General features: G+C 44.1%; 4 protein-coding genes across 13 annotated transcripts in view; 2 read left to right on the forward strand and 2 right to left on the reverse strand.

The window, feature by feature from the left end:
* Positions 1 to 988: 988 nt before the first annotated feature.
* On the reverse strand, positions 989 to 23,168 carry TMEM159 (transmembrane protein 159). Its single transcript, XM_025369858.1, is given in 7 exon segments — positions 989 to 1,483; positions 7,520 to 7,658; positions 11,184 to 11,352; positions 14,335 to 14,371; positions 14,373 to 14,404; positions 20,595 to 20,895; positions 23,115 to 23,168. Coding segments are annotated over 6 exon segments (555 nt in total). The 5' UTR covers positions 20,691 to 20,895; positions 23,115 to 23,168; the 3' UTR covers positions 989 to 1,401.
* Positions 23,169 to 29,386: 6,218 nt separating this feature from the next.
* Positions 29,387 to 234,715, forward strand: DNAH3 (dynein axonemal heavy chain 3). Its single transcript, XM_025369846.1, has 62 exons — positions 29,387 to 29,454; positions 29,671 to 29,915; positions 34,127 to 34,231; positions 34,809 to 35,034; positions 39,340 to 39,412; positions 40,000 to 40,174; positions 43,453 to 43,642; positions 45,567 to 45,762; positions 53,097 to 53,222; positions 55,535 to 55,730; positions 58,766 to 58,945; positions 60,679 to 60,815; positions 64,979 to 65,084; positions 65,273 to 65,451; positions 69,812 to 69,996; positions 71,884 to 72,007; positions 78,343 to 78,496; positions 79,642 to 79,786; positions 90,317 to 90,528; positions 95,713 to 95,804; positions 101,870 to 101,984; positions 106,512 to 106,628; positions 107,740 to 107,919; positions 110,062 to 110,198; positions 114,708 to 114,909; positions 116,974 to 117,066; positions 119,122 to 119,232; positions 122,619 to 122,733; positions 125,372 to 125,570; positions 127,253 to 127,361; positions 127,589 to 127,702; positions 129,037 to 129,213; positions 131,285 to 131,376; positions 134,321 to 134,540; positions 135,455 to 135,589; positions 138,529 to 138,640; positions 141,247 to 141,488; positions 145,402 to 145,502; positions 147,764 to 147,869; positions 150,510 to 150,639; positions 152,933 to 153,178; positions 170,080 to 170,183; positions 172,772 to 173,066; positions 175,731 to 175,910; positions 179,703 to 179,826; positions 179,919 to 180,075; positions 180,321 to 180,464; positions 182,362 to 183,028; positions 185,142 to 185,307; positions 188,660 to 188,876; positions 192,436 to 192,618; positions 197,870 to 198,068; positions 202,421 to 204,562; positions 208,149 to 208,374; positions 212,802 to 213,046; positions 215,059 to 215,175; positions 218,820 to 218,974; positions 222,769 to 222,936; positions 226,200 to 226,342; positions 230,938 to 231,142; positions 232,354 to 232,491; positions 234,320 to 234,715. The coding sequence occupies exons 2-62, from the start codon at positions 29,886 to 29,888 to the stop codon at positions 234,671 to 234,673; spliced, it is 12,213 nt and encodes a 4,070-aa protein (XP_025225631.1). The 5' UTR covers positions 29,387 to 29,454; positions 29,671 to 29,885; the 3' UTR covers positions 234,674 to 234,715.
* A 7,952-nt stretch (positions 234,716 to 242,667) lies between these two features.
* Positions 242,668 to 267,424, reverse strand: LYRM1 (LYR motif containing 1). Of its 8 annotated transcripts, none has more exons than XM_025369855.1 (6): positions 266,757 to 266,993; positions 264,550 to 264,776; positions 255,986 to 256,067; positions 252,021 to 252,179; positions 247,446 to 247,538; positions 242,668 to 243,660 (listed from the first exon to the last, which is right to left on the reverse strand). In XM_025369855.1, exons 4-6 carry the CDS (start codon positions 252,177 to 252,179, stop codon positions 243,544 to 243,546), a joined length of 369 nt encoding a protein of 122 aa, XP_025225640.1. In that variant the 5' UTR covers positions 255,986 to 256,067; positions 264,550 to 264,776; positions 266,757 to 266,993; the 3' UTR covers positions 242,668 to 243,543. The 8 variants fall into 8 exon arrangements, with proteins under 8 accessions (XP_025225640.1, XP_025225639.1, XP_025225637.1 ...); XM_025369854.1 differs by lacking the exon at positions 266,757 to 266,993 and adding an exon at positions 266,096 to 266,181; XM_025369852.1 differs by lacking the exons at positions 255,986 to 256,067; positions 264,550 to 264,776 and adding an exon at positions 267,288 to 267,424 and having other exon boundaries at positions 266,757 to 266,994.
* The window catches only part of DCUN1D3 (defective in cullin neddylation 1 domain containing 3), a 46,614-nt gene continuing 25,209 nt past the window's right edge, over positions 266,954 to 288,358 (forward strand). Inside the window, exons 1-2 of one of the 3 annotated variants that reach the window (XM_025369847.1) lie at positions 267,022 to 267,088; positions 270,933 to 271,006. The gene's annotated coding sequence lies outside the window, so the exon portion shown is untranslated. Of the gene's footprint in view, positions 267,089 to 270,932; positions 271,007 to 286,709; positions 286,728 to 288,358 lie in introns of those variants that run through there. The other 2 variants (XM_025369848.1, XM_025369849.1) reach the window with 2 other exon arrangements.

Consider the following 288,358-nt stretch of genomic DNA (forward strand, 5'->3'; position numbering starts at 1 on the left):
GCCTGCAAAAGCAGCTTACACTGTGTAAAGCTGTACTGAGAGATGAGAGATGAGAGGTGAGAGATGCCTAATGACACCACCTGAGCCCCTGGAATCGGCAGCACCTCAAGATCTACCCCTTGGCTTTTTGGCTGAGTGAAACTAATCCTTCTCCCCACCACCCCTCTTTTTAAAGTAATGTCGAATTGGGTGTCTATCACGAGCAACTTAAAAAATCCCTATTACCCAGCACCAGTCATGAAATTGACAGAGGAATAGGCAGGTCTGATGTATGGAGCAGAAGGGAAAAAGAGTAAAGGAAAAAAGCCCACCCAAATAAATATTGAATGAAATGCCACAGCAAATAAACCACTCAATAATTCCACTAGGAAATCCCATAGGAAGTTTTATTTTTACTTTCTAGTCCTTTAGCATTGGCTTAGATTGGGCATGGTGGCTCACGCCTGTAATCCCAGCACTTTGGGAGGCCGAGGTGGGTGGATCACCTGAGGTCGGGAGTTCGAGACCAGCCTGACCAACATGGTGAAACCCCATCTGTACTAAAAAAAAACACACACAAAAAAAACTAGCCGGGCACAGTGGCTGGTGCCACTTGGGAGGCTGAGGCAGGAGACTTGCTTGAACCTGGAAGTCGGAGGTTGCAGTGAGCCGAGACTGCACCATTGCACTGCACCCTGGGCAATAAGAGGGAAACTCCATCTCAAAAAAAAAAAAAAACAAACAAAAAAAGAAAGAAATGACTTAACAGGACAAGCTCTTTAAAACAATACAAAAGTACCAAGTGCAAATATGTAAAAGATTAACAGCACTTAACAGTACTCAACAGTAACAGTGGAAACTACACCTTTACACTTTTTTGAAAATACTCTTGGCCACAACGTTACATTTGGACTCTATTTTCCAACTTGGAGAGGCCAAATGTTGCTGTTCTTTCTGATAAAAAGCAAATACCATAGAAGGGCTTGTTCTGTTTTGGATTTTTTTTTTCCATCTTGTTTCACATGAGTGAAAAAATTAACAGCTGCCCTCATTTCTGAAAACAAAAAACTATAAACAACCACTGTTGCTCCCAATGGGACCATTCAACATAAGCCCTGAGGCTTTGGGGTCAATGGGCTACAGTCTAGAAGCCCAGGACCCTGCCAAGGTCAAGTCTGCATATTTGGGGCAGGGTGAGCTGTTGAACCATCGCATTTCTCTGCTGCTTCTTTACATGGGAACCAACACAATAACAACACAATCCCTAAATTGGCTGCTGCAGGATCCTACAAATAAGTGAAAAAGCGAGAGGACACAGCCAAGGAGTGCTTGCTACCCAGCCCCCTTCTTCTGAGCCATAATCCCAAGGGGTGAGTATGATCCAGCAGTACTTGAAAAGAAGCCCGGCCTCTGAGCAGTCACTCATTCCTGGTAAAGCCCCTCGAAGTCTGCAGACTTCATGGCTGGCAGAAAGTCACCATTGGTGTTTTGCTGTGTCAGTGGTCTGTCGGATAATAAGAAGAGATGGTTAGCTCTAGGTCCTTGGTAAAGAGAAACGTTGGAAGTGTGCATAGCTGAATACATGATGTTCTTTTTCCTGATTTATTTTTAGCTGCTTCTTGCAACCACACCAGGCCTATGCCCATTATACAGATGAAGAAACTGAGGACACAGGAAGTTAAAATGACCAGGTTAGGAGTAGGGTTATAGCCCCTTTTCCATCTTCTAATTTGGATATTTATTATGTTTTTCTTAATTATCTGTGTCCTCACAACAACCCAATGAGAATGGTAGATTAAGAGTAGCTATTTTGTCTAGTTAACCAATGGACAAAAACTGAAATCAGAGAAGTCAAGCAGCCTGTTCCAAGACCACACAGCTAAAAAACATGCCAGGGCGGGAATTCAGACCATATCTTCTGATTTCAATTAGTTTCTTGACACCTTCCATGGAAAGGAGTTCGGGGGGAGGATTGTATTAGTCAATTCTCACGTTGCTAATAAAGACCTGAGACTGGGTAATTTATAAAGAAAAAGAGGTTTCATGGACTCACAATTCCACATGGCTGGGGAGGCCTCACAATCATGGTGGAAGGCAAAGGAAGATCAGGGGCACTTCTTACATGGTGGCAGGCAAGACAGCATGTGCAAGGGACACGGCCTTTATAAAACCATCAGATTTCATGAGCCTTATTCACTATCACGAGAACGGCAACCATGGGAAAAACCCACCCCATGATTCAATTACCTCCCACCAGGTCCCTCCTATGACATGCAGGGATTACAGGAGCTACAGTTCAAGATGAAATTTGGGTGGGGACACAACCAAACCATATCGGGGGGAAAGGAAGAGAAACCAGTCTTCTTCAGTCCTTGTGACTGTCAGAAGGCTATGAGAGAGGAAGTAGTGCTATTGATATTAACTCAATTGGATCCATGGTTTATCTTTGAATTTCAAAAAGCTTTGCCATCATTGACACCCCACTGTGGAAAACCGTAGCACACACTAGAGTGTGGCCGACCAGGAGATATTTCCCAAACCCTTCTCCTTACAAGTTTATGCTGCAGAAGATGACACAGCTGAACATTCCCAGCTTAGAGTGGGGATATGCTTTGGATGTTTGTCCCCTCTAAATCTCAAGTTGAAATGTGACCACCAGTGTTGGAGGTGGGGCTTGGTAGGGAGTATTTGGGTCTTGAGGGTGGATCCCTCATGAATAGCTTGGTGCCATCCTTGGGGAATGACTGAGTTCTTGCCCTGAGTTCATGCAAGATCCGGTTGTTTAAAAGAGTGTGGCACCTCCTTCCTCTCTCTCGGTCCTGCTCTTGCCATGTGACACTGTCTCCCCTTCACCTTCCCCCATGATAGGAAGCCTCCCCAGCCCTCACCAGAAGCAAATGTCAGCACCATGTTTCCTGTATGGCCTGCAGAACCATAAGCCAAAATAAACCTCTTTTCCTTGTAAATTACCCAATCTCAGATACTTCTTTAGAGCAATGCAAAAAAAGACTAACACAAGTGGCCATCTGACAAAGTTCTAGTCAATGAAGTCTTTTGAAAGCACAGTGATGAGAGGTCCTGAGAAATATTTCACTCACATTGTAAAAAGGGTCAGACTCAATTTTTTTCTCCTTTTATCCTGCCTTGAAGGCAGCTGGTGCACCTGGAGCTGCAGCAGCTATCTTGTGGCCATGAGGTAGGAAACCAATGAGCTAAGGATGGCAACACAGTAAGGCACCAGCCCTGGGCTGTCTCCAGTTTTTCATTAAGCAATTAAAAAAAGTTCCCTGTGTCTTTAAACTAGTATCTATTTTGGTTTTTTTCGTTATGTGCCACCTAAACCATACCTCCCTGATGACAAAAAACTAAGAAAGAAGCCTTTCCTTTTCTTAGTAAAGATATAAGAAAGGTAGTTATGCTCAGGCTGGTTTGGAAGATTATGATATGGGGCAGTGAGTTTGGTGGCTCTACAAATAAACACAGCCGCCCAGGGCCCCTTCTTCTCCCGAGTTGCAGGCCCTGGGAGGTCTTGCTGTCTCCATAACAAAGCAGTGTGGTTTTGCCCCTCAGAGGCTAGCTGATCTACACAGGAGGTAGGTCCGTGTATTTGATCTACATATTGTTTAGTTGATTTTCATATGTAAGGGAAACTTACAGTTTTGTTTCTTCTTTTTAAAAAATTTAAGCTGTATATTATCTTTCATGTTTTAGGGCCAAAATTCCATTAAATCATGAAATAAATTGTATAGCTCCTCTTCCCCCTGCTCCGTCCTTTCGATCATTTAATGAGGGAGTTACCTTTTTTTTGGGTTATAAAGAATTCACTAATGCAGGCTGGGCGCAGTGGCTCACACCTATAATCCCAGCACCTTGGGAGGCTGAGGCAGGTGGATCACTTGAGCTCAGGAGTTCGAGACCAGCCTGGCCAACATGGTGAAACCCCACCTCTACAAACAATACAAAAATTAGCCATGCATGCTAGTGCACACCTCTAATCCCAGCTATTTGGGAGGCTGAGGCAGAAGAATTGCTTGAACCCAGATGGGAGAGGTTGCAGTGAGCCAAGATCAAGCCACTGCGCTCAGGCTGGGTGAGGTGAGACTCGTCTCAAAAAAAAAAAAAAAAGAATTCGCTAATGCAAGAGTTCTCAGATGAAAACTATGTTCACAATAACATGACCTAATTACATGCCTTTTTCACTCACATTCTCTCACAAGGGAACAGTGCAATTTTTCAAAGTATATTTGGAAGATCTGCATGATTCAATGAACCAATATTCTCCCAATGACCAAGGGGTAAAGTTACAAAATCATGCATGATAAAGATCAATTTGAAGTGTGAGATAGACCTGCAGATTTCGATAAAATAAGAGTATAAAAATTTCACATTTCATCTAACCTTTAAAAAACTACCACTTATGGAGTTTTGGTGTACTATCATAGAATATCCACAATCGTTTAAAAAAGCTTTGCCTCCCTTTCCCAACTACACATTGAGTGATGCTGAGTCTTCTTCAGATACTTCACACAGAACAACATAGTACAACAGAATGAATGCAGCCACACGAACGAGAAGCCAGCTGACAACTGTTAAGGCAGCTATGAAAGAGATTTGTAAAATGTAAAACCATACCACTCACAACTTTCATTTTCTTTTGGAAAATATAGTTACTTTTCATTAAAATTTGTTATTTATATTAACAGGTAATATTGCTCCTTTTAAATGAATAGATATTTTTAAAATTTATGTTATGATTTCTAATAGAATCATTATTTCAGAACAAGGAACACTGAGGAAGAAAATTTTTTAAAAAGAAATAATTATTAATACTTTTTTTTTTTTATTTTTCAGACACAGTCTCGCTCTGTCACCCAGGCTGGAGTGCAGTGGTACAATCATAGCTCACTGCACCCCCAACCTCCCAGGCTCAGGCCATCCTCCCTCCTCAACCTCTTGAGTAGCTGGGACCACAGGCATGCACCACTATGCCCAGCTAATATTTAATTTGATTTAATGTAATTTATGTTATGTTTAATTTATTTTATTTTATATAGTTTTATGTCATGTTAGTTATTTATTTTATTTTATATTTCACCTCATTTCATTTGTTTTTTGAGATAGGGTCTTGCTCTGTTGCCCAGGCTGGAGTGCAGTGGTGTGATCACAGCTCACTGCAGCCTTGAACTCCTGGGCCCAAATGATCCTCCCATCTCAGCCTCCTGAGTAGCCAGGACTACAGGCATGCACCACCACACCTGGAAAATTTTTGTATTTTTTTGTAGAGATGTGATCTTGCCATGTTGCCTAGGTTGGTCTTAAACTCCTGGCCTCAAGTGATCTTCCTCCTTGGCCTCCCAAAGTGCTATTAATACAATTAACTACATAAATAAAATCTCTTTGGAGGCCTCAATAATTTTTAAGAAGGTAAAATGTGACCTGAGAACAAAAAGCTTAAGAACCTCTGCCCACATGGAAACAATTGGTTGGCAGCAATAGGGGACGATAAGGAGATCAAGTACAAATCCTGGATTTCTTTTTCAATTTTTTCATTGATAAGTAGGGAGTCAGATTTTGCTACCTCCTATGGCATAATTTTTAAGAACTTACCCTATTACAGCAGGGTTCACAGGCAGGGAGGAATTTTATTTCAGAAACATCACCCTCAATATGCAAAATAGGCCAATATTTCTCCTTTCACAGTCTTTTAAAACTGGGAGTGAGTCAGTGCCTCACGCCTGTAATCCCAATCTATTGAGAGGCCAGCGGGGAAGGATTGCTTGAAGCCAGGGGTTCGAGGACAGCCTGGGCAACATAGCAAGACCCCATTTTATAAGTAAAATACAAATGAACAAACAAAAGACTAAGAGCGATCAAAGCGTTTATGAAAAGGTGAACATGACTCCAGGGATATCAATTAAGCAATCCTATGAGAGCCATCCTTGAGCAATTTTACATTACACCCACTTCACCCTTTATTTTTCAACATAGGAATAATAACAGGATAACCTTTTGGTAAGGAGTTCAAGGGCTGTTTTGTAGAAAAACAAAACTCAGGATATCGGTTCTTATGGAACAATGGTTGGCCAAATCCAGCAAGCTGCCTGTCTTTGTAAATAAACTTTTATTGGAACACAGCCATGCCCATTCATTTACTTCCTGGTCTGCGCTGCCTTCATGCTACAGCAACAGAATTGACTAACTGCAATAGAGACCATATTACTTACTAAATACTTGCTATCTGGCCCTTTCCAGAAATTGCCAACTCCTGTTTTAGACAGTCACTCTGTATCCTGATTAAGAGGGCTTTGGAATTAAGTGACCTGGATTTAAGTCCCTTCTGTGCTACTCTCAGCTTAAGGGACTTGGCTTAATTTTCCTTATAATAGAAAGGGGCTAAATTGTAAGGATGACATAAGGCCTGGAAAGTGTTTAAGAGAGTCCCTGGCACAGAGCAAGTGCTCACTAGCACTATCATCAACGTAGCAGGAGCTTAAATGAAGTATGATGAACTTGGGACTTAGATTCTAAAATCAACATACAGGACAAAAAGAAAACATTAAAATAAATCTCCTTTGAAAACCCCTTAGGTGGGTGGCACATTATAGACAAACACAGAGTCTCCCAGTAAGGCCAACATAGCTGGTGTTTCCCTCCAGCATTTAAGTAGATCGCTGTTGTTTCACTCGAGGCCCCAGATGAAGTAGCTGGCATTGAAGAACCATATTGTAGGAACAAAAATCTATATATTCAAACATGAAGCTCACACTCAGTTGGTGAGAAACTCACATTCGCAAGAGCAGAGGGGATCGACAGACTTTGGGGACAGAAGATTCACAGCTCCCATACTGTACCGCTTTGGGCGACAGACATGTCTGGTGGGTCATTTTTCTCCCGTGCCTCTCCGCCCCACCCCGCCAAAGAAAACCACCTAATTTGACATTTGTAAATTAAATGGACATCTTTTAAAAGGAATCAATAATACTGATAGAGTTACTATGACAATGAAATGTGTATACCTGATGGAAAATGACAGCTATTGCTTTGTTTAAAATTCCATGGTAAATTCCCACCTGATGCCTGGCATATGGGGAACTACGAGAAACACCTGGGTCTTACAAGTTTCCTTCTGGACATCAACTAGGATTACGGTTTTATTTGTGAAAATCCCCTCAAGTGGCAGATTAAATTACTCAGCAGAGTGTGCTGGCTCACGCCTGTGGTCCCTGCACTTTGGGAGGCGGAGGCAGGAGGACTGCTTGAGCCCAGGAGTTAGAGAACAGCCTGGGCAACATAGCAAGACCCTGTCTCTACAAAAAATATTAAAATTAGCCGGGCATGATGGCATGCACCTGTAGCCCCAGCTACTTGGGAGGCTGAGGCAGAAGAACTGCTTGAGCCTGGGAGGTTGAGGCTGCAGTGAGCTATGTTCATGCCACTGCACTCCAGCCTGAGTGACAGAGTGAAGCCTGGTCTCAAAAAAAAAAAAAAAGAAAAAGTAGAAAGATTAAAAAAATAAATTATTCCATGGGCATGTATTTACCTGGGAGAAAACCAGTAGTTGATGAGGCTGGAGACCACTACATAGGATGCTATCATCATCCCCGACATGATGAGTGACACGAAGCCCAAACCACAGAGGATGCAGAGCAGTGAGAGGCCACCCACAGCGATGACCAATCCTAGGAGGAGAACGTGGTTAGGAGAAGTGTTCATCTCAAACAGGTTGAAAACTGCAGACCCCGGGGTCAGTGTGTTTAAAATAACGTCAGCTAACTCAGATTATTAAAGTAAGGAGATTTCCCACAAAAACCCAGATTTTTGGCATCACTTAAAAAAAGGAGGTGATATGGGCACTTGAGTGGGCATCAAACCATGGCAGCAACTGGCTGGCCCTCCCATTGCCTCCAGTCCCCACAGTTCCCAAACTGCATCGCACATGGGCCGCTTTGCTCATTTTGTCTTTTTTTTATTTTCTTTTTTGAGATGGAGTCTTGCTCTGCCTCCCAGGCTGGAGTGCAGTGGCGTGATTTCAGCTCACTGCAACCTCCGCCTGCCAGGTTCAAGCGATTCCTGGCTTCAGCCTCCTGATGAGCTGGGATTACAGGCGCCCACCACCATGCCCAGCTAATTTTTGTATTTTTAGAGGAGATGGGGTTTCACTATGTTGGCCAGGCTGGTCTCGAACTCCTGACCTCAAGTGATCCACCCGCTTCCCAAAGTGCTGGGATTACAGGTGTGAGCCACCGCAACCAGCCTGCTCATTTTGTCTTGCCCGTAGGTGTTGGAGTTTGAGATCCCTTTATCCTCAAGGTCAAAGATGGACTTCCAAAGGGATCCCCCTGAGGAGTCAGCCAAGGCAGTACTGGGGGAGGTAAATTATCTCCAGTGTCTCAAACTGCATAATAAATGCCATTATTTACACTTACTTACAAGCTATAGGTATAAAGGTCATGCAGACTAAAGCAAAATCTAAATGCAGTTTTTGATGGCATCCTTGAAAATCCAGCCTGTCAACTATCACATTTTAATCTTAAGGTCTGATTGGTCATTTTTATGGAGCATTTTCAATGCCATTTTAATATACCATTCCCATTCTGAATGGGAATAGCAATGAATTATCATCTAATACGTCCAAGGAAAATACATTTTTTCATAATGTGGGGCCTGTGGGAGGAAAATAATAAAAGGTACAAGGAGAAGATCATGAAGAACAAATAACATGGCAAGTATCGTACAGCTGACATCCTTCCCTTTGCTTTGCGAGTGGCCAGTTAGCCCAGTACTCCTTCCACAGCCACAATGATGGTTTCAAGGAGGGACCCTGAAAAGGCTGGAAGGAAGGGAACATCAACAGATGTGCTGCCTTTTCATAAAGATTTGCAAAATTTTAGATCAGTGTTTTTCAAAGTGTGGCGCCAACCACCTGCATCAGAATCAGGTGCATCAAGGAAGCTTGTGAAAAATTCAGATTTCTAAACCCCACTCCAGACCTACTAAAATAGCACTCTCTGGATGAGGCCTGGAAGTCTGCATTTTCTTTCTCTTTTTTCTTTTTTTTAAAGAGACAGAGTCTTGCTCTGTTGCCCAGGCTGGAGTGCAGTGGTACGATCATAGCTCACTATAGCCTCAACTGCCTGGGCTCAAGTGATCCTCTCACCTCAGCCTCCTGAGTAGCTGGGACTACAGACACACACCACTTCTTTCTTTCTTTCCTTTCTTTCCTTCTTCCTTTCGTTCCTTTCTTCTTTTCTTTTTTCCTTCCTTCCCTCCCTCCCTCCCTCCCCCCTTCCTTTCCTTCTTTCCTTCTTTCCTTCTTTCCTTCTTTCTTTCTTTCTTTTCTTTCTTTCTTTCTTTCGAGACAGGGTCTCACTCTTGTCACCTAGGCTGGAATGCAATGGTGCAATCTCGGCTCACTACAACCTCCACCTCCGAGGCTCAAGTGATTCTACTGTCTCAGCCTCCTGAGTAGCTGGGATTACAGGTGCCCGCCACCATGCCCAGCTAATTTTTTGTATTTTTAGTAGACACGGGGTTTCACCACGTTGGCCAGGCTGGTCACGAATTCCTGACCTCAGGTGATCTGCCCTCCTCAGCCTCCCAAAGTGTTGGGATTACAGGCGTGAGCCACCGTGCCTGGCCTCCTTTTTTTTTTTTTTTAAGAGATAGAGGGGAATCTTGCTATGTTGCCCAGAATGGTCTTGAACTCCTGGTCTCAAGAGATTCAAAGTCGGTATTTTGATAAAGGAAGTAAGATTTATACACACTCAGAGCTGGGTGCAGTGGCTCACACCTGTAATCCCAGCATTTTGGGAGGCCGACGTGGGCAGATTACTTGAGGTCAGGAGTTCAAGACCATCCTGGCCAACATGGCAAAACCTCGTCTCTACCAAAACTATAAAAATTAGTCGGGCCTGGTGGGGCATGCCTGTAATCCCAGCTACCTGGGAGGCTGAGGCAGGAGAATTGCTTGAACCCGGGAGGCAGAGGTTGCAGTGAGCTGAGATCATGCCACTGCATTCCAGGCTGGGCGACAGAGCGAGACTCCATCTAGAAAAACAAAAATATTTAAATACACTCAGCTTCAAGAACCACTATTCTAGAGGCTTTGCACATGCTGTTCTCCTGTCCAAAAGGCCCTTCCTTGCCCACCCTGAGGCAAAGTTGTTATACATCTTTAAAGTCTTGTCTGCTGTAAAGCTTTGCATGTACCACCAAAATGTAATGGCTCTCTCCTTTCTCTGTAAATTTCCTTTCTTATGGTACTCATTCATTCCTCCACCCATTCATTCATGCATTCACCCATCTATCCTTCAACATTTACTCAAAAACCACTCTGCCAGACTGTATTTGGCTCATCCACTGACCATGCCTACTTTTTCCTTCAAGTGTAAACTGCTTTGTCCCTGGGGCAAATAAACAGCCCTGGGTGCTCTTAGCTCTGGGAAGCCATGGAATGGACCAGAAGTGATCACCTGACCCACTGGCCACCATCTCTTTGGCCACTTGCCTGTGGTGTGTGATCTGATTTGAAAAGGCAAAGTGAGCCAATCAGATTTGCTTTCCCAGTAATTTGAACTTAGGAATACAGGGAGAAATTGACCGTTGGTAGTGGAACTTCAGGAAAAAGGGTGAAGGTGGTCTCCAGTACCTAGCGAGGCATCTGGCATGCAGTAAGTACCCAGTAACTTACTGTGGAATGACAAGTCTCCCTGCTTAACAATAATAGCTAGCATTCATTGAGAAGCTACTCTGTGCCATGTATTGTGTATTATGCTAAGGACTTTATGGAGCCATATGTTTCAATCTTCACAACAACTTTTTGAGATTGTATTATTACATCTCTATTTTACATATGAAGAATTTGAGGCCCAGAGAGGTAAACCACTTGCCCCAAATCACAGTGGTAGAGGTGGAATTTGAATGCAGACTCCAGAGTCCATGTTTTACTTACTCTGATAAGTTGCCTTGCTTGATGTGATTTTGACAAGAATGGCAGACAGCCAGGTGTGGTAACTCACGCCCATAATCCCAGCACTTTGTCAGGCAGAGGTGGGAGGATCACTTGAGCCCAGGAGTTTGAGACCAGCCTGGGCAACATAACAAGATCCCACCTCTTAAAAAAATTTAAAAATGGCAGATGCCCCAAAAGTATTGTTCTCCCAATTGAGTTATTTTCCAAGGGGATGAATGACAGAACAGGCTACCTTCCAGTATGATGACCCCCAGCAGAGCAGCCAGGGACGTAAGTATCACGATGAGCAGGAAGAATCCAACAGGAACAGCTGACATGACAATGAACACGAGCAAGGTGAAGGCGAGAAATGGATGCCTGTCCAAGTACTGACCCACTGGAGACTTCATAAAGGCCACCACCTGTGGGCAAAGGACGAAGAGCCAGGGTTAAGCACCACATCGGAACCCCAGGTTGAATGGATCTGCCCAAGCTGTGGGAATTACAACCAGAGGTCGTAAAGCCAGAAGGCTCATGCATTAAGAAGTCACTACAGGCCGGTTGCGGTGGCTCACGCCTGTAATCCCAACACTTTGGGAGGCCAAAGAGAGCGGATTACCTGAGGTCGGGAGTTCAAGACCAGCCTGACCAACATGGTGAAACCCCGTCTCTACTAAAAATACAAAATTAGTCAGGCATGGTGGTGTATGCCTGTAATCCTAGCTACTCGGGAGACTGAGGCAGGAGAATTGCTTAAACCCGGGAGGCGGAGGTTGTGGTGAGCCAAAGTCACGCCATTGCACAGCCTGGGCAACACGAGCAAAACTCCGTCTCAAAAAAAGAAAAAAAAAAGTCACTACAACAAGACTTCTCCCAAGACATGAGTCACCCAGGAGGCAATCTTAGGCAGCTGTGGGCAGGCGGCAAGTCTGAGGTCCCCACCCAAGGTCAAGTCCTGTGAAAGGCGGAAAGACCCAGTCATGGCTCTCCTGCCAAACACACACTCTTCAGTAGACCTCTTCGGCATACGGGTGCATTGATGTAAGGTACATACCCTCTGCCTCCAACTTTACAGCTGAGGTTCTCATAGTTGAAGCCACTCAGACACAAACAGGCTTAGCTACTTGGATCACCTAGGAGCTTGTTAGAAATACAGAATCTGGCTGGGTGTGGCACCTCACACCTGTAATCCCAGCATTTTGAGAAGTCAAGGCGGGAAGATCGCTTGAAGCCAGGAGTTTGAGACCAGCCTGGGCAACAGAGCGAGATTCCATCTCTACAAAAAATTTAAAACTAGCTTGGCATAGCGGCACACACCCACAGTCCTAGCTACTTGGGAGTCTGAGGAGGGAGGATCACTAGAGCCCAGAAGTTTGAGGCTGCAGTGAACTATGGATTGCACCACTGCATTCCAGCCTGGGCAACAGAGGGAGATCTTGTCTCCAAAAAAAGGGAAAAAAAAGGAAATGCAGAATCTCAGGCCCTGATGAATCAGACTCTGCCTTTTAAACAAGATTCTGCAGGTGTTGTGCATACACATTAAGGTTTGAGAAGCAATGAACTAAATCACTTGTCTAGAGTCGCACAGCCTCCAAGTGACAAAATCTCACCATTAAAAGCTAATCACTTGTCTATTATTAAGCATTAAAAGCATTATCATTATTAAAAGCATTATTAAAGTGATTAGCATTAAAAGCTAATCACTTGCTTATTATTAAGCATTAAAAGTATTACTATTAAAAGCATTATTCTAATTATAATTATTATTATATAATTATATTAGTTACACATTATATTAGTATTAGTTATCAATATTAATATAGCATTAATTATATATATTATAAATATAATATAATCATATTATATATTATATATGTATATAATTATAATATGTATTATACTATTTATATTATTATAATAATAATTATTAAAAGCATTATTAAGCATTAAAAGCTAATCACTTGTCTAGAGTCCTACAGCCTCCAAGTGGCAAAATCTCAGCATTAAAAGCTAAGGCCTGGCCGGGAGTGGTGGCTCACACCTGTAATCCCAGCACTTTGGATATAGGCGGATCACCTGAGGTCAGGAGTTCAAGAACAGCCTGGCTAACATGGTGAAACCCAGTCTCTTTTAAAAACACAAAAATCAGCCAGGCTTGGTGGCCTGTGCCTGTAGTCCCAGCTACTAGGGAGGCTGAGGCACAAGAATCGCTTGAGCCTGGGAGGTGGAGGTTGCAGTGAGCCAAGATGGTGCCATTGCACTCCAGCCTGGGTGACAAAGCAAGTCTCTTTTTCTTTTTTTTGTTTGAGATGGAGTTTCACTCTTGTCGCCCAGGCTGGAGTGCAATGGCATGATCTCAGCTCACTGCAACCTCCGCATCCCAGGTTCAAGCCATTCTCCCACCTCAGCCTTCTGAATAGCTGGGATTATGGGCGCCCCCACCATGCCCAGCTAATTTTTGTATTTTTAGTAAAGACAGGGTTTCACTGTATTGGCCAGGTTGTTCTTGAACTCCTGACCTCAGGTGATCTGCCTACCTCGGTCTCACAAAGTGCTGGGATTACAGGCGTGAGCCACCGCACCTGGCTGCAAGTCTCCTTTTCAAAAAAAAAAAAAAAACCAAAGGGCTAAGGTTTTGGACTCAGAATGGCCAATGCTTGCAATAGCTGCCACATCAAGTAAAAATACTAAATACTTTTATGTCATCAACCTGGTCACCATAGTTAGCCACAGAATGTGACTAATGCAAGTTTATGCTGTGTTAATAAATAGTTTATTTTTCTTCACCAGGCAAAAGGAATTTTGGATCTGACTAAATGGAGGGAGACTGCTTTAACGCAGAGCTGGCCATAGGCAAATCTACTAAGATGGGTTTCCCCCTCTCCTCCTTAGGCTCCATGCCTTCTTTCTCCTCAGTACTGGCATTCTAGATCCTGTTCATGTGAAAGGTACAGAACCTCCTTCCATCATAACTGGTCCTTACTGAGCCTCATCCCTAGGGCCTTGCAGGCCAGCAGATGAAAAGAAGACATAATTCAGGTCCTCAAGACACATGTGCCACTTAGGAAGAAGAGTTTACCCAAGTGATTTAAACAGTGGGATTTTCAGGGCGATTGGAAGGCAGGAGGGGTTTGTGGTTCATGCTGAAAGAGCTAAAGTACAAGCCGCATCCTGCTTAAATAGAAGAGGCCATGCCAAGAAGCCACAGCCGTAGGTCTTGGGCTTCAGCATGGTCTCCTAAGAATTACTCTTGAGGCATGGCCAATTTCACTTCCTGCCAGGCCACAGGACGGCAAAATGCCCACTGACCTCACTGCCTCCTGCTACCCCACCATTCTGACAAAAGCCACCAAAGAGCGTGCTATTCCACTTCTCTAGCCAGAGATGACTATAGCAGGAATCACCTCGGAGCTGGCACTGCCCAGCCTGGACACTCCATCATGAGTCCAGTGAGATCCTGCTGTGTTGGGGCAGCTGAAAGTGAGAGACAGGCGGAGGGGCCGTGGGACTCACCACACAGAATGTGGGCTGGTCCCTTGCGCTGTCTCAGGTCCTGACTTCTTTCCAGTTCTAATCCATATGCATCCTTATTTGATGCTCCCTGTATCACCTGACCCTTACAATAAAAAGAACCACCGTGGGGAGGAGCAGATGGGCTCTCCAGGAAAGGGAGGCAGCAGTGCACCAGTGAGTGTGCTGTGCTGGCAAGGGAAGGGCTGTGCAGTGGAAGGAGCTCGTGAGGCTGGGACACCAGGACACCAGGCTTGCTGGCTTACCCCTGGGCTGTCCATCACAGGCCACCTGTGCCATTCAGCACTTGGAATGCTCCTCCTGTGACTGATGGCCTGGATTTCCAATTTAATTTAATTATAATTTTAAAGCTGAGACTTGATTCAGTTGTTGGAAAAATTTTAAGTCTGTTTCAAATAGGTTGGGTATGCGAATCTATTTCACTGAATTGTAAGTTTTATAAAATCTGAATAGAGATTAAATATTTCCAGTGAAAATTTGGCATTGGAATTGAGATGTGCTCTAAGTGTATGAAAAAAACAATGCAAAATATCTCATTAATACTTTTTTATATTACCTGTTGAAATTATAGTGTTTTGGATATATGGTGTTAAATTAAGAATATATTATTAAAATTAATCTCTGGCCGGGAACGGTGGCTCACGCCTGTAATCCCAGCACTTTGGGAGGCCGAGGTGGGCAGATTACTTGAGATCTGGAGTTCACGACCAGCCTGGTCAATATGGTAAAACCCTGTTTCCAGTAAAAATACAAAAAAAATTAGGCAGAGTGATGCATGCCTGTAATCCCAGCTACTCAGGAGGCTGAGGCGGGAGAATCACTTGAACCCGGGAGTTGGAGGTTGCAGTGAGCCGAGATTGCGCCACTGTACTCCAGCCTAGGCGACAGAGCAAGACTCCATTTCAAGATAGATAGATAGATAAATTAATCTCATTTGTTTCTTTTTATGTTTTTTAATGTAACTATTAAAAAACTTAAAATTATATATGTGGCTTACATAATATTTCTGCTAGACAGCACTCATTTAAATTTCATCTAGGGAAAAAAAAACAGGGAACAAACTGCTGTCATTTGAGCAGAACTATGACATGATTAAAGGAATGATTTAAGAAATATGAACCTAGCAATCATATGCAAGAGGCAAGGAGAAAGATTTGCAGGAAATCAGGCAAGATATACTGATGGTCAAGTCCAGGCTGATGGCACAGAGGGAAGCGGAGAGGGAGGAGGAGATGGGTTTGAAAGTGGAATGACAAAAGAAGGAATACACAGGACTTAGGGACAGTTTGGCACAGGGATATAAAAGGAAACAGGCAAGACTGTTCTATTTTAGTCCTTAAGGAATCCACCTTTTTCTTAGCCTTTTTTTTTTTGAGATGCAGTTTCGCTCTGTTGTCCAGGCTGCGTGCAATGGCACGATCTTGGCTCACTGCAACTTCCACTTTGGGAACTTCCAGGTTCAGGCGATTTCTGGCTAATATTTGTATTTTTTAGTAGAGACGGGGTTTCACCATGTTGGCCAGGCTGGTCTCGAACTCCTGACCTCAAGTGATCTGCCCATCTCAGCCTCCTGAAGTGCTAGGATTACAGGCATCAGCCACCACGCCCCGCCATTCTTAGTCTTTTCTGAGTCTGGGCTCTATAATCAAAGAGAAAGTCATTCGGATATGCAAAGAGACCAAGATTCGGCCGGGCGCGGTGGCTCAAGCCTGTAATCCCAGCACTTTGGGAGGCCGAGACGGGCGGATCACGAGGTCAGGAGATCGAGACTATTCTGGCTAACCCAGTGAAACCCCGTCTCTACTAAAAATACAAAAACTTAGCCGGGCGAGGTGGCAGGCGCCTGTAGTCCCAGCTACTCAGGAGGCTGAGGCAGGAGAATGACGTAAACCCGGGAGGCGGAGCTTGCAGTGAGCTGAGATCTGGCCACTGCACTCCAGCCTGGGTGACAGAGCGAGGCTCCGTCTCAAAAAAAAAAAAAAAAAAAAAAAGAGACCAAGATTCAGACAATTAAACCCAGCAATTGTCTTTTCCCAAGAAGTACAGCTGAGCTCCAGCCAGTCTGTCCCAGGCGGGGAGGACACGGTTCAACCACACCTAATAATAACAGAGAACATTCATTAAACACTCAGGTGCTAGGCACTGCTTTAAGCGCCTCCCGTGTTATTTCCTCATTTATTTCTTCCTACAATGCTACGAGGTAGGTAAAAAAGAACGACCTAACACTGTTTAAACTCAGGGGGGTAGAACGTAGCAATTAACATTTCATTCTCATGGCAACAGAGGGGGATGCGATGGAAAGATGAAAAGTGGGAGAGGTTATTATTCAGTAACATGCACTGTGATTTTCCATCACCAGCCTGGAGGTAGACACAGGTTATCCAATCTAGACTCTACAAGCACAGTGCAGCACTGCAAAGCCCAGGAAGGCCAGGCCAAGACGGACTGACAAAATTACGTGCCAGGCTCTGTGCTAAAGCCTCAAACAGTATCTCAGATAATCTTCATAACAAACCTCTGAGCCTGGCAGTGCTCATTTTAGAAAAGAGGAGATGGTAGCTGGGCGTGGTGGCTCACTTCTGTAATCCCAGCATTTCAGGAGGCCAAGGCAGGAGGACTGCTTGAGGCCAAGAGTTTGAGACCAGCCTCAAGGACCAGTGAGAGACCTTGTCTCTCCAAAAAATAAAATAAAACATTAGCTGAGTATGCTGGTATGCACCTGTAGTCCCAGCTACTCAGGAGGCTGAGGCTGGAGGGTTGCTTGAGACCAGGAGTTCGAGGCTACAGTAAGCCATGATCGCACCACTGTACTCCAGCGTGGAAGACAGAGCAAGACTCTGTCTCAATAAAAAATAAATAAATAACTTTTAAAAAGGAGATGGAAATTCAGTGAGCCTAAGTGACTTGCCCAAGGTCAGACAAAGGCAGTGGGCTTCTAAAGTAGGGACAATGTGGCCAGTGTTTGAGAACATGAAGGCTCCACCTGGGATGATTCAGGAGCCACGCGCAAATTCCCTCGTAGGAGAATGCAAAAAACAATCAACGATTCATTATCTCTTCCTACCAGGAGAAGGGCGAAGGGTCAGGACCATCTAAAACCACGGGTGGCCAGGCGCAGTGGCTCACGCCTATAATCCCAGCACTTTGGGACGCCGAAGTGGGTGGATTGCCTGAGGTCAGGAATTGGAGACCAGCCTGGCCAACATGGTGAGAAACCCCATCTCTACTAAAAATACAAGAAAAAAAAAACCAAAACAAAACAGGTGAGCATGACTATTAACTAAGTTCAGGCAGGGCCAGGGCGAATGCCTAGTGCAGTGCTTGGCATACAGTCAGTGCCAAGAAATATGCAGTCAATCCTTGTTACTCACAATTCCATATTTGTAAATTTGCCTCCTCACTAAAATTTATTTGTAACCTCAAAATGAATACTGGCAGTGTTTTTTGTTTTGTTTTTTTGTTTGTTTTTTGAGACGGAGTCTCGCTCTGTCACCCAGGCTGGAGTGCAGTGGCGCGATCTTGGCTCACTGCAAGCTCCGCCTCCCAGGTTCACGCCCTTCTCCTGCCTCAGCCTCCCAAGTAGCTGGGACTACAAGCATCCGCCATCATGCCTGGCTAATTTTTTGTATTTTTAGTAGAGATGGGGTTTCACCATGTTAGCCAGGATGGTCTTGATCTCCTGACCTCGTGATCCACCCACCTCGGCCTCCCAAAATGCTGGGATTACAGGCGTGAGCCACCGCACCCGGCCTGTTTTGTTTTGATTGAGACAGAGTCTTGCTGTCACCCTGCTGGAGTACAGTGGTGTGATCTTGGCTCCCTTCAACCGTCACCCCCTGGGTTCAAGCGATTCTTGTGCCTCAGCCTCCCAAGAGGCTAGGATTACAGGCACATGCCACCATACCCAGCTAATTTTTATATTTTTAGTAGACAAGGGGTTTCATCATGTTGGCCAGGCTCATCTTGAACTTCTGGCTCCAGGGATCCACCTGCCTCGGTGTCCCAAAGTGCTGGGATTACAGGCGTGAACAACCGCGCCTGGCCCACAGTGCTTTTGGGGTCGTCAGTGGACATGTCCACAACAGCAAAAGACAGAGTCACTTACCATGTACATTCCCAGTTGAGGTCAAGCAAGGTGACACTGAGCCTTCCTGTTTCGTCCTTTAAACGAGTGTCATTGTGGTCTATTTAGTGCCACGTTTATGCTTTAAGTTGGTGATTTCACCGTTGAAAATGGTCCCCAAGTTTAGTGCTGAAGTGTTCTCTAGCATTTCTAAGCATGAGAAGGCTGTGATGTGTCTTATGGAGAAAATACACATTGTGTGATTAGCTTTGTTTAAGACATGAGTCACAGTACCATTGTTGGCCCTGAGTTCAATGTTAATGATTAACGATATATACTAACATGTCTTTAAACAGAAATACACAGAAAACGAGGTTATGTACTGATCAGTTGACAAAAATGTTGTGGCAGAGGCCCACAGCAACTGAATCCTGTATTTCCCCTAGGAGTGATGGTTTGGTATGTGCTAATTCGATGTCTGCAGTAACTTTACAGAACGTAACGACCATGGTTAATGAGAATCAGCTGTAAATGTGGAACGGCAGGAGAATCCTTCTTACTGAGCTAACTTTTAATAACAAGAGTCCCCGCCAGCTGGCGAGAAAGCTGCTTGTCCAATTTAAAAATAGCTTGGTAAATCCACAAAGAGTGCCAGATAAATTCTGGAGCAAGTCCAGAATTTATTGTTGTAGACTGCAAAGAAGCATCTCTTCAAGTAGCTCCGCTGCGCTATCCAATACAAACAACAAAAATACATCACAAAACGGTTCATTTTGTTACATATACATATGTATTTTTATAGGTATATTACGTAGAAAAAAGGTCTAGAAGGACATACAAAATGTTAACAGTATTATCTCTGAAAGCTCTTTTCCCTGACAAAATGCTGAAAAACATATAGAAGAAAGCAATAAGGATAAATATGCAAGAAGACAATATACTATCTGAATTCCCATTGCCACTGAGTGGCTACTGAATACCAAAAAGTGGCTAACTCAAATTGAAATGTACTAGAAGTGTAAAATACACACAGGGTTTCAAAGAGGGAGTACGAAAAAGAAGGTACAATGTCTCAAGAACCTTTTTCCATTAATAATTTTGTATAAATGATTACATGTTGAAATATTTTTGATATCTTAGGTTAAATGAAAACATTATTAAAAATAATTTTTTTTGTTGTTGTTGGAGACGGAGTCTCACTCTGTCACCCAGGCTAGAGTGCAGTGGCACAATCTTGGCTCACTGCAACCTCCGCCTCCCGGGTTCAAGTGATTCTCCTGCCTCAGCCTCCTGAGTAGCTGGGACTACAGGCGCTCACCATCACTCCTGCTGATTTTTGTATTTTTAATAGAGACAGGGTTTTACCATGTTGGCCAGGCTAGCCTCGAACTTCTGATCTCAAGTGATCCGCCCACCTCAGCCTCCCAAAGTGTGAGGATCGCAGGCAGGAGCCACCGTGCCCAGCCAAAATTAATTTTACCTATTTCTTTTTACTTCTTAAATGTGGCTACTAGAAAAATTTTAAATTACATATGTGGCTCACATCATATGTCTATTGTAGCTGGATTCCTAGTGGAACACTGAACTTAAATCTTGAAGTAGGCTTTTGTCTCTCATTTTCAGGGTAACAGATAGGGCAAAAATCACAACAAAACCAAACAAACGAAAAAAAATAAAAAGGATGGTATCTGTGGCACAGACTTCTTTATCCAGCTAAAGAACTGCATTTGCCATTAGTGGCAAATGACTCAATTTTGGCTTAAGAGATGTAATTGGAAGTGTTGTGTGTGACTTCCAGGAAGTCTCCTTAAATTGGAGGTGGCTTGTACATCTCTTTTCCCCCTCTCCTCAAATACTGTTGCCTGGAACATGGATACAATGGCTGATGCTCTTGCAGTCATCGCAGACAAGGAGTTTGAAGGTCACAGCATAGACATGGCAGGGTGGTAAGCCAGAAGGATTCTTGACTTACCTCCAAATTTCTTCTACTGGAGAAAGAAATAACTTTCTATCTTGTTTACGCTAGTGTTATATTGGGATTTTCCATTATACACAGTGATTGGAACTGACCTTTGAATTATTCTGGAAGGAGTCTATCAGCAGAGACAGCTTCTTCTGCAGTTCTTGCAAGTTCCTTGAGATACTCCGGAGCTCCTCTTTGGCCATTCTGAAGCTCACTTCAATCTCTTTGGGGATGAATTCTCCTACCGGTAAATTCTCCAGTGCAGCCCACGGTCCAATCTCTCATGTCGTCCTGTCTCTTGCTGTTACCAGAGGAAACAAAAGCCGTTAATGGTCTTCATCCAGTTGGTTCGAGGAGAGCTTCTACCATCCTCATACCTTGATGGCAGGCATGTAGATGGAGGGTAACCTGGCAATATTCACAACAATTTCAGATTGCACACACTTCAATCCAGGAATTTATCGTCCAGGAACATGATGGAAATAATCCAACAGGTATCTCAAAATGTACTAAAAGGCCGTGCATTTCCTCCCTGTTTATAACATATAATGACCAGCAAAACATTGGAAAGGAGCTAACTGTATTTCCATTAGGAGAAAATGGGCTAAATAATTATAAATTCAGTCATTAAAATGACAGTGTGACTGTTTCGTGATGTGAAAAGATGTTTATGAGACTTAAAAAAAAGATTAAATGTTAACAGTATTATCTCTGCCAGCTTATGTTTATTTTTTAGCTTGACAAAATGCTGAAAATACACAGAAAGCAAGGAAGCTGAATACACTATTTCAAATCTCATTTCCTTTTATTTTCCCTCGAAAGCTTTCCTTGTACAACAACAGCCTTGGCCTATTTCTCTTCTTTATTACTGTGTAGGTTGGCTCCCAATTCCATCATTCCATACATCATCATCTATTTACTTTCGGGTAAGTCTATCCCCACTAAGGAGAGCTGCGCCTCGGGGGCAGACCTCACCACAATAATTATACTGTAACTAAACTGCTTGGAATTTTGAGGGGTGTCCCAATCTCACACAATTTTTACTTATTTTTAATAAAGGCAATTGGTTAAATTAGATATATTTTTTAACCCTTGCTGAGTTTTCAAATATAAAAAACAATCATTCTTATTTTATATTTCCCAGAACTGGCTGGACACAGAGATATGTTTTCCATTTTTCCTTTTAAACTGACCTCCTGACCTACAGTACAAATATTTAAAAGATTCTGTCTGCGTGGCCAAAATTAACTGAGAGATCATCAGAGTTATTTATCATATTGAATATCCCACGTGCTAATTGCATTAGTTACAGGGGGTAATTTTATCTACTACTAAGCTGTATAGGGTCTCCTATGCAAATTAAAGTGCATTTTAATCATCCCAGCTAGACATTCTCTGCTACTTTCCTTGCGTAAAACAAGAAACCCTTTGGAGGTGGAAGTTGAGGAGGGGACTAATCCCACCACCCCACATTCTCTCTCTGAAGCTGCCTCTGGCGTAGATCTTGAACTCGGGATGTTCCCAGCACTCAGTTCCCGTAATCTCATCTCTGCAGCAAGCTGAAACAAGCCCAGTTCTCCCTACAGGTCTCCTTTGGCCTGGGAGCCTCGAGTGCCACCCAGACCGGTTTGGGGAGTCCGATGGGAGAGTGCGTGGGGAGAATGCCATCGGCCACAGCCTTCAAATGCGTCTACCTGGCCACCAATTCCCAGACCCCCTGGTCACTCACTCCTCGGAGGGGCCTCCCCAGCCACAGAGGTGTCTCCCGAGAAGGGAAAGCGTGGACCCGATGCGGCCAAGGAGTGCCCCGCCTTCTTCACGCCTGGGGGACTGGGCCAGGCCAACACCAGCCAACCCTCTCCCCTTCCAAGGCTCCAAATAAATCTCCTGGCTCTCCCACCCCCGAATCTCCAGGAGCAAACGGCTACCTCGAAAGTTCCAGCTGGGAGGAGGCGTCACATCTCTGGTTGGGGGATGGGAGCTGCAGGGCGCCTCGAGCTTACGCTGGCCGCCCCTCCCCATCTGGGCCCAGCCTTTCAGCCTTCAAAAGTCAGGGAGACCCAAGGAGAGGAGGAAAGGAGTGAAGTGCAGGTGGAGAGGGGTTCCGCGTCCCAGAAGGCACAGAGGCTGCGTCGAGTACTTTGTTATTACAAAGAGAAGCCCCCTTTGATACTTGCAGATCTCTCTGCAGTGACGGGGAAGGGGACCTCGGTGGAGAAGAGGGGCTGGATGGCGAGGAGGGCGCCCGTTTTCAATAATCCTTGGGAGGTTTGCCTCGACGTCTTCCCCAGGTTCCCCAGAAAGGGGCACAGTCTCGGTGTGTGGTGGTGCTAGCTACCATTTTACCTAATCTAGTAGTGTGTGTGTGTGTTGGGGGGTGGCGGGGTGAGTGTGCTTTGAGGGGTGGGGAGGAATCGTGTCTCCTCGTGCGCTCCCAGCCCCGTCCCGGTGACTCACAGGCAGGAGACGCCCCTTATACTAACCCCGGGGCAGAAAGCTACGGGGCGTGGGACCCCGATTGCGCGCTCACGCCGTCGCCTCCGCGCTCCTCCACTGTCCCCGCCCGGCGAAGGGGGTCTAGCCACCCGGGACACCCGGACCACCACCCCCAAGCTCCGAGCTCTCACCTGCTCTTGGCGGCCGAGCAGCCCCCACCGCGTTTGCAGGCGGAGCGAAGAGAGGCAGGAGGAGGAGCAAGAGGAGGAAGGAAAGAGCGTCCCGGGAGTGAAACCAGAGCCGCCTGCCTCCGCCCCTTGGCCCGGGCACCGCCCCTCGGCTCCGCTCCGCTGGGCTCGCCCCGCCCGTGGCGGGAAGGATCCGGCAAAAGCGCGCCAAGGTTTTGCGCCCAGGCCTTTGCCGGCGCGCTCGCTCCCACTGGCTTTCGGAGCCACTGGAGACACGCCCGGAGAGGTTGACAGATGAGGAAACTGAGGCTCAGAGAGTGTCCCTTCCCACACGACTGGCTTGGAGTGAGAAAGTTCCGACCACCTTCAAGACAGGCCGACTGGCAGCTGAGAACGAGTTTTCCAGGGGTCTCAGGGTTTCCCCTCCCGTATCCCTAAAACCAGCTGCTGTGGAACGTCTCTGGAGCTCAAGACACACGAGATGAAGTATCACTCTGACTGGAAGTTTTTAACCATGACTCCTCAAATGCAAATGTCATAAGCCAGTGAGATCCTTTCAGATGGATTAGATCTCCATTTTACACATGAGAAAGTCCAGGCTGAGAGAGACAAGGTAAATCAACCCCAATTCCTCAGTTTGCAAGGATCCAAGTCGGAGCAGGAACCCGTGTTTCCCCTGACCCCAAATCTGCCCCATAGTGTAAGATTTCTGAATATTATGCTATTGACATTTGGGGCGGGATAATTCTGTGTTTCTGAGCTGTGGATTGTAGAATGTTTAGCAACATCCTGGCCTCTACCCATTAGATGCCAGTTACAAGGCCCCCGCCCCCCCAACCTCCAGCTGTGTCTCAAAATATTGCCAAATGTCCCCTGGGGCGTTACAAGACCCCTGCCCCCCCAACCTCCAGTTGTGTCTCAAAATATTGCCAAATGTCCCCTGGGAGGTCCCATCATCCCAAGTTGAGAACCACTGCCGTAGAGCATGATGGCAACTTACTGTGTCATGGCTTCAACCATAATTTAGGGAGAGGGATAAGCCCAACCCTTGGTCTGCTGTTGCACAGTTCTCAGCCACTTTCTAGATGGGGACCTGTGTTATCCGAACTGTGGCCATAGCAACCTGGAGAATATGTCTTTAGATAACAAAAAGCTGCAGGGCACGGTGGCTTACGCCTGTAATCCCAGCACTTTGGGAGGCCAAGGTGGGTGGATCACTTGAGGCCAGGAGTTCCAGACCAGCCTGGCCAACATGGTGAAACCCCATCTCTACTAAAAATACAAAAACTACCCGGGCATGGTGGTGCGCACCTGTAATCCCACCTACTTGGGAGGCTGAGGCAGAAGAATCACTTGAACCCAGGAAGTAGAACTTGCAGTGACACTGCACTGCAGCCTGGGCAACAGAGTGAGACCCTGTCTCAAAAAAAAAAAAAAAAAAGCAGTCACAGGGTTGTAGTGAGGACTGGTGCAATAGTGGCTGTCAAGGACTTAGCACCTATTGAGGCACAGAGTAGGGGTTCAAAAATATTTGCTGGTATTATTACATCTACCACCTAATGTTTCTGGAAATAATCAGGCTAATGGATAGAGAAATAGCTTGGGGTGATGATTGATGATGATGATGATGATGATGATGATGATGATGATGATGATGATAAACCACAGAATCCTGCTGTAATTCTTCCACAATAGCAGAAAAGAAGAGCTAATAGTGGGGATAGGACAGACAAGAGTCCCTAAATTCTTAAGTTTTGGCCAATCTTGTCTGGCGTCATGCACTTTGTTCAGCTGCAAAATGCTGGGTTCCCCACCCAGGAAAATATAGTCTTTTGTGGGGTGTGTGTGTGTTTCCTTAGATTAAAAAGCCCTGCAATCATCATTCCCTGAATGGATGTTGCTTTGGAAAGCTGAGTTGGGGTTTCCATTGGGATTTTTGTTTAAGGGTGCCATCTAGGGGCGTCTGTGTGAATCTTCGAATTCCTCCCACCTCTGGCAGTTTTGGCTGGGCCAGCAGTTTTGCTTGTCTTTGTGCGATAGCAGCTTCCTCCACCACATCATGCGTTCCTCCAGGGCTGGGATCCCAGCATCTCTCCATAGCATCAGGACTTAGCGCTCAAGGAACACACAGTGGTTGGGGAAAAAAAATCCATGTGCAGCTTCTCCTATGCTGTCCCGATTACTTGCTGCAATGGACTGAATGTTTGTTCCTTTAAAATCCAGATGTTGAAATCCTAACCCATAGTGTGATGGGATTAGGCATGGGGCCTTTGGGAGGTGATTAGGTCATGAAGGTGAAGCCCTCCTAAATGGGATTAGTGCCCTTATAAAAGAGATCCCAGTGGCTCACACTTATAATCCCAACACTTCGGGAGGCTGAGGTGGATGGATTGCTTGAGTCCAGGAGTTCGAGACCAGCCTGGGCAACATGGCAAAACCCTTTCTGTACTAAAAATACAAAAGTTAGCCAGGCATGGTGGCACACGCCTGTAGTCCCAGCTACGTGGGAGGCTGAGGCAGGAGGATTTCCTGAGCCCAGGCAGTGGAGGCTGCAGTGAGCTGAGATTGCACCACTGCACTCCAGCCTGGGCAACAAAGTGAGACCCTGGCTCATTAAAATAAAATAAAATAAAATAAATAACATAACATAAAATATAAAATAAATCCCAGAGAGCTCTCTTCCCCTCTTTCCACTATGTGAGGATACAATGAGAAGTTGGCAGCTGCAACATGGAAGGGGGCCTTCATTGGAACCAGACCACCCTGGCACCCTGGTCGTGAACTTCCAGCCATCAGAGCAGTGAGAAATAAATGTCTATTGTTTATAAGCCACCCAGACTTTGGTATTTTGCTGTAGTAGCCTCCAAGGATTGAAACTGTTGCTCTGCTTAAACAACTATTTTAGGTGTCAGGAATGAGCTGCCAGGAACCAGCCTCTGAATAAGAAATGTGTGAAAATTTTCTAGAGACAGATTAAGACCCTAAACTGTTGATACCAAGAGACGGGGACAACTTGGAACCTCACTGACCTCTCCTCCCCATGTTGGCAGATTTGGCAAATAAAAGCACAGGACACTCAATTAAATCTGAATTTCAGGTAAATACGGGTAACTTTTTAGTACAACAAGTACAGCCCATGTATTGAATGGGACATGCTTATACTAAAACATTCTTTTTTTTTTTTTTTTTCTTTTTTTTTGAGACGAAGTCTTGCTCTGTCTCCTAGGCTGGAGTGCAGTGTGGTACTATCGCAGCTCACTGCAACCAGCATAGGCGTGTGCTGCCACGCCCGGCTAATTTTTGTATTTCTAGTAGAGAAAGGGTTTCATTATGTTGGTCAGGCTGGTCTCGAACTCCTGACCTTGCGATCTGCCTGCCTCAGCCTTCCAAAGCATTGGGATTACAGGCGTGAACCACTGCTCCTGGCCCTAAAACATTCTTTTACCTAAAAAATTGTTTGTTTGAAATTCTAATTTAACTGGATACCTGGTGTTTTGTCTGACAGCCCTGTGCATTTGGAGTTGAGAAGATTGAGAAACAAGGCCGGGCATGGTGGCTCATACCTGAAATCCCAGCACTTTAGGAGGTTAAGGCGGGCAGATCACTTGAGGTCAGGGGTTCGAGACCAGGCTGACCAACATGGCAAAACCCCATCTCTACTAAAAATACAAAAATAAGCCGGGTGTGTTGGCACACACCTGGGGAGGCTGAGGCAAGAGAATCACTTGAACCCGGGAGATTGGAGGTTACAGTGAGCCGAGATCGTACCACTGTACTCCAGTCTGGGCGACAGAGCGAGACTCCATCTCAAAAAAGAAAACGAAAGAAAGAAAGACAAAGAAGATTGAGGATTGAGAAACTGGAAGCCTATATCCCTTCTTAAAAGTTATCCAACACGAAGTTGTCAAACAACAAACTATTCTGGTACAGGTGAGGCGGCCTGGGGGAAGTCGCTTTCATTCTCTTCGGCAGATACTTTATTTATTTTTCATCTTTCCTCAGATTACATGTAGGTTTTTGTTTGAAGCCATGGAACAAATTTCATAACCAGGTTCAAACTTTCCTGCTGACCTAGCTGTGTGACTGTGGTCAGGTTAGTTTCATGTATATGTTTCCTCAATCATAAAACTTGTGATAATACTGATATTTATATTCTAGGTTGTTGAGAAGATTCAAAGACATGATGTCTACTAAGTGCTTAGCAGAGGTCCCGGGGGATAGTATATGCTCAGTAAGTGGACGCCATTATTATTGTTTTGATAGTTTTAAACACTAGTAGACTAAATTTCAGATGGTGGCATGTCTCCTACTCACACATGAGCTATAGGGTCCATTGGCTCCACATCAGGTCCATTCTAATTTTTTTTTTTTTGACAGAGTCTCACTGTGTCGTCCAGGCTGGAATGCAATGGTGTGATCTCTGCTCACTGCAACCTCCGCCTCCTGTGTTCATGCAATTCTCCTGCCTCAGCATCCCAAGAAGCTGGGATTACAGGTGCCCGCCACCACGCCCGGCTGATTTTTTGTATTTTTAGTAGAGACGGGGTTTTGCCATGTTGGCCAGGTTAGTCTCAAACTCCTGACCTCAGGCGATCCACCCGCCTTGGCATCCCAAAGTGCTGGGATTAAAGGCATGAGCCCCTGCGCCTGGCCCCATTCTAATTTTTCACTTCATTGGATTACAGTTGCTGTTTTTGGTGGGACATGAGGTTTCACGCCCTGTATAGGAGACCTGGTCATCTCCCCATTTCTGTCTAAACCAGAATCTCCAGCCCTCCCACTGTCTCATTGATTCCAAATGCTATTTGAAACCGTATGTATACTTTATGATAAAGAGCACAAATCTAAGAGATGGAGAAGCTCAGGGTTAGTTTGAAAGGCTGGAAAGCCCAGCTTTGAGGAAGGAGTGGGAAAGGGGGGAAAATTGAAGTACTTTGTGCTATGCAATGCTCTTCCTAAGAATTCGGGAGTGTTTGTGTTCTGGACAGGTAGTTTATGGAAAGAGCAGTGGACTCAGAGTCATCAGGACAGGTTTCAATTGTGTCAGTGCTACTTGTGAGTCAAGTTGACTTAGGAAAGTTATGTATCTCTCAGTTTTTTTGTTTGTTTTTCTTTTCTTTCTTTTCTTTTTTTTTTTTTTTTTTTTGAGATGGAGTTTCGCTCTCGTTGCTCAGGCTGGGGTGCAGTGGCATGATCTGTGCTCACTGCAACCTCCCTCCCAGGTTCAAGTGATTCTCCTGCCTCAGCCTCCCAAGTAGCTGGGATTACAGGTGCCTACCACCATGCCTGGCTAATTTTGTATTTTTAGTAGAGATGGGGTTTCACCATGTTGGTCAGGCTGGTCTCGAAGTCCTGACCTTCAGTGATCCACCTGCCTCAGCCTCCCACAGTGCTGGGACTACAGGTATGAGCCGCGACACCCGGCCCATATCTCTCAGTTTTATTCCTTATCCTTAAAATAGGAATATCGTGGTGTTTGGGGGGAAATTGAATGAAAAAAAAAACAAGATATGCAAGCATGGCACCCAAAAAAACTCATTAAGTCTAACTTGGTTTTGAGAGAACTTCACAGTGACCATGGAACATGTGCTTTTACTATTTGGATGGCAGCTAGTATTGTTACTTTTGAGTATGTGCACATGTATTTCTGTGTTTATCATAATATTGGTGTTAGCCACAACATTTATAGAGCATCCACTGTGTCGGGTGATCGAACTATCCCAGTTTGCCCAGGACTGAGATGGCTTGCAGGATGCAGGACTTCGTGTTAAAACGGGGCAAAACTGGGAAAATATCAGTTATCCTTCTACTATATGCAAATCGCTCTGTACACGTTATCCTGTTAACCCTTCAAAGCAACCCTATGAAGTAGGGACTCACATAATTTCCATTTTACAGACAGAAAGGACACTTGGAGAGATTAAGCAACTTGCCAAACCACACAGCTAATTAATGAGAAGAGTAGGATCTGAAGTCTGACCTGTCCAACTGTAGATCCCAAGAAATTAACCACTGTACTCTGTGCTTTTTGATGTCTCCAAAGGTCTTTTATTGCTGCTGCCTCTGTTATTCCTGGAACATTGCTAAACACCCTCCCATGTTCCCTTCTGTCACCAACACTTCCTGCTGCCCAGCTGGGCCTCCAGCAAAGGGAGACACCAGCTCATAGAGCTAGATCATGCCCAGTCTTGTATGTGGGCACTGCGGAGGCCCCTCCTTCCCTTAGCAACAGACGCCGAGACTTGGTTACTGTGCCCAGTGCCTGCATACAAGCACTGCCAGCGTTAGAGTCCAGGCAGGAGGAGGGAGAACAATTCGGGCTGCCAGGATGTTGTTTGGAGGGGTGAGTCTCCCTCTTCTCTGTATTAATATGTAACTCTGCTTCAGTCTTTCCTCTGCAGTGAACTCAATGTGTTTCTGGAAAATTTCCAAGAGAGAAGCACTTGAGGGAAAGGAAGCGTGGCCACCGCTGGGGAAGTAGGAACCAGAGCTAAAAGCGCAGCAGAAACACAGTGCTGTCCCCTTATCTCTAGCTTCCCTTTCTCTCCTCTTCTACCAGGGAACTCCTCAGGGGGCCAAAGTCTATGACCTCAGAGAGGGAGCCTCATGAACAGAGCTTTCAGAACATCTGGAAAGTTCCATTGTTGGTGTCATCCCCATTATGCTATAAGGAAGTGTGAATTTCAGAGCAACTGGATAGGAGAGGCACATCCCTGGAGAAGCTGAGAGCTCTTCGTTCATTTTAAAAAAATAGCTACAATTAGAGTGGCCACCATGGGTGACATGGATTGCTCATGTCAGAAGGTAGGTGTGAATTTTAAGACTTTTCTTGTTTTACCCAATTTTTTTTTTTTTTTTTGAGACAGAGTTTCGCTCTTTGTTGCCCAGGTTGGAGTGCAATGGCGCGATCTCAGCTCACTGCAACCTCCGCCTCCCAGGTTCAAGTGATTCTCCTGCCTCAGCCTCCCGAGTAGCTGGGATTTCAGGCATGTGCCACCACACCCGGCTAATTTTGTATTTTTAGTGGAGATGGGGTTTCTCCATGTTGGTCAGGCTGGTCTTAAACTCCCGACCTCAGGTGATCTGCCCGCCTCAGCCTCCCAAAGTGCTGGGATTACAGGCATGAGCCACCGCACCTGGCTGATCTACCTGTGTTTTTAATGTGTTGCGAATATGTGGGAAGGGGGATATTTTGATCATAGGCCAATTGGCATGTTAGATGCCCTTGACTGAACAAGTGTATTCATCACATTTTTTGTTGTCTGCTTTGAAATATCATTTTTACTGAATTAGACTTTTGGAAATCTTCAAGTTTTGCTGTGAAAAATTCAGGAATAGACACCCGTTCTTCCTTTTCCTTCCCTTCCAAGCCCATTAGACCATATATTCCACCCATCAGTTTTGGACTGTGGCTGAACATCCAAATATTCCGGGGAGCGTCTTAAAAACATAGAGTCTTGGTCCCCCACTCTTAGATTCTGATCCAGAAGATTTGGAGTGGGGCCCTGGAATCTATATTTTTATCTAAGACTGGAGTGACTCTGGTGTAGCAGGTCCTCAGACAAGCATTTGGAAACTGCCTTCATGAAGAACATGCATACAACATGTGTAATCAGCAATAAGCTGCCCAAAGTGACAGTTCTACCCAATCTAGGTTCCTGAGTCTCTGTTGTATCTCTGTGGAATAACCACGTTGCCATACAGTGAAGTGCCCAGAGGAGCATTTTAAATTGAAACTTAATAAAACTAAAGTGGATTTATAGATAATAACTAAGCCAATATGCTCTGAAGTAAAAGCTCCTTGAAATTTACCAAAGAGAAGATTTAAGCATTAATTTCTTTTCTCTCTCTCTCTTTTTTTTTTTTTTTTTTTGAGATAGTCTCTCTCTGTCACCCAGGCTAGAGTGCAGTGGCACAATCTTCACTCACTGAAGCCTCTGTTTCCTGGGTTCAAGTGCTTCTCCTGCCTCAGTCTCCTGAGTAGCTGGAACTACAGGTGTGCGCCACCGCCTGGCTAATTTTTGTATTTTTGGTAGAGATGGGGTTTCTCCATGTTGGCCAGGCTGATCTCCAACTCCTGGCCTCAAGTGATCCACCCGCCTCGGCCTCCCAAAGTGCTGGGATTATAGACATGAGCTACCACACCTAGCCAAGCATTCATATTTTTAACAAACAATTTTGCCTCGACCAGCTAGTTCTTATGAGAATCTCCATCTCCTCTTGAAGGTGCCACAGAGGATTGTTAGCCAGGTATAGCCAAGAAAACTCTTTGCTCTGTTCCGCAATTGATGCCTAGATCTGCTGATGCTGTGTGTGCCCCATGTGCTCCTTATCCACGGATTGGGATGCTTTCTGCTACCAGCATACTTATGACTGTTTGTGTATTTGTTTTAGTCCGAGCCTATGACATAGCTCTCTTTAATTTGTTTCTACAGAGGTTCTCCTTCTTTCCATTGTGTTCTGCAAAATGCTCACGGTTTGCTTTCTTCATTATCCCAAGAACAGCGTATCTGTCAATTTGCATAATGCAGTAAGGAAGCTGAGGCAGGAGAATCGCTCAAACTTAGGGGGTGGAGGTTGCAGTTGCAGTGCTGAGATCGTGTCACTGCACTCCAAACTGAGCGACAGAGCGAAAACTTGGTCTCAACAAAAAATAAAAAATAAAAAAATAAAAAAGTCACTGACTTAGAAGGCAAGCCAGCCAATTACATGGCTGGGATGTGTTACCGATCTTCTCTGCCTCATTTTCTTCAGCTAGAATGTGGGTATAAAAAAAATCTCGTAAGGTTGTACAGTACCTGGGACATAATAGTTTGGAATAATGGTAGATATTATTGCTGCAGTTCTTGTTTTTCTGTTGTTATTTAATGAGGTAGGTGCTCGAGGAGAGATAATGATGGTTAATTTGAGTCATCTGTAAGGGGTTGGGGGCAGAGGGGCAGCTAATAGCTGAGTCATATGCCCCTGCCTCATCCCCCCCTCATCAGTGATCTTGCATGTCATAATTTGCACAACCAAATAAATCACATTGATACAATGTTGGCTCATCTTACCTAGGAGTTAAGTCTAAAGTCATTGCCTAAGGTGAAAATCACAGAGAGCCAAAATTGCCCTTGAAAATCCTTCAAACCACCTTTAAAGTGCTGAACAGCAGCACCTGTCAGTAAGTCCAGGCCAATAGTTTTTCTTCCAGTGTTGGAACAAATTGCAGTTTCTCCATCACTAGCCCCAGGTGAAGTGGTTGTTTTGCATATAGGGGCTGGGTCTTCAGACAAAACCACATGTCATCTCATTCAATAATGCAGTCACTTTCATCTCCGCTCAGGAGAGGTGGAGGGGCACTTGGGATCTGAGAGTGACCATGGGAGCCACAAGTTTACCCTTACCTGAGGTTTGCTCCACAGTATGCACTCACTGGTTGGAATGGAGGACTCAACACCCACACTGTTGAAATAACACTTTTCCTTTTTGCAGGAAGCGTAAAGAGTTGCTTATGTGTGTGTTAAATACACAGAAAATTCAGTGCCACTGCCTGCGTGAATTTCTCTTTGGAGTTTTGCACATGTGAAAATGCAAGAGTCCACCTGGTGGGGTGGCTCACGCCTGTAATCCCAGCACTTTGGGAGGTCGAAGCGGGTGGATCACCTGAGGTCAGGAGTTCGAGACCAGCCTGACCAATATGGTGAAACCCCATCTCTACTAAAAATATAAAAATTAGCCAGGCATGGTAGTGGGCACCCATCCAGCTTCTTGGGAGGCTGAGGCGGGAGGATTGCTTGAATCCGGGAAGCAGAGGTTGCAGTGAGCCAAGATTGTACCATTGCACTCTAGCCTGGGTGACAGAGTGAGTCTCAAAAAAAAAAAAAAAAAGAAAGAAAAAAGAAAAAAATGCAAGAGTCCATTTTTTTTAAAGTCACTGCCTTTAATCATACCCGAGGGTAGGGTACTGGGGATGTCCTCAGAATTTGGACTCTTCCACGGGGGAAAAATATCCACATTTGCTTATAGAAGGGAATCCGAGGAGGAGACACTGAATGATTAAAAAATGAAGTAGGGGCCAGGCATGGTGGCTCATGCCTGTAATCCTAGCACTTTGGGAGGCTGAGGCGGGCAGATCACTTGAGGCCAGGAGTTCAAGACCCGCCTGGCCAACATGGTGAAACCCCATCTCTACTAAAAGTACAAAATTAGCTGGGTGTGGTGGCAGGCACCTGTAATCCCAGCTACTTGGGAGGCTGAGGGAGGAGAATCACTTGACCCCGGGAGGCGGAGGTTGCATTGAGCCGAGATAGTGCCACTGCTCTCCAGCCTGGGTGACAGAGCAAGACTCCATCTCAAAAAAAAAAAAAAAAAAAAAAAAGAGAAACAGGAGTGGAAGGGTTGGGGAGATGGTCACAGGATATAAAATTTCAGTTAGATGGAAGGAATAACTTCAAGAGATCTATTGTACAGCATGGTGACTAATTACCAATATATTTTTTTCTTGAACAATGCTGTGAGAGTGGATGTATTCTTACTGCAAAGATAATAACCATACAAGGTAATGCATATGCTAATTAGATTTAGTCCCTCTTTAATGTATATACACTTCAATACATCTCAGAGTGCAATCTCAGCTCACTGCAACCTCTGCCTCGCAGGTTCAAGCAATTCTCCTGTCTCAGCCTCCCAAGTAGCTGAGACTACAGGCACACACCACCATGCCTGGCTAATTTTTGTTTTTTAGTAGAGATAGGATTTCACCATATTGGTCAGGCTGGTCTTGAACTCCTGATCTCAGGTCATCCACCCTCCCTGGCCTCCCAAACTGGTGGGATTACCGGTGTGAGCCACCGCACCTGGCCCTTATCTGTCAATTTTTAAATAAATGAAACATACATAATGGATGGGAGTGATAGGGGTGTTTTGCTCTGGACCTAACACCTTTCCTGGGGACCTCTTTAGTCCTAACCAACTCAGAGGCTTGCAAATCTTCCCTAATTTCTGAAGGGTGGCTTTGTTCCCATGTCCCACAGATCGCCAGAAGTGACTCCATACATCACATGAGCCACTCCCAGGGGCAGCCAGAACTGCCCCCTCTGCCTGCTTCTGCTAATGAGGAACCGTCTGGGCTCTATCAGGTATGCACACCTGGCTGCCAGCTCTTCTGTTGAGGGTGAGAAGGTGAAGTGCTTTCCCCACTTCTCTCGGTATTTGGCAGGTACTCGTTGGGGGTGGGGAGTTAAACAGACCTGACAAGTGGGATTAGTAGCTTTGGTCGCGTTTGCCCCCAGAAGAGGCTGCAGAAGTGTGGGAGAGAGAGCTATGCCATTGTTCAAAGGTGAGTTAGAATCTGGCCATCCACTGATCTGCTGTGTTATTTAAACTCTCTGAACTTCTGCATGTTTCATTGTAAAATGAAGGTAATTGTTCCTACCTTGTAGTCATGTCCATAAGGAATAAAGGCCAGAGATGTCAATTACCTGCCTCAGAGTTACTGGTGAATGCAAACTATTATCGCTGACATCAGAATTCATGCTCAAAATGGTCAGAGAAGTACAGTCGGTGTCTGTTCAGAAAGTCTTTCCACTGAATGTGCAGAAGGCAGAAACATAGCATAAGGCACTTGGAACTCTCATGAGCCTCAATGTGAGCAGAGCCCAGGCTCATGGGGAGATGTTCCTCGTTGCATCTCACTCTGCACTTCTTCCCTCGTAGACGATCATGTCACACAGCTTTTACCCACCCTTGATGCAACGCACATCATGGACCTTGGCTGCACCCTTCAAAGAGCAGCATCACCACCGTGGACCCAGTGATTCCATCGCCAACAACTACTCCTTGATGGCCCAGGACCTGAAGCTGAAAGACCTGCTGAAGGTGTACCAACCGGCCACCATCAATGTCCCTAGGGACAGGACCGGTCAGGGGCTGCCATCATCAGGTACTTGTGGCAGTGTCATACCCTTGGGGCTCTGGAGGGAATTATTTATTTATTTATTTATTTATTTATTTTAGATGGAGTCTCACTCTGTCGCCCAGGCTGGAGTGCAGTGGCATGATCTCGGCTCACTGCAACCTCCGCCTCCTGGGCCCAAGTGATTCTCCTGCCTCAGACTCCTGAGTAGGTAGGACTACAGGCTAATTTTTTTTTTTTTTTTTTGTATTTTTAATAGAGACGGGGTTTCACTATGTTGGCCAGGCTGGTCTCAAACTGCTGACCTAAGGTGATCCACCCGCTTCAGCCTCCCAAAGTGCTGGGATTACAGGCATAAGCCACTGCACCCGGCCTGGAGTGAATTTTTTACTCCTGGGTTCTGATCCTGGCTCCCCTTTTGCTGAAGCTAACTTTGGAGAACTTTGTAAAGCCTCACTCTCCTCCTTATCTATAGAGGAAATGAATGCAAATGGCTAACATTTATAGACAGTTTACATATACCAGGCACTGTTCTATGTACTTATGTTACTGTTTGCTGCATGATAAGTTATTCCAAAACTCTGTGGCTTAAAAGGACCAGTATTTATTATCTTACAATTTCAGTGGGGGCAAGAATGTGGGCATGACTGAATTTGTAGTGTTGACTCAGGGCCCCTCACTAGCAATCAAAGCATACACCAAGGCCACCATCATCTAAAGTCAACTAGGGAAGGATCCTCTTCCAAACTCACTCATGTCATCAGGTCCTTGCTGACTGTTAGCCATAGACACCAGTTTCTTGCCACATGGGTCTCTCCCTTAGAACAACTCACAACATGGCTTCTGGCTTCCCTTAGAGCAAGGGAGGGAGAGAGAAAGAGAGAGACAGCAAGAGAGAACCCATAGGCTTTTTTTGGAACTTAATCTTGGAAGTGACATCCTATCACTTTTGCCACATTCTGTTTGTTAGGAGTCACTAGTTCTAGCCCATACTCAAGGGGAGAGGATTACACTACAAAGGGGTGTTACCAGGAGATGGGGATCGTTGGGGGCTATCTTGGAAGCTGCTTACCACAGCACCTTGTGTGTGTTAATTTAATTCCCACCAAGCATAGGTATATCGACATAAGGGTATCCTTTAGTAATTTTTGTTGGACGTATGTTGGCACTCTTGATCTGCTCTCTGTCTCAAACTCATTTTTATATTTTTCATTTTTCTGTCTGTGCTATGTCTGGGTAAGTTTCTCAATTACATCTTCCAATTTATTAATTTTCTCTTCAACTCTATTCAGTCTTGAGTTTTTCATGTCTAATGAGTGTTTTTTGTTTAAATGACTATCTTTCCATTTCAAATTTTCTAATTACTTATGGTTTTCTACCTCCCTTCTCCAAATTCTGATTCCATTCTTACTGTCATAACCCTTTCAATATCACTTGGATGATTTTTTTTTTCCAAGTGGTTCTTACCAGTGTTATTTGTGTATTACATGTACACCCACAGTCTCTAGGATGCTGCTTTTGCATGTTCCTGCTTTAAGGACATGTGGCAAATAATTAATACCCAAATGTTCAATATCATGATACACAGAACCTTAAGTTTGCTGCTCTAATTGCTAATTTCATGGTCATTGTCTTAGTTCGTTTTGGGCTGCTATAACAAAGTATTATAAACGTAGTGGCTTATAAACAACAGAAATAAATATGTTATGGTTCTGGAGACTGTAAAGTCCAAGATCAAGGTACCGACAGATTCAGAGTATGGTAAGGGTCCTCTTCCTGATTCATAGACATCTGTCTCATCTTCTTGCTGTGTGCTCACATGGGAGAAGGGGTGAGGGATCTTTTTGGTGTTTCTTTTATAAAGGCACAATCTCATTCATAAGATGGAGCCCTCATGACCTAATCATCTCCCAAGGGTCCCACCTGCCGAGACCAGATCGGTCAGGGAGACCCTAACCCCGCGGCACTAGAGGAATTAAAGACACACACATAGAAATATAGAGGTGTGAAGTGGGAAATCAGGGGTCTCACGGCCTTCAGAGCTGACAGCCCCAGACAGAGATTTACCCACATATTTATTGAGAGCAAACTAGTCATTAGCATTGTTTCTATAGATATTAAATTAACTAAAAGTATCCCTTATGGGAAACGAAGGGATGGGCCGACTTAAAGGAATAAGTTGGGCTAGTTAACTGCAGCAGGAGCGTGTCCTTAAGGCACAGATCGCTCATGCCATTGTTTGTCGCTTAAGAATGCCTTTAAGCGGTTTTCCTCCCTGGGCGGGCCAGGTGTTCCTTGCCCTCATTCCCATAAACCCACAACCTTCCGGTGCTGGCCTTACAGCCATTATGAACATGTTACAGTGCTGCAGAGATTTTGTTTATGGCCAGTCTTTGGGCCAGTTTATGGCCGGATTTTGGGGGGCTTGCTCCCAACACCCACCTCCAAATACTATCATGCTGGGGATTAAGTTTCAATATACAAAATTTCACAAGACATTAGCATTCAGTCTGTAGCAGTCTTTAATGATTTTCTTAGTCCAAAATTATTAATATCTGTGAAGAACTAGTACTAATGCCTCCCAGGTTTCATTGTCCCAAAAATTCTCAGGCCAGCTAGAGTCTTTGAATATAAAGTACTAAGATGCTTTCTTCAGAGCAGCACTGGTGTCTGTTATTCATGTCCTTGCTTGAGTTGATTTCTGCTTATTATTCATTAAAATACATTCATACTTGGAGGATCTTAAAAATTTACTTTGGCATAATATTGTTATTGCTGTATTATTTCCATTTTGTGAATCTATACCTCGATTGTTGAGTTTATTGAGAGGATCGCTTGTGCCCAGGAGTTGGAGACCAACCTGGGCAACACGACAAAACCCTGTCTCTACAAAAGATAGGAAAATTAGCCGGATGTGGTGGCATGCGCCATTACTCCCAGCTACTCAGGAGGCTGAGGTGGGAGGATCACCTGAGCCTGGGTGGTTGAGGTTGCAGTGAGCTGAAATCATGCCATTGCACTCCAGGACAAGCAACAGAGTGAGACCCTGTCTCAAAAGAAAAAAAAAAAGGATTTTTTGTATTATCGTTACATTTAGACTATTTTGGGAAGTTCAAAGATAGACACTTTAGCAAGTAATATCTAGCTAAAGTTTAATAATATAGTTTTTATATCATTTATTGAATTAATTGTAGCTACCTTCTATTTATTGCAAATGATATTGCTTTTTCCACTTGCAATAAATATATACTTATTGTTTCTTATTTCTGATAATCGTAAAATTTCTTTCAAAAATAAATGTACTAAGTTTATTTTATTTATTTATTTATTTATTAAAATGTTTTGAGATGGAGTTTCATTGCCCAGGCTGGCATACAATGGTGCTGTCTCGGCTCACTGCAACCTCTGTCCCCTAGGTTCAAGCGATTCTCCTGCCTCAGCCTCCTGAGTAGCTGGGATTACAGGCACGCGCCACCACACCCGGCTAATTTTTGTATTTTTAGTAGAGATGGGGGGGGGTTTCACATGTTGGTCAGGCTGATCTCGAACTCCTGACCTCGTGATCTGCCTGCCTTGGCCTCCCAAAGTGCGGGATTACAGGCATGAGCCACTGTGCCTAGCCTATTTTATTTTTAATTTTATTTATTTTTTTTGAGATGGAGTCTCACTCTATCACCCAGGCTGGAGTGCAGTGGCACAATCATGGCTCACGGCAACCTCCACCTCCTGGTTCAAGCAATTCTCCCTGCCTCAGCCTCCCAAGTAGCTGGGACTACAGGCGGTCGCCACGATGCCTGGCTATTTTTAATATTTTTTAGTAGAGATGGGGTTTTGCCATGTTGGCCAGGCTGGTCTTGAACTCCTGACCTCAGGTGATCCGCCCACCTCAGCCTCCCAAAGTACTGGGATTACAGGCGTGAACCACCGTGGCTGTCCAAATGTACTAAGTTTAAATGCCCAAGTCTACTTAAAGATAAATATTAAACAGTAATATAACAGGTGTTTAGAAAATAGAGTATACAATATTGGAGAATACATGAAACGAGCAGTTGTTAATTCTTGCCAAATGTATGGATGAATGGAAGATATGCACATCCCCACTCTACAATTGAGGAAGCTGAGGTCCGGAGTGACAAAGCCAGTTCTTCAGGGTCACACAGGTAATCAGTGATGCACATGGGACCTCAGCCCACATCTCCTGCCTCGTTGCACCATACCATGTCCACTCCCCTTAGTGTGCTCCTGGACTGTTTCAAGAGTCATGCCCCTGTGGACGGAGAACGGCCCAACGCCATTGCCCATCATTGATGTCTTTCTTCTCCATTCTTCCAGCAAATAAAAGCTCATCAGAGCCCATGAGGAAGAAAACGAAGTTTTCCTCCAGAAACAAAGAGAATTCCACTAGGTAAGATGTCACTGTGGGCACCAGAGATGGCAGGACAGTGGGCTGAACAGAAGAAGGATGTGGTCTCACTGAAGCCACACTCTGTTTCTTGGCTTCAAAGCATTCCCAGATAATCACATTTTGTCCACCAATCACCTTAATCCAAAAAAAAAATTTTTTTTTGAGACAGAGTCTTGCTCTGTTGTTCAGGCTGGAGTGCAGTGCATGATCTCAGCTTGCTGCAACCTCCACCTCCCAGGTTCAAGCGATGCACCTGCCTCAGCCTCCCGAGTAGCTGGGATTTCAGGTGCGTGCCACCAGGCCTGGCTAATTTTTGTATTTTTAGTGGAGACGTGGTTTCACCATGTTGGCCAGGCTTTTTGAGATTGTAAACAAAATAAACCAACTGAACAAAACCATGCTGAAATACCTATGCGGTGTTCAGTCGTTACGGTCATCTTTGAGGTATACACACATGACATTAGATGACACAGAGGAGAGGGGCTTCTGTTGCAGAACCACACTCATCAGGCTAGGGAATGTAGGCGACACCACAGCACCTCTCCGGAGAACCAGACACCAAGGGCTGAGCTGTGTCTACTTTTCAGGATCAACTTGGCCTTTAAGACGTCAATCTTCTCACCCATGAAGAAGGAGGGAAAGCCATCTCTGACGTTCCCAGGAAGCAGACCAATGAGTCCAGAACAGCAGCTGGATGTCATGTTACAGCAGGAGATGGAAATGGAAAGTAAAGAAAAGAAGCCCTCTGAATCGGACCTGGAGGTACGTTCTTGTTGCCCCCTTTCCCTCAGTTTGCTGAAGATTGCTCTCGACATCTCGGTGATTCTAAATTCAGGGAGAACGGCAGAATCACCTGGGAAATGTTTGAAAAACACCAAAGTCTAGACGCAAGACAGGCCACTGGAGAGGGCACATGTTTGTGTGCTTCTGCGAGTGAGAGAGAAAGAGAGTGTGTGTGCATGTTCTCTGCCCTAGTAAGTGATGGAAATTGATACCTTGGGTCCTTTTAGGATGTAAGTTGCAAAAATGGTGGCCCATAGGCTAGGAGTGCCAGACTTTGCAAGACAAAAAATGGAACATGTAGTTAAATTCAAATTTTAGGTAATGAATAACTTTTTAGTATAAGTATATCCCAAAGCATCCCATATTTTATCTGGGATCTCTATCATAGGCTGAATTTGGCCTGTAGATGTGTTTTAAGAATGAGGTGGCTGGGCATGGTGGCTTATACCTGTAATCCCAGCACTTTGGGAGACCAAGGCAGGTGGATCACTTGAGGTCAGGAGTTCAAAACCAGCCCGGCCAACATACTGAAACCCCGTCTCTACTAAAAATGAAATAATAATAATAATAATAATAATAAAAAGCCAGGCATGGTGGCAGGCACTATAATTTCAGCTACTTAGGAGACTGAGGCAGGAGAATCGTTTGAACCTGGGAGGTGGAGGTTGCAGTAAGCCAAGATTGAGCCACTGCACTCCAGCCTGGGCAACAGAGCGAGACTCCATCTCAAAAAAAAAAAAAAAAAATGAGGTGGCTGGGCGTGGTGGCTCATGCCTGTAATCTTAGCACTTTAGAAGGAGGAGTGGCAAGGATCACTTGAGCCCAGGATCTCAAGACCAGCCTGGGCAACATGGAGAAACCCAATCTCTACAAAAATTAGCTGGGCATGGTGCCATGCATCTGTGGTCCCAGCTACTTGGGAGGCTAAGGTGGGAGGATCACTTGTGCCTGGGATGCTGAGGCTGCAGTCAGCTATGATTGTGCCACTACACTCCAGTCTGGGCAGCCCTTTCTGGGACAAGACAGCCTATCCCTTGGTCCCCTTCTCTGACACCTCAGGCATCCCAGCTATGATCATGCCACCATACTCCAGCCTGGGCAACAGAGCAAGACCCTATCTGAAAAAAAAAAAAAAAAAGAATGAGGAAAGTCTCACGTAGGCTACGTTTTCCAACTTCTCTTGAGAAAACTAAAATATTTGGTGCTAAGCAGTAGCTACCTCCTTTAGATAAGAAATACACTCTTCAGTTCATCACAGTTCCCACCATTCCTTATTATTTTCTTCGGTCTAGATAACTTGCACTTATTAACATTACCTGCCTGGCTCTAGATAGATGTTGGAGTTTCCAACCAGTCTTAAAAGAACAACAAAACTTTAGAGCAAATGTCTTGTGGGTTTAGGGTGTATAATAAAATGATTAATAAAAACTCACAGTGACTATGTGCTGTTGGCAAAATTCCATGTTAAATCCTCTAGCTACTTGACCCTACTTGAGACCTGGGTTCTATGGTTATCTCTATTGTCCAGTTGTGGAAAGTAGAGTATAGACTGTTTAAGCAATGTGCCAAGGGCTACAGTGCAGGAGACAAAACTAGGACTTAAAGCATGTCTGGCTGATACTAAAGTCTCTGTAGTTTTTTTTTTTTTTTTTTTTTTTGAGAGGGAGTCTTGCTCTGTTGCCCAGGCTGGAGTGCAGTGGCGCAATCTCGGCTCACTACAACCTCTGGCTCCTGGGTTCAAGTGATTCTCTTGCCTCAGCTCCCGAGTAGCTGGGATTACATGTGTGTACCACCCTACCTGGCTAATTTTTGTATTTTTAGTAGAGATAGGGTTTCACCATGTTAGTCAGGCTGGTCTTGAACTCCTGACGTCAGGTGATCTACCCACCTCGGCCTCCCAAAGTGCTGGGATTACAGGCGGGAACCCCTGTGTCCCGCCAGCAACCTCTTCTGATCTGAAACTTAAAAACAGACTTCAAGCCCTTTCCTGACACTCTGTGCTTCTCTCTGTCTGAAGTTAGTCATTCCCAGAGCCACTCAGCCATGCAGCACCTCAGAGGCAAACCCTAAATATACAAAATTTCCTGAAGTCACTAGGTTCCACTGGCCATTTTTGTTTCATTTGTGTGTTTAGGTTGCTTTCGAAACTCAAAAGCCCTTGCTTGAATAAGAACTATCAGCTGGGTGCGGTGGCTCATGCTTATAATTCCAGCACTTTGGGAGGCTGAGGTGGGTGGATCACCTGAGGTCAGGAGTTCGAGACCAGCTTGGCCAACATGGTGAAACCCCGTCTCCACTAAAAATACAAAAATTAGCTGGGTATGGTGGTGCACACCTGTAATTCCAGCTACTTGGGAGGCTGAGGCCGGAGAATCACTTGAACCCGGGAGGCGGAGGTTGCATTGAGCTGAGTTTGCACCACTGTACTCCAGCCTGGGTGACAAAAGTGAAATTCTGTCTCAAAAAACAAACAAAAATAACTATTGTAGATCTTGGACTTTGGGGATATTTTTCCCCACTGACAGCTACAAGCTACAGGATCAAAGTGTTTTATAGTGGATCATTGCTGTTCAGGAGGGTGAACGATTCGAGGCCATTTTAGGAACTTGTCATTCCTCTTCTTTTTTTTTTGAGATGGAGTCTTGCTGTGTTGCCCAGGCTGGAGTGCAGTGGCACGATCTCGGCTCACTGCAACCTCTGCCTCCTGGGTTCCAGCAATTTTCCTGCCTCAGCCTCCCAAGTAGCTGGGACTACAGGCGTGGTCGTGGGCCACCATGCCCAGCTAATTTTTGTAGTTTTTAGTAGAGACAGGGTTTCATCATATTGACCAGGCTGGTCTTGAACTCTTGACCTGGTAATCTGCCCACCTTGGCCTCCCAAAATGCTGGGATTATAGGTGTGAGCCACCACACCTGGCCTGTCATTCCTCTTCTTAAAGGTCACCAGATATGCCACCTCCATCCCTAGACTCTGCACTCACTCCACTATTCCTATCTGGGTGGTATTTGACAAATCCTTCCTCATATCCCACTGACATCGCTCTGGTTTTGGTAGAATCCTCTGAAGTCTTGGGAAAAATTTGCCAGTGATCTCCTTGCCATGAGTGTGAAGCGACAGGCCCAGAATGCATGGTGATGGCAAGCGAAGGGTGCAGATGAATGCTGTGTGAATGGGGTCCCTTGGCAGCTGATGGGCAGAACAGGTGAGCCCATGATCCAATCATGACCATTTTCTTGCTGGTGGTTTGTTTATGGAAGAGATATAATTACTATCTGACCAATGGAATTCGCAAAGACATGATTGCCCCTGAGGAGGGTGAAGTGATGGTTCGGATTTCAAACCTGATTTCTAACACGCTGCTGACAAGTCCCTTCCTGGAGCCCCTGATGGTGGTCCTCGTGCAGGAGAAGGAGAATGACTATTACAGTAGCCTCATGAAAAGCATCGGTAAGGCTGCTGGGCATAAAGGGGGCTGGGGAGCTTCTATGTAGTAGAAGCTTCTATGTAGTAGGTGTAGAGGGCACCTCCTTCTTTTTTATTTTTATTTTTGTAGAGACAGGGTCTTGCTTTGTTGCTCAGGCTGGTCTGGAACTCCTGGGCTCAAGCAATCCTCCCTCCTTAGCCTCCCAAAGTGCTAGGATTACAGGCATGAGGCACTATGCCTGGCCTGGAAGGCACCTTCTTTCTTCTCACTTTGTCATTTGCCACCCTGGTTCCACTGGAAATACCCAAAACATAATTGAACCGTTAATTCAAATTCCCCCATCCCCCTACCATCACTGACGGCTACACTAGCACTTCACATATTCATGTGCATCCCTGTAATCTGCAGATCTTGTTAAAATGCAGATTCTGACTCAGTAGATCTGAACCTGGGGCCTGAGATTCTACATTTGTAAAGTTTAAACTTTTTTTTTTTTTTTTTTTTTTTAGTGACAGGGCCTCCCTATGTTGCCCAGGCTTGTCTTGAACATCCTGGACTTAAGAGGTCCTCCTGCCTCGGTCTTCCAAAGTGCTGGGATTATAGGGATGAGCCATCACACCTGTCCGAGATTCTATACTTCTTCTTCTTCTTCTTTTTCCTTTTTTTTTTTTTAGACAGTCTCGCTCTGTCGCCCAGGCTGAAGTACAGTGGTGTGATCTTGACTCACTGCAACTGCAGAGGTTGGTCAGGATTTCCAGACCAACCTGCGCGGACCCCTGGGTTCAAACAATTCTCCTGCCTCAGCCTCCTGAGTAGCTGGGCTTACAGGCGCTCACCACCATTCCCAGCTAATTTTTGTATTTTCAGTAGAGACGACATTTCGCCATGTTGGCCAGGCTGGTCTCTAATTCATGACCTCAAGTGATCCGCCCAACTCAGCCTCTCGAAGTGCTGGGATTACAGGTGTGAGCCACCGCACCCGGCCTGCTACTTGTTCGTTATGACCCAGCACAAATGTTACTTCCTCTATGAAGCTTTCTACCACTCTTTCTTAGTATGTCAAACATCTGGTCTCTAAATTTCTATTTCTAAGTGTAATGGATGGTATCATCCATGGTGGGTTTTCTTGTGTGTGCATCTATTTTGGTGTGAGAAATCAATCAGTGATTAATGAGGTATCAGCAAATCCTATGTCATTGTCATGCATGATACTAGACATCCTACCAGGGCTCAACCCCAGATTCTAAGTGCTCTACTCCGTGAAGTCACACTCCTCCTTCCTGTAAAATACCCTCAGAAAGAAAACAAACACCAACAGTGAAGCTTCCCCAGTTGAATTATACCCAGGGGATTACCCATGACCTTGCAAATGGACAGAGGCTCATTTACATTCTAAGAGTTGAAGCTAAGGCCAGGTGTGCTAGCTCATGCCTATAATCCCAGCACTTTGGGAGGCCGAGGCGGGTGGATCACCTGAGGTCAGGATTTCAACACCAGCATGGCCAATGTGGCAAAACCCTATCTCTACTAAAAATACAAAAAATTAGACAGGTGTGGTGGCAGGCACCTGTAATCCCAGCTACTCGGAAGGCTGAGGCAGGAGAATCGCTTGAACCCAGGAGGCGGAGGTGAAAGTTGCAGTGAGCTGAGATTGAACCATTGCAATCCAGCCTGGGCAACAGAGCGAGACTCCGTCTCAAAAAAAAAAAAAAAAAAAAAAAAAAGAGTTGATGCTAAGGTCAGGCATAGTAACTCACGCCTGTAATCCCAGCACTTTGGGAGGCTGAGGTGGGAGGATCACTTGGGCCCAGGAGTTTGAGACCAGCCTGGCCAACGTAGTGAGACCCCGTCTCTATATTAAAAACAAAACAAACAAAAAAACGAGTTGAAGCCAAGGGCACAACCCTTACAGCTTAGTAACGAGGTGTTTGCCCTTTCCGGTTGTAGTTGATTACATCCTCATGGACCCAGTGGAGAGAAAACGGCTCTTTATTGAGAGCATTCCCCGCTTGTTTCCTCAAAGAGTGATCCGGGCCCCTGTGCCCTGGCACAGTGTCTACAGGAGCGCCAAGAAGTGGAACGAGGAGCATCTGCACACGGTGAACCCCATGATGCTCAGGCTGAAGGAACTGTGGTTTGCAGAGTAAGAAGTCCCTCCCTTTTTTTTCATTCCCTTTCTTTACCGCATCCATGCATAAGCAAGCCTATTCTGCCGTACGCAGTGGGAGGAGCCCTGACAGTGCAGAGAAATGAACGAAAAAAATCCTAGCCCAAACGTGCACGTAAACTATAAGTGACACCTCTCCTTGCAGGCTTATGTGGCCCCCCTTTGTGTCCCCAGGGCACCCCGTGCCTATCTGTAAGCACTGGAGTATCCTGCTTAATTGCACAGACTTGGAGCCAGCCTGCTCAGGTCTAACTCCTAGCTCTGCTGCTTCACAGGCATATATGTGTGTATATATGCTTTCTTTATCTCTAAATTTGTGATAATGTTAATAAGTTTCCACTTCATAGGATTGATAAGCAGAATCAATAACTTACTATATCCAAAGCACTTAAAACAGTATCCAGTATAACCTAAGCACCAGTAATTGTTAATTTGGCATTACCTCCATGACAACATCACCCTCAGTTTTTGTTTTTGTTTTTGAGACAGAGTTTTGCTCTTGTTGCCCAGGCCGGAGTGCAATGGCACGATTGTGGCTCACTGCAACTTCTGCCTCCTCGGTTCAAGTGATTCTCCTGCCTCAGCCTTCCGAGTAGCTGGAATTATAGGCATGCACCACCATGCCTGGCTAATTTTGTATTTTTAGTAGAGACGGGGTTTCTCCATGTTGGTCAGGCTGGTCTCGAACTCCCGATCCCAGGTGATCCACCCGCCTTAGCCTCCCAAAGTGCTCACCCTCAGTTATAATAGAACGTTTACTTATTTGTCTCCCTCTAGCCTGTGAGATGTGTGTGGGCTTGGGTTTTCTTTCTTTTTGTTTGTTTGTTTTTGAGACAAATCTCACCTTGTCATCCAGGCTGGAGTGCAGTAGCACAATCTTGGTTCACTGCAACCTCCTCCTCCCAGGCTCAAGCAATCCTCCCACCACAGTCTCCCAAGTAGCTGGGACCGTAGAAACACACCACCACATCCAGCTAATTTTCTGTAATTTTTTTTGTAGAGACGGGGTTTCACCATGTTGCTTAGGCTGGTCTCAAACTCCTGAGCTCAAGCAATCCGCCCACCTCGGTGCCCCAAAGTTCTGGGATTACAGGTGCAAGCCACCATGCCCAGACGGTCTTATTCCTTTATGTAACAGTGCCAGTGCAGGGCTGGCAGGCAGTGATCTCTCAGGTATTATTTATCAATGATTAAATTGGCAAAACTCTGTCTCAAAAAAAAAAAAAAAAAATTGTAGGAGTCCAGATGAGGTAGAAGCCACCTTTTTTCACTCTTTCATTTTTTAAAAAAGCGAGATATCCACATTCCATAAAACTCACCCTTTAAAAGTACACAATGCAATAGTTTTTAATATACTCACAAGTTTGTTTAATCCTCACCACTGTTTAATTCAAGAATATTATCATTATCCCCAAAAGAAACCCATTAGCAGTCACTCCCCATTCTCGCCTTCCCCCATTTCCTCCCAACCACTACTCGATTTTCTGTCTCTATGGATTTGCTTTTTCTGGACATTTCATAGAAATGGAATCATGCGGCCGGGCGCGTTGGCTCACGCCTATAATCCCAGCACTTTGGGAGGCCGAGGTGGGCGGATCACGAGGTCAGGAGATCGAGACCATCCTGGCAAACACGGTGAAACCCCATCTCTACTAAAAATACATTAAAAAAATTAGCCGGGCGTGGTGGCGGGCGCCTGTAGTCCTAGCTTCTCGGGACGCTGAGGCAAGAGAATGGCGTGAACCCGGGAGGCAGTGGAGCTTGCAGTGAGCGGAGATTACGCCACTGCACTCCAGCCTGGGTGACAGGGCGAGACTCCATCTCAAAAAAAAAAAAAGAAAAAAAGAAATGGAATCATGCAATATATGATCTTTTGTGTCTGGTGTCTTTCAGTGAACAACGTTATCATCTTTCATCCACATTGAAGCTTGTTTTTTATGGCTTCCTTTTTATGGCTGCATACTAATCCATTGGATGGCTATCTCACATTTGTTTTATCTGTGTATCAATTGCAGTGGCCCTGGAGGTGGAAGACTGTGGTTTTTTTAGTGAGCCCTTCACGAAGGGGTACAAATCCTGGTGAGAGAATGAAGACACCGGAGTTCACTGAAAGGCCAGGCTAATGAAATGATGAATTGCCCCCATCTGAGTTTTTTATTAGATAAATTAGAGGCAGATATGCTTACTTAACTTTGATTGGCCGAACTTATTAGCAGCTCATGTATTTTGTTTTGAGAGGATCTCTAGCTTTGAATATGTTCAGTCTTAAGGGAGCCCTGTGACTTGGAGAACCTACTTGTTTTTCAAATCCTTAGTTTTCTTTTATTTTAAAAAGGAAGGAGGGGGTGAAGTCAACCTAAGACAGAGCCCACCAGTGAAAAGAAACACCTGTATTCTCTTCTTTGAACTGAATTCAATTTTCTAAAGCCTTGGAGGTACCCGTCAGCAGTCAGGACATTGAGAAAGAATAAGTAATTTTCTAACTGGGTGAAGCATATAAAATAATAATTTATAGAATAGGATCTGAATTCTGGTTCTTGTTGTGTCTCTAATTAACAGTATAATTTAAAGAAAATTAATCCCTCTGTGACCCTGTTTGTTTGTTTCTCTCTTTCTATCTTTCTTTTAGACAGGGTTTTGCTCTGTCACCCAGGGTGCAGTGCCGTGGCGTGATTAGAGCTCACTGCAGCCTCAAACTCGGGCTCAAGGGATTCTCTCGCTTCAGCCTCCCAAGTAGCTGGGATACAGGTGCATGTCACCATGCCTGACTAATTTTTAAATTTTTTGTAGAAACAGGGTCTCTCTATGTTGCTTAGACTGGTCTTGAACTCCTGGCCTCAATAATATTTCCCACCTCAGCCTCCCAAAGTGCTGGGATTACAGGCGTGAGCCACCACCTAGTCTGACCCTATTTTCTACATGCAAATACCATGATAGCAATACCTACCTCATGGAGCTGTTAGGTAAGGAAAGTGCTTAGACTACTGCTTGGCAGACAGTAGTTGCTCAACAAATGAACGTATCGCTTTAAGTGCAAGCGTGTTTATGAACTCAAAAAATAACATAGAAACTCGTGAGGAAGTCAGTCTTAGAGCTAGGTGAATTGCCAGGAACTTCATGCTAAGAAGATAACAGATAATCACATGTATGTGAGTTTACACTGATCATGTAGCAAAGATGGCAAATTGTTGAGCCTATAGCTTCACTGAGAAGAAAGGCTTTTTACCACTTGTTTTTCATGGTTCTCTGAGGAAGATTATGCCAGCAACAGAAACACCAAAGTGAACTGAAATCATTTAGAAGAATTTTATGAACTGAACCAAAAAAATCAGCAATGAGAGCCTGAGCGTGGTGGCTCATGCGTGTAATGCCAGCACTTTGGGAGGCTGAGGCAGGCAGATCACTTGAGGTCAGGAGTTCGAGACCAGCCTGGCCAACATGGTGAAACCCTGTCTCTACTAAAAATACAAAAATTAGCCAGGCGTGGTGGCATGTGCCTATAATCCCATTTACTTGGGAGGCTGAGGCAGGAGAATCACTTGAGCCTGGGAGGTGGAGGTTTCAGTGAGCCAAGATCGTGCCACTGTATTCCAGCCTCGGTGACAGGGCGAGACTTCATCTCAAAAAAAAAAAAAAAAAAAAAAATTAGCAGTGAGAAAGATTGGTTAAGGAAATGATATAGAGCTATTTTCTTATGTGACCTGCACTATTTAACTTCAGGTTCTTAGTGATCAATGAAAGGTGGGTGGGGGTTGAAGGCTAAAGTGAGGATTGTGGACTGAGAAAAGAATAGGAAATCTGGTCTGGCCAATGTGGGAAGTTTGTTAGGATTCTATGGAAGCTGAGTAACAGAATTATCAAGTGGGGTCAATGGCCATATTAGGGGTGGCTGTCCAATGTGTGGTGAGTGAGGTCCTCCAGCCTTATCCTTGCCTAGCAGTGCTTTATGCCTGGTGAGATAAGGTGAAAACTAAGCTCATCACCTCCACCAAAAAGAACTAGAAATGCAGCCTTCAGGATTTAGGGAGGATGAGGAGAAATGCCTAACTGGTCATTAAAATGAATGATGAAAATGAGAGGCAAGAATTTAGATGAGCTGAGAAATTGGGCGAAGATCCAGTTTGGGAAGTAGTGACAAGGAGGGATCATTTAAAGGAGCGATTTATAAATGAATGGAATAGACGTCAGGAAGAGAATTGGTGGATTTTTTAGCTAAAAAGAGGACTTGGGAAGTGTGGCAAAGGATAGGGCATCCATCGATCTGGGAGAAACAGGTGAAAGTAAGCGTGTCATAGGAGAGGGCAGAAGGAGATTTGTCTGTTCATTCAACAAATATTCACTGAGTGGCCGCACTGTATAAGGCACCACGCCCAGCAGCGTTGTGTCTGTCTTGGTGAACCTGCCCCCAGGGGAAGTGGTGGTGTTTCCTGCAGTGGAACACCTGGTGATTGTAGATCAAAGTAAAATTCTGCCTGGACTCATTACAGAAACCTACGGGAACCTCATCACAGCTGCTTTCACAGAGGCCGTGGGGATCTGCCCTGGGGGTCCATGTTGAGTGGCATGAGCATGGCGTGGAGAAGTGGTCCATGAACATGAACATGTAGCCAGCACTTTTCTGGTTCTCTTTCCTACTACAGGGCTGCCATGTTGCACAACTCTAGGGGGCATCATTCACTTAGAACACAGTATGAATGGTGGCCTCTGCAACTGTCTGATGCAATAGGACGCGACAGCCACATCCTTGGTTGACCAACATTTAGCTGCTATGCCTGACGGGTTAATAGGAGGAAAAAAATAAAAAATAAAAAGTGGAGAGCTTGACCAGGCATGGTGGCTCACACCTGTAATCCCAGCACCTTGGGAGGCTGAGGTGGGTGGATCACCTGAGGTCGGGAGTTGGACACCAGCCTGGCCAACATGGTGAAACCCCATCTCCACTGAAAATACAAAAATTAGCTGGGCATAGTGGCGTGCATCTATGGTCCCAGCTACTTGGGAGGCTGAGGCAGGAGAATTGCTTGAACCCCGGAGGTTGAGGGTGCAGTAAGCCAAGATTGCGCCACTGTACTCCAGCCTGAGTGACACAGTGAGACCCTGTCTAAAAAAAAAAAAAAAAAAAAAAAATGGAGGGCTTGATGAGAGCTTTTTGTTAGTTTTTGCTTTTCCTTATCCAGCCGCTCTATTCTACTGATATACTCTGGACAACTCTAGCATCAGTAGTTCTAGGAGGTGTCACTCAGGCATAAGATACAAAATAAACATATATTAGGTCCAAAGGCTCTTTTCTCTCTTGGCTTCCAAACTGTGAGTTCATTTGTTTCTTTCATTCATTTAGTCATTCATTCATTCACTCGTTTAACAAATAGGTGCCAGGTCCTGGTTATGTGCTAAGCATTGATTTAGTGCAGTAGATAACAGAAGTGAGTTCATTTTTCTAGGGGGAAAACAAACAATAAATATATTAGGTAAATAAATTAGATAATATGTTAGAAGGTGATGGGTACTATGAAAAGAAAAATTAGCCAGAGTAATGGGGATAGGGAGTGTGGTTTGTGTGGGGCTGGGATGGGGCTGCTTGCCCATAAAATACTTGTTTGAATCTAACAAACCTCCCCGCCACGCCTGTTCCACTGATGGGATGGATGCAGCTTAACACCAGGGTGCATTTGTTTTTGTGTTTGAGAAAGAGCCTTGCTCTGCTGCCCAGCCTGGAGTGCAGCGGTGCGGTCTCGGCTCACTGCAACCTCTGCCTCCCAGGTTCAAGCAATTCTCCTGCCTCAGCCCCCTGAGTAGCTGGGATTACAGACGCCTGCCACCAGGTCCGGCTAATTTTTGTATTTTTTTTTTTTTTTTTTTTTTTAGTAGAGTTGGGGTTTCACCATGTTGGCCAGGCTGGTCTCTAACTCCTGACCCCAAGGGATCCACCCACCTTGGCCTCCCAAAGTGCTGGGATTACAGGCCTGAGCCACCGCACCTGGCCCCAGGGTGCATTTCTTGACAAGCAGAGCAGTCACCCATTCTGGCCCTTTGGACCGGGCAGAGCCTGCACAACCACACACCCAGCCATGGTAGCCTTTACTATGAAGGTGACATTTGAGCCAAGGCTGGAAGGTGAAGAGGTCAGCCCCGTAGAAGTCGAGGGGGATGAGTACTGGAGGCAGCAGGAACAGCCTGTGCAATGGACCCAAGCGCAGCAGGTGGGCGTGTCCTGGAAACAGTATGAGGTGAGCGTGGAGCATCGTGAGTCAGGGAGGTGGGTAGGAGAGGAGGTCGAGGTGGGGAGGTGGGGGGAGGTGACAGGCAAGACAGGAGCAAGAGAGATGGCACAGGGTGCAAAGCACCTAGTGGGCCCCAGTCACTAGGCACGCTTTTACTCTGAAATGGGAAGTCTTTGGAGGGTTTTGAGCAGATAGAATCTGACTTAGGTGTTAAAAGGATACCCCTCGTAATGGAGAAAACTCTCATTTCTCACTGGTTGGTCTTTCTTCGCCCTCACAGTGACAGGAGTTAGAGGGCTTAAAGAGGCTTTTTTGGCTCAATAGGCTTTTTTTCCTTTTTCTTTTTGGAGACAGGGTATTGCTCTGTCACCCAGGCTGGAGTGCAATGATGCAATCAGGGCTCCCTGTAGCCTTGACCTCCTGGGTTCAAGCAATCCTCCTGCCTCTGCCTCCTAAGTAGCTGGGATTACAGGTGTGCACCACCACACCCAGTGTGTCTTTTTTGTTATTGGAGAGATGATGTCTCACTATATTGCCAGGCTGGCCTCAAACTCCTGAGCTCAAAGCCATCCTCCCTCCTTAGCCTGCAAAGTGCTGGGATCCATAAGCTCTTTGTTTTAAATCAAGGCAGTCCTCAAAGTTGCCTTCAAGAGCTCACCCAGAGGCTTGGGTGAATCCCATTTGATGATGAAGATGGTGATCTGCTTGGTCCTGGCCTCTGGGTCTTCACTGTTGTAAAGAACATTGATTCGTCCATTTGATACCCAAGTTCTTAGCCAGCTGAGTCTCCAGCTGGTGCCACAACCCCGCCCCTCGATGGCTTATGCAGAGTGAGGCACATCTAAGGCTCAGGATCACTCTTGGGTCACCTCATTTGTCCCCTCCCTGCAAGCGTTCTTTAGTACTTAGCTCCTCCCTCCTCAGCCTCCCATATCCTCCTCAGGATCTTTCCCATATCCTGGAATTCTTTTGATTCTGCTTAACTTTTCTCTCATTGAGAAACGTGAACACACACCCTTGGAACCTGTCCTGTGGGATTTGTTATTAAGCGTTCTTTAGCTTAGGAAATTTCTCCCTCTCTTTTGGCAGATTCAGAGACCTCAGGTTTGTTCGAACAGCAGAAATACTAGCGGGAAAATTGCCTCTGCAGCCTCAGGAATATTGGGATGTGATCCAGAAACACTGCCTGGAGGCGCACCAGACTCTTCTCAACAAGTCAGTATCTGCCCTCCGAGTGGGGATGCACCACGATACCTTAAAGACTGAAAACCCTCTGAAATGAAGCTGGTACCCAGCCTGGGGGTCGTCCCACCGGCATCCTTTTGTGTCTTTTTTTTTTTTTTTTTTTTGAGACGGAGTTTCTTTCTGTTGCCCAGGTTGGAGTGCAATGGCGCAATTTCAGCCCACTGCAACCTCCACCTCCCGGGGTCAAGCAATTCTCCAGTCTCAGTGTCCCAAGTAGCTGGGACTACAGGCGCGTGCCACCACGCCCAGCTGATTTTTTTTATTATTATTAGTAGAGACGGGGTTTCACTGTGTTAGCCAGGCTGGTCTCAATCTCATGACCTTGTCATCCACCCGCCTCAGCCTCCCAAAGTGCTGGGATTACAGACATGAGCCACCGCACCCGGCCTCGTGTCCTCTTTTTTTCATGTCCAGCTGCTTTCTGCCCCACGCCTGGTGTCCCTCTGCCTTCTTGAAACTCCCCCATCACCATTCCTTGGGAGGCTGTCACCCCCATTTCCTCCTCCTGGGATCCTTTAAACCAGCTGTCCCCGCCCATTTTGGCAACAGGGACTGGTTTCGTGGAAGACAATTTTTCCACAGACTGGGGCAGGGGGATGGTTTTGGGATGATTCAAGCACACAACATTTACTGTGCACCTTATTTTTATGATTACATTGTAATAGATAATGAAATAATTCTACGACTCACCATAATGTAGAAACAGAGGGAGCCCTGAGCTTGTTTTCCTGCAATTAGACGGTCCCATCTGAAGGTGATGGGAGACAGTGACAGATCATCAGGCATTAGATTCTCCTAAGGAGTGTGCAACCTAGAGCCCTCGCATGTGCCGTTCACAATAGGGTTCACGCTCCTGTGAGAATCTAATGCCGCTGCTGATCTGACAGGAGGCAGAGCTCAGGCGGTAACAAAAGCCATGGGGAGTGGTTGTAAATACAGATGAAGCTTCGCTCACCCACCTGCTGCTCACCTCCTGCTGTGCAGCCGGGTTCCTACACAACCAGTCTGTGGCCCAGAGGTTGGGGACCCCTGCTTTAGACCTTGCTGTGTTACAGGGGAATGCATTTGATTGACTTATATTCAGATGGTCCAGATAAACAGCCTCAAGATTTCAAGGCAAAAGGGTTTCTTACATTTACACAATTCCTTTTTTGTTTGCAAATGCTTGCAAGACTACCTCCACAGCCAGAGAAATTCCCTTGTGTAAAATGGTGATAATAATACCTGCGGATGGGTTTTCTATTAGCAGAGAAATTGTAGATGCAATCATTGGCACATAATAGCTGCTCAATAAATCTCATACCTCTATGACTACAACCAGTAGTAGTGCTTCTCTGACTGCTAGAGTAGTACCTTTTTAGCAATCAGAGAAAAGATGCGATAGGATGAAAAGGCCAGTGGTTTCCACTGGGAATTAGAAACTGGAGGACATGGGAGGAAAGAAACAATGAACCATCTATTTCTTCTTCTTTGTTGTTGTTTGTTTGTTTGAGACAGTTCCACTCGCTCTGTCACTCAAGTTGGAGTGCAGTGGCACGATCTCAGCTCACTGCAACCTCCCATCTCCCAGATTCAAGTGATTCTCCTGCCTCAGCCTCCCAAGTGGCTGGGACTACAGGTGTGCGCCACCGTGCACCATGCCCAGCTAATTTTTTTTTTTTTTTTTTTTTTTGGAGAGACGGGTTTTGCCATGTTGGCCAGGCTGGTCTCAAACTCCTGGCCTCAAGTGATCTGCCCACTTTGGTCTCCCAAAGTGCTGGGATTACAGGCATGAGCCACCACACTTGGCTATTTCTTCTTTTGGTTTTCTGATTTCTACCATCAACTTCTGAGCAGCCAGGGCCACAGTGGAGTTTCTCCTTTCATGTTTTGTTTCTTCGCTCTTTGTTCTCTCTTTCCCGCTACGAAGTCTGAATCAGAGGCCAGGCACCTGCTAGAGAGAGAGAAGTTGGACAGAACATTCTAGTTCCTTATGCGCCTTTACCCCAATCTCTGATTATAATGAAGAAACTGTAGACTCTTTCAGCAGGATGTGCCACCAATATCCCCTTTTCATTTGGGTATTCTCAATGGAAGAATAACCTGTTAATTCAAATCTTATTACTTTTTTCCCAAGAAAGAGGCATGGCAGGTAAGGTGACCGGAAATTGAAAGTACTGATTTGCGAGGCTGCTTGGTGGGTCATGAGCCCATCTGCCTCATCACTGAGCTCAGGGGGCATGGCAAGAGGGTTCCTCGGAGCCCAGAAGAGCTTCTCACGTGGACACCTTCTGTCTTTACAGGTGGATCCCCACCTGTGCCCAGCTTTTTACCTCACGGAAGGAGTACTGGGTTCATTTCGCTCCTAAGAGCAACTATGACTCCTGTCGAAACATTGAGGAATATTTTGCTTCTGTGGCATCATTCATGTCGCTGCAGCTCAGGGAGCTGGTCATTAAGTCGCTTGAGGACCTCGTTTCCCTTTTCATGATACACAAAGTATGTCACGGACCTGCACTTGGACCTTTTGAGGGGTACAACCTGGTTACCTGGTTAGAGCCAGGATTCTGTCGTGTATGTCCTCAGCTGTGAGCCAGGGCACAAAGTGAAATGCCTGACTTGCACCCACATCAGGCAGTTGTTAGTTTATAAAAATGCCTTCTTTTAGCTGGAAGAAGGATATTGAATGTTGCCAACACACACGCACAAATGGTAAATGTGGCTGGGTGCAGTGGCTCATGCCTATAATCTCAGCACTTTGGGAGGCCAAGGCGGGCAGATCACCTGAGGTCAGGAGTTCAAGACCAGCCTGGTCAACATGGTGAAACCCCATCTCTACTAAAAATACAAAAATTTGCCTGGCGTGGTGGCGGGTGCCTGTAGTCCCAGCTACTCGGGAGGCTGAGGCAAGAGAACTGCTTGAACCCAGGAGGCAGAGGTTGCAGTGAGCCCAGATCATACCATTGCACTCCAGCCTGGGCAACAAGAGTGAAACTCTGTCTCAAAAAGAAAAAAAAAAGTAAACGTTTGAGATGATGGATATGCTAATTACCATGATCTCACTATATATTATATGTATCCCGTAAATATGTACAATTAATAGGTATCCTTTTTTAATTTTTAAAGAGAGATATAAAACTGTAAATAAAATCTTATAAAGTCCAGTCCAGCGGTGGATTGGAATAATTTTAAAAATAATTTCCTTAAATATATAGCAAACTTTCTTGAGATAATTAATCAGTATTAAGTTGGTAAAAATGTACAGAAGTAGAGAAGTTGTTAAGAAAATGTAAAGAAAAATTGCATAAAATGAAATACATATGGCTTACACTTCGAGGAGAAGGAATCATTTTTTTCATCCTCTCTGTTACAAGGAAGGGGTTGGAAAAGGTTTGTTTTCAATCTTTGGCTTGAAACATACAATGGCTTATATGTTTCATTGCAGATATGGGCTTTTGTTCTTTGGTCTCGGCAAGGTGCACCTGCAAAGACAAAAGGCTTTGTTGACCTAATTAAGAACTTTTTTCATGAAACTGTTTTAGTGAAGTCGAAATGAAAACTAAAAACACTGGCCAGGCGCGGTAGCTCACGCCTGTAATCCCAGAACTTTAGGAGGCCGAGGCAGGCAGATCACCTGAGGTCAGGAGTTCGAGACTAGCCTGGTCAACATGGTGAAACCCCGTCTCACTAAAAATACAAAAATTAGCCAGGCATGGTGGTGCATGCCTGTAGTCCCAACTACTCAGGAGACTGAGGCAGGAGAATTGCTTGAACCCGGGAGGCAGAGGTTGCAGTGAGCCGAGATCACGCCACTGCACTCCAGCCTGGGTGACAGAGCAAGACTCTGACTCAAAAAAAAAAAAAGACACTGAAAACAGTAAGTCCTAGTTTTCAAAGCACCATAGCATTCCCTGAATTTAGATAGCCTAAAAATCGATAAACTTTTGAATTTTATGCCATGTGCACGTTTTACCTTAAAAAAGTGATAAAAATTAAAAATTACCTGGTTATAAATGGTTAAGTTTTCCAAATGAAGTAAAGATGAACAATTGGCCTTTTGCTCAAAAATATAGAAACCAATGGTGCTGAATTGCATTGTTAGCTCTCTAAAGAGGACCAATCTATAAATGTCATTGTAATTGTCTGCTTTGCTAAGCAGAAGAAACCCAGGAGTGGAAGCCAATCTCACTCTAAAATTCCACACAAAGGGAAATGTAAAATCTTCCTGTGTCTGGAAAAAAGGGGGGAATTTATAGGTGTTTGATATACAGTAGGTATTCACCAGATATCATCAGTCATCTTTAAATGGATCTAGAAACCTCTGTGTTAGACGTACTTTACAGCTGCCTTATGACAATTTCATTAGGCGCTGTGGTTTATGAGGGTATCCTGGGTTAGAGCTTTTGTAGGGAATTGGAAATAGCTCTATGTCAATATTTCTGTTGTAGCAAGGTTGACATTTTGAGTGTCTAAAATAAACTGTATGCTCATTAGCAATTCCATTCGGGGTTATACAGATTACGATTAATACTTTCGGACTGAATCAATAAATTTTTATTGAGCACCTATTAGGTACTATACGCTGTCTCAGGTGTTTTGGAGGAGAGAGATGATCAAACATAGATCCTGCCCTCAACTTTAGAATAGAGAAGTTGAGATATACATATAAATTCCTACCTCAGAGAAAGAAAAAAATACTAGGCTGGGCCTGGTGTCTCATGCCTGTAATCCCAGCACTTTGGGAGGCTGAGGCAGGAGGCTCACTTGAGCTCAGCAATTTAAGACCAGCCTGGGCAACATAGTGAGACCTTGTCTCTAAGAAAACAAATAAATTTAAAAAAATAAATAAATAAATAACAGAGGAAGTAGAAACACACAAGTTCAGAAGTGGGAGGAGATTATATCCAGCTGAGAAACGGTGGCTTCCCAAAGGAAGAAATGTTTTAGCTGAATTTTGAAGGATGGGAAGGATCTAGAAATTGGGTGCAGGAATTACCAAGCCACATAAACAAAAGAGAATAAAGGCTTTGGGAAAGGGAGAGTGTGTGGAGTCAGGGTGGGCTAAGCTAAACCCAATACATATTTTATTTGTTTTTATTATTTTTTTGAGATGGAGTTTTGCTCTTGTTGCCCAGGCTGGAGTGTAATGGCGTGATCTCACTGCAACTTCTGCCTCCTGGTTTCAAGTGATTCTACTGCCTCAGCCTCTCAAGTAGCTGGGATTATAGGCACCCACCACCACGCCTGGCTAGTTTTTGTGTTTTTTAGTAGAGATGGGGTTTCACCATGTTGGCCAGACTGATCTTGAACTCCTGATCTCAGGTTATCCACCTGTCTCGGCCTTCCAAAGTGCTGGGATTACAGGTGTGAACCACGGTGCCCGGCCCCAGCCCATATTTTAAATATAAACAGTGTATGATGCCCTTCATTGCCTTTTCTGGTCCTCATGTAGTTCTGTGAATGTATAAAATTCACTCCCTTGATTTTGGAAGGCCCAGTTTTGTAACACTTGCCCTACCTTATGTCTCCTGAAGGATGGGAATGATTTTAAGGAGCCCTACCAAGAGATGAAGTTTTTCATACCTCAGCTAATCATGATCAAACTTGAAGTCAGTGAACCCATTATTGTCTTCAATCCATCTTTTGATGGCTGCTGGGAATTAATACGTGACTCTTTCCTGGAAATTATTAAGAACTCTAATGGGATCCCCAAGGTATAGTAGTCACTTAATCATTCATTTGCATGATTTATTCACTTAGTGAATAAAATGTATTGAAAGAGGTTGTACAAGTCAGGTCACTGTGATATTCAGTTAGGGAGCTTCACTTTGGAGATATATCCTGAGTATACCCGCTTGACCCCAGACAGATGATTTGGACCATCAAGAAATATTCACGCAGCCCAGAATTATGCTTCTAACAAGGGTATGAAGAGCTGCTTTGTAGGAGAATCGCTTGAACGCGGGAGGCAGAGGTTTCAGTGAGCCGAGAGGGCGCCACTGCACTCCAGCCTGGGCGACAGAGCGAGACTCCATCTCCAAAAAAAATAGAAAAAAGAAAAAAAAAAAAAGAGCTACTTTGTGAGAGAGGATAGTGTCCTCCATGATGTCAACTTCAATGAATCAGATAGGTCCCAAGCCATATCCCTGGGTTAATAATCCATCATGAATCAACTGTCATTAACTTGCCAAGAATTTTTTAAAATTTCCGTTTGAAGTTTCACTTGTCTGTGTGCATGTTGGTTTGTTGGTTTGTTATGTTTTAGCCACTGTAGGCTTCTAGAGAGAATAACCATTCCCTTCCTGGCCCAAGCCCTTTCCAGTTTGCTTTCCAGGGTAGAGTTACTAATTAAATTCCAGACACTTATTAACAAACTTTTATTGCTAGACAGGATCATGCACGTGGATGTAACTCCTTTTAGCTCCATCTTTTCCTGACTCCCTCTGATTGGTTGGTATGGCCAAAGGTCCACTGTCCAGTTCCATATAGGGAAGGGATCGGTGGGGTCTTGCTGGCTAGCTCCCTCATGCTCCCACCTTCTCACTCTCTCCATACATTATGTGTGCTTCACATGGGCCTTGCTTATGTGAAACGAGTGCCCAGGAGTTCAAGGTTGCAGTGCAAGGAGGCCCAAGCACTCTTCTCTTTGCAAATCACTACTTATAGGGTTCTAAATGCTCTATTAAAACTGGGTGTGTGGGAGGGGAAGAAACAGTGGGAAGCTCTCCTACGACCAGTATCCCTAGGAAGGAAATGGAAGAGAAGACCCTGTAATTTGGATGACTATGCATGGGAGACAGCTGAAATACATACCGCTTTAAACTCTCCTTCACTGCTGCTGCTGCTGATTGGCAATGTGTGCAAGCAGCTGTTCAAGACCAACCTGGACTTTTCATTAGAGAGGAAAACTGGATAGTAGGGGAGGAGGGGAGCACTACAATAATATTCATTGACTCACACAATATTTTTGGAGCACTTACTAAGTGCCAAACTTGTGCTAGGCCCTGGGGATATAACAGTGAAGAAGTCAAATATGATCCAGGCCTTCAGAGTATTGGTATTCCATGACACACCTAGAACATCTCGTTACACACTCATCTAATTGCAATTGTGATGAGTGCTAAGCAGGAAAAGTTCAGAAGGTGAGCCTGAAACAGGGAAACCAACATCCACTGGAGGGTGGTGGGGCAGGGAGTGGGAGCAAGGGGGACTCTCAAAGGGCAAGACACCTGAAAGGTCAGGGATTTGAAAGATGAGTAATCCAGGCAAGAAGGAAAGGAAAGAGAACAGAGGAGGAAACAGCAGGGTGATTCCAGCACTATCTAAGAGGAAATAGAGTAAACATGCAGCTGGCATCCCTGGAAATGAGTGGATTACAGGAGGCTTTGCATTTTGGTATCTCCTTTCTTAAGTCTCGCAACGTGTAAAAGTGGTGTTTACTCTTTAGGTGGAATCTGTCCTGTTCCCAGAGCTGAAAGGATATAATCTGATCCTTGGAACTGTTAATGCAGAAGAAAAACTTTTTTCTGATTTTTTGAGTCAAACTTTCCAGGTATTTCAGAAAAATCAAGTTGGCCCCCGCAAGTAAGTTGAGTTATAACTTTATTAGCTACATAGCTTTTTGGCATTGATTTGGCATTCTTAACTCTCATCCATAAGCTATTCCTGTTCCCACACACCTGAATACATACATAGTAAGAATAGCCAATACTTACATGAGCGTTACTATTTGTCCCCACTTTACAGATGAGAAAACTCTAACTGTCCCAGTGTTACATAGCAAATAGTTAGGGGAGCCAGGATTCAAATTCAGTTACAGGTCCACCTCCATTATCTGATAGTTGTGAAGCCAGATGGGTTTTGACACTTCAAAATTTCTGGGTTATATAAAAGTAACATAATGCATATATCATATATTATCCTGCAGTTTCTGTGAGGTCTGAGGCAACATGTTGATATTTCTGCAGGGAAACCTGTAAGTACTCACGTAAATAGCCTCATATCCGTTTAGGCCAACTTTTGCTACTAAGTGAATTTTGAGGCAACTTTCTGTTTTCAGAGCTTTTTGGATTTGGGGATTGAGAATCAGTTATCTGAACCCACAGGCCATGCCCTTTAATCATCACACCGTAAAACATCTCACAGTTGCACATGTGACCAGTCACTATGTATAGTCCATTCTCACGCTGCTAATGAAGACATGCTTGAGATTGAGTAATTTACAAAAGAAAGAGGCTTAATTGACTCACAATTCTACACGTCTGGGGTGGCCTCAGGAAACTTACAGTCATGGCAGAAGAGGAAGCAAACACGTCCTTCTTCTCATGGCAGCAGGAAGGGGAAGTGCTGAGCAAAAGGGGGAGGGAAAAGCCTCTTATAAACCATCAGATCTCGTGAGAACTCACTATCATGAGAACAGCATGAGGGTAACTGCCCTCATGATTAAATTACCTCCCACCGAGTCCTTCCCACAACACGTGGGAATTATGGGAACTACAATTCAAGATGAAATTTGGGTGAGGACACAACCAAACCGTATTACACTAGTTTAGGGTGATCCTGTAAGTAGCTTCCAAAGTGAGACACTTTACAGTTGAAAAGAGTGTTGTTAACTATTACCATGGGACAACAGGTGTAAACCTGGACTGTCCCAGGCAAACTAAGAGATATGGTCACGCCAACCCAGAGTTTTTGTACTGCAGCTCTATTGACATTTTTGACTGGAAAATTCTGTTGTGGGGGCTGTCCTGTGCGTGGTGGGCTGTTTAGCAGAATCCTTGTAGGAATTATGCATGCCAGCAGGAATCGCCTGGTTGTGACAGCCAAGAATGTCTTCAGGCATGGCCAGAAGTCTCCACCGGTTGGGAACAACTGCTAACCTAGTCAAAAAATCATGGCCTCATATTTGGAAGCCCTGCCGTTGTGAATTTGATTTGGGAGAGTCTATTTGAAACCTCTGTTTTCCCTATTCTTGGAATCTTAGACACACAGTTATTTTATTTTATTTTATTTTATTTTATTATTTTTTGAGATGACATCTCGCTGTCACCCAGGCTGGAGTACAGTGGCGTGATCTCAGCTCACTGCAACCTCCACCTCCTGGGTTCAGGCAGTTCTCCTGCCTCAGCCTCTCAAGTAGTTGGGACCACAGGCATGTGCCACCACGTCCAGCTAATATTTGTGTTTTTAGTAGACACGAGGTTTCACCATGTTGGCCAGGCTGGTTTCAAACTCCTGACCTCAAGTGATCCACTCACCTCAGCCTCCCAAAGTGCTGGGATTATAGATGTGAGCCACCATGCCTGGCCCGTTTTGTCTTTCTGGATCGACAGTTCCACGGGTTTCTCATTGCATCTCACTTTCAGAGTCTCTAAAGTGCTGGTCAACTCTCAGAAGCATGCCACTGAGTCCCACAAAGTTAATTCTGCTTACTCACTATCATCTTTATTTTAATTCAAACTTATTTTAAACCAGACCATTCCAAACACATCCTCCAATTTTGGGGAAACCTGTCCAGCCAGTTTTGTATCATTTGATAACAGGCAGAGAAAAATTTGATTTTATTTAATAGATTTTAGGTTAATTAGTCCAAGATTTTAATCTTAAGATTTAGGCGTAGAATTTTGGAGCTTGAAGAAGGGATAGGAATCACAGGCATCCCCTTTGTCTGTGGTTTTGCTTTCTGCAGTTACAGCTACCCGAGGTCAACTAAGGTTGGATAATATTAAGATATTTTGAGAGAAAGAGAGAAAGAGACCACATTCATATAACTTTTATTTTTACAGTATATTGTTGTGTGTTCTATTTATTATCAGTTATTGTTAATCTTTTGCTGTGCCTAATTTATAAATTAAACTTTATCATAAATACATATGTGCGTATAGGAAAAAACAGTATATAAAGAGTTCAGTACTATCTGTGGTTTCAGGCATTCACTGGGGGTCTTGGAACATATCCCCAAGGATAAGAAGGGACTATTGTAATATTTGTTGCATATTCACTGTATGTCAGACACAGCGTTAATTCATTTGTGTATACTTTATTACAGTTAAGCATTACAATAATCCTATGAGGTGTTAATGATCATTTCCACTTAAAATTAAAGACAGTGGGCCTGGCGTGGTGATGCATGCTTGTAATCCTAGCACTTTGGGAGGCCAAGGTGGGCAAATGACTTGAGGCTAGGAATTCAAGGGCAGCCTGGCCAACATGACAAAATTCTGTCTCTACTAAAAATACCAAAATTAGCTGGGTGTGGTGGCACATCCTGTAATCCCAGCTACTCCAAAGGCTGAGGCAGGAGAATCACTTGATTCTGCTCCTCCTGGGAGGAGGAGATTGCAGTGAGCTGAGATCACACCCCTGCACTCCAGCCTGGGTGACAGTGAGAGTCTGTCTCAAAAAAAAAATAAATAAAATAAAATTAAAGACACCTGTGATGGTCAATACTGAGTGTCAGCTTGATTGGATTGAGGGATACAAAGTATTAATCCTGCATATGTTTGTGTAGGTGTTGCCAGAAGAGAAAATGAGGAAGAAGCAAAAGCAGAAACCCCTGATAAACCCATCAGATCTCACGAGACTTATTCACTGTCACAAGAATAACACGGGAAAAACCAGCCCCATGATTCAATTACCTCCCCCTGGGTCCCTCCCACAGCACGTGGGAATTCTGGGAGACACAATTCAAGTTGAGATTTGGTGGAGACACAGGCAAACCATATCCTTCTGCCCCTGGCCCCTCCAAATCTCATGTCCTCACATTTCAAAACCAACCATGCCTTCCCATTAGTCCCCCAAATTCTCAACTAATTTCAGCACCAACCCAAAAGTCCACAGTCCAAAGCCTCATCTGAGACAAGGCAAGTCCCTTCTGCCTATGAGCCTGTAAAATCAAAAGCAAGCTAGTTACTTCCTAGATACAACGGGGGTACAGGTATTAGGTAAATTCAGTCATTCCAAATGGGAGAAATTGGCCCAAACAGAGGGCTACAGATCCAAAATCCAGTGGGGCAGTCAAACTTTAATGCTCCAAAATAATCTCCTTTGACTCCAGGTCAAAGAAATGGGTTCCCATGGTCTTGGGCAGAATGGGAAAATGTGGTTGGTTTTGAAATGTGAGGACATGGGATTGGGAGGGGCCGGGGCAGAATGATATGGTTTGGCTGTGTCCCCTCCAAATCTCAACTTCAATTCTATCTCCCAGAATTACCACGTGTTGTGGGAAAGACGCAGGGGGAGGTCATTGAACCATGGGGACCGTTTTGTCCCGTGCTAGTCTCATGATAGTGAATAAATCTCACGAGATCTGATGGGTTTATCAGGGGTTTCCACCTTTGCTTCTTCCTCATTTTCTCTTGCCATTGCCACGTAAGAAGTGCCTTTTGCCTCCCGCCATGATTCTGAGGCCTCCCCAGCCATGTGGGACTGTAAGTCCAATTAAACCTCTTTTTCTTCCCAGTCTCGGGTATATCTTTATCAGCAGTGTGAAAATGGACTAATACAACACTGATCCTGGAAACAGTGAAATATCTTGTCTAAGTTTATACTGCTAGGAAGTGGTGAAATTGAAATTCAGAGCCAAAATTCTGAGTTCTGTAATGCAACTTTTTGCCACATTGTAGTTCTCTTTCCTGAATTGGGCTAAATTTTTAAAAATGCTACTGTGTCTTCATTTGCCACTCTGACTCATCTGATTTGATTGACTTGTATTTGTGTGTTTGATTTCACACTCTTCAATATGGAAGATATTTAAATGTCTACAAAATGTATGATGACTTACTGGATAACACAGCAGAACAAAACATCGCTGCGTTCCTGAAAGAAAATCACGACATTGATGATTTTGTGATGGTAGGAAATGTCACTTGAAATTTTATACCTTGGCGACATGTGTTGAAGACAATCCAATGAGCAGTTAGTGTCTCTTTGGTGCATAGACCGTGCTCAGCATTGGACTAGGGTGGGCCAGGGGTGAGGCTGGGGGCAAATGGGAGAGGCTCAAGGGCAAATCAAGCTACTGAATGTGCTCCTTTCTGCAGAAGATCAATGCCATAAAGAAACGGAGAAATGAAATTGCATCCATGCACATCACCGTGCCTTTAGCCATGTTCTGCCTTGACGCTACGGCCCTAAATTACGATCTCTGTGAGCGAGCTCAAAATCTTAAAGAACATCTGATTCAATTCCAAGTGGATGTAAACCGAGACACCAATACCAGGTATTGTAATTCTGTGCAGACAAATAGCAATGGTATTTGGCACCAACTGGAGATGAAAAAGTGATCAGAACTTGCACCTTCCAGCAATGAACAGATTATTTTCTAGTTCAAGTTTTTTCTGCCCCTAGGTAAGGGTAGTGAGGAATTCAGGTTCAGGCTAGGAGGTGAACAGTTAAGAGAAAGTGACATGGGGGTTGGAGTAGGCGGATGGAGGGCATTTGTTAGCAGTTCGTCTCTGATCCTGAAGCTTTTGCCTTCTTGCAGGCAAATTCAGGAGAATGCAGACTGCTTCCTGGGCTTGTCTGTCTGACTTGTCTCACTGTCCATCTAGCACATATTTTAAAACACACAGTGCTTACAGACACATTTTCCTTAGAATCACTCCTAGGCAGAATTCTGCTGTATAGGTCTGGAAATTCTGTTGTTCAATCTTTTTCTTTTTTGAAATGGAGTTTCACTCTGTCTGGAGTGCAGTGGCCTGATCATAGCTCACTGTAGCCTCGAACTTCTGGGCTCAGGCAATCCTCTTGCCTCAGCCTCCTGAGTAGCTAGGACTATAGGCATCCACCATCGTGGCTGGCTAATTTTTTAATTGTTTTCAGAGACAGGGTCTCGCTATGTTGTCCAAGCCGGATTGTAGTGGCTATTCACGGGTACAGTCACAGTGCACTGTAGCCTCAAATTCCTAGACTCAAGCGATCCTCCTGCCTCTATTTGCATATCATTTTTTTTTTCGTTTTTTTAGAAACATGGTCTTGTTCTGTCCCCTAGGCTGGAGTGCTGTAGTGTCATGATCATAGCTCACAGCAGCCTCGACCTCCTGGGCGCAAGTGATCCTCCTGCCTCAGCCTCCTAAGTCTCTTGGGACTACAGGTGTGAGCCACCATGTTTGGTTCGATTGTTCAATCTTAAACTCTATATTATGCCTTTATTTTACTGATAACTATGTGTTAGACTAGATGTTTTTGGTCGTAATGGATAGAAGCTCAAACAGACTAGCTTGGTTTAAAAAGAGAATTTGCGGCTCACACGTTGAAAAGTTTAGGGTTTCTAGCTTCAGGCCCTCCACACTGCAATTAGGACGCAATTCCCCTGTGTCTGCTTGGCTTTCCTCCACGTTGGCTCCATTCTCTAACAGGTTCTCTCCAGTTTATGGACTTCTGCAGCTCCAGGCTTCCATCCTCCCAGGTTCCTATCCAGAGGAGGCAAAAAGTTTCTTTTTCCGTCATCCTTGGAAAAGTCCTGGCCCATTGAGGTTGGCCTGACTTGGGTCATTTGTACAGCATGGAATCAAATGCTGGCCAAGAGGATGGCTTAGATCTGGCTGGTGTTCCCATCCCTGGGGTGGGATCAATCCCACCCAAACCACATGAACTGAAAGGAGTGGGGGTTCCTGAGAAGACATAGGTGTTGTTACAGAAAGAGGTAATGGATGCTTGGCTGAGACGACCACTGCCTTCTACTGTGTCTCTATCTGGAGGTTAGAAAATGGTTATTCCATGTTATCCTAGCTGTCTTCCTCAAAGCACTTTAAACTATAGACTAAAATGATTTAGTGGCCAGGTGCCATGGCTCACATCTATAGTCCCAACATGAGATTAGGTTTACTTTGGGAGGTGGAGGCAGGAGGATGGCTCGAGCCCAGGAGTTTGAGACCCGCCTGGGCAACATGGGAAGATGCCGTCCATACAAAAATAAAAATTAAAAAATTAGCCAGGCATGGTGGCATGTGCCTGTGGTCCCAGCTACTCAAGAGGCTGAGGCGGGAGGATCACTTGAGCCCCTGAAGTGGAGGCTGCAATGAGCGATGTTCACACCACTGCGCTCCAGCCTGTGCATCAGAGTGAGACTCTGTCTCAAAAAAATAAATAAATAAATAAATAAGAGGAGAGATATGCAAGTTGAGGCAGGAGGATCACTTGAGTTCAGGAGTTCAAGGCTGCAGTGAGTTATGACTGAGCCGCTGCACTCCAGCCTGAGCCACAGAGCAAGACCCTACCTCAAAATAAACAAATATAAAATAAAATGATTTAGTAATAATCACCACTATTAATATTATATACTATATTATTCATATATGTATAATTTTAGCATTTTATAGTACTTTAAGTTTTACAAAATACATATCAGAAAATCATCAGCAAATTAATCATAATACTAATGGCATCCTCCCAGCACATTGGATAGTCTAGGCACGAATAAGTACTCTGCAAAGAATAGATCTGTTCAAGAACTCACGACAACCCTAAGAAGTTGTTCATTATTTTCTCCATCGTGTTGATGACGACACTGAGACTCTGACAGGTTAGGCAGTGGCATATCTGGGAATTAACTGAGTTCATTTTGACCTCGAAGTCCATGTGCAAGCAGCTTTCTCACTCATTGATGAAGAGGTCTGATTCCTGGTTTTGGAGCCAGAATAGCTAGTTTTGAATCCAAGACCTTCTATTTATGAGCTGTGCAACCCCAGCCTCGCCTCTTGGATCTTCAGTTTCTTTTCTTCTTTCTTTCTTCTCTTTTTTTTTTGAGACTGAGTCTCACTCTGTTGTTCAGGCTGGAGTGCAGTAGCGTTATGTTGGCTTACTGCAACCTCCGCCTCCCAGGTTCAAGCGATCATCAGCCTCAGCCTCCTGAGTAGCTGGGACTACAGGCGCATACCACCACACTGGCTAATTTTTTGTATTTTTAGTAGAGACGAGGTTTCATCATGTTGGCCAGCCTAGTCTCAAACTCCTGACCTCAGGTGATCTGCCCACCTTGGCCTCCCAAAGTGCTAAGATTACAGGTGTGAGCCACCGCGCCCAGCCTGGATCTTCAGTTGCTTTGCTTATAGGATATGGGTTTGGGATTGGGATGAGGATAGCAAAAGGTTTTCAACCTTCACACTACTTGGACACTCTTTTAAAAGTTGAGACAGGGTCTTACTCTGTTGCCCAGACTGGAGTGCAGTGGCATGATCAAAGCTTACTGCAGCCTCGACCTGGCCTCAAGCCATCCTCCTGCCTCAGCCCCCGAAGTAGCTGGGACTACAGACGCACACCACTACACCTGGCTAATTTTTGCATTTTTTTGTAGTGATGGAGTTTTGCCATGTTGCCCAGGCTGGTCTCAAACTCCTGGGCTCAAGCGATCCTCCAACTTCAGCTTCCCAAACTGCTGGGATTACCGGCATGAGCCACTATACCCGGCCTACTTGGAGACGTTCTTGGGAAAGTTTGAGCCATAGATTTTTTTCCCTTAAGCAATCATCCATTTGTTCCTGTCAAATCAAAGCAACATGGTGCCTTAGTCGATCAGTGTATTCATCCGTATCTAAATAAATTTATAATATCCTTAGGTCTTTTTAATATAAGTGAAAATAGGAGCCTCATTCTGAACCCAGGGATATCTAAGAATGCAGACACCCCAGGTTAGCAGCTGAACTCCAGGTTGGTTGCTGACTTCTCAAGTTTCTGTCTGCCTTAAAAATAACATCAACAGGGCTGGCACCGGTGGCTCATGCCTGTAATCCCAGCACTTTGGGAGACTGAGGCAGGTGGATCATGAGGTCAGGAGTTCAAGACCAGCCTGGTCAAGATGGTGAAAACCCGTCTTTACTAAAAATACAAAAATTAGCCAGGTGTGGTGGTGGTGTTGGGGGGATACCTATAATCCCAGCTACTAGGGAGGCTGAGGCAGAGAATTCCTTGAACCCGGGAGGCAGAGGTTGCGGTAAGCTGAGATCATGCCATTGCACTCCAGCCTGGGTGACAGAGCAAGACTCTGTCTCAAAAAAAAAAAGGTTAAAAATTAATTTAGTGCTCTATTTCAACACAAAATGTGAGGGATTGCTGTTGGTGGTGGTGGTGGTGTTTTGGTCTAAATCTAGGTTCTGTGTATGAAAGGTGGTATGGTGTATTTGTTAAGAGTATGAGCTTTGGAGTCAATTAACCCAGGTTCAGATCTTGGCTCTCACATCTGCGTACCATGTTGCTTTCAATAATGTTACTCAGAGTCACTTTCTTCCATTCCGAAGTGTAGATAATAGTAGTATCTACCTCTTAGAATTGTTGTGAGGATTAAATGAGTTAATATATGGAAATGATTAGAATGGGGCATGGCACTTCATAATGGCTTAATACAGAACAGATATTATTATCATTACGATTGTTATTATTCCTGGAGTTTAGTGTGCATGTGAATATTATCTATCAAGGATTTGCAGGCAGGGAAAAAGATAAAAAAAAAAAAATTGTTCTTTTTTCCAAGTAGGAATTATATCTTTTGAGCATGGAGTCTTACAAGAAAGTCATTTTAGATGGTGATGATGGTGATGATGATGATGATGACAATGATGACAATGGCTATTTCTTTTCTGTAGCATTTGTAATCAGTACAGCCACATTGCAGACAAAGTCAGTGAGGTTCCTGCCAACACTAAGGAGCTGGTATTCCTCATTGAATTCCTAAAGAAATCCAGTGATGTCACTGTGTTCAAACTCAGGAGGCAACTTAGAGATGCAAGTGAACGGCTGGAGTTCCTGATGGACTATGCAGACCTGCCACGTAAGTCCAATGCCATGTGTGTATATCGAAATGCATACCTATATGTATATTTTATATTTGTGTACATAACATTTCAAGTAGTCCATGTGTATTTATATATTTGGGGGTAAAGTGTTGAGCAAAAGGATAGTTATATGAATTCTACCACTAAGTATCAGGAGAGCTGCCTTTCAAGTGTCCTCATATGTTAGAGGCACTAATTTTATACTCACATCCACAATAATTTGAATCACACAAAAGGAATCTGGTTAGACACAAAGGAGACATAGATAGATACTTGACCTCCAGTTCTTTTTTTTTTTTTTTTTTTTTTTTCAGTCTCACTCTGTCGCCAGATTGGAGTTCAGTGGCGTGATCTCAGCTCACTGCAACTTCTGCCTCACGGGTTCAAGCAATTCTCCTGCCTCAGCCTCCAGAGTAGCTGGGACTACAGGTGCACGCCACCATGCCCAGCTAATTTTTGTATTTTTAGTAGAGATGGGGTTTCACTATGTTGGCCAGGATGGTCTCGATCTCTTGACCTCGTGATCCGCCCACCTCAGCCTCCCAAAGTTCTGGGATTACAGGCACGAGCCACAGTGCCTGGCCGACCTGCAGTTCTTAGATCCCTGTCTTGGCATCTGTGTCTGGTATTCCTGGAAAAGTCACTTCCAAATGCAGAATCATTTTTTTTAAGTGAGTAGATTTTACTCATCTGTAATCTTTTTTTTTTTTTTTGAGACAGGATCTTGCTCTGTCACCTAGGCTGTAGTGCAGTGCCACCACCTCGGCTCACTGCAACCTATGCCTCTTGGGTTCCATCAATTCTCATGCCTCAGCCTCCTGAGTAGTTGGGATTACAGGCATGTGCCACCATGCCCAACTAATTTTTTTATTTTTAGTAGAGACAGGGTTTTTCCATGTTGGCCAGGCTGGTCTTGAACTCCAGGTCTCAAGTGATCTGCCTGCCTGGACTTCCCAACATGCTGGGATTATAGGCATGAGCCACAGCCCCTGGCTACCCATCTGTAATCTTCATCAATCCCACTTTTGAAGAGGCTGAGGCACTTTCCTTCATGCTCCTGCATACTATAAAAGGAAATAAATAATCAGGGCTCCTTGAAAGCTTGTTGGGCCAAGTTAGAGTTTTGAAGTGAGAAGTAGATTCTGAAGGAAAAGTTGATAAGCTCTCAACAAGCCATTTTCTATCTGAAAATACCTGTGAATTACTTGGTGTTCACAATGTATGGATGTCAGGGGGAGGTTGACGGGAGGGAGAGGTGGGGACTGGGAGTGAAAAGTGGTTCCCTAACCATCCACTTGCATGTTCATGAACTATGCCCTCAACCCCTGGATACACTGTGGTCTCTCACTGTGGACTCTGCCTCCCGCAATCACAAAGGAAACCCAACGTGGACATTTTAATTGACGACAGTCATAAAATGGGTGGGGGGGCATTTGACTTTGATACCATGACTGCCATTTAACCAAAAGGGAAACCGACATGCAGATGAAGTGAAATAGTTTGAATTGTGGAACCAGAGCATCATCCTGGATTTCTGACTTGACTCAGACCTAGCCTAGGAAGGCAGTCAAGCAGAGAGGTTAGAACGTAGGCTTTGGAATTAGTTGGACCTGGATTTGAATTCCTCTCTGCTGCCTTCTAGCAGTGTAACCTTGACCAGTACGCTCAATGGCTGTGTTTGCCATCTGTGCAAACGAGGATGATAATATCATCTACCTTCTAGCTTGGCCAAATGTCGACAAATGTCGCTGTCACTCATCCATGTATTCATTGCCACCCCCACACCACTCCTGATGACCTCTTGTTCTGCCTAATTAATTCACCACATGCTGACCCGACCTATGCTAAACTGTGTCCTCGAGCAGACAGTGTGTGTTTTGCAGATGAGGACATCAAATTGAACAGCACTCTGTTCCTCTGGCCAGACCAGATTGAAGATATCTTTGAAAACAGCCGGAACTTGCTCCTTCACAAGAGGGATCAGGCAGAAATGGATCTGATTAAAAGGTACCGGGAGAGTCTGGGATTGTTTTGGAAATGAGGCCTGACTTCTTCACCCATGCCGCAGGTTCCTGGTTCTGTCTAAACCATCCCCCACCCCACTCCACAGCAATGTGTGGGCGAAGTCTGAAAACAATTGGTGGAGAAGGAATTTCCTTTGGTTTCCCACTGAGGGATGTTTTCTATAAGACTGCTTCACTGTAGTAACCTCTCCTAATGTCTTCCCTTCCTGCCTCGAATAATTGCATTCTGGCGGTGTAGAGAGAAAAAGGCGAAACTAGTGGCATGTTATAATGGCCTCCCCAGTAATAACAGTGAAGTTGTCAGCCTTGCATTGGAGACCACAGATCTGTAGGATATCAAGACAGAGATAATAAAGGCTTGGCAGGGGGGCTGAGAAATTGCCTATTTTGCAGCTGGACTTGTTCAGAGCTAATGTGGCTGTAATCACTTACTCATTCATTATTTGTCAATTCAGTTGGTATTTATTGCGGATTTTCATGACGTGCTATGCTGTATTCTAGACATATATGTGTGTTTGGCTGCTAAATAAAGATTTTAATCCAGTGACATAGAAAATATAGATATACTGACAAATCCAATAATGTCAAGGGAAGCAGGCCAAGTGCCATGCACATGGTTTTACAAACACACACACACACACACACACACACACACACACCCATTCCAGGTTCACATTTGGATTATGACCTGCAGATTCATATCAATTACCCTGTCCCCTTCACATAAGAAACTCCCACTCCCAACTTGAGCTGCCTAATTCCTGCAAATACTTTCAAGATAAAAGCAGGGATTTCTACACCGAATGGGAGAGTTTGGGCTGAAGGGTCAACCTGTGTAGTTGCTACCTGGAAAATATGGCCTAAGTGTGCTCCCCAGGGAGTGCAAAAAATGTGTGTGTGTGCGCATGTATATGTGTGTTTGTGAGTGTATGTGTGTATTTTCCTCCCTCCACCTGAATGGATACTGGCCCTGGAGCCTAGAATTTAGCCTGATGGAAGAAATTGATTTCTTTTTAAATTAATAGACTATGCTTTAGAGCAGTTTTATATTCACAGCAAAATTCAGCAGAAAGTACAAAGAATTCCCATATATGTCCCAGCTCCCCCACCCTGCCCCCCAGACCCCCAAACACACCCTCTATACCCTCTTCTGTGGAACCGATTTTTTTTTTTCTATAGATTTTTGAGGAACAAGTGGTATTTGGTTACATGAGTAAGTTCTTTAATGGTGATTTCTGAAATTTTGGTGCACCCATCACCCAGTCAGTATACACTGAACCCAATTTGTAGTCTTTTATCCCTCACCCCCTTCCCACCCTTTCCCCGGAGTCCCCAAAGTCCATTGTATCATTCTTATGCCTTTGTATCCTCATAGTTTAGCTCTCACTTATGAGTCAGAACATACGATGTTTGGTTTTCCATTCCTGAGTTACTTCACTTAGAATAATAGTTTCTTGGCCGGGCACAGTAGCTCATACCTGTAATCCCAGCACTTTGGGAGGCCAAGGTGGGCGGATCATGAGGTCAAGAGATCGAGACCATCCTGGCCAACATGGTGAAACCCCGTGTCTACTAAAAGTACACAAATTAGCTGGGTGTGGTGATGCGTGCCTGTAGTCCCAGCTACTCGAGAGGCTGAGGCAGGAGAATCGCTTGAACCCGGGAGGCAGAGGTTGCAGTGAGCCAAGATGGCGCCACCACACTCCAGCCTGGCAACAGAGCGAGACTCCATCTCAAAAAATAAAATAAAATAAAATAAAATAAAATAAAATAAAATAAAATAAAGTCTCCAGTCCCATCCAGATTGCTGCAAATGCCGTTAATTCATTCTTTTTATGGCTGAGTAGTATTCCACCGTATATATCTACCACTTTTTTTTATGTCCAACCAGAAAGTAAAATCATGTTTCCCCAGCAATTTCTTTATTTGCTTTTTAATATATTTTAACTTTTATTTTAGGTTCAGGAGTACATGTGCAGGTTTGTTATATAGGTAAACTTACGACTTGGGTGGCAAAATCATTTTTTTGTTGGATAAGTGAACAGAAGCAAATTCCTTCATCTTTTTGAGCCTCTGTGCCCCTCATTGGGAGAACAGGATAGAATCAGATCCTATCTTATGGTGCTGAAGGATGAAATGAGATGATCTGAGATTGTGCTTAGGTGGTAACCAGTATGTGGTAGGAATCCCAAAGCTGTCCGCTTCCTTCTCCCTTTGAACAGTGACCTCTGTGGGGGAGAAAAATGCTTCTCAACTTCCAACCCATCGACTTCGAATGTGTGATTTTAGAATATTACCGCAAGACCAATTAGAGACGGTAAATGCTGTTGAAGTTAGGAGGAGTGAGGGGTGGCTCTGTGAGGAATGGGAACGATTGTCATTTATGACGAGAGAAGGAGAGTGTCCTTTTATCCTTCTGAGGGGCGACTCTCAGCTTGATCTATCTCATCCACCGGTTCCCCAGCTCTTAACAGCAGAGGCCAGCAGAGGGCAGCTCTAGAAGAGGCTCAGCAGGGCAGCCCTGGGCTTAGCCCTCTCTTCGGTGAACCTTTAAATCCTTATGTTCATCATTTTGCATTAATCCTGAGAATAGCCTGTGAGATGGATTAAGCTATATTCATGCATCCATCCATCTCGTGAGAAAACAATCTTGCTTCCTCTGCAAGAAACCTGGCTTTATTTTCCCAGCCCACATTAATGATTTTGGGGTTCCATGCCGATTATTCTCCATTCGCTGTCCCGACCCCACCCTCTGGCTCTGCACCTGGAAGGTGATGCCCAATCTGCAGTGTTGGATTCTCTTCTCTGTTGGATCCAGACTAGGCCCTGTCAATGGAGCCCTGCAGGAGGTTGGAGAGTAGCTATCGGGCTTTTCCTCCTCTCCCTCCCTGCCTGGCTCAGAGGCAGTACCTGCATCCCTCTGATGTCAATGCCTCCTCCTCCATGGTTCCAGTTTTCCATTGTCCCCAGCCTGGGGGTCCTAATGGCTTCCCTCTGATGCTAGTCTCTGGGTGCCTCACTGTCTGCTATTTGTTCCTTTAATCCTATCCATATCTCATCCCTGCAAGTAACCCTTAAAGTGTCTTTCTTTGAACATGGGAATGAATTCTATTTCCTGCTAGAATCCTCCCCGTATGCTCTAAATGGTCCCACAAATGCAACTCTTATTTAATCTAACTTCCTGAGCGCCTACTATTTGCTAATGATTGTATTATTCTATGGACTATAATATATTGGAATTTATTTATATGAAATATGTATGGAATTTACATATCTACACACACATACGCACAGCTAGTCACTGACTTACGATGGTTCAACTTACGATTCTTTGACTTTCTGATGGTGTGAAAGTGATGTTTTGAGTATCCATACAACCATTCCGTTTTTCACTTTCAGTACAGTATATAGTAAGTTACATGGGATAGTCAACATTTTATTATAAAACAGGCTTTGTCTTAGATGATAACTGTGGACTAATGTGAGTGTTCTGAGCACATTTAAGGTAGGCTAGGCTAAGCTATGATGTTCAGTAGGTTAGGTGTATTACATGAATTTTCAATTTCCAGTATTTTCAAATTACAATAGGTTTATAGGGATGTAACCCCATTGTAAGTAAAGGAGCATTTGTTTGTATGTGTGTGTGTTCCAGGGACATGAAAGTCCTTTGGAAACTATAAGGTACTTAGCAATTATAAGAAATTAGAAACAATAGGCTGGGCGCAGTAGCTCACGCCTGTAATCCCAGCACTTTGGGAGGCCGAGGCGGGCGGATCACAAGGTCAGGAGATCAAGACCATCCTGGCTAACACGGTGAAACCCCGTCTCTACTAAAAATACAAAAAATTAGCTGGGTGTGGTGGCGGGCACCTGTAGTCCCAGCTACTTGGGCGGCTGAGGCAGGAGAATGACCTGAACCCGGGAGGCAGAGTTTGCAGTGAGCCGAGATTGCACCACTGCACTCCAGCCTGGGTGATAGAGTGAGACTCCGTCTCAAAAAAAAAAAAAAAGAAAAAAAAAGAAATTAGAAACAATAATAATAGTAATAATTTAAGGTAATCACTGAGCTTACATGCTGTTGCCCTCTGGAAGGAATTCAAAACTGCTTTCATCAGAGATTTCTAGGTGAGTATAGTATTTGGAGCTTCAAAAAGAATTTAATGATGTGAAAAGGCACTTAGCAGCACCTAATTGCGTGGACAACAGAAGAATAATAAGCGTTGCCCCTCTCCCCCGTCATTTCATCCACCTCAGTGGTAGGTTCCATGGTTCTGGAAGTTATATGAAAATTTACACGATGGATGACTCAGGGATGTGAGCTGCTGCTCTCTGCCATAAAAGAGCAAAGGAAAACGCTTTGGCACCCTGGAGGAAGAAGAGAAGATGTCTTACTTAGGGAGAGCACCTGACATTGTGTTTCACCAAAGCTTAAGGATTCGGATAGAACATGGTTCTTGCTTATAGTGGATGTTCACCATTTTAATGAGTGAATGAATGAAACGTTTTTACACTAAGGATATTCCTGAAAATGAACACAGACCTGAATCTAAAATTACATTTTATTACAGAACAAAAATAAAAAGCTGAGAAAAGGAATGGAGGCCGGAATATGTGGCTCATGCCTGTAATCCCAGCACTTTGGGAGGCCAAGGCGGACGAATCACCTGAGGTCAGGAGTTTGAGACTAGCCTGGCCAATATGGTGAAATCCTGTCTCTATGAAAAATACAAAAATTAGCTGGGTGTGGTGGTGGGTACCTATAATCTCAGCTTCTTGGGAGGCTGAGGCTGGAGAATCACTTGAACCCGGGAGGTGGAGGTTGCAATGAGCCAAGATTGTGCCACTGCACTTCAGAAAGAAAGAAAGAGAGAGAGAAGGAGAGAGAGAGAGAGAGACTCAAACCACTTGAAAATTCTCTAAATTGTGTTTAAGAAAAAAGCAACATTAAAGCTGCCATAACAGAATTGAGCATTCTTAGGATAACCAAATTTATGAAATGTCACTATAGCTGATCTCAATGACATGTTCCCTTATTTGTTCAAAGAGTATTGATTATTTGCTGTGTATCAGATGGTCTAACTGCTGAAGACACAACAAGGAATTAAGGAGACAAGACAGATTTTTATTTCCTTAAACAGGGCTGGGTAAAAATAAATAAATAAGTAAAAATCAACTGTATTTATAGTTTCCATTTTAGTGAATGTGAGCAAACACTTATGTATTGACTAATGTATACAAAGCTCAATTCTGAGCTTTTCTTGTTGTTGTTATTTTCGTTGACTTTAACTGTTAAGCTAGTACTTTTTCTATCCTTGTTTTATCTACCCGAGGCACAGACAGTTTAAGCGACTTTCCCAAGACTACCTAGCTACTAAGTGGCAAGGTGGGAATTTGAAGCTAGCTTGTTTGTCTCAAGACCCTGTCCACTTCACACTATATTATTCTACCTCATTAGAAAAAGGGAGCAGTTCTCATTGAGACCTGCTTTGTTGATAATATGGATGAAGTTGATAAATCTCTGGAAAGGTCTCTCCTGATCATTCTAGCTACAGGAGCCCTCCACTTCCGTCCGCTAGTCACTCTGCCCTGTTTTATTTTCTTCAGAGCTTTTATTACTAACAGAAATATTTTATTGTTTGTCCTGTCTGTGGATTTATTCATCTATTCATCCATCCATCCATCCATCCATCCATCCATCCATCCATCTATCTATCCATCCATCCATCCATCCATTCATTCATTCATCTATCCATCCATCCATCCATCATCCATCCATCCATCCATCCATCCATCCATCCATCATCCATCCATCCATCCATCCATCCATCCATCCGTCCGTCCATCCATCCATCCATGTCTATTGTCTAGGTCTCCTTCAGTTAAAATACAAGCTCCATGAAGGTAGAGAACTTAATAGCATACTTCACAAATATATTCCTGATGCCTAGGGCGGTTATAAAATATATTAGGCACTCAGTAATAAATGTCTAATGGCCGAATGAATAAACAGTATGTATATGTGTACGTATATCGTATACATATTTACCTGTACAGGAAAATACCTGGAAATGTTTAACCACCAACAGGCTCACAACAGCTCCATTTCTGGGAGGTGGTCTTATAGGTAGTTTAACTTATTTTTTCATCTTCATTTATCTTGAGAGAGAGAAAGAAAGATGGAGTGGGGAGGATTGGGGTAGGAAATCCGCAGGTACCTGATCAAATCTCTGCAGGCTTAAATATGGGCAAGCAGTGCTGATGTTTTGAAAGTGCACAGAATGCAAAGTTCAAATGTGACCAGGCTGTCTTTACTTTCAGATGCTCAGAATTTGAGTCGAGACTTGAGGGCTACCACAGAGAACTGGAAGGTTTTAGGAAGCGCGAAGTGATGACTACGGAAGAAATGAAGCACAATGTTGAAAAGCTGAATGAGCTTTCAAAGAACCTAAATCAGGCGTTGGCAGAGTTTGAGGTTTGGGATCTTGAGATGGGGACTTATGATGCTGTACTGGTCTATCGGTTTTGATACTTGGTTGTGAATTTCCTAAGAGCATCTACTAGGTGGATAGTATTGATTAACTCATTGGCCAGTTCTTTCGTTGGTATTTTCTTTTTTCCTTTTCTTTTTTTTTTTTGGTTTGTTTGTTTTGTTTTGTTTTTGTTTTTTTGTTTGAGACAAGATCTTGCTCTGTTGCCCAGGCTGGAGTGCAGTAGAGTGATCTCATATCATTGCAACCTCCACCTCCTGGGTTCAAGTGATTCTCCTGCCTCAGCCTTCCAAGTAGCTGGGATTACAGGCATGCGCCACTATGCCCAGCTCATTTTTTGTATTTTTAGTACCATACAAAGAGATAGAGTTTCGCCATGTTGGCCAAGTTGGCCTTGAACTCCTGACCCCAAGTGATCCACCTGCCTCAATCTCCCAAAGTGCTGGGATTACAGGCATGAGCCACCACACCTGGCTCACTGGTACTTGCAACTAACTTTTCCCACATCCCTTTATGACGCCAGACCTTTCCCTTTGTTAATTTCTGAGCGCCCAAAGAAGAGAGTATAGTAAGGTAATTGTTCACGTATATTGAGCATTATGTGCTCAGCAATGGTCAAGAGCTTCATATGCGATATTTCACTTAATGCCTCTAATGCATCTTTGGATTAGGTACTGTTATTATTCTCACTTACCCTGAAGTAAGAGAACTAAGTCTTGGAGAAGCTAAGTAATTGTCCCCAAAGATTAGCTGGTAAGTTCTTTAACCATTAAAATTCTTACCTCCAAGGCAAGTCAGTACAAGGAGGTAACATCATATATGTAGCTAAAGTACATATGAAAATTATGAAAGCGGAGATATGGCTGTCGTAGAGTGGAAACAGAGATGACAGGGCAAGTAGCTGATTATTCTACAGTTTTAACCAGACAGACCTCAGCTGCCAAGGTCCTTGGAGGTGGCAGAGGGACATTCTTGCTTTAGTTCATACCTTAGTTTCCTCTCTTACTCTCCAGATGAATAAGCATTTCCCTCCACTTGGTTTTCAAGGCACAGAGGAGTTTGCCGTGGTGCCTTCTAGGGTTTAGGAGAACAACCCATCCAATAAACAGCATCTCCTTTTGCCTTGCAGTTGATCAATAAGGAGGAAGAGCTATTGGAAAAGGAGAAGAGTACCTACCCTCTTCTGCAGGCCATGCTGACGAACAAAGTGCCTTATGAGCAACTGTGGTCGACAGCCTATGAGTTCAGCACCAAGTCGGAGGAATGGATGAATGGTATGTGGTGATCTCACTCTGCTGGGACAGATGGGGATGGGGTGGAGGATCCACCCAGCCGCTTCTGAAATATGGTTTGCACTTAAGAATCTGGCTGGACTTTTAATCAGATTCTGACACTCCAGATTAAGGCAGCCACAGTCAAAAGTATCTGATGTGATAATAAAAATGGAAGGTGGAGAAAGAGCCAGATCTATTTCCAGGGTAAAACACAATAGGCAGCCACCCAGAGTCACGATTTAGAGTTGCAGATGGTGGGAGAACAGATGGCAGTTTCACGATGGTGCTGCTTCAGGAAAGGCCAGCGTGCCATAGACATCTGTAAACTACCCTTTTACTCTACGATCTGGGGTCCAGAAAGGTATTGAGGAGTTGGAATCAACAGGACTTAATGATTGATCCGATATGGGTTAAGGGGCAGGGAGGAAGAGAGTTACTATCCTCTCAAAGGTAAGAATTTTATTGCCTCAAAGGTAAGAATTTTAATGCTTAAAGAACTTACTAGCTGACCTTTGGGAAAAGTTACTTAGCTTCTCCAAGACTTGGTTCTCTTACTTCAGGGATGAGTGAGGATAATAACAGCAAAGAACCAACTTCCAGATGACTGACTCAGGCAATTTGGTAGGTATTACCATCACTGAACAAGAGAAGAGACAGATTTGTTGGGGAAAAAACAAAACAAAACAAAACAAACAAACAAAAAAACAACCCATCAACTTGAATACATTGAGTTTGAGGCATCTGGAAACAATCAAATGGGAATATTAACTAGCAATTGAGTATATCAGGGTGGATTTTAGGAGAGAGATTTGGAAGGTGGGATTTATGTTGGGGAATTATTGATGTGTAGATTACAATCAAAGCCATGAATGATATCACCTATGGCGGGTGTTTAAGAACAGAGGACAAAATCAGAGATCCTTGTCTGGGTGTAGTGACTCACACCTGTAGTCCCAGCACTTTGGGAGGCTGATGCAGGAGGATTGCATGAGCCCAGGAGTTCGAGACCAGCCTCAGTAACATAGTGAGAACCCTGTCTCTACAAAAAATAAAAAATTAGCCAAGTGTGGTGGTGCATGTGTAGTCTCAACTACTCAAGAAGCTGAGATGGGAGGAACGCTTGAGCCCAGGAGATCAAGGCTGCAGTAAGCTATGATCTGCTTACTACACCCCAGCTTGGGTGTCAGAGCAAAACCTTGTCTCAAAAAAATAAAAAATCAGAGACCCTTAGGTTTGAGCCTTTAGCAAATTTCTAGTACTTCAGTATTTGTAAACACAACAAGGCCGGTCATGGTGGCTCATGCCTGTAATGCCAGCACTTTGGGAGGCCAAGGTGGAAGGATTACTTGAGCTCAGGAGTTTAAGACCAGCCTGGGCAACATAGCAAGACCTTATTCCTACTAAAAACAAAATGAAAAAGTTAGCTGGGCATGGTGGTGTGTACCTGTAGTCCCAGCTACTCAGGAGGCTGAGGCAGGAGGATCGCTTGAACCTGGGAGGTTGAGGCTGCAGTCAGTTGTGATGGCACTACCGCACTCCAACCTGGGAGACAGAGCGAGACCCTGTCTCAAAAAAAAAAAAAAAAATTTGTAAATTACCAAGTGTTTTTATTAGAAATAGGTACTGTATTTTAAAAATATTTTACATTTTATTTTTAAATTTATATCCATTAAAATGGACATTTTTGGCATACATTTCTATGAATTTTAACAGATGTTTACATTCATATAAACACTACTATAATCAGAAAACAAAGCAATTTCATCAACTCAATAAATTTCTTTGGACTGTCTCCTTGTAGTCAAATCCTCCCCAGAGTTGTAACCCCTGGCAACTATTGATCTCTTCATTGTTCCTATAGTTTTGTCCTTTTGAGGCTCCTCCTATAAATGGAATGATACAGTATGCAATCTTTCAAGACTGCTTCCCTCACTCAGCATACTGCCTTTAAGATTCATCCAAGTTGTTGGATGTAGCAGTAGGTCATTTCCTTTTATTGCGAGTAGTATCCCATTCTATGGATACACCAGCTTAACCATTTACCCACTGTTTTCATTCTCAGACTATTATAAATAGAGATGCTGTAAATATTTATGTCAACGTTTTCGTGTCAATATAAGCTTTTATTTCTCTAGGGTAAATGCCCAGGAGTGGATTGCTGAATTATATTTAAAGTCTATGTATAACTTTATAAGAAAATGCCCAACTTTTGTTTTCCACAGTGGCTGTGCCATTGTGCATCCCTCACCAACGTGTGATAATTCCAGTTGTTCCACCTCTTCACCAGTGTATTAGTCCATTTTCATACTGCTATGAAGAAATACCTGAGACTGGGTAATTTATAAAGAAAAAGAGGTTTAATGAACTCACAGTTCCATATGGATGGATGGGGAGGCCTCACAATCATGGTGGAAGGTGAAGGAGTAGCAAAGGCACATCTTACATGGCAGCAGGCAAGAGAGCATGTGCAGGGGAACTGCACTTTATAAAACCATCAGTTCTCGTGAGACTTATTCACTATCATGAGAACAGCATGGGAAAACGCAACCCCATGATTCAGTTACCTCCCACCAGATCCCTCCTATGACATGTGGGGATTATGGGAACTGTAATTCAAGATGATATTTGAATGGGGACACAGCCAAACCATTATCAACCAGCCACTGGGTATTGTCCGTATTTTTTTTTTTTTTTTGAGACGGGGGTCTCACTTTGTCACCCAGGCTGGAGTACGGTGGTGTGATCTCGGCTCACTGCAGCCTCTACCTCCTGGGTTCAAGCAGTTCTCCCACCTCAGCCTCCCATTTAGCTGGGATTACAGGAGCATGCCACCACACCTGGCTAATTTTTGCATTTTTAGTAGAGCTGGGGTTTCACCATGTTGGCCAGGCTGGTCTCAAACTCCTGACCTCAGGTGATCCACCTGCCTCAGCCTCCCAAAGTGCTGGGATTACAGGTGTGAACCACTGTGCTTGGCCTGTTTTTTTTATTTTAGCCATTCTCATAAGTAGTTGTGGTGTCTCATTATGATTTTAATTTGCATTTCCCCAATGCCTAATGATCTTGAACGTTTCTTTATGTGCATACCTGTCATTTGTATATCCTCTTTGGTGAAGTGTCTGTTCAAGTCTTTTACCCATTTGTTTAATTGGTTGTTTGATTTCTTACTGTTGAGTTTTGTGGGGTCTTTACATATTTTGGATACAAGCCCTTTGTGTGATATGTGATTTACAAATATTTTCTCCAAGTCTGTGGCTTGTTTTTTAATTCTCTTTATAGTGTCTTTCACAGAGAAAAAGGTTTTAATTTTGATGACGTCCAACATATCAATCTTTCTTTTATGGATTGTGCTCTCGGTATCATCTCTAAGGACTCTTAGCCTAACCCTGGTCATGAAGATATTCTCCTGTATTTTATTCTAGAATTATTATGGTTTTAGGTTTTACATTTAGACGTATGGTCCATTTTGAGTTAATTTTTTTAAATATGAGGCTTAGTTCAAGTTCATTGTCTTATATATAAATGTCCAATGGTTCCAGTAGTTGGAAAAAATTAATTTGTTTTGTCCACTGAATTGTATCTTTGTCAAAAATCAATTGTCCATATCTTTGTGGGTTGATTTCTTGACTCTACTCTGTTCTATCAATCTATATGTCAAGCCTTTCACTGATACCACATCAACTTGACAACTGTATTTTTATAGAAAGTCTTAAAATCACAGTGTGATTCTTCTAACTTAATTCTTCTTTTTCAAATTTTATTTTCACTGTTTTCATCCCTTTATTTTTCCACATACATTTGAGAATCAGTTTGTTTGTGCATACCAAAAAATCCTGCTGGGATTTTGTTGGAAATGTTTTAAATCTATAGATCAATTCGGAAAGAATTCACATTTTATTACATTGAGTCTTCCAATCAATGGACACTTTGTATCTCTTCAATCAGGTCTCCTTTTACTTCTTTTTATCAGTGTTTTGCAGGTTTCAGCATACAGATCCTGTGCGTGTTTTGTTAAATTTATACATAAGTATTTCCTTTTTTGGAATAATACTTGTAAATGATGTATGTTTTTGAATTTCACTTTTTGAGGTAAATACTATGAAGCACAATTGCTGGATTATATGGTAAGAACATGTGTAGTTTTGTAAGAAACTGCCAAACTGTCTTTCAAAGTTGCTCTACCATTTTGCATTTCCACCAGTATAAATGAGAATTCCTGTTGCTCCACATCCATGCCAGCATTTAGTGTTGTCTGTGTTTTGAGTTTTGACCATTTTAATAGGTGTGTAGTGGTATCTCATTGTTGGCTGTTGTTGTTATTGTTTTTAAATTGAGATGAGGGTCTCACTGTGTTGCCCCAGCTGGCCTCAGATTACTGGGCTCAAGCAGTCCTCCCATCCTGGCCTCCCAAAGTGTTGGGATTACAGGTATGAGCCACCACACCCAACCACTCATTGTGTTTTAATTTCTAGTCCCTTAATGGCAATGATATTGAACATCTTTTCATACACTTATTTGCCTCCTGTATATCTTCTTAGGTTAGGCATTTGTTCAGAGCTTTTGCCTATTTTTAAGTCTCAAGTTTTTGTTTTCTTATTTTTGAATTTTTAAAAATTCCTTGCATATTTAGATAATAGTCCTTTAACATATTTTTTTTTTTTTTTGGGCAAATATTTTCTTCCAGACTGGCTTTTTTATTCTCTTGACAGTGTCTTTTACAGGGGAGAATCTTTTCATTCCTAGTTTATCATTTTTCCCCATGTGTTGTGCCTTTTGTGTTGTAACTAAAAAATCATTCTCAAATCCAAGGTCATCCAGATTTTTTCCTGTGTTATCTTCTAGGAATTTTATAGTTTTCCATTTTAAATTTAAGTCTGTGATCCATTTTGAGTTAATTTTTGTGAAGCGTATAAGATCTGTGTCTAGATTCTTTTTTGTGTGTGTGTATATGGATGTCCAATTTTTTCATCATTATTTGTTGAAAAGGCTATCTTTTCTCTATTATATTGCCTTTGCTCTTTTATCGAAGACCAGTTGACTATATTTGTGTGGTTCTATTTCTGGGTGGGTTATGTATTCTGTTCCATTGATCTATGTAACTTTCTTTTGCCAATACCACACTTTCTTGATTACTGTAGTTTTATAGTCACTCTTGAGGCTGGGTAGTATCAATCTTCTGACTTTATTCTTCTGCTTCAATATTGTGTAGGCTATTCTGGATCTTTTCCTTCTCTGTATAAATTTTAGAAGCGGTTTGTCAATATCCACAAAATAACTTGCTGGGATTTTTACTGGGATTATGTTGAATCTATAGATCAAGTTGGGAAGAACTGGCATCTTAACAATACTGAGTCTTCCTATCCATGATTATGGAATATCTCTCTATTATTTACATCTTCTTTGATTTACTTCATCAGAGTTTTTTGTAGTTTTCCTCATATAGATCTTGCAAATATTTTGGTAGATTTGTGCCCAAGTACAAATTTACTTTTTAGGGTGCCAATGTAAATAGTATTATGCTTTTAATTTCTTTTGTTTTTCTTTTTTGAGACGGAGTCTCATTCTGTTGCCCAGGCTGAAGTGTAATCACGTGATCTCGGCTCACTGCAACCTCTGCCTACTGGGTTCAAGTGATTCTTCTGCCTTAGCCTCCTGAGTAGCTGGGATTACAGGCACATGCCACCACACCTGGCTAATTTTTGTAATTTTGATAGAGACAGGGTTTCATCATGTTAGGTCAGGCTGGTCTCCAACTCCTGACCTCGTGATCCACCTGCCTCGGCCTCCCGAAGTGCTGGGATTACAGGCATGAGCCACTGCGCCTGGGCTATGCTTTTACTTTCAAATTCCACTGTTCATTGATGCTATCTTGGAAATGTTAATGTTAATGTTGTATCCTGTGCTTTTTTTTGGTTAATATTGTATTAATATTAATGTTAATATTTTAATTTTTTATTTTTTTATTGTTTTATTGTTTTATTTTTTTTAATGTTAATATTGTATCCTGTGCTCCTGCTGCAATCACTTATTAGTTCCAGGAGTTTGTTTTGTTGATTCTGATGGATTTTCTTTCTCTTTCTTTTTTTTCTAATTTTTATTTATTTATTTTTAGTTGACAAGTAGTTATGTGTATTTATGGAGTTCAATGTGATATTCTGATCTATGTATACATCATAGAAAGATTAAATCAAGCTAATTAACATATCCATGACCTCACCAATTTATCATTTTTTTTTCTGGTGATAATATTTAAAATCTATTCTTTTAGAACTTTGAAATATACAAGACATTATTATTATTATTATTATTACTGTTATTTGAGATGGGGTCTTGCTCTGCCACCCAGGCTGGAGCACAGTGATGTAACCTTGGCTTACTGCAATCTCTGCCTCCTAGGCTCAAGTGATCCTCCCACCTCAACCTCCTGAGTAGCTGGGACTACAGATGCTCACCACCACACCTGGCTAATTTTTTGTATTTTTGGTAGAGACAGGATTTTGCCATGTTGCCCAGGCCAGTCTTGAACTCCTGAGCTCAAGCAATCCACCTGCCTCTGCCTCCCAAAGTGCTAGGATTACAGGCGTGAGCCACCTCACCCAACTGAAATATACAATAATTATTAACTGCAGTCACCATGCACTACAATAGATCACTAAAATTTATTTCTCCAGTGTAACTGAAACTTTGTACCCTTGATCAACATCTTTCCTTTCCTTCCCTATCTCTCCCCATCCTCCAAGCCTCTGGTAACTGCCTTTCTAGGCTCTGTTTCTATGAAATTGACATTTTTGAATTCCACAAATAGTGAGATCACACAGTATTTGGCTTTCTGTGCCTGGCTTATTTCGCTTAACATAATGTCCTCCAGTTCCGTCCATGTTGTTGCAAATTACAGAAAATTTTGAGACTGTTAATACTGTATATTACATTGTTTGATTTTCAAATATTAAACTAGCCTTACACTCCAATGATACACCCTACTTGGACATGGTGTATTATTCATTTCATGTGTTGCTGGATTCAGTTTCCATGCCTAATATTTTGTTGAGAATTTTAGTGTCTATGAGATATACTGGTCTGTAGGGTTTTGGTTTTTGTTTTGTTTTGTTTGTAATATATCTGTGTGGTTTTTATATCAGGGTATTGTGGACCTGTTAAAATAAGTTAGGAAATGTATTCTCCTCTTCTATTTTTTAGATGAGATTATACAGCTTTTCTTGTTTGTGTGTTTTTTTTTCTTTTAATGTTTGGCAGAATTTTCCAGTGAAACCATCTGATTCTGAAGTTTTTATATTTTGGAAAATTTTAATCTATAAATTCAATTTTTTCAATAGTCATAAAACTATTCAGGTATTCTAGTTTATCTTGAGTAAGTTTTTGGAAGTTTGTATTTTTTGAGGAATGGCTTCATTTAAAAAAAAAGTGGTCTAATTTATATACATTGAGTTGTTTATAGCATTCCCTTATTACCCTAATGTCTGAGGGGTCAGTAGTGATATCCCATCTTTTATTTTTGATATTGGTAATTTGCATCTTCTTTCTTTTTTCTTTACCAGTCTTGCTAGAAGTTCGTCTTTTTTTAGGCCTATCAATTTTATTTTTCCAAGGAAACAGCTTTTAGTTTCAATAATCTTTTTTATTATTTTTGTTTTCAACGGATTTCTGTTCTTATTTTTATCATTTCCTTCCTTCTGCTAGCTTTGGTTTATCTTGCTCTTCTTTTTCTAGTTACTTACGGTAGAAACTGGGATGATTTATTTTAGAACATTCTCCTTTTTTAATGCTACAAATTTCTCCTTTATAGTTGTACCTCACAAATTTTGTTCAATTTAAAGTACTTTATAATTCCTTTGAGACTCCTCTAGGACCCATGGATTATTTATAAGTGTGTTGTTTAATGTTCTAGTCACTGGAAATTTTCTTGTTATATTTTTATTGTTATTTCTAATTTAATTCCATTATGGTCATAAAAGGCACTTTGCATGAATTTGCTTCTTTTCAATTTATTGAGGTTTGTTTTATGACTCAGAATAAGATTCACCTTGGTAAGTGTTCATTTGCAGTAAAAAAGAATGTGTACTCTGCTGTTATTGAATGGAATATTTTATCAAGGGATCAAGTTGCCTTTGTTAAAAGTCAGCTTTGGCAGGGCTGTTACTTTGCTAGACATATCCCTCTCCATGGATAAGCAGCAAGTTCTGCAATGGGATTCCTAGTGAGTGTCGCTTCCACTTTTCCCCTGCAGTGGCTTTCAAAGTATGGTTCCAGGACAAAGCAGCATTCTCATTAACTGAGAATGTGTTAAAAATGCAAAATCTTGAGGCCTCGCTCCAGACCTGACTCAGAAACTCTGGGAATGGGGCCCAGAAATCTGTGTTTTAACAAGCCCTCCTGGCAGTTCTGATGCCTGCTAAACTTGGAAAACTACTGTGAATATCCTACAGAAATCTCTCCCTGTAGCTCACATTTGGATGGCACCTTCTTTAGTTTCCAGTAGAGACACATGTTTTTCCTTTATTATCTGCCTTTGATCATTTAGTGGGAGTTAGAATAGGCAGAAGTGGTTAGTTGCGTGGCCTCACATTGCTTCTTTGCCTAAAAGTTATCTGTTTACATTCATGGGGCTGAAGATCATTCATGAACCTTGAAGAATGACTTGAGCAATGTTTCTTAGAACTCTGGAATGTCCGGACTGGATAGGACCCTAGAAGTTATTAATATTTTCTGCAACCTCCATATTTGAATCTTGACTGAGTTGACTGTATCCACAGGGCTACAAAAATTTCCACCTGCTGTCTCATCCTTTAAGATCAGAGTTAGAATTTCAGAATATAGCCTTGCCATAAGCTATGAGGTGAGAAGCTACCAAGGCATGTGGATAAAGGGATCCATAACTGCTCTTCAAATAGCAGTGTCTAAAATCCCTGGATTGTTTTATATTCTTCTCTCTTGTTGTAGATATAGATTTGTCAGTTCAGGCTGTCTCTAGATAATCATAACCAGAGGGAAATTTCTTCTAACAGAAATTCTACTACTCCTTTTTGCCTGAGTGATTGCAAATAACCCAGGCAAGTCACTCTGTTTGTGCTTCACTCTTACAACTATAGAGTGGGAACAATGAAGTGTTAGCCTTACCTAATTTATTCGTCCTACTGGGAAAGTCACTGTGATAATTCAGCCAAACCCTCCCAAGTAGAGGCTACTCACTTGTCGCGTAGGTGCCTTTCTATTCTAGCCCGGCACCTACAATATTTCCTGGTGCATGAAAGATACTTTTTTTTTTTAAATTTAAATTTTTGATTACTTAACAAAAATGTTGGGTTGATGAAGCATGTGAAATTAATGAAGTTATATTTAGTTTCAGCACTCCTGAAAGAAAAGTGTCTTTGAGTAAGTTAGCAACATCACATAGCAAGAGTTAATACCAATTTGAAATATCCAAGCAGGGGCAGTAGCATGGAAAGGTCTTGGCCAGGTATGAAACCCAAATGCTAAAGGTTCTTAGCAAAATAAAGGAAGGGGAAGGAAATTAGTGTTTTGGAGCAAGTTTAAACAATGAGGTGTTACTCTTTGTTTTTAAAATATATATATTTTTTGACAGAGTCTCACTCTGTTGAGGCTGGAGGGCAGTGGCACTATCCTGGCTCACTGCAACCTCCACCTCCTGGGCTCACGTGATCCTTCCACCCCAGCCTTCCAAATAGGTGGGACTACAGAGCGTGCCACCACGCCTGGCTAATTTTTTGCATTTTCAGTAGAAATGAGGTTTAACCATGTTGCCCAGGCTGATCTTGAACTCCTGACCTCAAGCAATCTGCCTGCCTCAGCCTCCCAAAGTACTGGGGTTATAGACGTGAGCTACTGTGCCCTGCCCTGTTTTTAAAATAATTTCAAACTTACATAAAAATTGCTGGAACAAAACAGAGACCTCTCATATCTCCATTCACCTTTCCCCAATGTTTAATATTTCACGACTTTTGTGAAGCACTTTTTATTACTATTATAACAGCTTCTAAAAGCGATAATAACAATTTTTTTTTCTTTTTTATTTTTCTTCTTATTTTTGTAGAGACAGGGTCTTACTATGTTGCCCAGCCTGGTCTCAAACTCCTAGGCTCAAGCAGTCCTCCCACCTTGGCCTCCCCAAATGCTGGGATTACAAGTGTAAGCCACTGCAACTGGCCGAAAACAAAACAAAACAAAACAAAAAACTATTGATATGCTAATTGTGTATCCATTACGTGCCAGGCATTATGTTAGCCACTATACATTATCTCACTGAATTTCCACAGTCACCCTCCAGGGTATCCATTATTACCCGTGTGTCACAGGAGTTACTGTTGAGGCTTAGAAAAGTCCTATATCATACCAAAGGTTCCACTGGCTAAGTGCAGGTTTCAGATCCTCAAAGCCTATATATGTTCCAGTCTCTAAACGACAGGAGGCACAGCTCTAAGTTCAGGGAATTAAAGGTATGCATGACTAACATCCACATGATGGTCTGACCCTTCCCTCACTCTTCTCTTTCAGGACCCCTCTTCTTACTGAATGCTGAGCAAATTGCAGAGGAGATAGGGAATATGTGGAGGACAACGTATAAACTGATCAAGACCTTATCTGATGTGCCTGCACCCAAGCGCTTAGCAGAGAATTTGAAGATCAAGATCGATAAGTTCAAGCAGTACATTCCCATCCTCAGTATTTCCTGCAACCCAGGAATGAAAGACCGGCACTGGCAGCAGGTTTCTATCAATCACTGCCCGCCCCCAAGCAGCCCAACCCAGGCCTGGCCCTGGCTGTCCTTGGGAAGGCAGGAAATATTACTAGGTCAAGCTTCTCCTTTCCAAAAGAATAATCTACTTAAGGGCAAAGGGATAGCAAATGAGAATGGCAAGGCTTCTGAAGGAAGAGAATGAACTCCCCGCCCCCTGAACAGGTTGGCCCTTTCCTTGGAACCCCCATTGCTCATGGTTCACTGAGTGTTGTTCCAGCCAATGGTCACAAAGGGTCTCCTTCCTGCTTCCTAAGCAGATGGGCTTTTGGAGGCCAAGAGCCTCCAAAGTGCAACAAGGATGTTCAATATAGTGAGAGGATCTTGATTTGCTCCTTGACCTAGGATGTGCAAAAAAGAAAGTCACATCCCTCCCTGGGGGTTGCTGATAATACCAGATGATTCCCACTTAGGATGACTTTGGTGTGGCATTTCATTGTCAAACAGGTTCAGAAATAATTTTGCACTCTTCTCTTAGCCCTTTGGGGCTACAAATTAGAATAATAAATTTCTCCTTAAAAATAGCTGGGATTTTTATAAGGAACCAAGTGTGAGGGTGATAAGTGTGGTGTGAACACTAAGCAGAAAAAAGAAAACTCACTGTGTTTCTAAAATAATCATCACATCCAAGGGCTAGCAATGGCCTTGAAACATCCTCTACCAGAGTCACTCTGTGTGGAATTGGAAGTGAAAATGGCTTTCTCTGGGCAGATTCTTCTCTGACTTGGCCTATAATTCCCCCTCTCAGAACCACATTCAAGACCAGGCATGGTGGCTCAAGACCACAGTCCCAACACTTTGAGAAGCTGAGGCAGGAGGATAGTTTGAGCCCAGCCTGGGCAACACAGTGAGACCCCCATCTCTCCCTAATTAATTAATTAATTAGCTAAGCATGGTGGTGTACATTTGTGGTCCCAGCTACTTGGGAAGCTGAGGTGAGAAGATTGCTTGGGCCAGGGATGTCAAGACTGCATTGAGCTGTGATCATGTCACTGCACTCCAGCCTGGGAAACGGGGGGGGAAAAAAAAACACATATAAGACTGAGGAAATTCTCTCTGAAAGGACCCAGTGACAACACAGTGACAAGGAGCACTTTGCTCTCCCTAGGAAGATAGAGGAAGGCTCTCTTAATACATGAGAGAGTCAGGGTTTTTTTTGTAGGGAGGAGCTACTTTCAGTTGCCCAAAAAGTCTTGAGACTTGAGACCTAAGCAAAGGGTGGAGTGCTGTACAGAGAAGGGACAGGCTGTCTGAGTAGACTTCGGTTTTTTCTTTCTTTTTTTTTTTTTTTTGAGATGGAATCTCACTGTGTCCCCCAGGCTGGAGTGCAGTGACGTGATATCAGCTCACTGCATTCAAGCAATTCTCCTGCCTCCGTCTCCTGAGTAGCTGGGACTGCAGGCACGTGCCACCACGCCCTGCTAATTTCTGTATTTTTACTAGAGATGGGATTTCACCATGTTGGCCAGGCTGGTCTTGAACTCCTGACCTCAGGTGATCCACCCGCCTCAACCTCCCAAAGTGCTGGGATTATAGGGATGAGCCACTGTGCCTGGCTGGGATATTTTTTAATTGTAATTTTAATTAATTAATTTTTAAAATAGAGATGGGGGAGGGTCTCACTATGTTGCCCAGGCTGGTCTCGAACTCCTGGCCTCAAGTGATACTCCTGCCTTGGCCTCCTAAAGTGCTGGGATTACAGGCGTGAGCCACGGTGCCTGGTCATGACTTCTGGTTTCAAAACGCCCCAGCAGAGGGATCTGCAGAGTGGGAGTTGCTGTCAGTTGGTGATCATGGGGTGCCTTTCCCTACGGACCCAGCCTAACTAGGACTTTGACCTGCATCGGGGGGTAAGGGGGGGTAGGGAGCTTAGGTGGGGCAGTAGCCTCTGGTAGTGCCAGGTTTCTCTATGAGATGGCACTATCAAGAGTGTCTTTGTCGATGGCGTTTGGAGAACATGCCACAGGGCTGGGAAAGCCATCTGCTCCGCCTGGTGCTTCCTCTATGATGCTATTCTCGTACGTGGGCACTCAAAAAATCCCACCCAGGCCAAGCGTGGTAGCTTATCATGCCACTAATCTCAGCACTTTAGGAGGCCGAGGCAGGAGGATCACTTGAGGCCAGGAGCTTGAGGCCAACCTGGGCAATGTAGTGTGACCCCGTCTATTTAAAAAATTAATTAATTTAAAATTAAATTTAAATTTAAAAAATTCCAGCCAGGTGCGGTGGCTCACACCTGTAATCCCAGGACTTTGAGAGGCCGAGGCAAGTGGGTCGCTTGAGCCCAGGAGTCTGAGAACCAGCCCGGGCAACACTGCAAAACCCCCATCAAGAAATACAAAAAAATTAGCCAAGCATGGTGGCAGCATGCCTGTAGTCCCAGCTACTAAGGAGGCTAAGGTGGGAGGATCACTTGAGCCTGGGAGGTTGAGTCTGCAGTGAGCTGTGATTGCGCCACTGCAGTCCCGCCTGAGTGACAGAGCAAGACCCTGTCTCAATAAATAAATAAATAAATAAAGACATTCTAACCATTCCTAGACATTCATAATTCTCATTTATGGGCCACTTAAATGATTGGAAAAATATTTCTTACAATGATAATAAAATAATAATAATGATAATATTGAAAATGTACTGAGTACCAGCCATGGTGCTGGGTTCAGTGTTGCATACTTTATTTGGATTCTCACATTTCATCCTTAAAACCGGCCTTTGAAGTGGAGATTATGATCATCTCCATTTCACGGATAGGAAAACTGAGAGTTGGAGAGATGAGTTGTCAGATGGCTAGTTGGTGGTGGGGAAGGGGATTGGAATTTTTCTACGCTGTTTGACTCAGCCTGGAAGTCAAGAAGGCAAAAAAGTTCCGGTCAGAGGAAGGGAGCAGGCAGTAGGGGGCAGTAAACCACAGTGAGAGGGACCAGGGAGCTCAGCCCCAGGACAGTGGCTCCCAAGGAGTGAGCACCTAAATGGAAGCCCAGTGGGCTGAGCAGTTAAGAGGCAAGTTCAGAAAGGACAAAGGCCCCCAGATACTCTCCGGGCTGCCCCTATGCAGAGCCCATTCCTCCCTTCAGTGTATATAGGTCATACCACAGGCCACCCCGGGGAGAGCCCCACGCCTGGGGATGTCATTCTCTGCCCTGATGCCTAACTCAGAGGATCCACTGCCATGGATGCCGGCTCTGGCAGGGGGATCTGAAGGATGAACCACTCGTAGCACTCAAGTCTAGAAGCTGGGTCTTCTGAAGCCAGGCTGGGAGTTCTGGTCATTTACAGAACATAGGCAGAAAAAGTTAGAGCCTTATGTTTGGGGCACAGACTTTATAGATAACAGCAAAGGGGTCGCTACTGCGGTTTAAAGCAAAATGGAAGCCACAAATCTAAAAGGCTTTTTGGATCACCACACTAAGGTACATTTCTGATGTCCTGTTTGCAATTAGTGTTATTTTGGTTATTTTTTCATCATGTGCCTATAACACTGTTGGTCTTCCAAGACCGTTATTTCAACGGTAACTACTTCTGGGTTCCTTGCTTTTGTGCTTTGTCTGTCTAAAAAAGTCTCCTGGTCTGGCCAGGCACGGTGGCTCAGGCCTGTAATCCCAACGGTTTGGGAGGCTGAGGCAGACACATCACCTGACGTCAGGAGTTTGAGACCAGTCTGGCCAACATAGTGAAACCCCATTTCTACTAAAAATTCAAAAATTAGCCAGGTGTGGTGGCGCGTGCCTGTAATCCCAGCTACTTGGGAGGCTGAGGCAGGAAAGTCATTGGACCCAGGAGACGGAGATTGCAGTGAGCCGAGATTGCGCCATTGCACTCCAACCTGGGCAACAGAGCAAGACTTTGTCTCAAAAAAATAAAAAAGCATGGAAAAAGAAAAATTTTAAAAATAATAAAAATTTAACTGTTTAAAAAAAAAAAAAACAAGATGGAACAAGGTAACATTTGATCTTAGGGAGAAACTGCACTGATAGATGCCAAAACTGGCCCTCTGTGAGTAGTAGAAATATAACGTGAGCCATTTGTGTAGTTTTTTTTTTTTTTTTTTTGAGATGGAGTCTCACTCTGTTGCCCAGGCTGGAGTGCAGTGGTGCAATCTTGGCTGATTCCTGCCTCTGCCTCCCAGGTTCAAGCTGTTCTTTTGCCTCAGCCTCCCAAGTAGCTAGGATTGCAGGCACCCGCCACCATGCCTGGCTAATTTTTGTATTTTTAGAAGAGACAGAGTTTCACAATGTTTGACAGGCTGGTCTTGAACTCCTGATCTCATGTGATCCGCCCGCCTCAGCCTCCCAAAGTGCTGGGATTACAGGAGTGAGCTACCGCACCCAGCCAATAATTTTAAAGTTTCTAGTAGTCACATTTTAAAAGGTAAAAGGGTCTGGGCATGATAGCTCACACCGGTAATCCCAGCATTTTGGGAGATCAAGGTGGGAGGATAGCTTGAGGCCAGGAGTTCAAGACCAGCCTGGAAAACATAGTGAGACCCCATCTCTACAAAAAAATTTTAAAAAAGAAAAAAATTAGCCAGGCATGGTGCTGTATGCTGGTGGTCCCAGCTGCTCAGGAGGTCGAGGCAGGAGGACCACTTGAGCCTGGGAGATCAAGGCTGCAGGGAGTCATGATCACACCACTGCATTTCAGCCTGCGCAACAGGGCAAGACCCTGTCTAATTAAAATCAGCTGGGTGTGGTGGCTCACTCCTGTAATACGACTACTTTCGGAGGCTGAGGTGGGAGGATCGCTTGAGGCCAGGAGTTTGAGACCACTCTGAGCAACACGGCAAGACCCTATCTCTACGATAAATTTAAAAATTAGCCAGGCATGGCGATGTGTGCCTGTGGCCCCAGCTACTGGGGAGGCTGAGATGGGAGGATTGCTTGGGCCTGGGAGGTCAAAGCAGCAGTGAGCTATGATGGCACTATTGCACTCCAGCTTGGGAGACAGGGTGAGACTCTGTCTCAAAAATATTTTTTAATTGAATTTAAAAATAAGTTCCTCAGTCACACTAGCCACATCTCCGGTGCTCAACAGCCACCTGCCGCTTGTGGCTATTGTGCTGAGCAGTGCAGAAAAAAAACATCTCCATCATCACAGAAGGTTCTACGGACGGCACTGCCTTGAACAATAAACACTTGCTTTCCTCTTTTCTTTGCAGATCAGTGAGATTGTCGGCTATGAGATAAAGCCCACCGAAACGACCTGCCTCTCAAATATGCTCGAATTTGGATTCGGCAAATTCGTTGAAAAGTAAGGGCTTATCCCCTCCTTCAGGAAGGGTTTTGGTCAAAGGATCTGTAAGTTCCCACAGTGATCCGATTGGCCCCATATAGGGCTGTTTATTTTATTCTTTTCCTTGTGGCGTAGGGTGGCTTAAGGCTACTTAATTACCTCCAACTCCCAACTCATATTGGTGAAGCTTCTGTTTTTAGCTGCAGAACTGCTGATGGGTTATGACTAGAAAATTGAGTCATGGATTTTATTTCAAAGGGAATTTTTTTTTTAATGTTTTTTGAACCTGAGCTTCAAGCCCAGCTCTCAGTGATTGGGGGCAAAACCATTCAACCTTTCTGTACCTCAGTTTCCTCTTCTTTAAACAAACAAAGCAACAACACTCTCTGAGCTTTAAGACTGTATGAAACCTGGTCCAAGAAAAAGTCTGTTCTCGCCTGGGCATCGTGGCTCATGCCTGTAATTTCAGCACTCTGGGGGGCCAAGGCAGGCAGATCAGTTGAGGTCAGTTGTTCAAGACCAGCCTGGCCAACATGGTGAAACACCCATTTCTACTAAAAATACAAAAGTTAGCCAGGCACGGTGGCACACACCTGTAGTCCCAGCTACTCAGGAAGCTAAGGCCAGAGGATGGCTTGGACCCAGGAGGCAGAGGTTGCAGTGAGCCAAGATAGTGCCATTGCACTCCAGCCTGGTCGACAGATTGAGACTCTATCTTAACTCAAAAAAAAAAAAAAAAGGTCTCTTCTCTTGCTTTCTTCCCTTCTCCGAATTCCCCTGGAGTTTGTGTGTGTGAGAATTTTGCTATTTGAATGCTATGTCTAGAACAGAGCTTCTCAGGACCCTGCTTGCTTTTCCACACCTCCTTCAGCGTGATGGGTGGGGAGATGTTACATTGCCTGGACTGGAGACCCTGTTAGGCAGGTGTGGCACCCAGACCCGCTACATCAGCATCAGCTAGGAACTAGCTAGAAGGTACATTTTCAGGGCCCACCCAACCCACATAATCAAATTCTGTGGATGGGCCCTGCAATCTGCACTTTAACAAATCCTCCAGGTCAGCACTGTCCAAAGCAGCATCCACTGGCCATGTGTGGCCACTGAGCCCCTACAGTGCAGCTAGTCTGAATTAGATGTGCTGTAAGTATAAAATACAGGCTCGATTTCGAAGACATACTACAAGAAAAAGGAATGCAAAATACCTAACAATTTTTAATGTCGATTAATATTGAAATGATAATATTTTGGATATATTGAGTCAAATACATTATTGGAACGAATTTCACCTATATCTTTTAATATTTTTTAAATGTGGCTACTAGAAACTTTATTTTATTTTATTTTGGAGACGGAGTCTCACTCTGTCACCCAGGCCAGAGTGCAATGGCGTGATCTCAGCTCACTGCAACCTCCGCTTCCCATGTTCAAGCGATTCTCCTGCCTCAGCCTCCCAAGTAGCTGGGATTACAGGCTCCCTCCCACCACCACGCCTGGTTAATTTTTGTATTTTTGGTAGAGATTGGGTTTCCCATGTTGGCCAGGCTGGTCTTGAACTCCTGACCGCAGGTGATCTGCCCACCTCAGCCTCCCAAAGTGCTGTGATTACAGGCGAGAAACTTTAAAATTATATATGTGGCTCACTTTATATTTCTAATGGACAGCACTGCTCCAGGTGATTCTGATACATGAAAGGCTGAGAATTCCCCACTCATACTGCACCAGAGCAGGTCTAATTTAAGGCACTTCCCAGCTCTTGAATCTCTCTGTCACCTAAATACTTTGATGCCTCTCCAGTACCACCGCTATCTTCCTTATTAAGGAGCAGGCCTAGAGAAGCATACGTTTTTATCAGGCTTAGGATAAAAATCCTTAGGTTTTTTTGGCCAAAGGGCCTCACTTTCCCCAAGTAAGATCTTTCCAAGAGACACTAGCTATTCAACACTTATGCTGCACTCAGCATTTTGTATACCTTAACCCTTTTTATTTATTTATTTATTTATTTATTTTTTATCTTTTGAGACAGAGTGTCACTCTGTCTCCCAGGCTGGAGCGTAATGGTGCAATCTCAGCTCACTGCAACCTCCGCCGCCTGGATTCAAGCAATTCTTCTGCCTCAACCTCCCAAGTGGCTGGGATTACAGGCACCTGCCATCATGCCTGGCTACTTTTTGCATTTTTGTAGAGATGGGGTTTCATCATGTTGGCCAGGCTGGTCTTGAACTCCTGATCTCAGGTGATCCATCTGCCTTGGCCTGCCAAAGTGCTGGGATTACAGGCATGAGCCACCACGCCCGACCTTAACACATTTATCCATCACAAAAACCTAGTGTCCTAGGTCCTACAGTCCTAATATTATTCTCATTTTACAGATGAGGAAATAGACTTCAGATTATTAGCTGTTGATCACAGCTAGTAACTGAAAGAACGAACATTTCACTTAGGAAAGATTCAAGATTTGAACATCAGCAGGCTTCCATTACCAGGCGGGCCTTAATCATGACCCTTTACCACCAAAAAAGTAAACCCCTCTCCGGAGACAGCGAGTGAGCAAAAAAACATACAGCTCTTCTTATACTTTCCATGCACACATGTTCAACTGTGACCAATTCAGAAGTGGAAGCACCTTGGCTTTGTTTATTTCTGTGGTTCCATTTGTAACATGGGAAGCAGCTAGGTGATTAGAGTTAGGATTAGGAGAAAAGGCATGTCACCTGAACTGATTCCATGTCTGGAGACTCAGCCACCACCATTTAGGGAGGTGTGATATTGCATGTATTCCACCCACACCACAGTTAATGCAGCTTTATCACAGCTTATAGTTAATGAGCTTCTCCAGCACATTTTGGGTGAGGTCAACTCTTGATATATTTCATGAATTCCCAAACTGATTAATCCCTCATCTGTGCAATCATTTGCATTCTAAGTCATAACCTAGGGTAATTCATGAGGCCTGGTGCCAGCATTTGGTCTTATTTAATTGAACCCAAAAGCCTGTGATACGGGCATATGGGGACCTGAGGCCTGTTGAGAGACTTGGCCACAGCCGCAGAGCCAGTGAGCACTGGAGGCTGGGCCTTGTGACTGCTTGTCTCATACTTATCTGGGCTGGCACCTGCCTTTATTAATTATTCCCAATATACACACTCATTTTGGTCGCCTCTCATAGGCCATATTTAAGTCAATGACCCCACTGCTGAGGTCCTGATCAGTCCTTGTTTGTAATTTTCTGCCCCTAATCTTCCTCCCTTCTCGAGGCTAAATGAGGGTTCTCAGCTCTATTTAATTGGTCCTATTTAATTGAACACATGTGAACAGTTCTGTTAGTTCTGTTACTCTTTTTTTTTTTTTTTTTAGATGGAATTTTACTCTTGTTGCCCAGGCTGGAGTGCAATGGCATGATCTTGGCTCAATGCAACCTTTGCCTCCCAGGTTCAAGCAATTTTCCTGCCTCAGCCTCCCAAGTAGCTGGGATTGCAGGCATGTGCCACCACACCAGGCTAATTTTGTATTTTTAGTACAGACGGGGTTTCACCATGTTGGTCAGGCTGGTCTCAAACTCCTGACCTCAGGTGATTCACCCGCCTTGGCTTCCCATAGTGCTGGGATTAGAGGAGTGAGCCACCATGCCTGGCCTAGTTCTATTGCTCTTTCTAAGAAAGAGAAGGGAGAAGGCACATTATAAGGGTGGAAGAAGAAACATTAGGGTAGGAGTCCAATTAGGAGGAATTGGTGTCAATACCCAGTTCCAGGACTCCCTGGCTGTGTGATTTTGGAGACGTCACTTGCTTCCTCTGAGTGTTGGTTTCCTGGCCTATGAGTAAATATCAGATGGTCTCTTCTACACTGAAGGATACAATGAAAGACAGGGCTGAGGCAGAGAGAACGGTCCCTTTTTCCACTTCCAAGAACTTGGCTTTCCAATTCTTTGCCACACCTGGGTTTTAGGACCCAGATCTCCATGTGGACACAAGAAGAAAGGAATTTGTTTGCCCCTTCTCTCTCTCCCTCTATGCCCCTTTCTGTAGAACAGAGAGGCCATGGATGGGTGGACCCAGTATCAGGAAAACAGTAGGTGTTTTTGAAAGGGGAAGGGATGGGAAGTGGAACAAGACCCATCAAATAAATTAACAGAGGTTCAAAATCTGAATAAGAAATCAGAATACTGGCCAGGCACGGTGGCTCACGCCTGTAATAACAGCACTTTGGGAGGCCGAGGCGGGCGGATCGCTTGCGGTTAGGAGTTCAAGACCAGCCTGGCCAATGTGGTGAAACCCCGTCTCTACTAAAAATACAAAAATTAGCCAGGTATGGTAGGGGGCACCTGTAATCCCAGCTGCTCGAGAGGCTGAGGCAGGAGAATCGCTTGAATCCGGGAGGCAGAGGTTGCAGTGAGCCAAGATCGCACCACTGCACACCAGCCTGGGCATCGCAATGAGACTCCGTCTGGGGAAAAAAAAAAAAAAAAAAAGAAATCAGAATATGGGCAAATTAGGCATAAACAAAGATGGAAAGAAGAGGTCTTATTTTAGTGACCTTACAACAGTGGTTCTCAACTGGGGGCCATTTCCCACCCCTAAGGGACGCTTGGAAATATCTAGAGACATTTTTGGTTGTCACAACTGGCAAAAGATGGGGACAGGGCTGGGGAGTCTGCTGCTGGCGTCTAGTGGGTAGAGACCGGGGATGCTGCTAAACACTCTAGAAGGTATGGTACAGCTCCCCATGACAATTATTCAGCCTATGTTAGTTTGCCAGGGCTCTTCAAAAGATAAAGCAATAAATTTAGTTATAGTCTAATTGGCTTTTAATCAAGATTCATGAATCAGGGCAGCCTCTGTTTTCCAAAACAGAATGAGAGTTCCCACTGGGCAGTAGCACAATGGTAAGTTTTATAAGGAAACAGAACAATACGAAAAAAAAAAAAAGATTAATTTACGTCAGGTTATTTTTTTATAAGGGTTCAAGCAGAGGGAACTTCCTTATTCTCTGACTCAGGTAGACTGGAATCTCCTGTTTTCAGGAAAAACTGTCCTGTTCTGGGATCTATCTCCTTCCTTAAAGATTCAGTTTGATTACATGCCATTTAGCGTGAGTGACTCCATTTTGGTTTTGTCTGGTCTGCTGGGGTCTAGTGCAGGAGCTCAGTTCAGAATAATGACCTGCTGTTATTTTTGTTGAACAGGCTGCTCTTACAACATACCACAGACTGAGTGGCTTACACCACAAACATTTATTGTCTCATAATTCTGGAGGCTTAAAGTCCAAGGCCAAGATGTAGACAGAGTTGGTTCCTTCTGAGGCCTCTCTCCTTGGCTTGCAGATGGCTGTCTTCCCCTATGAATTGTCATGGTCTTCCCTCTGTGTGTCTGGGTCCTAATCTCTTCTTATAAGGCCACGAATTATAGTGGATTAGGGCCCACTCTCATGACTTATTTTAATTTAATTATCTCTTTAAAGATCCTTTCTCCAAATAGAGTTACATTCCGAGATATTAGGGGTTAGAATTTCAATATATGAATTTTCGGGGAGACAATATTTAACCCATAACATGGCCCAAAAAAGTCAATGGTGCCAAGGGTGAGAAACCCTTTCTCAAGGGTGAGAAAACACTGGTGGTAGCTGGCAGATCTTAGAGCAGGATAGTAAACCTTTTGGTCAAATTAAGGGCTTTTGGAGATTCTCCTAAGACTGAGCTGAAATTCCTCCTCTTTTTTTTTTTTTTTTTTTTTGAGACAGAGTTTTACTCTGTTTTCCAGAGTGGAGTGCAGTGGTGCAATCACAATCTCGGCTCACTGCAACCTCTACCTCCCAGGCTCAGGTGATCCTCCCACCTCAGCCTCCTGAGTAGCTGGGACTACAGGCACATACCACACCTGGCTAATTTTTGTGTTTTTAGTGGAGATGGGGTTTTGTTATGTTGCCCAGACTAGTCTCGAACTCCTGACCTAAAGTAATCCTCCCTCCTTGGCCTCTCAAAGTGCTGGGACTACAGGCATGAGCCACCACGCCTGGCCTGAAGTTTCTCCTTTGATGTGTCTTCTCTGCCTCTTGTTGATGTTGCTGTTGCTGTGTTCTCTCTTTAGATTGGAGCCCATTGGTGCAGCCGCCAGCAAGGAATACTCTCTGGAGAAAAACTTGGATAAAATGAAGTTAGACTGGGTTAATGTGACATTCAGCTTCGTGAAATACAGAGACACTGTGAGTCTCACTCCCAACTGCAGCCCCCTCCTTGAAAGCAGCCCCATTTATTATGCAGTAGATTACAGAAACAATTCATTCAGAACGGCGACAGAACTCACAGAGGAATAATCGCTCACGTCTTGATTGTTTCCTCCTGTCTGCCTTTCTGTGTTATTCATCTTTCCTCTCAGCACCACCAAAGATATGCATTCTTCAAATCAGAAAGGCCTTTTGATTCAGAGCAAGAAGTTTTCTCAGTGCAAAGGAACCAAGCAAGCCTCCTAAATCAGCACCTCCCAGTGAAGGTGCAGGCTTGTACATGATTCCAAAGCTTCCCAGTCCCCTCAGAAGCACAGCGGCAGGCAATGACTAGTGTTTCTCAGATGTTGATGCTTGCAGGAATCACCGGAGATTTTGTTGAAATGCCGGTGAAATGCCAGTTCTGATTCAGCAGGTCCGGGATGGGACCTAAGATTCTGCAGCTCTAACAAGCTCCCAGATCATATTGATCAATTTTGAATAGTAAGGGTGTAGGTTTCTTTCTTTTCACTTGCACTTGTAGAAAACAGGAGTTTGTACAGTGCATGCGAAGGTGCATACACCTGAAGCGTTTGCTCAGCTGTCTTTAGGGTCTGGCTTGCTTTGGGGATAGAGTGTGAGGTAGGGATGAGAACTGCAGCTCTGGGGGAGCTGTAAATCATGGAGGCAATAGGTTGATACACACATCCTGCAGACCACTGGTTCTTTTTTTCTTTCTTTTTTTTTTTTTTTTTTGAGATGGAGTCTTGCTCTGTCACCCAAGCTGGAGTGCAACTATGTGATCTCAGCTCGCTGCAACCTCTGCCTCCCGGGCTCAAGCGATTCTCATACGTCAGCCTCCTGAGTAGCTGGGATTATAGGTGCCTGCCACCACACCCAGCTAATTTCTGCATTTTCAGTAGAGATGGGGTTTCACCATGTTGGCCAGGCTGGTCTTGAACTCCTGACCTCAAGTGATCCACCCGCCTCAGCCTCCCAAAGTGCTGGGATTACAGGCGTGAGTCACCACATCAGGCCCAACCATTGATTCTTAAAGCAGCACTTCCAAACCTGCATTGTAGAATCATCTGGGATGCTTTAAAATCTCCCAATGGATTCTTCCTGGCTCCTCTCCTCCCAGAATGCCTGGGCATCCGTATTTTTAAGGCACCCCTGGTTTTTCTCATGTGCAATGTGGATTGAAAACCAAAGGCTCCCAAGCCTCCCTCCTCCCCCAGGCTGCATGTTATCTACTTGTGACTTCTTTCCCTATTCAGCTTAAATGGTTGGAGTGCCTTGATTTCACTCAAGGAAGAGCTGTAGGGGTAAAAAGGTGTGATCCCTTTCTTCACCTAGCATGAAGGTCATTCATGGCCAATACTCCTATAAATATAAAGACAGATTAACAAGAGAAAAGCATTAAAATTTTATTTATTCAAAGTTTTACATGACATTGGAACCCTCAAAACTGAAGACTCAAGGAAAACTGTATCTTTGGGCTTAGGTTTGATGAAGAATGGACAGCTGTATGGAAATGAAATTGAACAAAAGAGTGTGGTATAATGGTCTAGACTGGGTGGAAGCCTAGCGAGACCTGCCTGTTCAGATTCTTCTTGGTCTTTCTGTGTAGCAGTCCTTCCTCCCAGGCATAGGGCAAGACCCCTCAGGAACAAGGGTCTTGTGACCCACTATGGGACGAGGTTGCTCAGAGAATTTCCTTATGGCCTGCCGCCTTGGTCAGAGTAATATTTCTGGGTTTTATGGCTTGCTTGGGAAAGAGGAGTTTAGTTTCTATGGACTGCCTTCGGGGAAAGATAAAGGAGCAGGAGAAAGGAAGAAAAAGATGAACAGAAAGATCTTGCTTCCAAGGCCTTCCAGTGTCCTTCAGTGCAAAATACTCAGCAAATCAAGGTGCAATGCTTCGGGGTATTGTGGTGTTCTGAGCCCCAACAGAACTATACATGATCCAATGAGAGGGAAGAGAGCTGAGGGTACAGGGCCTCATTACTGAGCCTCTCCCAGCAAGGGTGACCCAGCCACCATGGGTCTAGAAGCGTGCCTACATGATCAGCTTGGATTAGACACTGCTGTAGAGGCTGTTGGGGTGACAAGAGGAGTGTAAGCTAGGAACCTGGGGAACAGTTCACTTATACCTGGCCAGTCTGCAGAGTTTTTGCCTAAAGTAACTATAGGCAAGGATCAGTAGCTAAATGGGGATCAAGAAACCACTTTATTAATAGCCCAGCACACCTCCCAGTGCTGAGCTACTGGTAAAACATAGATAAGAGAATACATGCCAGGCCCAATTTAGCCTCCTAGATTAGACTTGAAAGAAGTGAGAACAGAGCGAGAAAGACCAAACCTGCCCCAGGGGTCAGACCCTTGTCAGCTTGCTTGCCACAATGGCCCAGGAGAAAAAGTGCCAACCACAGGGCCTGGCCTTTAAGGCACACCTTAGACTTTACCTACTAGTAAAACAGGACCACTTGGTCAGGCTTGGTAGCTCACACCTACAATCCCAGGACTTTGGGAGGTACAAGTGAGAGGATCACTTGAGCCCAGGAGCTCGAGAACAGCCTGGGTAACATAGCAACACCTGATCTCTACAAAAAAAAAAAAAATTAGCTGAGTATGGTGATGTGCGCCAGCTACTTGGGAAGCTATTTGAGAAGCTGAGGCAGGGAGATTGCTTGAGCCCAGGAATTTGAGGCTGCAGTAAGCTATGATTGCAGCATTACACATTACACTCCAGCCTGGGTGACGGAGACCCTGTCTCAAAAAAGACCCAATAAATGTATAAAACAAGCCAGGCATGGTGGCTCACGCCTATCATGCTTGTAATCCCAGCATTTTGGGAGGCTGAGGCAGGCAGATCACTTGAGGTCAGGAATTTGAGACTAACCTTGCCAAGGTGGTGAAACCCCATCTCTGCTAAAAGTACAAAAATTAGCCCAGCGTGGTGGTGCTTGCCTGAAATCCCAGCTACTCGGGAAGCTGAGGCAGGAGAATCAATTGAATCCGGGAGGCGGAGGTTGCAGTAAACTGAGATCATGCTACTGCACTCCAGCCTAGGCGACAGAGCAAGACTGTCTCAAAAATAAATAAATAAATAAATAAATAAATAAATAAATGAAACAGAGGTCCCCAAACTTTCTTGGTTCACAATGCCTTTGTGTCTAACTACTTTTTTCACAGTGCCCTTAGGCCAAAAGAAATACCTAATAGCTTTGTTTATGCAGTAATTAGGTCCAAACAATTTAATAAGGATTTATGCTCTAACAACTTAGCCACTGTTTGAAAAAAATACACCTACAATAAAAGAAAAAATAATGGTTGTATTTTATTTTTAAATAACCACAATCATTTACTTTGAGTTGGCTGCGGTGCCCCAGGGCACTTCAGTTCACAGGGTGGAAACCGCAGGTCTAGGCCTAACTAGTCAGATTAGCAGCTGATCTTCCTACCGGAGGGAAAGGAGAGCCAGGAAAGCAAGTGGAGAAGCAGGAACACAGGGAAAGGGGCAGAAATCTTCCTCCCCAGCAAATTCTATCTGTGAGTCTTGGATTAGACTGTATTTGACTTCTGCAAAGGAGGTGGACAATAAATGTCTTTTAAAAAAATTTTTTAGAGATGGAGTTTTGCTATGTTGCCCAGGCTGGTCTTGAATTCCTGGGCTCAAGCAGTCCTCCTACCTCAGCCTCCCAAGGAGGCTGAGATTACGGGCATGAGCCACCTTGTCCAGCCTAAATATCTTTAATAACATTTTCAAGGAAGAAAGTAGAAGTCCTATCCCCTGCAAGACATAGATTCCTACCCCATGAGAGTGGAGTTCTGAGCTGTGAGGTCCTAAGGGATCAGCATGAAAAATGGGGAGGTGGCTGGATGCAGTGGCTCAAGCCTGTAATCCTAACACTTTGGGAGGCTGAGGCAAGAGGATCACTTGAGGCCAGGAGTTCGAGACCAGCCTGGGCAACAGTGAGACCCCATCTCTTAAAAAAAAAATCCAAGCTGGGCACGGTGGCTCATGCCTGTAATCCCAGCACTTTGGGAGGCCGAGGCGGGTAGATCACCTGAGGTCAGGAGTTTGAGACCAGCCTGGCCAACATAGTGAAACCCTGTCTCTACTAAAAACACAAGATTAACTGAGTGTGGTGGCATTTGCCTATAATCCCAGCTATTCGGGAGGCTGAGGCAGGAGAATCACTTGAACCCAGGAGGTGGGCGTTGCACTGAGCTGAGATTCCACTGCTGCCCTCCAGCCCAGGCAATAGGAGTGAAACTCTGTCTTAAAAAAAAAAAAAAAAATCCAGGCATGGTGGCATATGCCTGTAGTCCTACCTACTTGGGAGGCTGAGGCAGGATGATCCCTTAAGCCCAGGAGTTTGAGGCTGCAGTGAGCTAGGATCGAGCCATTGCACTCAGGTCTGGGTGAAGAGACCCTGTCTCTAATAAATATATTTTTTAAAAAGGAAAAAAAAAATGGGGAGGTTTCACAATTTTGACAAGGTGGGGCGGCTTTGTTTACAGGATACAAGCATCTTGTGTGCAATTGATGACATTCAAATGCTACTCGATGATCACGTGATAAAGACCCAGACCATGTGTGGCTCCCCATTCGTCAAACCAATAGAAGCAGAATGCCGGGTAAGAGGAAATGAAGTTGAATGCTTTGAGATGTTTCATTAGCCCTGCGTTTCTCAGAGGAGGGGAAAGGTTTTCAAGTTCAGTTAACAAAGAAAGTTGCTTTGTCCTAATTGGAAAAAATAAATAAATAAATGACACAGTGGCTCACACCTGTAACCCCAGTACTTTGGGAGGCCGAGGTGGGCAGATCACCTGAGGTCAGGAGTTCAAGACCAACCTGGCCAACATGGTGAAACTCTGTCTCTACTAAAAATACAAAAATTAGCCAGGCGTGGTGGCAGGCGCCTGTAATCCTAGCTTCTTGGGAGGCTGAGACAGGACAATCACTTGAACCCAGGAGGCGGAGGTTGCAATGAGCCGAGATTGCACCATTGCACTCCAGCCTGGGCGACAAGAGTGAAACTCTGTCTCAAAAATAAATACATTGATTAATTAATGACAAAAAACTGAAAGCAATAACCATCCAAATAAGCATATGGCATGCTGAGCCTTTGCAACTGTCTGCCAAAAGAGAAGATGAGATTTGAATGCACCAAATACACGTGCATTTGGGAAGCATCTTATGGGCTGTGGTACTCTAGAATGTAAGCTACCTGAAGGTAGGGGTTTGGCCTCCTGTGCTCATTGTTTGGAGCAGTGACATGGGCTAACGACACAAACTCTGAAGCCAAATGACCTGGGTTTGAATTCTGGCTCTGCTCCTTATTAGTGATGTGACCTTGGGCACATTACTAAACTGTTGTGTTTCAGTTTCTACATCTGGAAAATGCGGTTTGTAATCACATCTACCTGGTAAGGCTCTGGGATTAAATTGGTTCCATATACTTAAAGCACTAGACCATTGCTTGTCACAGATTATGTATATAACTATTATAATTATTCTGCTAGAACGTGAGCTCCACAGTGGGCAAAGTTCTCATGTGTTTCATTCATTGCTATGTTCACATCACCTGGAGCAGTGAACAGAGAACAGGGGGACGTCAATAATTATTTGTTAAACAAGTGACTGACTGAATGAATAAATGTATGTCTCCATCCATTTGCTTGGTCCATGGGCCTGTGATGCAGAGTGGCAGGTTAACGATTCAGGTATGAAATGCTAAATTCACAGAAATGGGAAGAAAAGCTAATTCGCATACAAGACAATTTGGATGCCTGGTTGAAATGCCAAGCCACCTGGCTGTACCTGGAACCAATCTTCAGTTCGGAGGACATCATAGCCCAGATGCCAGAAGAGGGGAGGAAATTTGGCATTGTTGATAGTTACTGGAAATCACTTATGTCTCAAGCGGTGAGTTTTTATACCCTAATAACTCTTACCAGCAGAAATACAAGTGTTTCCTCATTATGCATTCTAGTCACCCTCCTTGAAACTTATAAATGAACTGGAGTTTTGGAAAATCAATCTTTTTGTATCTTCTTCTAATTTCAAAAGTTGTTATTATTAAAAATGCAAACATATGACTGGTGCGGTGGCTCATGCCTGTAATCCCATCACTTTGGGAGGCCAAGGCAGGTGGATCACTTGAGGTCAGGAGTGCCAGAACAGCCTGGACAACATGGTGAAACACCCCATCTCTACTAAAAATACAAAAAAAAAAAAATAGCATATATATGTGTGTGTGTGTGTGTGTCTATGTATATATATGTGTGTGTATATGTGTATATATACGTATATATACATGTATATATATACATATATATACATGTACATACTATATATACATATATGTGTGTATATATACGTGTGTGTGTGTGTATATATATAAGCCAGGCATGGTGGTGCATGCCTGAAATCCCAGCTACCCGGAGGGCTGAGGTGGGAGGATCGCTTGAACTCAGGAAGTGGTGGTTGCAGTGAGCTGGGATCGTGCCACTACACTCCAGGCTGAGAGAGTGAGATTCTGTCTCAAAAAAAAATTAAAAAAAAAAAAAAAGCAAATACAAATACATAAGATAGAAAGTAGAAGCCTTTTGAAATCCCACTTCCCAAGCAGTAACTATAGGCAGTTTGTATTATTTAACTGTCATTTCTTATGAGGTTTTATTTGTTGCAGGATAATGCAATAACACTTTTATAGCTTGAGAATCCTTTTAGAATTCCAACAATTATCCACATTTGGTTACTCAGTTATTTAACAAATGTTTATTCAGTACCTACAATGACCCAGGTGTTATACTAGAAATCAGAAAATACTTGAAGGTAGCAAGAATATGATTTCTGTCTTCGTAGAATTTGTTGCCTTGGCTGAGTGCGGTGGCTCACGCCTGTAATTCCAGCACTTTGGGAGGCCAAGGCAGGTGGATCGCTTGAGCTCAGGAGCTGGAGACCAGTCTTGGTAACATAGTGAAACCCCGTCTCTACTAAAAATATAAAAAATTAGCTGGGTATGGTGGCATGCACCTGTAATCCTGGCTATTCCGAGGCTGAGGCAGGAGGATCCCTTGAGCCTGGGAGGCGGAGGTTGCAGTGAGCCCAGATTGCGCCATTGCACTCTAGCCTGGGCAACAGAGTGAGACTCTGTCCCCCACACCCCCCAAAAAAAGTAATATACAAATAGTTATTAGAATATGGAAGAGTGATTTGGTTGTCTTAGGGTGTCAAGGAAGGCCTCTAAAGCAGGAACATTGGGATCAAGCCTTGAAGGATGGTAAGTTCATTGGGTGTGCAAGGCACCTAGAGGCATCTTTTATGAGGTCAAATCATTTTCCTTTTTTAAGTCAAGTGTGATCAAATTGGGGTGCACTTAAAAAGATTTTGCCGCAAGGGAATTTATCTTCCCTGCTTTGTTTGCGAGGGTGAGATAAATGGGAATTTAGATTGTCCAGCCAGCATAAGCCAATTCTTTATTAGTTAAGGTTCTTTGGGTGCAAGTGACAGAAACCAACTCAGGATAGCTGAAACGAGAAGACCAAACTGGTGTCTCATGGAACCCAAGGCCAGATAGCGCAGCCAAGCCTCACAAAAGATGGATCTAGGACCCAGAAGCCTCTTCTCTTAGGAACTCCTTCCATCTCTCTGAGCTTAGCTCCTCTTTCCTGGCCTTGCCTTAGTCTCTCTCTCTCTCTCTCTCCCCCTCTCTGTCTCTCTCTCAAGACTAGCTTGCTCTACCATTCCATCACACAGAGAGACATAATCCTCACTCAGCCCAGACTAGTATAGAATGTCATGGTTTGGATTCTAAACTCCCTGGGTTAAAATATGATTGGGCTTGATTGGTTTCAGGTACCCAGTCCCTGCCCAGTCAACCGTGATCAGAGGAACAAGGTCATGTTCCATGAACATTCACCCCTGTGCAGTTAGGAAGGGGATCAGGAGGCAGTTAGCTGGACAAGGAGTGCTGTCAGTTGATAGGTCACACATTCATTACAATGACCAATGTCAGAACTTGGGAACCTCATGATGAGTCTCACCTTTTTTAATGGAACCCAGGTGAAAGATAACAGGGTTCTGGTGGCAGCCGACCAGCCACGGATGGCCGAGAAGCTTCAAGAAGCCAACTTGCTCTTGGAGGACATCCAGAAAGGGCTGAATAATTACTTGGAGAAGAAGAGACTATTCTTCCCCAGGTATCCAGCGTTGTTCTTTTACTTGGAATTACATTCTTGCCCCGTATGTAGGTAGAATTCCATTTTTCATACCAAGAGTTGACTTCAACCAATCTAGTCTATACTCTTTCCTGGTTTTCCATTCTCCGAGACAGCTTTCAGGAATGGTGCATGACTTCACGGTCTTTACTTAGTGTGAGGTTGAATGGACACCAATGGGTGTCAAATGCACACGTTGTCCAAACCAACACTGTTATTTTTCCGAATTACGGGGGTAGAGTATTCATGACTATGAGCCTGGATTTTGGAGTTAAACAGACCTCCTTTGGCATCCCAGCTTTTCTACCTAGTAGTCTTGAGGCCTCCAGCAAATCTCTCCAAGCCTCAGGTTCCCCACCGTAAATCTGGGATATAGTAATGGCCCCTACTCTATGTATTTGTTGTACAGATTAATGAGCTAACACATGTAAAAACATTAGCACCTAGACTATGTGTTTGAGAAACATCAGTCAATTTTTTATACCACCAAATTTTGTAGTTTCTGGTAGGTATGCTTATACATATTTGACTCTTTTCCTCCCCCACAAAAACCAATCTTCTGCATAAAATTCAAGGAAGTTTTAGGTTAGTTCCAGGCCAGGCATGGTGGCTCATGCCTGTAATCTCAACATTTTGGGAGACCAAGGTGGGAGGATTGATTGAGCTCAGGAATTTGAGACCAGCCTGGACAAGATGGGGAAATTCCACCAGTACAAAAAAATACAAAAAATAAGCCAGCCTAGTTGTGTGTGCCCATGGTCCCAGCTACTCAGGAGACTGAGGTAGGAGGATCACTTGAGCCTGGGAGGCAGAGGTTGCAGTGAGCCAAGATTGCATCAGTGCACTCCAGCCTGGGCAACAGAGTCAGACCCTGTCTCCAAAAAAAAAAAAAAAAAAAAAAAAAAAGGAGAAGGTTAGTTTCAGAAAGGTGAGTTCTCACTCCTGACATTCCTGATAATCTATCCATGACTAGTTCACCATTGACAGTCACCGCGTGTCATTTGACCCCGATTAGGATGTTTGATCCTAATGTACCTTTAAGAAACATAAATTTTAGTGTTTCTTTATGTGAACACAAAGTTAGTTCCCTCCTGCTTACCAAAAAAAAAGTGATTTGTTAGAAACTCAGAAGTATGGCTGGGCACGGTGGCTCATGCCTGTAATCCCAGCACTTTGGGAGGCCAAGGGGGCAGATCACCTGAGGTCAGGAGTTCAAGACCAGCCTGGTCAACATGGTGAAACCTTGTCTCTACTAAAAATACAAAAATTAGCCAGGTATGGTAGGGGGGCACCTGTAATCCCAGTTACTTGGGAGACTGAGGCGGGAGAATTGCTTGAACCTGGGAGGCAGAGGTTGCAGTGAGCTGAGATCATACCACTGCACTCCAGCCTGAGCGATGGAGCAAGACTCCATTTCGTAAACAAACAAACAAATAAATAAATAAATAAATAAATAAATAAATAAACTCAGAAGTATCTTTGGTATTTATTCAATTCAGCATTATCCAATAGAACTTTCTACAATGATAGGAATGTTCTTTGTCTGTACTGTCTAATCTAGTAGCCCTTAGTCACCAGTGGCCACTGAGCGCTTTATGTGTGGCTGAGGTGACTGAGGAAGCCAATTTTTAACTTAGTTAATATTACTTTTTAATGTAAATAGCCACATGTGGCTAATAGCTTTTGTATTGGACAACACATTATAGTGGAAGAAACCCTGGTTTAGAAGCATAAGGCTTGGGAAGAGATTAAACTCAGGAAACACCTGAGGTTTGGGCTTCTAGTTCTAGACCCACTCCTGTTATTCCTAATTAAAATAGAAATAATAGACCAGGCGTGGTGGCTCCTGCCTGTAATACCAGCACTTTGGGAGGCCGAAGTGGGCAGATCACCCAAGACTGGGAGTTCCAGACCAGCCTGGCCAAAATGATGAAACCCTGTCTCTACTGAAAATAAAAAATTTAGCTGGGTATGGTGGTAAGCGTCTGTAATCCCAGCTATTTGGGAGGCTGAGGCAGGAGAATCGCTTGAACCTGCGAGGCAGAGATTGCGGTGAGCCGAGATGGTGCCACTGCACTCCAGCCTGGGTGAAAGAGTGAGACTCTCTCAAAAAAAAAAAAAATGAATAATAGCACTAATAAAGCATTTACCTTACACCAGGACCCTGCTCTAAGTGCTTTACACTTATTAACTAATTTAATCTTTGTAATACTCTTATGAGTTTGGGAACATTATTATTGTCCCTGTTTTATAAATGAGAAAATAATGATTTGCCCAAAGATATAAGACTGATAAAATGATCAAGCTAGAATTGATACCCAGGAAGTCTGGATAAGATGTGCAACCATTTAACTTCTCTGAGCCACACTTTTTCCCTAAGTTAAACACACACACACACACACACACACACACACAAATACCTCGATATTTCTTTATGCATTTTTATGAAATAAAATTAAATACTCTCAGCAAACACTTTGAGAATGTTTTTGATAGCCACATAATTTAATTGCATCTTGAAAATACAGATTGCTAAAAAAAGATTTTAATTTTAAATTATACAAATGTATTATTACTACTCTTATGGCCATTGAGCCTTATTCATTATAGCACATGATGGAGATAGAGGGAGTGCATATCCATAGAGATCACCCATTTGAATTTCACTTGGGAGTGGGAGAAATGGACATCTCATTGGATATTGGTTAGTTGGTCATCAACAGATAATTATTACTCTTTCTACTTGCTCAACACTGTAGATACAGTGTATTCGTTTGTTTTGCTGAATAACAAATGACCCCAAAAGTTAGAAGTATGAAACAACAATCATGTATTTAGCTCATAATTCTGTAGGTTGGCAGATTGAGCTGGGCTTGACTGGGTGGTTCTTCTGGTCTCATTGGGGCTCACTCATGACTGCAGTTAGCCATCAGTCAGCATCCTTAATTGCTTGTCTGGTCATTGGCTTCCTACTGGCTGGGCAACAGGTAGTTGGGCCACATGTCTTTTATCCTGTAGAAGACTAGCCTGGGTTTATTTATAAGGTGGTGGTCACAGGGTTCCTAAGAGCAGCAAGAGTGAAAGCATCATGGCCTCTTGATGCCTAGGCTTAGAACTTGCACAGACTCGTGTTCTCTTACATTCTCTTAGCCAAAACAAGACACAGAGCCAGCTCAAGTTTGAGAAATGTGAAAACAGACTCCACTCCTTGATGAGAGGAACTGTAAATATCGTGGCCATTTTTGTAATCCACCATATTTGGTAAAGACCATAATCACAAAATCCCTCCATCAGCCTGATGGTCACAGTACAGGTTTGAACATTGGACATTTTCTGAAGGTTTATTGTTGCTGCTTTTAGGCCTGAATAAGAGATGAAATTGTCTTATTATCTTTAAAAGATAGTAGAGGGCCGAGTGCAGTGGCTCACCCTTATAGTCCCAGCACTTTGGAAGGCGAGGTGGATGGATCACTTGAGCCCAGGAGTTCGAGACTAGCCTTGGCAACATGGCAAGACCCCGTCTCTACAGAGTATACAAAAATTAGACGGGCGTGGTGGCATGCGCCTGTAGTCCCAGCTACTCGGGAGGCTGAGGTGGGAGAATTGCTTGAGCCCTGGAGGCCGAGGCTGTAGTGAGCTATGACTGCACCATTGCACTCCAGCCCAGGTGACAGAGCAAGACGCTGTCTCAAAATAAATAAATAAATAAATAAAATGAAAGATGGTAGAGGCCTCTGCATGTAGGTAGGCTCATTGTTAACATTTGCTTTCTTGTTTCATGCCTGTACAATGTTCCTGCATGGTTGGAGAGAAGGAAAGACAAGGAAGTCTCTCTCTCCTGCCCCTACCCAGCGGTTCTCAACACTGACATTAGAACTGACCTGAAATTTTAAAAAATACAAATTTCATCAGCCGCACCCCCAGATCAATTCTATTAGAATCTCTGGGCAGTGGGACTGTGGCACTGGCATTTCGTATGAGCTCCCCAGGTGATTCTAAAGTGCAGACAAAGTTGAGAATTGCTGTTCTGCCTGGGCTCTTTTCAGCTGATAGCACCCACCCCCCAGCCCTATGAAACCCACATATGCCAGCTTTTATTCTTTCTCTTGCTCTTAGAGAAAACCATCGCTTCTTGGCCTTTTAGCTAAATCAAGTTTGGTATCTCAGATTCAAAACCATCTCCAAGCTGAATGTAATGGCTCATGCCTGTAATCCCAACTACTCAGGAGGCTAAGGAGAGAGGATTGCTGGAGCCCAGGAATTCAAGTCTAGCCTGGGCAATATGGCAAGACCTCATCTCTTAAGAAAAGCAAAACTCCACCTTCCATGCCCCAGATGAAAAGTGATAAAAGAGAGTGGTGGGCCTTTGTGAAGACCGCAGGACATAGCTGGTATTCACCTAGGTGTGGACTACCTGTCAGAGAGTATCACCTTGCTAGAAAAAGTTCTTGGAAGAGGTCGCAGTTACCATCTTTCTTTGCTTTGAAATAGGTTCTTCTTCCTATCAAATGATGAGCTACTGGAAATCTTGTCTGAGACAAAGGACCCTCTCCGAGTGCAGCCACACTTGAAGAAGTGCTTTGAAGGAATTGCCAAGCTCGAGTTTATAGACAATCTGGAAATTGTAGGTATGATCAGCTCAGAAAAAGAAACTGTTCCATTCATCCAGAAAATCTACCCAGCTAATGCCAAGGTAACTCCTCTTACCCATTTTTGGTTCTTTTCTCCATAACAAAGTAAACCAGAGAGCATATTGGCTAAGCACTGGGACTCTAGTTCCAGACTGCCTGGGGTATGGAACACTCAGGTTCCACAATGTAACGACTGAAGATTTGGGGAAGTGACTCAGTCTTTCTTAGTCTCAGTGTACCCATCTCTAAGATGGAGATTATACTGCAACCCACATGATATATTAAATTTGTGGATTTTAACCCAACTCGATGTGGAGTCAATTGCAGGAATCAGATCAAAACAGCCGATGCTGTTTAGATTTCCACATGTGGAGTTCAGTTGAAAGCAATTCAGTTAGACAGGTATCTTCCCGGGGCACTCATTTTAAAGATCAATAAAACATCATAGAATCAATGAGAGCTATAATGCTACTTAACTCAGGTTTTCATACATATGTCCTTATATAATGAGTAAAGTATAAATTACTTCCATTTCTGCTCAGTGACAGCATCCTCAAGTGGAAACAGACAAGCAAGCTTAGCCTTGCTTTGTTAACTGTTTTTGCCACCCACACATATAAACTGCAGCAACCAGGAGTCACATTACCAATGCAGACACCAGCTAGCTTACAAGCACCTGAAGTCAACAGCTACAGTTACCTGAAATTCTAACACTGAATAATTTGCTGCGTATTTGAATTTCCTTATGGAGCTTTAATCAAAATCCAAATGACCAGGTTGCATCCCATACCAATTAAATCAGGAAGTCTAGGGATGGGAGTCAGTCATCAGTATTTTTAAAGGATCTCCAAGTGATTTCAAGGAACAGCAAAGTTTGAGACCCACTGGAATAATGCATGAATCAGAGCTGTTCATTTAAAAGATGCAATTTATTTTATGAACTGATAGATGTTTCATTTGCCTTCCGAGAAGTTGTCTGTTTCAGAAAATGACATGAAAGTAATGCATGTTAAAAATGGGCAGGGCATGGTGGCTCACACTGTAATCCCAGCACTTTGGGAGGCCAAGGCGGGTGGATCGCCTGAGGTCAGGAGTTCGAGACCAGCCTGGCCAACATGGCGAAACCCTGTCTCTACTAAAAAGCCAGGTGTAGTGGCACATGCCTGTAATCCCAGCGACTTGGGAGGCTGAGGCAGGAGAATCGCTTGAACCCGGGAGGCGGAAGTTGCAATGAGCTGAGATCGTGCCATTGCACTCCAGCCTGGGTGACAAGAGTGAAACTCCGTCTTGGAAAAAAAAAAAAAATCTATTTCCCCTTTAGAAGGCATACGCTTCTGAGAATACAGAAAATAAGTGTAAAGCAGATAAAGAATATTGGCTGGGGCCGGGTGCCATGGCTCACACCTGTAATCCTAGCACTTTGGGAGGCTGAGGCAGGAGGATCTCTTGAGGCCAGGAATTCAAGACCAGCCTGGGCAACATAGAGAGACCCCGGCTCTACAGAAATATTTAAAAGTTAGCCGGGCATGGTGGCATGTGCCTGTAGTCCCAGTTACTCAGGAGGCTGAGGCAGGAGTCACTTGGGCAGGAGTTCAAGGCTGCAGTGAGCCAGGATCGTGCCACTGCACTCCAGTCTGGATGACAGAGCAAGGCCCTGTCTCTCTCTTTTAAAAAAAAAAGAGAGAGACCAGGTGCAGTGGCTCATGTCTGTAATCCCAGCACTTTGGAGGCTGAGGCGGGCAGATCATGAGGTCAGGAGGTCAAGACCATCCTGGCCAACATGGTGAAACCCCGTCTCTACTAAAAGTACAAAATCAGCTGGGCGTGGTGGTGCACATCTGTAATCCCAGCTACTCAGGAGGCTGAGGCAAGAGAATCTCTTGAACCAGGGAGTCGGAGGTTGCAGTGAGCCAAGATCGTGACACTGCACTCCAGCCTGGCAACAGAGCAAGACTCCATGTCAAAAAAAAAACAGAGAACTGGGAAAGAGACAATATTGACTTGAAAAGGTGCCTAGCCTTTGGCCTCCCTCCAGCCGTGTCCAGAGAGAAAGCTGCGTTCTACCCACTGTCCCTGCCTCTGGGCTTTGGTTGACTGTTGCACCCTCTCTCTGTCTTGCTCCATAGGGCATGGTGGAAAAGTGGCTCCAGCAGGTGGAGCAGATGATGCTTGCCAGTATGCGAGAAGTCATTGGACTTGGGATTGAAGCATATGTCAAGGTAAACAAGAATCGGGGTACACGTGCCGGGACACTAGTGCACTAAAGAGAACATTGGGGAGAAGGTTCATGTATCAGTAGTTCAGTTGGACGCTCTGCCTTCTACCAAAACCTGTCCCTCTGCACCTCTCTTTCCTTTACCTGTGAACCCTGAGGCAATGAACCTACTCCTGGTGAGATGTTGGCAGTTAGAAGCAGGTGATGCAAGAGAAGAGGGTTAGCTGGAACCCTCTGGTTGCCACGGACCAGTCCTTTTTGTCAAATGGAATTAATGGCACAAGGTCTATTTAGAGTCCCTTAATAATTCATTTACCTTACAGATGCCCTGAATGGCATAACTCATGTTCCCAAAGCTTTAAGGGAAACAGGTATGATGTAAGCCTTAAGACAAAAGAACCTATCAGAATAACTTGATACCCAGCCTGTAGTAACATTCATGTTGACTCTAGCTCTCTTTCTTTCTTTTTTTGTTTTCTGAGATGGAGTCTCACTCTGTCTCCCAGGCTGGAGTGCAGTGGTGTAATCTTGGCTCACTGCAACCTCCGCCTCCCGGGTTCAAGCGATTCTCCTGCGTCAGCCTCCCAAGTAGCTAGGACTACAGGCACCCACTGCCACACCCAGCTAATTTTTGTATTTTTAGTAGAGATGCGGTTTCACCATGTTGGCCAGGCTTGTCTCGAACTCCTGACCTCAAATGATCTACCTGCCTCGGTCTTCCAAAGTGCTGGGATTACAGGCATGAGCCACTGCTCCCGGACAACTGACTAACTTTCTTACTTTCTTATTCCCAGGACCCACAGAACAAAGCAATACTCAGCACCCTCACACTAAAGTCCTGGGGACTGAGCCTGCTGTCCCTTGAAATAGTATTTGCATTGTAAAATGAAAGACCAATCCCTTTTCCTATGACATGCTCTGAATCAAAAATTAAAGAAAAGCAGTTACCGGTATGAAATTATTTCATCCAAATCAAATCTATCAAGTTTCATCCTCAGATCAAACTTTTTCTGTAAAGAGCCAGATGGTAAATATTTTCAACTCTGCAGGCCACATTCCCAAAGCAACTATTTTTAAAAATAAATTTTATTACGCATATTTCAGGTATACAACATAATGTTATAAGATACATATGTATAGTAAATGGGTACTGTAGCTTTTCCCTTGTAGCACAAAAGCATCAGACAATATTTACATGATGGGCATGGCTGTATTTCTTTTTTAAAATTTTTTAAAAATTTTATTTTATTTTACTTTAAGTTCTGGGATACATGTGCAGAATGTGCAGGTCTGTTACATAGGTATACATGTGCCATGGTGGTTTGCTGCACCTATCAATCCATCATCTAGATTTTAAGCCCCGCATGCATTAGGTATTTGTCCTAATGCTCTCCCTCTCCTTGCCCCCCACCTCCTGACAGGCCTGATGTGTGAAGTCCCCTCCCTGTGTCCATGTGTTCTCATTGTTCAACTCCCACTTATGAGTGAGAACATGCGGCGTTTGGTTTTCTGTTCCTGTGTTAGACTGCTGAGAATGATGGCTTCCAGCTTCCTCCATGTCCCTGCAAAGGACATGAACTCATTCTTTTTTATGCTGCGGCTGTATTTCAATACAACTTTATTTATGAAAAAATGTATATACATAGTTTGCCTGCTCCTGATGTGTAGCTTGAGGGAAAACATTGTAGGATGGGGAAACAGCTCAGACGGTTGTGACTCAGCACTGCAATATTAGGTAGCCATTAAAAAACAGTAGTTATGAGAATTCTCTGAACATCACCTTGATTATAACTATGGAAAAATTTGATGAATGGGAGCATGGAAACAATGCAAAGTTGATGAGATGACTGGAGTTTTTTTTTTTTTTTCTTTTTCATAAAACTCAGAAAGGAAGACATAAATCGGTAATCCCAGAGATGTCAAGCCTTGTAGCATCTGAGCGTGGGGGAAGATTTTGTTTTTGTTGCGGGGATGAGGTGGTTGGGGCATGTTTTTGTAAACTCAGTTTACAAAACCACACGTGAACTGATCCTACAACATGCCCACTGCACTTTTCCAGGTCGCTCGAAATCACTGGGTCTTACAGTGGCCTGGACAGGTGGTTATCTGTGTCTCCTCCATCTTTTGGACCCAGGAGGTGTCCCAAGCCCTGGTGGAAAATACCTTACCGGTAGGTGAGCTTGCTTCGAAGCTTACAGAAGAGATCCAAGCATCAATTAGGATTTGAATGATGTATAATTAGAGTAGCCATGTTTTGTTGTCTAAACAAAAATCATTTGGGCTTATAGCATCACAGACATCAGGGTTCCCATGAGGACAGTGGGATGGAGAATTTGGGATTCGAGCTGTCCTGCAATTCTATGGTACGAGACCTCTCCTAGTCCTTCCCAGACAGAAATTCTGGACTACAGGATTCTAAGTCTTGTACCCTGGGCTTCTAGGGGCCAACCTGGCAGAATTTCCACCAACGGAGACCTCCTGTATTCTTCCTAAGCCAAGGGGCCACCGAAGTGCTGGGAGCCACCATGCTTGACCAAATATTTGTTAAATGGATGAATGAAAACTTCATATTCAGCCTTTCTTCCATGGTCTCATTCCCCATGAATATCTCACCAGATCTCCTTTACTGCTCTTAGAGGATTGGCTGTGTATTAGAATATGTTTTAATTTCCTATATTTTGCTGTATAAACTGAAATTAGAACATAAAATTTGGCCACTGTTTAAACTTATACAGATTCCATATTGATAAATCCTAATAGACATATTGCACTGTACACATGCAAACTGCTTTCACGTACATCATTTCAAAGTTTAGAAACTCGGCCGGGCGCGGTGGCTCAAGCCTGTAATCCCAGCACTTTGGGAGGCCGAGACGGGTGGATCACGAGGTCAGGAGATCGAGACCATCCTGGCTAACATGGTGAAACCCCGTCTCTACTAAAAAAATACAAAAAACTAGCCGGGCGAGGTGGCGGGTGCCTGTAGTCCCAGCTACTCGGGAGGCTGAGGCAGGAGAATGGCGTGAACCCGGGAGGCGGAGCTTGCAGTGAGCTGAGATCCGGCCACTGCACTCCAGCCCGGGCGACAGAGCCAGACTCCCTCTCAAAAAAAAAAAAAAAAAAAAAAACAAAGTTTAGAAACTCTAAAATCCTCTGACTTTTGTGACAGTATCTCTGACTTTTTGTGATGGAGGCGGATTCATGTGCCCCAGTTTTCCCACCCATAGATAGGGAGAATGTTTCCCATCATATACCAAGGCCCTAAAGGAAGCAGGTGTTGACACAGAATAATCATCCCTCCCTCCCTCCAACCATTTATTATTCATTTAACAAATATTGGTTTGGCATCTGCTCTGTGCTGGTACTGCTGCTAACAAAGGTAATTAGATGTGAATGAGACAGACATAGTCCCTGTCCTCAAGGATTTATGGTCTAGTGGGGGAGAGAAAAAGGCTCTTGTATAGAACTGTGATAAGGAAAGAACAGACATCTAGTAAGTATGGGAAGGGAGGGAGGCAGGGAGGGAGGGAGGGTTTAAGGAAGGAAGGAAGGAAGAAGGGAGGGAGGGAGGGTTTAAGGAAGGAAGGAAGGAAGGAAGAAGGGAGGGAGGGAGGGATGGAAAGAAGGAAGGAAGGAAAGGGAAGGGAAGGGAGGGAGGGAGGGAGGGAGGGAGGAAGGGAGGGAGGAAAAAGGAAGGAAGGAAAGGAGGAAAATAGGAAGGAAGGAAAGAGTAAGAGAGTGAGGGGAGGGAAGTTAGGATTAGGGAAGATTTCCCAGAAAAGTGGTGTCTAGGAGGACACCTGAAATATAAGTAGGGATTAGCTGAACAGAAAATAGGAGGGAGAGTGTTCCAGAGAGAAGACCTGGAGTATGCAAAAGCCTGAAGATGAAAAGCATGGTGTATGCCAGCAGGAAGACACTTTGGTCTAGAATAGCTGTGTTTAGGAGAGATGTGGGGAGAAGCCCCAACAGCACATACACTACCTCATTTAATCCTCAACACAGCTTGAAGAGGCAGCTATGATCATCTAGATTTAGGGCAGGATATGGTGGCTCATGCCTGTAATCCCAATAGTTTGGAAGGCCAAGGCGGGAGGATTGCTTGAGACCAGTAGTTCAAGACCAGCCCGGGCAACATAGTGAGACCCCCTCTCTACAAATAGTTAGCCAGGAGTGATGGGATGTGCCTGTGGTCCCAGCTACTCAGGCGGCTGAGGTGGGAGGATTGCTTGAGCTCAGGAGGTCAAGGTTTCAGTGAGCCATGTTTGTGCCTGTGTACTCCTGCCTAGGTGACAGACCAAGACCCCATCTCAAAAAAAAAAAAAAAAATCTGCATTTGACACACCAGGAGACTGAGACTCGGAAGCTTAAAATCATTTGCCCAGAGCCACATAGCTAGAAAGTAGGAAAGGCAGGGTTTGAACCTAGGGTGGTCTTACTTTTTTTCCTTTTTAAGTTTTCTTTTTCTTTTATTTTTCTCCTCTTTAATTTGAAATAACGTGAAACTTACAAATAATGCTGAAAATATAATACAAAGAATTTTCATATATCTTTCATCCAGATTCCTCATATATTAACATCTTAGACAACCATTGTACAGTTATCCAAATCAGGAAATCAACATTGATAACGATTTTATTCTCTAATCTATAGACCTTTCTAAATTGGCTATTTTAAATTTTGTCATCTTGAAAAAGAAATGACAGGCCGGGCGTGGTGGCTCATGTCTGTAATCCCAGCACTTTGGGAGGACAAGGTGGGTGAATCACTTGAGTCAGGAGTTCGAGACCAGCCTGGCCAACGTGGCGAAACCCCATCTCTACTAAAAATACAAAGATTAGCTGGGTGTGGTTGTGCACAACTGTAATCCCAGCTATTTGGGAGGCTGAGTCAGGCTCTGTCTCAAATAAATAAATAAATAAATAAATAAATAAATAAATAAATAAATAAAATTAGCCAATTGCCCTACTATCTTTTTTTTTTTTTTTTCCCCCTGGTCCAGGATGCAATCTAGTCCAGGATGTTGCATTTTGTTTTTATAGCTCCTTTGTCTCTTTAATGTGAAAAAATTTCCAATTTGGGAGGTTAATTCTGATTTACGGTATATACAGTGAAATTCACCTTTTTTAGCATACGGTTCTCAGTTTTGATAAACACATGCATTTGTGTAGGCACCATCACAATCAGCATATAGGACAGTTCCACACCATCCAAAAAAATGTCCTCAGGCCCTTTGTAGTCAGTTGCATTCTCTACTCCAAGTCTCCAGTAACTACCAAGGTATTTTCTGCTCACTCCTGTAATTTTGCCTTTTCCACAATAGTATAAAAATAAAACTATGGAGTATGAAACCTTCCAAATCTTGCCTCTTTCAGCACAATGCATTAGGAATTCATTCAGAGATTAAGGACTGGGGTAAGGAAAAGGTGGACTTGAGGGATGACACCCAGGAGTCTGGCTTGAGCCATCCGGTGGTCCATGGTACCATTTCTTGACACAGGGATTACCAGAGGAGAGTCAAATGTAACCAGTTGTCCCCTCCTCTGCCCCTGCCAGAATTTTCTGAAAAAGAGCAATGATCAGATTGCACAGATTGTCCAGCTGGTGCGAGGGAAGCTGAGCAGTGGAGCTCGACTCACGCTCGGGGCCCTCACAGTCATCGATGTCCACGGTAAGCCAATGGGCTTCCCCTGTCATTACTGACTGTCCAGGAGAAGCAGTCTAGTCTTGCTCATCTCAGTTCTCCTGGATGGAATAATTCAGGGTTTCCTTCCTCATTAGGGAGAGCTTTCTCCAACTGAGAGTAAGATGGAGGAGGAAGGAGAGAAGCCAACGCCGAAGGGCTCTCCACCTGTGTTTCCTCTCCCACCCCCAAACTGATTTCCAGGAGCCCTCCAAGCAGGGCCTGTACTGAGACAATGATGGCCAAAGTCATTTCTGAGCTTCGCTAACGTGGAATCCTTTCCTTGGCTAACTGTAGCTAATATTTTTGCATCCTTGCTAGGTGCCAGGCTTTGTGCTAAGTGGTTGACATACATTATCTCATTTTCATAGACATTTCACAGATTCAGAACCTGGGGCTTAGAGAGGTAACTAACTTGCTGAGAGGCACACAGCTATAATAGTAAGCAAGAGAAGCGCCTGTGTCTGTCTGCTTCCAAGCCTAAGGGACTGGAAATGGGCAATGTTGCAAGCAGTGGGTGGTGAGAGAGGATGCCTTCCAGCTCCTCCTTTAAAAAAAAGAGGAGGAGGAAGAGGAGGAGGAGGAGGAAAAACTGGGGTCTTTATATAAAACAAACCACCCCCACACCCTCTCTCCATCACCAAGGAAACTAGGGCTGGACCAGGCTGGTTGCTTGGGAACAGAGCCTCTTGCTCACACACCCAGCTTCCTACTGGCATTTCATGGCATCTCATTCCCCTCAGGTTAATGCTCACTTCAATCTGATTTCATTAGGTAGACCAGCATAACATCAAGGAGAGACAAGGGAAAATGTGCTCTTCATACAGCTACATACTCAGCTGTTAGGAATAATTGGTGCAGATGTGGTTATACTGCCCAGGGTACCCGAGTGTGGTTGGGTTCACAAACACAAGCATGCATGTATGCACACACGCATGTACCCACACACATATACACTCACACACACATGCAAGTGCACATACACACACTGCATGGTGAAGGCATCCCCAACTCAATCCCTTGAAATTCACTTTCCTCTTGGATCCCTCAGGCATACCATACTCCTGCCCTATACCCTCTTCCTTGGGAGAACATATCAGGTGGTTCCCCTGTATATTTCCCCAAGAGCCAGGAGGAGAATTAAATTCCTTGGGAAGGAAGAAAAAGCTGTGGATATAATCGTCTTCAAGGACTCTTCCCTGCAGGGTTTTGGATTTTACTGTAATAAAGAAGACTGTCACAGAGAGGCAGGAAAGGTTCAATGGAAGCAACCCTTTGAAAAGTCCCTTAGGCTTGGAAGCAGACAGACACAGGCACTTCTGTTGCTTGCTATTATAGCTGTGTGCCTCTCAGCAAGTTAGTTACCTCTCTAAGCCCCAGGTTCTGAATCTTTTGAGTCTGCTGTACTAGCTCTGAGATCTCCATAGCTCTCCACCTGAGTTACCAAAAACATAATGAATGATTCTCATCAGCCTAGATCCACTCTTCAACTTCAAGGCCCCTGTCACTTGGATAAAATTAAATCAAGGCTTACAGTCCCATGAGAGAAAAGAGAAAAGCTAGAAATGTATATCTTCCAGCTGGTTTCTCAGGCCTCCAGATGGAAAGGATATATCTAACCATGGATTCTCGGGCTTCCTTCCCCTGCTATATAAGGCCATGCTGATTGCATTCTCCTAGGATATCCTAGGGGCCTGAAACAGGACCAAAAGGGTTATATTGGCAATAGGATGGCATTTGGAGTCAGTATGCATTGCAAAGCCCTCTGGCTCAGACTTCCAAGAATTTGGGGATGATAACAGTAGCTAATACCTGTATAACATTTTCATACGCCAAGAACAGCTCTTTCTATTGTGTCTAGATGTAGGCATGTACGTATGTGCATATATATTCATTTAATCCTCATGATAACCCTATAATGTAGGTACTATATGATCCCTATTTTACAGATTACACAACTGAAGAACAGAGAGGTCGAGGAACTTACCCAAAGTCACACAGCTAGGTTGTGGTGGAACCAGAATTTGAACCCAGGCAGTCTGATTTCAGAGCACGCACCTTTAATACCTCTGCTGTGCTGTCTGAGAGAAGATAGTGAAGCAGATTCTCTGCCTGGTTTTGGGAGAAAGCAAATACCAGCTTCTAACAGATATTGCTGCCTGCAGGGTGGGGGTGGGCAAGGAGGCTTGAGAAATCTAAAATTGTCTGGGCCGGGCGCGGTGGCTCACGCCTGTAATCTTAGCACTTTGGGAGGCCGAGGTGGGCGGATCACTTGAGGTCAGAAGTTCGAGACCAGCCTGGCCAACATGCTGAAACCCCATCTCTACTAAAAATACAAAAAATTAGCCAGGTGTGGTGGCGTGCACCTATAATCCCAGCTATTTGGGAGGCTGAGGCAGGAGAATCGCTTGAACCCAGGAGGTGGAGGTTGCAATGAGCTGAGATGACGCCGTTGCACTCCAGAATGGGGGACAGAGCAAGGCTCCATCTCAAAAAATAAATAAATAAAATAAAATTGTTTGGAGAATGGGGGACCTTGATAACATCCACTTCTAACTGAGGAGCTTACGAAGATGGAGAGTTCTGATGGCTCTGTGTGTGTGTTTCTGCATCTGTGTCCCAACAGCCCGCGACGTGGTGGCCAAGTTAATTGAGGACAGGGTCTCTGATCTGAATGATTTCCAGTGGATCTCACAGTTGCGCTACTACTGGGTGGCCCAGGATGTACAGGTGCAGATTATCACCACAGAAGCCTTGTATGGCTATGAGTACCTGGGAAACTCCCCTCGGCTGGTGATCACACCCCTCACAGACCGCTGCTACAGGTACACTCTGGAGCTCCTAGATCTGACGGGTGAATGGAGAACTCCAGGGGAAGAAGACTCTGGGGAGGAAAGTTAGGGATGTCTTGGGTTACCTTTACCCTTCACACTTCAGATTGTTAGATTCTCCATAGTCCCAAAGATGGGCATGCAAACTAGGTCTTCAGGCTAGAAATGAGAACCCAGTAATAGTTCTAGTGCAAATCAATATATTTGAACCAACAAGTGGAATATTGGTGCACGTCCATGAACATGGCACAGGACTTGACGTAGAGGGCTCTCCAATGGCAGGAATCAAGATGGTACCTGGAGATTCTATGGCCATAAGATAGACAAGAAGTGAGGTCAAGAATGCAGCCAAGGGGTCTCTATGCTCTGCCAGCCAGTCTCATGAAAAGATCTGGCCATTCTGTGCTCAGCAAAGTGCTCTGACATTTTCTGTGGAACTCAGCCTTTGAGATCGGGATTTTGTGAACTTGTCGGTTTTGTGATGTTTAGATGTTCTTTGCTTTTATATATGTCCTTACAGTGGGAGTTTTTTAGATTGCAAAAATAATGCTTGGGAATGTTTTCTCCCTTCAAAATCCTCAACCACTTGTTTTTTTGTGGTCATGACTTTTGCTCTTCATTCATGTATTTATTCCACTCATTGTTCAACAACCATTTTTTGAAGTTTCCTGTGCACCATGCATGACCTCAAGAAACCCTAAATCTAACTGGGGGGTCGGGAGAGACATATTCAAATGATTACAAGATAGAGTGCTAAATGAAAACATACAGACTCATACCAAGGGCCATGGAACCACAGTTATTACACCATTCATTTCTAACATATATCTGGCACCTATTACATGCCAGGAACTGTATTAATTTACTGAGGTTATGAAATGCAATCAAATATGATTCCTGAACTTAAGAGTTCATAGTCTAGCTGGGCATGGTGGCTCACAGCTGTAATCTCAGCACTTTGGGAGGCCAAAGTGGGTGGATCACTTGATCCCAGAAACTTGAGACCAACCCACCTGGGCAACATGGCAAAATCCCATCTCTACAAAAAATACGAAAATCAACCAGGTGTGGTGGCATGTGCCTGTAAGTCCCAGCTACTTGGGAGGCTGAGATGGGAGGATCACTTGGGTCCAGGAGGTCAAGGCTACAGTGAGCTGTGACCATGCCTCTGCACTCCATCCTGGCCGACAGAGTGAGAACCTGTCTCAAAAGAAAAAAAGAATTCATAATCTAGTTGGATAAATATATTTATTTTCACCATTCTATTAGCACTGGTGATCTTTGGAATGTGGAGGTTATGAGTATTTTTGCTTTTATTTGAGATATATATATATATATATATATGCACATATTCATTTATTCATTCAAACACATATTTATGGGTGCCACTCATGTGCTGGGCTCTGAGGTTACAATGCTGAGTAAAATAGAAATTTTTACAGTGATGCTCATATATGAGTGATTGCTCATATAATCGGGAAAATTTTTAACTATTTGGTTAGTGCAAAAGTCATTGCAGCTTTTAGCATTGCAGCTTTTAGCATTACTTTCAATGGCAAAAACTGCAGTTACTTTTGCACTAACCTAAATATTTGTATGAGTCAAAATAAATAAAAAGTTAGTTTCTTTCCTGGGTCTTAGACGTCAAGCACTGAAGTCCTATTTTCTTCCCATAGGACACTGATGGGAGCTTTGAAGCTGAACCTTGGGGGTGCTCCAGAGGGTCCAGCTGGGACTGGCAAGACAGAAACCACCAAAGATTTGGCCAAAGCCTTGGCTAAGCAGGTAAGGAAATGCCATCTATCCCCTCCCTCTCTTCCAGGCCCTCTCTGCACCCCTATTCTGGGAAGTAAGCATGAACTTTAAGATAGTTTAGCATTAACAGGCAGCGTGGACCCCAGCTCCTTCAAGCAGAGCAAGGAGAGAGGAGCCCACTGCTGCTGAATGGTGCAGGGTAATTCAGATGGGATGCAATCCACCCTGAATGATATCCACATCTTCCCTCTTTCTAGTGCGTGGTCTTCAACTGCTCCGATGGTTTGGATTACAAAGCTATGGGGAAGTTCTTCAAGGGGCTGGCACAGGCTGGAGCATGGGCGTGCTTTGATGAATTCAACAGGATCGAGGTAACTCTGCCTCTAGGCTGCAAAACAAAGAAGCTGTGCATGGAGGGGCCTTTTACTTGGCTCTGCACCCCTTAATAACAGGGCCTTATGTCTCTTGTATGGCAGACATGAGAACCTCCAAAGCAGGTACTCAGTGAATTAAACAGAAGGAGTCTCAAGGAGACAGATGCATGTTTTATACACATATCCCCATCTCTCCATCATATTAATTCATTCACTTGCCCATTTCAAACTATTGAGCAACTACTATACATCAGATATTCTGCATAAGCTCATGCTACAAAGATGAGCGTGAAATGGTTGTATAGCAAGGCACAGAGGCTCACACCTGTAATCCCAACACTTTGGGAGGCCAAGGTGGGAGGATCACTTGAGCCCAGGAGTCTGAGACCAGTCTGGGCAACACAGTTGAGACCCTGTCTCTACAAAAATAAAATAACCTCAGCTATTCAGGAGGCTGAGGCAGGAGGATTGCTTGAGCTCAGGAGTTCGAGGCTGAAGTGAGCTTTGATGCAGCCACTGCATTCCAGCCTGGGTGAGAGTGAGACTTTGTCTCTCAAAAAAAAAGATGGTCTTGGCTGGGCGTGGTGGCTCACACCTGTTATCCCAGCACTTTGGGAGGCCAAGGCGGGTGGATCACCTGAGGTCAGGAGTTCAAGTCCAGCTTGGCCAGCATGGTGAAACCCTGTCTCTACTAAAAATATAAAAATCAGCTGGATGTGGTGGTGAGTGCATGTAATCCCAGCTACTCGGGAGGCTGAAGCAGGAGAATGGCTTGAACCCGGGAGGCGGAGGTTGCAGTGAGCTGAGATCTCACCATTGCATACCAACTTGGAAGTGAAACTCTGTCTCAGAAAAAAAAAAAAAAGGGGTCTTGCTGTCTAGACTGTTACAATCTAGTAAAGGGAAATAAAAATTTAATGAAACAAATACCAACATGATAAAAGTCTATAGTAGAAGTACAAAAGACGTATCACAAAAGAGTGTATAATTCTGTTTGGATGATGAATGAAGATCAGGAAATATAAAAATCTCTGATCTTTGAACCAATATGAATCGATAAACACAGAATACCTACTGTATGTCAAGTACTATGCCAGGTGTTGAAACAAAGAGAAAATACTATGGAAACTATTAACGCACACGCACACACGCGCAAACCTATGTTTTTTTTTTACCAAAACCCCAAATCATGCTCCTAATTTTGAATGTGCAGGTGTGGTTGGTTTCCGGGTGATTGGGTTCTTTCTTTGCTATGTGGGAGGACTCTGGTAGAGTAGGGTGGTTGTCAGACAGAAGCAGGAGCTCCTATCAGCCGGGCATTCTCACCCCAGGTGGAAGTGCTGTCTGTGGTCGCTCAGCAGATCCTCAGCATCCAACAAGCCATCATTCGGAAGCTAAAGATGTTCATCTTTGAAGGCACTGAGCTCTCTCTGAACCCAACGTGTGCTGTGTTCATCACCATGAACCCCGGCTATGCTGGCAGGGCTGAACTGCCTGACAACCTCAAGGTAAATGCCAGCAGATATACATGTAGGGTGTGCTGTTTATAATAGAAACCTCTGGGCCGGGCACTGTGACTCATGCCTGTAATCCCAGCACTTTGGGAGGCTGAGGCAGGCAGATCACCTGAGGTCAAGAGTTCGAGACCAGCCTGGCCAACGTGGTGAAACCCCATCTCTACTAAAAATACAAAAATTAGCCAGACATGGTGGCCAGCGCCTGTAATCCCACTCAGCTATTCAGGAGGCTGAGGCAGAAGAATCGCTTGAACGTGGGAGGCGGAGGCTGCAGTGACTGGAGACAGCGCCATTGCACTCCAGCCTGGGAGGCAAGAGTGAAACTCCACCTCAAAAAAAAGAAAAAGAAAGAGAAACCTCTAGAGGTACCTACCTGGGGGTAAATTTATTCCCCCGTCCCCTTGGGTGGAAGTGGTAAGAGAGACCCAGCCACACCCATATCCACTGACTTTAGGACATGATCTATCCCCTGCTACTAATGCATTCTGATTGGAGCCCTGGAATCTTATTCAGATGGACCACTTCTCTCTGAGAAGAGAAAATAGTCAGGGTGATGCTTCAAGTGGCTCCTCCCCTCTAGGTCAACATACGCCAGTGAAGGCCACGATAGAATTTGGATCCACATTTCTCTCTCTCTCTTTTTTTTTTTTTTTTTTGAGATGGAATCTCATTCTGTCCCCTAGGCTGGAGTGCAGTGGCACGATCTTGGCTCACCGCAACCTCTGCCTCCCGGGTTCAAGAGATTCTCCTGCCTCAGCTTCCTGAGTAGCTGGGACTACAGGCATGCACCATCACACCCTGCTAATTTTCATATTTTTAGTAGAGACAGGTTTTCACCATGTTGGCCAGGCTGGTCTCAAACTCCTGACCTCAGGCGATTCACCTGCCTTGGCCTCCCAAAGTACTGGGATTACAGGTGTGAGCCACCAGTCCCGGCCCCATTTCTCATTTTTTACTGCCCAGTAGTTGTAAGCACCCCCTGCACCCATCCCAGCCAACAGCCATATTAGCTCATCACAAGCAGCTTTCATGATGCTGTGGTATAGTAGAAAGCACCCGGGCATGGTATCAGGAAGCCTGGATTCTAGCCCTGGCATTAGCTCTAACTGACTGGGTGACTCAGGCAAGTTACTTCTCCTCTAAGATCCATCCAAGGTAATAATGCAATAGCTGGTGTATATTGAACACTTACTATGTGCCACATACTCTTGTAAGCACTTAACTTGCATTCTATCATTTATTCTCATGATAACTATATGAAGAGAGTAAAGTTAGTCTGTTTTGAGATGAAAGAACTGAGATCTACAAGGGTTATATAACTTGCCCATGCTAGTCCATAGCAAAACAGGAACTCAAATCAAGGTCTGTCTGGCTGGGCAAGATGACTCACGCCTTAATCCCAACACTTTGGGAGGCTGAGGCGGTTGGATCATCTGAGGTCAGGAGTTCAAGATCAGCCTGGCCAACATGATGAAACCCCATCTCGACTAGAAATAAAAAAATTAGCTGGGCCTGGTGTTGGGCACCTGTAATCCCTGGGTGTTTGGGAGGCTAAGGCACGAGAATTGCTTGAACCCGGGAGGTGGAGGTTGCAGTGAGCCAAGATCGTGCCACTGCACTCCAGCCTGGGCGACAGAGACTCTGTCTTAGAAAAGATCTGTCTGACTTCTTCTGATACCTATTGGTTCTGCATTCCTAAATGACTTCTGATGTCCATGTTGAACACTGGGAAGCTCCAACAGTTGAGTGATGCTATGAGGTGTCCTCATTTGGCATAGGAGAATGAGGTGTACCAGCACCTAGGGCCTTCCACAGAACCACTGAGGGACCGAATGTAAGTAACGACATGTACCCGCACAGGGCCAGAAGGGAGGTTGGCTGAGCCATGCATTGGCCAACTGAGGATGGTCCATCTGCACTCACTTGTCCCCCAGTCCTGCTTGCCTTGATTGTCACTGGAGTGGCCTGAAGGACCGTGCTACTTCCCTTTGCTTCTGTGGATATGCCTTCCCTCAGGATTCACTGCACATGTTCCGATTCTGATTAATTGTTTCTTTTCCAGGCCTTGTTCCGGACAGTGGCCATGATGGTGCCAGATTACGCCCTCATTGGAGAAATCTCCCTCTACTCCATGGGGTTTCTGGACTCCAGAAGGTGTGTTACATGGGTTTTCCAGTGCATTCTAAAGGGCTTTAAATAGTGGCTTTTTGCATGCGTGGCAGATTCAAGGTGGTTTGCCCATTGGAATAAAAGAGAGAAGCTTGAGAAACTTGCTTCAGCTTACTGGGTGGTCTGAGAGCACATAGCCCTAGGCTTGGTCTTGCCCCATTTCTGACGGGGAAATGGCCCAGATTCCCAGGGCAGGGCCTCGCTCTCTCTTTACATACACCTGAGTTCTATTAGAGAAAGTAGCTACTCATATCTTCCCCACCCCTCACTCTGACACATCCATACCCACATTACTCAATGGCTTAAGGCAACAAACAAACAAGGCCGGGTGCCGTGGCTCACGTCTGTAATCTCAGCACTTTGGAGAAGGCAGGGGATCACTTAAGGCCGAGTTTGAGACCATCCTGGCCAACATGGGGAAATCCCGTCTCTACCAAAAAATTCAAAAATTAGCCGGACTTGGGGGCACGCACCTGTAATCCCAGCTACTCGGGAGGCTGAGGCAGGAGAATCGCTTGACCTGTGGAGGCAGAGGCTGCAGTGAGCCAAGATCTCACCAGTGCACTCCAGCCTGGGTGACAGAGTGAAACCCTGTCTCAAAAAAAAAAGCAACACTATAAAACATATGCAATTATTCCAGAATTGAAGAGGAAAAATTATTAATATAACATTTATTGCCTCCAATTAACTAGGTTATCTCTCATTCAAGTATTGTCCAGTTTCCAAGACACACACTTATACGCAGATCAGTATCTTCATGTGTGTGTGTGTGTACACACATACATGTAATACATGTACCAAGAGTTATCAATAATCATTGCAAAATGGCTTGTGTTGCTCTCATTCCAAATTTTATCACGTCAATTGACTTTCTGTTACAATGAATGTCTTTATGGCCTGGGTGCCTTTGTTTATAATCCAAGGGGCTGCAGAAATTCTCAATAGAATGTCACCCTTCCTAGGCCAAGAGGCTGCCTCAGTCATATGACATTTAACTCATTTGTTTTCTTTTTCTTTTTTTTTTTTTTAGACGGAGTCTCGCTCTGTCGCCCAGGCTGGAGTGCAGTGGCCGGATCTCAGCTCACTGCAAGCTCCGCCTCCCGGGTTTATGCCATTCTCCTGCCTCAGCCTCCTGAGTAGCTGGGACTACAGGCACCCGCCACCTCGCCCGGCTAGTTTTTTGTATTTTTTAATAGAGACGAGGTTTCACCGGGTTAGCCAGGATGGTCTCGATCTCCTGACCTCGTGATCCACCCGTCTTGGCCTCCCAAAGTACTGGGATTACAGGCTTGAGCCACCACACCCAGCCTAACTCATTGTTTTCTATAGTAACCAGGAATGCATTGATTTGCTCACTCAATTCATTTATTTATTTAATTAGCAAACCTTTATTGAGCCAGCAACCTTATGCCTAGCCCTGTGCTGGGTGCTGGTGAACAACACAAAGTCTTTGTTTTTAAACGAAATCAGTTTTGTAAAGAGGATCTCTTTGAGAGAAAAGTGCATAAGTATATTAGTTAGGGTAATACTGACTCCTGAATCTCAATGGCTTAGCATAGCAAAGTTTATTTTTCACTCACTGAAAATCCCAAATGAGTCTACGGCCATACCACACTGAACGCAGCCGATCTTGTCTGAAAATCCAAAGTGGGTGCTTGTGATCAAGGGCACTTCTCCCCCAAGGGATGGTTACTTATAGTTCATGGTTACTTATAGTTACCATGGTTACCCAGGTTGCTTATAGTTCATGGCTACAGCCCATGAATGGCACAGAGGCTGTCGCGGAGGAGGTTTTCGTGGGCCTGCCCTGCCATTGACATACGTCAGTCACTATCATTCACATTGCACTGGCTGGAACTCAGTAGCATGTGGCCTCCCCTGACTGCACGGCAGGCTGGGAAATGTGGTCCACCCGTGTATCCAGGAAGAATAAGAAACCCAATTCAAAATTTAATATACTCGGTACACAACACATGTACACTTATGTGCACTGCAGTGTGTGCGTAAGTATGCAGTGCACGTAAGCATCTGTGTGTTGTGGGCTGAGTATATTACAATTTGTACTGGCCTTCTTAAATTTAAAAAGTAAAATGGACATTGAAAAAATTATAATGCGACAGAAATGAAAAAAGTGAGTTTCCCCTCAGTAACCCATAGTTCCACTCTCCAGGAGTTAATATCCCTGATAGTTTGATATGTTCTTCCCTAACTTGTGTGTGTGTATATGTATGTGCATACATTTATATATACATACAGAGGTATAAAACATACAATTTCTTCCGGGCATGGTGGCTCACACCTGTAATCCCTTCGCTTTGGGAGGCTGAGGTGAGCAGATCACTTGGGGTCAGGAATTCGACACCAGCCTCACCATACAATTTATTTTAATCTAATTTTTATTTTTGTAAAGATAGAGTCTCACTCTGTCACTCAGGCTGGAGTGTAGTGATGCAATCACAGCTCACTGCAGCCTTGAACTCCTGGGCTCAAGAGGTCCTCCCACCCTTAGCCTTCCGAGTAGCTGGGATGACAGGTGCCATGCTACTGTGCCCAGCTCATTTTTAAATTTTTCTGTAGAGACAGAGCCTCACTATGTTGCCCAAGCTGGTCTTGGACTCCTGGCCTCAAGCGATCCTCCTGCCTCAGCCTCCCAAAGTGCTGAGATCACAGGCATGAGTCACTGCACCTGGCGAAAAACATATGATTTCATATACCATACATGTTATACATATATGTGCACATGCTTTTTTTCATGCTTCCATACCTCATTATGGTAACTCTGTTAAAAGACCCTTAAAGGACAGGGCTTCTCCATCAAGTCCGTGGGCAAGCCTGATTGCTGGTGGGACAAGAACAAGGATATTGGGAATGTCTGCTGGGCAGGATGTGGTCCTCTGTGGGTGTCTCATACATGCCTTTGCCCTCCTAGTCTTGCCCAGAAGATCGTTGCAACCTACCGCCTGTGCTCGGAACAACTGTCCTCTCAGCATCACTATGACTACGGCATGCGTGCTGTCAAGTCTGTGCTTACTGCTGCAGGAAACCTGAAGCTCAAGTATCCAGAGGAGAACGAAAGTGTCCTGTTGCTCCGGGCATTGCTTGATGTCAACCTGGCCAAGTTCTTAGCGCAAGATGTCCCTCTGTTTCAGGTATGTAGCAGTTCGGAACCTTGGCTGAGGACCAAGGCTCAATGTTGGAAGATGAAACGTTGTCTTTGGTGCCTTCCCCATATCCTCTTCCATCTCCTGACATCTTCCCTTCTTTGGCCAGCATCTCTGCCACCTGATACCCTCCCTACAAATGTTAAATAATGAGTGATAGCAAACATCTCTGCCTGATTTTTAATAAAAATGGTTTCACCGATAGGATAATATTTGCTCTTGGGTATACATAAGTGTTTTTATCCAATTTAATTAGTTTCCTTTTGTAATTAATTTAATCTTACTTGCCAGGCTCTGAGCTTCATAAAGACAGAAGTCATGACTATCTTGTTCATCCTAGTACAACGACTGGAAGATAATCCAGACTCACTAAATATTTGCTGACTTTTAAAATTATTTGGGGGAGAAATTATAGGGTCTTTTTTGTTTTGTTTTGTTTTTTGAGATGGAGTTCTGTTCTGTTGCCCAGGCTGGAGTGCAGTGGCATGATCTCGACTCATTGCAACCTCTGCCTCCTGGATTCAAGTGATTCTCCTGCCTCAGCCTCCCGAATAGCTGGGATTACAGGCACGCACCACCACACCCAACTAATTTTTGTATTTTTAGTCGAGACGGGTTTTCGCCGTGTTGGCCAGGCTGGTCTCGAACTCCTGAACTCAGGTGCTCCACCCACCTCAGTCATCCAAAGTGCTGGGATTACAAGCATGAGCCATGGCGCCTGGCCAGAAATTATGTTGTATAGTGTTTTCATTTGTAATTTTAGACAAGTTTTGGTGTAAGAAAAATGAGGTCTGGAATTTTTCAAAGATTTCTGTTGTTGATACATCTCATTTTAGGAAAATGTTGAAGTCACATATCTGATACTTAATCCTTTCCACTTTCTTTTAAATTCTTTTTAACAGGGAATTATATCTGATTTATTTCCTGGAGTTGTTCTTCCAAAGCCAGACTATGAAGTTTTTCTGAAAGTGCTGAATGATAACATCATAAAGATGAAACTCCAGCCAGTACCTTGGTTTATAGGGAAAATTATCCAGGTTGGTTCCTTAACCCATGTAAATGTGCCTGTTTTACTGTTTGCTGGAGTCAGCAAACAGTAAAGACTTATAGGAGACTGGAACTGAAGTGACAGCAATCAGAGATGCCTGTGTAGAAAGGCAAGTAAAACATTAGCTGGGCGTAATGGCCCATGCCTGTAGTCCCAGCTACTTGGGAGGCTGAGGTGGGCGGATGGCTTGAGCCCAGGAGTTTGAGGCTGCAGTGGGCTATGATCATGCCACTGCATTCCAGCCTGGGTGACAGAGTGAGACCCCAACTCTTAAAAAAAAAAAGAAGAAAGAGGGCCGGGCGCGGCGGCTCACGCCTGTAATCCCAGCACTTTGGGAGGCCGAGGCGGGCGGATCACAAGGTCAGGAGATTGAGACCATCCTGGCTAGCACAGTGAAACCCCATCTCTACTAAAAATACAAAAAATTAGCTGGGTTTGGTGGCGGGCGCCTGTAGTCCCAGCTACTTGGGAGGCTGAGGCAGGAGAATGGCGTGAACCCGGGAGGCGGAGCTTGCAGTGAGCCGAGATTACGCCACTGCACTCCAGCCTAGGCAACAGAGCAAGACTCCGTCTCAAAAAAAAGAAAAAAAAAAAAAGAAATAGAAAGAAATGGAGGTAAAACAAACAACCAAAACCAAAAAATCCACTTACTCACTCCATCAGTTTTTTTGTGTGTGTGTGTGTTTGTTTCTGAGACGGAGTCTTGCTGTGTTGCCCAGGCTGGAGTGCAGTGGCGCAACCTCGGCTCACTGCAACCTGTGCCTCCCAGATTCCAGTGATTCTCTTGCCTCAACTTCCTGGGTAGCTGGGATTACAGGTGCATGCCACCACGCCCAGCTAATTTTTTAACTTTTTTTGTAGAGACGGGGTTTCACCATGTTGGCCAGACTGCTGCTCTCAAACTCCTGACCTCAAGTGATCCTCCCACCTCAGCCTCCCAAATCCCATCAGTTTTGTGCTGTGAGATTTTAGGCAAATTAGTTCACCTCTTTTACCCTCAGTCATCTGTAAACTGGAGTAATTTTGAGAGAAGAGGTGTGTAAAGCGCTACACATAGTACCTGATGCTATATCATTATCAACTCCACCATCTCCACCATCATGGTCAGCACCATTGGCATCAGCACTTCCCAAAGTCACAATGCGAGTTACAAGTGAAGTTCACGTTAGGACCCAGGTCTCCAGATTCTGAGATCACACTGCCTTGTGGTAAAAATAATCACTTTTTCCCTACTGTATTAGCAAGTGAGCTAGTTTTTGACACAACTCATTTAACCGAATTTTGAACCCTAATTTATGATTGAGATTTTGCAAAAGGACCATTCTTTAACTAGGCATGAGCTTTAATTTTCAATATTTTATTACGAAACATTTTAAACATGCAGAAAAATGGAAAGAAATGTACAGAGAACACTCATGTACTCACCACTCAGATTTTACAATAAATATTGTATATTATTTGCTTTATTATTTATCCATCCATCCATCCATCCATCTTACTTGTTGATGTATTTCAAAGTAATTTGAAGACCTAGATGAACTTTCATATAGCTTAGTACCAATTTACAAAAACAAGGTAATATTTTCAAAAACAAGGTGTCTGGAGCTACCTGCCCTTTTGCATATTGACGTCACAATGTGAGGAGGAATGTGAGAGGCTGTGAGTGATTAATGTCTTCCTCTCTTATTCCTTTGTTTTTTATTTTAGACAGAGCCTCCCTCCATTACCCAGGCTGGAGTGCAGTGACGTCATCTCAGCTCACTGCAACCTCCACCTGCCAGGCTTAAGAGATTCTACTGCCTCAGCCTCTCGAGTAGCTGGAATTACAGGCATGCGCCAGTATGCCCAGCTAATTTTTGTATTTTTAGAAGACATGGGGTTTCACACGTTGGCCAGGCTGGTCTCAAACTCCTGACATCAAATGATCCACCCACCTTGACCTCCCAAAATGCTAGGATTACAGACATGCGCTACCAAGCCGAGCCTTCCTCTTATTTCTGATGCACAGTCAAGCTTTCAAACCTACCTGAATGTCAACCCTACTAAATGGTTAGGGATTTTGTCTTGTTCTCTGCTCTGTAACTTTCAAACAGTAGCTTTCAAACCTACCTGAATGTCAACCCTACTTAACAGTTAGAGATTTTGTTTGTTTTGTTGTGTGCTCTGTCTACAGCACCCAGAACGGTGTCTGGCACATAGTAGATGCTCAACAAATATTTGCTGAATGACATGTGTTCCTCTCTCTACCATTCCCACTGTCACTACCTTCATTTAGATGCTTCTTATTGCTTACCTCCAAGGTGAAAAATAATAAGAATTTATCTTTAAAATAAAAAGCTGCTTGTGTTCCCTTTCTCTGAGGGAGTCATAGTCTAAAGGAGGAAATTTTTTTAAGCCATAAAATTCACATAAATGCAAATGACCAAAGCAGATCTCAAGAAAGAAAGTTTCCAGGAGAAACACAGTTTGCTAAAATGACCGCCATTTTCTTTTTCTCTTTAAAAGTAAATGGCAATAGTGTCATGAAAATATTAGAGGCATTAAAGTCAAATAGCTCTGTCTGCAAATTCTGGCTCCATCACTGATGAACTTGGGCAAGTATTTAACCTCTCTTGGGCTCAGTCTTACCATTTGTAAAAGGTGGTCAATGATATCGGAGTAGATTAAATAATTTGGGTTATCAGTTGATTCTTAACATAGACAAGGTACAGAGCAAATGGTAGTTCCCGGCCTTTAAATAATCTGAGATGCATACATATATTTATTCATCTGAAAGATATGTGAACTGTAGATTACGAAAAGAACCGTAGCTCTCCAGAGGTAGAAGCGACTGTGAGAATCCTCTTCTGACTCATTGACTTCTGACTAACTCATAATAGGGGAGCGTTGCAATGATTAACTTCTTTAATGAATGATGTCTCCTCCCAGATCTACGAAATGATGCTGGTGAGACATGGTTACATGATTGTGGGAGACCCCATGGGCGGCAAGACCTCTGCTTATAAAGTGTTGGCTGCAGCTCTCGGCGATTTACACGCAGGTGAAGCTCACGTCCCTGGCTTCCAGGGAGGACAGAACTCCTCGCTCGGTTGGCTGGCTCCATGGAGATAATGCCAGGCTGCTAGTCTTATCAGGTCTCGATCGTGACGTCAGAGCTAGAAATAGAACACGACACACAGATGTCTGCAAGCAGAAAATAAAGGGTGGGGGTGGGGTGCTTCTATAATAACAAGGGATTTCGTGTGCATATCATTAAGGCCTGGAAGAATTTTCTCAAATGCCGAGCAGTGGTTTCTCCGAAGGTCCCCCAGTGAAAGAGAAACTCTTGTCATTGGCCTTAAAATTAGTCTCAAAGCAAATCATTGCATGGCTTTGCTTCTTCTATTCTTCTTTCCCTGTTCCCTTCCTTTTAGTTTTTTTCCTCCCTCCCTCCCTTCTTTCCTTCCTTTTAAAGTCAAGGATAGGAGCTCCTACTTTTGAATCAGACTCAGACTTGGGCAAATGACTAAACCTGTCTTATCCTCTGTTTTCCCAGCTGTAAAATGGGATTGTTGTGAGAATTAAGTGACAGTATGCAGGTAAATAACTGAGCACAGTGCATACTCAACAAACAGAAGCTATGTTTATTGCCAGAGAAACAATTGTGGCTTTTGTCTGTGTGAGTGTCTGTTTGTTTTGTTTGTTTTTATAAAACGCAAATCTGTAGTTTTATAAAAGCATTTCCTTTTTGTGCACGCATTGCTTCAAGGTTTTCATTAAAAATTTTTTTTCTAATAATATTTGATGATTGGTTTTTGAGGTTATGTTTTGGGGGTTATCCTAGCCTTAATAACTAATTTGGGCATCTCAAATTTAAGTAAAAATTTTAAGGCAGAGTACAGAGGCTCACACCTATAATCCCGACACTTTGAGGCGCTGAGGCGGGCAGATCAGTTGAGCTCAGGAGTTTGCGGCTGCAGTGAGCTCTGATTGCGCACTGCACTGCAATTCCAGCCTGGGCAAGTGAGACCCAGTCTCAAATAATAGAATATAATAAAATATAAAATATTTTTAGCATTTTAATATACCTTAAGAAACTGAGTAAAGAAAAAGGAGGCTACCACTGTATTTGCCTCAGTATTCTGCAGAGTAGTTCTTTTTTATTTATTTAATTTTTTTAAATGTTTTTTAGAGATAGGGCAGTGGCACGGTCCCGGCTCACTGCAAATTCTGCCTCCTGGGCTCAAGAGATCCTCCTATCTCAGGCTCCTGGGTAGCTGGGATCATAGGCCTGTGCCACCATGCTCGCCTAATTTTTGTATTTTTTGTAGAGACAGGGTTTTGCCATGTTGCACAGGCTGGTCTCGAACTCCAGAGCTCAAGCAATCCTCCTGCCTCAGCGTTCCAAAGTGCTGAGATTACAGGCATGAGCCACCACACCTGGCCCAGAAGTGGTTCTTTATTTAGTTCATGGCTCAAGCACTTCAACCTTTCCCTACTTTGAAGGATTCCATGAAAGTGTCATTTTTTGTTTGTCTGTTATTAAATACATATGCTGTGCCATCCATCAGCGTGTACGTTCCAGTTGAGTTTTAATACTCCAGTGTGTATTTCTTGGGAACAAATGACATTTCCTGAGCAGTCAAGAAAGATTTCAGCACCAGACTAGCCCTTCAGAGACAGAAAAGTAACTATCATTTTTCAGAACCTTTTTACCTGTCAGCTGTTTCCTGTTTCCTTATCTCAAATCAAAGCCAAGGTTCTGATCCGTTCTTTTCATTTTTAATTTCTTTCTTCAGCCTGTTTGAGTTTGAAAAGCCAAGGTTCTAAGGGTGGCTGTGAGAGCAGGTACATAGAGGGCTGATAATAGGTATCACTTTCCCTTCCTGCTTGAGTTCTGTGAGGGCAGTCAGATGTCTTTAGTCCTGGATTTTTTTTTTTTGAGACAGAGTCTCACTCTATCGCCCAGGCTGGAGTGCAGTGGCATGGTCTCAGCTCACTGCAACCTCCACCTCCTACCTCAGCCTCCCGAGTAGCTGGGTTTACAGGCATGCACTACCACCCCCAGCTAATTTTTGTATTTTTAGTAGAGACAGGGTTTCACCATACTGGCCAGGCTGGTCTCAAACTCCTGGCCTCAAGTTATCCACCTGCCTTGGCCTGCCAAAGTGCTGGAATTACAGGTGTGAGCCACTGTGCCCAGCAAGTAGTCCTGGATCTGACTACCACATTTGCCCTGTTTGAAATGAGGATTGGAAGAAAGTACGGTGAGAAACCAAAGGCTATAGTAACCGAATAATGTGATGCATTGCCTATCCAGATGTCCCAGTCATTTTTTTTTTTTTTTTTTTTTGAGACAGGGCTTCATTCTTGTTTCCCAGGCTGAAGTGCAGTGGCACAATCAGAGCTCACTGCAGCCTCCATTTCCCAGGTTCAAGTGATCCTCCCATCTCGGCCTCCCTGAGTGTTGGGATTATGGGTGTGAGCTACTACTGCTCCTGGCCCCGGATCCCAATCTCTATAAAAACTAAGCACATACTTTATAAGAAGGATTTCCCTCATATAGCATATTTATAAAAGTTGATTGGTTGTTGAGATGACATCATCTTTTGTTTAATGTTCTGGTCTCACCAGAGCCTTTATAACGTGTTGAACCTTCTTGCCCAGCCAATCAGATGGAGGAGTTTGCTGTGGAGTACAAGATCATCAACCCCAAGGCTATCACGATGGGGCAGCTGTATGGGTGCTTTGACCAAGTGAGCCACGAGTGGACGGATGGTGTCCTTGCCAATGCTTTCCGGGAGCAAGCGTCTTCACTCTCTGATGATCGCAAGTGGATTATCTTTGATGGGCCGGTGGATGCTGTCTGGATTGAAAATATGAACACTGTTCTGGATGACAATAAAAAGGTAAGTATTGAGCCTGATACCACTTTTCCATGAGTGAGACATAAACTCTTTTATTGAAATAAGCGACTGATCAAAACTATATAGAGACATACATGTATTGCACTAAGAGTAAATGCCCCACAGGAGAATAATAGTAATGAGTTCATGAATTATGCTCTGTTTGTACTTGTAGTTGGTAAGCTAAACATGTTTAGAGACCATGTTGAATAGTAAGCCTTAGTGCTGGCATTGGTTTGGACTCCTAGCTCTGCAACTGAGCTGCGTTTTACTGAGCAAGTCGCATAACTTCTCTGAATCTCAGTTTTCTCATTTGTAGAAAGGTAGTAATAAAATGAGGTTGTTGATACTTAAATGAGATTGCACATACATAGTACCTACGGGATATGTTTTGGTTAACTATTGCTATGCAACAAACCACCCTAATACTTAATGGCTTAAAACAACCATTTCTTTTCCTCATGATTTTGTGGGCTGGGAATTTTCAAAGGGCTCAGCTGGCCGTTGGTCTCTCTTTTGATGTCAGTTCAGACAGCTCAGGTTAGAAAATCTGCATTCAAGATGGCGTCTTCACTCAATGCCTGGTGGCACAATCACATTCGGCCCCTCTTTCTCTCTCTCTTTTTCTTTCTCTCTAAAAATAATACCTCCTCTTCCAGGCCACTTCTCATGGCTTGGGCTTTTCACTTGGTGGTGTCTTGGTAGTGGCACTACTTATGCGGTGGGTGATTTCCAAGAGTCAGGAAGTGGAAGTTTCCAAGATATTAAGGGCTATGCTTAAAACTGATAAGCATCACTTTTTCTGCATTCTGTTGGTCAAGGAAGTCGCAAGTCCTGACCAGGAAGTGGAAAAATAGACTTCACCTCTTGATGGAGGCAGACAAGTCACATTGCAAAAGTGCATATGGACTGGGCCCTGTAGGATCACACCTGTAATCCCAGAGGCTGAGACAGGAGATTGCTTGAGCCCAGGAGTTCGAGACCAGTATGAGCAACATAGTAAGCCATCTCTACAAAAAAAAAATTTTTTTTAAATTAACTGGGCATGGTGGTGAGTTCATGTAGTCCCAGCTATTCAGGAGGCTGAGGTGGGGGGATCACTTGAGTCTGGAAGTCAATGCTACTGTGAGCCTTCATTGTGCCACTGTGCTCTAACCTGAGCAACAGAGAAAGACCCTGTCTCAAAAAAAAAAAAAAAAAAAAAAAAGGAGCATATGGGATGGAATTTATGTAACTTGCCCATTACAACACAGCTCAATAGTAGAGTTAGGAGTCCAAACAGATGCCTGCACCTTTGGGAAATACAGCAATCTTTGGAAAAATACCACCAATCTTTGGAAAAATAAGTAGAGTGGTACCACAATAAGTATAGCACCACGGTATGTATGGTGGCTAAAAGAGCTTGGACTCTGGAGCCAGACAGCCTGGGTTCAAATCCTGGCCTTGCCACTTTCCCACTATGTAACCTCAGACAAGCTATTTAGTCTGTTGAAGCCCCAATTTCATCATCTGTAAAGTAGGGACAATAGTGTCTACCTTATACTGTTAGGATAAAGTAGAAGATGAGATAAGTTACTATTTATACACCTCTTCTGATAGTGCCTGGCATATAGCAAATGCTATATAACTGTTTAAAATAAAATTTATCATCATTTCAAGGAAGAATTCCTTCACTGGATAATCATCATTATCAAATGAAAATATATTTTCTAACTGTGTTTAAATGTCACAAGACTAAGAGTGAGTCATGTTCAACAACGAAAGGGCTAATTATCCAAATTATACACATCCACTAATTATAGCATGTGCATAATTTTGATTATATAACATTCAAAAATGGAAATGTTTTATTACATGATATGGACTATATTATATAAACTAATTATACAGATGTATCGGTTGGTCTTGAGATTAGAAGTATCAAGACAGTCACAATCAGTGAATTTCCTAATGGTTTCCTCTGCTCTGGGTGTAAATGAAACTACAGTCACAGGTGTGGGTCTGTTTTCGTTTTCTTGATATTCAGAGATGACACGGTTGGTGGTGTCAGCCTTATAACGGCTGTGATCTTCCTGGGGATGCAGGCAGTGACCTGTTTCAAGCTGTGTTTGATGCAGGCCAAGTAAGGTGCAGGGAAGTTTTTAATCACAAATTAGGATGAGCACAATGAATCAGTGGTATTTCCTCTTCTCCCCTGGGAGAAGAGGGCCTCAGCCCTTTTCTTATAACTTAAACATCTCACTGGAATCCATTTTGGTGAATGGGAAACAGTGCCATTGACTTAGTATATATTTCAAGGCTTTCCTGTGTAATTGCACTACTTCCTACAGGGTTTTACCTGCTACACACTAGAAATTCTGATTATTTTTCTTTTTCTTTTCTTTTTTTTTTTGAGACAAAGCCTCCCTCTGTTGTCCAGGATGAAGTGCAGTGGCACGATCTCAGTTCACTGCAACCTCCGCCTCCCTCAAGTCTCCTGCCTCTGGAGTAGCTGGGATTACAGATGCGTGCCACCGTGTCTGGCTTTTTTTTTTTTTTTTTTTTTTTTTATATTTTGAAATGGGGTTTCACCACGTTGGCGAGGCTGGTCTCCAACTGTTGACCTCAAGTGATCTGCCTTCCTCGGCCTCCCAAAGTGCTGTGCTGGGAACACAGGCATGAGCCACTGTGCCTGGCCTCTTTCATTCTATTCTAAAAAAGATTTATGGACCAGGCACAGTGGCTTATGCTTGTGATCCTAGCATTTTGGGAGGCAGAAACAGGAGGATTGCTTGACCAGGAGTTTGAGATCAGCTTGGGCAACATAGGGAGATCCTGTCTCTACAAAAAATTTTTAAAATATATTATGGTATCACTGATTTAATCTAAAAATGAAAAACAAAAAATAAAAAACTAGCCACTTGTGGAGGTACACACCTGTAATCCCAGCTACTCAGGAGGCTGAGGTGGGAGGATTGCTTGAGCCCCAAAGGTCGAGGATGGAGTGACTGTGATTGTGTCATTGTATTTCAGTCTGGGTAACAGAGCGATACCCTGTCTCAAAAACAAATAAAAATTAAAAATAAAAAGGATTTATGGAAAGGCTTTTGCCCCTCCTGCTATGGATTAGTCCATGCGGGTGTTCAAATTCGGGTCTTTTGTGAAAGACTTGAGCAGGTAAAAATAGGATGTGGCTGTGCAGTTAAGTTCGATGTTAAATATTGAGAAAGGCACCAGGAAACTTGGTGAGGTCTGATAACTTCTCGATCCTTCATCTGAGATTGCATCTAAGGTCAGTGATTTCCTGGTCTTCCCATTAAAATTGCAGCTCACAGGCGGGGCGCGGTGGCTCAAGCCTGTAATCCCAGCACTTTGGGAGGCTGAGACGGGCGGATCACGAGGTCAGGAGATCGAGACCATCCTGGCTAACACGGTGAAATCCCATCACTACTAAAAAACACACAAATAAAGTTAGCCGGGCGAGGTGGCGGGCGCCTGTAGTTCCAGCTACTTGGGAGGCTGAGGCAGGAGAATGGCGTGAACCCGGGAGGCGGAGCTTGCAGTGAGCTGAGATCTGGCCACTGCAGTCCAGCCTGGGCGACAGAGCGAGACTCTGTCTCCAAAAAAACCAAAAATTGCAGCTCACTCAACCCTGACTGAGGGTTCTCCAACCCCCTCTTCTACTTAATTTTTCTCCATTTTGAACACTATTATTTTGCTTATTGTCTGTCATCTCTTAGAAGAATGTAAACCCCAAGAGGATAGGAAATTTTGTCTGGTTTATTTTATGCGCCTAGAACAGTGCCTGGGACATAGTAAGTGCTCAAGAAATATTTATGGAATGAATCAAACCATCTTTGTCTGACTGTAGACCTTTTACTTTCAGATGGAATTTAAGCTGTTCCCTTGTCCATTACCCTCTGCTTTGCACTTTTAGCTGTGTCTCATGAGTGGAGAAATTATCCAGATGAACTCCAAGATGAGCCTGATCTTCGAGCCGGCCGACCTCGAGCAGGCCTCTCCAGCCACTGTGAGCAGGTGAGGCAGCCCTCACTGGCACTCCAGGGGACAGTGTGGCCCCACTCACCCTAAGCAGAAGAGAAAGTTCTCAAATTTCACAAATGTGATGAAGCCCTCACAGAACATCTATATTATTATTATTTTTCTTTCCAATTTTTATTTTAGGTTCCAGGGGGTATATATGCAGCTTTGTTACATGAGTAAATTGTATGGCATGGGGGTTTGGGATACAGATTGTTTTGTCACCCAGTTATTCAGGTAGTTTTTCCATCCTCACCCTCCTCCACCCTCCACCCTCCACCCTCCACCCTCCACCCTCAGGTAGGCTCCCATATCTATCGTTCCCTTCTTTTTTTTTTTTTTGGAGACAGAGTCTCACCCTGTCACCTAGGCTGGAGTGCAGTGGCGTGATCTCAACTCACTGCAACTTCCGCCTCCCAGGTTCAAGCGATTCTCCTGCCTTAGCCTCCCCAGTAGTTGGGACTACAAGTGCTTGCCACCACGCTCGGCTAATTTCTGTATTATTGGTAGAGATGGGGTTTCACCTTGTTGGCCCGGCTGGTCTCAGACTCCTGATGTCATGATCTGCCTGCCTCAGCCTCCCAAAGTGCTCGGATTACAGGCGTGAGCCACCGTGCCCAGGGATCGTTCCCTTCTTTGTGTCCACGTGTACTCCATGTTTAGCTCCCATTTATAAGTAAGAACATATGGGATTTGGTTTTCTGTTCCTGCGTTAATTTGCTTAGCATTGTGTTATTTCTCATGCATTTAGATTTGTCATAAAATCAGCCCTCAATCCACACTACTGGTGGGAGTCTAAAACCCAGCAAGTACTTTGGAAACAGTTTGATATTATCTCCTAAAGTTGAATCTCTGTATTCTCCTAAGTACAGACCCAAGGGAAACTTTTGGCATGTGCAATAGGAGATCTGTACAAAAAATACAGTGGCAGAACTCACAGTAACAAACACTTGGAAACAGCCCAAATGTCTATTAATCAAGTTAACTGGTGGCCAGGTGCGATGACTTATGCTGTAATCCCAGCACTTTGGGAGGCCGAGGTGGGCGGATCACCTGAGGTCAGGAGTTTGAGACCAGCCTGGTCCAACATGGTAAAACCTCATCTCTACTAAAAAAAAAATACAAAAAAATAGCCAGGCGTGGTGGTGGGTGCCTGTAATCCCAGCTACTCAGGAGGCTGAGGCAGGAGAATTGCTTGAAACCAAGAGGCAAAAGTTGCAGTGAGCCAAGATCATGCCACTGCACTCCAGCCTGGTGACAGAACAAAACTCCATCTAAAAAACAAACAACAACAACAACAACAACAACAAAAGAGTGAATTAATAAAGTATAAGAGAATCAGAAATTATAATATGTATAATAAAGTACTGAAAAGAACTGCACTGACATGCAACTATATAAATAAATCTTAGTAACTCTATTAAGGACAAAATCTTAGCAATATTATATATAATGCAAATAATGTAATAATATAATTATATCTATAAATATAATTATAATTACAATATATTATATATAATATAATGTTATACTATATACTAATATATACTATATTATTATATACTAATATATAATATAATTATATATACTGTATGGTTATATTATATGCTATTATATACTACATTATTATTATATAGTAATAAAAGTAAGATCAAAATATTATCTATAGCATGGTACCCCTTTTAAATTGTTAAAAACAACTAAAGTAAAAATATAAACACTTTAGGAACAGACCGGTGGCTCACACCTGTAATCCCAGCACTCTGGGAGGCCCAGGTGGGTGGATCACTTGAGGCCAGGAGTTCTAGACCAGCCTGGCCAACCCTGTCTGTACTAAAGACAAAACCCAATCTCTACTAAAAATACAAAAAAGTTAGCCAGGTGTGGTGGGACGCACTTGTAATCCCAGCTACTCGGGAGGCTGAGAAATGAGAATCACTTGAACCAGGGAAGCGGAGGTTGCAGTGAGCCGAGATTGCACCACTGTATTCCAGCCTGGGCAACAGAGCAATACACTGTCTCCAGACAAACAAACATTTTAGGAACATATAGAAATGCCATAAAACTGTATATGAAGGAAAGAAATCAAGGGGCAGATGAACACAGGATTCAAGGTGGGTAAACCCAGGGGACTAGGTTATTGTCAAGATCCATTAATGCCTAGCATGGTGCCTGACATGCAGTAGATGCTCAATAAACGTTAACCCGTATTAGTAACAAACAAGCAAGCACCTAGACTGGTCCTCTGTGCTTCCCAGGTGTGGAATGATCTACATGGAGCCCCATCAGCTAGGCTGGAAGCCTCTGAAGGATTCCTACATGGACACCCTGCCCTCCAGTCTCACTGAGGAGCACAAGGAATTGGTAAGCCTCTCAGACCCTTTCCTTCCCTCCTCCTGTCTCCCTGCTTTTTATCTCGAGGGTCTTCTAGGTACATCTTCACCTTCTTAGTCCCAGGAGGCAAGAAGGGGCAGGGAATTCCGTTGTTGTCCCCAGTTATCTTGTTTCCTGGCTGCCTGCCATTTTTCCAACTTTCTTCTCCATATGGTAGGCATGGGGTGGTGCAGTCAATTTCTCCTTCCTCTTCCTCCTTCCCCATCACTCCCTGGCTCCCTAGTGGAGAATCCCAGTGCTGAGGAATGTTCTCTGTGGAAGCTGAAATGTCACCTCTTTCTTCATTGCCCCACTAACAGAAATGTCTGTAGAAGCTTCTCTAGAGATGGACCAGGTGTTCCTTTTTGTGCTGCCAATTCCCATCCCTGTAACCTGGACTCTGCACCTCCCACCTTGAGGGAGCTGGAACCAGTTAGAAGTGCTTTCATTGCAGCTACTGTGAGCGACCACTCCTTTCTTCCCTTCTCTAAAGAGGTGGGAAAGTTCAGGTTAGGCGGGTACCTGACCACACTCTCAGACCCGGAAGCAGGAAGGGAGTAGCGGTGTCTGTGGTCCCTCTTGCCCTCCCCTGTGTTAATAGAATGTTTAGGAAAGTCTCCCACTGAGGAATCCAGGAAGGGTCTATTCCCACAATGGAAACTCTTTGGGGGATTATGTAGGACGGTTCCATGTCTGTCACCACCTACATACATGGATAATATGTAAATGCAAGTACATATCCACGTGCACATTCAAGCACCAGTCCACACACACACACACACACACACCCCAAAAGCTGCCGAGTCCCCATATATGTAAAGTCATTTAGGGACTCCCCAATGTCCCTGGCACAAAGTTCAGTTCCTTATCAGGGCCCATGAGACTCTGTGATCTGGCCCCACCTGCCTCTGCAATCTCATTGCCTGCTCTTTCTCAGCCTCAGCTTAGCAGTCTCCAGCAGTCCTGTCTTGTTTCCAAGACAAGCCCAGGTTTCACCACCTCAAGGTTTTTGCTCTTTTTATTCCTATTCCTGGGACTCTTGCCTCAGTTTATCTCAGAGTTGGCTCACCCTCATCATGTAGTTCTCAACATAAAAATCTCCTCCTCCGGGAAGCCTTCTTTAACTACCCTATTTAAACCCTTCCTGTTATTCTTCACCATAACACCTTAGTGTTTCCTGCTAGGACTTTGCATGATCTGTAGGTATTTTACTGATTTCCCTGCTAGGTTAGTTATTTATTGTTTGTCTTCCCTGCCCCTCAGACTGTAAACTCCACGAGAGTTCCTTATCTACCTTTTCCATTGTTTATCCCCAGCACTACTACCATGCAATTAGTAGATGCTCAATAAATATTTGTTGACTGAATTGATATACCACATTTCCATGTATACCTGTATTTTTATATATACATATAAATGCATCTACACATACATGTATTATCCATATAGATCCACACCTAAGTGTGTATTTATTTAGTGATGGCCTTCCTACTTCTTAAGAAAAAAAGTGTATAGGGAAAGTTGCAAATAAAGTATAACAAAGAGGCTGAGTGTGGTGGCTCACGCTTGTAATCCCAGCACTTTGGGAGGCCGAGGCAGGCGGATCACTTGAGGTCAGGAGTTCGAGACTAGCATGGCCAACATGGTAAAACCCTGTCTTTACTAAAAGTACAAAAATTAGCTGAGCATGATGGTGCATGCCTGTAATCCCAGCTACTCAGGGAGGCTGAGGCAGGAGAATCGCTTGAACCCAGGGGGGCGGAGGTTGTAGTGAGCTGAGATCGCACCATTGCACTCCAACCTTGGCAACAGAACAAAACTCTGTCTCAACAACAACAACAAAAAAATTAAGTAAATCAATAAATCTCTTTTAAAAAAGTATAACAAAGGTTAAAAGTTTAAAAAAGCATTACAAGAAAAACAAGCCGGATAACTTTTTAAAAGAGTAAATGGACCGGAGAACAGATACTAGAGGCAAGAATCATGATACCCCCAAATAAGAACATATAAACCTACCCATACACGTGGTGAATTACTGAAAATGAGCCCCCCAAATTAGCTGTGTACTCTCTTTGACTAAATTTATACAGGAGTCCCACCTCACCAGTGTCTATCAGTCATTTGTAAATTAGTTGTTTAGAATTCCTAATACTTTTTATAGAAACAAAGGCAGATACAGTAGTTGGGTTCTAAACACATTTTATGTGTCCTGTAGCTGACCCAGAGTGTTTCCAAGCCTCTCTGAGTATCAGCTCTGGGCAATGGAATGTGGATGGGAAACTGAGTTAACATGGCCTGTGGGCAACAGTCATAGGACCCTGAAGGAGGACACTGAGATAGGAGTTTCGTTGCCTGTAAGTTTTTCCCCAAGGCACCTACATGTAAAATCCGTCTCAAAAAAAAAAAAAAAATTAAGTAAGTAAATCAATAAATCTTTTTTTAAAAAGTATAACAAAGGTTAAAGGTTTAAAAAAGCATTACAAGAAAAGCAAGCCGGATAACTTTTCTTGTAAAAAGACTAGAGATGCTAGTCTAACCAGCATCTCTAGCCTCACGAGGTAGGCCAAGCTCTTGGTCTTCAACTCACTTGTTGATCATGTCTCCAAGTCTCATGGAGCTTTCTACTTTCAGGTCAATGACATGTTCATGTGGCTTGTCCAGCCCTGCCTGGAATTTGGTCGCCTTCATTGTAAATTTGTTGTCCAAACGTCTCCCATCCACCTTGCCTTCTCAATGATGAGACTGTACTCCTCTCTACTTGGTAAGTGCTAGCCGTGATTCTTCAGCCACATGGGGGATGGGTCGACCTTGGCTATTTCTTTCTTTTTCTTTTTTTTTGAAATGAAGTCTCACTCTGTCATCAAGGCTAGAGTGCAGTGGCATGATCTTGGCTCACTGCAGCCTCCGCCTCCCAGGTTCAAGTGATTCTCCTGCCTTGGCCTTCTGAGTAGCTGAGATTAAGGCACATACCACTCTATTTTTTGGTGTGTTTTTAGTAGAGACGGGGTTTCACCATGTTGACCAGGCTGGTCTTGAACTCGTGACCTCAAGTGGTCCACCTGCCTCTGCCTCCCAAAGTGCTGGGATTACAGGCATGAGCCACAGCGCCTGGCCTACCTTGACTATTTTTTCTGCTCCCACCTCTCTTTGGACCCCAGTGAATTACAACAAGACTGGCTGTTTGGTCTAGAACAAGCAAGCCTTTGGAGTGCAGATAGTAGAGTTTGGTAGGGAAAATCCATGTGTTTAGTCTTTGTCTAATATTGATTTTTGGGGGGCATTCTAGTGCAAATTACCCCATCGTTCCTCAGTCTAAGCTCCTCATTCACATAATGAGAGTAGTAATTCCTGCCCTTTTTACCTCACAGGGATATCCTAGAGGGAGATGAACATTGCGGGACCCCCATCTTACCTCCTCTCTGATAAGAGATTAATATCCAAAAAAACACAAAAAAGTAAATGTAGACTTATTGATCCAGTACTTTCACCTCTGGATATAAACCCAAAAGAATTGAAAGCAGAGACTCGATCAGATATTTGTATAACCATGTTCATAGAACTTTTGTTCACAATAGTCAAATGGTGAAAACAACCCATGTGTCTACTGATGGATGAACAAATAAGCAAAATGTGTTGTAATTTTGCAATGAACTACTATTTAGCCTTAAAAAGGAAATAAATTCTGATGCATGCTATAGCTTGGATGAACACTAAAGCCATTATACTAAGAAAATAAGCCAGTCACAAAATGACTGTGCAATTCTACCTCTATAATGTACGTAGAGTAGCCAAATTTAAAAAGACAGAAAGGAGAGTTCTGATTGCAAGAGGGATGAGGGAGGATGGAGGGGGAAGTTATTGTTTAATGGGCAAAGAGCTTCTATATCCAGTTCTGGATGTAGATGGTGGTGATGGTTGCACAGCAATATGAATGCACTTAATACCACTGAACTATACACTAAAAAATGGTTAGATGGTAAATTATACATCAGGTATTTTACCGCAATAAAAATATTGCAGCAGGCCGGGCGCGGTGGCTCAAGCCTGTAATCCCAGCACTTTGGGAGGCCGAGACGGGCGGATCACGAGGTCAGGAGATCGAGACCATCCTGGTGAATACGGTGAAACCTCGTCTCTACTAAAAAATACAAAAAAGTCTCAACTAAAAAAAATATATATATATATATTGCAGCAAAGGCTGGGCACGGTGGCTCACGCTTGTAATTCCAGCACTTTGGGAAGTTGAGGTGGGTGGATCATGAGGTCAGGAGTTCGAGACCAGCCTGGCCAACAACACAGTGAAACCCCGTCTCTACTAAAAATACAAAAATTAGTTGGGCATGGTGGCGGGCCCCTGTAATCCCAGCTACTCAGGAGGCTGAGGCAGGAGAATCACTTGTACCCGGGAGGCGGAGGTTGCAGTGAGCCGAGATCGTGCCACTGCACTTGAGTATGGGCGACAGAGCTAGATTCCAGCTCAAAAAAATAATATATATATATATATTTATATGTAGTCTATATATTTATGTATATTATATATATTTATATATATTATATATATTTTATATAGCGGTATATATATATTTAAAAATTATATATATAAATAAAAATATTGGTCACGCCTGTAATCCCAGCATTTTGAGAGGCCAAGGTGGGTGGATTGCTTGAGCTCAGGAGTTCGAGACCAGCCTGGGCAACCTGGCGAAACCCCATCTCTACAAAAAAATACAAAAATTAGCCAGATGTGGTGGCTAGTGCCTGTGGTCCCAGCTACTCAGGAGGCTGAGGAGGGAGGATCACTTGAGCCCGGGAGGTCGAGACTACAGTGAGCTGTGACTGCACCGCTGTACTCCAACCTGGGAGACAGAGTGAGACCCTGTTTCAAAAAAAAAAAAAAAATGCATGTGATAAATGATCTGGTAGGTGATAGGCACTCTGCCAGTATCAGTCGCCCCTCTGGCCCAGACCCTTCAAAGGCAAAGCCAACCAGTTCACAGCCCTTATATCTGTGGCATTCTGCACTCTGTCCTGAGATTCGCTTTTCTCACTTATAGATGAAATCAGGGCAGTAGAAGAGGAGGAAATGGAATTAGGTGAAGGCCTGTCAAGTCAACAAATCTTTCTCTGGCTCCAAGGACTGTTTCTCTTTTCCTTGGTGTGGACCGTGGCTGGCACCATCAATGCAGACAGCAGAAAGAAATTTGATGTGTTTTTCCGCAACCTGATCATGGGCATGGATGATAACCACCCAAGGCCCAAAAGCGTCAAACTTACCAAAAACAACACCTTTCCAGAAAGAGGTAATTTAGAACCCGTTTGTTATGTTCTAGTATAGTAGTTTGAATTACGTGTTCTAAATGCAACCAGAATGTGCAGACAGGTAAGCCCTTTACAAAAGCCAAGGAAGGCCAGGCATGGTGGCTAATAAATGTATAAGGAATGACAGAATTAAAATATCATCATTGGCTGGGCATGGTGGCTCACACTGGCAATCCCAGCACTTTGGGAGGCCGAGGTAGGCAGATCGCTTGAGGTCAGCAGTTCAAGGCCAGCCTGGCCAACATCGTGAAACCCCGTCTCTATTAAAAATACAAACAAAATTAGTCAGGCATGGTGGCATGCGCCTGTAATCCCAGCTATTCAGGAGGCTGAGGCAGGAGGATTGCTTGAGTCAGGGAGGTAGAGGTTGCAGTGAGCTGAGATCATGCCACTGCACTCCAGCCTGAGCAACACAACTGGACTCTGTCTCAAAAAAAAAAAGGAGTTGGCCCATGGGTGGTCCTGAAGTCAGGGTTTTATGGGATACTTAACCACTTTTTTAATTTAGAAAAAGATGATATGACTGTTTTATTTTTGCAAAAATTACCTATAATTCCATCACCAAAACAAAATGAGAAATATAGACCCTTGTGTTTTTCTTATTCCTTTCTATTTCTGTTGTGTGTTGACATACTTTCATATAGGGTACTTACGGTATTAATATTTCTTTTAATTTTGTCATTATAGTTTTTTGTTTGTTTGTTTATTTTTGAGATGGAGTCTCGCTCTCTTGCCCCTGCTGGAGTGTAGTGGTACGATCTTGGCTCGCTGCAACTTCCGCCTCCCAGGTTCAAGAGATTCTCCTGTCTCAGCTTCCCAAGTAGCTGGGATTACAGGCATGCACCACCATGCCAGGCTAATTTTTGTATTTTTAGTAGAGATGGGGTTTCGCCACATTGGCCAGGCTGGTCTCAAACTCTTGACCTTAAGTGATCCACCTGCCTCGGCCTCCCAAAGTGCTGGGATTACAGGCATGAGCCACTGCACCCGGCCTGCAGTTATATTTTAATATCATATTGAAATGTTTCCAATTTTGCTACATACACTGTCTTCAAACTGATCATTTAGTGACTATAAATATTCTTATGTGTGTGGCATCATTTCTTACAAGGAAGATGCTTCTTCTAAGTAGCTTTTGTTTTGTTTTTCTACCACCCAAGTAAGACATTATATAAAATTTAGAAAATACAGAGAAAGGAATAGAACAAAATTAAGATCAATGGTAATCCCACGCTCCAGAAATATCACTATGTTTTCTTTCAGTTTTTTCTGTATTCCTAGAACAAAAAGATCATACTATAAATACTTACCAAATAGCTTTACTTTTTGCAATTGTAAAAAAAAAAAAAACGTGTATCAAGGGCCACGAGAGAACTTCCAGGGGAAACACTAATGTTGCATATCTTAAGAGCGACCTGGATTACACAAATATGTGTATTTGCCAAAACTTAGTAAATGTGGGCTTAGGATGTGTGCATGTCATTGTAAGACTTATGTCAAAGGAAAAAATATATAAATAAATACTGAACACTAGGTAGTGATAAGCACGCCGAAGTATTTATGAGAAAGTGTGTAGATGCTTAACAATTAATTTTGAATTTTTTTTGTAAAAAAGATAGATTAAAGGAAGGATAGAGGGATGACCAGGTATGTACTAAAACAAACAAAAAGCTAATGGTAAAATCTAGAAGGTGAGTATACAAATGTTCACTGTACAATGTCTTCCATGTTTCTGTATGTTTGAATTTTTTTTCATAATAATGAAATAATGAATGAGCAAGTAGATACTATTACCGCCTGCCACATACTCTTTCTCTGCACAGCTTGCATGCTTCATGTGACACATGGCCATCTGTCAGGTTGTGAACCCCAAAATTCTGAGACAGGTCTCAGTTAATTCAGAAAGTTTATTTCGCCAAGGTTGAGGATGCACGCCTTTGACACAGCTCAGGAGGCCCTGACAACATGCGCCCGAGGTAGTCAGAGCACAGTTTTATACATTTTAGGGAGACATGAGACATCAATCAACATATGTAAGGTGAACATTGGTGCCATCTGGAAAGGCAGGACAACTTGAAGCTGGGTGGAGACTTCCAAGACATAGGTAGATAAGAGAGAAATGGTTGCATTCTTTTGAGTTTCTGATTAGCCTCTCCAAAAGAGGCAATCAGATAAGCTTTTATCTCAGTGAGCAGAAGGGTGATTTTGAATAGAATGGGAGGCAGGTTTGCCCTAAGCGATTCCCTGCTTGACTTTTCCTTTTAGCTTAATGATTTTGGGGGCCCAAGACATGCTCCTTTCGCAAGATGAACCCCATGGAGGCTCTGTCTCTGTACCAATCCATTAATCAGATTGTCGTGCATTCATTGAGTTTTTGGTTTGGATGATTTTGCTTATTTTATTGTCGTAGTAAAATACACATAACACCAAATTTACCATTTTGACCATTTTTAATTGTTCAAATCAGTGGCATTAAATACATTCACATTGTTGGGCAACCATCACCTCCCTCCATCTCCAAGACGTTTTCCACCTTCCCTAACCATAACTGTTCTCATTAAACAGTACCTGCCCCAATGCTCCTTCTCCACCCCTACCCTGGAAATAATCATTCTACTTTCTGTCACCATAAATTTGACTGCCCTGGGTACTGCATGTAAGAGGAATCATACGGTATTTGTCTTCCTGTGACTGGCTTATTTTACTTAGCATAATGTCTTCGGCGTTCATCCATGTTGTAGCATGTGTCAGAATTTCCTTTCTTTTTAAGGCTGAATATATTCCGTTTCATGTACACACCACGTTTTGTTTATCCATTCATCTGTCAGTGGACCCTTGAGTTGCTTCCATCTTTTGGCTATGGCAAGTAAAACTGCTATGAACATGGGTGTACGAATACTGTCTTTTGAGTCTCTGCTATCTTTGGTGTTTATACTAAGAAGTGAAAATCTGGATCATATGTTAATACCATGTTTAATTTTTTGAGGAACTGCTGTAATGTTTTCCATAGAGGCTGCAATATTGTACATGCCCACCAGCGATACACAGAAGTTCTGATACCTCCACATCCTCACCAGTTCTTGTATTTTCTCTGTATGTTTTACTGATAATAGCCATCATGGTGGGTATGAAGTTCATTCTTATTTTTTCAGAAAAAAATGTACAATAAAAATATGTGATAAAAAGACAACCACGATTAACATTTTGATGACAATTAGACATTTTCTTATGCATGTATGTATCTCCAGGTTTGTTTTTAAAATATAAAATCATTCTGTACTTTTATCTCCTAGTTTTTCCTATCATTAACAACATTCTAGTGGCTACATATTTGCTTAATTCATGTTATTTCCTCATGATGATTTCCTAAAATAAAATTGCTGAGTCAAGAGGTCGGTAACATTTTAAAGCTTTTGGTTGCTAAACTTCCCTTATGCCTCACTGAGTATTATCTTTTCAAAATCTCAAGCAATTTGAAATATGAAAATCATATCTCGGCCAGGCACAGTGGCTCACATCTGTAATCTCAGCACTTCTGGGAGGCTGAGGCAGGCGGATCACTTGAGGCCAGTATTTTAAGACCAGCCTGGCCAACATGGTGAAACACCGTCTCTACTAAAAATACAAAAATTAGCTGGACTTGATCGTGGGCACCTGTAGTCCCAACTACTTGGGAGGCTGAGGCAGGAGATTTGCTTGAACCTGGGAGGCAGAGGTTGCAGTGAGCTGAGATATCACACCACTGCAATCCAGCCTGGGCGACAGAGCAAGACTCCATCTCAAAAAACAAAACAAAACAAAACAGAAAGTCAAGCAATTTGAAATATGAAAATCATATTGCATTTTAACTTTCTTCTCCTTTAAAAAAGTTTTAATAGACTTTAGTTTTAAATTTATAGAAAAGTGTTGCAGAAAATACAGAGTTTCCATATGCCACTTCTCCTCACCCACGCAAACACAGTTCTCTCATTAACATCTTGCAGTACTGTGGTATTATAGTTACAATTGATGAACCAATATTGCTAAATTATTATGAACAAAGTTCATAGTCTACATTAAGGTTCATTCTTGTGTTGTATGTCCTATGGGTTTTGACAAAGATGTAAATGTCACATATTCACCATTACAGAACCATGCAGGATAGCTTCACACAACCCAAAAAATCCTGTGCTCCACCTCTTCATCCTCCCTTCCTTCCCTGATCCCCAGGCAACCACTGATCTTTTTACTGTCTCTATAGTTTTGACTTTTCCAAGACATGATATTCTTGGAATCATACAGTATGTGAAATTTTTAGACTGCCTTATTTCACTTAGCAATATGCAGTTGAGGTTCCTACATGGATTTTTGTTCTTTGTTAGATTGCTTCTTTATCACTTAATAATATTTCATTGTACGTATGTTTATCCATCCACCCATTAAAGGACATTTTGGTTTATTACAATTTTTGGTACTTATAAATAAAGCAGTTATAAACATTTATGTAAAGACCTTTTGTGAACATAACTTTTCCATTAATTCATTCAGTAAACACATAGACATGCTATTGCTGGATAATGTTAAGCCTGTGTTTACCTAGACCAAGTCAAGAAGAACAGATTTCTTAATAATTTGGGGTCTTTCTATTAATAAACATGGATTATCTATTTATTTAGACTTTTTTATTTCTTTGGCTAGAGTTTTATAGTTTTCCTCATATAGATCTTGTATATTTTTTGTTAAATTTATACCTAAGTAGTTCCTTCTTTTTTGGAGTTAATGTAAATGGTATTGTGTTTTCATTTCAAATTCCACTTGTTCATTGCCTGTATATAGAAAAGCAATTGACTTTTGTATATTTATCTCATATCCAGCCATCTTGCTACAATCACTTATAAGTTCCAAGTTTTTTTGTGGATTCTTTGGGATTTTTTTTTACATAATTATGCCATTGACAGACAGTTTTATTTCTTCTCTCCCAATATTTTATTTCCTTTTCTTGTCTTATTCCATTAGCTAGGACTTCCAGTGTGATACTGAACAGAATTAATGAAAAAGGGCTTCCTTATCTTGTTCCCAGTCTTAGGAGGAAAGCTTCTAGTTCTTGGCCATTAAGTGTGATGTTTGGCTGAAGGTTTTTTGTTGATATTCTTTATCAAGTTGAGGAGTTCTCTCTGTTCCTAGTTTACTGAGAGTCTTTGTCATGAGTTGATGTTGGATTTTGTCAAATGCTTTTTCTGAATCTATTAATGTGATGATATGATTTTCCTTCTTTAGCCTGTTAATGCAATGAATTACATTACTTGATTTTCAAATGTTGAGCCAGCCTTATATACCTGGAATAATCAAGTGGAATAAATACCACTTGATTATGGTGTGTAATACTTTTCATATGTTGTTGGATTTGATTTGCTAATATTTTGTTGAAGATTTTTGCATCTATGTTGATGACAGATACTTGTCTGTAACTTCCTGTCTTATAATGTCTTTACCTGGCTTTGGTATTAGCGTAATGCTGGCCTCATAGCATGAATTATAAAGTGTGTCCTCTGCTTCTATTTTCTGTAAGAGATTGTAGAGAATTTGTATCATTTCTTCATTAAATGTTTGATAGAATTCACCAGTGAACCCATCTTGGCCTGGCACTTTCTCTCTTGGAAGGTTGTTAATTGTTGATTAAATTTCTTTAATGTATAAAAGCCTATTCAAATTATCTATTTCTCCTTATGTGAATCATGTAAATCATGTCTTTCAAGGAATTAGTTTATTTTATTTATCAAATTTGTTGCTGTAAAGTTGTTCATAATATTCCTTTATTATCTTCTTAATGTCCATAGAATCAGTACTGATGGCCTTTCTTTCTCTTTCTTTTTTTTTTTTTTTTTTTTTGAGATGGAGTTTTGCTCTTGTTGCCCAGGCTGGAGTGCAATGGCATGATCTTGGCTCACTGTAACCTCATCCTCCCAGGTTCAAGTGATTCTCCTGCCTCAGCCTCCCAAGTAGCTGGTATTAAAGTCATGTGCTACCACGCCTGGCTAATTTTGTATTTTTAGTAGAGATGGGTTTTTCCATGTTGGTCAGGCTAGTCTCAAACTCCTGACCTCAGGTGATCCACCCACCTTGGCCTTCCAAAGTGCTGGGATTACAGGCGTGAGCCACCGTGCCCAGCCTCATTCTTGATATTAGTGCTATCTTCTCTTTTTTTCTTGGTTAACCTGTCTAAAGGTTTGTCAATTTTTTTTTTTTTTTAACAGATGGGATCTGCCCAGGCTGGTCTCAAACTCCTGGACTCAAGTGATCTACCCGTCTCAGCTTCCTAAAGTTCTGGGATTACAGGTGTGACCCACTGTGCCCAGCCTGTCAATTTTATTAATCCTTCAAAGATGCAGCTTTTGTTAATTTTATCTATTAATTTCCTATTGTCAGTTTCATGATTTCTGCAATTATTTTTATTTCTTCTGTTCTGCTTCCTTTTATTTAATTTACTCTCTCTAGTTTCCTAAGATGAATGCTTAGATTATTGATTTTAGGTCTTTCTTTTTACACGGTGGCTCATACCTGTAATCCCAGCACTTTAGGAGGCCAAGATGGAGGATCACTTTAGCACAGGAGTTTGAGACCAGCCTGGGCAACATGTCAAAGTCCTGTCTTTACAAGAACAAACAACGAAAATTAGCTGGGTGTGGTAGCGAACACCTGTCGTCCCAGCTACTCAGGAGGCTGAGGCGGGATGATTGCGTCAGCCTAGGAGTTGGAGGCTGCGGTGAGCTATAATCATCCCACTGCACTCCAGCCTGGGTGACAGAGTAAGAGAGTGAAACCCTGCCTTAAAAAAATTAAAAAGTGTTTTATTGCCCAGGATGTGTTCTATCTTGGTGAATGTTTCATGAGAGCTTAAGAAAATATGTAGTCTTGTGTTGTTGGATACAGTAATAAATGTCAATTCGACCCTGTTAATTGGTGAGGGTGCTCTTCGGTTTCACTATATTCCTACTTATTTTCTAACTGTTATCTGCCAATTACTGATTGACAGGGGTTGTTGAAGTATCCAGCTATGATATTGGATTTGTCTATTTCTCCTTGAAGTTCTATCAGTTTTGCCTCATGTATTTTGGCATTCTGTTTACATTTGAAAAGTGAAAATAGTATCTAATTTAAATTTCTTCTTTTTTAAATTAGAAGTGAGGTTGAATTATATATAAAGTGGTAGTTTGTTTTTCATATGTTCTTTATTTAATGTTTTGGTAGGTTTTGTTTCTGTTTTGTTTTTAACAGACTGTGTCCCCTTTTGTTTATTTTGCCTGGAATATGATGCATCCTTTCTGTCAGCAAGGAAAAATTTTATTCTCTGGCTCCCATAACCATCATCTCCTTTTTTCTTGTCTTGGGGTTTTGGTCTTTTGAGGTGCACTTTTCATTTTGATATCAGCCACCCACAACTTCAATTATTCTTTGTACAGCCTTGAATGATTTTAATTCTGCCTTTGTATCTTTTGTTCCTGTGCCAGGCTTTGTTATTGCAAGGGTGGGAAAGTACAGGCCATGGAGTGAAACTGTCAGAGTTCAGACCCTGACTCCAACACTTACTGCTGGGGTGACTTTGAGCAACTTATTTATCCTCCTTAGTTCCCTCAATTATAAAATGGGGCAATAATAATAGTAAGGATTAAATGAGTTAATACATGTAAAAATACTTTGAATAAAGCACGATATATAGGAAATGTTAAATAAACGTGAGCAATTTTGTTGCTGTTATCATCATCATCTCTTAGGGCGTCCATCTCACTTTTTATCTCATCTTGCCTTTTCATCTTAGCTTGTTTCTCCTTTGTTGCTTTCGGTTCCTGCTTCACTTAAAGTTAGGTCTTTCTGCACCTTATGGAAGATACCAAAGAGTTTTCCTGAAATTTGGCTTCAAGTGCTGCAAAAAACAAGTTTCAGCCTGGCACAGTGGCTCACCCCTGTAATCCCAGTACTTTGGGAAGCGGAGGCAGGTGGATTGCTTGAGCCCAGGAGTTTGAGACCATCCTGGGCAACATTGTAAAACCCTGTCTCTACAAAAAATACAAAACAAATTAGCCAGGTATGATGGCACACATACCTTATTCTCAGCTACTTGGGAGGCTGAGGCAGGAGGATCACTTGAGCCCAGGAGTTTGAGGCTGCAGTGAGCTGTGATGCACCTACAGCCATGCATGACCACTGCACTCCAGCCTGGCTGATACGGTGAGATCCTGTCCCAAAAAAAAAAAAAAAAAAAAAAAAGAGTTCAGAGATAAATTCTTCAGGTTAATCTCCATATGACGTTCCTTTGCATTTTTTTTTTTTTTTTACATTTTACAATTTTTTTTCACAGGCTCCACATGTTGTTTTCTGCCTTCCTTATCCTTCAAGATCAATCTGTTCATGCTGTGTCTGCAGAGATGGTAGATGAATTGCCCTTGACCTCACTTTCAGATCATTTTGTGATGACCTCTTTCCTTTCCTTCTGCAGCTAGAGAGCCAATGATGTGATGTGCACAGCTCCCACTCAGTTTCTAGATAATTTTCCCTTATAATATCTCCTGTCCACAACCATGGCCTCATCTCCTACCTCTATGCCCTACCCAGCAGATGCAGCATAAAACAAACCATAATTTTCATCATGTCCTGCAAACTGACTTCCTTTGTGTATATCTTCTTTTGCAGCAGCTTATTTAAAACAAAACAAAACAAAACAAAAAAACAGGTTTTTGCCAAGGAGGGTGGTTCATGCCTGTAATCCCAACTACACAGGAGGCCGAGTTGGATGGATTGCTTGAGCCTGGGAGTTTGAGACTAGCCTGGGCAACATAGCAAGACCCTGTCCTTTCTTATACCCATATTCAAAAGCTTAAAATGCCTTTCTAGCCTATGCATGAGGGCCCACGATTAAAATTCGAATGCTGAGTGCTCCAGGAAGGCCTTCTCTGACTTCATGGGAATATTGTTTTCTAGGATTTTCATGATACACAAGGCATGGCATAAATGGATCTCTCAAATAAGTGCTGGAGGAACTACACTGGGAAGCATACACTAAGGAAAGCAAGCAGACCCTTGTGGGGTTCTGTCAATGTTGGGCTCATATTGTCTGACATGGATCTTTGTTTGTCAACCCAGGGAACCGTTTGTCCAGAAAGTGCTGAATTTCTCTTTATTCACCCACTCATTGTGTGACCTTTGAAAAGTCACTCACTGCCCAGTTGAAAAGTTTGCCTTGTTTTCCCAAGTGCAGGAGAGGAAAGCAGAGCTGGGGTAGAGGGGATAGAAGTCATTTACCAATTCATTACCAATCCATTCCTGGATTTCTGCTATTCTCCTCTTTCTACTCTTGCACCCAAATCAGAGTTTAAGTTATAATCACAACACAAAGAGAACAGGAGCCATTACTCTGATGAAAACCAAGGCGAGCTAGAGCTAAATATTACCAAGTGCCTTCTGTGTGCCCAGAGCTATGCTAGATGTTTGACACGCATATCTCACTCACTCTCCCTAGTGCTTTTCCGAGCTTGACATAAAATCAGGCCCATTTTACAGATGTGCAAATGGTAAACTTAGCCAAGGTCGCACAGCTGGTAAATCTACTTTTACTAGTGAAATCTTTTCTCTTCTCTTCTCTTCACTTCTCTTCTTTTCTCCTCTTCTTTCTCTTCTCTTCTCTCTCTTCTCTTCCTCTTCTCTTCTCTTCTTTTCTCTCTCTTCTCTTCCCCGTCTCTTCTCTCTCTTCTCTTCCTCTTCTCTTCTCTTCTTCTCTTCTCCTTTTCTCTCTCTTCTCTTCCCCGTCTCTTTTCTCTCTTCTCTTCCCCTTCTCTTCTCTTCCTCTTCTCTTCTCTCCTCTCCTCTCCTCACCTCTCCTGTCTTTTCTTTTCTTTTTTTTTTCTTTTCTTTCTTTTCTTTTCTTTTGAGACAGAGCCTCATTCTGTTGTCCAGGCTGGAGTGCAGTGGCGTGGTCATGGCTCATCATGGCTCACTGCAGTCTTGGTGCCCCAGGCCCGGGTGATCCCACCTCAGCCTCCCAAGTAGCCGGGACTATAGGCACATGCCACGATGCCTGGCTAATTTTTGTATTTTTTGTAAAGACAGGATTTTGCCATGTTACTCAGCCTGTTCTCCAACTCCCAGACTCAAGTGATTCATCCACCTCGGCCTCCCAAAGTGCTGGAATTATAGGCATAAGCCACCATGCCCGGCCAAATCTTTTCTCATTAGCCCAAATGTTCCCAAATCAAGCCACAAATTAGCTCTAGCTCAACATCAGCAAAGGAAGAGGGAAAAATATTTTACTTATTCAGTCCTTTAGTGTCTCCTTTTTATTGTAAAAGCAATTCTATTCTATTAAATAAAAATTATCAATAAGTATCTCTTTGTTCATACCACCTTATTGCGGTCATTTCAGTTTTCAAAAAATCTGTTTCCTTGCTTGTCTGCCTGATTTCATCTCTTTACAGAGTTACCATAATGGTATATATTTCACTCTATAGTCTATTTTTATCTAGCATTGTTTCTTAAAAGCATTTTCTATGCTAATACTTAGCTTTTGCAACTATCATTTTAATGACCAAAGAATATTCCATCCATCTTATAAGAGCTAATTTTACTTGTCTCCTAATGTAGGATATGTAAGTTATTTCTTTGCTATCACAGATGGTGTTGCATACTCATGTATACAGATTATTTTCATTGTGAATTATTTCCTTATGATAAATTCCCAGAAATGGGATTTCTGACTTAGAGAACATTCTTGTAGCTCTGTAAGCATTGTGCCAGATTGCTTTCTAAAAGTGTTGCACCAGATTGACTTCTAGGTAAGGCTGCAGAGTGACGTAGAACAACAGAAGCTCACTTTTAAAATACCTAATGAAATCAGCAACAACAAACATTTTTTAATCCTAAAAAGTCCTCAGCAATAACCAAAGAATGAATTACAACTTAATTCTACAAACATTGTGAAGTAGTGAATAAGGAGAGAAAACAAGATTCTGGTCTGGCGTATCTCCCAACCCAGAACCTGCCACCCCGCTATCTTGCTAAGAGTGACAGGGAGAGGAAAGCAGGTCAGTTGACAACATTCTAAGAGTTCTTGTTGGAAATCACCAATGGAGAGGAAAGAGGACTATGATGATGGCTAGGCAGCTGCACAAAAGGTCTAAGAGAAACTCTCTATCATGGAAGCCCCTGTGTGATGCTGGAGGACCTTAGTAGGGATGGGAAAAACCACCAGGTTTTGCATCTTCCAGGACCCTGTGCTGCGTGGGGACATGAGCTGAATCCTACAGGAGTGGGGCAAATCACTAGCTAGGATAGGAGTGAGATGGATCCATGGTTCAGGAAATGTAGACAGATTTCAGAGAGAGGGTACAGTGCTCAGACTTTCCAGAAAGGGTAACTGAGCCTTTCCCTTTACCCAACCCTATAGATTAAGGCTATAGGAAAGAAAGCCACACACCATTCCTTGAATAGTGGCCAACACTGTAGATAAGATAAACTGTCCCCAGATAATGTTGGGAAAAATGTCAAGAAGAATTTACCCAATTATATCAGAGCAGAATGGTAAGGCAATCATGCACATATCAGAGAGAGAGAGAGAGAGAATGTTTAACAGAAAACACGAACCAAGAGCCAGAAAATATTTCTGTTGAAACAATTTTGTAGTAATAGAAGTTTAACTTTTTAAAGTTCATAAATGAATAGTATGTTATACTGGCAAAAGAACAGAAATATAGATTAATTGAATATAATTGAGAGTCCAGAAGGAAAACTCTTGCATTTATGGTGACTTGATTTTTGACAATGGTGCCAAGATGATTAAATAGGAAAAGAATGATCTTTTCAACAAATTGTACTGGAACAACTGAATTATACATGTAAAAGACTGAATTTGTAGTTCTGCCTCACACTATAGTGAAAAATTAACTCAAAATAGATCAAAGACTTAAATGTAAAAGCTAAAACTATAAAACTCTTAGAAGAAAACATAGATGCACATTTTTATGATTTTGGAGTAGGCAATGATGTCTTAAGACAACAAAAGCACAAGTGACAAAAGAAAAAATAGATAAACTGAACATCATTAAAATTAAAAACTTTCGTGCTTCAAAGGAAAACATCAAATGAAAAATCCCACAGAATGGGTGAAATTTCTTACAAATTATATATCTTATAAAGGACTCAAATTTAGAATATATAAAGAGTTATCATAATTCAATAATAAAAAGACAAATAACCCAATTAAAAATGAGCAAAATATCTGAATAGACAGTTATTTACAGAAGACATACAGGCCAGGCACGTTGGGGCTGATGCTTTTGGGAAGTTGAGATGGGGAAATCACTTGAGCCCTGGAGTTTGAGACCAGCCTGGGCAACATGACTAAACCCCATCTCTACAAAAAATACAAAAATTAGCTAAGCATGATGGTGTGTGCCTGCCTGTAGTCCCAGCTACTTGGGAGACAGAGACAGGAGGATCACCTGAGCCCAGAAGGCAGGGGTTGCAGTGGCCAAGATTGTACCACTGCACTCCAGCCTGAGTGACAGAGTGAGACCCTGTCTCAAAAAAAAAAAAAAAAAAAAAGATATACAAAGGGCCAATAAGCCCATGACAAGATGCTCAATGTTATTAGCCATCAGGGAAATGCAAATTAAAACCACAATGAGATACTACTTTGCAACAACTAGGATGGGTATAATTAAAAAGATGAAAAACAACAAGTATTGGTGAGGATGCAGGAAAATCAGAACTCTCATCTACAATAATGGGAATGTAAAATGGTGCAGTAGCTTTGAAAAAGAGCCTGTGACCATTCCTCCAAAGTTAAACACAATCCAATTTAATTTAACTCAGAAGTTAAACAATATAGTTGTGGGCAGATCACTTGAGCTAAGTTCAAGACCAGCCTGGGCAACACAGCAAAAACCCGTCTCTACAGAAAAATACAAAAATTAGCCAGACGTGGTGGTGCATGCCTGTCGTCCCAGCTACTTGAGAGGCTGGGGCGGGAAGATCACTTGAATCTAGGAAGTTGAGGTTGCAGTGAGCAAGATGGTGCCACAGACCCTCCAGCCTGGGTGACAGCTAGGCCCGGTCTCAAATACATGCACACACACACTCACATACTTTTTTAAGTGAAAGAAGCCAGTTGCAAAAGAACACATATTATATGATTCCCTTTATATAGGCAGAATAGGTAAATTTATAGAGACAGAAAGTACATTAGTGGTTGCCAGGGTACGAAGTGGGTGGGGGAGGGATTTGGCAGGTGACAGCTAAGAGGTGTGGGGTTTCTATCCAATGTAATGAAAAGTTCTAAAATTGATTGTGGTAATGGTTTCACAACTCTGTGAATATTAATATATTTACATATACGTGTGGTTTTGGTACGCTAAAAGTATAATTGAACTGTACACTTGAACTAGTTGGATTATATGATATATAAATTACATTTCAATAAAGCTGTAGAAAGTTTGTAGATGAAGTGATACAACTACTAAATTAGAGAAATAGAGGAACTGAAGAGTCAGAGAAACAGACTGGGAATAAAATAATGCCATTAATGATCTAATAAGTGAATTAGAACAAGCAAGAACTAAAGTATACAAGGCTAGACATCAAATATATGGCTTAGAAATAAGGTTTGAGATAATTACACTTACAACAGAAGAAAAGAGAAAAACATTGACGCAATTAGAGACAATACAATTGATATGGAGACCAAATAATGCTAGTTCCTCAAGAACTCCAATCAATAGTATAAATAATATATACAAAGATACAGATGCAGAAACTTCTCCTAAAATGAACAATTGTTTCTACCAATTGTAAGAGTATGCTATGCTCCAAGAAAAACTGATACATAATAATTGACCAGAAAATATAACATAATTAAGTTATTGGACTTCCAGGGTAAATATCTGATGGGCCTCAGTTTCTGCACAGCAATTTAAAACACACACACACACAGAATAGAGCAATATCTGCACGCCTTTGAAGGCAAGAAAATATGACATATTACTCTCAGCTAAGTCACTGTTAAAAATACAAAAGCAGCAGGCGGTCATTCTCAAACACATACAAGCTGAGAGAGTTGAGCACCTATAAGCCCCTTCTTGGAAAAAAACAAAAAAAATTAGGCTGGGCATGGTGGCTTATGCCTGTAATACTAGCACTTTAGGGGGCCAAGGCAGGCAGATTGCTTGAGCTCAGGAGTTTGAGACCAGCCTGGGCAACATAGCAAGACCGTATCTCTACAAAAAATAAAATAATTTGCTGGGTGTGGTGGCGTGTGCCTGTGGTCCCACCTACTCAGGAGGCTGTGAGAAGATTGCTTGAGCCCAGGAGGTTGAGGCTGTAGTGAACTGTGATTGCACCACTGCACACTTTGACCTGGGCAACGAGTGAGACCCTGTCTCAAAAAAGAAAGAGAAAAAGAGAGAAAGAATGAAAGAAAAAGAGAGGAAAGAAGGAAGGAAGGAAGGAAGGAAGGAAATACAGAAGGAGAAAGAAAGGGAGAGAGGGAGGGAGAGAGAGAGAAAGAGAAAGAAAGAAGAAACAAAGAAAAGAAAGAAAAAAAGGAAAGAAAGAAGAGAAAGAAGGAAGAAAGAGAAAGAAAGGCAAGAGAGAAAGAAAGAGGAAGAAAATTAGTTAGCTAAGAGATGAATTAAAACAAAGAATTCTTAAGTAGTCTGTGTTAAAAGTCCTGACCATTGCATCTACTTAAAAGTTTGAGCAGTGAATTTATTGAAATACAAACATAAGACTAAGGAATGGGGAAATTATGGTTGCAGAATAAAATATAAATGAATATGAACCCTGACAAAGTGAAAGTTATAGTGTCAATGACAACAAAAGGAACCAGAGAAGGGGAGGTGGAAGAAAGAGTTAATCACCTCACAGTTCACAAAGGAATCAATGAAATTGGTCTAAACTTGAATCGTGTGTATTCACATTTGAAATGGTGTGATATCAGGATTTGCCTTAAAACACTCTGAAGAAGGAAGAAGGGAAGGGGAAGGGAGAGAGATGAGGGAAGAGGAGAAAGGAAGGATGGAGGGAGAGAGAGAGAGAAGGAAAGAAAGAGATGGGGAGGACTGGGTACGGTGGCTCACACTTGTAATCCTAGCACTTTGGGAGGCCAAGTCAGGTGGATCACCTGAGGTCAGGAGTTTGAGACCAGGTTGGCCAATGTGTCAAAACCCTGTGTCTACTAATAATGCAAAAATTAGCAGGGCGTGATGGCGAGTACCTGTAATCCCAGCTACTGGGGAACTTGAGGCAGGAGAATTGCTTGAACTCGGGAGGCGGAGGTTGCAGTGAGCCGAGATCACGTCACTGCACTCTAGCCTGGCAACAGAGTGAGACTCCATCTCAAAAAAAAAAAAAAAAAAAAGAGAAAAAAGAAAGAAAGAAGGAAGGAAGAGAGAATAAAGGAAAATGAGTATGGTGCTGGTTGGAGGTAGTGAAATGGATGAGACAAGAACGGCAAAATGATCATGTTGAGGCTGGATAATACATACATGATGGTTTATTATACTATTCTCCTTTCTTTTTTTATTTTTTTCACAATAAAAAGTTAAAATACAATAACCAAATGACATTAAATGATTTTTAAAGCATAATGACTTTAATCCCTTTATGACTTAAAATTGTGAAATACATTTTAGGACCCAGTGTCTCTTGTAGTGAAAAAAAGTGTATCTGAAAGTCAGCAGGTCCTTCAGTTACACTTCAATCTCCTTTTCTTTTGCTAGATTTAGGTAAAATTAACTTTAACATAGTTATTTTTAAATAGTATATGTCCAATGAATCCCCTTCTTATAAAATCCTTTCTTTCATCTATCTGTCCTTCCATCTTCAGTTTGTTTGTGTGTCTAGAAAGAGGGCTAGAAGGATTGCCATCAAAAATTATCTCTGGATATGGGATTTTGACTAATTTATTGTCTTCTTTTTCTGTTCTGTTTTTAAATTATATATATATATATATATATATATATATATATATTTATTTATTTATTTTTGAGACAGAGTCTTGCTCTATAGCCCAGGCTGGAGTGCAGTGACACAATCTCGGCTCACTGCAAACTCTGCCTCCTGGGTTTGAATGATCCTCCTGCCTCAGCCTCCCAAGTAGCTGGGACTACAGGCACATGCCACCATGCCCAGCAAATTTTTTTGTATTTTTAGTAGAGATGGGGTTTCACCATGTTGGCCAGGCTGGTCTTGAACTCCTGACTTCAGGTGATTCACCCACCTCAGCCTCCCAAAGTGCTGGGATTATAGGCGTGAGCCACTGTGCCTGGCCTTGTTCTCTTTTAATACTTGCTGTTTACATTATGAAAACTAATTTAATAATTTGCATAATTAGCACCTATCATTTTTATACAAATAATAAAGTCACTACTCTTTAAAAAGTGTTGTTTCAGGCCGGGCGCGGTGGCTCAAGCCTGTAATCCCAGCACTTTGGGAGGCCGAGGCGGGTGGATCACGAGGTCAGGAGATCGAGACTGTCCTGGCTAACATGGTGAAACCCCGTCTCTACTAAAAATACAAAAAACTAGCCGGGCGTGGTGGCGGGCGCCTGTAGTCTCAGCTACTTGGGAGGCTGAGGCGGGAGAATGGCGTGAACCCGGGAGGCGGAGCTTGCAGTGAGCCGAGATCACGCCACTGCACTCCAGCCTGGGAGCACAGCGAGACTCCGTCTCAAAAAAAAAAAAAAGTGTTGTTTCAGTTTATACACTTTCCAGCAATGTATAAGTTTCACCACAACTATGCCAGTACTGGTAGTTACACATTTTCAGATGCTGATAACTGAGGGACTTAAAATCCTCAAATATGGGAGACAAGTAAAGCCTTCATGTGCTAATGATCTGTTTTGTTTCTTTGGGTCCAGGAAGCATCTATGATTTTTATTTCATCAAACAAGCTGGTGGACATTGGGAAATGTGGACACAGTATATCACCAAAGAGGAGGAAAAAATTCCAGCTGGTGCAAAGGTATAAAGAGAAGCATTGGCCATGGAACTTTGGTTTCCAGCATTATCCAAATATTCTCTCAGGTGGAAGAATTAAGTCTTTGCAAGGAGTTTTAAGAGCTTTCTTTAGAAAAATATTTAAACATGAGCTGCACTGGACCTTCAAAAATATGGGCTTTAGAATCAGAGAGACACAGCATCCTTTCTCAGCTTCAATTTACTCACCCAAAAAATGGCGGTGCGGGGAACATTTATGGTTGCAGAGGTTGGAGGTGTTATACATGAACACATGGCACACACTAGGGGTTACATCAGTGTTTGTTGCTATTCTGATTATTGTCATTATCAATAATACCAGGTACTGGCCAGGCATGGTGGCTCACACCTGTAATCCCAGCACTTTGGGAGGCCGGGGCAGGAGTATCACCTGAAGTCAGGAGTGCAAGACCAGCCTGGCCAACATGGTGAAACCCCATCTCTACTAAAAATACAAAATTAGCTGGGCGTGGTGGCACACGCCTATAATCCCAGCTACTTGGGAGGCTGAGGCAGGAGAATTGCTTGAACTCCAGAGGCAGAGGTTTCAGTGAGCCGAGATTGCGCCATTGCACTTCAGCCTGGGGGACAAGAGCGAAACTCTGTCTCAAATAATAATAATAATAGTAATAATAATACCAGAGAGTCATCAGTGTGCTTCTCAGTGATCTCAGCAAAAAAGGATTCTTCGAATCCTCAGAGAAAGATTTTCTTGATCAGAATTCTCTGAAAAGTAGGTTCTAATTAATAAGTTTTCTGATTGGAAAATTATTCACCTACAACTCCTGCTCTTTTCAATCCTTGTGGAATATCTTTTCAGAGAGCTTTTATGTCCCTGTTAGTAGAATCTAGTGGGCATAGTTTATCTTTCTGAAGTGACTGGAGATTGTTCAGGCCCTGCGTGGAGTGGTAGGTGGTGGACAAAGTACAGATATTGACAGCCAAATCAGACACCAAGCAGGACCACAGCTGTATGTGTAAGGATGTGTCAGGCAGGGTGAATGTGTGCTGACTTCAGGACACACCTTGGGGGCTGAGTGTTGTAAAGCAACCCCCAGCACTGAGGTCCTAAACTTTAATTCTCCAAAAAGAGCTTAGTCACTTGAGCTCCAGGGATTTACAATCTTGCTGAATTAATTCAAGTAAAAGAGTCAAATGAAGAAAATATCTTCAGTTCTGGAGATTTTTCCCTTGTCAAACAATTGTCCTAGTTCCTGAAAATAAACATCTATGAAACCCAACTTGCTTTAACTTCCCAGTCTTGGTAGCAAAATGGGCATCTTGAATCTAGGTCTGCATTCAGCATCACTTGCTGGCTATATGGCTTTGGATAAGTTAGCCAGTTTCTTTGAGCTTCCATTATTTCATCTGTGTTATTACATACCTGCCTTAGAAGGTTACTGGGAAGACTGTAGGGGGTAATACAGGCAAAACACCCATAGTTAAGCACCTGTTACTTCTCTTCTTCTTAACTTTAATTCCCTTGTCTCATCTGTTTCTTTTCCTTTGATCAAATTACTTGCAGAAAGAAGCTGAGCCTTTGTCTACCAGTATATATGGGGCCGCCATGTTGCACAGACCTAGGTGATGCCATTTGCATCATGGTCCAGTTTTGCTTTAGGAGGTGCCATTGACATGATCTATAGTGTGAATGGTACTGTGTTGTGGTTGTACAACACAGTGGCCCCAAGTTCTAGTCCCTTTCAGCCTAGACATGGAAGGAGACTTCAGTGTATGATATAATTTTCCTGCCTCTTCCCCTTCACCCACAGAGGGACCAAATGTAGCCAAATGGCTGATGAAAGGGTTCAAGCTCAGAGAATCCAAACCAAGGTCAGGTGTCCTGTCCAAATAGGGATTCCAGGAGCCTGAGACCAGGCCTTAAGAGTCCAACTGGGACCTGAATACCAGGAAGAGTACGTATTAATACAATCCCCATATTGGAAAAGGCATGGGATTAGTAGGGGTGGGTCTTTTAACCAAGGATGTAAGTGTTGTAAAAAACAAATCAGAAACAAGCACAGATCATGGGGATTCAGGATCACATTTACACCCTCTGAGCCAGGCAGTGACGATGGCATAGGGGAAGTCGACCTCACCTGGGACAAGGGAGACAAGCTGGTTCAGAGCAATGCTCTAGGAGCAGAGCAGCTATGGACCTATCCTTAGCATAACTGTTTGTAATATGACCATTCAGTAGTGAAGACTGTAGACTTTGGAATCACACAAGCTGGGATTCAACTCTCTGCATTTTCACTTACTTACTGTGTTACTTGGGCAAGTTGCAGAAAGGCTCTCGACCTCAGTCTTCTCATCTACAACACACAGACGGTAATGCCTAACTTTACATGCATGATCTTCTTTAATCCTCAAGCCACCTCTGTGAATTAGGTGCCATTATTATCCCCATTTTACAGATGAAGAAACTGAGGCCTGTGGAGAGGTTAAAGACTCGCCTAAGGTCATAAAGATAGTAAGGGATGGAGCTAGAATGTAAACCTAGGTCTCTTAAACGCCAAGACCCCCAGCTTCCTGGGCCCAGGACAAAGACTCTCCCATGTCTGTGTGGTACAGGTCTCAGAACTCATCATCCCCACAATGGAGACAGCCCGGCAGTCCTTCTTCTTGAAAACCTACTTAGACCATGAGATTCCAACGCTGTTTGTGGGCCCCACAGGCACTGGCAAGTCAGCCATCACCAACAACTTCCTTCTCCACCTTCCCAAGAATATGTACCTACCCAACTGCCTCAATTTCTCTGCCAGAACCTCAGCCAATCAGACCCAGGATATCATCATGTCCAAGCTGGATCGACGACGGAAGGGCCTTTTCGGGCCTCCCATAGGGAAGAAAGCAGTGGTGTTTGTGGGTAAGGCATTGAGCTGGGTCTGGACACAACCAGATTCTTCCACCATAAGCTGCAACAAACTACAGCTTCCGCTTGTAGTGCCACTGTAAATGCCTTACTCTTCCTGGGAGATCAAATATTTCTGGTTAATGTAGTTTAGTATTCATTCCCTCCTCTTCCTTTTCTTCTTCCTCCTTCCCTCCCTCCTTTACTTCTTCCCTCCTTCCCTCCTTCCTTCCTTCCTTCCTTCTTTCTTACCTGCCTTTCTTCCTTTCCTTCCTTTCTTCCTTTCTTCCTCATAGTGAGTAGTAATTTCAGAAGGGGACTGTGCTGTTTGCCTGCTGGCATTTCCAAAAGCAACACACACCTTGTGATAAACCCCTTGTTCCATTTTATGTCAGATAAATGTCCTATCACTAAATGGAGAAACCTAATACTTGCTAAATAAACATTTGCGAAATAAGCACAGTGAATTTTCCCAGGAGTTTAACTGTTTTACAAAGCATTTCCTCATTTAGGTCACTTGAGCCCCACAGCCCTGTGGGCTTATTAACCATCATTGTCATTTTACGAGTCAGTGCATTGAGGCTCCAGAAGGTTAAATTTCCTGTTTGGGATCAAATATCTAGAACATTCTAGAGCTGTGACCCAAACCCAGGCTTTTTAGTGCCAAATACATTATATTTTCCACTATCTTACTGTTGACACATAGAGTTCTCATTTAGCAATAGTAATGCCCCACACTTCTGGATTATTTCATGATCTGCCTTTAAAACTCCTGTATTCAGAGGAAATATTGCCTGAGTTCATATCCTTGCCAGCTAACAGCTCCTCTGAGGCAGGGGTCCTATTTTATTTTACATTCCTTTTCTTTTTCTCCTTTTCTCCATCTCGCTCTCCCTCCCTATTTTTATGGTATATTCAAAAACAGGGTAAGCGTTGCAGCCAAACAGATCTAGTTTCAAATCTTACTTTTTTGAGAGAGGGAAGATCTCACTCTGTCATCCAGGCTGGAGTGCAGAGGCACAATCCCAGCTCACTGCAGCCTCCAACTCCTGGGCCCAAGTGATCCTACTACCTCAGCCTCCCACGTAGCTAGGACTACAGGCACATGCCATCAATCTTGGCTAATTTTTCTATTCTTTGTAGAGACGGGGGTCTCGCTTTGTTACCCAGGCTGGGTGAACTCCTGGCCTCAAGTGATCCTCCCCGCTTGGCCTCCCAAAGTGTTTGGGGCATGAACCACCATGCCCAACTTCAAAGCTTACTTTTTAGCCCTAGGTATGTTGTGACTTAATGTCCCTGACCCTCAGTTCCTCACCTTTAACATAGAGTTATACTCTCTTCCTTATAAAGTTAGTATTGGATTAGATGAGATAATATATATAAAGCTCCTAAAATGTTACCCTACACAAACTGGGTATTCAAACAGTGTTTGTTGAAGAAAAACTTAAAGAGCCCCTATTTTATTGAGTGCCTCTGATGTGCCAGGACTGAGTAATATGCTATTGGGGAAAATGCAGTCCCTGCCCTTGGGGAAGTCTTAATATATTCTTCCATTTGGGTTTTCTCATCAAAATCCCCCACTCAGGCTGGGCACGGTGGCTCATGCCTGTAATCCCAGCATTTTGGGAGGCCGAGGCAGGTGGATCACTTGAGGTCAGGATTTTGAGACCAGCCTGGCCAGCATGGTGAAACCCCATCTCCACTAAAAATACAAAAATTAGCTGGGCGTAGTGGCGTGTGCCTGTAATCCGAGCTACTTGGGAGGCTGAGGCAGGAGAATCACTTGAACCCGGGAGACGGAGTTTGCAGTGAGCCAAGATCGCACCACTGCACTCCAGCCTGGGTGACAGAGCAAGACTCTGTCTCAAAAACAAAAACAAAATAAACAAACGAACAAACCCAGCTCAAAGCCTAGGGTCTCATCATCTGTTGTTCCCCTTGAAGTTCAACTATTACCTGTTGGTCAAATTAAATACTCTATTGGCTGTGAGCTTGTGGGAGCTTGATTGTTGCCATCATATGGGGAGCAATTAACAAAATGTCTAGCACTTAGTAGACAATCTATTTTGCTTAAGAGAAATGGGAAAAAAATTAAATGCCTGTTTTCTTTTTGTTTTTCGTTTCTTTTTCCTTTTTGAGGCAGGATCTCACTCTGTTGCCCAGGCTGGAGTGCAGTGGCACAATCTTGGCTCACTACAACCTTTGCCTCCAAGGCTCAAACAATCCTCCCACCTTAGCCTCCTGAGTATGGGACCACAGGCATGAGCCACCACGCCTGGCTAATTTTTTTTTTTTTTTTTTTTTGTAGAGACAGGGTTTCGCCATGTTGCCCAGGCTGGTCTCAAACTCCTGAGCTCAAGCGATCTGCCTGCCTCGGCCTCCCACAGTGCTGGGATTATAGGCGTGAGCCACCACGCCCGGCCAAGCCAGTTTGTTAATGTCAGTCTATGCATCCTTGTAGTCACAGTGGACACAGATTTCAATGAGGCAGGAGAGGCCAGAACTCAGGAAAACCCCTCCCAATCTGGTCAGGGCATCCATTGACTAAGCCCTCACTGGAATGGGGAATGGAAACCTGGGAACAGATTCCCCTACAGGGGAATTGCCATCTCTTACCTGCTGTGAGAGCAGAGGATGCCATGAACTTGCAATGACTGTGTCTGTGGCTTCTTTCCCCAGATGACCTCAACATGCCAGCCAAAGAGGTGTATGGGGCCCAGCCCCCCATCGAGCTCCTGAGGCAGTGGATTGACCACGGTTACTGGTTTGACAAGAAAGACACAACCAGGCTGGACATTGTGGACATGCTGCTCGTGACAGCCATGGGGCCCCCTGGGGGAGGAAGGAATGACATTACTGGTATGTGAAGGAAAGAGCTCATTCCTCTTTCCCTCCATCCCCAGCAGAGCTGGGCCACCTTTATGAAAGGAGGGTCGGTGTGCCACAGTCTCCTGCCAAACCACATGGCCAGAGCGTGGAGCAGAAGCGTGTTTAGGCTACAGGCTTCATGTTGGAAATGGTGTGAAATAGGAGGGGACGATGACAAGAAGATGTGAGGAGTGTTTGGCTAGGCCCTAGAGAAACAGAGTCTCATATGCAAAGTAGAGTTCAGTGTGGCCAGCATGTGTTCTGGGAGGGAGGTTTGATCCAGAAGCCTCAACTAGGGGTGCACGACAGTCATCCATTGTATTCGTTATAATTCTTTAGGTTGCCAGAGACAGAACACCTAACCCAAAGTGCCCTAAGTAAAATTAATAACAATAAAAAATAGCAAATAAATGAATCAATGGATATATTGCTTCACCTGCAACTTGATCCACCTAGTCCTGTAGATCTGTACTTCTATTCTGATATACATTATTGTTTAAGAACCTTCATACCGAGTGGGCACAGTGGCTTGTGCCTGTAATCTCAGCACTTTGGGAGGCTGAAGCGGGTAGATCACTTGAGGCCAGGAGTTCGAGACCACCCTGGCCAACATAGTAAAACCCCATCTCTACTAAAAATAAAAAAATTAGCTGGGCTTGGTGGCTTGCGCCTGTAGTCCCAGCTACTCGGGAGGCTGAGATTTTTAAAATACAAAAATAAAGACATGTTACAACATGGATGAAACTTAAAGACACTATTGTCTTTAAGTGAAATAAACCATATCATTAAGTGAAATAAACCATTCACAAAAAGACAAATATTGTGTGATTCCACTTATATGAGGTACTCAAAGTAGTCAAATTGATAGAGACAAGAAGCAGAGTAGTGGTTCTCAAGGTCTGGAGGGAGGGGAGATTGAGGAGTGAATGAATGAATGAGTGAATGAATGAATTTTCATTTGGGAATATGAAGCTTCTGTAGATGAATGGTGGAGATGGTTGCACAACAACGCGAATGTGCTTGATGCCTCTGAACTGTACACTTACAAATGGTTAAAATGGCCAATTTTATGTTGTATATATTTTATCACAATAAAAACTTTTTTTTAAAATTTAATTAATTAATTTATTTTTTGAGACAGAGTCTCGCTTTTGTCGCCCAGGCTGGAGTGCAATGGCGTGATCTCGGCTCACTGCAACCTTTGCCTCCGGGTTTGAGTGATTCTCCTACCTCAGTTCCCTAAATAGCTGGGATTACAGGCACCTGCCACCATGCCCGACTAATTTTGTGTATTTTTAGTAGAGATGAGATTTCATCCTGTTGGCCAGGCTAGTCTCGAACTCTGGACCTCAGGTGATCCACCCACCTCGGCCTCCCAAAGTACTGGGATTACAGGCATGAGCCACTGCACCAGGCCAAAGGGATGAAATCTGAAACCCAACAAGTCTCTGGATCCAGCTACGAATTTGTAGAAAATACAGAGGACAGAGGAACATGATGAACTGCATCATAAGTGTGTAATCAACAAAATCCTGACTATGAAAACTCTAAGTCAAATAGCCCAGATCTTCAACAGATAAGACACATAAGAAAGGAATGGAGGGAAAAACCTATAAATTAAAGAGAGACCTTAAAAAATACACATGAGGACGGGCGCAGGTTCACATCTGTAATCCTAGCACTTTGGGAGGCTGAGGCGGGTGAATCACCTGAGGTCAGGAGTTTGAGACCAGCCTGGCCAATATGGCAAAACCCCATCTCTACTAAAAATACAAAAATTAGCTGGGCGTGGTGGTGCATGCCTGTAATCCCAGCTACTTGGGGTTGAGGAAGGAGAATTGCTTGAACCAAGGAGATGGAGGTTGCAGTGAGCCGAGATCGCGCCACTACACTCTAGACTGTGCAATAGGAGTGAGACTCCATCTCAGGGAAAAAAAAAAAAAAAAGCATATGGTTAACTGGCAGAATTAAACAATTAAACCCTGGTGTCTACAAATAAATGCTTGAAATGCTTGGATGGTAAAAACCATGAAGAAATGCAAGACAGCAATTACTATAAAAGTCAGAAGAGTGATAACTTTTGGAGGAAGAAAAGGAGAGAGTTTGATTGGGATGGGCTCTGTTGAGAGGCTTTTGTGGAGGGCTGGTAAAATTATATTTTGTTTTTGTTTTGTTTGTCTGTTTGTTTTGAGACGGAGTCTTGCTCTGTCGCTCAGGCTGGAGTGCAGTGGCACAATCTCGGCTCACTGCAACCTCTGCCTCCTGGGTTCAAGCAATTCTTCTGCCTCAACCTCCCGAGTAGTTGGGACTATGGGCATGTGCCACCACGCCCGGCTAATTTTTGTATTTTTAGTAGAGACGGGGTTTCGCTATGTTGGCCAGGCTGGTCTCAGTCTCTTGACCTCGTGATCTACCCGCCTTGGCCTCCCAAAGTGCTGGGATTACAGCAGTGAGCCACCACGCCCGGCTGGCAAAATTCTATTTCTTAATCTTGACAGTAGATGCTAAGAGTATTAACCTTATAATGACTTGCTAAACTATACATTTGTTTTGTGTGGTTTTCTGTATCTATCTTTTACTTGTAACAAAAAAATGTTTTAAAGATATACAGGCAAACCTATAGAGACAGAAAGTAGATTATTAGTTGCTGAGAACCATGGGAAAATGGGGAGTGACTGCTAATGGGTACAAGGTTTCTTTTTAGCGCAATTAAAATGTTCTAAAATTGTGATAATGGTTGCACAACCCTGAATATATTAAAAATCATTGAATAATTGTACTTTAAATGGGCGAATTGTACAATATGTGAGTTATTATTGGGATATCAATAAAGCTGGTATATATCGATATAAATAAGTACGTAAATATAGATATCTAACAATGATAGATTAGACAGATAGATGCATAGATATATAGATACATAGAAAGATGATAGATAGATTAGATAGATAGATGATATAAGGACACCAAATTAATAGTAGTTACCTTGGGCAGGGGAGAATGGATTTGGCGCATATAAAGTAAGTGAAAGAAGGAGATTTTCACTTTCAACAAAAGTATTCCTGAATCGTGACTCTTTTACAATGATCATGTATTGCCTTTATCTTTTAAAAATAATCTTGAGGCTGGGTGCAGTGTCTCATGCCTGCAATCCCAGCACTTTGGGAGGCCGAGGCCGGCAGATCACCTGAAGTCAGGAGTTTGAGACCAGCCTGGCCAACATGATGAAACCCTGTCTCTACTAAAAATACAAAAATTAGATGGGCATGGTGGCGCGCACCTGTAGTCCCAGCTACTCTGGAGGCTGAGGCTGGAGAATCGCTTGAGCCCGGGAGGCAGAGGTTTCAGTGAGCTGAGATGGCACCACTGCACTCCAGCCAGGGCAACAAAGCGAGACTCCATCCCTAAAAAAAATATATAATATAATATAATGTAATGTAATATAATATAATAATCTTGAACGCTAAACTAGCATGGTCAGTAGAACTTCTGCAGTATGGCGATGCTCTATATCTGTACTGAGAAATACAGTAGCCACTAGCCACATGTGGCTCTTGAGCACTTGAAGTGTGGCGAGACTAAGGAAGAGCATTTTTAATGTTATTTAATATTAATTAATTTAAGTTTAAATTGCTGCAGGTGACTAGAAGCTGCCATATTGCACAGCACAGCTCTAGAACATGAAGCCAGAAGGCTAAGCCAACTCTCCTGCATCCTAGGGTCACAGACAGTGTGAGAATATGTGTTTTCCAGGATGATTCACTTGTGCGTTGTGTCCCCCAGGACGATTCACTCGCCATATGAATATCGTTTCCATCAATGCCTTTGAGGATGACATTTTAACCAAGATTTTCAGTTCGATTGTTGACTGGCACTTCGGGAAAGGGTTTGATGTGATGTTCTTAAGGTAAGAGGTTCCCACGTCTTCCCGGATATTGGGCTGGGGGTTCTCAGTTTCCGGCCCCTCCTTGAATACTGTGCCATCCCTTTCCTCCCAAGGTATGGAAAGATGCTGGTCCAAGCTACTAAGACAATTTATAGAGAGGCAGTGGAGAACTTCTTGCCAACTCCCTCTAAGTCACATTACGTCTTTAACCTGCGGGACTTCTCACGAGTGATTCAAGGGGTCCTGCTGTGCCCTCACACACACCTGCAGGTCAGTCACTATCATTTGACTACCAAAATCATTCAGCATGTCCTTGGCTATATGGAACATGTAGTAATAGCAGTAATAGCTAACTTTTATTAAGCACTTCATCTATGCTAGGCGTTGTGCTAAGCATTTTATAAACATTATCTAGTTCAATCCTCACATCAACCCCAGGACTTAGCTACTACTTGAGAACTACGACCTCAGGGACCATCTTCCACTCGTTTGAATAATTAACTCTGGATTTTTAGGATGTAGAAAAATGTATCCGACTTTGGATCCATGAGGTTTATCGGGTCTTCTATGACCGTCTGATTGACAAGGAGGACAGACAGGTCTTCTTCAACATGGTGAAGGAAACCACCTCCAATTGCTTCAAGCAGTCCGTAGAGAAGGTAAATCAGATTCTGTGATCATTTGGCCTCAGAAATGGTTCCAAGTGTTTAACTATGTTACTCTCAGATTTCAGGTTCCCTTCCTGTTGGAGACTCCCAGCTCTGCACTCTGAATCTCAGGAAAGAGTATTGAGTCAACTGCTCTTTTGATTTGGTGATATTTCACTCGGTCCAACGTTGCTTCCCTTCTGTTGTAACATATAAGTTTGAATCCAATCAAAATGGCTTAACATTTACAATAACATTATTTGTTTATAATGACCTTAAACGCATTTTTAGGATCAATTAATTGGTGACTTGAGAAATGAACTGTATTATACATTGTCATGATTTGACTGAGGTCCTATAAAGCCCAAGTGGAAGATTGTTATGGTCTTCCAGGTGCGAATATTTTCTCTTTTCCATTTTCATATAAGAAAAGTTGTTTTAAACATCTATATTTGCATCATCTGGTTATTCTTCCACTGCTAAGAAGCTGTGATTTCTCCATAGAAAAATTTCAAGTGTTTCATCTTGCGTTCAGAGGCCAAGTGCAAAAGCGTCACTGGGTTCTAACATAGGAAGAGGAGGCATCTAAAACATTCCTACTTCAGGCACAGAGTGGGGAACAGGGGTAGTGTCTATACCTCTAGTTGGTGGAGGATCAAGCACATAAGAAATGATGCCATCCTTCAACTGTCTTTTCTGGGGACCATACAAACTGACTACTAATGTTTTAATCACTTGGTAAATAGACTGATTCAAGCGTTTATACTCTAATGTCCTTTCTTTTTTTTTTTTTTTTTTTTTTTTGAGACGGAGTCTGGCTCTGCCGCCCAGGCTGGAGTACAGTGGCCAGATCTCAGCTCACTGCAAGCTCCGCCTCCCGGGTTCACGCCTTTCTCCTGCCTCAGCCTCCCGAGTAGCTGGGACTACAGGCGCCCGCCATCTCGCCCGGCTAGTTTTTTGTATTTTTTAGTAGAGACGGGGTTTCACCGTGTTCGCCAGGATGGTCTTGATCTCCTGACCTCGTGATCCACCCGTCTCGGCCTCCCAAAGTGCTGGGATTACAGGCTTGAGCCACCGCGCCCGGCCTCTAATGTCCTTTCTTTTAACAAATAATTATTTATTTTTAGAGGTAGGACCTCATTCTGTCACCCAGGCTGGAGTGCAATGGTATGATCATAGCTCAGTGCAGCCTCAAACTCCTGGGCTCAAGCAGTCCTCCACCTCAGCCTCCTGAGTAGCAGGGATTACAGGTGTGCACCATGATGCCCAGCTAATTTTTTCTTACTTTATTGTAGAGACTGGGTCTCACTATGTTGCCCAGGCTGGTCTTGAAGTCCTGAGCTCAAATGATCCTTCTGCCTCGGCCTCCCAAAGTGCTCAGGCATGAGCCACCATGCGCAGCAATGTTCTTTCATTATAGTCTTTACAAGCATGAAATCCACACATTATGTTTAAAACACAAAAAGACTGGACTGGGCATGCTGTCTCATGCCTGTAATCCTAGCACTTTGGGAGGACGAGCTGGGCAGATCACCTGAGCTCAGGAGTTCAAGACCAGCCTGGCCAACATGATGAAACCCCATCTCTACAGAAATACAAAAATTAGCCAGGCATGATGGAGCGTGCCTGTAATCCCAGCTGCTTGGGAGGCTGAGGCGGGAGAATCGCTTGAACCCAGGAGGCAGAGGTTGGAGTGAGCCGAGATTGCGCCATTGCACTCCAGCCTGGACGACAGTGTGAGACTCCGTCTCAAAACAAAACAAAACAAAACAAAGACTGATGATCCATGGGCTTGAAGGATGTGCGCAGAGGAAATAAGCACGTCTCCCATGCCCTCCCTCCATGCTCTCCCTACCAGCCTGGCTGGGCCATTCGCTGAATGCCCAGCTGAGATTTACTTTTCTCACAGGTGCTTATCCATTTGTCACCCACTGGAAAGATTGTCGATGATAACATTCGAAGCCTCTTTTTTGGAGATTATTTCAAGCCAGAAAGTGATCAAAAAATCTACGATGAGATCACTGACCTGAAACAGCTGACTGTGGTCATGGAGCACTATCTGGAAGAATTCAACAACATCAGCAAGGCCCCCATGTCCCTGGTCATGTTCAGGTTTGCCATTGAGCACATCTCCAGGATCTGCCGCGTCCTGAAGCAGGACAAAGGCCACCTGCTCCTGGTGGGCATAGGGGGCAGTGGGCGGCAGAGTGCCACCAAACTGTCCACATTCATGAACACATATGAGCTATACCAGATCGAGATCACCAAGAACTACACAGGCAATGACTGGCGAGAAGACCTTAAGAAGATCATGCTGCAGGTTGGCGTGGCCACCAAAAGCACCGTGTTCCTCTTTGCCGACAATCAGATCAAGGACGAGTCATTTGTGGAGGACATCAACATGCTTCTGAACACAGGCGATGTGCCTAACATCTTCCCTGCTGATGAGAAGGCTGACATCGTGGAGAAGATGCAGACGGCAGCCAGGACCCAAGGAGAGAAGGTTGAAGCCACTCCTCTTTCTATGTATAACTTCTTTATTGAGAGGGTGAGAAAGAACCTTCACATTGTCCTTGGTAAGAAGAAGAAAACTCCATTTGCCCTTGTTCCTCTGGGTGTTTTGGGGTCTTCCGAGTGCCCTGAGCAACGCAATCCCTTACAATGGTCCCAGGGTTGATCCAGCCAATGCACCAGCTCGGGGTCAGGGCCTGGAGTTCCTCTGGCAACTTTTTCCTCTCTTCCAAACAGCATTTTTTTTTAGAGACAGTCTTGCTCTGTCGCCCAGGCTGGAGTGCAGTGGTGAGATCTCAGCTCGCTGTATGTAACCTCTGCCTCCCAGTTTCAAGCGATTCTGGTGCCTAAGCCCCCGGAGTAGCTGCTATTACAGGCGCGTGCCACACCTGCTAATTTTTGTATTTTTAATAGAGAGAGGGTTTCACCATGTTGGCCAGGCTAGTCTCAAACTCCTGGCCTCAAGTGATCTGCCCACCTTGGCCTCCCGAAGTGCTGGGATTACAGGCATAAGCCACCATGCTGGACCCTGAACAATTTCAAACCTGTCCCTCTCTCTTCAATTCCCTGAATTCTCCTCTGAGAATTACCCTTGCACAGAATGACATCTGGGGTTTTCTCTGAATGACATTCGCAATCTATCTGGAAACCTAGCAATGGTGTTTAGTACTTCCCTTTCTTTACCAAGTCCTGTCTATTTTACCTCCAGTTGTCTCTCTTATCTCTATCTCCATCACCTTCACATTAGCTAGGCTGCCGTCCTCTTACCCAGGCTCACCTCTGCAACTTTCTGATCATTCTAGCTCCATTCTTGTCTGTTCCATGAAGCCAAGCTGATTTTTTTCATATGCTGCAAATATCATTGTGTTCATGCATGCATACACACACACACATTGGGATAAGGGCCAAAATTACTAACCTGCAGTCCTGCAGTCTCATAGGGCCATAAAGGCCACCTGCCAGACTGTCCTCTGTATCCTCTCCACCTTCATCATTTCAAACCATCCCCCTTTCTCTTTGTTCTTTTTTTTTTTTTCTTTTTTTTGAGATAGGGTCTTGCTCTGTCACCCAGGCTGGAGTGTAGTGATGTGGTTCTAGCTCACTGCAGCCTCAACTTCCTGGGCTCAAGTGATTCTCTCACCTCAGCCTCCTGAGTATCTGGGACTACAGGCACATACCACCAAGCCCAGCTAATTTTTTCCATTTTTGTAGAGACAGGGGTGTGGGGTTCACTTTGTTGCCCAGGCTGGTCTCAAACTCCTGGGCTCAAATGATCCTCCTGCCTCAGCCTCCCAAAGTGTTGGGATTACAGGCGTGAGCCACTGTGCCAGGCCTCTGTTCTTTACCCTCACTGACCTTTCACTTCACCTAGACATCATGCTCCCTTCCGCCACACATCGTCTAAATAAACAATGAATGGAATTGTAAGTGTGGAACCCAAAATTTGTGATTGGCTGGAGATAGGATCAGAAACAGATGACCTCACAGCAACTTCTATAAGTAACAGTGTATGGCGCCCGTATGTCAGCACAAATACAGCAAGTGGGTCAAAGGGCTCCGGCCACTCTGGCTACACGACCCAAAGGATGCAGAAGGAACAATAGGGTGTATAGGAGACCAGTTAGAAGGTAATAGACTCAGGCATGGTGGCTCACGCCTGTAATCCCAGCACTTTGGGAGGCTGAGGCAGGCAGATCACTTGAGGTCAGGAGTTTGAGACCAGCCTGGCCAACATGGTGAAACCCCGTCTCTACTAAAAATACAAAAATTAGCTGGAAGTGATGGTGGGTGTCTATAGTCCCAGCTACTCAGGAGGCTGAGGCAGGAGAATAGCTTGAACCCGGGAGGCGGAGGTTGCAGTGAGCCGAGATCACACCACTGCACTCCAGTCTGGGTGACAGAGCAAGAATCTGTCTTAATAAAAAATAAGAACAATTTTTTTTTTAAAAAAAGGCTATTTTAATGGGCTGATAGCTCCTCACAAAGTTAAGTGAAAATATCCCACTAATTAGCCCACACTTCCCAGGCAGTTATTATGAGCATTCACATCACATCCCTGGAGCGCCAAGAGGATGCATGCCCCTACTTACCCCACCAGAATCCTTGGGAATACCAGCCTGCCTCCTTGGGTCCACCTGCCTCAGAGGGAGGTAATTAACAAAATCTCCTTTTCATTAGCCATGAGTCCAATTGGGGATGCCTTCAGGAACCGCCTGCGGATGTTCCCTTCGCTGATCAATTGCTGTACAATTGATTGGTTCCAGTCCTGGCCCAGGGATGCCCTAGAGTTAGTGGCTAACAAATTTCTAGAGGATGTGGAGCTTGATGACAACATTCGGATAGAGTAAGTGTTGACTGCATTTTAGGATTCCAGATATTCCAAATTGGAAGGCCAGATGCTGGCTCTATTTTTGTCGTTGTTTTGAAGATTTCTCAATTTGTGTATAGAAAATGTCTTATGCTTTTAAATTGAATCACAGTTATATATTTAATAAAACATCTTCTGTGAAAAAGAAGCAAATTTCATTGTTCAGAATTGTCCTGGAGATATGCACTGTTGTCCTAGCTATGAGAACCTGGAAATAATGATATAGCTATTTCAGTAGTCCTAGAATATGCACTCTCAACAGGAAGAACATTGCTGCTGAGACCACAAAAAAAGATGGTTGGTTTGTTTGTTTTTGAGATGGAGTCTTGCTCTATCCCCCAGGCTGGACTGCAGTGGCGCAATCTCAGCTCACTGCAACCTCCGCCTCCCGGATTCAAGTGATTCTCATGCCTCAGCCTCCCCCAAGCAGCTGGGATTACCGGGCACCTGCCACCACACCCAGCTAATTTTTATATTTTTACTAGATACGGGGTTTTGCCATGTTGGCCAGGGTGGTCTTGAACTCCTGACCTCAGGTGATCCGCCCGCCTTGGCCTCCCAAAGTGCTGGGAATATAGGTGTGAGCTACTGTGCCCGGCAAAAATTAGTTCCTATAAGGGTGAAAACTTACTTGTTTATGTATAAGGCATATATATATGTGTGCTTTATCATATATATTATATATATGTGCTTTATACACTTTATGTGTGTGTGTGTGTATATATATGTATATGTATATAAAGCATTTTATTTGCATAGAGTAAGGGAAGAGATGAGAATATCTATCATTCTGGATGTTCCATGAAGGCTAGAGATCAGTCAACCTTGTCTACCTCTGTATCCTTAGTTTCTAGAAGGTGCTTGGCACATAGTAGGTTCAATCACTGTTTATTTTATTTATTTATTTATTTATTTATTTATCTGTTTATTTTGAGATGGAGTCTCGCTCTGTCGCCCAGGCTGGAGTGCAGTGGTGAGATCTCGGCTCACTGCAACCTCTGCCTCCCGGGTTAAAGCGATTCTTGTGACTCAGCCTCCCGAGTAGCTGAAATTACAGGTGTGAGCCTCCACACCCAGCTAATTTTTGGATTTTTAGTGGACACTGGGTTTCACCATGTTGGCCAGGCTGGTCTCAACTGACCTTAAGTGATCTGCCCACCTCGGCCTCCCAAAGTGCTGGGATTACAGGCGTGAGCCACCCTACCCACCCTCAATCACTGTTAAAAAAAAAAAAAAAAATGAATGAAAAATGAGGAAGTAGGCAGGGGTAAGAGTGTCAATGGCCTTCAATTCCATTTGGGGTATTTTGAACTTTATTATCTAGACCAGAAGACCCTTAACCTGGGTCCACGTGCTTGTGGGTAGAACTCAGTGGGTCGATGCATATGAATGGGAAACATTACATCTTCATTTCCAGTGACATCCAACTGGTACTTTGCATTTCCTCCAGTGATGAATGTAGCAGTAAACCCCAGTGGGATGAGCAGGGCCTGACTTTGTTACCAGTAGGAATCATAGTTCTTTGCAGAACTCATTCCTTCATTACAGTTAACTCAGTGTATAATTTTCTTCAAATTGATGGTGCTTTTTAGACCTGCTGCCCACTCTTGTTATTTAATGCAGAAGCTGACAAACTAGGGTTCATGGGCCTAGTTCAATTCACCCTGCTTTTGTAAATAAAGCTTTATTGGAACCCTGCCATGTCCATTGGCTTACACATCATCTGTGGCTGTTTTTGCACTATAATGGCAGAGTTGAGTAGCTGTGACAGATATCATGTGGTCCACAAAGGCTAAAATATTTACTATCTGACCCTTTCCAGAAAACGTTTACTAATCCCTGATTTAATGCCTCAGTAAAGCAGCACATATATTACTATATTACAAATTCTAAATATTTTAAAACATTTCAAAAAGTCTATTTCAATATAATTGGTTTCCATGGTAATTCTGTGTTTTATTTTATGCATTTTTAAAAATTGACGGGGCATGGTGGTTCACACCTGTAATCCCAGCACTTTGGGAGGCCAAGGCGGGCGGATCACTTGAGGTCAGGAGTTCGAGACCAACCTGAGCAACATAGCAACCCCCACCCCCTCCCCCAACTGTGTCTACTAAAAATGCAGAAGATTAGCTGGGTGTAGTGGTGTGCGCCTAAGACTTCAGCTACTCGGGAGGCTGAGGTGGAAGGATCGCTTGAGCCAGGGAGGTTAAGGCTGCAGTGAGCCATGATTGTGCCACTGTACTCCAGCCTGGATGACAGAGTGCAATCTTGTCTCTCTCTCTCTCTCTCTCTCTCTGTCTCTCTCTCTCTCTCTCTCTATATATATATATATATATATATATATATTTTTTTTTTTTTTTCTACAAAGTCAGGGTATTTCTCCAAACTACCAAAGTTTAGGAACTCCTGCTTAAGCCCTGATGATTCATCAAAGGGATCAGTGATAGAAATGACTTGATCAGGGCACAGTGGCTCACACCTGTAATCCCAGCACTTTGGGAGGCTGAGGCAGGTGGATCATCTGAAGTCAGGAGTTCGAGACCAGCCTGGCCAACATGGTGAAACCCCGTCTCTACTAAAAATACAAAAATTAGCCAGGCGTGGTGGTACGCACCTGTAATCCCAGCTACTTGGGAGGCTGAGGCAGGAGAATCTCTTGAACCTGGGAGGTGGAGGTTGCAGTGAACTGAGATCGTGCTACTGCACTCCAGCCTGGGCAAAAGGGTGAAACTCTGTCTCAAAAAAAAAAAAAAAAAAAAAAAAATTAGAAATGACTTGATCAAAGATCATTTGAGGTCAGGCGTGGTGGCTCATGCCTGTAATCCCAGCACTTTGGGAGGCGAAGGTGGGTGGATCACCTGAGGCTAGGAATTTAAGACTAGCCTGACCAACATGGTAAAACCCCGCCTCTACTAAAAATACAAAAATTAGTTGGGTATGGTGGCGCACACCTGTAATCCCAGCTACTTGGGAGGCTGAAGCAGGAAAATCACTTGAGCCTGGGAGGCAGAGGTTGCAGTGAGCTGAGATTGCGCCACTGCACTCCAGCCTGGGTGTCAGAGAGAGACACTGTCTCAATAAATAAATAAATAAATAAATAAATAAATAAATAAACAAACAATCATTTGTGTGAGAGTATGCACCTGTGCACCTGCCCCATCCTTCTCTGCCTTGGCTCTGTTGACGTGTCTTCAGAGAGTTTGGATTCTAGTGGATCGTCGTCAGTGTATGTGTCTTCTCACACCCTCATGTCTATAACCAAAGCTGTACTGGATCTCCCTGGAGGACGTTCGGTCCTGCCTAACCGCCTTGGTGTCCTTGGCAGGGTCGTCTCCATGTGCAAATATTTCCAAGAGAGCGTCAAGAAGCTGTCACTCGATTATTACAACAAACTTCGAAGACACAACTATGTTACCCCCACCTCCTACCTCGAATTGATTCTAACCTTCAAGACGCTCCTGAATAGCAAGAGGCAAGAGGTGGCTATGATGAGGAACCGCTACCTGACAGGCTTGCAGAAACTCGACTTTGCAGCTTCACAGGTGAGCACTGCCAAAATAGAACAGAGATGGAGAGGCCGGGGATGAGGTGGATGTGCTGAGGCATGTGTTCAGCTGCAGAATTAAGAGGACACCAAATCAAGCAGAATGTGACCCTGCATTGGCAGAGCTTACCTTACCTACATCACTGTAATCCCTGCCCTGTGGGATCCTGTCTTTAAGATTTTGATCTTTTGTTCATCATGGGTTTTTGCATTAATTTTGGTTTCTTAACCTATTGCAATAATGTATTATTTATCTTGAGTACTTTCTTTTTAATGCCCCCTTAAGTTTTGTACTCAAGGTGAGTGCTTCCCTTGTCTCACCTTGTGAGGACATGGGCAGGATAAGGTAGTGAATGGTTCAAGATATCTTTGTGGAGTCAGATCTGGGCCCAAATTTATCTCTACAGCATACCAGCTGTAGAGCCAGGGGCATGTTATTTCACTGCCTCGAGCCTCAGATTCCTCTTCTATAAAAAGGTGAAGGCCCGGTGCAGTGTCTCACGCCTCCCAGCATTTGGGAGGTCAAAGTGGGAGGATCACTTGAGGCCAGGAGATTGCTTGAGACCAGCCTGGGAAACATAGCAAGACCCCATCTCTACAAAAAATAAAATAAAATAAAATTAGCCAAGTGTAGTGGCATGTGCCTGTAGTCCCAGCTACTTGGGAGGCTGAGGTGGGAGGATCACTTGAACCCAGGAGTTCAAGGCTACAGTGAGCTATGATCATACCACTGCACTCCAACCGGGATAACAGAGTGAGACCTTGTCTCTTTATTTTATTATTTCTTTTGAGATGAAGTCTCGCTCTGTCACCGAGGCTGGAATACAGTGGCGCAATCTCAGCTCTCTGCAACCTCCACCTCCTGAGTTCAAGTGATCCTCCTGTCTCAGCATCCCAAATAGCTGGTACTACAGGTGCGTGCTACCATGCCCAGCTAATTTGTGTATTTTTAGTAGAAGCGAGGTTTTGCCATGTTGGCCAGGCTAGTCTCAAACTCTGACCTCAGGTGATCTGCCCATCTCGGCCTCCCAAAGTACTGGGATTACAGGCATGAGCCACTGAGCCCAGCCTAATGGGTTTAATTGTCTGAAAAATGGCACAAGCTCCATGAGAGGTGGTGAGCTCCCCATTATTAGAGGAGTTCAGAGACCAGAAAACTACTTGGCAGGAATGTTTTATAGAGCATCAGACTGTTTGTCTGATGTGTGTGAAGAAAGTCTTGTTATCATCTCCATGTGATACACAAAGAAACCAGGACACAGAGAGGCCAGGTGACTCGCCCATGATCACACAGCCTGGCGAGTGGTCAGGCCAGAACTGAAACTTAGATCTGCATGACTCCAAAACCTGTGTTCCTAACCAGGTCAGCCTGCCATGCTTCTGGTCTCACACAGACTCACTGGGGGCATTGGGTACAAGGTCAAGAAAACTCTCTCCAAATACATGAAACCCAACCCTGTTTGTCTGAGCTGCCTTAAAAGGCAGAATCAGGACCAGTGAGTGAAACTTCAGGGGGGTAAATTCTAGCTCTGCACCAAGAAAATCTAATGTCAATTTTTTTTTTTTTTTTTTTTTTTGGACAGAGTCTCATTCGATCACCCAGGATGGAGTGCAGTGGTGCAATCTCAGCTCACTGCAACCTCCACCTCCCACATTCCGGCAATTCTCCTGCCTCAGCCTCCCGAGTAGCTGGGATTACAGGCACGTGCCACCACACCTGGCTAATTTTTGTATTTTTAGTAGAGACGGGGTTTCACCATGTTGGTCAGGCTGGTCACAAACTCCTGACCTCAAGTGATCTGCCCACCTCGGCCTCCCAAAGTACTGGGATTACAGGCATGAGCCACTGAGCCCAGCCTAATGGGTTTAATTGTCTGAAAAATGGCACAAGCTCCATGAGAGGTGGTGAGCTCCCCATTATTAGGAGTTCAGAGACCAGAAAACTACTTGGCAGGAATGTTTTATAGAGCATCAGACTGTTTGTCTTAGTCAGCTTGGGCTGCCATAGCAAAATATCCTAAACTGAGTGGCTTCAACAACAAACATTTACTTATTTCTCGTAGTTCTGGAGGCTGGGAAGTTCAAGATCAAGGCACTAGCAGATCCAGTGTCTGGTGAGGGCTCTTTTCCTGGTTTGCAGATGGCTGCCTTCTTGCTGTGTCCTCACATAGTGGGAAGAGACAGATCTCATGTGGCTTCCTGTTTTTATTATATAAGGGCATTTACCCCATCATGTGGGCCTCACCCTTATGACCTCTTCTAACTCTAATTCCCTCCAAAGGCCTCACCTATAATTACCATCGAAGTGGGGATTAGGCTTCAACATATAAATCTGAGGAGGAAACAAACATTTAGTCCACAGTACTATTTAGTCCACAGTACTATTGGAAAAAGTATCTTTGAAAGTAACTTCTATCTCAACTATGTTTTTAATTCACAGCCTTTAAAAAAATGTAGCTTTAAAAAATAATTTTGGCTGGGCACAGTGGCTCATGCCTGTAATCCCAGAACTTTGGCAGGCCAAGGCAGGTGGATCATCTGAGGTCAGGAGTTCAAGACCAACATGGTGAAACCCCGTCTCTACTAAAAATACAAAAATTTGCCAGGTGTGGTGGCATATGTCTGTAATCCCAGCTACTCGGGAAGCTGAGGCAGGAGAATTGCTTGAACCCAAGAGGCAGAGGTTGCAGTAAGCTGAGATCTCACCACTGGACTCCAGCCTGGGTGATAGAGTGAGACTCCATCTCAAAAAAAGAAAAAAATATATTTTAACTTAAAAAAAAAAGTTTGTAGAGACTGGGTCTCACTATGTTTCCCAGGCTGGTCTTGAACTTCTGGGCTCAAGTGATTCTCCCACCTCTACCTCCCAAATTGCTGGGATTACAAGCCAAAAAAAATGTAGTTAAAAAAAATTTCTTGGCTGGGTGCAGTGGCTCACGCCTGTAACCCCAGCATTTTGAGAGGCTGAGACGGATGGATCACCTGAGTTCAGGAGTTCGAGACCAGCTTGACCAACATGGTGAAACTCCATCTCTACTAAAAATACAAAAATTAGCCAGGCGTGGTGGCATGTGACTGTAGTCCCAGCTACTTGGGAGGCTGAGGCGGGAGAATTGCTTGAACCCAGGAGTCGGAGGTTGCAGTGAGCCAAGATTGTGCCACTGCACTCCAGCGTGGGCGACAGAGCGAGACTCTGTCAAATAAATAAATAAATAAATAAATTCTTAACTTGCTTTTCTCTCTCTCCCATTACCCCCAACACTACAATATAGACTCGGTGAGGGAGGACATAGTTTTTAAAAATTTTTTTAGTTTACAAGTACATGTCTAGTGCCTAGCACAGTGCTTGATAACCACAACACAGAGTGTAAACTCAATAACTGTGTTGAAAAACCTGTGAGATAATCACTAGGAAACAAATCTGTACCCAGGACCGTGTCAAAATCATTAGTACATATTTTCTGCTTATGTCATAGGTTGAAGAATCCTTTCAACTCTTGTCTACTTTGCCATTTTCAGTGCTGACCCTGGATTCCTCCCACCTCTCTCCTTGCTAGGTAGCGGTCATGCAAAGAGAACTGACCGCTCTTCAACCTCAACTCATCCTCACCTCTGAGGAAACTGCCAAGATGATGGTGAAAATTGAAGCAGAGACGAGAGAAGCTGATGCAAAGAAACTTCTGGTGCAGGCAGATGAAAAAGAAGCCAATGTTGCTGCTGCCATTGCCCAAGGAATCAAGGTAGAAAGACCAAGAAGAAAGGGAGGGAACCAGTGCTGCTGAATGAGCATGGTTATGTCCATCTCACAGATGAGAAAAGTGAGGCTCAGAAAGGGTAGGCAAGGCTGGGCATGGTGGCTCACAGCTGTAATCCCAGCACTTTGGGAGACCAAGGGAGGTGGATCACCTGAGGTTAGGAGTTCAAGACTAGCCTGACCAACATGGTGAAACCTCGTCTCTATTAAAATACAAAAAAAAAAAAAAAAAAAATTAGCCAGGCATGGTGGTGTGTGTCTGTTATCCCAGCTACTCAGGAAGCTGAGGCAGGGGAATTGCTTGAACCTGGGAGGCAGAGGTCGCAGTGAGCCGAGATTGCACCACTACACTCCAGCCTGGGCGACAAGAGTGAAACTTCGTCTAAACAAATAATAATAATAAGGGGTAGGTGACTCTCCCAGCATCACATAGCTGATAAGTGATGAAGCAAGTTGCTCTGAAACATGGTTGAATCCAGGAAGCATTAAGACCCAACATATGGACATGTGTGGTGGCTCACACCTGTGATCCCAGAGCTTTGGGAGACAAAGGCAGGAGGATCACCTGAGCCTAGGAGTTTAAGACCAGCCTGGGCAACATAGCAAGATCCTGTCTCTACAAAAATAAAACTAAGAAAGTTAGCTAGGTGTAGTGGCACACCCATGTAGTCCCAGCTACTCAGGAGGCTGATGTGGGAGGTTTGCTTGAGCCCAGGAGTTTGAGGCTATAGTGAACTAGGATCATATCACTGCAATCCATAGCTCACTGCAGCCTTGAACACTTAGACTCAAGTGATCCTCACGCCTCAGCCTCCAGAGTAGCTGACCAAGACCTTGTGTTGTCTAAAAAACAAAACAAAAAAGTGGCCAGGTGCAGTGGCTCATGCCTGTAATCCCAGTACTTTGGGAGGCTGAGGTGGGTGGATTGCTTCAGTGCTGGAGTTCACGACCAGCCAAGTTCAAGACCAGCCTGGGCAACATGGAGAACCCCATCTCTACAAAAAATGTAAAAAAATTCGCCGGCTGTGGTGGCATGCACGTATGGTCCCAGCTATTCAGGAGGCTGAGGTGGGTGAGTCCTGAGCCCAGGAGGTTGAGGCTACAGTGGGTCCAGATCGCACCACTGCACTCCAGCCTGGGTGACAGAGCAAGACCCAGTCTCAAAAACAAACAAACAAAAAGACCCAATCTGTTTTGACCTCATCTCTTACCACTTTTCCTTCATTCCTTGTACTCTGGCCACATTGATCTCCTAGCTATTCTTTCAATAATCATAACCCACACTCCCACCCCAGAGCCTTTGAACTGGCTGTTCCCTCTACACAGAATGCCCTTCCTTTTGATATCCACATGGCTGTTTCTTTCGCCTCCATCGTATTTTTGCTCAATTATGCCTGGTGTGTTGTAGGCGTGGAATAAATATTTGTTGAATGACAGAATGTTGAACCTAGAGGAAACCCACTTGAAGGTGATTCTTGTGCCAGAGAGGAAATAGTCCTGGTAAGGGCTTGACCTACATTCAGGTAGTAAAAGAAAATCTATTTATTCTATTAGCATTGATGTGATGTTGTATATTTCACAAAGCACTTTGAAGTACATGGTTACATTTGAGCATTAAAACTACTTTGAGACTTTAGAATGACAGATGGGGCCAGGAGAGGTGGCTCATGCCTATAACCTCAGCACTTCAGGAGGCCAAGGTGGACAGATCACTTGAGGTCAGGTGTTCGAGAACAGCCTGGTCAACATGATAAAACCTTACCTCTACTAAAAATACAAAAATTAGCTGGGTATGGTGGCACATGCTTGTAATACCAGCTACTCAGGAAGTTGAGGTGGGAGAATTTCTTGAATCTAAGAGGTAGAGGTTACAGTAAGTCGAGATCTCACCAATGCACTCCAGCCTCAGCGACAGAGCGAGACCTTATCTCAAAAAAAAAAAAAAGAAAAGAAAAAGAAAAAAAAAAGAATGACAGACATGGGCATATGAGAGTTGACAGCATTGAGGTTCAGTGGTAACTTGACTTTCTAGAGCTGCATGGTTAGTTAGTGGGATTAGAAGCCAAGGTTCATGGCACTTACCTTAATATACTTGAACCTATGCCCCCACTTAACAGAAAATTCTCTTAACCATTCTTCAAACAAGGGCTTGATCAAAAAGCAGCCTATGTCTGTCTTCTATCGTAAGTAGGTCATGGTGGCCAGGCGCTGTGGCTCACACCTGTAATCCCAGCACTTTAGGAGGCTGAGGCAGGAGGATCACTTGAGGTCAAGAATTGGAGACCAGCCTGGCCAATATGGTGAAACCCTGTCTCTACTAAAAATATAAAAATTAGCCGGGTCTGGTGGTGGGGCACCTGTAATCCCAGCTATTCAGGAGGCTGAAGCACAAGAATCACTTGAACCTGGGAGGTAGAGGTTGCAGTGAGCCAACATCATGCCACTGCAGCCTGAGTGACCAAAAAAAAAAAAAAAAAAAAAGTCATAGGGCATTGTCTCAGAAGGGCAGGCCTTTTTGATTGGCTTTTCTCCACTGAGTCCAGAGACCTGGCCTGTGGGAGATCCCCTGGGTGGGTCTGATCCCTGTCAGAGTCACATAATGAATACCCTGAATTACAGATGCTTTTTCACTTAGAGTCCTAATAGAACAGACAGGAGATGAATGGAAACTATCAGTAATAATAGACCAGGCAATGTGGGTCATGCCTTTAATCCCAGTGCTTTGGGAGGCTGAGTCAGGAGGATGGCTTGAGGCCAGGAGGAATTTCAGACCAGCCCGGGTAGCAATAGTTAAAACTCTTCTCTACAAAAAACTAAAAAGAAAAAAATTGGCCAGGTGCAGTGGAGCACACCTGTAGTCTTAGCGACTCAGGAGACTGAGACAGGAGGATCACTTGAGTCCAGGAGCTGCAGTAAGCTGTGGTCACACCACTGCACTCTAGCCTGGACAACGGAGTCAGATCTTATCTCAAAAAAAAAAAAAAAAAATCAGGAGATTTCAAGTAACAATTCTGAATTTTCAGCTTTTCTTTGGAAAACATCAGGCAACCTGGCAACATTGAAGCTGCCCTCCCGGGTTGCACTCATCATCGGTATTAAATAGATGCTGCTCCTGTGTTTCAATTCACCAAAGCCCCAGCCCCACCCACTCACACTCACTGGCCTGGCCCCCTGAGGCGCATGAATTGGCAACTCTTCCATGGTTCTGTGCTAGAAGCAGGTACATCAGGGCTCAGTTTTTGCTCTGTCCTTTCCTCGCTTCAGTTTCTTCATCTACGAAGTGGGGGTACTAAGAGGAAAACATGTAACATTTGTAGCCTGTGCCAGAGCGTAAGGGTTTATGTTAGCGATTCTCCAAAACTGCTGTTCTTTGCTCTATACCAAGGGGACTTGCCTATGGGACCAAGGCTAGCCCCTCTCCACATGTGGGTCACGGAGGGAAGGAGAACAGCACAGCCAGGACTCTGCTCTGTAATGTCAGGCCAAACAGTGACTTGCTGGAGCAGGAGGGAGGTGAGTGATGGCACAAGGTTTGTAAGGCGGTGACCCAGGACACCCCACCACACCTACTCCCAGGCAAAAACTGCCACATCAGGTTTCAGTGCAAAGGGTGAGGCTCAATACTCTGCCATCCCATCCCTCTTCCAGGGAGTGACATCCTGGGATGAGTCAGGAAGTGGAAGAAACTAGCCAGGGAGGAGAAGAAACCAGTGTCTGAGGTGCAGCTTCCCTGAGGCTTTTGTGTGGACTGGAATCCCTTCCTGGACCTTTCAGGGCTGTGGTCCTCCTGCCCGGGAGGAGTTGCTAATTTTCTCTAATCTCCTCACACTCCCAGAAATGACACAACATGGAATAGTGCCCAGTAGGGTACCGAATGCACAGCAGGAATGCAAATGAAATCCATATTAGGAGTTTCTGTTTGATCCTAATTTCCCTTTAAGAAACATAAATTTTAGTGTTTCTTTATATGGAGAAAAAGTGAGTTCCCTGCTCTTTACCAAAAAAGAAAAAAAAAAGGTGATTTGTGAGAAACTCAAAAGTATGGCTGGGCACAGAGGCTCATGCCTGTAATCCCAGCACTTTGGGAGGCCGAGACGAGTGGATCACCTGAGGTCAGGAGTTCGAGACCAGCCTGGCCAACATGGTAAAAACTCATCTATACTAAAAAAACAAAAGTTAGTCAGCCCTGGTGGCGGGCGCCTGCAGTCCCAGCTACTCGGGAGCCTGAAGTGCGAGAATTGTTTGAACCCGGGAAGCAGAGGTTGCAGTGAGCCGAGATCACACCGCTTCTGCAGTCCAGCCTGGATGATAGAGCGAGACTCTGTCAAAAAAAAAAAAAAAAAAAGAAAGAAAAGAAAAAGGAAAAGAAATCCATACTGGGAAGACAAAGAGACTGGAAAAGCAAGAATCAGGTCACCAACACTTGATTCACGAGCATAATGATTTGCTTACTTTGGTCAATTCTTTCCAATTATTTCTTTCCCCCCTAATGAGGATGATGAGTGATACCAAAATTACTGCGATCTGATTACTTTTTGCCACATTGCCCTGAACTCCATACCTCTCAAACAATCCTATTGCTCTTTTCATGCTAAGACTCAGGGGCAACTTTAAATTATTATGTTTTTAGCATAGAAACAAATGTGGTAACAACGCCTATGTGAGTTTTTTTGTTTTTGTCTTTTGTTTTTGTTTTTAGACAGCGTTTCACTCTTGATGGCCAGGCTGGAGTGCAATGGTAAAATCTCAGTTCACTGCAACCTCCGCCTCCCGGGTTCAGGCGATTCTTCTGCCTCAGCCTCCTGAGTAGCTGGGATTACAAGCGCCCGCCACCACGCCCGGCTAATTTTTGTATTTGTAGTAGAGACAGGATTTTGCCATGTTGACCAGGCTGGTCTTGAACTCCTGACCTCAAGTGATCCACCCGCCTCGGCCTCCCAAAGTGCTGGGATTATAGGCATGAGCCACCGCGCCCGGCCAAAAAAGCAAATAAGTTGAATGCTCAGATGTTCGGGACATCCAGACCACAGCCCCAAAAGGCCATGCATGTGTTCCGGCTGCTGGTTAACGCTCAGAGCCATTGTCCAGCTTCAGGGGCAGGCACCGTGTTAAAGGGGATCTGGAAGAGGAAGAGGAAGCACCTCTTCCTGATTCCTCATGTAGGAGTGAAGCTCTGCTTTGCCCCCAGTGTGCCAGGCCCTGGGCACTCATCTCCTTTGTCCTCGTGCTGCCCACAGAACGAATGTGAGGGCGATCTAGCTGAGGCAATGCCTGCGCTCGAGGCTGCACTAGCTGCTCTGGACACCCTGAACCCGGCCGACATCTCACTGGTGAAGTCGATGCAGAACCCACCAGGCCCTGTCAAGCTGGTCATGGAGAGCATCTGCGTCATGAAAGGGATGAAGCCAGAGAGGAAGCCAGACCCCAGTGGCTCCGGTAACCCCCACCCCACCCCACCCAGATGCCTGCACAGACTGCTCTTTCCTGGCAGTGGGGTGCCAGCACCCCACTGCATCCCCAAGTCGACTCCAAGCATGCAGACAAGATCATTGAGTTTGGAGGAATTAAGAAAGAAACCAGGCTGTGTGTGCACCCAAGGCCTCTCTCACGCTTCTCCAGCAGCCTCCGCCCTCTCAGTCAGTTGGGAAAATGCAGGTATCTGTAGGTGGAGCTGAGCTTAGTCAAGGCCTCTCCCTGCAAGTCATTACAAAAATGAAGGTCAGGTAGACAAAAGGCCTGGTGTGGAACAAACACAGTCATGTATGGGTGACCAAGAGAGCTACAGAGAGAGAGAAACAGAGAGAGAAGCAGAGAAAGAGAGTTAGGGAAAGGAAAAGAATGAGACAGAGACAAAGAAAGGAACAGAGAGGAGACTGAGAAATAAATGGAGACCCAGACACCTCTACACACATGCATGCATGCACGCATGCACAGACATGCACACGCATGCACACACATGCAGAAACATGCACACGCATGCACACACAGACATGCACACATGTGCGTGCACATATAGACATGCATGCACACACGCATACACAGAGCCATGCATGAACACACATGCATGCATACACAAACATGCACACACAGATGTGCACACACACACGCATGCACACACATGCAGACATGCATACACACAGGCATGCATATGTATATGCACCCAAAGGGACAGGGGGACCAGGAGAGAAGGAAATCAGGAGAAAGAGACAGGGAAACACACACACACACACACAGATAAAGAGAAAGAAAAAGAGAGAGAGAGGAGAGGGGGAGAGACTTGCACGAACAAGTGAGTTGCAGACATCCAGGAGAGAGTAAGGCATGAGGGGAGAGAAACAGGTAGAAATAGAGACTGAGAGACAAATATGTGGAGAGCGACAGAGAAATGGAGACAGAGAGACGCAGAGACACAGGGAGTGCCAGAGATACAAAGAGAGACACAGAAACAGAGACACAGAGTGGGAAGAAAAGAGACCAGAGAGAAGAGAGACAGACAGGGAGACACAAACACTCACAGGAAGACAGAGAGGAAGAGTTGGGGGAGGGGGTGGGTGGAGCAGAAGTGAGGAATGGAAAATTAGAGGGAGAGAGACATGGACAGGAGACAAGGGCAAAGACAGGCAGAGACGGCAACTGGAGGGGGAGAAAGAGAGAGGGGGGGACAGACGAAAAAAGAAAAAGAGGAGGATACAGAGAATTAGAAATGGGGAGAAAGGAATGGGGAAGGAGGAAGGAAAGCCCCTTCTACAGTTGAGCCTAGAAACATGAACAGGTGAATATTCACTGTCCTTCAAATTTAAATTAGATGTAGGACTTTGCATTGAGACTAGTGCCTTAGAGCTGAACCATGACTTTAAAAATCACCTCCAGTTCTATTTCCTGCCTTTTGAGTCCTCCCATCCTGAGAGCAGTCTGGCTATTCCTTCATTATTTCTATAATGTTAGAAATCTCTACTTTAATCCCATCCAGGCACAGTGGCTCACACCTGTAATCCCAGCAATTTGGGAGGCTGAGGTGGGTGGATCACTTGAGCCCAGGAGTTTGAGACCAGCCTGGACAACATGACAAAACCCCATCTCTACAAAAAATACGAAATTTAGCCAGGCGTGCTGGTGCACATCTGTAGTCCCAGCTGCTCAGGAGGCTGAGAAGAGAGGAACGCTTGAGCCTGGGAGGTTGAGGCTGCAGTGAGCCGTGATCCTGCCACTGCTCTTTAGCCTCTATGACAGAGTGAGACCCTATCTCAAAAAAGAAATCCCTGATCCCTCATTTGAGACCTTCTGGCTCCTGCTTCCCATTGCTTAGTATTCCCTCTTCTCTGGCGGCTGTCAGGCCTACAATCACATAAAACAGATGCAAAGCTCATCAGGAAGAGCCAAGCAAGGAGTGGACTTTACAAGAGCATCCTTTAGGGAAGCAGCTGAGGTATAATAAGTTGGCCTTGAGCAAAGATGAGCTAGATAGCACTTCTGCACCCTGGAATCACCTGGAGAGCTTAAAGAATGCAGAAGTCAGGCAGGCGCCGTAGGTCACTCCTGTCATCCCAGCACTCTGGGAGGCCAACATGGGCGATCACCTGAGGTCAGGAGTTTGAGACCAACCTGGCCGACATGGTGAAATCCCGTCTCTACCAAAAACACACACACAAAAAAAAAAAAAAAATTAGCTGGGCATGGTAGTGTGTGCCTGTAATCCCAGCTACTTGGAAGGCTGAGGCAGGAGAATTGCTTGAATCCGGGAGGCAGAAGTTGCAGTGAGCCGAGACCACGCCATTGCGCTCCAGCCTGGGCAACAAGAACGAAACTCCGTTTCCAAAAAAAAAAAAAAAAGCAGAAATCCATGCCCCACTCCTAGAGAGTCTCATTCCATTGGTCTGGGATGCAGCCTGAGCAGTAGAATTTTTTTTTTTTTAAGCTCTGCCTGCAGCTGGGGTTGAGACCTGCTGAGATACACAAAGCACAGCCAGGTCATGAATGCCATTTCTCATCTTGGATCACTGATAATCAGCACAGAACCTATCATTAAATTAAAATTAAAGCAAATTATGCCTATTATTCACCCAAACCATGGAATTGAGTGAGTATATTGAGATGGAGCAAAAGAGCAATTGAGTGAGTTAGTTAGGGGTACCTTGAATTTAAATGAAGCAGATCATTTTCTAGAATGCCAACAGAAACCTTCATAGGAAATATCTGGCCGATTTCTGCTCTTGTAATTAGGAATGGGACACATTTGACCTGCTGTACTCAATGTGATGTCTCAGAGTATAACTTTTTTGATGAGCCTGAGCTTGGCAAGTACCGCGGGCCAAAAAGCTTCCTGAATTTTTTCCAATGTGTCAACAGAAGGAGCATTGTTCCGGGATGGGATTGAGACTCACTTGATTAGTCGTTAGTCAGCATGATGGGTGCTAAGGGGAATAAGGGCCTGGCTTTGTGTCTGGGCAGGCCACGGGTAGTCTTCTGTATGGGTGGAAGCCTGCAAGCTGCTTCTTCCAGCCTCCTTCATTCTCACAAGACCTTGGCCTCACTCACACAGTTCATCACAGGGAGGATTGATTGGGCTCCATCCAACCGACCTCCCAGACTAGGGAAGAATATTCTAAACATCCCCACGGGCTGTGGCTCCTCCTGCCTTTTCCATCCATGAATAAGATAATGGGGTACTATTCATTCAACCCATATTTATTGATAACTAAGTACCAGGCAGTGTGCCAGGTTCTAGGAAACAGCAGAAGGTTACCGCTTTGAGGGAGAGGTAGATGGTAGAAAATAATTGAAGGGAAACCTCAATGGCGATGGCTTTTAAAATGAGGCCTCTGACCTGGGCAACATGGCGAAGCCTCATCTCCATAAAAAATGCAAAGATTGGCTGGGCGCAGCTGGGCGTGGTGGACCATGCCTGTAATCCCAGCACTTTGGGAGGCTGAGGTAGGTGGATCACCTGAGGTCAGGAGTTCAAGACCAGCCTGTCCAACATGGTGAAACCCCATCTCTACTAAAAGTACAAAAAAATTAGCTGGGCGTGGTGGCAGGTGCCTATAATCCTAGCTACTCTGGAGGCTGAGGTAGGAGAATCGCTTGAACCTGGGAGGCAGAGGTTGCAATGAGCCGAGGTCGCACCATTGCACTCCAGCCTGGACAACAAGAGTGAGACTCCATCTCAAAAAAAAAAAAAAAAAAAAAAAAATTGGCTGGGTGCGGTGGCTCAGGCCTGGAATCTTAGCACTTTGGGAGGCCGAGGTGGGTGGATCATATGAGGTCAAGAGTTTAAGACCAGCCTGGTCAACATGGTAAAACCCCGTCTCTACTAAAAATACAAAAATTAGCCAGGCGTGGTGGCACATGTCTATAGTCCCAGCTCTTTGGGAGGCTGAGGCAGGAGGATCGCTTGAACCCAGGAGGCGAAGGTTGCAGTGAGCCGAGATCGCACCACTGCACTCAAGCCTGGCCAACAGCGCAAGACTCTGTCTCAAAATAAATAAATATATAAAACAAAATAAAATAAAATGAGAACTGAGGTCTGGTCAGGAGCCAGCTAGATGCCATTTACAGTATCGGTGAAGGGCTCATGGTAATAAGCACTTGGGGTCATGAAGGAATTGAAGGAAGGTCCTTTGTAACCCGAGTTTAGGGAGTGAGGCAGAGATGGGGTTGGTGAGGTCGGCTGGGCCTCCCAGACCATGTTTTTGTTTTTGTTTTTTCTCAAATACCAGCAGTAACCACTGCAAAATTTTAAGTCTCGGCCAGAATGTCTTAATACATTATGTGTTTCTTGTTCCGAATAGGTAAGATGATAGAAGACTACTGGGGGGTATCCAAAAAGATTCTTGGGGATCTGAAATTCTTGGAGAGTCTTAAGATGTATGACAAAGACAACATCCCCCCACTGACCATGAAGCGGATTCGGGAAAGGTTTATCAATCACCCGGAATTCCAGCCGACTGTCATTAAAAATGTGTCTTCGGCCTGCGAGGGTCTGTGCAAGTGGGTGAGGGCCATGGAGGTGTACGATCGCGTGGCCAAGGTGGTGGCTCCCAAACGGGAGCGACTGAGGGAAGCAGAGGGGAAGCTGGATGCACAGATGCAGAAGCTGAATCAGAAACGAGCAGAGCTGAAGCTGGTGGTAGACCGGCTCCAGGCCCTGAATGACGACTTTGAGGAGATGAACACCAAGAAAAAGAACTTGGAGGAAAACATTGAAATCTGCTCCCAAAAGCTAGTCAGGGCAGAGAAACTGATCAGTGGTCTTGGGGGAGAGAAGGACAGATGGACCGAAGCTGCCCGGCACCTGGGGATCCGCTATACTAATCTGACGGGTGACGTGTTGCTGTCCTCAGGAACCGTGGCTTACCTGGGCGCTTTTACAGTGGATTATCGGATCCAGTGCCAAAATCAGTGGTTGGCTGAATGTAAGGACAAGGTCATCCCCGGCTCTAGTGACTTCAGTCTCAGCCACACGTTAGGGGATCCCATAAAAATCCGTGCCTGGCAGATTGCTGGGCTTCCCGTTGACTCCTTCTCCATCGACAACGGCATCATTGTGTCCAATTCCAGACGCTGGGCCTTAATGATTGACCCTCAGGGGCAGGCCAATAAATGGATTAAGAACATGGAGAAGGCGAATAAACTGGCTGTCATCAAGTTCTCTGATAGCAACTACATGAGGATGCTGGAAAATGCGCTGCAGTTGGGCACCCCTGTCTTGATTGAAAACATTGGTGAAGAGCTGGATGCTTCTATCGAACCTATCTTGCTCAAGGCAACATTCAAACAGCAAGGAGTTGAGTACATGAGGCTGGGTGAAAACATCATCGAATATTCCAGGGATTTTAAGTTATACATCACAACCCGTTTGAGGAATCCACATTACCTCCCAGAAGTTGCCGTGAAAGTCTGTCTCCTCAACTTCATGATCACCCCCTTGGGTCTCCAAGATCAACTCCTTGGCATCGTGGCTGCGAAGGAGAAGCCAGAGCTGGAAGAGAAAAAGAACCAGTTGATTGTGGAAAGCGCAGAGAACAAGAAGCATCTCAAAGAAATTGAAGATAAGATCTTAGAGGTTCTCTCCATGTCCAAGGGTAACATCCTGGAGGATGAAACCGCCATCAAAGTTCTGTCCTCCTCCAAAGTGCTATCTGAAGAGATCTCGGAGAAACAGAAAGTTGCCTCCATGACAGAAATGCAGATTGACGAGACTCGGATGGGCTATAAGCCAGTGGCTGTGCATTCCGCCACCATCTTCTTTTGTATCTCGGACCTGGCCAACATCGAGCCGATGTACCAGTACTCCCTGACTTGGTTCATACATCTCTACATGCATTCCCTGGCCCATAGCACGAAGAGCGAAGAACTGAATCTGCGCATCGAGTACATCATTGACCATTTCACCCTCAGTATCTACAACAACGTGTGCCGTTCTCTGTTTGAGAAGGACAAGCTACTCTTCTCTCTCCTCCTGACCATCGGCATCATGAAACAGAAGAAGGAAATTACGGAGGAGGTGTGGTACTTCCTTCTCACTGGAGGCGTCGCGCTGGATAACCCCTACCCCAACCCAGCTCCCCAATGGCTGTCTGAGAAGGCATGGGCGGAGATTGTCCGTGCATCTGCTTTACCCAAATTGCACGGCCTGAAGGACCATTTGGAACAGAACCTGGATGAATGGAAGCTGATCTATGACTCAGCCTGGCCTCACGAGGAGCAACTCCCTGGATCTTGGAAGTTCTGTCAAGGACTGGAGAAGATGGTGATCCTCCGATGTTTGCGGCCTGACAAAATAGTGCCAGCGATCCGGGAGTTCATTGCTGAACACATGGGAAAGCTGTACATCGAAGCCCCTACCTTCGATCTCCAGGGATCCTACAATGATTCCAGCTGCTGTGCGCCTTTGATTTTTGTGTTGTCTCCAAGTGCAGACCCAATGGCAGGTAAGAACAGAGTGTTGTGGAAGAGAGGCGGAAAGCCCAGAATGTGTGGGTGGATATCAGTAGCCCGTCCCTTACAGCAGGGATCTCAAGTTCAGATGACTTTGAAGGCCAAGTGGTTCATACGCTGAGGTGGAGCCACAGAACTCTTATTTTTCCACCTAAAGAGCTCAGCTGCTACTCGGCACCCACAAATTGGGCCATTTGGGAATGTAAGCCCAGAATTGCTAGATCATCTGATTTTTCAAGAGAAACCAGAAATGCAGAAATTTCCCACTGTTGTATCTTGATAATTCAGTCAAAGTTTTTTCCTTAAAAACCTTGTGAGGGTTCAGGAGAGGTGGCTTACGCCTGTAATCCCAGCACTTTGGGAGAATGAGTTGGGAGGATTGCTTGAGCCCAGAAGTTTGAGACCAGCCTGGGCAACATAGTGAGACCTCCATTGCTATAAAACCTTAAAAAATTAGCTGGAAACGGTGGCACATGCCTGTAGTTCCAGCTACTTGGGAGGCTGAGGTAGGAGGATCCCTTCAGCCTGGGGAGATCAAGGCCGCAATGAGCTATGATCACACCACTCCGGTCTAGGGGACAGACCCTGCCCCCTCCCAAAGAAAAAAAGAACAAAATAGAAGCTTGGTGAGATTCAGCTCGGATGATTCCACAGGAAACTTCACTCTGTGTTCCTTCTAGTGCCGCACATCACGAGATCCATACTGTCTGGCTGTCTTTTCTGATAAAGACAGGTCTGGGGACTCAGGCATTGTCAGCGTGAGCTGGTTGTCTGTTCCCCCGTTCCCTCCCTTATAAAGTTTCCCACCAGATTTTCACCTAATGTGACGGTTCTCAATCTTGGCTGCACATTGGAATCACCTGGGGAGTTTAAAGAAGCATCTCAATGCATAGGCCACAGCCTTGGCCAATTAAATTAAAACCTTTGGGATGTTTTATGAATTGTGTTTTATGAAGCCTTTCCAGTCATTCCAATGTGCAACCAGTGCTGGGAATCACTGACTTTAATAGTTTTAGTGGCCTATGACAATCATTACCGAGATCCATTATTTCACTAGCCAGTGCACAATGATGATGATTATTGTTTTATTTTTTATTATTTTATTTTATTTATTTATTTATTTTGAGACAGAGTCTTGCTCTGTCGCCCAGGCTGTAGTGCAGTGGCATGATATTGGTTCACTGCAACCTCCACCTCTCGGGTTCAAGCAATTCTCGTGCCTCAGCCTCCCGAGTAGCTGGGATTACAGGCACGTGCCACTACGTCCAGCTAATTTTTGTATTTTTAGTAGAGATGGGGTTTCACGATGCTGGCCAGGCTGGTCTTGAACTCCTGACCTCAAGTGATCCACCCATCTTGGCCTCCCAAAGTGCTGGGATTACTGGCATGAGCTACTCGGGAGGCAGAGGCAGGAGAATCGCTTGAATCTGGGAGGTGGAGGTTGTGGTGAGCCAAGATTGTGCCATTGCACTCCAGCCTGGGCAACAAGAGCGAAACTGCATCTCAAAAAACAAACAAACAGCAATTTATTTTCTCACAATTCTCAAAGAAAGAAGTTTGAAATCAAGCTTTTGGCAGGGATGGTTTCTTTTAAGGCCTCTCTGCTTGGCTTGCTGATGGTCATCTTCTCCCTATGTCTGCACAGGGCCTTCTCTCTGTGTCTGTCCTCATCTCCTCTTCTCATAAGGATATCAGTCATATTGGATTAAGGCCCATTGTAATGAACTCATTTTAACTTTGCCTCTGCAAAGACCCTATCTCCAGCTACTGAACAGTTACATTCTGAGGTACCTGAAATTAGGACTTCAATGTATGAATTTTGCTAGGGACACGATGCAGCTCGTAACAGAGACCATATGTAATCCTTAGAATATTAACCCTGATTTTTTTTTTATGTGCTGCCTGCCCCTCATGGTGATGTACTTCCTCGTGTATTTTTTTTTATTGTGAGTTCACCATCAGCAGATTTGTGTTGTTTTGCAGGAGTCTCATATACTTTGGGTTTTAGGGGTGTCCCTATAGAACAACTTTGCCTGTGCAAACAGTGGTACCCCAGGGGGCGAAGTGGGGGTCGCCATTCTGAATCAAATTTTATGGGAAATTTCTCAGCTTAGGAATCCCACACCAGAGAGTACTGTGAACTCACACTCCTCAAATTCATGTGGCATAAACAGTGTTTTGATTTTTCACTGGAGAGTTGTTTGTTTTTTTCATCCAGGCTCCAGACCAGTTATGAGCTTCCATGTCTTTTCCTTAGGTCAGTAGTCAAATGGCCTTCTTTTTGTTTGTTTGTTTTTTGAGATGGAGTCTCACTGTGTAACCCAGGCTGGAGTGCAGTGGCACGATCTCAGCTCACTGCAACCTCCGCCTCTCCCCGGGCTCAAGCAATTTTCCTGCTTCAGCCTCCCAGGTAGCTCAGACTACAGGCATGCACCACCAAACCCAGCTAATATTTGTATTTTTAGTAGAGATGGGGTTTCACCATGTTGGCCATGCTTGTCTCGAATTCCTAACCTCAAGTGATCCTCTCATCTCGGCCTCCCAAAGTGCTGGGATTACAGGCATGAGCCACCACATCTGGCCAAATGTCTGGTCTTCATAACATGAAGGTATGGCACTTTGAGAATCCTAACCTTATGCAAATGTCTCAGTTCCAGCTCCCCACCTCTTATGAGTGCAAAGCTGTATCTCCCATGGACATTAAAACTTTAACATCTAGAGTAATGAAATAAAGTGTGGTATTTTCCAATGGTGATATACTATGTATCCATGAAAGAAAAAAGCCTTAATACATGTACTAATGTGGAAGAGACCTATAAGATACGTACATTGTTAAGTGGGAAAAAATGCAGTATTCTACAATTCATATAAATTTAATCATATATATGCATTTACTTAAATACATAAAATATTTCTGGAAGGATTCACAAATCTAGTAACACTGGCTACCACTGGGAAGAGAGAAGTGAGAGACTTACTTATTTCACTTTACAAATGCTTATATTTCTCATTAAAATAAATTTGCAAAAATCAGTTTCCTAGTTATTTGATTATGTGCTCACCTCTTTATTTTTGAGTTACCCATTTTTGGCACCTGGGAATATCCCTTTCTTTCAAACCTTGATTTTTTTTTTTTCTTTTCAGTTCAGATAATTCCTTTTTTTATCCTGAATGTCTATGTGTTTAAAGCAAAAGAGAAGTTGGTTGTAGCTTCATCTGCCATCTGACCTGATGTCTTGAGCTTCCCCAGAGAGATGTTTATTTTGTAATTAACAGAAGCCAATGAGTTTTTTTCTGAGTCCAAAATTTTAATGTGAACCCCACCTTTTGTGTTGGTATTGGTGCGTGCGTGTGTGTATATGTGTGTGTGTGTGTTTAAATAGAGACAGAGTCTCACTGTGTTGCCCAGGCTGATCTCCAACTCCTGAGCTCAAGTGATCCTCCCACCTCGGCCTCCCAAAGTGTTGGGATTACAGGTGTGAGCCACCACACCGAGCCATGTTTATTGTTGATGTGGCTATTCTGTTACTCTTAGCTAGCCTGTCATCTTTCAAAAGCCTCCTTTCTTCCTGGTCTCAGGCCTGCTGAAGTTTGCTGACGACCTTGGTATGGGAGGTACCAGAACACAGACCATCTCCCTTGGCCAAGGCCAAGGCCCTATTGCTGCCAGAATGATCAACAATGCCATCAAAGACGGGACCTGGGTAGTCTTACAGAACTGCCATCTGGCCACAAGCTGGATGCCTACACTGGAGAAGATTTGTGAGGAGGTGATTGTTCCTGAGAGCACCAATGCCAGATTCAGGTGAGATGCTGTCCCACCACTGCCTTCTCTGGGACCCAACCTCCAGACATCAGGCTAGTGGCTGGGAAGATGATCAAGACACAGTCCTGCCCCTTAGAAACTCTCAGTCTAGGCCGGGCAGGGTGGCTCATGCCTATAATCCCAGCACTTTGGGAAGCTGAGGCGGGTGGATCCCCTGAGGTCAGGAGTTCGAGACTAGCCTGGCCAACATGGCAAAATGCTGTCTCTACTAAAAATACAAAAATTAGCAGGGTGTAGTGGTGTACACCTGTAATCTCAGCTACTAGGGAGGCTGAGGTGGGAGAATTGCTTGAACTCAGGAGGCAGAGGTTGTAGTGAGCAGAGATCATATCACTGCACTCCAGCCTGGGCGACAGAGTGAGACTTCCTCTCAAAAAAAGAAAAAAAGAAAGAAAGAAGCTCTTCAGTCTAGCAGAAGGCAGCCCATAGATGAATAATGTTGATACCATGTCATATCTGATTTACTCACTATTTGAAGAAGAGCCATGGAATATAGAAAAGGGATGGGAAGGTTGGGGAAGTCCTGGAGGCCTGACAATGGCCCAGGATTTTGAAAAATGAATAGGAGTTTGCCAGGAAGGATATTCTAGGCAGAAGAGACAGCATTTGGAAAAGCAAAGAGAGGTATTAAGGAAATACTGAGAAGTTATCTCACAACTCTGGTATATGCCATGAGAAGTTGTTGGAGAAGGTAATAGGAAATGTAGCTGGAAAGGTAGACTCAATGTGAGCAAGTCTAATTTTTAAAAATTATTATTTGTCTAAAAAAAATCCTGTCTAGGCGTGTTGGCTCATGCCTGTAATATCAGCATTTTGAGAGGCTGAGATAGGTGGATTGCTTGAACCCAGGAGTTCAAGGTCAGCTTGGGCAACACGGCAAAACCCCGTCTCTACTAAAAATACAAAAAATAAGCTGGGCGTGGTGGCGCACATTTGTAGTCCCAGCAACTTGGGAGGCTGAACTGGGAGAATCACCTGAGCCCGAGAAGTCGTGGCTGCAGTGAGCAGTGATCACACCACTGCACTCCAGCCTGGGCCACAGAGTGAGACCCTGTTTGAAATTAAAAAAAAAAAAATTCTACCATTTTCCAGGTATCATATGTCCGGCCTCCTGCCACCTGCCTAGCTCTATCCTACATTTCTGGGGTTCTTTGGAATTTTAATCAACATTGGAAACAGCTATTTGTTTTTTGTTAAAGCCCAGCAAAGCTAAGCCTCAGTTTTTGCATTCATAGAATAATAAGATGAACCAAACAGACTTTAAAGTCCATTTTAACTCAAATGTTCAGGGATTCTCTTTTTTTTTTTTTTTTTTTTTTTTTTTTTTTGAGACAGAGTTTCACTCTTGTTGCCCAGGCTGGAGCACAGTGGTGTGATCTCCACTCATGGCAACCTCCGCCTCCTGGGTTCAAGGGATTCTCCTGCCTCAGCCTCCCAAGTAGATGGGACTACAGGCATGTGCCACCACACATGGCTAATTTTGTATTTTTAGTAGAGATGGGGTTTCTCCATGTTGGTTAGGCTGGTCTTGAACTCCCAATCTTAGGTGATCTGCCCACCTCAGCCTCCCAAAGTACTGGGATTACAGGTGTGAGCCACCACACCCGGACCAGGGATTCTCTTATACCAGGCCAGAGAGCAGCAACCTATGTCCCGATGGCCAAATGCACCCTGCTGCCAGTTGTTTTTGTATAGCTTGCAAGCTAACTAAACAGTGTGAGAAAAAACCTAAAGAATCATGTTTCATAATACATGAAACTTCTATGAAATTCAAATTTTAGTGTCCATAAAGTTTTATTGAAAAACATCCATGCTTATTCATATATTGTCTATGACTACTTCTGTATGACAAGTAGTTGCAGCAGAGATCATATGGGTTCACAAAGTCTAAAATACTTACTATTTGGTCCTTTACAGGAAAAATATGTCAACCCCTGCTCTGTCCAATAAAGCTAGCTGGTTATTTTCATCTTAGTTGTCTGCCGGAAAAGAGGCAAAGTGTTTGGTGCTTATTTACAAAGTCAGATTAGCCACAGTTGATTTGTCTTCATATAAAACTTCCAAAAGAGAGAGAGTTTAAGAGAAGTCCATTAGTTTCAAGAATGCTGTTTGGGGCCAAGCAAGGTGGCTCACACCTATAATCCCAGCACTTTGGGAGGCCGAGGCAGGTGGATCACATGAGGCCAGGAATTCAAGACCAGCCTGGCAACATGGTGAAACCCCGTCTCTACTAAAAATACAAAAATTAGCCAGGCGTGATGTGCATGTCTGTAATCCCAGCTACTTGGGAGGCTGAGGCACAAGAATCCCTTGAACACAGGAGGTGGAAGTTGCAGTGAACTGAGATTGCACCACTGCATTATTCCAGCCTGGGCGACAGAGTGAGACTCCATCTCAAAAAAAAAAAAGAAACAAAAAGTATCAACTACTTCAAAAATACATCACAGCATTGTATGGGTTCAATGACATGAGCCAAAAACATCACCCATCTGCAGACTGAAGTCAGGCCTTAGGCCCCCAGTTTACTCTTCTACCCCTCCCAGCCCTGTGCCTGGACCACAGCCCAAAGCCCACAGAGTCTGACTAGATCACCAGCTCTCCCTCCTCCACAGGGAGGCTCAGCCTCTGTCCTGTGTCTCTAACGACCTTTCAACCCCAAACCTACCTGTTACAAATCTCTCTAATGTCTAGTAAACCAATGAAAACCAAGAGGCCATGATGTATATGTAATTTGACCTTGGGTAGGAAAAACAAATTAATAAAAGTCTGGGAGCTTAGCATGGTTGTATGCATCTATAGTATCTATAGTCCCAGCTACTCAGGAGGCTGAGGTGGGAGGATCACTTGAGCTCAGGAGTCTGAAACCAGCCTGGGCAATAGAGCAAGATATCTTTAAAAATAAAATTAGATTAAAAAAGAAGAAGAAGAAGAACTGGCCAGGAGCAGTGTTTCATGCCTGTAATCCCAGCATTTTGGGAGGCTGAGTCAGGTGGATCACATGAGGCCAGGAGTTCAAGACCAGCCTGGCCAACTTTTTGAAACCCGTCTCTACTAAAAATACAAAAACTAGCTAGTCGGGGTGGTATGCGTCTGTGATCCCAGCTACTAGGGAGGCTGAGGCAGGAGAATAACTTGAACCTGGGAGGTGGAGGTTGCAGTGAGCTGAGATGCACCGTTGCACTGCAGCTTAGGTGACAGAGTGAGACCTTGTCTTAAAAAAATAAAAGTAAAATAAAATAAAATAAAATAAAAATTTTGAAAAAGAGCTTCAGATGCAGTGTGCCAAGATGTTAACCTATAGGTGGTAAAATTATCAATTCTGGTTTCTTCTAAACACTTTTACATATGTTCCCATTTTTTGTGGGCATAGATAAACTTGCATTTTAAAAAAGAATTTCTCCCTATTTTTCAAGGCCCATTTCAAATGCCATTTCCTATATGACAGGCATCCACAAACTTTTTCTGTAAAGGGCCAATAGTAAATAGTTTAGGATTTGTGGCCATATTGTCTCTGTTGCAACTATTCAACTCTCGTTGTAGAGAGAAAGCAGCCTTAGGGCCAGGCACAGGGACTCACACCTGTAATCCCAGCACTTTGGGACGGTGAGGTGGGAGGATCACTTGAGCCCTGGAGTTCGAGACAAGCCTGGGCAACACAGAGGGACTCCATCTCTACATTAAAGAAGAAAAAAAAAATGTAGGAGCTTTGGAGTCAGAGAATCCTGAGTTCTTTCACATCTTGGTTCAACTACTGCCAAGCGACGTGTCCTTGAAAAACCCACCTGACCTTGCCATGCCTCGGTTTCCTCACTGGTAAAAGGGTTAGTGAATCCCTCCTCATCAGGTGACTGTGAGGCTTAAGGGAAATAAAAGGACGTATGTTAAATGCTTAGCATGGCTTTGGCTCTGGTAGTATTTAATAAATCATAGCGCCGGGCGCGGTGGCTCAAGCCTGTAATCCCAGCACTTTGGGAGGCCGAGGCGGGTGGATCACGAGGTCAGGAGATCGAGACCATCCTGGCTAACATGGTGAAACCCCGTCTCTACTAAAAATACAAAAAACTAGCCGGGCGTGGTAGTCCCAGCTACTCGGAGGCTGAGGCAGGAGAATGGCCTGAACCTGGGAGGCGGAGCTTGCAGTGAGCCGAGATCGCGCCACTGCACTCCAGCCTGGGTGACACAGCGCGAGACTCCGTCTCAAAAAAAAAAAAAAAAAAAAAAAAAAATCATAGCTATTATTTTTTGTTATTTTTTTAAATTTATAAATAAAACAATTTTTTTAGTAGAGATGGGGTTTTACCATGTTACCCAGGCTGGACTGTTTCGTTACTGTTATTGTTTTTGTTATTGTTTTTCACTATAACTTACTGTATTGCTCTAAAAGTTTGGTTCCATTGTTCTTCTAGACTCTGGCTAACCAGCTATCCATCAGAGAAGTTTCCCGTCAGCATTCTCCAGAATGGAATCAAAATGACCAATGAGCCCCCCAAAGGGCTCCGGGCCAACCTTTTGCGCTCCTACCTCAATGACCCCATCTCAGATCCTGTGTTCTTCCAAAGCTGTGCGAAGGCGGTGATGTGGCAAAAGATGTTATTTGGCCTTTGTTTCTTCCACGCCATTGTTCAAGAGAGGAGAAACTTCGGCCCCCTAGGTAAGCGATGACAGTGCACCTGGGTGGCCTGGGGGAAAGGATACCAGACACATATAGGTGTGTTTCCAGGCAGGTGCATGTTTAAGCTTGCGCTCAGATAGGGTTGCCAGTAAAATACAGTATAAGTATTTTCCAGGCAATATTTGGAACATACTTATACTAAATGATTTATTATTTAAGATTAAACTCTCACTGTATTTTTATTTGCTAAATCTGACAACCTGGCTGGGCGTGATGGCTTGTGCCTTTAATCCCAGCACTTAGGGAGGCCAAGGCAGGCAGAACCCTTGAGGCCAGGAGTTTGAGACCAGCCTGGGTAACATGGTAAAACCCCATGGTAAAAACACAAAAATTAGCCGGGTGTGGTGGTGCCCGCCTATAATCCCAGCTATTTGGGAAGCTGAGGCATGAGAATTGCTTCAACCAGGAGGTGGAGTTTGTCGTGAGCCCATATCACACCATCGCACTCCAGCCTGGGTGACAGAGCGAGACCCTGTCTCAACAACAACAACAACAAATTCCTTTGTGTGAATATATTACATTTTGCTTACATATTAATCTACCTATAGACTTTTTTTTTTTTTTTGAGACAGGGTCTCGCTCTGTCACCCAGGCTGGAGTGCAGTGGTGTGATCTTGGCTCATTGCAGCCTCCACCTCTCAGGTTCAAGCGATCCTCCCACTTCAGCCTCCTGAGTAGCTGGAACTACAAGCATGCCACCACACCCAGCTAATTTTTGTATTTTTGGTAGAGATGGGGTTTCACCGTGTTGGCCAGGCTGGTCTAGAACTCCTGAATATTAAAAAAATAAATTAATTAAAATAAATAAATTAGCCTGACATAGTAGCACATTCCTGTAGTCCCAGCTACTTGGGAGGCTGAGGTGGGAGGATCACTTGAACCTGGGAATTCCAGGCTACAGTGAACGGAGATCATACCACTCCAGACTGGGCAACAGAACGAGATCCTGCCTCTAAAAAAAAAAAAGCCAAGCAACCGTTTGGCTTGCAACTAACTGCCAGTCATGCTTCATTTGCTGGCACACGAATTTTATTATTTTGTTATACTTCTAATTTGAAAGCGAGTGTTTGGGAGGAAATTAAACTTCTCTATTGAGCCTGGGCGCGGTGGTTCATGCCTGTAATCCCAGCACCTTGGAAGGCTGAGGCAGGCGGATCACTTGAGGTCAGGAGTTCAAGACCAACCTGGCCAACATGGCGAATCCCTGTCTCTACTAAAAATACATAAACTAGCTGGGCATGGTGGCACATGCTTGTAATCCCAGCCACTCAGGAGGCTAAGATAGGAGAATCTCTTGAACCCAGGAGGCGGAGGTTGCAGTGAGCTGAGATCACGACACTGCATTCCAGCTTGGGGGACAGAGCGAGACTCTGTCTCAAAACAAACAAACAAATAAACAAAAGCAAAACAAACAAACAAAAAACTTCTCTATTGAGCACAGGCTTCCCCATACTCTTTTCTTGTATCCTGCACCATGCCTGGTTTACACATGTATGTCACTTGTTCAGCCCCCAATGGGCATTTATCATTACACCCTTGGAAATATGAGTGATCATTTCTTTAAGGTTGGCCATTCAGTTTTCCCAGGAGCTCGAGGAGGGGAATTCTCAGAACTAACGTGGCTCTGTTGCCCAGTCGTAGCTCCTGCTGTCTAGCCATGCCGCGGTGTTATTTTTGGAGCTCCATGCATTACCGCCGTATTCCTGCCAGGCTGAATAATTCTCATTCCACAAATCCCAGGACATTAACATCTTCCTTAACAAATGGGGAGGTACATAAGGAAATTGATTTTAGAATGGATGTTTTCTCAGGCAGAATGGCTCCCACGTTGGCGGTAAATGTCCAGGCTAATAGTTGGCCCCGGTGCTTGATATTCATGGGCTTGAAAGAGGCTTTTGATCCATAATGATGCTTAACTCCCTCGGCTTGGTCTTTGAGTGGAAATTAAGAGCTCTCAGCACTGAAGCCTCTCTCTGCTCTCCCGCACACAGGGTGGAATATTCCCTATGAATTCAATGAATCTGACCTGAGGATTAGTATGTGGCAGATCCAGATGTTTCTCAATGACTACAAGGAGGTACCCTTTGATGCTCTGACCTACCTGACAGGTATTTATGGGAGGGGTTTTTCCACTGTAAACCTCCAGTATCATGTTCCACCCTCCTGCTGTTCTGCTCCCATTTCCATTCACTTATTTACTCCCTCCCTCCCTCACTCACCATAAACATCGAGCTCTTACTAATGCTGGTCATCATGCTAGATATTGTAAGGAAACAAACAAACAAAAAATTAAGATAGAATCTTTACCCTTGAGTGACTCACAGTCTCCAAAAGAAGAAAAATATTTTTAAAAAATGATACAGGCCGGCGGGGCACAGTGGCTCATGCCTGTAATCTCAGCACTTTGGAAGGCCACAGCAGGTGGATCACCTGAGGTCAGGAGTTTGAGCCCAGCCTGACCAACATATAGAAACCCCGTGTCTACTAAAAATTAAAAAAATTAGCCGGGCATGGTGGTGCGTGCCTGTAGTCCTACTATTCCTTGGAAGGCTGAGACAGGAGAATTGCTTGAAGTGGGGAGGCGGAGGTTGCAGTGAACTGAAATTGTGCCACTGCACTCTAGCCTGGGTGACAGAGAGAGACTCCATCTCAAAAATAATAATAATAAAAAAATACAGGCCAGGAGCAGTGGAACATGCCTGTAATCCCAGCACTTTGGAAGACCAAGGTGGAGGGATTGCTTGAGGCCAGGAGTTTAAGACTGGCCGGGGAAAAATCCCATCTCTACAAAAAATACAAAAATTAGTCAGGCATGGTGGTACATGCGTGTAGTCCCAGCTACTCAGGGGGCTAAGGTGGGAGGATTGCTTGAGCCCAGGATGTGGAGGTGCAGTGAGCTCTGATCGTGCCACCTCACTCCAGCCTGGGTGACAAAGTGAGATCCTGTCTCAAAAGAAGAAAAAAAAAAGATAACATAGTAATAACTTCAACAAGAGAAACATTTATAAAGTAGAAGGGCAGCATAATGATTAAATCTTGGGGTAGGAGGAGGAGATGATCATGGCAAACTTCTTGAAGGCGTAAGAGATGGGTTTTCGGGGTGAGTAGGAATTTTATGAGTGGAAAAGAATGAACTGGGTGGGACATCGAGGAAGGAGAACATTCGCAGCAGAGTGACCCTGAGGTAGAAATGACCCTAGCTGTTTTGTATTAAAGCAATCAATCGGCAACCTTTTATTAGTCCATGATATGTACATCATATGGAAGAATGTAAATGTATAAAACTTGATCATAGGCTCTGTGCGGTGGGTCACATCTGTAATCCCAGCACTTTTGGAGGCCAAGGTGGGAAGATTGGTTGAGCCCAGGAGTCTGAGACCAGTCTAGGCAACATCTCTACAAAAAAATAAAATAAAAAGAGCTGGGTGTGGTGTTGTGCACGTGTAGCCCCAGTTATCAGGAGGCTGAGGCAGGAGGATCACATGAGCACAGGAGGTCAAGGCTGTAGTGAGCTATGATCACACCACTGCACTCCAGCCTGGGTGACAGAGCAAGACCCCATCTCTTAAAAAATATACACACACACAACCTAAGAAACGTGACCGCTAACTTCAAGGAACATGCCGCACAGTCCCAGAGATAGGAACAAATATAGACGTGTGCTAAATGAATGGAAGATCATGGCTAAAGGTCAAAATGCAGCTTAATTAAAAAACTGGGGCATCAAGATCACACACAATTTCCTCTTCAGCTTCATATGTTAAGGAGTTTGTTAGAATTCCTTCCCCAGGCACGTGGCCGGCACTGTATACCTGTGATTAATGCATTGAGTCTTCACGTTAATCTTATGAGCTCCATGTTAATAACCCCATTTTACAGCTGGGAAAACAGAGGCTTAAAGGAGTGGTTCTCAACCGTGGGTGATTTCGGCCCCCAGTGGCTATTTGGCAATGTCTGGAGATGCTTTTGGTTGTCATAGCGCGTGCTACTGGCAGTTATAGTAGTGGAGGCTAGGGATGCTTCTGAACAGTCTATGATGTACAAGGTGGTCCCCACAACACAGAACTATCCGATCCAACATGTTAAGAGTGCCAAGGTGGAGAGACTGTGCTTTACAGTGATTAAGTTCCATGCCAGAAGGTCACACTGACCTTAACTCCGTATAGTGTTCCCTAGAACAAAGCCCCAAATGACACACACAGCACACACACAGTGGATCTCAGTTTGGTGAAAGACCATCTCCAAAGAAGTGTGCCTGGAGCTGGACACAGTGACTTGCACCTGTAGTCCCAGCTACTCAGGAGGCTGATGCCGAAGGATTACTTGGACCCAGGGATTCCAGACCAGCCTAGGCAAAACAGTGAGATCCCCGACTCTAATACTAATAATAATAATAAATAGAAGTGAGCCATATTCCCACAGTTCCAGGCCACACAGAAGCACATCCTAGGGTTCCTCTTCAGACCATAGCATGAGTGCATGATTGCCCTGGGATATGGTCTGCGTAGAGAACTGCCTGCAAGCCATAAACCAACTGCCTGCTGGTCATAAACCAGCCAGCTTGAGAGTAGTCACCTTCCAACTGTTCCAGTCGGGATAGGCTAGTTAGGCTGAGATCACTAACAATCCTCAAACCTCAAGGGTATAAAAGACATCATAGATCCATTTCTTGCCCACTCTACATTTCCAGCATGAATTGGCAAGGGTCTTTGCTCATTGTAATTCTCTGTCGGGGGCACAGTTAGCAAAGGCACCACCCACTGTTACTGCCACCATCTCAACATATACATTAGTCCCCCTTTATCCATCAGGGATATGTTCCAAGACCCCCAGTGGATGTCTGAAACTGTGGATTTTACTGCACCCCATATACACTATGTTTTATCCTATACATACATACCTATGATAAAGTTTAATTTATAAATTAGGCACAGTGAGAGATTAACAACAACAGTAATAAAACAGAACAATTACAATATATTGTAATAAAAGTTATATGAATGTGGTCTCTCTCTCTCTCTCAAAATATCTTTTTTTTTTTTGAGACAGAGTCTCCCTCTGTCACCCAGAGGAACGGTTACAGTACTCTTTTAGCTCTGCCGTCCACAAACAGCTTAAATGTTAACCGCCCAGTGGCGGGTCAGTGTGACAGCCTTTTGCACCTGCACTCATGGCACCCGAGCTCTTGTCCAAGAGGTGTCCAGGAGGAATGAGGTCGCACAAATGAATTGAAGATGGTAAATGCGGGGGATTTTATTGCCGATGAAAATGGCTTTCAGTGGGAAAGGGAGCTGAAAAGGGGATGGAGCAGGAAGGTAGTCTTCTCAGGAAGTCCAGCCATCTCCAACCAGATTCTTCTCCAACGTTACACTGTCAAGCTGGTCCCCTGAAGTCAAGCCACTTCTCTCTGATGTCCAGCTGCTTCTCTCTCTCTGCTGGCCGAGCCTGGGGTTTTGATGGGCATGGGTTGCGGGGGCGGGGCAGGTCATGGGTTGTTTCAGAAAAGGCAACATTCAAGTGGGAAAACAGGGATGTAAGTTCTCACTTTCGGCCGTAGTTTCAGGCTTTTCAGCTTGAGGGTGGGGCCCTTGCAGGGGACCTGCCATCTTCTGCCCGGAATTTCCCTGCTTGCTGTCCCTATCACTGTGTCCCAGCAGAGATCTTTGGCCGGAAGAATGCCGTGTTTTATGTTAACCACCAAGCTCATGATGACCTTCCCTGGGCTCAACCTCTCTTTGTTTGTTGTCCCCAGGGGAATGTAATTATGGAGGCAGAGTGACTGATGACAAAGACCGGCGTCTCCTGCTGTCACTTCTGTCCATGTTCTACTGTAAGGAAATTGAGGAGGACTATTACTCCCTTACTCCTGGAGACACTTACTACATCCCTCCTCATGGCTCCTACCAGGTAAGGGGTGGGCAGGGAGGCCCACCTCTTAGCCCACAGGGCTCCGTCATCTCTATATGGCTACAGGGCTGCAGCATAGCCAAGGAGCCCAGGGGTCACCTTGGGCTTCCTGAGTTGAATCCAAAAGCTATTCCCAATATTCCCAAAAGCCTGCAAGAGAGACATGGGTACTGTTTAAGGAGGGCTTGGTATTTGGTAGACAAGATGTTTCAAAATATTGGATCCATCTGGGTGGAGGAGGGAGAGAGAAAGATGATCAAGATTGAGCCTTGGTAGTGAGCAAGATGGACATTGCTACTTGAAGACAAACATTCAGACGGTGGCAAAAAGGGAGGAACAGAAAAACTGGACAGGGAATGAGAAAAGGAAGATGAAAACAATAAATCTGAGGGATAGAAAAGAGTTTACAGGTTGGGCGCGGTGGCTCATGCCTGTAATCCCAGCACATTGGGAGGCTGAGGTGGGTGGATCACTTGAGCTCAGGAGTTTGAGACCAGCCTGACCAACATGGTGAAACGCAGTCTCTTCTAAAAATATAAAAATTAGCCAGGTGTGGTGGCACCTGCCTGTAATCCCAGCTATTTGGGGAGGCTGAGGCAGGGGAACTGCTTGAACTGGGAGGTGGAGGTTGTGGTGAACTGAGACCATGCCACTGCACTCCAGCCTGAGTGACAAAGTGAGACTGTCTCAAAAAAAAAAAAAAAAAAAAAAGAGCTTACTTTTATTGATCACCTGTGGAACAGAAAAACTCTCAAATCTTATTTTTCCGCTACTCTCGCACCACAACCACCACCACCATCAACACAGAAGACTTCTGTGACCAAATGTGTGGAGGTTCCCCCTTCCCCACATACTAAGCAGTGGACACCCACTGGGTGTCCTCTAATTCAATTCCAATACCATCTACCTGGTGATAGTGTCAGATCCCACGGGCTGAGGGCTCAGTCCCCAGTTCTTTCCCCCACCCCAGACACCAGTCACAAGTCCCGGCCTTAAGAACTGACCAACCAGCTTCACATTGGGGTTCCCACCGCTCCCCCTTTAATTGAAATTAATTCAATTAATTTGCTGGAGCGGCTCACAGAACTCAAGAGAAACACTTCGGTTTATCGGTTTATTAAAGGAATATTACAAAAGATACAGATGAAGAGATGCATAGGGTGAAGTATGGCGGAAGGAGTGGAAACTTCCATGCCCTCCCTGGGTGAAATACCCTCCAGGAACCTCCATGTGGTCAGCTCTCCAGAAGCTCCCTGCACCCAGTCCTCTTGGGTTTTTATGGAAGTTGCATGACATCCCCCAGAGTATAGGGCAGGACCCGCTCTCTCTAGGTGGAGTCTTAAGACTCACAATCAGGCCAGGTGCAGTGGCTCATGCCTGTAATCCCAGCACTTTGGAAGGCTGAAGCCGGTGGATGGCTTGAGGTCAGGAGTTTGAGATCAGCCTGGTCAATGTGGTGAAATTCCGTCTCTACTAAAAATACAAAAATTAGCCGGGTGTGATGGCGTGCACTTGTAGTCCCAATTACTCAGGAGGCTGAGGTGGGAAGATCGCTTGAGCCCAGGTGGCAGAGGTTGCAGTGAACCAAGATCCCACCACTGCACTCCAGCCTGGGCCACAGAGTGACCCTGTCTAAAACAAACAAAAGAAAAGACTCACAATCAGAAAGATAGGAGAAGATTTGAGTCTTGCTTGGGGGCAGGTAAAAGGAGGGCATGAGAAGGTCAGAGAGATTCTGTTTTCCGCGGCCTGCCCCTAAGGCCTAACACACCCAACATTATAACAGGTGACTGTAACAAGGGCTAGGGGAGTTAGAAGCCAGGAACCATGGATGAAAACCAGTAGATATATATATAACACCACAACCTGTCACATGCCAAGGCCTGATTCCTTCTGTGGATGAAAAGAGTCTCTTTCTTACTTTGTAAAATATTTGAAGAGATTTATTCTGAGCCAAATATGAGTGGCCATGGACTGTGACACGGCCCTCAGGAGATCCTGAGAACATGTGCTCCAGGTGGTCGGGGCGCAGCTTGATTTTATACATTTTAGGGAGCACATGAGGCATCAATCAAATACATTTAAGATATCCATTGGTTCAGTCCAGAAAGGCAGGACAACTCAAAGTGGAGGCTAGCAGGTGATAGGTAGATTTAAACATTTTCTGTTTGGCAGTTGGTTGAAAGAGTTATTATCAATAGAAAGCAATGCCTGGGTTATGATAAGAGGTTGTGGAGACCCAAGTTTTATCATGCAGATGAAACCTCCAGGTAGCAGGCTTCAGAGAGACTAGATTGTAAATGTTTCTCATCAGACTTAGGGTCTGTATGTTGATGGTAATGCTGCAGGGGTATAATGAGGCGTGTCTGACCCCCACTTCCCCTCATGACCGGAACCAGGCTTTCAGGTTAAATTTTAGAGTGGAGGGTCTTAGGATTTTACTTTTGGTTTATACTTCATAACTACACTTGTTTTTCCATTTACGGATAAGGAAACTGGGGTTTCAGATGACAAACTCAAGGGTACATAGTTTTGTTATCGGAAGGGGGTCCAAATCCAGACCCAAAGGGATGGTTCTTGGATCTTGCACAAGAAAGAGTTTGGGGCAAGTCTATAGACTAAAATGAAAGCAAGTTTATTAAGAAAGTAAAGGAGGCCAGGCACAGTGGCTCACACCTGTAATCCCAGCATGTTGGGAGGCCAAGGAGGGCGGATCACCAGGTCAGGAGATCAAGACCATCCCCGCTAACACGTGAAACCCCGTCTCTACTAAAAATACAAAAAATTAGCTGGGTGTGGTGGCATGCGCCTGTAATCCCAGGCTGAGGCAGTCGAATTGCTTGAACCCGGGAGGCGGAGGTTACAGTGAGCCAAGATAGTGCCACTACACTCCAGCCTGGGAGATAGCAAGATTCTGTCTCAAAAAAAAAAAAAAAAAGGAAGTAAAGGAATAAAGAATGGCTGCTTCATAGACAGAGCAATGGCATGGGTTGCTGCTCAACTGTTTATACTTACAGTTATTTCTTGATTATATGCTAAACAAGGGGTGTATTATTTATAAGTTTTCCGGGAAAGGGGTGGGCAATTCCTAGAAGTGAGGATTCCTCCCCTTTCTAGACCACATAGGGCAACTTCCTGGTGTTGTCATGACATCTGTAAACAGTCATGGCGCTGGTGGGAGTGTCTCATAGCATGCTAATATATTATAATGAATGTGTAATGAGCAGTGAGGACAACTAGAGGTCACTTCCGTGGCCATCTTGGTTTGGGGGTATTTGACTGGCTTCTTTATCACAACCTGTTTTATCAGCAAGGTCTTTGTGACCTGTATCTTGTGCTGGCTCCTATCTCATCCTGTGACTTAGAATGCCTTCAGCTCCTAACAATGCAGCCCAGTAGGTCTCAGCCTTATTTTACTCAGCTCCTATACAAGATGGAGTCGCTGTGGTTCGAATGCCTCTGACAGTTTGGGATAGAGCTAGGATCTAAACTCAGTTCTGTCTGGGTCCAAAGCCAGGCCCACTGGGGGAGCAGAGAGGAAGCCAGGGTGGGCTGAGAGATAATTCAGCCCCATCTGCTTTCATGCACACTGCCCAGAAAACTGTATGAGGGAGGGCTAGGGATGTGTTCACCCAGCCTCTGTGTGTGTGTGTGTGTGTGTGTGTGTGTATGTGTGTGTGTCCTGTGCTACTGATGCAGTGTGATTCCTGTTCTGATTGGGTTCTGCTAAGCTTGGAGTCATCTGTGGGATTCTGGGGTCCCTCGTTTATTTCAACTGAAGATTTCCCTTCCAGTCCTATATCGACTATCTCAGGAGCCTCCCCATCACAGCCCACCCAGAAGTGTTTGGCCTCCATGAGAATGCAGACATCACCAAAGACAACCAGGAAACCAACCAGCTGTTTGAGGGGGTCCTGCTGACCCTCCCTAGACAGTCAGGAGGAAGTGGCAAGTCCCCTCAGGTAACTGGGCTGGGGAAAGGGGGCTCAATCCTATTTCCCAGGCAGTTCTCCATCCAGTGGGCACACAGGATTGGAGGATGACCAAGAAGGCAGAGAGCGGGGGCCTGGCAGCCTCCTGGCCAGTGGCAGGGAAGGGGCACGGTGGCCTTACTGCCAGGAGTCGTTATATCCAGAGCTGCAAGGGAACCAGCATGTCCAGAATGTCAGCTATTCCTGTATAACCTTTACGTTTTCTGCTATATCCACCTATCACCTATACTCCATTTACATAATGGGTTTTTTGCTTTTTTTCTTTTTCTTTTGCTTTTTTTTTCTACATAATGTTTTAAAACTAACTCTCTTCTTTTTTTTTTTTACTTTAAAAGATTGCACATCAGAACCATAAGTGGAAACCCAGTATCATTTCCATAAAGTCATGATAGGCATAAAAAGAAAATGAAAGCTGAACAGTTGGTGTTTTTTGGTTTCTGTTTGTTGTTGTTGTTGTTTTTCTTTTCTTTTTAATTTTTTTTTTTTTTTTTTTTTGAGACACAGTCTGGCTCGGTCACCTAGGCTGGAGTGCAGTGGTGTGATCTTGTCTCACTGCAACCTGGCCTCCCAGGCTCAAGCAATTCTCCTGCCTGAGCCTCCTGAGTAGCTGGGACTACAAGCACATGCCACCATGCCCAGCTAAATTTTTTTGTATTTTTTGTAGAGGCAGTGTTTCACCATATTGTCCAGGATCGTCTCAAACTCCTGGGCTCAAGCAATCTGTTCATGTTGGCTTCCCAAAGCGCTGGGATTACAGGCATGAGCCACCACTCCCAGCCTGAACAGTTGTTAAGTTCTTCCCGGATAATGTTGCTGGCCAAAGCCCCTGAGCTGAGGCTTTGCTGGCTTCTTGTTAAAAGGAGAATGATGTGTGAGTGTCTAAGAATTGGCACTGACCCGAAACTTTATTTTTGAAAGGAATGAAAACAGAAAGATGGTCAGAACTTGACAAGAGGCCAGGTGTGGTGGATCACACCACACCAGTGGTCCCAGCACTTTGGGAGGCTGAAGCAGATCACTTGAGGCCCGGAGTTCGAAGCCAGCCTGGGCAACATAGGGAGACCGTATCTCTACAAAAAAAAAGTTTTTTTCAGTTAACCAAGGGCTGGGCACCATGGCTCATCCTGTAACCCTAGCACTTTGGGAGGCCGAGGCAGGTGGATTGCTTGAGCCAAGGAGTTTGAGACCAGCCTGAGCAACATGGCAAAACACCGACCGTCAAAAAAAAAAAATTAGCTGAGCTCGGTGGCGCGCACCTGTAATCCCCGCTACTCAGGAAGCTGAGGTGGGAGGATGACTTGATTCCGGGCTGTGGAGGCTGCAGTGAGCTGAGCTTGCACCACTGCACTCCAGCCTGGGTGACAGTGAGAGACCCTGTCTTTAAAAAAGTTAACTGGGGCTGGGTGTGGTGGCTCACGCCTGTAATCCCAGCACTTTGGGAGGCTGAGGTGGGCGGATCACAAGGTCAGGAGATCGAGACCATCCTGGCTAACATGGTGAAACCCCGTCTCTACTAAAAATACAAAAAATTAGCTGGGCGTGGTGGCGGGCGCCTGTAGTCCCAGCTACTTGGGAGGCTGAGGCAGGAGAATGGCGTGAACCCGGGAGGCAGAGCTTGCAGTGAGCTGAGATCGCGCCACCCCACTCCAGCCTGGGCGACAGAGCGAGACTCCGTCTCAAAAAAAAAAAAAGTTAACTGGGTGTGGTGGGGCATGCCTGTAGTCCCAGCTACTAAGGGGGCTGAGGCGGAAGGATCACTTGAGCTCAGGAGGTCAAGACTGCCGTGAGCTGTGATCGTGCCTTTGCACTCCCACCTGGATGACAGAGTGAGACACTATCCCAAAACAATAACAACAACAACAATGAAGAGAACTCCAAAACCTGAAAGAGTAACTTTCTCACCACGTGACTCAACATGATTTTTCTGTGTCCTGGAAACAACCTAAAATCCTGGGTGCATCTAGTAGTCCCAGTCCACTCTTTGTGATTCACTGACCCAGACCACCTTCCTTAGTCTGCAAACAGAGAGAGAAACAAATCCTGAGAGAGCAAGTGAGCGGCTTCCAGGCCTTCATAAAATCAAGGACACAGCCAGAGCCGGAGCCACCATCTCCTGAGTCCACCTGCTTCCTCTCCCATCCCTTTCTTTCTCCACCTTCCAAACTACCTCCTCCTGTTCAACCCCTCCCAACTGTAGAACTTGCTAATTTGCTTTCATGATTTGGTTCCTAGTGCCATTAAGTATCACCGGTATGAAGGTACACCAGCCTGGTTGGTGTGTCCCGACGTAGGAGTGGAAATTCCCCTCACAGTGGGAAGAGGGAAAGAAGTGCACATCCCAGCCTCCCTCATCCACAGAAGTGCACATCCCAGCCTCCCTCATCCACAGGACGGCAGGGTGTCTGTCTCTCCCACACCCGGGTCTTGTTCCTCCTTGAGCCTCCAGGCCTTTCCCCTCCCTACTTGGCTAAGCTCAGCGTTCTGTGCTTTTCTTGCTCAATGCTGAAGAATGGCCTGCTGCCTTCCCAGGTGTTGTGGGCACTGAGAAAAGGTCCCATAGCATCAGGAGCTAATCCTCAGGGGCCTGAGGCTGTGGGAGATTCTCACCCTGGTGTGACATTGAAGACAGAGGCTCGGTGATGCCCGGAAGCTACCTGGCCCTTCGGCTCTTGCCTGAGGAGTCAGGACAGGACTCTTTTTTTTTTTTTTTTTCCACTTTTAGACAAGGTCCCCCTCTGTCACCCAGGCTGGAGTGCAGCAGCCAGATCTCAGCTCACTGCAACATCTGCCTCCTGGGTTCAAGTGATTCTCCTGCTTCAGCCTCCCAAATAGCTGGGACCACAGGCATGCAGCACCAAACACAGCTAATTTTTGTATTTTTTGTAGAGACTGGCTTTTGCTATGTTGCCCAGGCTGGTCTCAAAGTCCTGGACTCAAGCGATCCACCCACTTCGGCCTCCTAAAGTGCTGGGATCACAGACGTGAGCCACCGTGCCCTGCCAAGGACAGGACTCTACTCTTCTGGGCCAAGAGGCGAGGTCCTCTCCAAGGCTGCTGGGGTGATGAGGGACTCCTTTCCCCACCGGAGGTAGAAATGGCTTGGGTTGGAGAGTTCTCAGGAAAGTCCCACAGAATACATTTGAAAAGCCAGATGCTTAGTACTTCAAGTGTATCCAAAGCCACAGCCTGTAGGGCTTGCGTCTCACTCACCTCTCTTCTGCCTGCACTTTAAGGAAGTAGTTGAGGAGTTGGCACAAGACATTCTCTCCAAGCTTCCGAAAGACTTCGACCTGGAAGAGGTCATGAAGTTGTACCCCGTGGTCTATGAGGAATCCATGAACACCGTCCTAAGGCAGGAGCTCATCAGATTCAACAGGTGGGCCGGATGATGTAGCTTGAATCCTGGGAGTTGGAACGTGAGGAGTAGGATCTAACAGGCAGTAGCTGAGAAGGGGTTGCTATGCAGAGGAAGTGGTTTGCCTCACCCGTATTAGGGGTGTGAATAGGGCCTGTGAACAGGGCCATCCCCAGCACATGCTGACCCTGGGTTGAATCATTCCTTCTATTCATTCATTCCCATTCATTCATCTGACATCTCTAAAGTTAGGCAAAAGCCAGTATCAAGCACAGGCTAACAGTAAAAGTGCTCATGAGAGCCACTTTTCTTTCTCTTTCCTGGGTTGAGGTCTCTCTGTCACCCAAGTTGGAGTGCAGTGGTATGATCATGACTCATTGCAGCCTCGAACTCCTGGGCTCAAGCAATCCTCCCACCTCAGCCTCCTGAGTAGCTGAGTCTACAGACACAGGCCGCCATACCCGGCTAATTTTTTTATTTTTTATTTTTTATAGAGATGGAGTTTTGACATGTTGGCCAGGCTGGTCTCAAACTCCTGGCCTCAAGTAAGCCTCCAGCCGTGGTCTCCTAAAGTGCTGGGATTACAGGTGGGAGCCACTGCACCTGGCCTGGAGCCATTTGTGTTGAGCCTTTAGTGACAGATATGGTTCTAAACACTATGCATGGGTCTTATTCAAAGTATGCAACAGGGCTGGGCACAATGGCTAATGCCCATAATTACAGCACTTTGGGAAGCAGAGTAGGGAGGATCACCTGAGGCCAGGAGTCCAAGATTAGCCTGGGCAACAAAGAAAGACCCCATCTCTCAAAAAAAAAAAAAAAACAAAAAAAAACAAAGGCAGGCATGGTGGTGCACGGCTACAGTCCCAGCTACTTGGGAGAGTCAGGTGGGAAGATCTCTTGGAGGCCAGGAGCTCAAGGTGGAAGTGAGCTATGATCTTGCCACTTGCACTCCAGCCTGGGTGACAGAGAAAGACCCTATCCCTTAAAACACACACACACACAAACACACTAGTCTTTTGAAATATGTCCAGTTATTAATCCTGCTACCAGCATTTTACAAATAAGAAAACTGAGGCAGAGCGTGATCACTCACGCCTATAATCCCAGCACTTTGGGAGGCAAGCCGGGAGGATTGCTTGAGCCCAGGGGTTTAAGACCAGCCTGGGCAATATGGCAAGACCCCATCTCTTAAAGAAAACAAAACAAAAAAAAAACAACCCTGAGATTCAGAAGGGTTAAGACTTGCCCAAGGTTGCTCAATATTCAGTAATTCAATGGGAAAACTCAGTTTAAACCCAGAACTAAGTCTGATTCCAGAGCCCATGTAATTGGCCAATATGTGAAATTTGGGTAAATCTAGAAAGGGGTGGTAGACACTCATCACAGTGCCTCTACCACACAGTTAGGGGTGTTATAGGCTGGCCATGGGGCCAGGATCTCTGGCCTTGTATTCTAGTCCTCTTCTCCTCCAGTTATTACAGCATGGAACCCAGTGGGATCACCTGGATTTGATTTCTAAATAGTCAAAACTGAAAGGGTTACCAAAGACCATCTAGGCCAGATGAGGAAACTGAGGTCCAGAGATGACTGTGATTTAATGTAGGTCTCAAGTGACTCAGAGCCAAGTGGGCTAAAACTTATCACTTCTGCTTCCAAGAGCCAGGTCTTGCTCCAGACACTCCATGTGTTACTGCCTCTATTCTGTCTCATTGGGTCATTGCTCCGTTTTAAGGACAGCCCTAATTCCAGAGGACTAGGGTACTGGAGGAATGTTATTTGAGAGTTGCTTGACTTCCTGAGTTTTAGGGTTACTCTTTTTTTTTTTTTGAGACAGAGTCTCACTCTTGTCGCAGACTGGAGTGCAGTGGCGCGATCTCGGCTCACTGCAACCTCCACCTCCCAGGTTCAAGAGATTCTCCTGCCTCAGCCTCCGGAGTAGCTGGGATTACAGGCACACACCACCATGCCCGGCTAATTTCTGTACTTTTAGTAGAGATGGGGTTTCGCCATGTTGGCCAGGCTGGTCTCGAACTCCTGATCTCAGGTGATACGCCCACCTCAGCCTCCCAAAGTGCTGGGATTACAGGCATGAGCCACTGCGCCTGGCCTAGGGTTACTCTTTAGAGTCAACAGGCAGTTGGCCGTAGCAGGGACCAAGCAAGGTATGGGGTGTGAGCCTAGGACGAGGCCACCTCTGTTGTGAGTCAGACACCTTGGCATGATGGGCTGTAGTCCTGGACTGTCCAACTGGACACCAAAACTAATGGCTTCCCTCCTCTGCTGTCATTCTCCTCTAAGGCCACTGGAGCTCTTTGTTGGTGGTTGCAGAGGCTTTCACTGGCCTTCACCACTGGGCATTCTACAAAGGAGAGCAAGCCAGGCGCGGTGGCTCAGGCCACCCAGCAGTGTAATCCCAGCACTTTAGGAGGCTGAGGGGGGCAGATTGCTCAGGAGTTGGAGACCAGCTTGGGCAACATGGCAAAAACCCCGTCTCTACCAAAAATATAAAAAATTATCTGGGCATTGTAGAACCAGCTACTCAGGAGACTGAGGAGGGAGGATTGCTTGGGCCTGGGAGGTGGAGGTTTCAGTGAGCCAAGATTGTACCACTGCACTCCAGCCTGGGCAGCAGAGTGAGATGCTGTCTCAAAAGAAAACACAAAGGGAAACCAATCTTATTTTCCAACGATGGTCAGGATTAATCAGCTCCCCACTATCTTTTTTTCTCTTTCTTTTTTTTCTGCCTTTTCACCCAGTGGTATAGGAAGCCCAGAATGATTCAGCGACAGTTCAGCTTCCAATTCAGGGGAACTGTGACTGTGTCTTCTGGGCAAGTGTTCTTTCCTTGGGTACTAAAACCTTAAAACTAGCAGAGCTCATAGTTGCAAGAATAGAGAATCTTTGCAAATAGGTCTTTAGGTATAATAGAGGTCTGTGGTGTAATCCCTCAGATGGTAGCTTTTACCCTTGACTGCTTATCTAACACATGTCTGAATTTTACATTCCTTTTTTTGTTTGTTTGTTTCTGAGACAGAGTTTCGCTCTTGTCACCCAGGATGGAGTGCAATGGCACGATCTCAGCTCAGCTCACTGCAACCTCCACCTTCTGGGTTCAAGTGATTCTCCTGCCTCAGCCTCCCGAGTAGCTGGAATTACAGGTGGTGCGCCACCACGCTCAGCTAATTTTGTATTTTTAGTAGAGATGGGGTTTCACCATGTTGGTCAGGTCGGTCTCAAACTCCTGACCTCAAGTGATCCACCCACCTCGGCCTCCCAAAGTGCTGGGATTACAGGCGTGAGCCCCCGTACCCAGCCACATTCCTCTTAGATACAATGGTTTGGTGGTTACACATCCAGAAATCCTTTTCCTGCATGTGTCATTCTCATGTCCATTCAGTTGAGATTCCATAAATCTTTGGAGATGAAAAGCTCTTTGTAGTAGCAGATTCTTTGGTCTCCTCAGGTGAATTACCCCCGGGCTTGGCTGGGCCTTGTAACATAGAGGTCAGAGGGAGAGGCAGGTGAATTTGACATCTCCCAGACTGCCCTTCAGTTGCCTTTTCTCAGGTGTGCACCTTATAGTTGATAAAAAAGGGCCTTGGGCCAGGTGTGGTAGCTCATCTGTAATCCCAGCACTTTGGGAGGTTGAGATGGGAGGATTACTTGAGTTTAGGAGTTTGAGACCAGCTTGGGCAACATAGGGAGACCTTGTGTCTACTTAAAAAAAAAATCAGGTAGGCATGGTGGCATGTGCCTGTAGTCCCAGCTACTCAGGAGACTCAAGGTGGGAGGATTCCTTGAGCCTGGGAGATCGAGGCTGCAGTGAGCCATGACTGCACCACTGCACTCCCCTGGGTGACAGGGCAAGACTCTGTCTCAAAAAAAAAAAAAAAAAAGAACAACTTTGACAATAGGAATCGAAAGCCTTGAAACTGTGCATGCTCTCTGACCTAGAAATATTTTTAGTAATAATTTAAAATTTGCAAAAAGATTGAGATGGATGAATTTTGCTAGCAATGTTGTTGATAGTGACAATAATCTAGAAATAACACGTCAACAATAGAGGAATAGTTAAACAAAATGGAACACTTTGCAGTCATTAAAAAGGGCAGGCATGGTGATGCACACCTGTAGTCCCAGCTACTCCAGAGGCTGAAGCAGGAGGATCACTTGAGCCCAGGAGTTCGAGACTGCAGTGAGCTATGACGCTATGACTGCACTACTGCACTTCAGCCTGGATGACAGAGTGGAAACCCCATCTCTAAAAAAAAAAAAAAAAAAAAGAAAAAAGGACAATTTAGGTCTCTATTTATTGAATTGGAAAGATGTTTCCTATATGCTAAGAAAGAAAAACAGATTGCAGAAATATAATATAGTATGATCTCATTAAAAATAATTTGTGTTTACATAGAGAAAAATCTGGAAAGATATACATCAACGTTATCTTTAGGTAGCAAGGTAATGGGTGATTTAATTTTTTCTCAATTAATGACTGTGCATTAATTAACTGACGTTTTAAAGGGGGGATAAGTATGAGGAGACAGGAGTCAGTGGACTCGGGTAGAATGTGGCCACTGGAGAGTCCAACTTAGCCAGCTCCTCTGTTCTTGCAGGCTGACCAAAGTGGTTCGGAGGAGCCTCATCAATCTTGGCCGAGCCATCAAAGGACAGGTCCTGATGTCCTCAGAGCTAGAGGAAGTCTTTAACAGCATGCTTGTGGGTAAAGTGCCAGCCATGTGGGCAGCCAAGTCTTACCCATCACTGAAGCCTCTGGGGGGCTACGTGGCTGACCTGCTGGCCCGCCTGACCTTCTTCCAGGTATCTGGGAGTCAGGGGTAACCGGGAACCTGGCATGCTCACTTAGGTGGAGAGGACATTCTGCAATGACAGACTAGAGGCAGGGGGAGGAGGGCAGGCGGCCACAGAGCATCCTAGATTGAGCCTCTGGAAACAGTCTTCCTGGAGTTAGAAGGAGGAGGGAGACTTGAAAGTTCTTGAAAAGATTATAGATGCCTGGGCACAGTGGCTCACATCTGTATTCCCAGCACTTTGGGAGACTGAGGTGGGCGGATCACTTGAGGTCAGGAGTTCGACACCAGCCTGGCCAGCATGGTGAAACCCCATCTCTACTAAAAATACCAAAAAAATTAGCCGGGAGTGGTGGCTCATGCCTGTAGCCTCAGCTACCTGGGAGGCTGAGGCAGGAAAATGACTTGAACCTGGGAGGCAGAGGTTGCAGTGAGCTGAGATCGCGCCATTGCACTCCAGCCTGGGTGACAGAGCAAGACTCCATCTGGAAAAAAAAAAAAAAAAAAAGATTATGGAGCCAGGAACAGGAACTAGAATAAATATCACAAACTGGTGGCTCATGGGATAGATTTGGACAATAATTATGTTTGGTTTGGCTGCCTGGTAATTTAAACATTTTTGAGCCAGCATGTAAACATTGGATTTTTACATATAAAAATCCAGATGCTTGTACTGCAAAAAATAGAAGACCTGAAACAGCGGGCCTGCATTCTCGCATGGCATAGCAACTATTGCTGGAGATGAGTGGCAGCTGCTCAGTTTAGGCAAGGTACATATTCTCCACTGCTACAGTCCCCACCGCTCTCTGTTGTATCCCTGATATCAGCTTGCACCTGGGCTTTTCTTTTCTTTTCTTTGAGATGAAGTTTCACTCTTGTCGCTCAGGCTAGAGTGCAATGGCATGATCTCGGCTCACTGCAGCTTCTGCCTCCTGGGTTCAAGCGATTCTCCTGCCTCAGCCTCCCAAGTGGCTGGGACTACAGGCACCCATCACCACGCCCAGCTAATTTTTGGTAGTACCTGGGCTTTTCTTAAAGTATAAATATATTTTTTGTACCCTTATTTCAAAAGTGGGAAGAGAGAAGCTAAACCAAGAGGGCTGACTGTTTCAAGAAAAATAAGAAAAAACATGTTTTATATGGGACTTGTTTACATGACTTGCGTTTGAACTATCTTTGATGTGTTGTTGATTTCGAATCTTGATTTCTGTGGCTCTCCAGGAATGGATTGACAAGGGGCCCCCTGTGGTATTTTGGATCTCTGGATTCTACTTCACACAGTCTTTTTTGACTGGCGTCTCTCAGAATTATGCCCGGAAATATACCATCCCCATTGACCACATTGGATTTGAGTTTGAGGTAGGGGTGCTTTGGGTTAGGCTCACTCAAGGGGCTGACCAGAGAAAGCAATGTTGCCAATTTCCTTATGAGTCAAAAAATGTGGATGTGTTAAGACCCAAATGCTTCTGAAGTGGTACATATGAAGTATTTAGCATAATTTACAGCAGCTCTAAAAGCTACTCCTAAAATAGAGGATTCCCAATGCTTTGTCTCTGTACAAAAAGGGAATCTTTCCAGATTCCATCAGAATACCAAGAAAAATGAAGGCACTCTCCCACTCTGTTTGTTCAACGTGGTGGACTCTTCATTTGGAAGAACGTTAATGCCCTTGGGTAGTCCTTTGCTTGGAGTAAAGTTAAAAGAATGGCCGATAGTCAAGCATCACCCTGTCATATATAGAGAGTAGAATGGCTAAGATTGACTGTTACAGAGCATTGTAGAATTTTAAATTATGTGGAAAGATCCTTTGTAATCATCTAGTTCAGAGGTCACAAACCGGTTGCCCTGTCTTAAGTCAGTTTATGAATGAACTTAACTTGATTAGTCTTTGAAGACAATGTTAATCCAAAATAAATACAACAAGAAGAAAAATGACTAGGATAAACATTGAAAAAAAGATAAAACCATCTTCCTTGATGTTGAAATGATTGTATACCTAGAAATCCAAAGTGATTAAAAACATAGAGTACTTTACTTGCAATGGTTCAACTTACAATTTTTTGATTTCATGGTGTGAAATAAATACACGTTCAGTAGAAACCACACTTTGAGTACCCATACAACCATTCCATTTTTCACTTTTAGTACAGTATTCAATAAATTACATAAGATACTCAACACTTTACTATAAAATAGACTTTGTGTTAGATGATTTCTGCCCAGCTACAGGCTATTGTAAGTGTTCCAAGCACATTTAGGGGAGGCTAGGCTAAGCTATGATATTTGTTGTACATTAGGTATATTAAATGCAGTTTTGACTTACAATATGTCCAACTTATGTTGGGTTTATCAGGACATAACCCCATTGTAAGTTGACGAGCATCTGTAGAAGAATTCACAAAGTCACTGGATATTGGTTAAATTTGTAAAAATCAACAGCTTTTTCCTGTTCTTCCAATAGATACTTAGAATTAGAAATGGGAAAAACATTCCATTCACCATACAATTTTTTAAAAGTATAATTTGAATGATTTTAAGTGGAGCTTGTGCTCTCTGGTTCACCATAATCCCCACCCCTCCCTATTCTCCTATACTTTGTCCATTTTCTGCAATTACCTAAAGGAATTTGAGTTTACCACCCCTGAATCTAAGCAGTGGTGTGCTGGAGCTCACTCATATCAGCTCACCAGGGCCATCGGTTACATTTTCAGGCATTTTGTTAAATAGTTGGTAGACTGAAATCGACCATGCTGGAAGTCTTTATACCACAGAAACTAGAAATCAAGGCTTTATTCTCCCCACACTCATCTCCAGAACTGTTTACCCAGTCTGTCTCTGAATCTGAATCTAACCCCAACCCCTCACTTTATAAATCCAGATCCAGAAAGGGAAGGGATTATGCAAAGTCACTAAGCTAGTTAGAGGTAATGTGTTAGAGTAATGTGACTCCTACTTGAGTGCATTCTCTAGCCCACCATTGGGAAGGGAGCATACTGACTAGGAGTCAGGCCTGGCCCATGTATGGCGGGCAGGAATATTATCACAGAAGCCCCATTGTCCCTGGATCCTGGGAGAGGTAGATATTGCAGCCAGGTTGCACTTTGAGTATCAGAAAATTCCAGGCTCTTAAAGCTGCGCATGTAGGAAAATGGCAGGCAATGGAACTCATAGCTTTTTATTCTTCCAGGTAACCACACAAGAAACAGTGATGGAGGATAACCCTGAAGATGGGGCCTACATCAAAGGGCTCTTCTTAGAAGGTGCCCGTTGGGACAGGAGAACGATGCAGATTGGGGAATCTCTCCCCAAAATCCTCTATGACCCACTGCCCATCATTTGGCTGAAACCTGGGGAGAGTACAATGTTTCTGCATCAGGACGTGTATGTGTGTCCAGTCTACAAAACAAGTGCCCGCAGAGGAACCCTCTCCACCACAGGTCACTCTACCAACTACGTCCTCTCCATTGAGCTTCCAACAGACAGGCCCCAGAAGCACTGGATAAACCGAGGGGTGGCCTCACTGTGCCAGCTGGATAACTGATGGCATTGTCTCAAGACAGAAAATAAAAAGCATGTCTTTTTTTTTTGTTTTGCTTTGTTTTGTTTTGAGACAGTCTTGCTCTGTCACCCAGGCTGGAGTGCAGTGGCATGATCTCAGCTCACTGCACCTTCTGCCTTCCAGGTTCAAGTGATTCTCATGCCTCAGCCTCCTGAGAAGCTGGGATTACAGGCACGCACCACCATGCCAGGCTACTTTTTTTTTTGTATTTTTAATAGAGACAGGGCTTTCACCATGTTGCCCAGGCTGGTCTCGAACTCTTGAGCCCAGGCAATCCGCCCCCACTCGGCCTCCCAAAGTGCTGGGATTATAGGTGCCACCGCGCCTGGCCAAAAGGCATTTCATTCTTGATGATAGTGGTGGTGATGATGTTGATGACAACAATTATATTAACAGAGCAATTGCGATGAGCTAGGTATTTCACAGCAGCTCTATAAAGTACATTCTTATTATTATCCTCATTTTATGGCTGCAGAAACCATGATACAGAGAAGATAAGTAATCTCCCCCAAATCAGATAGCTACTCAAGTAGTATTTGAACAAAGGCAGTGGGACTCTTCAACATAGACTCTTGGTTAGTTGGCTAAGCTCCCTTAGGGTGATTTTCTTCTTCTGAGACAGTTTCTCGCTCTGCAGCCCCGGCTGGAGTGCAGTGGCACAATCTCGGCTCACTGCAACTTCTGCCTCCCAGGTTCAAGTGATTCTCATGCCTCAGCCTCCCAAATAGCTGGAATTACAGGCATGCACCACCATGCCTGGCTAATTTTTGCATTTTTAGTAGAGACGGGGTTTTGTCATGTTGGCCAGACTGGTCTTGAACTCCTGGCCTCAAGTGATCCACCCGCCTTGGCCTCCCAAAGTGCTGGGATTACAGTTGTGAGCCATTGCACCCGGCCTTATTTTTTTCTTCTTATTTTGCTGTAACTGTCATTGAATTTCAATCACTTCTTTCCTAGTATATCCATAAGGGCTACCACCAAGGCCTCTCAAAGGCTGACAGAGGTTTGGGCCACTTTTATTTGCTAAGGCCCTTGATATATTTAAAATGGACTCTTTTTGGTATTTAGAGGTAAAAAATAAAATGCACTTTTCACAACAATCTTAGATGGGAGGTATTATCATTATTTCCACTTTACAGAGGAAAATGCAGAGATTTAGAAAAATAACTAGCCCAAAGTTCCACAGCTAGTCAGTGATAGAACTGGGACGCAATCGCTTCTCTACAAGCCTGCACAGATGGATGGAAATTTCCGGAGGAAAGGGGAGGTAAGAGAAGCAATATTTATTGCATGCCTACTATATGCCATGCTTTGTGCCCAGGCCTTTCGATTTCTCACTTGATCCCCTGTGGTGGGAATGACTGTCCTCTCCCTTGGAGGTTCGGAGAGATTATCTTCCCTAAAATTGCCCCGCTTTTTCACACTGCAAAGCCTGGTTTGTGCTGGTCTGGCTCTTGAACCCATGCATTTTTCACTGCCACATGCTGCCTCCCTGCCAAGGACTTGGCTCTGTTTTGCTGTAGAATCTTAGAAGAGATGTGTAGCTCCAGCTATACAACTGTGTCCAAGAAATTTCAATCACTTGCTTCTCCCCAGGGCCAGCTGGAAGAGACTCTTGAGGGAGATAAAAATCACATTCTTGATGCATTACTTCTTCACTAACTCTCTCATGTAGCCTTTTGCCACTAAGTGGCTTATTTCAGGGCCCTGTCTTGGTCACTTCGTAGTTGAGCAAAGACATGAGACTGTTTGGGGGGTCTTCACGTGTCTGGCCTTGGCTTCTCTGCCTCTTCACTAGAAGAAATGTTTTGAATCAGGGTCTCTGATTTTTTTTTTTTTTTTTTTTTTTTTTTGAGACAGAGTCTTGCTCTCTCACCTAGGCTGGAGTGCAGTGGCACGATTTTGGCTCACTGGAACCTTCGCCTCCCAGGTTTAGGTGATTCTCCTGCCTCAGCCTCCCATGTAGCTGGGATTACAGGTGCCTGCCACCATGCCTGGTTAATTTTTATATTTTTAGTAGAGACAGGGTTTCACCATGTTGGCCAGGGTGGTCTCAAACTCCTGACCTCAAGTGATCCACCCATCTCGGCCTCCCAAAGTGCTGGGATTACAGGCGTGAGTCACTGTGCCCAGCCAATAGCTATTTTTTCAAGAAAATTTTTCCAATGGGGGAGAAATCAGAATGAACAGATAGCTGGAACTACCCTATTGTTCCACATAAGATTGTTAGTCATTTTGGATAGAAGGATGGTCAGGATCTCAAATCCCTGAATCTTGGACTGGTAGGTAAGTCACAACGCAAGCTGTAAAGGAGCTGTCAGTGAGGGGGTTGCTAAGAGAACAACTGAATTTTAATTATAGTTCTCCAACCACAGCTTCAGCAACAAAAAGCTGAGGGAGGCAGGGACTGGTCTCATTCCTCAAGGGTCAAGGGACAGACTGTTTTCATATGATGGATTACATTTTTGTAATTTAAAAAATGTTCTCCACTTTGAAGAGAAAGACTGCCTGAAATTTGAGGTCATTTTCTATTCGGGCCAATGTGGTAGTTAATGTCTCCTCCTGTGAAAGAGCAATATGCTCTTCAGAAATCATGGTGAGTTAGAGGCTGGAGTCCTGGGGAAGAGATGGCCAGAGATCAGCTCGGTGAGAAGCAGAAGGCCCTGCCTATAAATAGCCCAGCAGATGACATCAGACAAACCTCGTTACCAAGCTAGTCCTTGTTCTTTAAAAATCTAGCTCTTGGGGACTGGGTGCAGTGGCTCACCCCTGTAATCCCAGCACTTTGAGAGGCCGAGGCAGGCGGATCACCTGAGGTCAAGAGTTCAAGACTAGATTGGCCAACATGGTGAAATGTCGTCTCCACTAAAAATACAAAAAGTAGCTGGATGTGGTGGCGGGCGCCTGTAATCCCAGCTACTCAGGAGACAGGCACGAGAATCGCTTGAACCCAGGAGGCGGAGGTTGCAGTGAGCCGAGATTGTGCCATTGTACTCCAGCCTGGGTGACAAGAGCGAAATTGTTTCAAAAAAAAAAAAAAAAAATCTAGCTCTTGGGTAAGCAGTTATGTTCAGTCCTTATCAGTGTTGGAAGATAATTACATTGAAGGTGGGGATGTAGGGAAGGTGGGTTCTGCCTTTGAGAGACTCAAGATGGGGATTTTATTATTTTGGAGAGAAAGTGGGGAAAATGCTATTAAGAACAGAGCACAGGTTACATGGAGGGTTTGAGAGTAAATCGACAATTATGCTTTTGTGTAACAGTATATGCATGTTTGCAAAGGGGCTAGGCATGTAATACTCACGTTAAGGAAAATGGAAGATGGCCAAAGGCTGTCTAGCAGTGAGATGGACTTCCATCCTGAAAAGGCTGGGTGAGAAGGCTGATTTCTACACTCAGTAGAGTAAGGCAAAAATGCAAATAATCAAAATCACCTTGAGTTACTTAGAAAGGAACTTTCCCATCTCCCATGATGGAGATGAGAGACACGTCTCACTCGGTCCAACACAGCCAGTTTTTCCTCCAGTGCAGAAACAGATTGGTTTCACTGGCTGACCACCAGATGAAGTATTTGGCTTCATTTCGTAAGCTCTATGTTGCATGGGAAAAAATTAACTTTAGACATTACAACCACCTCTGGACAGGGAAATGCCTGCACAATGAGACCAGCTGGAAGGAGAGTGGCTGAAGGAACAGCAGATTCATGTCTCTCAATTCAAGCTAGGCTGGGCTATGTGCTCACTGAATGGCCATGGGAAGGCCTGAACACCTGCCAGCATATTTACGTTTCTCTGTCTCTCTTCGCCGAAGGCTTTGCTGTGGTTTGAATGTGTCCCCCAAAGTTTAGGTATTAGAAAATTCCCAAGCAAAAGTGTTGAGAAGTGCAACCATTAGGAGGTGACTAGGTCAGGAGGGCACAGATTAATGTTATTGCCAGAGTGGGTTTGTTATAAAAGTTAGTTCAGGCTGGGCGCAGTGGCTCACTCCTGTAATCCCAGCACTTCAGGAGGCCGAGGCGGGTGGATCATCTGAGGTCAGGAGTTTGAGATCAGCCTGGCCAACATAGTAAAACCCCGTCTCTACTAAAAATACAAATAAATAAATAAACAAGTAAATTAGCCGGGAGTGGTGGCCGGTGCCTGTAGTCCCAGCTACTTGGGAGGCTAAGGCAGGGGGATGGCGTGAACCCGGGAGGTGGAGCTTGCAGTGAGCCGAGATCACTGTGCCGAGCCGTGCCACTGTACTCTAGCCTTCTAGCCTGGGTGACAGAGCGAGACTCCGTCTCAAAACAACAACAACAACAACAACAACCCAAAAAATTAGCCGAGAGTGGTGGCAGACGCCTGTAATCCCAGCTATTCGGGAGGCCGAGGCAAGAGAATTGCTTGAACCCGGGAGGCAGAGGCTGCAGTGAGCCGAGATCGTGCCATTGCACTCCAGCCTGGGCAACAAAGGCAAAACTCCGTATCAGAGGAAATAAATAAATAAAAATTAAAAAATAAGTCAGTTCAGCTCTGTCTTTCACCATGTGATGACTTCTGCCATATTATGACACAGAAAGAAGGCCCTCGCCAGATGTGGGCTCCTCAAATGTGGACTTCCTAGCCTCTAGAACTGTAAGAGAGAAATCTCTGTTCTTTATCAATTACCCAGTCTCAGGTATTCTGTTATAGCAGCACGAAATGAACTAAGACAGAAAATTGGTACCAAGAAGTAGGGCTTCTGCAATAACAAGAATCTGAAAATGTGGAGGCAGCTTTGGAACTGGGTAATGGGTAGAGGCTGGAAGAATTTGGAGGAGCCGGCTAGAAAAAGCCTAGATTGTTGTGAATGGAGCATTAAGGGCAATTCTGGTGAGGGTTCAGAAGACAGGAGCTGTAGTAGGAGTCTAAATCTTCTAGAGACTACTTAAGTGGTTGTGATGGAAATGTTGGTAGAAAATAGGAAAGACCATTCTGATGAGGTCTCAGATGGGAATGAGGAACAAGGTATTAGAAACTGGAGTAAAGTCCAGCTTTGTTATACAGTTGCAAAGAACTTGGTGGAACTGTGTCTATGTCCTAGGACTTTGTGGAAGGCAGAACTTAAGAGTGATGAACATATCTGGCAAAAAAAAAAAAAAAAAAAAAAAATCTAAGCAGCAAAGCATTCAAGGCATTGAATGGCTTCTTTTGGTGGCTTATAGTAAAATGAGAGAAGAAAGAAATGACTTAAAGCTGGAATGTGTAATGAAAAGGGAAGCAGAATAAGATTTGGAAAATTCTCAGCCTGTTGTCCAGGCTGGAATGAAGTGGCGTGATCTCTGCTCACTGCAACCTCCACCTCCTGGGTTCAAGCAATTCCTCTGCCTCAGCCTCCCAAGTATCTGGGATTACAGGTGCCCACCACCACGCCCGGCTAATTTTTGTGTTTTTAGTAGAGATGGGGTTTTGCCATGTTGGCCTGATCTCAGGTGATCCACCCACCTCAGCCTCCCAAAGTGCTGGGATTACAGGCATGAGCCACCATGCCCGGCCGTAAACAATTTTTAAAAAGCATGTTCAGTAGAGAAAATTAAGGGTTTGGCCAAGCAGCCCTTTTAAAAGAGATTAATATGAGTAGAAGGAAGCCAGGTTTTATTCATCAAGACGACGGGAAAATAACCCCAAAGGCATTTCAGAGATCTTTGAGGCAAGCTAGGACCTTGAGGGCGAGGTTTCCAGAGAGGTGCAGTTAAATTCCAAGCTCAGCTGCCCCAGCCATAGCTCAAGTGGACCCATGTGGGGCTTGACCTGCCACTCCAGAAAGTACAAGCTGTAGATCAGTATACAATATATATATGTATTGCAACATCAAATTGCACCCTATAAATAGGTACAATTATAATGTACAATTTGTCCCATTTCTGTTTAGATACAATGGTGTCAATTAAAAAGATAATTTTTAAAAAGTACAAGCCGTGAACCTTGGCAGCATCCATGTGATGCTCATTCTACAGGTGCACAGAACACAAGTGCTGTGGTGCCCTGGCAGGCTCCACCTCCATCTCAAAGGATGTTGCAGACAGTCGGGGGACTCAGGAAGAGATGTATCACAGGGGCAGGGCCATTTCAGAGTCCCCACTAGGGCAAAGGCTAGTGGAGCCATGACAGTGGGGCCCATGTCACTCAAGAGAGGCCCCAAACTGTAAGGCTGCCAGTGTGTAACTCCAGCCTGGGCAAACTACAGGGATGAGATTCCAACCCATGAGAGATGCTGGGTAGACTGAGCCCAGCTGCCTAAGGCCTTGGGGGGGTTAGTTCCCAACCCAGTGTGCCCAGGATGTGGGACATGCAGTCAAAGATGATTATTCTGATATCTGAAGTTTTTTTGTTTTGTTTTGTTTTGGTTTTTTTGAGATGGAGTCTCGTTCTGTTGCCAGGCTGGAGTGCGGTGGCATGATCTTGGCTCACTGCAACCTCCGCCTCCTGGGTTCAAGCGATTCTCCTGACTCAGCCTCCTGAGTAGCTGGGGTTACAGGCGTGCGCCACCACACCCAGCTAATTTTTGTACTTTTAGTAAAGACACGGTTTCGTCATGTTGGCCAGGATGGTCTGGATGTCTTGACCTCATGATCCGCCTGCCTCAGCCTCCCCAAGTGCTGGGATTACAGGTGTGAGCCACCACATCTGGCCTATCTTAAGATTTAATATTGTTTCCTCTCTTAGGTTTTATACTCACTTGGGACCAGTTACTCCTTTCTTCTTCCATGTTTCTTCCTTTCAGGATAGGAATGTCTATTTGATGCCTGTCCTGCAACTGTATCTTGGAAGTAGATAAAACAGGCCCACAGTTGGAGGGAAATTTACCTCAGGATGAACTGTGCCTTGAGCCTCACCCATATCTGATTTAGATGAGTCTAGAATTTGGACTTTTGAGTTCACACTGAAAGAAGTTGAAACTTCTGGGCTACTGGGATAGAATGAATGTATTTTGCATGTGAGAAGGACATGAGCTTTGGGGGCCAGGGATAGAATGCTATGATTTTAATGTGTCGTCTGAGGTTCATGCGTTGGGAACTTAACCCCCAATGCAACAGTGTTGAGAAGTAGGCTTTTAAGAGAGGATTAGATCATGAGAACGCTGCCCTCATGAGTGAATTGATGTCATAATGGCAGGTGTGCATTCATTATCATGAGACTGGGTTTGTTATAAAAGTGAGTTTGGCCCTCTCTCGCTGTCTCTCACCATTGGATGCCTTCTGCCATATAACGACACAGCAAGATGGCCCTCACCAGGTACAGACCCCTCGACCTTGTAGTTCCTGGCCTCCAGCACTGTTAATAAACCTCTGTTCTTTATGAAGTACCTAGTGTTAGATATTCTATTATAGCAGCACAAAGTGTACTAGTTGCATTTGTGTTAAATATGCATATACTGAGGCTGGGCGTGGTGGTTCACGCCTGTAATCCCAGCACTTGGGGAGGTCGAGGCAGGTGGATCACCTGAGGTCGGGAGTTCGAAACCAGCCTGACCAACTGGAGAAACCCCATTTCTACTAAAAATACAAAATTAGCCAGGCATGGTGGCGCATGCCTGTAATCCCAGCTACTCAGGAGGCTGAGGCAGGAGAATCGCTTAAACCCGAGAGGCGGAGGTTGCGGTGAGCCGAGATTGCACCATTGCATTCCAGCCTGGGCAACGTGAGCAAAACTCCGTCTCAAAAAATAAATAAATAAAAATACAAATTATATATATATGTGTATGTATGCATATATATGTATGCGTATACATGCATATATATGTATGAATGTATATGCATATATATACATATGCATATATATGTATGCATAGACTATTACTCCGCTGATACAGCATCATATCTGTTCTCTATGTCATTGCCAAACCCTGTGATAAGTTACCTTGAGTGTGAAAACATGTGCTCCTCCTCATTGGAGTAGGTTCCAACTGTTGCTTCTGAGGGTCAGGAGTTCATTTTGAAAAAGAATAGACAAAAATTGATAGTGCTTTGTCTTTATTGGTGATGCCCATCTTCTTCGGAGGTAAGAAGAAATGACACTGATGTACAAATGACTCACCAAGGGACTCTCACCTGAGTCTACCCTTGCAGGGGTAGAATAAATCCGTTCTATTTTCAAGTCTATTTGTCCCATTTCTGTTTAAACATAATTTGAAAGCCAGCTTGGGCCTTGTACTTTTCAGTTATGTTAATGTAAAATACTCGTAAAGAATGCAGTATGAGTTTAAAGTGAGCTTTTCAGATCCTATAAGTGCATCCTAAGTAGTGACAGGCTTTAAGATAAGGAATATATGCATTTAGTTAAGGCAGAAATCTCATAAAATTTCCATGAAAAACCAAACTTTTTAAGATAAGTTTATCTGGAAACTGGAAGGGTCAAAAGACAACAAAAAAGCACACACACACAAAAACCTCACTTCTAAGCAAATCTATAGCTTAAAAAAAATAAAAAGCCTAAGAATACTCTGAGAGTGGTACATAGTTTTACAGTAGCCACAGTAACTTCCAGTGACTGGCAAATTTCTTTGCATCAGCTGGCATGCGTGGTGAATGGAATTCCCATCAACAGCTCTTGCACCCTTCCACCTCCCTTGTACAGGCCTTAGTCTTGTTTCCAAAGGTGACTGCAGTGAGGATGTAAGGTCCATGACCTCTATGGATAATGCCATCCACTCAGGAAGAAAGACGCTGAGAAACTCTAGGGATATCGAAGTGCTCATCATGGGTGAGAATCAATTGTGGAGGTTTTAAGAAGACATTTGAATTTTTGCCCCAATCAAGAAGTGTTTTGCCATCTGGTTTACATTCAAGAACAAGTTGGCTCATCATTTGCAGAAATAAACTTTCCTCTAGATTAGGAAACTTCATCATGAGATCTGAGATATACTGGTTTGGAAAGTTTCCTCAGTTTCTCTTGGCTTCGAAGTCCCCGGCCTTGGAGTGGGGTAAGGCCCATTGGAGGCAGATGAATCTGAATAAGAACAATAATGTGAAGAATCATACTCATAATCATTGCAGCAGCTCGTATTCACTAAGGATCTACTCAGAAAGTACCATATCCTCTGCTAAGTGCTACATCTACATTGATTCATTTCTTTACACACGTTAATCCTACAATAACCTCATAAGAGATTATTATTCTAATATTTACAGATGAGGAAATGAAACCTCAGAGAAGTTAAATAACTTGCTTAAGGTTATACATTAAGAAGGGAAGTCAGGATTTGAACCCAGATCTGTCAGATTCCAGAGCCTGTGCTCTTTGCTATATTGCCTACACAGAGGAGAAAAAACAAGCATGGATCACAGAGCAAGTTGAGAATCCAAAGAAGGGGAGAAAAGTGTGTGTATACAAAGATGTTCTGTGCATAGTGGAAAACTGGGATCAAACTAAATGCCTACCAATAGAGGGGCTGGTTAAATTATGGCTGGGATGGTTAATTTTTCTTTCTTTTTTTCTTTTTCAGACACTGTTTCACTCTGTCACCCAGGCTGGAGTGCAGTGGCATGATCTCAGCTCACTGCAACTGCCACCTCCCAGGTTCAAGTGATTCTTGTGCCTCAGCCTTCCCAGTAGCTGAGATTACAGGTGCTCGCCACCACACCTGGCTAATTTTTGTATTTTTAATAGATATGGGGTTTTGTCATGCTGGCCGGGCTGGACTTGAATTCCTGACCTCAAGTGATCCACCTGCCTTGGCCTCCCATAGTGCTGGGATTACAGGCATGAGCCACAGTGCCTGGCCTAGGATGCTTAATTTTTTGTGTCAATCTGATGGGCAATGGGTGCTCAGATTAAACATCATTTCTAGGTGTATCTGTGAGGGTGTTTCTGGATGAGATTAGCATTTGAATCAGTGGACTCAGTAAAGCAGATGGCCCTCCCCAATGTGAATGGGCATCATGCAAACCATGGAAGGCCTGAATAGAACAAAGAGGCAGAAGAAGGGGAAGCAGCTCCTTTTGCTTCCTGCCTGTTTGAGCTGGGACACCTCATCCTCTCTGGGCCTCAGACTCGGGATTTCTACCATGGGCCCCTTGGGTTCTCAGGCGTGTGGACTCAAACTGAGTAATAACACCAGCTTTCTTCTGGGTCTCCAGCTTGAAGATGGCAAATCCTAGGACTTCTCAGCCTCTATAATCACATGCACCAATTCCTTATAATAAATCTCCTTTCGGCCAGGCACAGTGGCTCACGCCTGTAATCCCAGCACTTTGGGAAGCTGAGGTGGGTGGATCACGAAGTCAGGAGTTTGAAACCAGCCTGGCCAACATAGTGAAACCCTATATCTACTAAAAATATACAAAATTAGCTGGGCATAGTGGTGGGGGCCTGTAATCCCAGCTACTTGGGAGGGTGAGGCAGGAGAATCGCTTGAACCCGGGAGGTGGAGGTTGTAGTGAGCTGAGATCATGCCACTGCACTCCAGCCCGGGTGACAGTGTGAGACTCAGTCTCAAAAAAAAAAAAAAAAAAATCCTTTCAGGCATAGCTAGATACATCTCTGTCTAGATATATAGTCAATTCCTCATAATAAATCTCTTCACATATACATCTAGCTGTCTCTATATCTACATATCTTCATTCTACTGGTTCTGTTTCTTTGAAGAACCCTAATACAATGGCACATTCTTACAATAGCATATAATGCAATCATTTAAAAAAGATTGGGCTGGGTGCGGTGACTCACACCTATAATCCCAGCACTTTGGGAGGCCAAGGCAGGCCGATCACTTGAGGCCAGGAGTTTGAGACCAGCCTGGCCAACATGGTGAAATCCTGTTACTACTAAAAATACAAAGATTAGCTGGGTGTGGTGGTGCACCTGTAAATCCCAGCTACTCAGGAGGCTGAGGCAGGCGAATCCCTTGAACCCAGGAGGCTGCAGTGAGCCAAGATTGTGCCACTGCACTCCAGACTGGGCGACAGAGTGAGACTCTGTCTCAAAAAAAAAAAAAAAAAAAAAAATTGAGGGAGAGCTACATACAAAGATGTGCGGAAGACATGAAGTAAAATAAGTAAGCAGTAAAACATTATATCCAGAATCTTACATATGTAAAGAAAATATAGGTACATGAATATAGAAAAAAAGACTAAAAGGTTGTACTACCAAACTAACTAGGTTGAGCCACTACAATATAAAATTGCTGTTTTTGTAGCTAAAAGAGTTGAATACTGGCAATTTTCCATTTAACAGTTAAAGTGGTCACCCTCTACACAATGAGAATTTTTTTTTTTTTTAAGAATTTTGGGCTGGGTGCAGTGGCTCACCCCTGTCATCTTAGCACTTTTGGAGGCCACGGTGGGCAGACTGCCTAAGCTCAGGAGTTCAAGATCAGCCTGGGCAACATGGTGAAACCCTGTTTCTATTAAAATACAAAAAATTAGCTGGGTGTGGTGGCGCATGACTGTAGTTCCACCTATTCGAGAGGTTGAGGCATGAGAATCACTCAAACTGGGAAGGCAGAGGTTGCAGTGAGCAGAAATCATGCTGCACTCCAGCCTGGGCGACAAAGTAAGACTCTGTCTCCAAAAAACAAACAAACAAAAAAGAATTTTGGCCAGGCACAGTGGCTCATGCCTGTTACCCCAGAGCTTAGGGAGGCTGAGGCGGGAGGATTGATTGAGTCCAGGAGTTCAAGACCAGCCTGGGCAACATAGTAAGACCCCCATTTCTACAAAAAATGAAAACATTAGTGGTGGCACATGCTTGTAGTCCCAGCTACTTGGGGAAGTGAGGTGGGAGAATCGCTTCAGCCCGGGAGGTCAAGACTGCAGTGGGCCATGACTACACCACTGTACCCAGCCTGGGTGATGGAGCAAGACTCAGTCTCCACAGATAGATAGATAAATAAATAAATAAATAAATAAATAAATAAATAAAACTTATTTTAAATTAAATTATTGTTTTAAATTTATGGTATGAAAGAATTTGAGGAAGAAAAAATTTGTATACATTTGTTATTTTTAAATTCATATAAATTTGAAAATTATTTGTTTCTTGACATTCTGAATGTATTAAATTTATTTACATAATTTTATTTTTTATTTTAAATTTATTTATATAAATTTAAGATTATTTATTTTTTGAGACAGGGTCTTGCTCTGTCACTGCAGTGGTATGATCATGGGTCACTGCAGCCTCAACCTCCTGGGCTAAAGCAATTCTCTCACCTCAGTCCCCCAAGCAGCTGGAAATACAGGAGTGTGTCACTATGCCCGGCTAATTTTTAAATTTTGTGTAGCAATGGGGTCTCACTGTGTTGCTCAGGCTGGTCTCGAACTCCTAACCTCAAGTGATCCTCCCGCCTTGGCCTCCCAAAGTGCTAGGATTACAGGCATGAGCCACAGCACCCAGCCTGGATGAGAATTTTTGACCAGTTTTTACTTTCTACTTTATGCATTCCTTTCATGTTTGAACTTTATTCTTTTAGTAACAACAAACCTACCTTTTGTAATTAAAAAAACACATTTCCATAAAAACGATGAAAGTGAAAAGAGAAAAGCTCTACAGTGTGAGCTGGTTTTCCCTTCCATATGTGGAAAGCTGTGTAAGTAGGATACGTCATGCATTCACTGACATTTTACTTTGTTGTGATGGGCTGGCAGCGTGCAACGATAGCTTATTTCCAACACGCCTCCCACAGCAGCTCTGGGCCTCTCAGCAAGCACTTGCCCTCTTGTTACACATTCTTGGAAATAACTGGGTTGATGAGGGTAAGTACCCACCACCTGTTAACCAGGAGTCACACTTACTGGCCTTGGATAAGGAATCTTGTAATGCAGTCCAATTTCAATCCTGGCTGTGCATTCATCTATACACTGTTTAATTAGGTCTGTGTCTGTGAGCTATTAAAAGGGAAAAAGAAATGAGGCTGATAGTATATTTCTAATGGTACATAGAGTATAGGTATACATTTTCTCAAACTTTTTCAGTTCACTAGCCAGTAAATTAAATGGTGCTAATTTGGAAAATCAAAAGCAATTTAATATTAAAGCTTACGACAAACTTTTAAAATCGGTAAAGAAGGTAAAAATAAACAATACAAAAGGATATAACATAAAAATTACACTTCCCTCTTACTCCTCTCTTCCAGTTCTTCATCTCAGAGACAACAATTAGCAGTTTCTTGTGTGTTCTTGCAGGGGTATTCTATGTATATGTGAAAATGCACATGTACATAGAAGCTGATTATTTTTCTCACACAAACAATAGCTCCCTTTGTTCTGAACCTTGCTTTTTCATTAACATAACTTGAAGTTCCTTCTATATTCCATCTATAAAGCTGCCCCCTTCTTTTTAACAGCTATACAAAATTCCAACAGACGGCTTTATTATAATTTAACCAATCTCCTACCCATGGATACTTATTTCCAATTTTTTGCTATTATAAATGATTCTGCTATGGATCCCTCTAAAATTACTTTGCTTACATGCATAGGTATCTAAAAGATGAATTCCTAGAGAGAGAGGACTGCTAGGACAAAGGCCATAGACACATGCATTTTTAAATCTCACAGATATTCCCAGATTACTCTCTAGAGTTTGCAACAATTTACATTCCTACCAACAATCCATAAATTATATTCCCACCGACACTGACTGAGACAACAATCCATAAATTATATTCCCACCGACACCCCCCTCATGTTGATTAAACTTTAAAGTAACCCGATGGTTTCCGCAAGTGCTGTCCTGAAACCCCCAGAGTAGGACACTGGAGAATGATATATACCTCTTAAACTGTCAACTGCCTTGGCTCATTAGTAAGGGGAAGAAAGGGCTTCTGAAATTCCAAAACAGTCAAATCATGGTAATCCACTTTCAATTAAAGGAATAAAAAGTTCATTCTGAAAAACAGCCAAGTAGGAAAAGGGGAGAAACTCTTTCATTCTGAGGAAGGAAAATGAATCAAGACATGGTTCTGCTAGGAGTTTGCAAGTGGACTTCAAAGCAGAGCTAGGATTGCATCACCACCAGATGACACCCACACAGCAAAGTCTGGGTCCATGTGGCTTGGAAATTTCAAGGGCGTTCCTGTCCTATGGAACAGAGCAAAGAAGAGTTCCAGGAACAGCAATGCAGAGAACCACAGCTGTGAGTCCCTTGTGGCAGAGGCCCAACTTTCTGACCTCTGTGCTTCTCAGAAGTCACTGATTTGCTGTCTGTGTTGGAAAAGAGTTCCACATTCCCATTTGCCCACTGAGATTCACAGCAGTTCATGGGATACCTTTGGATTATTAAACTCTTAGAGCAATCAAAGTTACAAGAAACTCCTTATGTCTGCGTGAGGGACTAGGAAGAAAGAAAAAGCGCTTGACAAACATATAGTTAAGGGGGTTGGGGCTTCTGGGGCTTCAGCTGTCCATCTGAACAAGCTTGGGCTAGAGTACTCCAAATTCAGTCATTCACGGGCTGGCTGCATGATTCTGCCATATCCACATACTGATTATACTAATGTTCGAATTTTTCATTAAATGGACTCTCTCTTAAGTAACAGTATTTGTGAAACTGTGATCTAATATTCTCTTTCCTTTGTAACACATACTAAAGCAAGTACATATCTTAAAATTAAAAACCCATGTACCTCTTCCACCCACTCCCAAATAATCTCATGTACCGTCAGTGGCACATACACCTCCCTCTGGCTCACCCCGCTTGAGCCAATCCAAGCCTAGGCAAAGGAAGGGTTATTGCAATAACTGAAAACTGAAAAGTCTTGAGTAGTCTTCAGGTGAGTGAGTGTGCAAAGGTTTATTGGGCATGTACTATGATATCCCCAACACTGCAGGCTGGACAGTGCCTTCAGCTATCAAAGTTATTACTTGGGCAGAACAACTCTGATACCTAAAGCTACAGAAAAGGCACAGTGGTATATAATCAATGGATGCAGTGACTGCTACGGACAGCTATAGGAATTCAGAACAGGCAGCCAGCATGGGGTTGAGGGGGAAGCAGAGAAACTGAGGAAGATTTCCTGGAGGAGGTCAGTTAAATCAAAGTATTTATAGCTGCTCATTCATTTAGTGACAACCACAGGGAGGTCCCTTGGGATAGATTAGAAAAGTACAAGACCTTGTCTATATGTTCAAGGAACTGATGATCTGGTTGGGAAACCCATGCCAACATAAATAGAATAAAGAAGAAAAAGGAGAATATAAACAACTATTTAGGGATCTCCAAGCCTTTTGATCTACTCTTTTTTTGTTTTTTTTTTGAGACAGTCTTGCTCTGTTGCCCAGGCTGGGGTGCAGTGGCGTGATCTTGGCTCACTGTAACCTCTGCCTCCTGGATTCAAGTAATTGTTGTGCCTCAGCCTCCCGAGTAGCTGGGATTACAGGCGTGCGCAACCACATCCAGCTAATTTTTGTATTTTCAGTAGACAGGGTTTCACCACGTTGGCCAGGCTGGCCTTGAACTTCTGACCTCAAGTGATCCACCGGCCTCAGCCTCCCAAAGTGTAAGGATTACAGGCGTGAGCCACCACACCTGGCTGATCACCTACTCTTTTCATTAAAAAATTTCTGAGCCCATAGCCCCCATATTTGTATTTATATTAATTTATAAATGTATTAATTTATAAATTATAGATATGTACTAACAAGTTCATTGTAACTATGTACCAGACAGACTTTTTAGAAAGATGAAAGAATAAATAGAAATAGCAGTTGTATTTTATTTCCATTCCTTAGAGGATTGTTTAGGGACTCCATGGGGTACATATACTCTGGTTTGGCAAGCATGGTCTATGCTAAGAGCAGAAAAAGCTTGGGGAAGCTGGGTTTGGAGGAAGGTCAGAAGGGTAGAGAGAAACTTCCTAAGAAAGTCAGCCTTGAAAAGCTAGGGCCATCAGGGATTCAGAGAAGGGGAAGTTGCTGCAGATTAGGAGAGTTTCTTTGGTAATGCTTTTCTTTTTTTTTTTTTAAGAGACAGGGACTCGCTATGTTGCCCAGGTTGGTCTCAAACTCCTGGGCTCAACTGATCCTCCAGCCTTGGCCTCCCAAAGTGGTAGGATTACAGGCGTGAGCCACCATGCCCAGCCTTCGTGGACTTTCTCAACTGTAATTTTATATTTCTTTCCATCTAACTCCATCTAACTTTAGTAAGGGGAACAAAGGGCTTTTGAAATTCCAAAATAGTCAAATCATGGTAATCCACTTTCAATTAAAGAATAAAAGTTTGACAGCTCTGTCTTGGTTTGGCTTATGTTTGTCCTCAACATCTAGTCTTGTGTTTGGCACACAGTGGGCAATCAAGTATTTGTTGAGGAATGAGAACAAAGAGTTGCAAAGTGGTGACAGGAGCTGTGACACCAATGGACCAGTGGGGAAGGGGAGGCACTCCTGTAGAAAGATGATTCTGCTTTGGACCATTAAGCTGTGGTGAGGTCCTTCAGGTGGCCAGGCAGCAGCCAAAGCCGGGGATTCAGATGTGACGGCTTAAATCACAAGGTGGCTGCATGCTGCATAGGCTCAGCACAGAGGGCCGACCTTCAGAGGACCCCTGTAGCTGGCAGGAAGGTGTGTGATGACAGGGCCGAACAGAGACAGTCAGAGGTCAGGAAGGGAAAAGTGGTTAGAGTAGACTGTTAGGAGGTTTCATGAGGGGAGCAGTGACAGCACTGAATCCATTAGATCAGTGAGAAGGCGGAAGAGAAGTCAGGCGTGAAAGCCTCTTCCATGCTTAGTGCCAGGCGGTCTTCCCCAGAGCTGACAGTTAATGTTTTAGGGTTCCTAGGGGTGGGTCCAATCTGGCTCCCTGCTGTCTGCATGTGCAGTTCCCGTAAATCAGCTAATGGAGATACTATTTTACCCAGTTCCGTGCTCCCAAAGGGCAACCTCACTCTGCTAGCCAAAGAGGCTTGAGTTCAAAGCTGTTATGAAGGGAACCCTGTGTCTTAATCCTATTCTCTTCCTTCTAAATGGGTTTATATTTAGAGGCTTTGAATAGTTTATGAATTGAAAAAAAAACAAAATGAAACCACTTTCCTGCACACCTCCTATGGGAGTGGCCAGCAACGGGTACAGTATGAGGACTGGCTCCTCCTCTGAAAACTCATTGGCCTGACTCATGTCACCTGGCTCATGGGGTCTTCTGAGGACACTGAGCCACTTACTGGCTGGCTTGAGACCTGGAACAAGTGAAGAAAGAAACACAGGCTTCCCAGTGGTCAGGCAAGCTAGCCAAGCTGTGCACTGGCCCCTTCCTGCCCCACGTTGTGCCACCGTGACTGTGCGGCTCAGCCCTTTCAATTAAGGACCGACAAGAAATAAACATATATCATAAGGAACAATTCTCCCCTGTGCAACTTCCGAGTGGGGCCTACTTACATTTTTGTTCTTCCGGAACAGCGTTCTGGCTTCATTTAGTATGTACTGTTTTTCTTTGATGGTGTCTTCCATCTGTCCTGATGTCGCCTGCCATTTCCTCGCAAGCCTGAAAATGCTGCGGTAGAGGCCAAGGACTTCTTGTCGTGTTGCCGTTGTCATCTTCAGACCCACCGAAATAGAAGAGGGAAAATTTGCATAAAAATGCAACTTGACAGGAGGCAGCCAGGCAGATGTACAGTTTTTTAATCAAGACCTTTAATGGGTCTAGAAATAGTTGCTCTTTCTCAGCAAATCTGTTGGGTAGCATTGCCGAAACCATGTAATAGAAACACCGTATCTCTCAACTGGCTTTGCAACTCATCCCGAGGATGAGGGTTGCTCAACCACACAGTTTGCCATGGTGGCCACATTTATGAACACGGCAAAACCAAAACTCATACTTATTATTCTTTAAGCCAGTCCAGTAAAATTATATGACTCACCTGAATGCCTAAGAGAAGGCATGTTTTGGATAACTGAATATTCTTGTTAAGTGAGAAATGGAATTTAATCCACTGGTTACAAACTCAAGTGCCTCTGCAGCCTGGCAGGTAATATAAATGAGAGGACCTGCTTGAATGGGGACAGTGGCCACCTGGACAGGAACTGCCCCCTTGAAAGGGAACAGTTGCTATTCAGCTCCAGCCAGCATCTGCCATGTAGAAAGAAGTCCCTAGGAATGCCAGATTTCCTGATAGCTTAAAAATAGGTGGCAATCCAGATTTTTAAAATATGACATCTCAAAAAAACACAGTAAGTCATTATTTTTGGAAATGTGAGGCCAGGCATGGTGGCTCATGCCTGTGATCCTAGCACTCTGGAAGGCTGAGGCAGGTGGATTGGGTGACCTCAGGAGTTCGAGATCAGCCTGGGCAACATGGTGAAACCCTGTCTCTACTAAAATACAAAAAAAAATTAGCCGGGTGTGGCAGTGTGTGCCTGTAGGCCCAGCTACTTGGGAGGCTGAGTCAGGAGAATCGCTTGAACCCCAGAGGCAGAGGTTGCAGTGAGCCAAGATTGTGCCATTGCACCCCAGCCTGGGCGACAGAGTGAGACTCCGTCTCCAAAAAGAAAAAAAAAAAAGTGAGGACTGTACAGGCCAAACAAAATGAGTCTGTAAGCCCAGTTCCACCCAGAGGTTGTCAGGTTGCAACCTCTCAACCTTTTTGGAAATATTTCTCAAAATCGTTGGTCTACTTTCTTGTCCAATAAGTATAATTAAAAATCTTTCTGATGACTGGCCAGGCGTGGCGGCTCATGCCTGTAATCCCAGCACTTTGGGAGGCCGAGGCAGGTGAATCACAAGGTCAGGAGATCAAGACCATCCTGGCTAACACGGTGAAACCCCATCTCTACTAAAAATACAAAAAATTAGCCAGGCATGGTGGCAGGCGCCTGTAGTCCCAGCTACTCAGGAGGCTGAGGCAGAAGAATGGCATGAACCCAGGAGGCTGAGCTTGCAGTGAGCTGAGATCCCACCACTGCACTCCAGCCTGGGCAACAGGGCAAGACTCCATCTCAAAAACAAAAACAAAAACAAAAACAAAACAAAACAAAAAAAAACTTTCTGATGACTGAAGATCTCAAGGCCCCTCTGGGTTTTTAGTCTCAAACATCAGTTTTAATTCAGAAGACATGGCCAAGAGAGAACTGACCTAGGTATATTCCATGAAGCTGACTGTATTTTTTAAAAGCACAATTCCGAATATCTTTAATTTCTCTTTTTTGTTTTTGAGACGGAGTCTCGCTCTGTCGCCCAGGCTGGAGTGCAGTGGTGCGATATCTCGGCTCACCACAAGCTCCGCCTCCCGGATTCACACCATTCTCCTGCCTTAGCCTCCCGAGCAGCTGGGACTATAGGCGCCCGCCACCATGCCCAGCTAATTTTTTGTATTTTTAGTAGAGACAGGGTTTCACCATGTTAGCCAAGATGGTGTATCTTTAAATTCTTATTACAAAATATTTCAGATACAAAAAGATATAGAGGTCAGGCACAGTGGCTCATGCCTGCAATCCCAGCAGTTTGGGAGGCCGAGGCAGGTGGATCACTTGAGGTAAGGAGTTCAAGACCATCCTGGGCAACATGGTGAAACCCAGTCTCTACTAAAAATACAAAAATTAGCCAGGCATGGTGGCAACCACCTGTAATCCCAGCTATTTGAGAGGCTAAGGCATGAATCACCTGAACCCCGGAGGTGAAGGTTGCAGTGAGCTGAGATCACGCACTGTATTCCAGCCTGGGCAACAGTGACTCTGTCTAAAAAAAAAAAAAAAAAAAAGGAAAGAAAAGATATTGAGACCAATATAATAGCCATATAGTTACAAGAGACCTTAAAGAATAAATTATGTATATAGTAGAAACCCCCACTGTACCCCTTCCAAATCACATTCCCCTTCCTCTCTCCTAGAAGGAATCACTATGCTGAATTTGTTATCGTGCATATCTTTACACATAACATTTATAGTATTGTTTTGCAAGATTTATATTTTTATTTATTATTACTGTTTTTGAGACAGAGTTTCACTCTGGAGTGCAATGGTGCAATCTCGGCTCAATGCAACCTCCGCCTCCCGGATGCAAGTGATTCTCCTGACTCAGCCTCCCAAGTAGCTGGAATTACAGGTGCGCACCATCACGCCTGGCTAATTTGTATTTTCAGTAGAGATGGGGTTTCGCCATGTTGGTCAGGCTGGTCTCGAACTCCTGACCTCAGGTGATCCACCTGCTTCGGCCTCCCAAAGTGCTGGGATTACAGGCATGAGCCACGGCACCCTGCCTGCTCTGCAAGTTTAAAAAGTTTACAGGTAAGTTCTGCAATTTATTTGCCCATAACATTCAATAAGATTCATCCATGTTGTTACACATGGCTCTAGTTCATATATTCTCACTGCTGCAATTCAGCCCGCTGTATGAAGATATCCCAATGTACCATCTATTTTGCTGATGAATATTAGGTGTTTCCTTTTTAAAAAAATTTATTTAAGGTCACGTGCAGTGGCTCATGCCTGTAATCCCAGCACTTTGGGAGGCTAGGACAGGCAGGTCACTTAAGCTCAGGAATTTGAGACCTACCTGGGTAACATGTATTTTACAAAACATTCATTTTGTAAAAAATACAAAAATTGGCCAGGCGTGATGGCACGTGCCTGTAGGCCCAGCTACTTGGGAGGCTTAGGTGGGAGGATCATATGAGCCCGGGAGGCTGAAGTGAGCTGAGATTGCACTATGAGCCAAGACTGAGCCCCTGCACTCCAGCCTGGGTGACACAGTGAGACCCGATCTCAAAAACAAACAAGCAAACCCCAACAACTTATTTAAAAACTCAGGCTGGCTCCAGTGGCTCATTCCTATAACCCCAGTACTTTGGAAGGCTGAGATGGAAGGATCATTTGAGGCCAGGAGTTTGAGACCAGCCTGGGCAATATAAAGAGACCCTATCTCTATAAAAATGAAAACACAAAACAAACATTTCAGCCCCCCACTCCCCTTTTTTCATAACTATATTCAGGGAAGCTAGAAAAAAAAAAAAGTCCCACTACTGGAAGATTCTGATTAGTCAGAATTAGAACAATGAATATTGTACAGCCTTGAACCAGAAGACAGGGTGGGAAGACAAGGAGGGCAGAAGGCCAGGCAATTGGACACCTCATTCTGAGTTCTGGGTTTTCCTCTAACAGGCTCATCGGGATCGGGAAGTAAGCTGCTCAACTGCCTGCTTTTGGGAACATGATCCATTTTCAACTTACAGAGGGAAAGGCATAAGAGGTGGAGATAATATGCTTTAGGGTAGTCCTGGAATTATGAGAATTTGAGCAGCCGAAGAATGCAGAGTGGAGCTGGAAGTGGGCACGTTTACCTCAAAATTCAAAGTACTTGCAAGGAATTCACCTTACAGAGAATTCCTCTTTCTAATGTGAGCACTTACCCTGACCCTGATGACGCTTTTTGAGGTTTATTCTTAAGTAAAGAATGAGCCAAATGACGAAAAGCTTCAAAGACTACTTCACCTAATTCAAATGTTAAAAGGACCACAGTTATATTCAATGCCAATTCTGAGTCTATGAGGCTGCACAGAAAAAATGCTTACAAGGAATTCATAAAAACCAAGAGAGAGAACATCATGCTTTGCGGTTTATTGTAATAAAAACCCAGATGAGATGATGACATTTTTCCTGGTAAGGAAACAGGTTTCTGAGTTTCTGGCTCTCCCTAAAACTCCATGGTTTCCTATGAAAATACGTGAGTCAGTTCCTGTGAGGTACAGGGAGTCTGTAACGAACATCTCTTAATGATTGCTTCACTTCCCTGTCACTAACAGACAGAACTTCCTTGACTGCAAGACGCTGGAGAAAAGTGATGAAGGTCAGGCATATTCAAACAGCAGCAAGGTTTTTTGTTTGTTTGTTTGTTTGTTTGTTTTTTGAGGCAGGGTCTCACTCTGTCACCCAGGCTGGAGTACAGTGGCATGATCACGGCTCACTGCAGCCTTGATCTCCCAGGCTCGAGTGAGCCTCCCGCCTCAGCCTCCAGAACAGCTGGTACCTCAGGCGTGCGCCACCACAACTGGCTGAAGCAACCTTCTCTAAAATCTAACTTTAGTTGGTTTCCTTCCAAGACTCTAAGAACCACAGCTTCAAATTCTAACTGATCATATACCATAATCTGATACAAAAGCCCTGCAATTAGGTTAATACCCTCAAGGTAATGAGCAGTGCTTACAATTGGTACTTAATAGGACTATTTTCAAAACACTTTAATTAATGTTTAAGTGTTTTGAAAACTAATCCTGAAAGGGATTTATGTGATGTCTCACTCTGCAACATCAGGTGACCCAGAAAACCCAAGTTCCAAAGATTTCCCGAGAGAAGGGTCTAAAACTGTATTCACCACTGTGTACCATTAACAAACCTAGTCTACCATTTCCTTCCAAGGCTTGGTAGAAAAGGCAAGAAAAGAAAAACACTTCTTTTGTTCTTTCCTTGCTGCGTTTGTTTCAGGCCTTTGAGGGAACCATGTTCTTTCTTGCCTTAGGGGCACATATCCATGCTGTTTTCTTTCTAGAAGGCTTTCTCCTGACCCACCCTATTCATCCTGCAGTTCCCAATGAAAATAGGGATGTCTCAGAAAATCCTCCCGCTTCCCCCACACCCATTGGGTCGGGGCTCTCTGCTGAAACTTCTCACAGGTCCTAATATTCTTCCTTGTATAGCACTCCTCACTTAAGTAATGGTTTGTTAATGTCTTCCCCCAGTAGACTGTCACCTTTACAGGGGACAATGATCACATTCATCTTATTTACTGCTGAATTCTCAGCACCTAGAAGGGTGCATAATCAGTATTCAATAAATGTTTGCTGAATAATTTGGAGTATTCTCTGCTATAGAAAGTTTGTGATTCTGGAAACAGATTCAGCCATATATTTACAAAAAAGTTTAAAAAGCTCTTTTCCTTTTTATTCTTGTCTTTGTTCCTAGAAAGCAACTCATTTAGAAAAACCACCTTTTCCCGAATATGGATTTAACGGCTTGAAACCAACATTTATTCCTCTATAACTATCAATTATCTCTCACAATTAATACAAGACTAAGGAAGCCCTTTTCCTTCTTCACTGTATCAGGGATTGATCTGATACAACAGGGTCTGCTTTTCCTACGGGCAATACATTTTCCTACGGGTAATACATCAGGACTATTCAGTAGTTTAGAGGACCACAGTTCAACTGTGGTCTCAGCTGGTCATGAAGTCTATCCATGTAGACTTTTAAAAGTTAACCTGCTATCATCTTTATTCTGAGACGGACATTTCTTGCAATTCTTTACTCCTTTTCATCTCCCTAACCCCCAAATCCCAGAATGAAGACAGACAGAAGATATGAGGTGTGCCTGGAAGGAAATGGCACTAGAAGCTGGTCTTTTTAAAAATCACGCCCTGTCTGTTATAACACAGGGTTATACACGTGTGGAGGTGAGGATCATTTCCAAGCCTCTACGATGTGCAGGCCTGTGCCACTAAGAAAAGGCTGACAGATGTTGCTGCCAGTGTGTTTTGGCCTCTGGTCATAGTTGAGAAATGTGTCCCTTAATGCAAGTGTCCCAAAGATTGGTTGGGGAGGTGATCTTAGATACACAATACAAACTGTGTATTAGAATAGCCCATCAAACCCATAATTTTGAGTGATTTAGATTGTATGTGATATAGAACTTCCTTTAAAGAAATGAATTACAAAACTTTTTAAGCTGGTTTAAAATATAGGTAAACAGCAGAAACTGTGATGTTGTCTCTGAAGTTTGGGAGCTACTGCTCTAAGGTGCCTTGTCATGTCATACTTCTCTGTCTCAGCTGAGTCTTCCTCTGCTTACAATGCCTCTTTTCTGCTAGCCACCCCATCTATCAAACAGACACCTACTTGCTATTAAGCTTTTTCAAAGCAACTTTTTCCTCGCTTCTATCACGGCCAGGAGATAGTTCGGAATTTCTTTCACTTTATGTTTTTTTCTTCTCTGAGTCTGAATTCCTGGAGGGCAGGGATTGTATCTTGTTCATTACAGTAATACAAATATTAAAAGTTACATTTGCTTTGCATTTACTGTGCGCCAGATAATTTGCTAGGTACTCTATATATGCAAATGCTACCAATATCCCCATTATACAAAGGAGGAACCTGATGCAGAGGTTAAGTAACTTGTCCAGGGTCACACAGCTAACAATAGGCAGGGCCAGGATGCAAACTCAGCTGGTCTGAAGTCAGAGCCCATGCTTTTAATCATGAAATAGACTGTTCAATGTCAATAAATGTTGAATGTCTTGATTGCTTTAAAGAGCTTAGCTAGTTGTGACAAAGGGAAGTAAATAATTCTAGTCTCTTTCTATACAAACAGCAAAGGAAGCAATTTTTTTGCACATTGATGTCAATTGCAATAGTCTTCCCCATTTGCCATCTGCCCCTGTTCCTATCCTGCAACTGCCCTTTTTAATTATGTTACACACCAGCACGCTCTAAGCAGGCTGGGCACATGGCTGCACCGCTTTGCTTTTCCATTCCCTGTGGCAACCCTGTCCCCTCCGGCTCCAATGGGAGCCGACATAAAAGGCACCAGTGCAGGGGCTCACTACAGTGCTACTACCTGGTAGGCTTTACTCTTCCCTTCCAAGGACCCATCCATCCATCCACTCACTCAACATTTATTGAAGGTCTGCCATGTGCCAGACACCTGCAGTTTCTGGGGATACAGTGATAAATAAGCAGCCACGGTCCCTACCCTCCTTGAGGTCATATTCTAGTGGCAGAGGCAGATGATATACAAGAAAAAGAATTTCAGATAGTCATATGTGCTCTGAAGAGTAGTAAGATACAAATGAGCAGAGGTGGGGGTTATTTTCTGGGTGGTCAGTGACATTTGAGCTGAGTCCTGAATGGTGTGATGGAACCTAATAATGGACTCACATCAGGGGAAGCTGGTGCAAGAAGGGGGAACAACAGGAGCAAAGGCTGTGAGATGGGAATCAACTTCACAGATGAACATGAGGCAGGGCATGGTGGCTCATGCCTGTAATCCCAGCACTTTGGGAGGCTGAGGTGGGAGGACTGCTTGAACCCAAGAGTTTGAGACCAGCCTGGGCAACACGGGGACACTATCTCCATTGAAAAATAAAAAAATTAGCCAGGCATGGTGGCTCATGCCTATAAGCCCAACACTTTGGGAGGCTGAGGTGGGAGGATCCCTTGAGCCCAGGAGATCAAGGCATCAGTGAGCTATGATCACACCACTGCACTCAAGCCTGGGCAACAGAGTCAGATTCTGTCTCAAAAAATAAAAATAAAAAAGATGAACATGAACGCAACAAGAGCCTTTGGGAAAGGGGCCACAGGTCCACAGAATCCAGCACAGGTTGGGTGTAGGCCTTGGAAAGGCACTTTGTTGCTGGTCTTAAGGCAAAAGACACTGGTAAATTTTATGCAAGCTGGAGTAATATGGTCTGATTTATATCTTAAATACACTGGATATCAAACTACTGTATATCATAACTACTTATAATTCCAACACTTGTACAGATGGCGAAACAAGATCTTGCCTAATGCCCCTAATTAGTTGACAGGAGTCAGGGTCAAGAGCCAAAAAAGCTGGATGATGATTTTCCTGACTGTCCACAAGCTTTTCTGTTTTCATTTTAGAGTCAGTAATGGGGACTCATAATGGGCAGTGATCCATCTAAAAAACAAAAACTAAAACAAAAACCAAACACCAAACACTCACCTACTCTGCCATTCACGGTCCAAAGTGTAGTGAGAGGGTCTGGGGAGGTTCCAAGAACTTACTGTACAAGGCATGCCTAGACACTCGGTCTGTCTAGATCTAGTTCTACAGGACTATGGAAAGATCTGCTGGTATGAGGGGCCTCATCCACTATGCCTTTTCCCCACCTCTGGAACAGTTCCCCTGCCTTTGGAGAGACCATTGCAGCACGAACACTTAGGAGTTTAAGAGCAGAGATGAAAATTCCCTTTCCCCAGATGAGATTTATAGAAGTATGACTCTGGTCTCAGGAATGTCCAAATTCCAAATGCTGGACTCTCATGAGGCTTTGCCTTCTAAAGAAAATGTGCTGCAGTACAAATAAGAAAAGGGACAAAGGCAAGAGGAATTTACCCTGATTTTCAAGCCCCAGGAAGTTAAACACCCCTTTCCATTTATTTCAGGAAAGACCTACCCTAGGTGGAATTTTTTCCCTCGTCAGAACTAATGACTGTAGTATAGTCAAATTTCTCTCCCAAATACTTTATGATTTTTTAGCAAGGAGGGGGAATCATGAACTCCACCCAAATGAAATCATGGTCTTCTGTGCTCGTTATGTGATATGTCCTTCTTTTTGCCACAGGAAGCCTCTTTAGTTCATACAACTGAAATATTCTTTCTTTGCCTATCTGCTGCTTCCACCTTTTGACTTCCATCACTTCTGGACGGGTGCCCTTTTCACACTGGGGCTGGGTCAGTATCCCGGCTGTGTGCACTCCTGGCACCTCTAGCATACCCGCCATAATGTTCATCCTACTCTATCATAATTTTGCATGACTCACCTTTCTTTTTCCACCATGTGTGTGTTGCAGGGAGTAGGAGGTGGGGGAGCAGGCAGAGATTTGGGACTGTCTTGCACATTACATGTCTAGGCTGGCACATAGTTGGAACATGACAAATATTTATTAGAAAAATAAATTTACACACACAGAATGGTCATTGATAACGCATGTTGTCATCCTGAGATACACAGGGTGGTATCTGGACAAGCTTCCCAACTGATGATCCCAGAGCATTGAAGGGTTAAATACTAATTAACTCTTACTAGGATGCTTTCAAGAGCATTGTGTGTTAGGATAAAGAACTGGAGACTCAGTGTTATTTGGGGAGGAATCCTCATCAGTCTCATCCAGAACAGCGTTTAAGAGACACAGCTATGATGTAACCCTCACTCTTAAGTTTTCTTAAGGCTGGTTAGGGTTTGTTCACTGGACTGAAATACTTTATAATGTTTCCATGAAGTTTAGAACCAAACATAGAAAAATGAGGTTCTGACACTTTTTTCCTGAAAAACAAAATCCTTTTGGGGAATAAGGTCCACTATACTCAATGACCATGGATTAAAATCAATCTAGAAAACTGTGACTTAAAACTGTCATTTGGAAAGCCTCTACGGAATTGAAATGCTCTTGACAAGGTCAAAGCAACCAGACGTTCTTGCCCTGTAGAGCAGAGTAGGGAATGTCTGTCCCATTTGTAAGGAATAGCAGATATAATACGAAAAAAATGAACATTTATTTTGGGCTCTTGGTGGACAAAGCTTGGTTTGAATCTTGACTTTACCCCATTGGGCAAATTATTAACCTGCCTGAGACTTGGTTTCTTAGAATGTACAATGGGGTAATAGCAGAACCCGTTTCAGAGTCGTAAGGATTATTCATGAAATAATCCATGTACATCACTTAGCACTGACAGTTAACAAAGGCAAATGTTACCTGAATAGGAGGAAACAGAGGAAGAACAATGAGGCCTCTTTTATCTATGCTAAGCTTTGCTGCAGAGGAGAGAAATGTGTGGCCTGTTGGTGAATTTACTGCTTTGTGGTAGTAATGGATTTTCCTAAAGCTGTTTCCCTCTGATCATTAATAATCCCTGTACAGCAAAGGGCTATTGTTCTTTGGTATGAGTAAATAACCCTGTTGGAAGCACCGCTTATCTTCAGACCACAGCGCATACTTCTTACTGGAAATACAATGCAGGTGCCAACACCAAAGGCATGACCAGGCTTCCCTTCCTATTTTTCTTCCTTTATCTCTTACTCCTTGTTTATTCCTCAGTGCACTTTTCTCTGAGATCTGTTATACTCCCTCCTTTTTGGTACACCCATATTCCTACCCCAATCAGATAACCTTTAAGTGAAATCGTTCTCTAACACATTTCTGGTTCCATAACCTCCCCTCCATCAATCAACCATACACACACACACACACACACACACACAAACCACAGACTTATTTCCTGTTTCAGATTCAGTTTTTGGTTACTAGAATCCAAAAAGGGAAGTGTAATGCCACACATGCCACACACTGTTTTGCAAACTTCAGGATATGCTTGTGTGGTATACTTAATCATACCACAGCTATTTTATGAAACAGCATCTTTTTACACAGAAAATGACAAGCATACGGTCTGTCAGCAATAGGGGGCAGGGAGGAGAGGGTGGATAGTATTTTTATTTTACCTAAGGGAAAATAATTTAGTTTAGGCCCTGTAATATGGGAAATTTTTAGAACGCAGGGCCAAAACAAAATACTAATGTCTGAAAGACTTCTAAAATGTCTATCCCAAACAGGATCACTGGAGGCAAGCACACCCATTCTAAATATATCATACCAGCACTGGAGCACACACAAGATTGTATTTGTACAGGGGAACTCCAATCAGGCTACTGTAACCAAGATAACAACCAATAGATATACAGCTATTTTCCCCATCAGGGATAGAAGTTCTAAATGAAAAGTTATGGGCTCCTCAATTCAAAAGAAATGGAAGTATGTTTCCTTATCAGCATATTTTAACAGGCAAAGAAAAGGTACGGGTCAGTCAGAGGTGGTGAAAAGCAATTACCAGTTACTAGTAGTAGAAAGCAGTAGAAGAGATGTAGGGGAGGGGCTAGAATTGAAGGCCAACGCTAAAGATCAACCATTCATTCATTCATTGGTAACTCGCCAGCCAGGATCTTTCACCCTGCATATCAAATCGAGAAGTCTGAGAACACAAGACACTGGCTTAAGTTCTTGCTTTGTGACAGTTTTCCGAGGAACTGGATTAGGAAACTGACCAAAGAGCTTTGGATGCCACATTAGATACAGTTGGGGCTTTCCAGCACCAGACCCTTGATCCAACTCTCTGATAAATAACCGCATTCTGTGCAGGGGTCCACGCCTTCAGGACAGCTTCCTCCACCATCAAATAACTATCGAATGCGCAACTTTTCCATCTGCAGAGGCACCAGAGCTCCTCACTAGGCTAAGTCCCTTGAGTTTCACATGTGGAGAATAACTAGCCTACACAGTACCCTCGAGTTCCTCCAGTCCAGTGCTCACCAAGATAACTTTCTGTGAAGGAAATGTTCTATCTGCTCTGTCCAATAGGATACACACCTGTCACAGGTAGCTACTGGCACTTGAACTATGTGTTGCAGGGACTGAATTTTTAAATAAAATTTTAAATTTTAAAACAGTCAGTGGCCACACAGGGACAGCATAGCCCTAGACCAAGAATTGCAAATCAAATGCCCACAGGGGTCAGCCAGGTAGCGGGAGAGGAGAGGCCTTTTTGGCAAACCCTGAGCATGAGCTGCATAGAAGGGGAAGCAGCTCTTCAGCTCTGGCTGACAGTTGCTGTGTAGGAACCTCTAGGAACTTCAGGCTGGCGTTGTCAGATTGTCGGATTTTTCAAATGAAGCCCAAAGTCTGGATTTTGATGTCCAATTTTTAAATGTTGGCAAGTAAATTTAAAAAAGAATTTAAATCACTGTGTGGGCTGAACAATATGTTTGCAGGCAATATCTGTCTTGTCAGTATGCAACTTCAAATCTAGGCCAACCCTTCAGCTCAGAGAGAAGAGCTTTATCCATGGCCACTCTGCTGGTCAGTAGCAGATCCAGGATTGAAACCCAGGCCTTCTTATTCGTCTTCTGATACCCTTTACACTATATTGTGGAACTGACCATAATTGTGGTGGGGCTGGCAGCAGCGGCAGGGACAAAAGCCCCTTTTTGTGAGAAGCTGCAGGATTGTATGGCTGATACCTTATGAACACAGTGTTCCTGCCCAGCTACAGCCACCATACGGACAAGGCTCTGTACCAGGAGCCAGGAAGACACAAAGGAGGAACAGTCCCTGGGGGAGACAGCCATATAAATAGACAATTTATCGAAAAAGTCAGGTTTTCTATAACGGACACAAATTACCTGAGCACAAGTCCAAAAGCACTGACAGCTGGGAGAGGGAGGGAAGAGATTTGAGCCAGGACTTAGCTTCTACTTGCTGCCAGTAGAAGCTGGCAAGTGGGTGGATGAGACTCACTGATTAAGGGGATGGGTCACATTATTCCAGGATATTAAGGGGCCTCCTATTTGATCTCTGAGGTCTTGTCTGTGTCGTCGCCTTTGCTGGCTTCTTCTTCTCTGGGTACTCTCTAAATGGTAAGAACCCAAGGGATTTAGGGGTCTTCCTCTTTTATTTACACCCTCTTCTTAGGCATCTGGGAGCTCTTCCCTGCCTTCCTCATTTATTATCTCCAACTATGATTTTTCATCCGACTTGTATATCTAACTTCTTGAAAACTTCATTTGACTTGTTAATAGACTTATCAAACTTAATATGTTCAAAAGAACTTTCGATATTCCTCGCTAAACTGTTTTCCCGTAGGGAGTTAACCTTGGTTCCTCCCTCTCCTACACACTTCACATCCAATTCCCCAGCAAGTCCTGCAAGCACTACCTCCCAGATATACGCTGAATGGAATTCTCTCCATTTCCACTGTGACTGAGGGCCTTTTCTTTCTTTCTTTTTTTTTTTTTTTTTTTTTAAGAGAGTCTCACTCTGTTGCCCAGGCTGGAGTGAAGTGGCGCAATCTTGGCTCACTGCAACCTCCGCCTCCTGTGTTCAAGCGATTCTCCAGTCTCAGCCTCCAGAGTCGCTGGGATTACAGGCGTGTGCCACCACGCCAGGCTAATTTTTGTAATTTTAGTAGAGACAGGGTTTCACCATGTTGGCCAGGATGATCTCGATCTCCTGACCTTGTGATCCGGCCGCCTCGGCCTCTCAAAGTACTGGGATTATAGGCGTGAGCCACCGCGCCCGGCCGGCCCTTTCAACACTATTGTCACCTCTCCTTTGTCGTACAGTGCAATAGTTTCCTAACAGGTCTAACTACTTCCACCCTTCTCTATCCAGCACGCAGAGCGGATTTTTTAAAATGTAAATCAGGTCAGGTCACTTCCCTTCTTAAAACCCTTGAAGTACACAATAGCCAAACCCCTGCCTTGGGCTAAAAGGCGCTGCTACAGTCATGCCACTTGCCCAACTACATCACAGAGTACTCCGGCCCTGGCTCCGTCAGCTTCAGCCACATGGCCTTCCGGCTGTTTCCAACCTAAAAGTCCTTCTCATTGGCTCCACCAGAAAAACCATTGTCCAGGATCCCTGCAAAACCGTGGCCTCCTTTGAACGGCCTTACCCGACTTCAAGGGGCCCTCCCCCCATCTTCTGTCACCTCATCCGGTCTTTGGGGGGGGGCATTTCTCACTTGCTGATACCTTCTTTATTGATTTACTTAACTCTTTCCTGCACATGAATGAAAGGTAACGGAGCAACATCCTGCTCTCAGGTTTGAAGAGCAAGGGAATTACGAAGCTGGCTCTCACGGTCCTAGGGAGTCTCCGTTCCTGTAGGGGACCTGGTTTGGGTCAACTTCCTCAGCCAGACACCTCTCGCCCTCGGAGCGGACTCTACCATCTCCCATTTACATTCGGGGGTCCAAAAGATTCACAGCCTCCGAGGGGGCCCCACGCCGGCACCTGAGCGCCCCCACACCAGGCCTCCCCTCTTGGACGCGCGAGCCACTTCCGTGAGGCAGGTCCCCGAGGCCGGTGGCGATGACACCGAGCCGCCCCCTGCGAAGCTGGGGTCACACAGGCCCGTCTCCCGGCAACGCCGCAGCCCAACCTCCAACCCATCCCTGCCCGTGGGGAGCCAACCCCTTCCCCGCCAGTCTCCCGCGCCTGGAGCCGGCGCCTCCATCCCCTACACTCACTCTGTGTCAGTCCTGCCTTCCCCCACCCACAGAAGCGCGCAGCCCGCGGTAGGCTGGGAAGAGGCGGCGCCAGGAGCCCAGCAGAGCCGCGGCCGACCGAGCAGAGGCGGGTCCAGTAGGCCAGGCCGGACCAAACCACCGGGCCCACTTCTGTGGGAGCACCAGTTCCAGGTCTGGGGGAGTCTCGAGCCTCCCCGAACCTGACTCTACCCATCTCCCGCCGCATCCAACAATAAGCTGAGCTCCTTCTCTCCCTATTTTTCCTTTACGCTTTCGGTATCCTCCCCGCTCCATTCCCCTAAAACAAGGAAAAAATGGTCCAGCCCATCTCCCTCCGGGTTGCTAGGTCTTTGCCCTTACTTGGCGACGGCTTCGTACGTCTTTACGTGCGTCGTGACGCAATCTTCCACTCGTTCCCTCATCGCCCCTCTCCCATTCTCTCTCCTGGAGCTGGCGGCCGGCGGGGTTACCGGAAGTGATGATGCAGGAGGCGATGGAGGGGGCGGGGCTTCGGGGCGGCCGCCGCCGGTGGGCCGCAGATGAAGAGGAGGCGGTGGCAGTGGTGGAAGAAGAGGCGGCGGCGGCGGGGGTAGGGAGGCTGGAAACGCGAGCGGGGATGGTAGGTGGTTTGGACCCGCCGGGCCGCCGTCGTTTCCAGAAAGGGTTTGACTGGAGGAACCTCTGGAGCAGCTGTGAGTTTTGGGGAGGGGGGGAGTTGAGGAAAAGGCGGGGGGGCATTGAGAGATGAAGGGGCGGGGGTTGGGTACCTTCGAGAAAGGGGGGTGGAAAGGGAGGAGTGGAAGTCAGCGCGTTGTCTGTACTGGTCCCTCTGAAAGAAGAGGCTGTGAGGGGAGCCTGTGGCGTGTCAGCCGCAGGGCTCAGAAAACTTACCTACTGTCCCTGCCTCCCCACCGCCAGCACCCCTCAACCTAGGGCCTGGGGATATGGGGTCGGAGCTGCCCTGGAGGGGCTGCAGACTCTGGTGCTCTGTCCTGGGTGAGCGCTGTGAGGTAGGAGCCCTAGGGGGAGGTGGTGGGTGAATCTCCCAGCTCCCTCCGCCCTCATTTCCCTCCCCACCCCCATCCTTCTCTTTAATCATTTACAGCCCTGGAATTAAGGGCTCAGACCTGAAGGCCTTTCTGTGCACCTTTGCTATAAACGATAACCATCTGTGTCCGAGGTTATGGGGCGGGAGGCATTGCCTGTATCCTCTATAGGAAGTGGGACGGGGTGACAAATGTATTGTTTGTTCCCCCCCCCTCCCCGCACTTCTCACCCCTCATCCTCCCCCATGCACACCTCTGGTTTCCACTTTAATTCTCTGTGGCTGAATGGCAATCGTGGGTTTTTTTTTTTTCCTTCCCCTTCCTCCTTTATGGCACTTAGTGCCTTGGTTACCTTTTTTGAATTTGGTGTTCAGCCTCTATCCCAGATCTTAACTGTAAGCTTTGTAATACTTCATACAGGCTGTCACGTTGGGAGTACCTCTTACGCTGGGTTCTACGCTCCGATTATAATGAGCATTTTCTTTTATGAATACTGGAATTCCAGAGCCTTTGCAAGGAATCCTGAATGGCATCATAGCCCAGGAATCAAGGTCTCTTGCTCGAAATACTTTATGTGTGAGGAATTTACATGTTGTCAGCTCTTCCCAAAATGATTTGCTAGGCTAATTCTGGGTTTCTGTGTTTCTCTCCACCCCCTTTTCATGATGCACTTCAGAGAACAGAAAACCCCATATTACTTTTTTGTTTCTACAATTGGACAATAGCTCTCTTATCTTTTTCTCCATTTGTGTGTGACACACAAATCTTCAGTGACACATTCAGCTTGTGCTGATTTTCATCTTTATGTAGCTGATTCTTTGTGTATAGGGGGTCCTAAATGAGACAATGTGATCTGTTTAGTTTTCGTTTAAGGGCGGATACAAACCAATAACGGATGCGAAAAGATTGTTTGAAGCAAAGAAGGGAAAGAAGGCCTCTTTGTTGATATGCTGTTGGTTTAAACAAAAAAAAAAATCAAGGAGCACTCCTCTAGCCTCTCAGACAGATTTCAGAGTGAAATGTTGCGATTTTCCTTTTGGTGTTGATTTATTCTTCGGAAATCTTTTGTAGACTCTGAAACTGTTTTCTGAAGAACTTTAAGAGATAGTGCCTACATTTTCCGAGTCCTTTGATTAGAAAGTGCCCGTAAACCCTGTCCTTCTGTAGCTGAGCTTGATATGCATAGCACTAGGAAGATCTGATGCTAGGAAGTCCTGTTCAGGGCTTTCGGGCCCTACAAAACAGAATATTTAATGCCTTGATTGGACCAGTAACAGCGTGTTTAGATGTTTCACAAAAATACAACAGAAGAATGACTACTGTTCTCACTTTGACTGATTTGGAACCTAGTTTACCATTGAATAAAAAGTTCATTAATTCAACAACATTTATTGACTCCTAAGTGCCAGCCAGTGTTTGAGGCACTGGGTGTACACAGGTGAACACAAGCAAAAGGTTCACCCTTTCATGGAGCTTACATCAGAGCGGGAGCTGGAGACAGAGAGAGACATAATATCTACCCCAGTAAACCAGATTTTGATTAAGCGCTGAAGAAAATAAGAGTGATGTGATTGAAAGTGTCTTAACTGTAGTTGCAGTCGAAGAGGACCTTTCTGAGGAGGTGACACTTAAGTTGAGCTTTAAGTATAAATAAGGAGCCAGCCATCCAGAGATAAGGGGAAGATCCTTCCAGGTTCAGGGAACAGCTGGTGCAGAAACTGGCTGGAATGCGTTTATCAAGTTCCAGGGAACGGGAAGAAAGGGTCAGGGTAGGTGGGAGGTAGTGGAAAGAGGATGGGTTGGGTGAGTAATAGCCAGAGCTTAGTGACCACAGGGGAGAGTTGGCGATAAGGTGAGAGAGGTGGATGTGGGGCTCAGAATAGGTAGGCAAACAAATTAAAAGCCAGAAGGAGTAGGAAGTAGAAAATGATGCTGCTTGTTGATTAATTCTATTGCCTTAACTAGGGTCTTATCACTTACTGTTTTTGCAGGTACTGTTGGACTGTCATAATAAAGTCACTCTGCTGAGTGGGAGAGGAAGAGGCAGTGGTCACCTGGGTCTTTTCTGGCAAATAAATCTCAAGCTGAGTGTTCAGATTTTCAGCAGGATGTTCAATTGAGGGCCCACCTCTTTCCTTATTTTGTCTTATATGCTACTATTTAAAACTGCATAATAAGTTCTCTGAATGTGTTCTAGTATACGAATCCTCCTTTGTTTCCAGCTCTGCCTGAATTTAAGGATTGGGCAAGTGTTAATAATATACCCTTGTCCATCTACCAAGATGACCATCAGGATCTAAGTTTCAAGTTGTCTTTTGTAGGGAGGCAGTTTATGTTGCAATAGTTGCACTCTTGTCTTGGCCTTCTGATGACTAATAATACTCAGCTGAGGTGTAGGTTGGTGCTAAAAGTTCACTCAGTGGATTACATTAGATAAATGACCATTGTGGGGCTCAATTCCACTGTGTCAGCATCTTTGGGCTGGCATGTAATCAAGGGATGTAACCTACTTTTGCCTTCTGCTGGGGGCATTCATCTCTAATGGTGTGCTGCTTTTCAGCCTCACCTTGACCAGATTGTCCACTTGAGAGGCCCAATCAAGACTTCTTGATTTGGCCCTCTTGAGCCATGTCACACTGGGCCGAAACAGAATATGCTTTTTTCTACTTTTGAACCCCACAACAGTGACTAGTGTGTTCTTTGAGTGAATTGGCTCTTTGAGCCAGGCGGTTGAGAGACTTAAATGTTGCTTGGGCTATTTGTAGTAAACTCAGTATTAGAAATGCTAAATAAAACCTTTTAGTGTTTGGGGAAAACGAATCAGAATTTGAGGACTTGTCACCTGTTTTAGGTTCCAGTATTCTAGTGGCACCTGTAGAAGGATTATCGAAAACTTGAACAGAGCTTTCTGGGCAGTTCTGGGGGGAGTGAAGGGGACGAGGTAGATCCTGGTACTGAATTACTAATTCTGATTTGACTGCAAACAGAATGTCTTTTAGTTAGCAAGCAAATGACTAAAGTAAACAGCTAGGAACAGGCAAACAACTTCTACTCTTCATACTAGAGTATCTCAAAGGAATAGAGAATTGGTAGTGAGATTTATTAACTTAATTATTTGGCTTTGGCCCAGGTTAAAGATTTTGGACTTAATTTATATGCTGTTGCTGGGTATAAAATGCTCTATCCCTTGGGTTACTAAGCTCTCTCCACTTCATTTTCATTTCAATGGTTTATTGTAACTGAAGTATGAAAATATCCTGTAGGCTGAAGTTTCATCAGCCAGTTTGGAGACTGGTGGCTCTTTTCTAATTTTTGAAAGGGGGCGGGTGGGTAGGAGGGGACTTGAACACAAGGAGAAGCCATTGACTCCTACATTGGCTACTAACTGTGTTTGGGGAAAGAATCCGAAAATTTAAGTAAATTGGATTTTCAGAGCTGAGCTGGCCTTTTAATTTAGGGTACCAGTAGATTTGTTTCTTACACTTTGCAGGCTTTTCGACAAACTCTTCTGAAAGGTGGGCAGCCTAGAGAGCCAGTTGATGCCACTTGCTATTGGAGTTGTGGGTAAGTGGTTTTACATTGCATTACACGACTTAAAGGTGATCTGATTTTGCTGCTGTTTTGGTATACTGATGCTCTTTGAATTACAGTGGGGTTACCTTTGATAACCCTATCGTAAGTTGAAAATATTGTAAGTAAAAAACGCATTTAATATACCTCACCTGCCGAACATCATAGCCTAGCCTACCTTAAACATGCCAAGCACATTAACCTGCAGTTGGGCAAATGCATCTAACAAGCCTATTTTATAATGAAGTATTGAATATCTCATGTAATTTATTGAATAAATACTGGAAGTGAAAAACAGAATGGTTGTGTAAGTACTTGAAGTAGTCTGGGACTATCTCTGTGTGCTGTAGTAAGATTTAATTGTGCACTATCTGCCGGTTGTTTTGAGGTGAAGAAGTGGTAACTTAGAGTGAAACAATGGTAATGACGTGGTAACTCCTGTTTTCCCGGGTCTTGATAACGTAAAATTATCTCTTTGTGTCTGTTTATAGATGTTGATATCAGTGAACCAGAATCGGTTCTCCCTAAATGTTGAGACTGTTCTGAAGCTCTTTGCACAATGGACTCGGCTTAATTGAATTAGTGTCTTTCAGTTCAAATCTAGTTTTACTAGTTCTTATGTCCATTTTTCTAGATGATGGTGAATCCTATTCTTTTGGGTGGCGGGAAGAGATTACCACAGAACTTGACCGTTTAATTAGTGAATAATTATAAACTAGAGCTGAACATATTTACATCCCCTTGGTATCCTGGGGGATTGGTTTTGGACCCCTTGGATACCAAAATTCTCAAATGATCAAGACTCTTATATAAAGTGGGTAGTATATGGGAAGGTGCAGGGAGTGGCGGTGATGCCCATCTGTAGTCCCAGCTACTTAGGAGGCATTTCCAGATTACTTATTATACCTAATACAGGTTGGGTGTGATGGCTCATTCCTGTAATCCCAGCACGTTAGGAGGCTACTACAAATACCTGCCCCCTTTTTTTTTCATTATGTGGGAGGATTGCTTGGAGACCAGGAGTTCAAGTCCAGCCTACGCAACGTTGTCAGGCCCTGTCTCTACAAAAAATTTAAGAAACTTAGCCAGGCATGGTGGTGCGTGCCTGTAGTCCTAGCTACTGGGGTGACTAAGGCAGGAGAAGTGCTTGAACCCAGGAAGTGGAGGCTGTAGTGAGCCATGATGGAGCTGCTGCCCCCCAGCCTAGGTGACAGAGCAAGACTCCATCTCAAAAACAACAGCCAAATACAATGTAAGTGGTATGTAAATAGTTGCTGTACTGTATTTTTTAAAATTCATATTATTTTTTATTATTGTGGTGTTGTTATGTATTTTTTCCAAATATTTTTGACCCATGGTTGGTCGAATCTGCCGATGTAGAACTTGTTAATACAGATGGCCAATTGCACTGAAAATGAGAGAAAAGGTTGGAAGTGGCTCAAACTCTTATTCTTTGAAGTTGTGATATGTTGAAAGAAGAGAATGGCAGATAGGGAAATCATTCTCTTTAGGATGTATGCAAATGAGACCTTCTTTAAATACCATACATTAGAATAGGGAATCTTAGTCAATCAGTCTTGAGGTAGTGATTAGCTCTTGTGGCAAAATAAGTCACCTGTGCCCAGTGCCTGGATACCAGCCTGGTTGCATGCAGAGGCAGACATGTCGATGACTCCTCTTACCTTCCTGAGGGCTTGACCTTGTTCAAGAGTGTCCTTTGAACAATACTATGTTGTTGAATTGCCACACAGAAGCTTGGATTGCATAGTGTTGGGAAGCATCATCCCTGATGCTTTTGTGCCCTGCTCTGCTGGAGGGCTCAACCGCAAGACCTGGTGACTAGAAATAATTGTCACTTGGGCCTGCAGATTCACACCAGGTCTGATGAATGACTAAGGATCTCGGATAGCAGCAGTGTGTAGTGTGGGACTCTTCATTTTTTTTTTTTTTTTTTTTTGGAGACGGAGTCTCGCTCTGTCGCCCAGGCTGGAGTGCAGTGGCCGGATCTCAGCTCACTGCAAGCTCCGCCTCCCAGGTTCACGCCATTCCCCTGCCTCAGCCTCCTGAGTAGCTGGGACTACAGGCGCCCGCCACCTCGCCCGGCTAGTTTTTTTGTATTTTTTTTTTTTTTAGTAGAGACAGGGTTTCACTGTGTTAGCCAGGATGGTCTCGATCTCCTGACCTCGTGATCCGCCCGTCTCGGCCTCCCAAAGTGCTGGGATTACAGGCTTGAGCCACCGCGCCCGGCCGGGACTCTTCATTTTTGAGACTGCTTAGCATCTCGGAGCCACTGCCCCTCTTTCTGCCTGTTGGTCCAAGAGAAAGTGTTGTAAAAACCTGCCCCTTTTTTATTTATTATGTATTCATTTATTTTTTGAGACAGGGTCTCTCTGTGGCCCAGGCTGGAATGCAGTGGCACGATCAAGGCTCACGGCAGCCTCGACCTCCCGGGCTCAAGCGATCCTCCTCTCTCAGCCCTCCTGAGTAGCTGGGACTACAGGCCTGCGCCACCACGCACCACTAATTTATTGTATTTTTAATAGAGATGGGATTTTGCTGTGTTGCCCAGGCTGGTCTTGAACTCCTCACCTCAAGTAATCTGCCTGCCTCGGCCTCCCAAAGTGCTGGGATTATAGGCATGAGCCACCACACCTGGCCTGCCCCTTTATTTTAGTAGCAGATTGTTTCCACACAAGCAGCAGAGTTGGGTGATAGCTTTTAGCTGTCTATCATTCATGATGAGTTTGAACTCTATGCAGTGTTTGCTTAAAGTGGATTAGTGTGTGTCCTTTAATTTTGATTCTGAACGAGTCTCAAGTCATAGCTTTACTACATTGAATTTTGTTAATTCCTCTTCCTGAAGTTTAGGAAAAGTAGGAAAAAGTCAAACCCTTGCAGAATCTTAGCATATCTGGTGTTTATTTCAAGCTGGGCTTGAAGGAGCCCTCTCCAGCCATCGTTGAAGTGTGCTTGTGGCAGGGATGAGGGGGTTTTGCTGTTTTCCTTCTGTTTCATGTTACTACTTCAGTTTGTGAAAAGTAACTGTAATATTCTGTTATGTTGGGCTACCCTATAAGATTCTAGTTGAATAAAATGTTCTGAGGCTGAAAACAGGTTGAAAAGTGGTGATTTTTAGTGGGAAAACAGAAATCAAGAAAAATGAGTAGGCCGGGCGTGGTAGTGCACTGCATGCCTGTAATCCCAGTACTTTGGTAGGCTGAAACGGGAGAATCTCTTGAGCCCAGGAGTTTGAGACCAGTCTGGGCAACACAGTGAGACCCCATTTTACAAGAAATAAGAAAGAGGAGCTGGGCATGGTGGTGTGCACCTGTAGTGTCAGCTGCTCGGGAGGCTGAGGCAGAAGGATTGCTTGAGCCAGAAAGGTCTGGCTGCGGTGAGCTGAGATTGCACTATTGCACTCTAGCCTTGGTGACAGAGTGAGACCCTGTCTCATTTAAAGAAAAAAAAAAAGATGAGTAAATGCTTAAAGTCACAGAGCAAGCTCTAGGCAGCAGCAGGGCTAGAAGCAGGCCTTCTCTGCAATAATTCTTGTTCTCTCTGTTGCACTGTATCTCTCAAACAAGTCGGTGTAGGCACCCGATAAAGTTGAGTTTAATTGAATCCTTGGTGTTTGGACTCTGTATTCTTGGGTTCTGTACTCAAACATTTTGTCACAAACTCTTCATCTTTCAGAGAAGACTCCTTATAGTGAAGCATATGTGAAGCGAAGTTATTAATGGGTAATGGGGTGGGAGTCTCCTTAGTTTTAGTAGTGGTTGTGGATACTTAATAGAGTTGGCTTTTTTTCTTCAGAATAGTTCTGAAAGTGACCATATTACATTCAAATAGGAGTTGAGACATTATCCCTGTAAGTTTTCTTTTTTCCCCCAAACCAAACCCCAAAATGGCCAGTGCACTGTAAGTTTTTCAGATAAGCAAGTGGGCCTGCTCTCAAACACCTGTGCAAAGTGCTGAACCAGACTTCAGTTTCCTGTGACCTGCCCTGGAATCTGAAGAGGAAAATCCAGGTGGATCCATGGACAGAACAGCTTTTGAACAGCTCTGTGGAAATAACCAACATGGACATGCATTCCTTATTTTTAAAAAATATCTGTAAAGCAAATTGGCTTTCAGTTAAATAGTTGCTTTGTGTCTACTTAATGACTTGCCTAGTAAGTGCTCTTTAAACAGGAGGGGGAGGTGAATAATACCATTACAGTGAGGGTGCCGGGACTCTAGCAGTGTGGGTCCTACAAGCCGGCATCCAGGGGCACACTGAAGTCTCCGGCCCTTTGAGGAGGTGTTTTTCCCAGTTGTGATATTTTCTTCCTTCTCAGTAAGTGGAATTAGAAAGTGAGGAGTGATAGAGTGAATGCTCTGTGTCTACTTTTGAGAATGTTGTCAGGTTCTTTTTCTCTTAGAAATGTAGTTGTTTTTTGATATAGTCACTTGTTCAGTCGTTTACTCAAAACAATTGGTGTATCTCATGCCCATGGTGAGGAGCATTCTGCTTGAGAGTTTCCTAACTTTTTATGAAAGAGAAAAGCCGAAAGACTTCCAGAGAATTAAGATGGGAGGTTCAGTTGTCGGAGACGAGCTTGTGTAGGGTAGCTGGCCTTATGAGAGGGCACAGTGGTTGGTGGTATTGTGGACTGGGGAGAAATGCCCATCAGTGGTCTAGCTGGGAGAGGGTGGAAAATACTAACAGTGTACTTACTGTGGACAGAGGGTAGGGAAGGAGCAGGCCCACAAAATTGCCCAACTCCAGGGAACACCATTCACAAGAAGGGGACAGGGTCCTCTGGAGCTGGCAGGTCTCTGACCACAAGTCCTCTCTTCCCCAACTGGAAAGGATATTTCTGCCTAAGAGGGATGAGTACAGGGACACAATAGCTGCTTTGGCCAAATTGGTCTCCAAGATGGACTAATCAGCCATAATCCGGAGTTATCCCTGTTCCCAGCTAGACTACTGATGGGCATTTCTCCTCACTCCACACCCAGCCCACAATACCACCATCATCACCACTGTGCCCCCTTGAAGGCCAGCTACCCTACACGTACTCCTCTCTGACAACTTAACTTCCCATCTTGGAGACCGATCATCTTTACGGACTGCTGGCCAATTCCCCGCTCCCCGAGATCCCTGTCTCTTAGGGCTTTATTCTGACAAATCAAAAGTTGGTAAAGGAGGGATTGTAATTGTTTGTATCCGTTAGAGTGTGGGGTTAGAGAACCCTGGGTGGTGGCTCTTGACATTTAACAATGTTTGCTATCCAGACAGAACAGTTACATGTCAATTACTGAGGTAATTAATGATTCTCTTATGGGAACTGTAATGTGAAAAAACTACTAATTAAAGAAAATCGGCCGGGTGTGGTAGCTCACGCCAGTAATCCCAGCACTTTGGGAGGCCGAGGTGGGTGGATCACGAGGTCAGGAGTTCAAGACCAGCCTGGCCAAGATGGTGAAACCCCGTCTCTACTAAAAATACAAAAATTAGCCGGGCTTGGTGGCAGGCGCCTCTAATCCTAGCTATTCAGGAGGCTGAGGCAGGAGAATTGCTTGAAGCCGGGTGGCAAGAGATTGCAGTGAGCTGAGATCGTGCCACAGCAGTTCAGCCTGGGCGATAGAGTGACTCCATCTCAAAAAAAAAAAAGAAAAAAAATCATTTTTTACTTCACATTTCTACAACATCCACATTCTCTTTGGCAGGCCAATTTAGTTTGGTCTTTCTCCTTTAAAAAAAAAAAAAAAATTCAACCAGGTACTGTGATCTGTCCATAGGACCTGATTTCCTACTAGTGCCAGCCTGCAAGCAGTGCTCTGAATTGGTGACAGGTGTGGATTTAATGAATAGATCAAGCAGGGATGTGGCTTCTGAGCATCAGAATGGTTAGTTTTAGTGTGAACCTCTTAATGAGGTTATTAATTATATCATTCCAGCAGTTCTTGGGCAGCAATTGAGTGTCCCAGTAGTTCAGTTCTGTTACTGTGTGTAGTTAGCACAGACCCCACCTGTTTATTTCATTTTTTGTTTTGAGAAACAGGGTCTCGTCCTGTCGCCCAGGCTGGAGTGCAGTGGTACTGTTGTAGCTCACTGTTATTTCAAACTCCAGGCCTCAAGTGATCTCCCCACCTCAGCCTCCCAAGTAGCTAGGACCAGAGGCACACGCCACCATGGCTGGCTAGTTAAAAAAAATTTTTTTGTGTGGAGATGGGGTCTTGCTTGTTGCCCAGGCTGGTCTCAAATTCCTGCCTCAAGTGATCCTCTTGCCTTGGCCTCTCAAAGTGCTGGGATTACAGGTGTGGGCCCCTAGACCCTCACATCCCACATATTACCTTACTCATTCTCTCAAAATTGCCCCACTTCAGACGCCAGCTGCAGGTATTTGATATTTCTACGTTACCTGAACTTCTGCCCAGCAGACTGTAAATTTGGAGGTTCCCATGATTTCCCGTCCCAGGTTTGATAATTTGCTAGCATGAGTCACAGAACTCAGGAAAGCATGATATTTAGGATTACAGTTTTGTTATAAAGGACTTATTTATAACTCAGGAACAGCTGAATGGAAGAGACACATAGGGCAAGGTATGAGTTGCGGGGTGCAGAGCTTCCATGCCCCTTCTGGTGTGCCACTCCTGGCTCATAAATGCATTTACCAATCCGGAAGCTCTCCCAGCCTCATTGTTTTGGAGTTCTGATTGAGGATTCATTACATAGGCATGGTCGTTGACCATTGGTGGTTGAACTCTGTCTCTAGCTAGCCCTCCCCTCCCCAGAGCTCAGAAAGTAGGGCTTTGAAGTCTAATCATGTGCTTGGTCTTTCTGGCTCGGCTAGCCCTTCACTGGAAACTATAAGGGCCCATGTGAAATCACCTTGTTAGCATAAACTCTGGCATGTGGTCCAGAGGGCTCTTCATGAATAACAAAAGACAGTCAGAAAATTCCAAGGGTTTTAGGAGCTCTGGCAGGAACCAGGGACAAAGACCAAATATATTTTTCTTATACTCCATTAGTACTCCAGTTTTGTATCGTGTAAGTAGTAATGGAATAAGGGTACCTAAAGTTGATTTAAATGATAATTAACAATTGGCATTTCTTGACACACCAGATACTGCAAATTGATTAGCTTTAGATTATAAGCAGCAAATTCCTCCTTCAATCAGTATGAAATGGCATTCCCAGAATATTCAGTGTTCTTGAACTTCAGAGGTGCATTAGCTCTATTCTTCCCTAATACAAGAAACAAGCTTACTTTATAATACAGATTTCATGTTACTTTTTTTTTTTTGAGACAGGGTCTCACTCAAGAAACAAGCTTACTTTATAATACAGATTTCATGTTACCTTTATTATTATTATTATTTTTTCACTCTGTCGCCCAGCCTGGAGTGCAGTGGCGTAATCTTGGCTCACTGCAACCTCTCCCTCCCAGGTTAAAGCGATTCTCCCACCTCAGCTTCCCAAGTAGTTGGGATTACAGCACGTAATTACACCACGCCTGGCTAATTTTTTTTTTTTTTTTGAGACGGAGTCTCGCTTTGTCACCTAGGCTGGAGTGTGCAGTGGTGTGATCTCAGCTCACTGCAGCCTTCGCTTCCTGGGCTCAAGCAGCTCTGCCTCAGCTTCCCAAGCAGCTGGGATTACAGGCATGTGCCACCATGCCCGGCTAATTTTTGTGTTTTTAGTAGAGATGGGGTGTCACTATATTGACCGAACTGGTCTTGAACTCCTGACCTAAAGCGATCTGCCCACCACGGCCTCCCAAAGTGCTGGGATTACAGATGTGAGCCACTGTGCCTGGCCCTGGCTATTTTAGAAGAAATGGGGTTTCATTGTGTTGGCCAGGCTGGTCTCGAACTCCTGACCTCAAGTGATCCACCTGCCTCAGCCTCCCAAAGTGCTGGGATTACCGGCGTGAGCCACCGTGCCCGGCCCATGTTACTTTTTAATATGACTTTTTAAAAGGTTGAGATATACATAGTGGGCCAGGCATGGTGGCTCATGCCTGTAGTCCTAGCACTTTGAGAGGCCTAGCCAAGGAGGATCACTTAAGCCCACCAGTTCAAGACCAGCCTGGGCAACATGGTGAAACCCTGTCTCTACAGAAAATACAAAAGTTAGCTAGGCATGGTGGTGCCCACCTGGGGTCTCAGCTATTTGGGAGACTGAGGAAAATCACCCTAGCCTGGAAAGCTGAGGCTGTAGTGAGCTGTGATTGTGTCACTGCACTCCATTCGGGGTGACAAAGTGAGACCCTGTCTCAAAACAAACAAACAAAAAATAGATGTACATAGTGCATTGGTTAAGGGAGCATAGGCTCTGGAGTCAGTCTGGGTTTGAGTCTGAACTTTATCACCAACTTGCCACTTGACCTTGGATGAGCCACTTCTCTCTCTAAGCCTCAGCTTCCTCATGTATGGAGTGAGGGTAATCACAGTAAATAGTTGTGAGGATTCAATTAGATAGTGCATTCGAAGGACATGGCACAGTGCTGGGCATAAAAACAAACATTTAATAACTTTAGCTATCATTGGCTGTATGGCATCCATTGCTATGCCCACCTGGAATGGCAGCTGACTCCCACGGAGTCAAGAATCATGTGTATCATTTTACCTCCTCTTATAGTCAGTTTATGGGACAGTGTATAAAAGATTGCTAGGCACACAGTACAAGTTATCTATCATTTGAAAATAAAACCTGTCCTCTGGGTATCTGGGAAATACACTAGTGACTCTGTAATGGAAACTTCCAGCGTGCTTCCAAAGCTGGCCTAAAACCCAGAGATGGAAAATCTTCCTCCTGAAACCCTAGAGAGCCTGTATGAGTCCAGCAGTAGGGACAGGGGCTAGGATACTTGTTTCATGTGTCCATGTGAAGAGATCACCAAACAGACTTTGTGTGAGCAACATGGCTGTTTATTTCACCTGAGTGCAGGCGGACTGAGTCCGAAAAAGGAGTCAGCAAAGGTGGTGGGATTATCATGAGTTCTTACAGATTTTGGGATAGGTGGTGGAGTTAAGAGCAATGTTTTGGGGGCAAGGGGTGGATCTCACAAAGTACATTCTCAAGGGTGGGGAGAATTACAAAGACACTTCTTAAGGGTGGGGGAGATTATAAAGAACATTGATCAGTTAGGCTGGGGCAGAAACAAATCACAATGGTGGAATGTCATTAGTTAAGGCTATTTTCACTTCTGTGGATCTTCAGTTGCTTCAGGCCATCGGGATGTATACGTGCACTTTACTGGTGACATGATGGCTTAGCTTGGGCTCAGAGGCCTGACATTCCTATCTTCTTATATTAATAAGGAAAATAAAACAAAATAATGGTGAAGTGTTGGGGTGGCGAAACTTTTTGGGGGTGATATGGAGAGATAATGGGCGATGTTTCTCAGGGCTGCTTCGAGCAGGATTAGGGGTGGCGTGGGAACCTAGAGTGGGAGAGATTAAACTGAAGAAAGATTTTGGGGTAAGGGGTGATATTGTGGGGTTGTTAGAAGGAGCATTTGTCAATACTTGGATCAAGAATTGGAAACTGATCCAGGAGACATTTTTGTCTTTGACTGTATGCTTTGAGGTTCAGCTAGTTGGGCAAAACCACATTAGACTCTGGGAAAAGAAATAGATTTATTTCAGCCAGTCTAGATAATGTTTGACAGAGTCTCAGATAAAGTGAAAAGCCCAGATCCACATGCAAAAGGGCTTCCTGACTGCTCAGAGTTTACTTGTTGGTGAACTCCTGTGAGTCCGGGTCTCTAATTCTTCCTGTGGCTCAACAACCAAGAGAGTCTACTGTAGTGGGACTACCACTGGACTAAGTCCTTAGTTCCAGTCTAGACTCTGCCACCATTGCTGTTTTTCCTTGGGCAGATCACATCCCCTCTCAGTCTATTTCTTTAACTAAAACATAAAGGATTTAGGACTAAATCACTCTTTCTCAAGGTGTGGCTTTGGTTACACTTGTAATTTATGTGTTGCTGAAATGAATAGTCACGTGTTTTTTTTACTGCTGATGGTGCGTAAGATGATTTTTGGTGGTACATGATGAATACTGTTCGTTTACTAGTTCTGTTTTTTATTGTATTTACTTATTTTTTGAGATGGAGTCTTGCTTTATCTCCCAGGCTGGAGTGCAGTGGCGCGATCTTGGCTCACTACAACCTCCGCCTCCTGGGTTCAAGCAATTCTCCTTCCTCAGCCTCCCGAGTAGCTGGGATTACAGGCGCCTGCCACCACGCCCGGCTCATTTTTGTATTTTTAATAGAGACGGTTTCACCATGTTGGCCACGCTAGTCTTGAACTCCTGACCTCAGGCGATCCACCCTCCTCTCAAAGTGCTAGGATTACAGCATGAGCCACCGCGCCTGGCCTAGTTCTGTTTTTTAATGTGTATGAATGAAAACGTAACTATCATATCACACCTATGAATTCATGGACAGTAGTGCTTAGGATGATACTAAAGTCATGTCAAAGACAAAACTGCAACCAGTTTAGTTTCCAGATCTCAACTGGCTGTATTGCAATTCTAGAATTGGGCAATGTTTCATTCCATAATATAGAATAAGTGTTTAGATGAGCTAAGCAGGAGTTGGCTTTATAGACAGAAGGGCTGAAGAAAGCAGAAGCAAAGAACAAAGAGTGTATCAGTCTTTGCAAAGCTGCTTTTCTTGTAAGGCAGGACAGGGAGACAGAACAATAGAGAAATAACTGAATAGTTAGCATTAGATTACTTCAAACTTTTGTGTGTGTGTGTAAGGGTTAGGGAACTTCATTATCATGCCAATTAAGATTTAAACATGGAGTTTGGGAAGTTGGATGTTATCTCTTTTTCTTGGTTTCTGGGAAGGTCAGATAACAAACTTAGTTTGGGCATGAATGACTCCAGTTTGATTTTTAGTCTGGTCTCTTGGAGCCTAGTGCAGGAGCTTGGTCCAGAACCATGGCCTTCTATCATTTTTATTTAACAGTAGATATATATTTTAAAAAGGCTTTTAAGACAAATATTAGGTAAACAGTAGATGGGATGGTAAAGATGGGATACGAATGGCTGAAGTTTGTAGGTTTCAGGACTCAGTAACTCTAGTGCAGTGCCACACCTTATTTAATGAAGTCTTTGTGGTGATGGCCACAGCTGAGCAGGTCCAGATTTCAGGACTTAACGACTTGCCTTCAGAAGTCTCAGGCAAAAAAATAAAGACTTGACTATCTCAAGCAAATTGACAAATTTCTTTTTTGCATTCATGGCAAAAATACCCACAAGTAGATTTTGTAGAATGTAAAATATCATAGACATTAGTGTTGGTGGCCTTTTTTTTTTTCCCAGTGGAAAAATTAATAATATTGTTTCCTCTTTCACCTTTAGCAGTTTCCTGGCTACCTGGATTGCTCCACGGTTCCTCATTGTTTGCTGTTGGGACGTTCCACGGTTAGAAGTAAAGTAAAGTTAGGGTCTGACTTGTTCTTTTCTTGTGGGAGAAAAACCCTAATCGCTTCTTGAACCCAAGCCAGTGCATGGATTCAAGGCTCTGTCCCATCTCAAGAGCTGACCTGTACATTACTTCTTCCTTGTGACAGTGGGACATGTGCCCTAAAATGACATTAAACATTGAGGCAGGCAGTACTTAAAATCTCATTTCACTTTGTCATATTGCTCATAATTCAACATAGTGGGGTCTTCAGAAGGAAAACGATAGAAATGTAGAAATGATACAGACTACTGTGGGAGGCACTTGCTTTTTTAGTAAAACCCAGAATAAAACGGAAATCTCTGTTAAGCAATAGAAGCCGAGAAAGCTGCTTTCAGATGTAGTTTATGGTTTTTTTTTTTTTTTTTAAGCCTTAATTACCTGTAGTCCCTAGACATTTTCTCTGTATCTTAACACTGTCATCCTTCATTATCTACAGTTGGGTGTTGGTCTGTGTTTGCAAGTGATCTTGTTGAATTAACACCCTGTAAAGGGCCATGGATCTGGTATAACTCCTTGTAATAAGTTATTTAGTGTTTCAAATTTTAGTTTTAAAAAATTGCTGTAAAGATGGTTCCAAGTGTGATAGCTCCCTGTGTCAAGTGTTACTAGTGAAGATTAGGTTAAAATAGAGCAAAATGCCGGGTGCAGTGGTTCACGCCGGTAATCCCAGCACTTTTGGGAGGCTGAGGCAGGCGGAATCATGAGGTCAAGAGATGGAGGCCATCCTGGCCAACATTGTGAAACCACGTCTTCACTAAAAACATAAAAATTAACCGGGCATGGTGGCGGGTGCCCATAGTCCCAGCTACTCAGGGGGCTGAGACAGGAGAATTGATTCGCTTGAACCCAGGAGGCAGAGGTTGCAGAGAGCTGAGATCATGCCATTGCACTCTAGCCTGGTGACAGAGTGAGACTCTGTCTCAAAAAAAAAAAAAAAAAAAGCGCAATGGCAGTGATATAGCCCAAGATTATTCTCCTACTTTGTTTTATTTATTTATTTTGAGATCGGGTCTCACTCTCTTGCCCAGGCTGAGTGCAATAGCCTAATCATGATTCACTGCAACCTCGAACTTACTTCATTTATTTAATACAAGGTTTCTACATGACTTCATAATGAGAAACTCTCAGATGTTTCCCAACTGAGATGGGATCTGTGCTTCAATTCCTCATACTTTGTAAATTTTGATTTTGTCATTCTGTCTTGTCTCTAGAGATGTGCCATTGACAAGGGGGAAAAAGCTTTTTACTGAAGGCTGTGTTTTGCAGGATTACAAGTCTGCCTTCCCACTAAGATCTAATTGACGACACGCGCAGCAAGCATCCTTTGAGCAGATCTTGAGTTCAAACTAAGAACTCCTTGGATATAAAATTACAAGACCACCTACTTGTAGATGTCAGGTTTCTAGAACATCCCATTTCCTGTGGTGCTGAAGTTAGTCATTATATGTAGGCAATGGCTGATGAGTCTGGATATATTCTGAAAGGGGAGGGGCCGAGTTGTGACATTCGCCCTTGGTCTGCAGACCAGGTTTTGCAAAGCTAGAGTGGGGCTGTTTGTTTTCTTCTCTTCTTGGGAAATTGCCATTGGATCAGTTTGTCTTGGTTAAGTAACATCTTTTGTGGGTAGCTGAGCAGTTGGGCTTTTAAAGATGAGAGCCACATGAAAGAAGACTGTTCTTTCCCAGTCATACAAATAATTATCTCCATGGTCGTATAATCTCCATAAGAAGTATGAGCATTTGAGACCACACATTTAAAAACTTAACATATAACAGAGTCAGAAGGAAAGATGTACAACATTGTGGCAGAGGTCTTCTCATGGTAGAATAACCTTTTAGTTTATCCAGAATCTTTTCACTCCTAAAATAAAGCCCTTTTAGGATGGTAGAAACTTGAACATTCATGGTAACTTGAAGTAAAAAAATAAAAATGTTTAATTGAAGACTTAATCTTTAACTCTGACTTTAAAACTTTTCTAGTCAAAGAGCTGGAATTGCTTAATTTATCCGAGCATTTGCTTTTCCAAGTTTACAGCTCTCAACCGTTGATTGGCCTAGCAGAAAGAGATAATAAAAAGTTATGCAACAGGTAAAAATCTTTCCAGTTGCCTTTTCCCCATTTGGAAGGAAACCTGTTTTTCCTTCCCTCTGAGCAGTTTGGCCTAAGCTCCTCCCCTGTCTGATTTGCATATTTATTATTTGCATACAGTACTTCAATTGATTCACTCAACAGAAAGTTCTAAAGATCTCCAGTATTTAATACTTCTGATGCAACCTGCTTAAGCAAAAGAATTTTCAATTATGATAGCAGTTTAACAGAACAAAACTTTTAAAAACACACTTTTAACGTACTGAAGTTACTGAAACTCTAAAATCTGAAATGCTCTAAAATTCAGAACTTTTGATTCCTGACATGAGGCCCAAAGGAAATGTTCATTGAAGAATTTCAGATTTCAGATTTTTGTATTAGGGATGCTCTACTGGTAAGTCCAATGTTAATGTTCTAAAATCTGAAGTTCAGAATCCAGAACACTTCTGGTCCCAAGCATTTGGGGTAAGGGACACTCAACCTGTACAAGATATTTTCTCGCTAAGAAGAGCCAGACTGTAATTTTCAAGTTAGAAATCTATGAGCAAAAGACTGGTGTTCTCAGACAGAATGTGGATCATTCATAGGGTACTTCTGAAACTAAAAACCAGTTTTGTAAGCTAAAAAATTTTGGCGTTCAAAATGTAATGCTTTCATGGTTGTATTCAAAGTGAACCGTATGTATTCTGAATTTTTCTGAAAGACTGACTCTAGGATTGGATACATCGTATTTCAGGAAGAAGAAATGTGTTTATATGTTGCCAGCTACTTGTTCCAGTAATTTTTAGTGCCTATTGTAGATCTTGCTCTTAAGGACCTCATCCTCTGGTTAGAACATTAGATAGCAACAATTAGAAAATGTTGTAAAACCAGTGCTATAAAAATAGCAGTGCTGGCTGAGTGCGGTGGCTCACGCCTATAATCCCAGCACTTTGGGAGGCTGAGGTGGGCGGATCACCTGAGGTCAGGAGTTCGAGACCAGCCTGACCAACATGGAGAAAACCCATCTATACTAAAAAAAAAAAAAAAAAGAAAAGAAAAGCAGATTGTGGTGGCACATACCTACAATCCCAGCTACTCGGGAGGCTGAGGCAAGAGAATTGCTTGAACCCAGGACGCGGAGGTTTCGGTGAGCCGAGATTGCGCCATTGCACTCCAGCCTGGGCAACAAAAGTGAAACTCCATCTCAAAAAAAAAAAAAAAAAATGCAGTGTTATAAACGAAGGTGCTGAGGGGCAGAGAGGCTCTCAGTCAGGAAGGAGTCCTGTGGAAAGTAAAATCCCAGCACAAGGCATGAAAGAGCAAGACTAGAGAAAGGAATGGGGAGGGATTCTGAGCAGTGGTAACAGTGCGCATAAGACTAGGCCGGGCATGGTGGCTCACGCCTGTAATCCCAGTACTTTGGGAGGCCGAGGTGAGCGGATCACAAGGTCAGGAGTTCGAGACCAGCCTGACCAACATGGCAAAACCCCATCTCTACCAAAAATACAAAAATTAGCTGAGCGTGCTAGCATGCGCCTGTAATCCTGTCTACTTGGGAGGCTGAGGCAGGAGAATCGCTTGAACCCAGGAGGCGGAGGTTGCTGAGCCGAGATTGCACCACTGCATTCCAGCACACGTGACAGAGTGAGATTCCGTCTCAAAAAAAAAAAAAATGTAAACACATTTCCCCACCTAACTGAAAGGATGCTTGGGGCCGGGCGCGGTGGCTCAAGCCTGTAATCCCAGCACTTTGGGAGGCCGAGACGGGCGGATCACGAGGTCAGGAGATCGAGACCATCCTGGCTAACATGGTGAAACCCCGTCTCTACTAAAAAATACAAAAAAAAACTAGCCGGGCGCAGTGGCGGGCGCTTGTAGTCCCAGCTACTCGGGAGGCTGAGGCAGGAGAATGGCGTAAACCCGGGAGGCGGAGCTTGCAGTGAGCTGAGATCCGGCCACTGCACTCCAGCCTGGGCTACAGAGCGAGACTCCGTCTCAAAAAAAAAAAAAAAAAAAAAAAAAAGGATGCTTGGAAATTAGGGGAGCAGACGAAATGTTTGGTGAGTTTCCTCTGTCTCTGTCACAGGGGTAGGGACTTGTGTAAGCTGCTTTAGTTCTGAGCTTATTTCCTCAACTATAAAATAGGGATAGCATAGGAACCTCTGAGAGCAGCTGTGGAGAGTAAATGCTATCATGACTGTAAAATGCCTAACGTTGTGTCAGGTACAATAAAGGTATTGGAGGGAACCTTCATCAAACTTGGTTGAGATTTCCAAGCTATGGGTCATATCTCATTGGTGGGTTATAACCAACAATTAAAATGGAAAAAAAAAAAAAGAAATAGTACAAATCAGTGCATCATAGAAGTAAGGGTAAATATTGAGTAGATTGTTTATTTATTTTTGAGACAGGGTCTTGCTCTGTCACCCAGGCTGGAGTGCAGTGGCACACTCATCGCTCACTGTAACCTCAAAGTCCTGGGCTCAAGCAATTCTCTCTGTCAGCCCCGTGAGTAGCTGGGACTAGAGGTGTGCATCACCACACACGCTTAATTTTTAAAAATTTTTTGTAGAGACAGAGTGTCGCTGTGTTGCCCGGGCTTGGGTAAATATTTAGAAGGTTAAATATTCATGGAACTTTTCTTTGAGTTATACATGGATTTATATGTGTGCATTGGGTAAGGATATAAAATATATTTCTCACTGAAGATTGCCGTTAAAGTTTGAAACTACTTGTGTAGTCCAAACTCTCATTTCTCAGTGACTCAAAGACTTAGCACACCAAAGCAAACAGAAAACCACTCTATCAGAGTATGCTGTTTTGAAGGATGCGATTTAAACATTCAGGCCTAAAAAAAAATAGTGTTGAAAAGCATTATCCTTAATTTAAGAGTTTGAATTTTGGCTCTACTGCTTACTACCTCCTAGGGTATTATTGGAGTGTTGGATTGTTTTATTAGTTGATATATGTAAAAATGTTTTGAGAATGATGCCTAGTAAACCTTGGGAAACTATTTATGGACATTGTTATGTAAAAGTGGTAGTACTCTTCATTTAGGTAGATTTGTGCAGTACACTAGGGGCATAGTAGGTGCTTATTTTTCATTTGATTCTTTAGAAAGTATCTCTTAGGTGCCAGTTAGCCATTTTCTGTTCTTTCTTTTTTTTTTCTTTTCTTTTTTTTTTTTTTTTTGAGACAGGGTCTTCACTCTGTCATCCAGGCTAGAGTATAGTGGCATGATCACTTCTCACTACAGTCTCAGCCCCCTGGGCCCAAGGGTTCCTTCTAACTCAGTCTCCCAAGTAGCTGGGACCACAGACATGTACCACCAAGGCTGGCTAATAAAAACTGTGTGTTTTTGTAGAGACTGGGTCTCCCTACGTTGCCCAAGCTGGTCTCGAACTACTGCGCTCAAGCAATCCTCCTGCCTTGGTTCCCAAAGTCCTGGGACTGGAGGTGTGAGCCTTTGCATTATGCCACGTTGACCCTTTTTGTGTCATCATACACATTCCCTGTCTTCTTGGAGCTTGCAGTCTAAGATGCTGTCACTAGAATAACAACAGCCTTTCTCTTCTATGTACTTTTTATATTTGACTCTTTGCTTGGGAGCCATGAATGTTTTTGTCCCAGGGGAATAAATAATGTATAATGCATTTAAGCCTTGGATGCACAATAGGCATAATAAAGTATATTATAATAAAATATCATCTTAGGCACTTAAAAAATTCAGTGAGAAGGACTTACTGGGAGAAAGAAATTATAAAACATTTTCTTTTCTGATTCTTAAAATATGTTTTTGGCCTGA

Source organism: Theropithecus gelada, chromosome 20 (assembly GCF_003255815.1).
Source record: "Theropithecus gelada isolate Dixy chromosome 20, Tgel_1.0, whole genome shotgun sequence".
Lineage (NCBI taxonomy): Eukaryota > Metazoa > Chordata > Mammalia > Primates > Cercopithecidae > Theropithecus > Theropithecus gelada.

Bases quoted from the DNA above. Each gene is read 5' to 3' on its own strand.
- DNAH3 (XM_025369846.1), top strand. From the start codon at position 29,886: ATGGGTGACATGGATTGCTCATGTCAGAAG. The intron at 119,233-122,618 runs GTAGGTGAGCTT...TGCCCCTGCCAG, and splicing joins TGGTGGAAAATACCTTACCG to AATTTTCTGAAAAAGAGCAA. The intron at 183,029-185,141 runs GTAAGAAGAAGA...CCTTTTCATTAG, and splicing joins GAACCTTCACATTGTCCTTG to CCATGAGTCCAATTGGGGAT.
- LYRM1 (XM_025369850.1), bottom strand. From the start codon at position 267,134: ATGCCCCCCCGCCTTTTCCTCAACTCCCCCCCTCCCCAAAACTCACAG. The intron at 247,539-252,020 runs GTAAGTAGGCCC...CCCTTTTAATAG, and splicing joins TGTTCCGGAAGAACAAAAAT to CTCACAGACACAGACCTAAT. The intron at 243,661-247,445 runs GTAAGTGTGACT...GTTCTTATTCAG, and splicing joins AGATTCCTTATCCAAGGCCA to ATTCATCTGCCTCCAATGGG.